The sequence below is a fragment of the Aphelocoma coerulescens genome, assembly GCF_041296385.1.
Source record: "Aphelocoma coerulescens isolate FSJ_1873_10779 chromosome Z unlocalized genomic scaffold, UR_Acoe_1.0 ChrZ, whole genome shotgun sequence".
NCBI classification, from domain to species: Eukaryota; Metazoa; Chordata; class Aves; order Passeriformes; family Corvidae; genus Aphelocoma; species Aphelocoma coerulescens.
In genome coordinates, this window is record NW_027184085.1 from 44410602 (window position 1) to 44698959 (window position 288358).

The following is a 288358-nucleotide window of genomic DNA, read 5'->3' on the forward strand; positions in this document are numbered from 1 at the left end:
CCAGCACCCTTCGTGAGGCTGTTTCTCGTAAGGATTAAGCTGGGCTTGAGTTTGGCTTTTTTTTCTTTTGGCTATGATAAACAGCCAGGCAGACTGTTTTGCATAGTCCAGGAGAAAAAGGAGATATAAAAAGTACAATTAACAGATCTGGAACAGAGCTGCAGCAGCAGCATTAGCAGTTTTTCCCAGAGTCTGCAGTTTGAAATCCTTGGTCATCCCTCCTACAATTAAAAAAAATAAATCAGAAAGAAGGGTGGTAAAGGGGAAGGAAGATGTGTGGCTTATGCTAGACTCAAGCCTGATCAGCTTAGTTTCTGCAAAGAGAGAAGATCAGGGCCCAGACACATGGCACTAGTTGAAGTCTATGCAGGAAGAATCTGGATCATAGAAAAGTAGCCAAAATGTGTATTTTTCTCTTCAAAATACACATCCATCCAGGAAAAAGTATTCTTCATCTTAGCCATACATCAGGCAAATGTTTTCCATGATTCACTTAGTCTGATGTTTTCTGTTCAGGTTTCTTCAAGTGTTGCTGCTAAGCACTCTAAAGGCTTCCTCAGCAGAGCTGGCAGACAGGAGCAGGATCCCACGCTGTTGAAAGGACATATTTCAAGGGCAACTGAAAAATTAATGAGGTCTTTGGCAAATCCCCTCAGCTGGCCCAGGGCCCTGTGTAAAATTCATCCTCCATGATATCAAGGGAAGACTTTGGTTCTAGACTCTAGACTCAGAAGCATTCCTCACCTGGCACTTGGGACCCAACATTTTTTGTGCCTGGTCCCTGCTTTTCAATTTTGTCATCCAGCTGGTCCAACCAGAAGAGTACTCATGGGGTGCACACACACTGCAAAGCAGCTTGGATGGAGGCGATAGGAAAAGCTGCTCACCGTGCAGGGGAGATGCTCTTGGCTCTTCGAAACGCAGTTTTAAAAACTGTCTGGCTCAGGAGTCTCTTGGAAAGGGGTATGATCCAGGTAGCTCCTGTTCCTGCTGAGACATTGCTGCGAGGCACAAACTGGCCCCAGCATGTGTCCTGCAGTGTGCTATACAGGAAGGGTGTGAGCTTGTTTGAGGTGAAAGGAGTTCCACAAGGAAATGCTGGCACTACCAAGAAATCAATTGGGACATGTGTTGCCTTTGGAGTGAATGCCAGGGCTGGAAGAACAGCAACCCATCTGACCAAGCCAAAGTGAAGAGACTCCTCTTTGTCAGCAGGGGCTAAGTCAACCCTGCTGAAACTTGAAATACTTTTGTATGATTTGCATGCATCTATGATGCTTGAACTGTGACCATATACTGCTGTCACTATCCATTAGGAAGATACCTAGCAGAACTGCAAAACAGAAATAATCTGGACATATAATACACCACAAAGATAGACAATAAAATTGAATATAGTATCTTAAAAGTTTTTTTCACAAATCATTTCATAAAAGCTATAATACAGATGATTCAAAATAACAGTATTGGTGACATGTAGCCTTGGTCTGAGAGCTTTGTTTTTCAAGTCAGGGAACTAAAAATACCTCTTCTCCCTGTTTTCCTGTTCTCCAATATAATAAAATAGTGGTACCTTTTCCAATCAGTAGCTATTTTACACATATGGCAGGTGAGGTGCACAGGGCATGTACCTCATGAACATAATTTTCTATGCTTTTTGAAGCAGTCCACTATATTAAAAAAGTGAAATGTTCTCACTGGTACTAATAGACTAGCTCAAAACACCACCCAAGTATTACACTTTTTTCTACTTTCCTGCTTTTTTCTTTTGGTTTTTGTCCTTCTTTGCAAAGTTTTCTTTGTTTTTCTGGCCTATGCTTTTTCCTTGCAACACCAAGTCAGTCCTGCATTCCTGTGACTTTTCAGAAGCTTGTGGCTGTTATAAGGCATCATGTGAAGGTGTTTAAATTACGCCTAAAGCAGACATACACAAATTTAAGCATGATCAGATATTTGTGGCCTGCCTGGAGTACCTCTTTTCCTGATGAGTAGCGCTATAGTGAGTAGTCCCACTAACATAAATGAGATGACTCAATCATTGTGCGTTGCAGTTGAGAGGTTGGACACAGGTGGAACACCAAAAAGTGTACGGAAATTCTTCTCTGCTGAGTGCATGCCATGAGCATGTGTCCACAGGTCCCTCTGTGGAAACACATCCTGCCTGGCTTCAGCCTCTGCTGGGAATGAGAAAAAAAAGTCTCCACTACCTTGCAGTGCCTACCAGCCAATATCTGCATTTTCAAATGGGATTTTGGAAAGGCAAGGGGGAGAAGCAGTAGCATAAAGCTGGATAGAAAAGCAGGGTCCCTAAGAAATCATGCTCCAGACACTGATTTGCTGGGTGGCAGCGATGTGTTACAGCTGGGAGCTTCCTTCTGGGAGGAATTTAGCTTGAAGGCTCAAAGCGTGTTCAACATTAAAACCATGCTGTTAGAGGGCAGGCTCCAGCTCCTCCTCTAAGCACAGCTGTTGCTGCCAGCCAGTACGTTGACTTTTTTCTGCTCTAACTAGAGAACACAGATTAAATGCTCCATCACTGTATTATCTGTGTCCTCACTTTGTTTTGGGAAAAGAGACAAACAAAACAGGTGCCTGGTGATGGTTTGTTTTGGATATGGATAGCAAGCAGAGGGACACTGATAAGGTCTAAAGAATGCAAAATCATTTTTTAGGCCCACTGAGGTCAGTTTAACACCGAGCTTGGTGGTAAGACTTTCTCTATTTCTATATAACAGATAAATTTGGTGTTACACTGCACCTGTGGCAATGGAGGCAATGATCTAGCCCACTAGTCTTGGTCGTTCCAATACAGTGCAGGACGGGTGTTGGAGTTAGCAAATCCCAGGCAAGGGCCATTCCTCTTTAAAGAGCGTGTTTCTGTGGGAAGAAGGTGCCCTGGGAAAGGGAAGCTGTGCAGCCACACCAGCGCCCCACTGTCAGTCTGAAGGCAGCTCTGTAGTGTGCTGCTCAGGATCCCGCAGCACAGCTGCCGATAGAGCCGTGCCAGCGTCCCACTGCCCATCCAGCAGCACACTCCAAAGGAAAAGGGGCCCTTGTCAGCTCAGCGAGAGGAAGAGGAAGCACCAGGCTCCTCTTCCACCTCCTCCTCCCCTGCCGAGTGCCGGTGTGAGATGCCTGGCTAGTTTCTCTGCTGGCGTGAGATTGTGCAAGCTGTGCATCTCTTCCTCACGGTGGGAGCTCAACACCGACTTGTGCGCCAGCGAAGCCGCTTCCCCACCCTGCATCTATCTGTCACTACACCCGCTGGTGTGCTGCACCCGTGTGGCCTCCATGACCATCCACCCACGCTCGGACAAGCAAGCGGGAGGGTGAGGGGGGACATTCAAAGTGTGTAAGGACACACTTTGAGATTGTGCAGCTGAGCACAGCCCCTCGGTTCCAGTGACGCTGCACTGACTTACACCAGCTGAAAACCTGCTCTCTGCTTTTGCCACAATTAACTCGGGACAGGGATGGAGTGGTCTAATGGTAATTATTGTTAAGGAGGAAGCTGAAATTAATACCTGTTTTCGCATGAGTATAAATGCCAAGGCCTGAATACATACATTTCAGAAGCTAAGAGAAATTACACACCGAACTGATGGCATTTCATTAGCATTTACATTATCTTTGGGCCCAAAGGGTTCAGTGGAAACAGAGTCTAAGGAACCTTACCCAGGCTTTATATGGGCTTTTTAAATCAGGGCTTGGAAAACTCCAAGGATTAGAGAAGGCTTAGCCTTCTTGGGAATCCTTTTGCCCTGCCTGGTTATCCCTGTGGGAAAGAAGCATGTCTTTATCTCCAGCCTGAACCTCTCTAGCTTCAGTTTATGCCCATTGTCACTCTGCTTTCCACCAGCCACTGCCAGGACACTGTCATGTTCCCCAAACCTCCTCTACGCCAGGGGAAACCAGCCTCTTCTCCAGTCTCACCCAGCCAGAGGGCTCCTGGAGCCCCTCTGCTTTGTCATTGTCTCACCTTTCTGGGGCCCAAAACAGAACTTAATGCTTGGATGAAGTCTGAGGGGCCCTGAGCTAAGGGGACCATCCCTGTCTCCTATACAATCCATCTGCCCTGTAGGACTTACACACTGAAAAAAAAAAAAAAGAGAGACAAGCTGAATCACAGCAAAAACAATGATATGGAGTACATGGCTTGCCTAAACTTAGCTTACTTAGCTGAGAGCAGAAGACCATGTAGCTCACTATCCTGCCCCTGAGATTAACCAAGAGAAGAGTGTGAGGACATGGGAGGTACACAGAGAGCTATTTTTGGGAATGATTTCCCAGATTCCAAGAATTTGACTCTCATGCATGATGAGTTTAGATTTAATAGCTCCTGAATCACTTTTTATCCATAAGTTTATCAGATTGGTTTTAAAATCCATGCAAATCTTTACCATCTACAACATGCTGTGATTAGGAGTTCCAGTTCAACATTTCATACAAAATGTTGTGCGAAAAAGTATTCCTTTTTGTATTTGAAAATAACAGGGTTTGTGTTTGAAACTACCACTTTCTGTTTTACTGCTGTTCCTTACTTCAGTAATTCCCTAATAATTCTCTCTCTGTTCCAATTATATGGTGTGCATGGGACTCCACCACATCCACCAGACTGCATGCCTTCAACCATCTGTCTTGTTCTCTGTACTTTACCCAGAGCAGATGCAGGAACAAGAACTGCACATGGTTTGGGGGTTTTTTATGTGGCTGTAAACCATGTTTGGTAGAGAGGTGTTTTCTATTTTCTTCTCCTTTTCTTTCCTGAAAGTTCTTATCATGGAGTTTGCTGTTTGGGTGGAGCACCAGCCCTGGTGTGTGTAGAGCTATCTATTTAAAACTCAGGATCTCATCCTGAGTGGGGAAAATGCACTGAAACTCATGTACCAGTAAAAACCTTGAAATCCATGCACTGGTAAAGGTCAGGAAGAGTTTTTTATCTGCAATCTTCCAATCCCTTTACCTCCACTCCAGTGTCCTGCCTCCTAAGCTCACACAGCTTCCAGGAATACTCCTTTGGGGTATTTCAGTTCTGCTCTCATGTCCTTTCAGTTGCGCCTAACACACTCCAAGTTTTGCCTGTCTTTGTCAACAACAGAGTGATAGTTCATCAAGGACTATGCCCCGTTTTTTTTTTTCTTTTGAACTGAGAGTTGTACAGCATCTTCATATTCCTTTCTTTCTGCAACCTTACTGATTGTTTTAGGCCTCACATTTACCCCAAATACCCAAACTTCATCTTTTGGAGTAACTTAACTCAGCATGTCCATTCCCAAGAAAGCTGAGAGGCACTGAAGAACTGTGGAGAGAGAGAGCACATGAAGAACAGAAAGAGGGAGACACCCCCTCTGTGCACACAGTCACCTATAGCCTTCATTATGGTGGTGACGTGCCTCCATGGACACTGCTTCACAGACAGTAAGATGGCTCCAGTATGAGCTGTGAGTCCACACATTGGCATTACTGTTATGCTGGGAGTCACCTGCTGCCACCCCAGGGCAGAATCTGGCCCTCTGGGCACTACTGGGAGTTTAGTGCTGGTGGGGTCAAATCAGTGCTGTCTCGAATCATTGTCCATGAAAAGGGAACAAAACCTGTTTTCACTGTTTCATCTGTCCCAGAGAGCAGCAACATTTCTGAAAGCTGACATATAGTTAGCTCAGCAAAGCATAAAGGCCCCACTCTGGCTTATATTTTTCTTCCTATCAATGACTTTTTCTATGGCTGGCGCAATGCTGTAATAATAGTCTCTCACTGTTCTCTCTGTGAACAATAGATATGACCTTTTACCATAAATTGATGTTGCCAGCCTTCCTCAAAAAGGTTGTGGCCTGTGGTGTGTTGTGGGTGAAGCCACTTGGTGGGGCAGCCTGTCTGTACAGGCTGGCAAAAAGGCCAGAGCAGGTCTCCTGTGCCCTGCACCCAATCTCAGGCTGAGACCACCTGATTTCACCAGCAACACAGCCTGAAAGAACAAAAAGAACAAAAACATCTTGTGTCCTGAGTAATGACATCAGATAAAACAGCTCTGTACATTGGTGGAACAACATGTTCAAGATCTGGCATCTTTATGATTCTGCCACAGACTTCATGTGCTTTCCTGAAAAAATTGATCCATTGTGTCATGCTTGAGTTTCCACCTCTGTTCAATAGGGAGTCATTATAAGGACCTCCTAAAAGCTGAGAATTATTTCAGTTAAATCAAGGGAATGGTGCTGCTGACAATCTTCAAGAACTGGTAACATTTCACAGAATCATAAAATCTTGGAATGTTAAGGGGCTGGAATGGACCTTAAATATCATTTAGTCCTTTTAGTGCCATGGGCAGGGACACCTCTCACTAGACCAGGTTGCTCAAGGCCTTATCCAACCTGGCTTTGAACAATGCCGAGTTGGGGCATCCATGACCTCTCTGGGCAACCTGTTCCAGTGCCTCACCACCTTCACAGTAAAGAATTTCTTCCCAGTATCTAACCTGCATTTCTCCTCTTTCGATTTGTACCCATTACTCCTTGCCCTGTCACTACAGTTCCTGATGAAGAGTCCCTGTCCAGGTTTCCTGTAGGACCCCTCTGATACTGGAAGGCTGCTATGAGGTCTTCACACAGCCTTCTCTTCTCCAGGATGAACAGACCTAACTTCCTCAGTCTGTTCTCATAGGGAAGGGGCTACAGTCCTCTTATCGACTTCCTGACCTGTCAGTGGACTTGCTCCAACAGTTCCATGTCCTTATGCTGAGGACCCCAGAGCTGGATGCAGTGTTCCAGGGGGGGTCTCACCAGAGCAGAGCAGAGGGGCAGAATCCTCTCCCCTGCCCTGCTGCCCACGCTGCTTTGGATGCAGCCCAGGACCCCATGGCCTTTCTGGGCTGTGAGTGCACCTGGCTGGGTCTTGCTGGGTTTTTCATCCACCACCACCCCCAAGTCCTTCTCCTCAGGGCTGCTGTCAATCAGTTCTCCACCCAGTCTGTAGATGTGTCTAGGACTGACCTGGCCTAGGTGCAGGACCTTGCACCTCACTTTCACAGAACCACAGAATCACAGAATGGGCAAGGTTGGAAACAACCACAGTCACCTGTTAAGCAGAGTCTCCCTGGAACACTTGGCACAGGATCTCACCCAGATGGTTCTTAAATATCTCCAGTAAGGGAAACTCCACCACCTCTCTGGCCAACCTGTTCCAATGCATGGTCATGCACACAGTAAAGAAGTTCTTCCTCATGTTCCAGTGGAACATCCTGTGCATCAGTTTCTGTCATTGTCTCTTGTCCTACTGCTGGGCACCACCGAGAAGAGCCTGGATTCATCCTCTGACACCCTTCCTTCAGATACTCACAGAAGCTGATGATGTCCCCTCTCAGTTGTCCCATCTCTAGACTGAACAGGCCCAGCTCCCTCAGCCTTGCCTCACAAATGAGGCACTCCTCTCACCCCATCATCTTCATTGCTTCTACTGACCCTGCTCCAGGAGCTCCATGTGTCTCTTGTACTGAGGAGCCCAGACCTGGACACAGCACTCCAGATGTGCCTCACCAGGGCTGAGTAGAGGGTCAGGATCACCTCCCTCAACCTGCTGGCAATGCTCTTCCTACTGCACCCCAGGATACCACTGACCTTCTTGGCCACAGGGCACGCTTCTGGCTTATGGACAGCTTGTTGTCCATCAGGATTTCCAGGTCCTTCTGTGCAGAGCTACTATTTCTTGGAGGTGAACACTGTCATTTCCTTGCTGATTACCAGAAGGCATCTATGAATGTTAGAGTAAATAGTAATTAATTGACCATATAAAACCACAGATGACTGAAGAAGCTGACTCATATCCCACCTTTTTGTTTAAACTTGCTGTAAATTCTTCACATTTTTGATTGGTAAGAACAAAGATAAACTGCTTTAAATGTAACCACAACCTGTAAACATTACATGCAATGTCTGAAGCATGGGTTGGATTTTCTTTTGGGTGAGTGGGTGCAGCTTCAGCTGAGAGGTTGGATCAGCAGTTTCCAGGCCATGAGCATTTCCTCCCTGAAAAAGAAAAAAACTCGAGGGTTTTTGCAGAATGAGGAAGAGTGAAACAGCTGTCTTACACACAAAGGTGTGTACTGACAAACTGAAAGAAATGGAAACGCAAGGGGGAATTTTGCTGGAAGAATATTTAGGCTCTCAGAGAACATAGGAGAAATGAGAGGTTTTTTATTGTCATCTCCAGCCCAAAATGCAGATAATTAAAGGTTTTGAAAATATCCTCCTAAACAGGGAGGATATTTATTGACAATAAACACATGGGAGTGAGAAAGCTCCTCCCTCTTGAGCAAATTTTGCATTTGTACAGAGCTACATTGGAACCACAGGAGACTGAACACTACTCCCCAGACATTTCAGACACCAAAAGCTGCTGAATGTTGATACTTCTATCTTTTGTCAGACTGCTCATTGCATCCACCCCATCCAGATCCTCCGGCAACTTAGGCTGCAGAGTGTGAGGTCAGCCTGGGTGCTAGGGCACTCTGTGCTCCAAGGGAAGTCACAGCACAGTTTCTTTCTCTTCATCACATTACAGCCTGCCAAAGCCATTAGCTTACCTGAGAAACTACAGTAAGTTCAGAAAAGTGACTTTCCAAAACTAGGCCTGCCTTCTCCAGTTGTTCACAGAGAACAGCACTTGCATTTGATTGCTTTGCTGATCCTTAACTATTTTGATTTTTATTACAACTCTTTCTAGTTAATTATTCCCTCCAAACTAGTCCAGCTTATCCTCTCGCTCTCAGCACTTTACTCAGCATAGCTCTCTCATTACTTACTCATTTTTGCCAGAACACTGGGATCTGTATCAATGTGACTTATTTTCTTGAGGTATCCCTGACCATCAGACACTTCATCAGATTCTTTAATATCTTTTGCATCCTGTTGCTGTACACAAGTCATGCACCTGCTGGACCATCTGCTGTTGCAGACTGCAATTCAACCCACGCACACAAGAGATTTCTTTATCCATTACTTTGCACTTTGTTAAATGGTAACTGTCTGTACAGTGAGGCTCTAGTAAGGTTTTTCAGAGGGTGCTTGAAAAACACAGGCTAAACCTGATTTTTTTCCTGCCATTAACTTGAGAGAACTCCAGTTGTGCCTCCAGAAGTTGAAAGGAGCACTTGGGGAAGCCTGCAAGGCAGTGTGGCATGCTGAGTGCTGCTCATCCTGCAGCCAGGGAAAGAGAGAACAGTGGCACTAGACAGCCTAGAGTTTCAGGACTCTTGCACAGAGTGCAGAACTGCTTTTATTCCTTTCCTGCCAATTTTCTTTTGTTCCCTGCCTTCATCTCGTGTTCTATTTTTTGTTCATATTTCTGGAATGGCACAAAAAAGCTGTGCTGTAACTACCTGATATTTGCATGAATTTTTGGGTTGCCATTATTTTTTTCTCTCCTTCTCTTTGTCCCTCACAAGTCAGCCTACTGAAAAGTTGTTTTGGAGGTTTCTCAGGCAATTCAGATAAATACCCAGCTTTCCATCAAGCTCCCAAACCCTTGAATTTGCAATACTCAAGATTTTCTTTTCCAATTCCCTCGCAGTACAGGCTGAGAGTAGAATGACTCCAATTTGTTTTGTTGCTTGCCATGATCCTGCAACACTGAGAACTAAACAGCTGAGTTTGGTGTTTGAAAGTCAATTGTCTTTAAGTTCTTTACCCTGTATTCAGTCTCTGTGATGTGACAATAATTTCATTTTTACATACATGTTACTTTGCTGCCTGATAACAGTATATTGACAATATTGATAGTGGGAGAATAGCAGTATATTGACAATATTGAAAGAGAAGTCTTCTGTTATTTTTTGTAGCTTGAGGGAAGAAAACTGCAGGTATTGTTTTGGTAAATCTTAATCTCCTGCATTGGAAGTGTGCATTCCCCAGGTATAATTTTCTTGTATGACTTACTTGCTCAGTCTCTCAAAGTCCTTTGGAGTTGGTTGTTTGGGTCAGTGTCCCTGGGCAACTGATCCCTTGTGAAGAAACCTGACCAAAATGTCTTCTCTTAGTTTTCTCTGTGCAATATATTGCTATCACTAGTGCTCAGTGGGAACACATCAGTTACTGGCACAACCCAGAATATTTCATGGCAATAGCTTCCACTGACAGATTTTTATCAAATCATCAGGATTTGGTCAATAGTATTCTCTTTGCTTTTGCTGTAGAATCTTTTTCTCTGGAGAGACCACACAGTTAAAGTGGCAAATTTAATGAATGCTAATAGAAGGCTGACCACCATTTACCTGCAGAATGAAATCTTACAGAAGACAGGAGAGTTAATACCCCTTTACAGAGAATAGAGGTCAGTATGGAGTGGAAACAGTAGCTGTTGTCTGTCCTACTACTAGGTTCAGACCTTGGTTTTGATTATAAATGTTACCTTCTCATCTCCAGATATACACTTGGAGAAATTGGTTACTAGTCCCACAGCTGAGGTGGTGACTCCAGATTACCAAATTCTCTGTGGCAGCTGTGGTGAATAGTTCAGGACCAAACTACAGAATTAAGTGTGTTTGCATAATAAGCCCACATAGAGCTACACATAGCAATCAAATTAACAAATACCACTTTCATATGCTCCCCTATTACAAACATATTTGCAGTCTTTCTGTGGGTTAATCATGAACAGGCAAAGGTCTGAGCTTGTGGAATAGCACATTCATTGTCAATTGTAACTCATGAGTAAACTTGCAGGAGGAATTGTCATTAAAATACTTCCTTTCTCTGCTTGGTGAGGTGCTCCCACAATCTTCAGTGCTTTACTAGCAAGCTGTATAGGATCAGTACATTTAGGGTAATAGGATTCCTGTCTTGGCTGGGTTTTGAATGTTTTATGAGTCAATTAAAACCACTTGAAAGAATTTAGTGACAGAGGCACCACACATTTTATTCCCTGACAACTATGTTCTGCATTGTTTTCATAGGGGTAGGATTAATGAAGGTTTTAAAAAACTTTGCCCCAAAAGGAAGTACCCAAATTCCAGTTATTTGTGTTTTTAAGCACTGAAACTTGGCAGTACAGTGTGTAGAAATTTTTCAATGATCCAAAATAACCCTAAATATATATGTAGTTAGGTCTTCAAGCATGCTAAAGTATTGTGTTTACTGGGATTTGTGTGGCCCCACAGCACCTTATGAGTTTTATTTTGTTTGTGTGTGTGTGTGTGTATGACCCAAGGATCTGGAAAGAGTTCTGTCTAAAGAATATTTTGGTAAAGTTTTATCCACAGAGGAAATCACACCAGTGTGATTACATCAGAACACTTAAAACTGCTGAGAATCTCCTGCCTGACTCCATATTCAGACTTCCTTTAGAAAGGGAAGAATTAGTCAGCAAACAGAAAACTATTTGTTATCTATATATTTTAAATTAGTGATCAACTGGAAGTAGCCATGATGTGTTAGGGACAAATTTTCAGGCATGAAAATCACTATTTCCATGGACTTCAAAGGAGCCATACAAATTTTGAAACCCCAGGAGTCTGACCTCTGGATTTTTCTTCAACTTTCACATTATATTCACTACCTTCCTTACCACATCTTTTGCCAAACAAAGTTATATTTAGCCTTTTGTCTGATATTTTATGGTGAATTCAATTTTCCTACCACCACTATTCAACCCAATTACTGTCATTCATGAGTTTGCAACGCCATTAAAAAAAGCCAAATCAAAACTTTTTAAAATATAGTTTTAATTCCCCCTTGGCCAACTTCTATTAGGTGTATAGCTTGGGAATTTCTGATGCCCCAAAATTAGGAACTAGGAGACAGTGACAATGAGAATCCAGTCACCTTAACTGTGACAGAAGGGTAAGGCAACAGGACTTCACACTATGTCTCTGCATTTGTGGAAGAACTGGAAACTAATTAGTCTGGGAAGAAATAACAAGTTCCTATATGAACTCTAAGCCAGCACTCACTAAAGTCACTACTTTCTTTTAAAAATATAATGAAGGCTCATAGTGACCTGAAATGTTAGGCACTTGTTTAATTGAATGGAAAGTTAAAGAATACTGAACTGGTCATATTGGCTCAAACTAAAGTCCCATCCAGCTTAATATCCATTTTCTAATACTGGCCAGGAGCAGGCTCCTAAAGGAGATTACAAGAACTAGGCATGTAGAGAGCAATTTTCTGGATTTGTACCTCCAGCTCCTGTATTTCAACCAGGTACTATGTTCTTAGGATAGCTACTGAACCCCCCAGATGTATTTGGGGTACATTCCTCCCTCTTCCCACTCCTCTCCACCTCATCTTCCCTGCCTGCTATGGTTGGCAGTGTTCAAAACAGACAAATACACATTTTTTAGTCTGGCCTGTCTGCAGGTAAACCCCACCCTCACCCTACCCACCAGTGCACTGTGTTAAACACAATTTCAAAACATTATTTTTTGAGGCTTGAAATAACTGGATTTCCCTGGGCTTTAATTTACCACTTGACTAGTTTCCTATTTAAACTTTCACTTCAATCCTTATTTCACAGCATGAAATGATACCCCTGCACACTATATTTCTCTTTTTGAGGCAAGCCTACCAAAATTATCTTTTGCTTGGATGTGATGGGAAATGCATGCAACTTTCTGAAACAATTCAGTGAAAACAACATATTGCTCATAGAAAATTCTCAGTAAAGGTTGCAGCTGAGAAACTTTGATAGGAAGAATGGCATATCAGACACACTTTACCCAAAGTTCTACTTATTTAGAAAGGAAAAGGCATGAAAACTTTCTGAAAGAACAATTTTTCCCAAACCCCATTTGCGAAAGGTACCTAAGTGTGTGTCTGGCTTTAAGCAAAGGAATTGTTATAGAAATACTCCTGTGCTTGATATAATGCCTGCTAAACCATGGATTTAACCAGGCACACTGCAATTCATCACACCAATTTTTGCAGCCTGAGCTAAACAGTCAAGACTTGCTAGCTATCGATATATATTTCTTACATAGATAAGACACAGCAGGGAATCTTACCACTGGTTCAGGCTTTGATTAGACACATCTTAATTTTCTCGCTGGATGAAAAACCTTAAAACAAAGCTGCAGTGACTGTACATCCTCCCTAACACTCTATTTTTGCTTGGGATTTAAATAAGAAGAGTTATGGGGAAAACAAAGCCCACACAGGGAGCTCTCTCCCCACAAGCAATATATTTTTGTTTACAGCTGCTCATCTAACTGACTTTCATGAGGAGCAAAAGCTCCAGTTGAATCAGGGAAGTTCTGTAGTAGCTCTGAACATGTGTGTGAGTAGGTATGTACATAGGGGAAGTCTCATCCTTCATTTTGTATATTAATGATGGAAAGGATCCAAACAATTTCTGCATTTGACTGCAAGACTTGTAGCTAAGCTCTCAGTGAAATCCATACAAAAATGTATATCTGCATGTGTGGTCTGTGGTGCTAGACTTGTTGGTATGTTTGAAAAAGAGAATATCCTCAGTCAGTCTAGTTAGAGTTGCCCCACCACGTACTGGAACAGAGGCAAAGACAGAAAGCATGGTAGTGGTCTGAGAGCTTATGTGAAAGATGTGAGCTTTATGTGAAAATGTGTTTCAATTTCAGTTCCTGCTCTCCGAAGTATTTCACCGGTCCAGAATTTCTGGCAAAGCTGCCTAAGAGCCTGACTGTCTCCTGAGAGATGAGAGGTGTGCACTTGCATATCTTCAGGCACATGAAGAAACTGAGCTCAGGTTTCTTATTTTTGGGGAGAGGACATTTTCCACCACTGGTCTGTAAGCACAGGCAGGAGGGATGCAGTCCTGTTGCAATCCTTTTCAAATAGTATCTTCTCTTTCTCTGGTGTTTTTGTTTCACTTTGGGGCTGTGAAGGCACCTCCGTGCAGCATGGAGTTGAAAGCCTCCAAAGCTTCAGTGAGAAATCCTGTTTTATTGTTAACACTTTGTTCGTTTCTTCCTTAGCAGACAGGGCAGCTGTGATTCCCACCATCAGACACTGAACACTCCTTAGGTGATGAACGTGAAGCCTGTGTGTCTGACTCAGGATATTGTGTTGATGATCAGATTATGATGAGTTTGGAGCTCCAAGGCTGAGAGCTGCTTGGTCTAAATACCCTCTAAGTCCTGTTCTCCATCGGTAAAGAAAGAAGCTAGCAGCTTTGCCACACAGCCACAGGGGTGTTTTGAAGATGAGGTATCTTGGAGATTGCATACCACTGAGATAATCTTATGGAGAAGGCTGTAAACACCTTGGATGGCAGTGTGGGTAGAACATGCTCCAAAGTGCTTGTGCTGGACTGATTGATTCCAAAAGGAAGTTGTTTTCTTCACAGAGCCTGTGGAGCGCAGGCAGCACAAAGTGGAGCCCTTGGAGACCCCTCAGACTAGCCAGCTGATTTCATCAAGGACACTGGGATAATAACACACCTTGGTAAATTGCACCCTGCCAGGAGCATAAATTTTGCTCCCGCAATATGGCAGGGATGCAGGCTGGTGCCAGTGCTCACTCAGTACAGGCCAGTGGTTGCAGCAGACAGGGCTTTCAGGGAATGACAGAAGCCAGAACTCTACTGTCCTCATGGTGCTAAGACCACACAAGGCATGACTGTGTGACATGATGGCCCAGAGATAGAAACAGCATTACCAAACCCACTTGGCAGAGCACAGTTTGAGATTGCTGATCATGAGAGTGAAGGCTTGGAAGGGGCTGGGATCAACATCCATTCTGAGATGTGTCTCCACAGAGATAAGGGTGCTGATTGTGATGGGGCACAAATTAACCGTGGATTTATGCACAGAGTGTGCCAGTCTAATTTGGAAGACCTGTTGGTTCCTCATGAGTGCACCAGGACAATGGGGATTATCATGCTTGGCCACTAAACTCTTGCCCACAGAGACAAAAATCAGTCTGGGTTCAAAACAGCTATGCATTTAATGTTAAATTGTTAAACCACATTAAATCTCTGTTTCAGCATTTTTAATCAAAGGTGCTTTTAATGTGATTAGACTTCTTTACCTTATCAAGTGAATTGATCTGAACCTAATTTCATATTTTTTTAGTCTTGAATTAGAATAGCCACACAGAAATGGAATGAAATTTTAGTACACATTTTAAAAATTAATTTGGATTCACTTCCATGAGAGCAAAATGTCTGGACTGAACATGAGTCAGTGGAGTCACATCAATGAAGTGAGAGAGCTGTCAATCTTCAGAGCAGTCCTCACTGCCAGTGCTGGAGTAGTTTGGATTCAAACAGGGGCAGCCAAATTATTCCTGTTGATAGATTTTAACATTCCATGCCTTTTTGCTTAGTTATTTTCAGAGGCTGTAACCTGGGTTATAACTAATGATGTTTTTCACGTGTGTAGTAGTCTGTAGAGACATTCAGCCCACACCAAACAGCATCAATGTCTTGCACATTAATGGTCTTGCATTGTGTGTGTGTGTGTATATGTGTATATATTTATATATATTTTTATATATTTATAGTTGTGACTGGGTGATGTAAAAAGTTCTGAAAAATTAAATGTTAAAGTACCCATCTATCTTGTTGTGAAAGTTTCCTGAAGTTTCACAAACTGATTCTTTTAAAATTGTTGGCAAATCGGAGGCCATCAGGTCTTGTTTTATAGCAACATATATACAGATACATGTACAAACAACTCCGAAATGTGCTGTTTCCTGAAAAGAGACGTTAATGGGACGTCATCACCTGTCACAATTGCGGCTGTTGCCAAAGATGTTGCCTTGACCTTTAAACCACTGTTAGGATACTTCTGTGTAATCAAGATTTGCATCTTCAAAATGTCAGTAGAACAAAAGGTACTGTTGTCCTCACTCAGCTGAGTTGATGTCAAAGATCTGGTGCTTAGCTGCTGACAAAATTTCAAGTCAAATTTAAGGTAAGACTGTGTCTTATTCACAATTATATTTCTAATACATAGTTCCCATTCATTCTGCTTAGGATGATGTTTCTTACTCTTTTCTTGCTACCGGTGGAGGGCAACAGGCAGTTTTGAAGTTTATGTAGATTTTCTTCCACTTGTCTGCATGGGTTTTAAGGAGCATAAAATGAAGAAAAAGAAAATGGCAGTCCCCAGTTTAAGGGGAGAAAGAGAACAGGGTGAAACCATGAACTTAATTATTAATTCAAAAACTGATTTTGTTAAATGAGTACATTTTCAGTACAGAAAAAAAATAGTCTTGGGCCATTTTTTGCTCTCTTGGTAAGGCAGTGCAATTTCAAAGTATCTGTAATTAGGCCCCTTTTGTATGGCCAGTGTATTTGTAAAAATGAACTTAGAAGCAAAAGAAAACCAGATTGTTGAAATTATATTCAGCTGTTTGTTACTCTGGAGCACTATCTTTGTTTATTTATTTTATTTATTTTTTATTATTTACTTATTAATTTTTGTTGACTCATCTGTCTCTTCTAGCTTGCATTACATGTTGCAGAGATGGCAAAGTGAAAAGGTAGAGTTAGCAGCACTCTGTGTTCACTTCACATGATGTAAGTAAGTTCATAAAGTACAGAGGTCCAGAAGAGCCAGACTACCAACTATGAGCCTGGGCATAGGCAGAGCTTAGTTTTTGAACTGAAGAAGCTGACATGGAAATAGCAAAGAGATGAATGAGTAAAAGCTATATACATAGTCTCTACCTGTGTATTAGTGACAAGTAGGCAGCACTCCTTTTTACCTGTCCTATGATGAACTGATGTACATGAAAGTTTGACTGCTGTTCTGCAAGTAACTGTGCAATTTTTATAAGATTGTGCAACATGTCTGAGCTACTTCACTCAGTGTTCCCACTCCACTGAAATTATGTAAATGGTCCCATCTCTCTAGTTCAAGAAGTCCAAAGTGGCCCTTTGCTGCAGGAACATAAAAAGTATGTCAAGATCAGTAGATTGGACTGTGCTGTATCAGCTCAGAAGATTGTTGTACACCGGGCATTTTCTGACCAAACTCTGACAAGCCAGCTCTTTACCACAGTTCTGCAAATGTGGGGGTAAAATGGCTGGGTTAACATGGCATTAAATCAGCTGCTACCTACTCTGCTGAAGTATCTCACAGATGGCAACAGCAGAGGAGAGGCAGACTTACGTGCCATAAGCAATACCACCTTCTTTGGCATTGGTGTATATGGAAGTAAATCACACCCTTCAGCTGTGGATCTATGACACATTGTATAAAATGAATTATCATCTTTCTTCTCGGAATAATAGGCTTATTTCCGGAACAGATTTCTGGATGTTTTTCTGAGAAATTTCCCACTTCTAACAGACAAGGTGCAGGAATTCATCTGGAGTTTCATTTTTAGGCTGTCATTTTGAATGTATTCTTGGGCTGCTGGGGTCTTTCCACAGTATCTCACCCTCAAAAACAGGGTCTTTAATGGGGGTGCACCCTGTGTCTTGCTCATGATGCCCCAGTGCTGATAACTCCCTGGAATGATGGTTTAATACTGAACATAGCCTGAAGATAAAGCTTAAGTAGTTAGATTGTGCAGAGTACAGAAGACCAGGTTATATAGAGATTATTTTAAAGTACAATTTGTTAGCCAACAGAATCCCTTACGCTTTGCTGAAGTAGGCTCCCTCCTTGCTAAGTAGTGACCCCTTAAGGAAAAACCGAGCTACTGCCGCCAGCACTATCTCCCCATCTCCAGCTGTTCTTCCGTGAGGCTTGCTTTTTCTCCCCGCCCTGCCTGGGGCTTATCCCCTTAACTTCGGTTCAGCGCATTTGAGAAAGGATGCCGTAACGCTGTCTGTCAAGAAACGCAAAATGTGGCTCAAAGGAATCTGTAACTTTTTGTGTCAAGAATTGTATCAGTGTCTTCTCCCTTCCTCCCCTTCCCATCTTGATTTGATTTTTCACTAAAGTTGTATCACCAGGCCACTTAGGAAGTATATTTTTTTGCCTTGATGTTTTGCAGTTGATGTTGTTCGCTGTTCTTCTTTTACCATACAGAGAAGACTTAGACCAACAATGGGCTTTTTTTTCTGTTTATTTCAAAGTCCAAGTGCTGAAGAACCAAAATGCTGGCTTGCCACTGCTTCTTCAAAAGCTTCTTGCTCCAGGAGAGCATGTTGAAAAAACTGAGCCCAAAAATTTCAGCCAAGAAGATGAGGAACTCAATATATGTTGAGTTTTCACTGTTTTGTCTTTTTTAGGCCTGATTTGGGAAATTTTTTTTAATGTCTTCAGTCCAAGAATGCTGAAAAACAATTCTAAAGCTTCTTTTGTGCATGATGGTCATTTTTTGATGTATAAAGGACATGCAAAAGTCCCCCCAAGAGAAGGAGAAATCACTAAGAACTGTGAAGTAGCAAACCTAGTTTTAGATTCTGATTCCATCTGCTTTTCCACATTTCATGACTTTTCCAGGAAAAACCTTGCATTGTGAGACTTCAAGTAGTTTGTATAGATCTTTTCTATAACTTCTGAGTATTGTGTTTTCCACCCAATGGTGTAAGTGAGAGTCCTACAGGTAACAGTTATTTCTACCATCAGGGACTATGGCTCAGGTTAGCTGAGCAATTATATACAGATTCCTGAAGTTTTCCAGCTGATGGTGGAGTTCAGTTTGGTGCATTTGCACTGCTACCGGTTACTTCACAGCTGTCTTGGGTATCGCTGTATTGGGGGCAGTTTCGTCTGTGGACTGCAGCTGGTTGTGAGAACTGGTGGTTCTGGGACCAGCCCCTTGACGAGATACCAAAGTAGAAACGGACCCACAGTGAGAACAGTGTGGGACAGGACCTCCTTGCAAGACACCAGGTGCGGGAGGGCACGCTAATCTTGCAAACCCTCCGTCCCCTGAACATCCCCCGCCGCCGCGGGGGAGGCGGCACTGCCGGTAACCTCGCAGGTTAGGCGGAAGCCTCAGCTTAAGCAGGTGCCTAAGTGGCAGCATGTCAGCACCCTGATGAATACCGCCCCCGCCTCTGGCTTTCTCCGACCCTGCGCCGGGCGGCCCGGAGCCTGCCCGCCCGCAGAGCCACCCGCGCCCGCAGCGCGCCCCGGGCAGCGCCGGCCGGCGGGGCGGCTCCAGGCTGCAACACCGCCCCGTCCTGCCCTGCCCGGCCCCTGCCCGCCCCGCCCCGCCGGGGCCGCGGTGCCTGCGCCCTCCCCGGGGCTGGGGCCGGGGCAAGGGGCCGGGGCCGCCCGGCACCCTGGGGCCGTGCAGGCTCCTCCCGAGAGCAAGAGAGGGGTGCCCGGGGCGGGCGCTGGTGAGGCGTGTGCCGAGGGGGTGTGGTTTTGGGCTGGAGTTTATTAGTAGTAGTAAAGAAAGGAAAGCGGGGGAAAGAAAAAAAAAAAAAAAAGGGGGTGGAGAAGGAGGGAGGGGGGTGAAGGGAAAAAAAAAAAAAGGCCCGAAGAGGAGTTTCCAAAAACTTCCAAGGAACTCGCGGCTGCAAGTCCCAGGCGGCAGGCAAGAGCGATGCTGGAGCCTCGAGCGCTCCGGGAGCCGACAGCGGCGGCGGTGGCGGCAGAGGGGGTGACCGCGGGGATGGCGGCGGCAGCGGGGAGCGCGGTGCCGGCCGGAGCCGGGATGGCCGAGAAGAAAAAAGCTGGCAACGGCAGGAAGGGCAGGAAAGGCAAGGGGCCCGGCAAGAAGCCAGCTCCGCCGGAGGAGGGCGAGGCGCCCGGCTCCACCACAGGTAAGCCCATCGGCAGGTGCGGGGGCCACCCCGCGCGGACCCTCCGCGGCCGCGGGTCCGCACGCAGCGGGCACATCCCCGACGCCCGCCGCCGCCTGCCCGGCCCGGCGGAACCTCCGCGCCCCGCGGCGGCTGCTCGCCGAGCTCCCGGAGCGGCGGAGGCGGCGGCGCTGCCGGGAGCTCCTCGGCTGTCCGACCATGGTTCGGTCTGCTGCCCTATTTCCCTCCCGCTGGCCCCGAAATCCTGAGAGGCTCTCGGTCAGCTGTTGCTTTCTTCATATTTCCCCCCCCCCCTCCATTTTTTGGAGGGCGTGAGACTATCTCTCCTATTACAAAACACATTTTCTGTCCCTTCCTTTCCCCAGAAATCACTTAGCGTAGTTGAACAGATGACCAACTTTCATATGGGGTATTTTGTCTAAACTTGCAGCTATTTACTCAGGGATGATCAGAGAGGACATTTCGCTCACTAAGCAGCACGTGTTGTTGCTCTTATGCCTCCTCAGTATTAAGTACAAGAATTCATGGCGGTGATACCCTTGTCCTCCGTAGGTGTCCAGAAGCAGGACCCAAAGGGAGGGCCAGAGCTGAGCGTGCTGCCCCACTCGCCATAGTTACTTATCCCTGTCACCCAAATGCCCCAGCCAGGATCAAGGTTCCTAGTGCAGTGCAAACACGTATGAGTGCATGATGCTTTTCCTAGAGCCCTTGCTGTGTTATGCCACCTAGTTTATCAGAAAACCTAGCAGTGTCTATGGATACCCTTAGCTTTTTGCAGCAGCAATGTGTAGCTGCAGTTACTGTTCACCAATTTCTTTGAATTCTTTAGGGTCTTGTGAGAAATTGTTTTAAAAGAAGCATGAGAAAAGCAGTCAATTGCTTGTGGTTAGGTTTTGGGTTTTTTGGTTGGTTGGGGTTTTTTTCCCCCCTTTGTGTTGTGTTCCTCTCCAAACAGCCACATTAACATAAAGCCCAGTAGGGTAAAACTTTCTAAATATACCTACATTAACTTTGCTTAGTGCATCATGGCCAACACAGTGCTGCTCTAGACTTCAGTCATCAGCCCTCAGGGATGATGTTTGTGATTCAGCAGCAGCAGATATCCCTTTGGGCTACTAATCTTTACAAACTAGCACTGCCCAATGCACCCTCTCTGTGTTAGGAGACACAGCTCACTCAGCTTCTGCTCAGCAGTGGCTGTAAACAAGTTTCAGGTACAGCAGGGGAGGTTTCCCTTGTTATGCCAAGATAGAGACTAGCACTTCTTTTGATCTTCTTTTTCTCTTTCACTGGATTTTTATAATGATGTTACACTATGCAAGCCTTGTAAGCATCTCCTCCTAAAACTAACCATCTTTGGCATTAAAACATTAAAACCTCTGGCAAACTTATCGGCCACAGCTGCGCTGTCTGAAGTGTTTGGGGAGTTATTTGTTTGTTTTTGTGGCTGACAGAAAACAGGAAGACAGTGACAAGTGGGACAATTTGTGATAGGAAATATCTGCCAAGGAGGCACATTTTCTCACTGTGCACCTCAGAGTTCTATAGCATCCCATCCCATTCATGTAGGAGAGCTTTCTGTGTCCTGTTGTGCAGTTTTCCTTTTCCAGTGGAGCAGGTTGCTGAGGGAGTAGTGAAAGGAGCTCGGAACCAGAGGGCATTTTTTTGAGTAATCCAACCAAGTCAATGTCTAAACTAGGCAGAGAGTGTTGGGAAGATGGTCTTCTTTCTCTGTAGAAGTGAGCTAGAATAACCGAAAAATCCATGCAGGTAAATAGCACCTAAAGTTTGGGTATCTAAGTGTGGTTGATTCTCACTTCTGGTGGTTGGATTATGTCTGCCATGGTGTGTGTTTCACCTGAAAATCTGAAGGGTAGCAAATGTAGGTTGAGGTTCATCAAGGCAGAATTCAGATCATGCCAGCTCCTAAGGCTTTGCTAAAACTCCAGAAGGCTAAATCTCTACTAAGCCAAAATATGCCAGTGTTTAAACCAGAAATAATCCAGTTTTCTGGCAAGTGCTTACCTCAGGTCTGCAGAGCACCAGTATGTTTTTATAGGTATGAAAGAGTACCGCCTTCATCCATACCTGACATTACTAGTCAAAAGTTTCCTGTGTGGGCAAGAACTGAACATTCTTCTATCTTATGTAATAAAAATCCCATTCCTTCCAAGATGAGTGTATGTGGCAGGATAGTTCACATGTGTAGCTAATCCATGTAGGCTGTCTAATGGGAAAATGAAATACAGCATAACGCATCACTATAAATTTGACTCAGAATCAGATAATGTCACACTGGAAATGTAACATAGATTTTATCTAATCTGTTACTTAAGGGTATTATCTGGTTTGAGGAGCATTTAGAACTAGAACTGATACTTAGAAGAGAAAGAGCAGAAAGACTGGTTGATGTAAAATGTAGCAAGAGAGCAATTTTGCATTTCATGCCATGGGCTTTTATTCTTTCTGTTCAAGCATATTAGAGCTTGAATTAATTACTAGTCTACTCATGTTGATTAACAGTACTTACTGAGGACAGTATGAAGACCTTCTTCTGACTTTGACAGGAAAGGAAGACTTTCGACAGTTTTCCTTTTCACTAATACAGTTTTGCATCCATATCTGTTGTCATTTGCTGTGTTTAGGGTGTGCAGCCTGAGAGGTTATGAAGCAGTTTTGCTTTTAGTTACCTGCTTTCTTTAGTTGAATTATGTCAAGAATTGTAATTTCTCTGTTGCGTTCTTTTCTATGGGGAGTTTTCATCCACTTACGGTCTTTCTTGTGAAGAAGAGTGGCTTGCAGACTGTCCTCAGTTTTAAGCTCTGACACTAGCACAGAAGTCCTTAGGAGTGTTCAGGTTTTTGCTTAGTGCAGTTTTTTCTGACCATAGCTTCTTGCAACTTACTTTGCTTTTGGCTGGCAAAGTATATCATACACACGTCAGTCTTGGGTCTGGAAGCATGGGTAACTTTTCAGTTTTGTCGGTTGGGAAGAAAGGGCATGAGAAAATGTTTCATATTCTGTCACAACTTATCCAGAATCTCCAGAATTGCTACTGGAGAACAAAGTTAGTTATTGGGAAAAAAAAGAAGAAGGAGGTTTGGCCTTCTCTGCTCACCTGCACTGTGGTAACACAAAAAAATCTTCATGTTTTCCATTGCCCAGGTGAAGTCTGGGCTCTTTTAAGAAAGTTTGGGGAGGTCTATGTTGCTATGGTTTCTTTTTTGTTAAAATTATTTAGAACATTTACTCTCCATCGCTACAAGTGGTCTTGAATAAACTGATGCTGTCTGGCTTGTGTCAAGCCTAGAGGGATTATATCTTCCTTTAGCAGGGCACTCTGGACCATGATAAATACAAGGGATGGAAAACTGAAGAGAGAGTATTATAAGTGGACAGAAGCTTACAGCTTTTCTCCAAGTTATATCACTGAACTGCTATGCCAACTGAGTGTGCAGACAGGCTCAACAAATCTGCCAGCAGGGCTTCCTAGGGCATTGCCAGCACACAGAAAATACATCCAGCCTGGGCAGAGAAAGCCTATGCAGGAAAGCTGAGGCTGGGAATCAAGGTCTCCAGACTTGCCCCTCACAGAGGCACTGCTCCTGACTTAGGGTGCTGTTAGAGCAGGAGCACAACTACTTAGGCCCTTCAACCTGTGTCAGCCCAACCTTCTGCCTGCCCAGCCTTAGTGCTGGACTGCATAACATGGGGCTAGTGCAGTGAGAGTCAGCCCTGGAAAAATCCCTCTGTGGAAGCTGTGGGTTTGTCAGTAATGTGGGGTACCAGCATATCAGCTGCCCAGCCTCTTTGTCAAGTGTTTCCGGACATCTCAGGGAATGTGAGTTTTCAGGTGGTTCTGCTTAGCAGAGAAGACTAGGGCAAGGTTGCTGGGCTTGAAAGGACAAAGTGTGAGAAGATGTGGAGTACTTCTAAAGAAAACACCTTGATGTGTGCAAAGACTTGACAGTGCTGTGAACTCTGGCCTTGGGTTTTGTCAGCCACTCTCTAGTGGTAGGAAGAGCAAGGCTTCACAAGCATCTGGTGCCAAAACACCGAGAAGGAAGAGGGAAGGGCATCAAATGGGACTCAATCATCATTTCAGTGAAGTGACCTCGCTGCAGACAGCAGTGTTGCTCTGAACACATCTGCACTTAACAGAGCCCAGAGTAGAGAGGCTGCGGTCATTGACATAGAAAATAAGTATCTCCTGGTGGGTTTAATTTAAAATTAGATAAAATGCCAGAGTTTGGAGACTGCTTGATAGAATAAACAGCACAAAGTTCAGATGAGATTAGTGTGGCTGAGCAGAACCTTTCACTGTATCCTGGTAGCAGGCTTGGTTGCCAGAGGAAGAAATGGTTTTGATCATATTAAAGACCCAAGTTGCAGGTGAGGGCTGGTTGTGAGGATTAGAGCTCAGTCTGAGGCTTGCTAAGTTTAAGTTGATATTCAATATTCATAAAGAGATATCAGAAGACAGATCATTGTTTTAACACAAAGACAAGTTTGGGAGATGAAATGAAAGCTGTGATTTCTGGCAAAACCTGTCCACTTCTAGAGGTAAACTGTTGCTTAGAAGGAGTGACAACTTCTTTTGGTATTTCCAGTCCAAAATATTTATGTGCTGCTGGTATGCTTGTACATTTTTCTGTGAGGAAAGCCTCTCTACCTGTGTGCAATGCCTGGATTCTCCAAACATTCCACACAATCTTCAGAGCAATTTTGAGAGTGAATCCTTTAAAAAGCATGTGAGTGCATTCATGGTTTTTTTGAATAAATGAGATTAGTCACCATTCAAACTTTTTTGAATTAACACGCCAAGTACTACTTGACTGCAGCCATGGGAATGCAAACAGGATGGTGAGAACATACCAGTACAGTTGTACAGTAAATACTGCATGTGTATAGAAAGACATTCCCCGTGTGAAATAAATCCAGAAACTTTTTGAACTTTGTGCAGATATTGATGGCTGGGGATGGCTGAGCAAAATTTTTATCTTTTGTGTAGATATGCCAAAGCCTGCTAAGCTATGCATGGATTTTAAAACTTCAGTCTTCTGGCAAAGCTTGTGAGCTAACTCTTAAATCTGAGTTTGTCTATTTGTAATTGTGGGCTTCTCAGATTTCTGGAAAGGCAGTAACTGAAAAAGAAGGGGGGAAAAAAGGTTGAATGAAACAGTTTGAAACAGCACTCATAAGTAAAAAAAGAAAAAAAGATCCTATGCAGCTGATATTTCAGAATAATTCAGCACTCACTATTTGGGGCAGCTCATTTTTCATCTCCTCTACTGAATCAAAGCCACTGAGTTTTCACAAAAACTTTTTGGGTGCTTGATTTGTAAATGTCTGGCCACAAAAATCACAAGAGAAGCTACTGAGCATCTTTGACAACACATTCTACTTTAAGCTCTTAAGTATCAATTGGTTATCCTTAAAGTAAGGCGAGTTAAATGCAGAGCTGTGGAAAACTTTCTTCCAAGCATCTCTCCTCCCCTGCCTCCCCCCTTTCCGTCTATGTGTAAGCATCTGATAGCCCTTTGAGGCAGGTGCTTATAACCAAAAGCAAAACAGTGAAGAACAATTGTCTCAGAGTGTCAGGATCTGGAAATGCTATGAATTCTTACCAAATCAGTGTTTTGCTAACATTCCAAAAGTAACAAGAGTGAATGTGCCTTTAACAGTACTGATAGTTTATCGTGTTCCGTTATGATACAAGAAAACAAACCAAGTGTCAGTATTTTGTATGAGTCATTCTGGTTGTGCAAAGAGCTGCTCGAATGTGCTTGAGGTGTTTGAGTTAACCCTCAGTTGCTCCCTCAAGTACACGGAGCCCTGGGTTCGGCGGAGGAGGGGGTCTTGTTGCCGGTCTAGGAAATCTACAGCGGCAGGCTTTTATCGGGAGAGTTACGGTACCGGTGCCGGCGCTGCGGCGGCGCAGCAGGGGCAGCGCAGCCGTGAGAAGAGACGGATTGCTGTGCTTGCGTGCGGAGGCGGCTGTGAAAGCGCTGCTTTAAAAATAAAGAAAACAATCGAACTAACAGTGAAAGGGGGAAAGAGCCGTTGGTGACCTGCGGGGAAGGGAAGCGGGGCTGGAGGAGGGGTGCGGGTTTTGCTGCCGGTGCCCGCGGCGGCCGCGAGGGGGTGCGGCGGGAGCGCTGCTGCCCGCGGAGCTCCGCGGCGGGACGGACCCGCAGCCCCCGCACCTTCCCTCCGCGGCCCTCGTGCTGAGCCGTGGGGGAGGGATCCGCTCTGAGGATGTTCTTCGGTCCTTTGGCGTTGTGGGTGCTTCACCAGTGTCAGAGGGTGGCTCAAGCAGGGGTTGTTAAGGCTGTTGTGTTGTGCTGAGGGTCAGTGCATGTGCGGTAAACAGGTAGAGAAGCTGTGAGGGAGGCTTTGGCCCTGAGAAACACTCTGCTCTGATCTCATGCAATATGAGCATTAAATCGCCTAGTGTGAGGTCACAGGGATGCTTTTCTTGTCTTTTCATTCATTCTCTCGCTTCTTTCTTTCTTACCACACTTCCTCTATCCCTCTCTTCTTCCCTTCCTTTGTCCTTTTTCTCCTTCCCTTCTTTCTTCCCACCCTCCTTTCCATCCATCTGTCCTGCTGTCCTTTTATGCATTCCTTTGCATCCTTCTTCCATCCTTTTCTTTCTCCCTCCTTTCTTTTCTCCATCTTTCTTTCTTCTCTGTTATCCCTCCATCCTTCTCCTTCCTTTTTTCCACTTCTTCCTGTCCCTCCCATCTGCTCTATATCTGTTAATGAAGAATAAAAAACAATAAAGGGAAGGTAAAACAAGATATTTCATAAGGGACCGATAGAGATCTTTAACATAACCTCCTGTCTTGAGTAACTGCTAGTTTTTCATTTATGCACAGAATACTGCTTGTGTCTGGTTTTGTGTTTCTGGTTGTATAATTTCTGTGGGAGCATTAGATTTGGGGAGAAATTGACCGTGTTACGTAGTTTGTTCACTATGGGCCATTTGAATCCTAGCTCTGACAACCAAATCCACAGGCTTCATAGGTCAGGGGGGAAGAGGGAGATGTTAATCTGCTTTGTGACAGTTCACTTGGGAGCCTTTACTCAGTCTCTCTGTGCATCTCTTCCTCAGGTTTTCTGAGGTGATGGTCCTTCCACCTCTGTAAGCAGGGGGAATCCAGGTCAGGGAGTTTGGGCTTGGCATTCAGGCATGGACTCAGGCTGAGCCTTGCTTAATGCCTTTCTCCTGCGTTAACAGCTTTCATTTCACCCTTGAGTCAACCACATGCCATGTCCTATGGTTAATCCCTTTGAAGACAGCTACCGAAGCATGAATGCATACTTAAGGTGACTAAACAGAGTCCCTAGTAACATCCAGTTGCAGAGGTGATAGATAGGGGTTGTTATCACTGCCATTACTGCCAGAAGAGTTGAATTCTAAATCCAGTTCTGGAGATTTGGTGTGTATGTGTGTGTGTAGGTGTGTGAGCACATGCAGGTGTGATATTTTAGTAGGATTTAGTGATGACTTAGTTGGCTTCCACAGTTATAGACTATTCAGTTCTCCTTTGGGGCAGTCCACTGGACTCAGAAAAGAGAAAAAGGGGGCTGTTCTATCAGTGCCATATTGCACCTGTAAACGAAGCAGCAATGAAAATTGCTGAGTTACTGTATTACATTTGGAATGGGTGCCCTGTTATTCTGTGAATATATTTTTGCATGTCCTCTTGAACTGCACCAAATAAACTGGTGATGTCTGTGTCATCACAGTCGTTGAGTTCTATTCAAGCCATCCTTCAAACCGCCTTCTGTGGAACAAGCTCCCATTGCCTAGGATCATACAGTCTTTGCATGTCCAAGGTCACGACAGATCACAGTCTGATCACAGAAACCAGAGTCTCCTGACTCTCAGTCTAACCTCTCTCTTCAAACCACCCTGGCTTCTAACACATGGCCATAACATATAGGTATCACAAACATGTCACTTACCCTTTTTTTTTTTTTTTTTGATGTCAAAAAGATCCCTTTCCCTTTGTGAAAACAAGTTTCCTGGAGGGCACTGTGCATTGCTGGTATGTCTGCTGCAGGGGAAATAGAAAGAGGAAGGGTCTTTTTAGGTAGCAGGCACATTGCTGTCCCACTGGAACTATGCAGCCAACCCTATGGCACGACCTGCTTCCACAGGGTGAATACGGGATGAAGGGCATTGGAGAAGATGTCAGTTGCACCATTGTGCCAGACCTGCAGGTCCAGGGAGAGTCACTGGCGGGATTTGAGAGACCCTCAGAGAAAAGGTCTTATTAGTAAGGTTTTCCACCAGGCTCCTTCCAAGGGCAGCATGTACCTTTGCAAGAATGAGAGAAACCTCTCATGCAGAGCTTCCCCATTCCAATGGGAACAATATGACCTGTAAAAACTGGTGTCCCAGGGCAGCCAGTGCCTCCTTCTTGTTTCTGGCCTCTGCTGTACGTCTGCAATGATCCATGCCAGCTTTAGAGCAGTGTCCTGATCATCTCAAGAGAAGTTACGTTAGGACAAGTTAGCTAAGCCTTTGAAAAACAAACCTTAAAACATAGTAACTGCTAGTTGACCCTGTTCTTGGAAAGAGTGGACTGGAAATGCAAAAGTACAAACTGCTCTGTAATGAGTGTGTTCTCTGTCAGGCTCTAGAGGATGAATGCAGCTGCCAGTGCACTTGTGGGGTTAGTTAAAAGGCAGTGCTTTTAAAAGTCAAGGCAGTTGTGCAGAGGGAGAACTTGCCTGGGCATGTGGAGGATTTCTGTCCCTCATAGCATCTGAGATGAGGACTGGCATAATTTTTGAAAGATGGGCTATCATTCAACCAAAAGCTATGAGATGAATGCAGAAATTACTGGGTGAGGGTTTTTTTTTCTGTTACAAGCTTCTAGTCTGGCAGACATTCTGAGCAAGTTATTGCCAGACTTAGTGTTGTCGATTCCAGCAGTCCTAGCCTAATCTTTTTTATCTTGGTACATATTGATTTAAATGCAACTTTTACTTAAGCATGTTGCCCGTGGCATGTAAGAAGGTACTGCAAGCATACAAAAGGCTAAGTGTAAATGCTGGATGGTAAGATTAACTGTGGAAAAAAATAAACTGATTATCAACCAGACTGAAACTGATGATAAGCACAGGTTTTCCTGGCTTTGTGAAGTGCAATTTCTGCAAGGTGAGAAATTGGAAAACTATTTCAGAGCAATAACAGCAACCTGATGCCAGAGCAGGGAGGATTTTGAAACAAGGTCAGAGAGAGGGCTTTAAAATAGATAACTGTCTCGTTAACTCAGGTCCATTCCTAGATTCTTTGGCATTAATATGCCTTGGTTATTTTTCCCATGTGTGAGTGAGGATGTCTCTCATCCCAGTCTGTCCTCACACTTACAGTGAAGACCACCTCACCTTGGTGAGGAGCCTCTTTGCAGGGACCATGCTACCATCATCCCTCATCCTGGCTGCAAGGTCCCCCTGGAGGCTCATGTTAGTTCCATAAATGCCAGAACGCGTTGGTCTCAGCAGACATTGTTCTTGCTTCCATCCCCAAATTTGCTGTCTTCTCTCATCCCTCCTCCAGCTCCCACCTGACCCTTAGAAGCTGATAACAATAATTAGGCCAGTTTCCAGGCCGGGAACAATTGACTTTCCAGGCAGATTGCATGAGGGAAACTGATTGTTTGGCTGCAGTATGAGTTGTACCTAACAGCAGGATGAAGGCAGAGCTTGTTGTTAAGGGGATGTCATTTTCACTGCTGTCCACAAAAAAAAGAGCAAGGGAGGGGATGTAATTTCTAAGAGCTGTTGAGACAGAAGTAGCTTCATTTAGGCATTTTGTTTTAAAGGTATGGAATTAATTGCTGCCAGTGGCATTGCTTCCCCTTGGGAGGAGGTGCAAAGACAGATTCCCAGGACACCAGAGATGGCTGAGGACTGCTTAGTCCTGGTGTGGATTTTTAAATGCTTCTCATGGTTCACTATAGGCTTCCAGGATTTTTCTTCAAGTTGACTTTGAATGCAAGTGCCACTAAAGCTGAAGTAAGCTGCTAGGTCTGTATAGCTCCTGTTCTGTCCAGGGTCTCTAGTTTGAGTTCTTAGTGTCTGTTTCCCTTTTGATTCCCAAAAGGTCAGACTTGTCTCCAGTGACAAGTTGTGCCAAGTGATTGCCACCATGGTGAGCTTGCCTGAAGGTACCTCCATGGTACTGACAGGAGGGAAATAGCATGGAAATGAGATGAAATGGCAGGAGGACATGTAGTGGGTAGGTGAGATGGTGTCCACTGCTCTGCCTGATGTTTCCTCTCAATTGCACAGGTGATTTTGCTACAGATGGTATCCTGTTGTTGACTTGCTCATCATGGCTTTTTTCCCCCCTTAAATCAGTGGTGAAAGGTTTTCTTCCTCTGGGCATTTGGGTCAAAATCACCAGCAGCAAGTTTTATCCAATCCCTCTTACCCCTTACAGGCAGTTCTGGGAGCACCGTGTCTGTGTTTCACTCTGTTGTGTCCACAGCTAAACCCTGAAAGGAAAATGATCTTCCAGCTTACTTACATGCACGTTTACCTTTAAGGAATGCATTGAAACTCCTTGAACATCACTGGGAGTATTTGCAGACTTAAGCTTAAGCACTTTCCTAAGCACTCTGGTAGGTGGAACTAGCTAGTGTGCCTAGGTCTAGGTTTCTCCTTCTCTCACCCTACACAGATGGTTAACCATGTACTTGAAACTCTAAGCAGGCCGTCCTAGGTGTCCTTTGGCAAGTCCAAAAGGGGCCAGGTAAAAATGCAGTTAAACACACTGCAAATTATTTAAACTGAGAATAACAAAAGGACTTCTGTCCTGCAAAAACTGTTTTTGGAAGAAATTGATATAATGCATTGTATCATGTCTGCTGGCCTAGAATTAAAAGGCAGAGAAAGATAATTGAATTGAATGTCTAATATTTGCTGTCGAGGTTAGTAGTTGACTCATCTGATGTGTGAAATCGGGTACCTGTATGTTTGGAATTGTTTTGGCATCTTTTTCCTCTTACCCTCGTTATAACAGCAAAGTGATGGCTTTTACTCATCCTATTCTAAACTACTTCGTTTTCACAAAGAGAAGGCAAACTCTTCATTTTTTTTTTCCCCAGAGTTGTGCTACAGCAATATCAGTGTAAACACTATGCGGACTTGTGCACGCACATGCACTCCAGCCCATCACAACTGCAACAAGAGGGGAGTAAATTTTGAGTGTTCAAGACCTCCTGTAGTTATATTACATCACAGAATTTATCCCCTGGGGAAGTGTCAAGTAAAGAAAAGGCTTCCCTTCCAAGCCATTTTTAACTCACAGTTCTGTAAAAATTGCAGAGCTCCTCGAGAAACCTCCTTGGGGAGTGGTCCTGTGAAATATGCCAACAGCTGGATGGCACAAATTTGGAAAACTCTGCTGTCTTTAAAGAATAGAACTGAAAGCCACTGTGAGAAAGCAGTGTATTTTCCCAATAACCCTTTTAATTCTGTATTAATGTTATAGAGGGGAACAAATGCATCTTCTTTTGACAATGTGGGGAAACAGGCTCTTCATGGAAAAGCAGAAATCTTACCATGGCTCTGCAGGGAAGTGTAGAAATGTCCGAAAGAGTGAGTTCACTTTGGTTTTTTGTTTTTTTTTTTAAAGCTGCAGTTGGTTAACAACTCTCTTTTTAAAGCTGCAGTTGGTTAACAACTCCCTTAACAGATTAAAGAAATATCAAGCAGCCTCAGAATTGCCTTGTTTCATGGCACATTTCATGATGTTTCTCACTATCGGTTTCATGGCAAAACACAGTTCATTTCAGATCAGTGCCAAAGACTCCAGGCACAAATAAGAGCTGTAAATCACTTTGAAGTTGAGGGATAAGGAACAACTTGAGCTACTTAGAACTGAACTTAGTTTGTAAGGCTATTTCCATGTGGAAAACCATGGTGACTGCTGGCTATAAACCAGGGAGTAGATAAGATAAAAAGCATAAGACAGGATTACCCTCACGGTGTTTGCACATCTCCTGACCATCACCAGGGTACATGTCTGCCCGGGAAGACTGCTCAAGGGTTGTCCTCGCTGTTCCAGTGGAAAGCCCCACCTCACCAGACCCAGGTCGTGCCCAGAAGCCTGGCAAGGTTTCTGTCCACCTCCAAGCCCCACCAGAGGAGGGAGAGGCAGCCTTTGAATCTGCATCACACCACAAGGGCTCCCAAGCATCTCACCTAGCCCAGTGGTACCTGCTTCCACTGCAGCTTGCTGAACTGTAGGGCTTTGCTATGTCCAAGGGCATCACAGCCAATGATTTCTGGTTATTTTTTTTTCCTCCTGTCACCCATAATCAGCTGTAGCTGAGTATGGGATACTAGGCTAGTCTAGCTTTTTGTCTGATCAGAATGGTCATTTTTATGTATGCCAAAATATGCTTGAGGATGAAGTGAAGAGTGGGCATGTGGGCCTGCTTGACATGGGAAATTATTGGGTCTGGAGGGTTTTTCAAACAAGAGGGGAGGATATGCACTTGACCAGGAATTCCTCTATTAGCTTTTCAGGGTACCTTCCTTAAGCAGTTGTCTATTTCTCATGTTCTTAGTGCTCTGCTTCTGTCCTGTGTCTGCTATATCTCTTTCCCCAGAACCACCATCCACATTTCTAACTCAGTTCTTGCCTGGAGCATGCTGTATATAATGTTTCTAGGTAGGAATGTGGGGGTGGAAAGACCACATGAGGTCATAAAGTTTTTGTGGAGTTGCAATTTGATCCAAAAAGTGAATTACCAGGTGCTCCTTCAGAGAGGGATTGGGGGGGTTATATCTAAATACGTCATTTAGTAAGGCCTTTTATTCCAGAAGATAATCAATTCCATTTATTCTCTAAATGTACATTTGTTTTACCATAGCATAATTCCAGGATGATGTTTAAATTGATCAGTAGATTGAACTTAACAAATTCAGAAATAAAAAAATAATAAGACAATGCTACATATCACTTTTCCTAAGAAATAGGATTCTACCAGACTACTGAGTAATAAAACTTTTAAAAGGCAATACATTTCAGATATTTGTTTTCATAAATTTACCTCTACTTTGCAGAGAAGGGGGAGAGAAGGGGTTCTACTCCAGTAATCAGCATGTGAGCTCTCAGGGCCAGGGTGGATATAGCATCAGTCAGTAGGCTTTAATCAAGGAGGGGTGCCAGAGAAGCTTTGTAGCGCTCTGCAAATGCATGTTCTGTGGCTGAAATGGTTGTTACCTCTCAGGGAGGCTTCTTGTAACAGCAGGTTCCTATGAGAGGGTGTTACACCCCTGTAAGGTGTAAGCAGGAGGTGTGACTGGTCGTGACTTGGCTGAGAGGCTGCTGGGTCTGCTTCTCAGCAGACAGAGCTGCTGGAACACAGGTTATATTTTATTTCTGCTGTGTTTCTGAACAGAACTATTGAGCGCTGCCCCCTTACCCACTTGTTCAGGCATTCAGCAGGGAGAATCAAATGGAGGCAAAACCAGCACTGCTTACGCATGCTTGGAAGGCAAACGTCTGTGGTCAGTGATCTGCTTGTGCAGACACCTGGAAAGCTCATCCAAATGAGCTTCTAAAGTGCAGGCATTAAGTCATATTGGATCACCACTTGGGGTTTTTTGTTATTTTTAGCTCTAAACCAGAGAGAATTAGGATCACCTGATTTCCGAAGGTGTATTGCCACGAGGGTGTAACTGAAGTACTTTAGATTCACACTTTGCATTAGTTCAGCAAAAGTTTTGCGGTCTGCCCTTGCACCAACAGGCTTAAAATGCCTTTCCCTTGCTGATGAGCCCTGCATAAGTTTCTAGCCCCAGCCAGGGGATACCCGAGGCCCAGCCTGGAGTGCTTCTTTGGTATTACACATGAGATGTTACCCAAACACAGGGAGAAGTCAGCTTGGGACCATGTTCAAGGGGGCAGGAGAAGTGTTGGAGAAGCAGGGACAGGACTGGGATTTGTGGGGCTGGACATCAATCCGTGGGAAATGGGTGAATAGAGAGGTCCTCGGTGGAAAGCTAAGAAAGGAAGGAGAGCGAGAGCAGAGAACTTGGGGAGTGAGACACGTCTGGGAGATTAGGCTGCAGGAAGAGTAGGGGAGGAACAGGGTCATTTCTGTCTCAGTGGGAGACTGAAAGTTGGGAAAGGGGGGACACTGAGATGTGACCGACCCACAACAGGGGTGGGATGAGTGGAACAGAGAAGGAAGGTGGCTTTGCGGGGGGAGGAAGAAGGCTGTCGATACAGATGGTGTTGGGCAGCCCTACTTCCCCTGGGGTTAGCAAGCAAAGTGACTTCACTGACCGCCCTCATCATCTTTTCCTCGCCTGCTTAGCCACGCTGTTGCCATGCAGTGACCATGGCAACCCCAGTTTTTGACGGGCTGTTCTAGGATGGTAGCTGTAATGATAGCAGTAGTGAGTATTGACAGAGAGGAGGGGAAGGCAAGCAGCTGTGGAGCAGGGGAAGTTGCCTGAGTACAGTAATCGTCTTTGGCAGGTCAAGGGTGAACCATGGCCTGCGGGAGTTGTACAATGCCCAAGGCTAACAAAGTGGTGTTATAATAAACCCCAGATGTTTCCGCTATTTACAATGTATATGTTATGTTTAAACCTGAAAATGCATCCTAGGATCTGGTGGGTAGGGAAACAGTTATTAGCTGCTTGGAAATAACTTGCTGGTAATGTATCTGTTCCCCCCTGATATTAGCTGTTGCCTGTTTAAAATATAAATCTTCTGAGCAGAGACCCTCGTGAGCAGCTTCTTTGCCAAACCAGTGGTTCCATTCAGCTTCATGAGAAATAGCTCTGTTCCCCGTGATGGGTTTCTGGGAGGCTGCAGCCTGGGCACGGCAGCCCTGGGAGCTGTGCTCACAGCCAGCATGTGTTGGTGTGGGAGAGGCACTGCTGTCAGGCAGGGGAGCACAGCCAGCCACAGGTGCACAGAGAGCACTGTTTAATTTCCCCAGACTAATTATTTTAGAGCTGGGAGCCAGAACTCTTGCGGTATGTCATGGGCCACAGCAGAACTTTGAATAAGCATTTAAGAGAGGGATAGGATTTAGTTGATCAGGCTTTTATGCCAAAACAATGGCTTGTCTATAAGAGTAAATTAGTCAGCTAAACTGTGAATTTGTGGCCAAGTGGTTGCTTTGCACAGACCCTCCAGGTGATCAGTCCGACACATGGTCTAGGCAAGGCATTTAAAATATTAACATTTAAAGTGAATGAGTTAAACTGTACGAAGGCCTGGAGTGGAGGTTCCTGTTCAGAAATGAGCCACTCTGAGTGAATTTCACCACAGCCACACAAATTTGGAAAGCATTTTCACTTCAGTGTTTTACTGAATTTAACGAACACGAGAAAAATTCACAACTTCAGTAAATTCTTATTAATTCCTCACTAATGTCCCCTGCGTGCCCTTGCTTCTCTGTCCACCAGTCTGCACTGTGCCGCAGTCCTGCATCGTGTGAACACTTGGGGTACAAAAGGACTTGTCTGGTCCCCCCTCACCACAGGGTATACTGAGACTAGCCCTTTGTGTCAGGAGTGGAAGAGGAGTGCTTTAAGATAGGTTGTGCAAAAATACTGCTGAAGATCAGGTAACAGTTTGCAAGGAGAATAGCCAGAAATTGGGTCCTCACCCAGATGCACCAGTGCTGAGAACCCTTTTGTGGGAGAGTTGAGTAGTCACATTACACAGCATTTGTCATGTCTTGATACGAGTTTTGGATCTGCACAGAAATGAATCTTGGGGCTTGGGGAGAAAACTGTGCTGACTTTGAGGGTTTTTTCCTTATTTTCTGTTCCTACTCCAAACAGTCCCTGTGCAGCTATTCCATCACAAGTCTACTGTGACTTCTATTAAGGGTGATATCTTTTCTTCCTGAGCTTTACTGTCCTCCCACATCCCACATGCCTGCCTTAGACTGATTTTCTTGAATTTTAGCCCTGATGGACAACTCCCTGCCTAGCCATCCAGTTTTACAGTATTTCACATCACACCTCATAAGAAGGGGTCCAGTACAAGTGTTCTGCTAGGCAGGGTGCCTGCACGATGTGAAGAACTCTGTATACCCTTCTCAGATTCACTTGGACTCAGTGTTGTGAATGACAGACCATTCATGTCAGTGGTTTCTAGCATGATACTCCAGTTTAAAATGCAGTTAAGCCACGCCAGTCAATATGAATTCAATGCCTGAGGTGGCTGAGTGTAAAATGACCAGAGTTCTGTAAATTCACATCACATCCTCCTAACTAGCTTCCCCACATGGAAAGTTAAATGTCTATAAATGTCATCTGCCTGAGATCTTTTTTGAATGCTAGACTCATCTGTTTTGCTGATTGCAAAAAGGTTTTTTTGGTGTTTTTCATCTAATTCAATGTGATGACCAAGTGATAGTGAAGTTACTGAACAAGAGTTAAAACAGGGGAAAAAAAAGTATTTTTCTCTCTCAATCTGTGCCTAAAACTGAAGTGATTTCCTTTTTTCAGGATGTGGTGACCCTTTTTGCAAATGTGACTCATCAAGTCAGTCCTAGTACTTACTTGTTTAGTGATTGTGTTGAATGTGAATTCAAAACATATTTTAATAAAACTTCTGCTTTTCTCCTCTCTTAGGGGTCCGGTAGATTCAGCTAATGCCAAGTCCTTTTCTTTTTCTGTATTTTGATCTTTATCTATCCCTCTGCAGAATAATCATTAAGATAACCAATACATCAGATAGCACACTATTTTCCAGCCTAACATTGAAAATGTAAGAATTTATAGTGTTCTTACAGAATATCCTCAGAGCTTGGAAAACTGAGTTATCAAATTGAAAATAAGGGCTGTGCTTTATTATGAATAAGGATGTCATAAGAATTAGAAGCCAGTGACAATCATTCTCCTTTTTTTTTTTTTTTTTGTTTTTGTTTTTGGAGAAAGACTTGGGTATAAGAAAAGAAAAAGATGGTTAAAAGCTGTTGTTTAAGTTCAGTGCCTTCTCCTGTTTATTTAAATTATGTATAGATTGGGGAAACAAGCCATGGGGATAAACAGCTGTCAAACATCTCAGTATTATCAAAAACAATGCCGTCTCATGAGTACTGATAAATACTTAGGAATTAAATAAAAAACTTCTCTTTTCTAACTTCTCTTTTTTTTTTTTTTTTTTTTTTTTTTTTTTTTTTTTTTTTTTTTTAATCTACTGAGAGAAGTTAGGATGAAAATATTGTGAGAAAGAAGGTACCTGGCCCTGGAGCTATTTGCCTTTCTTGGTATGGATACCTTGGCTTCCACGACTATTTCTCTGTGTTAGGTGTGGATTCAGTCAACCCTGGAGAGGTCTGCAGAGGTTACAGTTGGAGGTGCCGTGCACTTTGTTGGTGATTTGCTGGATTTAGACCCCCCTCTCTTCACTCTCAACTCATGTCAGAGTTGATGAGAATCCCTAAACACACAGTGTGTGGTCACTTCCTCCATCGCAAAGAGCTTGATTGTTCCGTAGGCTTCAGGAAAACACTAATTTGATACTGCTTTTCCTTCATCCTTGATCTGTTTGTTTACTACTGTGTAAATTCATGAAGCCCATGGACTAGGCAGTGGGAAAAAAGATCAGACCTGGAAATAATGTCTTGCGAAGTTCAAAGCATGCCTTAAATTCTTTCTAGAAGCAGTGATTAAAATGGAAAAATACAGTAGACTTTCAGTGTAATTATACTGTTGGGGTTTTTTATTATATGTTTTTCAGTCATGTTGGGCTTTATGACATCTCTCAGTAGCCAGAGACAGATTCAGAATGAGTTAATACTCTGAAAGAAGAATGCTTATCATCTACAGAACATTTTCCATTGTTTCCATTTCTCTTAGCAATGATGGTGTCCAGCTTGGTTACTTCCTACATAGAATTCCCTTCGCAGCCAGAAGGGGGACTCAGGATATTAAATTTCAGCAGATGTGGTGAACTCATCCTTTATGTTCTTTTTTTAATGAACATTGTTTTCTGATATTACTGTGATTCTTCTTCCATCAGTCTTTTATGGCTTCCATTGTCATAGCTTTCATTATTATGTACTTAACAGTGTGGGACAAATTTTGCAGAAGGAAATACTGAAATGGACACTTGGACATGTCTGGAACCAGGTTCCAGTCCATCAGGAAGTGGTTTGGTGTATCTCTTCTTTGTCTGTTTATCACAGGGGTTTTCAGCCCCTGTGTTGCTGCCTTTCCCCAGAGGTATATCCTCCCTCCAGTGTGTAGGCCGGATCTCAGACTGTAATTAATAAGGGAATATTCTGGCTGTTGTGATACCCAAACATAAGAGTGAGTGAGACCCAAGAGAGAGTCCCAGTCTGGACTTCAGACCATCATGCAGCTCATGACAAAAGAGAATAAATGAGCATTTCTAAGCAGAGGTATGCTTATTGCTTTATGTGCTGTGGAACAATCTGTGAGAAAATAGCCAAAGTACCAAGGAGTGAGTCCTCCCTGCCACTGGGTTTCGTGTGCGACAGCCCTGCTGTCTGTAGTCATGTCACCTTGCAGGACTGAGTCTTACAGGAAACTTAATACACCTGCCAGTTCTGCTGCTGGGATTGCATAAATTTCCCATGTAAACCCCTGTTTTTCAAAACCCTTTTAGGATTAAGCTTTTATCTCTGATTTATTTGTGTAATATGAGTTTCATTCTCATGTCTTCTAGAAAATCTGCACAAAAGAAATGATTGGCAACCCCCTAGAGTTCAGCACAGTTGGGGAGAAAGTTATGCATTCTGCCTGTTACATGTTATTTTCAATGAAAATCTTGATTGGAACTTGACATGATACCATCTTTTTAGGATAATGTGGTTTTGTTTGGTTTATGAAAGACTGGTCTTTGGGGGATTTTTTTGTTGTTGGGTTTTTTTGGTTGCTTGGGGGGGGTTGTGTTTTTCTTTTCCTTCTTTTTTCCTTCTGTTTTCCTTTCTTTTTTCCTTCTGTCTTTTTCCTCTTTTGTCTTTCTTTTTCCTCTTTTTCCTCTTTTCCTTTTTTCCTCTTTTTTTAAGACCAATTAAGTAAGGAAAAGACTGCACTGTGTAAGGATTAGTTTGAACACTATGCAGATTGTCCCTAAAGGAGATTTGACTCTGTTTTCATTCTTGATCTCATCTGGGGAAGCATCCCTTCTGTGCCGGATAAGGAGCAGCCCCTCCTCTAACAGATTTTGAAGTTACTTCAGATAGCTTCAGAGAGGCATAGTACCCACATGTGATGAGGCTGGAGAATTTATTTTTTTTCTGGTTCTCCAAGAAATAGGTAAGCAATCTGCTGGGTAGCTGCAGCGTGACACCAGCACCATAGGGTGGGAACCTTCTTGTTTTTCCTAACCTGGACTTTTTCCTGGGGAGTTGTCTCTGGCTATTCTAGTGTGAGACTTTCTATTCTGTTGTTTTAGTAAGGATTATGTATATTGCTGCCTTCCTTGCAGCTCAGCTGTCCAAACCTGTACAGAGCTGGTCTGTGGTCTGGTGCGACTCTGTGAAAACAGCTTTGCTGCAGATTGGCTTGCAGTTGTTCTGTTAGTGCTCTTCAGTAATTTTTCAGCAGCAAAAAAGCGCATTTTATGCTGCGTGCTGTGTGTATGCAGTCCATGTGACCCATGGCTGAAGTTGGTGGCTTGGCTAGGAAGTAAAAGCAAAGAAAAAGTTTCCTGTTGTTGCACTAATGGCCACAAACTGAAACTTCTAATAGAAATTATATGGAACAAATAAATCACTGAAGATGATATACAAAAATCTCCAGCTCAGTAGTAGAAAAATGACTGTATTGTGCTCAAGTCTCTTTTCGCTGAGAATGAAATAACACGGAGGCTAAGAAAGGGGTGGGACATTGGTCTGATTAGTCCTTTTGTGCAGAAGTTTATAATCACATTGATGTCTTTCTGCCCTGAATGATGAATGCATGTATCAGTGTTAACACACAAAGTCATTGTCATTAAAGTCAGGTTTCTTAATTCTGTTGAAGCAGAGAGAGCGTTGCCTCTACAAAGACCTGTTAGGACTAATTTAATCCAGAAGTTTATTGATTCAACATAATTTATAAAGGAATTGATTTTAATGTGAGTTTAATCATAAATTGGCTTTAAATCAGTTTAAATCGGTGTTCACAGTGAGACTTTGCATTGGTTTAAATATAATTTACTTATGTTTTAATTAGATCTCTGCAAATTTGGATATAGATAAATTCTCTGTTTTTTCCCTTCAGTAAAACTGTAGCACATTTCTCCATCTTCTGGGCTGAAAGTCTAGCTGTAACAAATCAATGACAAAGCATTTTATTTTCACAGGGCCTGAATTTTACCTTAGTTCTGTGCTGGGCCTTCAGTTCTTATCATATAGAAAATAAAGTCCTGGATACTGGAAAATTGAAATAATCAATTTTCAGGCTGTGATATTATCCAAAACTGTGACACACAAAAACCAGTTGTAAGTTTAAAAAAAGTAGTGGGGGAAGGGAGTTTTACTTGATTTACCATGTCTGTATTCTTTTTGCCAGCAGTGGGAATGTATTCTCCAACTTCTTTTTAACTAAAATTTACCATATAAATGCTGTTCTGCTAGTGGAGACTCTAGATTGGGGAATAAGGCTTGGTACACATTGCTTACTACCCTTCATATATTTGAGCTGCTCCACAAGGTTCACCTGTGGCTTCTACCTAAGGAATGTTTCTCTTCTACAATAAAAGCTGTAATTCCTCCTTGACAGTAGCTACCGGTGGCCACAATCACAAGGGTTAGAGTGTTAAATAATTACTGTTTGATGCATGTTTTAGTCTTTTTCACGTACTCAGGGATTTTAAGGCCATTGAGAGATCTTGACAGAAGATTGACCTGGCAGTGTGGGCTACCTTGTTATAGACCAGAAGCCCCAGGCTGGACTTGATGGCCTGGAGATCTGTGTCACAGTTTTTCTGTATTTGTGTGACAATTCCACTCCCGTATGGATCATTCTTACTATTCACACACATTTCCTGGTATGCAATTACAGCACCTACTGTTGATCTGGAATATACTTTTAAGAGCCATGTAATTTTCCCTGCATAACTTTTAAACTTTTGTCTTAAGTCCCAAAACCATTTCAGAGGTGCTTAATTTGCCTTATCCCTCCTCCAGTGATTGCTGCACCATGGCATGTTTCTGCACGCTTTACTTACCATGTGGTCATGGATTTTTTGGAGGTTGACCTTTAAAAGGATGTCTAATCTTGCATAATAATTTAGCCAATGGAGATACTTCCAATTATATATTTTTGCAAGCTGTTCCCAATTGCAAGTATTTAGTAGTATTTGTAAGAATTTTGTTCAAGTTTTCATTTGAAGATAGGACGTATATTTTCAACAGTTGTGATATAAATGCTTCCTTTTCACTGCAGTTTCCATTTCTGTTTTGCCATAGCTGCAGACTATAAATATGGAGTTCAAGTATGTTGGAAGTAAATTATATTGAAGGGTACATTATGAGATCTCTCCGCATACTCTGCAACTCCATAATGTTAAATGCAATGTTTAAATTTTTGCTGAGCTGGGTTTGAGCTCATGATTTTTGTGCAATGCCTGGGTGTATCCAGTTCCCTAGTTCCTGAAATGAGGCAAATGGTTTTCTGTCTCATTGGCTAAAGTGTTTTCACTCTCCTTCTGGTAAAAAAAAAAAAAAAAAAAGAAAAAGAAAAAGGAAGGTTTTTTGTTTTTCCAGCAGACTCTTCTGAGTTATGACCACTTCTTTTGTCACCTGAAGAGACCTGGACTAGTTGTGCTGTGCCCCTGGGGAAGAGCACATCCTTTTGCTGTGGGTGTGTCACTTCTGGAATTATCAGACCTTGTGATTTTTCCTTTAGCATGCAGGTACAAAAGCAGCCATATTTCAAAACGACGTAGGAATGGAGGCACGAGCAATACCTCCATTCCTTTTCTATCTGGCGGAGTTTAAGGCAGGCAGAGGCAGGGGACATTGAATTTTCAGGTGTTATATAGCTGGGATGGGTCTGGCACATGCTCTGCTCTGTGATCAACACCAGAAGAAAATTATTAAGAAAACCTTTGAGGCTGCAGTGGAAGAACTACCCTTGCTTTCCAGAGGTTTTTTCTGTGCAGTCTTTTAGTACACAGATGTTTTTGTAGGCCTACATCTTTCCACAGCCTGTGCTGAACACCCACACAAATCCTAGAAAGGGAGTATTGCTAGGAGAGCTGACCACAAGGAATTTAAATGAGAGGAGGGGAAGGAAAGTGGCGAATGAGGAACCATACCCACAGTGTTAAGTTTGACTTGTGCATTAGCAAATCAGTGTCTTGAAAGTTTCAAAATTCTTCACACTGCTGTAAATATTTTATGCACCCAATAATGCAACAGCAACTTCTTCATTTTAAGGCTCCAATTAATCTTGTTTTTCCCAAATTCATTTCTGTGATTTGATTTTCTTTCTGTTCATGTCAAGCAAGCCAGCAGACAGGTTTCAGCTTAGGTTTTCCACGTTCCCACCCCAAAATTTCAACATGGGTAAGTGGTTCTTTGCAGGGAGGAACAGTAGAAGACAAATGAACCTCCTAAACTTCCAGTTGTTCCTTGGGATATCCAGACATTTTCTCATCTAATTTGTGAAGAGTGCTGGCCTCTGTGTGAACTTTGTGAGAGGGAGATTGTTTGAGTTTTTGAGGAGGCAATCGTTTTGGGGAATTCCATTTTGGTTCTTCCTGTATGCTAATTATTCTTTCCAGTGGTTATATCCCCAAGATCAGATTACTCATGTATCCTTATTGGTGGTGGCAGTGACTCTAGCTCTGTGAACCCATGCAGGGGGAGGTGATTAGTGGTGACCTATTAAGGTAACCTTCATTCCACATTTGGGGAATTGCCTTCTGACCACCATTTCCACTGTATTTCACCTGTCATGACACTCCCTACTCCCTGTGTTTTATCATTTTTTAATAAGACATCCTTGTGGACAGGAGGTCCTTCTGGTTTTCTTGTTCAAAATGGAAAATAACTTTAATACTGGGAAAGTTTATGTTAATCCTGTGCCTGTAACATTGTCTGATGTTTTTTAAATTCTGCTTGATGCAGGTTTTTTCTCCTATACATATATGACTGAGATCTCACTGGAGGAGTAGGGACAATATGCCATACTTAATTAGGAATACCTCTAACCAGGGACGTAAAAGTGTGCTGGCAGTGTTGCTGGATGTGTATTGTTATTCTTTCCCTTAAAACTTCCACAGCCTCAGGAGGAGGAGGAAAATTTTTAGACATGTGAAAGCCTGCCATGGGCTGAGCACTGAGCAATTTATTGGCTGCAGCATGGTACACTTTGTCTGTGAAGTGGAACTACTGCACAATCAGAAAATGCTACAAAGCCAAGAAAACAGTGTAAACCAGAAGCAAAAATGGGCCTCTATGATGGGGATCAGAGCAAAGCAATGACTCATGTCCTTTGCATGTGAGAATCCCAGCTTTGCTGGAACAGTGTGAAGAGAAAGAGCATGGTGGAGAAACACTGAAAGGGTGGAGAAGCAACTGGAGGCCAGAGGAGATGAAAACAAGAGTTTCAAAATATAATATAGTTCACAGGGTCTGAAAAGCTTACAGGATCTGACACACAGGAATCTCTGTGTTTTCAGATGATGGCAGAAGAAGAGGGGGACAGAGAATACGAAATTTGAGAGGGAGAGGAGGAGATGGCTGCAGCACTTTCAGGCCCCTGGATTGAAAGTCTTAAGCTCTAAGGAAGCTGTTTAAAAAAGCAAATTTTACCAAAAAGAGGGAGGAAAAAAGGGAGTTTCCAAAGAACTGGATTTTTGTCACTAATGCAGAGAAATAACCTCTGGATTTTTACCTTTCGTTTGGGTTTTTTCTTCACAACATGATCTTAGGGCACACCAATGTGGCTACACAAGTATCACAGCTGAAACCTAAAGTTTTAAGTTTTCCATGCTTCTCAGTCCAGTGATCTGCTGAACCTTACAACTCTGGCCATAAAGTGAAGACTGAGACCCAGACAAGTTTGCAGTGTAGTTGCAGCCTTTGCTTTTACGTGGTTCTATCAGCTGCACTGCCCTCTGTTTGGTAACTTACTGAATGGCTTTTTTTCAAGCAAAAGTAGAAATTAGTGCTTAACATTCTTACACTAGAGAGCAAAGAAAGAGATGTATGTATGATGCAGCAAATTGCACTTCCTTCTATCATCTGACTTCAAGTCACACAACTTGAGTCAAACTTCCTTTAAGCTGCAATTCTGAAATTCAGCTCCTAAATCAAAATTTTTTGTGAAAAAAAAATTTTAATTACTGAGTACTTGCAAGTCGCCTTGAAGTCCATGGGATTTATCCTGCACAGCATTTCTGCACTTTGGGTTACTGTAATTTTAGTGTAGTGTTCAAGTAAAGATTCTGGAGTCCACTTTTATACACTCGCATATGTAAAATATGGACCTGCAGATTCTTCCATCAACTTTACGAGCTGTTTTCCCTGAATCACTTGTTGGATATCATATTGTGGATATTACACTGTCCCACATTTTCAGTCTGTGTGATCAGGTTTTTATATTGACAGTGTCTAACAGGATGATCAAAGCTTAACAGGGATGCAGCCAGTTGGAGTCAGCTGAAGCACTGAGAATCAGAGGAGCGAGTATTTAATGTAATCAGGCAGTGTGTTCCCGCAGACATGATCATCAGTAAATAAATTAAGTGTTGACCTTTAAATCATAATCTTTAGGTTAGACACTCACTCACACCCAGCTTCTCTTGCAAAACCTACATTTTGCTTTGAACACAGTTCCCTGTCTCTGAGGAGGCCTAAGTTCAGAAACTGATATCTTGAGTGTCTGCAGGAGAATGAACAGCCTGTCACTATCATGTTACATTGAATAAATGGGTGCTCTCAGGCTTTTGCTCCTGGACACGATACTTCTAGACATGCTGTTTTGTCACTACCATCCTTTTTCACTCCACTGGAGATGCTTTTTGCTTGTCGAGTGAAGGTGGGGCGGGGAGGAACAGGAATGAGACCTTCTCTGCGTGCATAGTTCTTCTTCCATATGCCCATTTTCAGTGTCCTGTTGAAAATCCTGCCTTCCCAAGATCAAATTATGAATTGGCCCATGGTACTCTCATTGGAGGGGTTTACTAGGCTTCTGACAGACAGAACAAAGAGAAGCTTAATGCAAGCTCACAGAGCAGGGGTAAATATCCAGGAACACTGGCATAAAATAGCATGCACTTGAAAGCATCTCACGCCAAATGAACAAATATTTTAGGTACAGATCTATGGGTTTGTTGGCGTTGCATTATTTTGAAAGGACCAAGTGAGACTTCAGTACCATCATACCTAAACCCGTCAGGTTTCAGAGTAGCAGTTGGATTTGTACTGGCTTTTGGGAGTAGTTACTCTGATTTACAGAGGCATTTGCTGGTTCCATGCTGTTCCAGTGTTTAAAGAGCATGGCTGTAGTGCTATATCTGTCTATTGCTCTATTTCTTGGCTCCTGACCACGTTGCTAGCCATTCCTTTGTCACTCCCCTTTCTTTTGGCCTTTGCAATACCTAAAAGTTTTGTAAAATTTTCATTTTAACATCACTAGAATGAGTGATATTCTGTGGATCTTGGTTTTATGTGTACTTCAAGACAAATGTCAGGTTTTCATTTTCCTTTTGCTCTTCAGCAACAGACACAAGTATTCAAGTATCAAGACCCAGAGCTGAAATGTATCTGGCACTATTTTCAAAAGAATTCATAAATTCCCATTAAGTAACTAAATGATTTGTTTGGTTTTTCAGTCCTTCAGTTTGTGTTCAGTTACTGTGGGATTTTGGAGAGCTGGTTGTTTGGGATTATCTCCTATCATTGCCCACAGTGTTTTATCATGTAGGTAATCTGCACAGAGACTCAGCATGCTTGCAGGCAGTAGGCAGATTTTGAAAAGTGTTCAAAATTTAAATGTTGCCTGAGAGAATAATAGGAAGATTAAAACCAAGAGATACAATGCAAATTTTTGTGGGTTTTATTTGTTTGTTTGTGGATTTTTGTTGTTGTTTGACTTGGGGTTTTATTTGTTTGGTTAGGGTTTTGGGGGCTTTGAGGGGAGGCTTTTTGTCTGAGTCGGAGCAGTATACATTTTAAAGTGTAGCTTATATATTCAGAAGACCTGGTCTGCTGATGATAAGCCTGACCTTGATTATAATCTCATATGCAAGGGGAGAAGGCTTTTGGAAATAATATAATTTGTCCTGCATTACTTCCCTGCCTTGAGCATTATGCAAAAAAAAAAAAAAAAGGCAGTAAGTCTGAGGCCAAGGCAATGGGTGTTATTCTGGTGGCTTCTATTACCCCTCACCGAGCTGTTGGTCACAATTTTGTGCAGCAAACTCTGCACATGTGCCTACTGGTAAGCATGCCTAATACATTCCTGTGCTCAGGCTCTCAAAAGGCTTTGCGCCTTCCTAGGGAAAGAAGAGACAGGGAAATAAAAACAACCACTCATGGAATTTCAGCTGAGTGCCGTTGTGTGATAATATTTTGCAGGTTTCCTGTTTAATTTATTCAATGAGTTGAGCTTCCATGCAGATTAACTATACAATCAAATACTGAAAGTGAGGAGATTGATGTTCTTTGCCAAACTCACAAGTCCAGGGAGAAGTTATCTGCAGTCAGACATTATCAGTGAGTCTTTTGCAGAGAGAATATGGAAATGCGTGTTCCTTATCTGCAGTGATATTATGCAGGCCAGCAGACATAAGTTTCTGAAAAAAATTGCTAACAAAATGACAGCTATTCAAGCCATCTTAATAAGGAAAGATCTAACACCTTGCTTGCTTTTGCCTGTTAAACCCTTCCAACCGTGTGGGACTTTTGCTGACACAACTGCTCCACTGCTTTGTGTTCTCTCACTGTTACCACCCTTGTTGCTTCCTTAGAAAGTCTGTCAAAGCAGGGGAGGACCATGGGTCACAGAGATACATCCTGACTGGGTAGTGTGAAAAGCCTGGGTGCCTTTCTGTGTGTCTAATTGACTCTTAAATATGAGGCCCTACCGCATTTTGGCACAAGGAATACAGATAAAGTAGATGCCCCACCACATCTTTCATTCAAGCAGCTCCTCTTTCAGGGTAGTTCCACACTCAGTTTATGCTTTTTCTCTTCAGGATTTGTCTGTTTTCTTTGCTCCCTAGCCCTTGTCATTCTGTGATGGATGGCATGTGTAAGGGCTCTGCTGCTGCCATACCAGAGCTGCTCATAACAGCACTGCCCAAAAAGTGACTGTAGGAAATGCTGTGAGGCTCCCTTCCATTTTCATTTTGACCAAATCCTTGTGTCCCCAATGGCATTTCAACTTCCATCTACATGTAGGAAATGCAGAAAATGTTTTTGTTGCCCTTCCTGCCTTGTTCCTGCCTGCCATGGGCAGCCTCAGACAGTGGACAGAAGCCTTGCCGGCGGCAGGAGTGGTCCTGCGTGACAGGCACAGCAAGGAGAAGTGGAAAGGAGCCAAGCTGGCAGGAGATGCTGTGGGGACAAAGGGGGAAGGGGTAAAGAGGCAAGGGGAGGGCAGCGTCAGGGGAAGCCGTGTCTAGTTATGATTATAACCATTTTTGTCTCTTCTAAAAGCATTTCTACCCTGCAGACAAGGTCCTGTCTTACCAGCACCGTAGAATTGGCACAGACTGTGATGAAAGTCAGTTACCTCTTGCAACAGTGGAAGCTGTAGCTGATCTTGATCCAAGTGCACAATGCTGTAGTTTTATCAGCACAAGCTTTCTCATATGCCTGGCAGGTCTGATTAACTTTTGCAAAACTGCGACTGAAAGGAAACAAACATAGTGTAAATGAAAAGAATAAAAAAACCCCAAAGAAACAATCTCCTTTCTGTCATGTCTGTGAACAGCTTTTTCTGTGTTCCCTGGAGAGCCTGCATGCTTGGACAGCGAGTTACTGTGAATTAGTGAGGGTCACTGCCATTGATTAAATCCTCTTTTATGTTTCCCGGTAACTCCTGAATTATGGCAAGAGTTGAGCATATTAATTTAACACTTTTCTTTTTTTCACTGACAGCTCTGATGGAGGAAAAAATCTGCAAGTCATTTTGAGGAGATAATACTGAATTAAAATAAAAATCAGGAACAAAATGGCATCTCTCTTTTATTCCCAGTTTCCCATTGCTATGTTGAAAGAACAGTCAATAACTAGTTCAAGTCTTTAGCACAAAAATTTTCATCCTTGCAATTGTGGTTATGCTTTTAATTTATGCAAGATATGGACTAGGACTATAACAAATGAAATATGGTAAAATAAGAAATACTGCCTTTATATTTCAAACCTCTGCAGCTCATTTTCTTACATAGTGACAAAAGACTATAACTTTAACTCTTTAATGACAGAATGAAATGGTCAGCACAAGCCTCAGTAGTAAGGCTCTTACTTAATGCTAATTATTTTTGTTGGAAATTTTAAATATTATTTTTAAAAAAATAAAATTTATATTCAGACAATATTTATATCTGTTCTTATATAAATGAATATATATATATATATATACAAACACACACTTATAAAAGTGTATGTATTTAAACATATTGGTTTCAGGATGGTGTGTGGGCACTTGTTTTTCCAAAATCAAAAATTGTTTTCATAGCATTTTGAGAACACACTGAAATTTCCAAAATTATCCAGGGGAGTGGGAGAAAATGGAAACCAACATATGAAAAGACTTTCTGGTCATGAAATGCTGGGCCTTTACCTGATCCATCACAATGCCACCCTGACAGATGTGCCTACCCCGCATGTACAACATCCATGGATGCCATTCCCAGAGAAGTCTCCCTCTCAGACATTTTGCTGATGTCTAGAACACTTCCTGCCACAAACTTCTTGTCCACACCAGCCGAGGTGCATAGAAAAGGTTGTCACTTTCTTCTTAATCAGACACTTTTTAATTATGGAAGACTACTCTGTCCCTCTTCTGTCTTCTGCTGGTGTCGCAGCATCACTTCGTTTGGTCACTCACTGCAGACCACATTTTCCCAACTACCACTGTTTATGCCACTCAGGGCTCAGTTTCCAGGGAATTAAGTGTTTCCCCGGGCTTTACTGGGGTGAGGAAGGCTGCCTTACATGTGGGACAGGCCATGCTGCTGCCTTCAACAGTCACACACTTACTGGGCATGTGCATATTTGTTCTTTATTCAGGCTTCTTATAATTATGGCTGTGATGGTGGTGCTTGTTTTTTGTCTTATTGGAATCATAATTAAGGCCACCTGATCAGCAAGTCCCCACAAACACACGAGGAACATATACCAAAACATAATCAAGAGTGTCCAGTTTGTTAGGACATTTTCTTGCACAGGACTGTGTTGGAGACCTTTTGGTGTCTCTTTGGGTGCTCCTGGTATGCATGTTATGGAGAATCATTTGACCAGGATGGCCATTTGTGTCCTTGGACAATATTACAACTGTTCAAGAAACAAAATGCCCTGCAGCTGGAGGTACTGCACAGCAATAGTGACTCCCTGGAGATTCAGGCAGGGCGCAGCTGAGCGAGGATGAACTTACAGGCCATCAGCAGACCAGCTGCAGTACCCCATATTAGCCCTCCCTGTTTGTGTGGTAAAGGTGTTATCTTAAGCCTCAGGGGAAGCAAGGTCAAGTATAGGTGTTTTGCCTATACACTGGAGCACAGGAGTGGCTGGTTTACAGCTAGCACACGGGGTCAAATGAAGGGTAGCATCTCACAAAGGGACTGCATCTTCCTGTGAAGCCTGTGCTCAAAGACCAGGACTCATGTGTAATATTAGAGGTCTATAACTTAGAAAGCCTGAAATGGTTTGAGGTTTACACATACAAGAAACGTTATTGCTACAACACAGTAGAAATTGAGATGCATCAGCTGGAACCCTAAGTGTGTTGGCTGAGCCTTTTCAATGCAGTGTCCCCTTCTGGGTCCAAAATACCCTTAATTGATATTGATTCTGTTGATGGGCTTCCAAGCCTGTTGTCTTTTGCCTCAGGGAAAGGATATGGCCAAGCTGAGGTTTGAGGTAGGTGTATAATGTGGGTTATAATGTTTGGCTGGAGCAAAAGCCTTTCCCTGAGACGAGGGAGGCTGTAGAGCTTATATTTATGCTTTTAACTCTGTGTCAGATCAGTTGCACCTGGAGCCTTTGGGTAGTCCGTGACTCGTAGCAATTGAAATTAGTAAAGCAGCAAGATACCCTCCCTTTGCCTTTCTGTGTTACCAACCAGAGGTGCCTGCCACGGTGTGCTGTCTTGTCCCTAGGTGCACGCAATCAAATAATGTTGTTAGTGCTCCATGCTGTATTCAGAAGCAGCACTTTGGTTCTCGCTGCGGCTTGCAAGTTGTAAGACTGTCATAGGAGAGCTCCAAAGGGTCAAAGTAGGCTGTCATTAAATGTGCCCTTATGCTTTAAGGACAATACACATCCTTGTTTTTCAGGGGTTTTTGCAGAAGCATTGTTAGTCTGGTTGGGGTTTCGCTCTCCATGACTTGCCTAGCTCAACTTGAGTAAGCGATGTTTTCCCTTTTGAGGATGGCCTAATCACCAGCACATTCTTTTATTTCTTTAGCGGTGCCCCTCAAATTGAAGGAAATGAAAAACCAAGAGGCTGCTGTGGGTCAGAAGCTAGTGCTAAGGTGTGAAACCACTTCAGAGTATCCTGCGCTCAGATTCAAATGGTTAAAGAATGGGAAGGAAATAACCAAAAAAAACAGACCGGAAAATATCAAGATCCCAAAAAAACAAAAGTAAGTACGAAGTAATATCTCTCAAGTGGGGCTTTGAGGGCTGGGAAGTGATGTTCACCAGAACACAAGCACTGAAGTTGTTAACTGGAGTAACACAAAGCTGAAAGCTGTGAGTCACAGAGGAAGAAAATTTAAGGAAACAGACACCAGTGTTTTTTTTCCTTAAAGTATGAATGAAGTGTGAGTGTGGTATAAAGATTTCATAATTAATTTTCCCCTTTCAATTTATATCTGTTTTCTGATAGCCAAAGGCTATGATTTTAACCAGTAAACCTTGGAGACAGGCCATTTTTAAACTGCTAACAAGAACAGAGGTACCTTATGTTTATTGTCTAAAATCAAAGAACACTTAAATTCGTCAAAGGAGTGCAGATTTTGAAATATTTTAGAGATTTGCTTTTCAAGCAGTTTAGTCCTTAAGAAGGGCTGGGTGCTGTCCTCATTAGCTCTGAATGTCTTATGCAAGCATGCAGTAGTCCTTTACCAGAGGCATTTCTGCACTTGCAGAACAAGGCACTGGTGTAGCAGATGTCAGATGAATAGCAAAGCATGCAAATCCTATCCTCCTGTCTGGTGGAAAGTGCCCCCTACATGTGGCTGATGACCAGTGCCAAAAGATGGACTGGTGCCTTGTTTCTGCAGGGGAGAGTGCTTTTGCTGCATTGAGACAGAAGAAGGCTTTTGCTGTTTGATCTCTAGTTTGTTGTATAGGTTAAAAAGTTTTAATTGTCACCAGCTACGAAAATCTATTTGAACAGTCCTTCAACTCTCACTTCTGCTCTCTGTAGGCAGGGCTGCTCTCTGCTGCACTATGGCATGCCTTCCCTTCATTCAAGACACAGAAGGTTTGGAATGGACACTGCAAGAGATTTTTCCTTCCAAGGTGTTCAGTGACCCCATACTTTGTGTCAGGGCTCACCTTGCTAGACAAAACAAGCCATAGTCAAATAGACATTTGACCTTTTAGAGTTATTCAGGTTAAAATTCAGAAATCCTGCCCTCCTTTGAAGTTTCATTTACCCCAGCCTGGGGCACAAGGTGAAACACAGAGAGGGGCAGAGCAGCATCACCACAGCCCCCATGCCACAGTCGCACAGATGTCAAGAAGGAACCTGTGATGTCTCCTTCCAGCATTTGCAAAATGGAGCTGTTCCAGGTGGCAGATAGCCTGGCAAATTGTCTGGACTCATTTGCAGAGCCATATGTCTCCGTCAGAGTTGTATTTTCAGTCTATTCTGTAAAGAAAATGTTCAGATCAGAGCCTAGCCCTCAGCTTTCCCAGCAACCCAGTGCTGCCTGTGAGCAGCAATCAGTATTTTCTCCACTTACATTTTGGCTGATGCTGATTGACCAAACTCACTGGGGCTAGGATTTCACCTTCTGGGGCTGGACTTTATCAGTTTGGACTTTATCAGCATTGAATCAGGAACTGCCTTTTGCCAGTTCACTTCTCTGTGGTTTTTTTGCCCCCAAAAAGGTTTGAGGAGCTGTCAGAAGGGAAACTGATAGCTATTGATTTGATATTGATGCATGTGGAACGTGTGAGACTATTTTTGAGCTTGATGTGCCAAAAAGTGTTTAAAATTCTCCAAAGGATACATAATGAAAAAGACTAAAATTGTGCCTTTTTGTGGAAGATAGAAATAACCAAGTCATCTTCACTCACCATAAGTGGACAGGGCGCAGGCTTTGACCTGTATTTCACACATTTGTGCTTCCCCAGTCATAATGATACCACTCATTGTTGGAATTTCTCTCTTGTGTTTTGGAAATGTCAGTGTGGAATGGAGAAGCACTTCCAGTTAGAGACATGAAAGTCACTAGATGTAGAGTACAAAAGGCGGAAAGACAAGGGATGTCTGCTGACATCGGAAGGATTTTCTCTGCCTTCCTACTTTGACATTTTAATTTGAGGATGCGTCAGTGCTTTGCCATTTCTTTTGCTATTCATGTGTACATCCAGGACTGAGTAGAAATGAACAGCTTAAGAGAAAATAGATTTTATTTTGATGAAAAGTGGGACAGACACGAGTTGTAAAGCTAAAGAAGAGTGGGGAAAAATGCAGTGTAAATGAATGCATAAAAAGACATGCTCATTTCAGTAAGCAAAGCCACGTTAAAAAGATCCCATTGCAAATTAGAGGAGTGTCAGATCAAGGAGTTTTTTTCCCCACTTATATTCTGTGTGTTTTTTCGTGATAGCCCACTGATAAATGTTTGTCATGTTCACATGCTGCTGTATTGTTACAACAAGCATTTTAGTGTGAATTTTTTACTGTTACCAAGTGTGAGAAAAATCAAGTATGAAGGTTAGAGTAGCTGATAAGCTGTCTGGGATTAATGTTTGTTTTAAAGTTCAAATGGCTACGTAAAAAGTAGGCTGTGTTTCTGAAGAACCATTAGCCTGCAGAGTATCACAGCCTTATTGACATCTTCAATCCAAACACTTGAAAATAACACTTTCTAACATTTACCAAAACCTCACAAAGTTTATATCTACTGCCCAATGGCCACTGACTTCTATCACCTAGTATTTTGCAAGAAATCGCCCTTCATTGTGGGATGGCAGAATAAAACCTGTTTATTGTTGGAATAAAAATAAATGTTTCTTTGGCTCGGCTACCTAGCCAGAGCTAAAGCTAAATAGCCTTAGGTTTTTAACAAACTGCAAAATATCTGGCAGTATGATGAAGTGTCTATCTCAGAAATTAAAAATGAAGACCTTAGCTTTACACCTGAAGTAGGCAAGGAAAAGATAATACATCAACTTGGTGGTTCTGGGCACATTGGCCAGTGTGAACAGTACTGGATCAAAAGATTTGCCAAAGTGGAGCAGATGCTGTTTTCTTAGTGTTTTAGGAGTTCAGAAGCCCCTGTGGCAATGCAGGCTTCCTCAAAGCTTAGCCTTCCAAGGACTGCTTTGCCTGTCAAACAGTTTCACTCCTCTAAGCTCCCTAGGATGGTTTCAGGGTGGTTGATTCAGAGGGTGCTGAGCCCCAGCATGTGATGGCCCCACCTGGACTACTGTGTCCATCTCTGGGGCCTCCAACCCAAGAAAGACATGGACCTGTTGGAGTGAGTCCAGAGAAGAGCCATTAGGTTGATCGTTGGGCTGGAGCACCACTCCTATGAAGACAGGCTGACTGTTCACCCTGGAGAAGAGAAGGCTTTGGGAAGACCTTACAGCACCTTTCAGTGCCTGAAGGGAGGGCTACAAGAAGGTTACAGAAGGACTTCTTACAGGGGTGTGGAGTGACATGGCAAGGAGAATCTCCTTGAACTGAAGAAGGGTACTTTTAGGTTAGGTGTTAGGAAGACATTTTTTACCGTGAGTGTGGGGAGGCACTGGCACATGTAGCCCAGAAAGCTTGTGGATTCCCTATCCTTGGAAGTGTTCCAAGGCCAGGAAGGGTGGGGCTTTCTGAGTAACTGGGTCCAGTGAAAGATGCCCCTGTCCACGGAAAGTGGGTTGGAACTATTGATCTTTAAGGACCCTGCCAATGCAAACTACTCTGATTTTATACTTCTTTGACAGTACAGCAGGTGAATCCACTAAATGGCTATATTCCTTCTCATTACACTGGAGAGTCAAGATAAACTGAATGACTTTACATTTTAATAAAAGACATTTAGAGCAGTCACTTTTTACCTGAAATTTGTCTGAGTAAGAGCGTGCAGTTGGTGAGTTTCTGCTGCTGATTGCTGATGATTGGTGAGGCCATGATTGGTTGATTTGTATGTCCAGGGTCTAAGCTATTTCTTTGTGACAGTAGGGATATAGAGAAAATCAGACCCCAGACAAGGTTTTTTCACCTACCAGCTAACTTTCCCATGGCTGTCCCCTACCGTGATAGCATTTCATTTTCCTTCTCTGATTTCAAGTGCAGGTGAGACCTGTACATTATTGGTTTGGACAGTGTGCTGTACAGGTCAGGTGCTCTTCATTACATGAAGAGAGACTCCCTTATCAGAGTTGGGGTTTTTTTTGTGGCAGAGACAAGGTGTTTACCACTTCCAGCTGATGGCTTTGGGTGCAGTAGTGCATGAGGAAACTGTGTGTGTGTAAGTGCCCTGTACCTTGAGCTTCACCCAGGCTTAGCCTGCAGACAGGCAATTCTGGATGACAGATGGAGACTGGAAGCAAAATGAATTCAAGCAATCAGATAAGGTGGGCTGGGACTGCATTCTGCAGATGTGTTTCTTTACCCTTCATGTATGAATACAAGCTCAGCAGTGTCATTGTGTCAATGAGCTAAAGATTCAGCAGAAGCAAATCTTACAGGGAGTGGCATTTTTTTTGGAGTAGCATGGTATAGTTTGAGAAAAGGACAAGCCTTTAAAAACAAAATCCTTTATCGGGGCTCTAACTGAGTACTGTTGGAGTACTGTATTGCTAGGAAACTGCTTCATTTACAGCCATTAATGAGTCATCTTCTGCTCTCACTCTTTTGAATTCTGTCCCAATACCTCTCAATGATATTTTTAAGGCTATAAATATTCATACTATTTCTCCTGCTCTCAGAGACAAAACTCCTTACAGGGTTTTTTCCTAAAACCAAGAGTAAATTTGGCTTGTTAGAAATGGATTTGTAAGAAATATTGTTGCTTCACCTATTGTAATATAATAATAAAATCATAAAAGGAAGACACAACTCCTTGCCTTTTCCCATATGTATCAAGTAAAACAAAAACAATAAAAATAAATGTGCAGGGCAGAGAGTTTCTTCACAAAGCCAAGCATGCCACAAAAGTAGTTTGCATCAATATTACTTAATATATGGAGAAGATTGCAGCAAATATCCATTGGGTGTCCACATTAAAATGATGTAGCTGCAGCTGTGCTTTCTTCCTTTTCACTGGGTTACAGTGAATTCTTAAATACAGTAAGCCTCTTAAAAACTTTGTCTTTTGAAGCTTCCTAAGACTACAGCTCCCTCTCCATCTAGACAAGTGTCTGCAAGTATGGCTGAGAGATAACCTGTTGCAATATAGGAAATATCACATGTCCACACAAGCTGTTAGGTGGTGTAGAACAATGCACGATGTTCCTGGCCAGGCCCTCAACAGGCTGTTGCGAAGGCGGGCAGGAAAATTAAAAAGCAGACCACTTTTACTGTTGTATAAGCATAGCTGTTAGTCAGGTGTAAAATTTTCACACAAAGGTCCAGTAGCATTCAACTTTTGGACACCTCTGTCAGTGCCTCTACCACTTTTTTCTCATATATATTAATGGTTGCCACCAGCTAGAGTCTGTTCTTGTATGCTGTCTGAAGTGCAGCCCAGTAAATTAATTCAGCACTGGGAACTGGGCTCCTAACATTTCCTGAGAAGGGAGCGCAAATACTCAGCTATTCATCTCTTTACCATTTGAGTAAACCTGAGTAAATTGCTAATCCTGGCTTGGCTGCTCCTCCCTCTTGCAAGCCCAGTGGCCTCAGGAAAGCAGTCCTCTTTCAGGACATGAGGGGAAACTCTTGTCATGCATGTTTCTGTGAGAGAGGGGTCCACCTAGCACGCTGCTTTCATTCCATGAGGGCCACAGGGCTGACTCCTCAGCAGTAGGACCTTCACATGGAGGCAGGGAAGGCTGAGCTGCCAATAAGCACATGTTTGGTACCAGATGGGATAGTGTCCTGTGATGGAGGTAGGGCTGGCTCACAAGGATGTGTTGAAAAATGACACTGAACATTTCGGTTGCTTCAGAAGCCCACACTGTTACAACAGACCAGTTTGTGGTCTGAACCAAGCCATGCTCACTGATTTGCAGAAGGGGTAAGCAGTTGTGATTTCTGCACAGAGGGTTAGGAGACATGACAGTGACAGAGCAAAGCAACTCCCCAAGCATTGTTTAGCTCAGCAGTCATGACAGTGACTATGAGCTTTTAGAGTGAGGAGCCACTGCCTCCTGGGGATGAGCCCTTCAAGTCGGGGTAGGCCAACTTAAGGAAGCCAGTGTTCATGCACTCTGAGCAACTATTGTGTAGATCAGGTTTTATGACAGGCAGAAACTTCCCCAGAGCACTTCTTTTAAGCAGTAACTGGGAAGAGCAGTAATGTGTGCGTTTTCCCCAAGCTAGTCATTCTCTGCAGTCTAGATAATGGGATTATTGTCATCCTGTGTGTTGGGGACCCCGTGAATGACACCAGAACATGTTCCTACAAAATTAATGGGTAGGCAGGAGTTCTGCATTTGAAAATCTAATCTTAAAACCTTGGAGACTGATTAAATTACATCTCTGAGCCAAGAACAAAATGTAGCTTCATGCAAATTGTGCTCCTGCCCATGAATTTTTGTTAGCACTGGAGAATGATTTACTATTGGGGTTTCAGAGGCTGTTAAAGAGTGTGGTGTGTTCTAATCTCATGATTATTTAGTCAGATGTTAGGAACTACAGTACTTATCCAGAACTCTACTGCTAGTAATGTGAACCTGTAGGGAAGGGTAATCTATTTTAATATTACACCCATCTCTGTGGCATCTGGACAGCCAACAATTTGGCTGAGAGAGGATGGTTGTTGGACTGTTGTTTTTCAGATTTCCTTCAGGAGCAAAGACTTCTCTCATACAGAAAAGCATAAGCAAGTACCTTCATTTGCGTTTGTGAATATGCCTGTTTTCCAGCAGCCTGTAAGAGATATTTTTTAATCTCCTCTCTTCTTTCAAACTGGATAGTGTTGATCTGTCAGTAAGAATGGAAGACAACATCTCTGTTGAAAGGGGTGGGGAAAAAAGTGCTTTAGTTGATGCAGTGACTGTTATTCCAGTACAGAATGTTTATATGTTTTTTCTGATTTCACAGGAAATACTCTGAGCTTCACATTTACAGAGCCACGTTGGCCGACGCTGGGGAATATGTATGCAGAGTGAGCAGCAAGCTAGGAAATGACAGTACTAAAGCCAGTGTTATCATCACAGACACCAATGGTAAGGCTTGACTCATTATTTTACTGTCACATTCAGAAAGACCATGTGTTAAAGCTGCCAGCAGGACAAATTGCTTAGGAGCAGGACAGAGCTTGGCAAGTGAAGTGGAAGCACTGAAATCTATTAGGTGTACTAAGAAAAGTAGTCGGGCCTGACTTGCCTGTTATGTAGTTGAGATGCTCAATTTTCCTTACAGACAAATGGGATGTCTCCTACAGATCTCAGGACAGATCAGCATTTTCTGTGTAACACCAAGTTTAGGACACAGTCTAAAGAGTCAAGATCAGAAGAAGATGAAGGGAAGGGAGTATTATTCTAATTCCTGTTATACACAGTGGGGGAAGTTGCATTTAACCTAAAACATGTCATAGTCTGAACTGCTAAACGAGCACTTCTCACTTCAAGTAATATTTGTGCTGCTCTGATTGCCACTGTTTTTACTCTCAAATATATTGATAGGTTTTTATTTTGATTTCTAAAACAATAAGCACAAAGGCATGAATGTATCTGAAAGCAAATTATTCAGAGGCTTAGGTGTGATTCAGACGCTTTGATTCAGGTATTGTGATTTAAGGTTATTTCCTGAGGAGTAGAGCTTCTCATGAAACAGATAGTATTCAGACTTACTCAAAAGATTTACAGTTGTCATAGATTGCTGTTTTTGCAGGGCTCGTTTAATTTACAGGTATGTAATGATGAAATTTTGTGTTTCCACTACACGCAGATGTATTGCAGTACTATTCTCCTTTGGAAAGGCAGTGGAGGCAGCAGTTCAGCTGAAATCTTGTTTTTCAAGTGTGGCTTTGACTAATTCAGTTCCCATAATTCAAACTCCAGTGTCCAGCCAGTTGTGAAGTACGAAACAAACATGCCCTCATTAGCAAACAAAACTGAAGTTCTTTGCATATCTTAGATGGGTTAAAGATGTTAGAGCAGTGTGAATTTACCAGGCATGCTTTTCTGTTCCACATTGTGCTCTTAGATGGGAGTTAGGCATTTACATAAACAGAAAACCAAATGTAGACCTTTTCCAGGGGGATTTGTCTTTGTCTATCTGCTGTTTTGTAATCACACAGCAATTGCTTGACTGTATTCACTTTGTGTATTTGCTATTCTATTTCATCAACTAAAGAATCTCAAGTGCTAGGATTTCATTCTAGCTGTATGGTATTATAATCATGAGCAGATGTCAGGAGACTGATATAAAAGATCAAGTGTTATTTACTGGAATGTTACTAAGAGGAAAAATGGGTAGGTGTTTCTGTGTAGTTTTGTAGACTCTCTTGGTTTCCATGAATACAAATTTTGGTTGCTCATTAGCCGCTTACATGGAAAGGTCCTATAATGTTTCCATAACTCAACTGTAGGCACTGTGCCTAGGCAGTGATAGAGATAAATGCAAAAAAAATGCTTGACCATTTATTATTACTTTCTCAGACAAGGAATGGTGTCATGGGAGTGCATGTGGGACCTCATTCCTGTGCTTCGTGACATGGATTTTTCAACTTCCTTTTGGGCTATGCTGAATGACTACAAAACACTCCTGCTGCAGGGGGACAGGAGCTTGGTCTCAGTTGAAACTATTTGTGGGCAAGCCCTGTTACATGCATCTGTAACATAAATGTTAAAATCTGTCTAATTGTGTTATGAAATGTAATCTGTTTAAAATACAGCCATGCATGGAAACTCCCTTGAATGCGGGGCAAACGTGAATCCAGTCTAAACTTGGCAGCTGGCTCTTGTCTGTAAAGATCTGAACTGGAAACTAAGTGATGTCTGCACTGGAACATGTCAGTGATATTTGATCATCTAGACTGAGGCATGGCAGTGTTCATTGGTCGAATAAATCAATCATGCATATTTGGTTGCTACACATACATCTGAGCCCCCTCTCTTACTGTTGCTTATAAATTACCAATAAAATTGTTCGTAATTTTCCTGCTAATGGTGGAATTTTCCACCTGGATTTGAGAAATAGCAGGGGCAACATCTGGTGACTTAAGAGCAATAGATTCATACAGCCTCAAAGGGCAACATCTGCCTTGCAAACAGGGATAGACCCCCTGCAGGAGTGACCTCCTCACCCCTCCTTCCCCCACATTCCCTGACCTCTTCCCCTTGCTAGCTTAATGACAGATTTGGGATCCAAACTCAGTAATGAGCCCTGAAGGGCAGTCATTACTCGGGTCCTGTGTATCTGGGAGGTCCTGCAATATTCGTAAGAAAGAAGTTTAAAATTAAAAGAAAAAACCAAAACAACAAACAAAAATCCAGCATATTTAACTCTTACTTGTTATTGCCTGTTAATGGGCTTTTGGGGAAGCCCTTGGGGTCCAGAGTAGCCCAGGAGTCCCTGTAGAAAACTAAAGCATGGGTATCTGAGAAGGCTGAATCTCTCAAAGTGGGAAGAGAAGTTGCTTTCTTCCACCTCCAGCAGATAGGGTAACAGTGAGGTAAAGAAAAATGCACCAGAGGGCCTGACTTTCTTATGGTCATACTGGTCTGCTCTGCTACATGAACCATAACTTAAATTATGACCTTCAGTTAAGTGACCTCACCTTGTCATATTTATTATGTGTGCCCTGCTATCTGCACACTAGATCTTCCTTTCCCTTTGTGCTGGGTACTTTAAGAGTGAGGGTAGATGAAGTAATGGCTTTTCTGGGAATGGGGTTATTTATTTCCACTGTAAGATTAGTGCTTTTCAGTATCTAAAAAAAATCCTGGTTTAAATTCCCTAGAATTTTGTCAAACTAGAACTGTTTTAGTTGAAATTTTCTTTACTGGTGTATGGCACAAAACAGAACTCCAGGGCCAGACCAGAAGTCTGTTTATCATAGTGCCTTGTCTCTAACGTAAACTAGCAATGGACATTAGGAAAATACATACAAAGAACAAGACAAATATGTTGGGGTTTTTCCCCAAGAATACAAAAAGCCACATATTTACCATCAAGGTCCCATGTTGGAAAGTTGCTGATTTCAATTCTCTGCTCCAAGCATAGAAAAATTAGTATTTCTCAATAAAATGGTTATAAAACATTTTCTGTTGTTTTCAGTGAGCAGAAGCCTTAATCTTCCCTGATCTCGTTCCCTGAAGTGGTAAACTTTTCTGTCTAAAACAATAATATTCAATGCAATAGTAACTCCTGTCCTTCTTACTGTTACTGTTATTATAAACACTGTTGTTACTTAAAACTGCCAAGTTTGCTCTTGTGCAAGTTTTTGCTAAACGTAAACATGAACACATACCACACACAAACTGTATTGACCTACACAGACTTTTAAATTTTCCCAGTTTTACTGAAAGAAATATAAAGCCTTGCCTATTGAGTCACACGTGTGGATTAAAAATATAACACATATAAAAATAGCTAGACAAACACAATTTTTACCAATGTTAATAGCAAGTGATAGGAGCTATTCTGTTCTCTTTTAAATTTATAATGAGTAAAACTTGCCCACAGGATATGAGCTGCCTTCTTATTGTCATTCACTCATACTCACGTATGCTCCCCTAAGAAAGATTGTAATTGAGGTCAGAATAGAGGCATGAGGTTCTCCTGGTGTTGTATAAATAGTGCACAGGGTTGCTAATGCAATAGTAACTGCTTTTTTTGTGCATCCTGATTTGTTACTTTACCCAGGAAAAATTCTTGCGGTGAATTTTTCATGGATTTTCTCATCAGCATAGAACCTTACTATGGTTAATAAATAGCACTGGCAGAATACTTCACACCACAGCCAAAGCTTTCAACTTGCTCACAAAACTCCTTATGTAGACAGCTAGCTAAGTGATACTTTTTTAATAAAGAGTCAACCATGCTCTATCTGCATGTGGTGTCAGTCTTTTCCATAAAAACCTGTTGGCCTGATTCTTTTGCCTCTCTGAGGATGTTTGCTGTGCCCAGCATGTTTCAGGGTGCAAATGGGTGGATTTATGCTGCGGAATTTCAAAAGCCAGAAGTCTACGATGCTGGGTTCTGCTGGGTTGCGTGCAGGGTGTTGTGTGAGCTCTATTCCTCGATGTCTGCGGAAAGTGAGTTGATGTAATTTGACTCATCCGTGTGGGTGGCTGGGACAAATTTGCCTGAATTGATGGATACAAGTACTCAGGTGATCTGTAAATGTATCTCAATTGTAGGCAGTGGTGGGCCTTGGCAAATTCATTAGCTACCCAATGGCCTGTGCAGGCTTCTGGTTTTGCATACATAGGACTCTTCAGTAGTAGTAGCAGCTCCAAGTTGTACAGTAATCAGTAAAGATCTGATATTCATCATTTATTAAATTTTAATTTAGACATTAATTCTGAAGACAGACAGTAGCTTAGCTTCAAGAAGATGACTGAGAAATAACTAAATAAAAACATCTTATATCTAGTACCCATAGAGCATATGACCAACTATGAAATACTTCAAGCGCAAAATAAGTCCCTTCTTCTGTCCAAGACTTGGTTAAAGTAGGAGATCAGGGTATTTCTTCTCTCTAGCATAATTACAGGTGACCTGGGACATAGTTTGTTTTGAACTGGCTGGCATAATGAGTCAGCTGGAGCAAATCAGTATGCCTGGACCAATGTCACTGATTTTGTCTCAGAAAAAAATGTGGCCATCACTCAGTCTGGTATTGCAACTCCCCTAAAAGTACTCTTTGAACCTTTCCTTGCAATTTGACATACTTGGATTGAGAGCAATGCTCTTTAATCTAAATCAAGTCAGTAGTTCCTTGGAGGAAAAAGGGGAAAAGTATGGTAGCTTTAAGAAACTAAAAGTTAGTTTAGCCACTGGATCACCCTGTATCTTTCACCACATGTGCTTGCATGTCTCTAAGGCCTCAAGACTGTGGTCGTACCAACCTTCTACACAACTACTCCCTGCTCTGCCATCTATAGACCGAGTGACAGAGGTGAAGAAAGTGCTCTTCTTTCCTGAACGTGTATGTTAGCTTGTGTCATTGTTTGTATAATTCAGATGATAGCACCCTAATAGCACAAACAATGCAAAAGGCTTAAAACTTGTATCACTGCCAGAAAGTACACCTCAGGGTGACAAAAAGCTTGTTTGCATCTCTATCTATGGTGTCATGGTATGTGAATCCTCCTCAGAGCCCAGGTTGTTGTCCCTGTCAGGGTTCTCAGAGCCACCACCTGCAAGGCCTGAACTAAAACCTATGAGATCAACCAAATCCCTTCAGCTTGCTCAAGCAGGATTTTTTGCGTTAGGCTTTTGACAAACTTAACTGGAGGAAAAAAGGCTATGAGGGCACACACAGGGCTGTTCACAACAGCAGCTGTCAGGCTCTTAAATATGTGGTTATCGTGGAGAAAAGGTCTTGGCTGAGTAGGAGAGGGACCTCCTGCTTCTCTCAGAGCTGTACAGCAGAGCTTGTAGTTGTCTCCTCTCAGCAGCCCAGAAAAAGCTCCCTATCTGGAAGGATGGATCAACATATCAGCAAGGTGGTGGGGTTGCTGGGAGTCCTGTGTGAGTTAAAGGAGCTCTTCCCTGGTAGGTCAGATGAAACAGCAGAAGATACTGCTGGCCAGAGTACTAAGGAAAAAGGACTGAGAAGCTGCAGGGGCCTGCTCTTTAAAACTTTTACATGAGTAAGCCCCAGCAGAAATATACCCAGTTTCAGGGAACAGCACTTCACCAAGGCAGTATTCCTAGAAGTGCCAGGGGACAGAACTGGTTGTAGCCTCTGAGGTAGCTGCTCCTCATGGGGACTTAAACATGGTGATGATGAAGACAGGGCTGCAGGCTGCCATCACCACACCCTAGCAGACTGCAGCAGCAAAAGTATCATGATTGAAAAATTGGTTCCAGCTCTTTCACCTCAGGCAAGTACTGACGGCCTGCTATGAGAAACTTCTTTTTTGCTTGCTTCTTGTGTTCAGATAGCTTGTCATGTGGATCTGTGCTAGCCTTCTCAGGTAGTGTAAAATGCCTTTGTTATCATTGTGGTGTACTGTGTGCAGTAAGCAACACACACAAATGTTGTGTCTTCCAAATGTTAGCATCCACTTTTAGTGTTGCTAACACAAATGTTACTAGTGGAGCTTGATAAAGTGTGACTTTGCCACATGTTTTCCAAATGTATTTCTCAGCACGTTTCAGGTGTAGGAGGCTCTGGCTGTATTTTCCACTGGCAGGGAAGCTTCCTGTCGGCGTTTGTACTAACACAGCTGGGCTGGGGAGGTGCCAGTAAGAAATGCTCCATCAAGCTCAGCACAGGCACTAAATGGAACATGGTTTCTTTAATGGTGAAAGAAAAATTTGCTCCAGTTGTGCCAGATGCTGAGCTATGCAGCTGTCAGACCTGTTCCATCTCCTGATGTGATTAAGAAAGGTTAATTGTCAGACAGCCCAGCTGCACAACAGCAAACTGCCGTTATGCCCAAAAAATGGTCCTGAAAACTGCCTGGCTACAGGCCACTGTGTTCCAAGACCTAATGCAAAGGTTTTGACCTTAAGAATTTTACATATGGATACTCCCTTTCATGCCACGCATCTCTGGCTGCCAAGGAAATGCTGCATAACACGTTCTCTCCCATTAGTGAGATGAAACTGGGATGTACTAACTAGGCAAATAGTATATTTGCCAAAGAAAGATGGACCAAAATGGAAAAAAAAAGATACAAAAGAAAAGCAAGCAAGTAAGAAGTTAAAATACAGAGTTGATATTAAAGTTTAACAAGAGGGATGTTGAAGGGAAGATGGCTGGACTAGTTTTGTCTCTGGTCAAGTTTCTATAAACTCTGGAGACAATGAGCAGAGAGCCACTGGAATCCAGATTCACAAAACAGATCAAAAAAACATTCCTGAGTTTCCTTTTCCTAAATCTCTTATGAGGATTTTTCTAAATTCTGTTTGTTTGACCTACTAGGGGATTCTTGGTGTGCCTTGAGGTTTCAGGGCAAGACTTTTTTTTTGGCATTCAGGGCCTTTCTCCAGCTGTAGAGTTGAAACTTGTGCAGCTGCATTGAACTGCGCCACTTAAAGCCTGAAATGTATTTTGAGAACTTGGGGAAGTCCAAGATTGTTGATGAATACAACTGAAGAGCGATTTGTTCACACCTAAGAAATTGCACACAGTTGTGGCTTGCAAGGACAGCAGAGCACTCACAAATCATTGCTGTCTTTGGAACAAGGTCTCTGTGCAAGTCTGTGAAGCCTAAACAAAGGCTTTCTGCATCCTGCTTTCTCCCATCTGTGCATTTTGCATTAGCAAGGATCTAAGCAGGGCAGCATCATCACCCTTAGCCATCAGCTGGTTCAACAAGTGAGTGCAAGCAGTCCTTGCCAGAATGTAACTAGCAATAGTGTGTGGAGATATACATAGAACCAGTATGGAAGCGCAACTTTTCTCATCTCTTCAGCAAAGCAACTGTCTGATTTCTGTCACAGAGCCCCCAGCAGTCCATGAGGGATGGGGTTTGCATGTGTGACTCAGAAGATTTCCCTGAAGTGGCAAGTGACACTATTGGATGTACTTAACAGCAATTCAAGTGATATGAACAGGGACACATCTTTGCAAAATTTAACTGCCTAGAAGCATAAGGAGTGAATACTCACACTGACATCTTCCAGAAACAGAGCCATCTGCATGATTTCTCCTGTTGCCACTGATCAGTTATTCCCAGAGGAAAACGAGAGATTGAACAACTGGGTTCTTTCAGAAGAAACAGGCCTTTTTCTTCAATTTTGCTAGTAGGCACCATCCTTTTTTGTTTTTTCCCAAAAGGAAACTTCTGCAAGTTGATGTCTGATTGAAGCTTCTGCCCACTGAAGCAAAATTTAAGCTTGCTTCTTTGAACACCTTTTTCTCCTTTACCTTGTCCATTCTGGAGCTGAATACTGTTAGAGGATCACCTGACACCATATTATAACTTCTTGTTGCCTCTTGTGTTTTCCAGAGAGGACCAGCAAGATACCAGCATCAACAGAAGTGACAAAAACTTCTTCACGTAAGTTGAATTAACAGAGTCTTTCTGTCTCTTTCTCTTCATTTCTTCTTGAAACTGCTTCTACAGCTCTGAAACAGTTCCTTCTTAGGAGAGAACAATTCATCTACATTCAGCAGCTCCATTTCTGTGTATCACCTTGCCTACTTGAGCTACTTCAGGGACCAAGAAAAGAATGAAGAAGGGTTGAGCATACTTTTTACTGTCCTGTGGCTGTATCAAGGAAGCTAATTTGGCCCACAGTTGTCAGGCTGCAGCAGCCCAAGCGAAGGAATATTTGTGTTGTTAGGAACTATGTTTTAAAATAGCTCTTACCTCCTTCTCCTATAAATCCTAGCAGCTCCTTATGAGTTTGCTGAGTGTATAGGCGTATTGATGTGTCCTCAGGAAAGTCTGTTGCCTCTGTTCTTCAGGGCTCTACATACAATTCCTGACAGCTCTGCAGGGTCTGTGAGTGTAGAAAGGTAACTCACTGTCAGTAACTTAACCTCTTTTGAAGCTGCCTTGGCATACTAGGAGCCTTCTCCAGGTAGTTTTCTTTCAGGCTGATGGAATTTGCTTTCAGCATCCTGCCTGCATTTACAGATTGCATACTTCCAGAGTTACTCCTGGGACTGACCCCAGTGAGGAGCCACTTTCATTATTTAACTGTTAAGAGTTACTTTATATATGGCTAAAATACAAGCAGTTGTCTCTACTGCTGACTTCGGCTGAGGCGATTGTAGATAAACGTGTATAAGCCGAGCAACCCAAGGATTTACAAGATGCACATACCCTGCTTGGCAAAGAGGCTGGGGTCCTGCTAGCTTTTTTGGGAAAGCTATGTCTGGCAGAGACAGGTTTTAGTGTGAAATGACAGTGTTTGTAGGCTAGATCAAGGAAAACAGTGTGATTGCCAGATTTTGCATTTAGCATGCCTGCAGTCTTTCCTTTGATGCATCTGTGTGTGTGGCGACCTACTTCTGAAATCTTGGCATTGCTGCCTGACAGAAGAGACGTTGGATGTGCCCATATTCTTTCATGTTCTCAGTGGGGCCTGTCACTGGTGCTTCACTGGGTGTATATGAGACTACATAGCTAATAGCAAGTGTCCTGTAACCATTGGAACCATTTTTGTTCAAAGAAGGTGACACGCTGGTCACTGACTCCACTGGGCTTGCCTTGCCTTCTCCCTTGTGCAGCAAGAATGTAGTCCCTGCACTTTGCTGCCTTCTTTCCCATGAATTAAAGTTCTTGTTCTTGAGTGGTCTCTTTCCCTGCTTATGTCCCTTCAAGTGCCTGCTGTTACAGTACTGTCCTCCTCTTTACTGCTATTGTGCTGCTGGAGAGGAGGAAGCTGGGATGTTCAAAAAGTTGGCTGCATTCCTGATGAATCTCTGCACTGGTAGATTTCATGCCAAGCAACACATCACAAAAAGCAGTACGTTCAGTGGCTGCTTGTTGAGGTCTTCTCATGGAACTCTGAGGAGGTCTTTGATATGTGGCTGGAGCAGAGACCAGCTTAGTCCCAAACCCAGTCACGTGCTGTTTATCCTACTGTTCTATCCCAGCTCTGGGTCCAGACCATGTCTTTTCTCTAACACTTCATGAGTTTCCTGGTGACCAGTAGTGCCTGGGGTTTTGGGCACTGCTGATTTTTTTCCAGGATTTTCAGATGAAAATAATAAGTAATTAGTGTGTTTTCTTTAATTGAAGATAGACTATTGTGAAATGCTGGTGTTCAAATCACCGGGTTCTAGGTCTCTTGAAGTATTGCTACACACTTACTTTTTGATGATAGGAGAACTTACAGAGAGGTCTTAGTTTCTGAGAGTGGCTTTTTTCTGCCTAAAACCAGGCTTTGTTAGGCAACAGATTCATCTTTTCTGTGTGACATGACATGTTAAATGTTTCACTACAGAGCATGCAGTATGCCTGACCTGCTTCCTAGAATTCCCAGACCAGCTGTCAGCCACCTGTACTTCACACAGGCACATCACATTGCCACCTTATGCAAAGTATTCTCTCTTCAAACTCTTCCTTCCAGCTGATAGTACTTCTCAAGCCTTCTCTTGAATTCTTTATCCATGCATGATACCATATATGATTTGCTAGATGGTGAAAGCCCGTGAAGCCCCCCAAACACATGGCTCTTAATTGCTGTGTGGTTCAGGTTCCTACAGCTCAGGAAGTTCAGACCCAGCTTCAGGCTACCTGCTTCTTCTATAAAATTTTCTGAGTGCTTCCTTTGAGTAATTTGTGTTGAGGTTCATTTCCTTCCACTGTCCTACAAGATTATCCACCATTCTTTTTCCTTTCTTTGTAACCACTTTGGGGCTGGTGCTATGGCCCATTCTGGTCTGGAATGTGTTCTGCTTTCCCTTCCATCTACAGCTCTCTGCAGAGGTGGTGACACTCATGGACCCTCCTCTCTTCCAAGCCACAGAAGTCCTTAACTATAGTTATGATAGACCTGAACGCCTTACTGTTCATTTGGAGTTATGTGAGAAGAAGATAAGAACCTAGTACTTCCTGGGTCAGCACGTGGAGCTTCAAGACCTGCTCCTTTCCACTTTCCTCTGATGCTGTCAGAAACAGCTGAAAATTTTACTCTGTCTTTGCCAGTTTTTCTCCTGGCCTTTACTCCCAGGACTATGGAGCATTTTTGCTGTAATTGATTATTCACAGTGCGCCTAGGACATGCTGAACCAACTTTGAAGTTCTTTGCTTTCTCAAGCTATCTCATTTTTTTCTCTGCTCCGCTGGGTTTCTGACTACTGAGAAAAAAAAATAAAAATAAAAGAAATCTCTACTGCGGGAAGATGTTCAGGCTCTTCCAGTATAGTGCTGGAGCTGTGGCTGTATTCTTACAACTTTATTGTTACTTCTGTGTGTTGCAGAACCCATGCTTAGGATACAAGCTTCAACAGAAGGAACAAACACTTCCTCCTGTAAGTATATACAAGTTGTTTAAATTATTGCTGACAAGACCCTCAAGTATATTTCTCCCTTCCTAACTCAGAAAAAAATGTGCATTAAGAGATCCGGAGTGACTGGGTGGGATTCCTGAACTAAAGGTGCAATTGTTATTTGTTATATATTATTAGAACTTTCAGAGACATGCTCTTTGTGTATTGAGGTCTAAACACCTTCCTTCAGAATGGTCAAATGTAGGTTTGGGCAGGGCAAAGGAGGAGGAAACTACACCAGTGTTTCCTACTTGGAATTCCCTTCCATGCCCTTGGCTTCAAACACTGTCTCCTCTGCCTCCACAGCCCCTGGCCCTGGGGTAGCTGGAGCACCTTCAGGTCCAGCATCCCCACCTGGGTGTGTTTCCCTTCATCCACGTGCCACCTGGTGCTTGTTAGAATTCCTTGGACTCTTTCTTCTGTGCCCCAGTACCTTTGGGAAGAAGACAAGGAAGGTGAGGACATCTTTTTGGGTGTCTTCCCTCAGCTGGAGAGAGAAGAGAGCAAGGAATGGTTCTTTCCTAGGACAGAGAGATTGTTTCTCTGCTTATCTCAAGAGCACACTGGGAGCTGCAGGGGTACCAGTGGGGAAGGTGACTCTTTTCTTCCTCAGTAGTGATGCTTCCCAGGAAAGCATGCATTACAGCCATAATGCTATACAATTTTACCCTTGAGACTCACTAGGAAGAGCCTTCCAGCTCTTTACTAGAACCAAATCCACCATCTATCAGCCGGTTTCGGAGCAGTCTGGAAGCCCACTTCACACAGTCAAAGTCATTGGGGTTGTGGGAGGTAGGGTATTAATCTTGCCCTAAAGCAGTAAGTGGTTGCCAGCTGCTAGGAATAGGATGTCAGGTGAGGTAGGTACAATCCACCCTGACAGTTCCAGTGTTGCTATAAAATGAGGTATGTGCTTCATAAAAAACTATACATGAATGCCCTTAACTCACATCTAATAGCTACTGTAGCAGCACCAGGAGGAAAGGTCAAAGCCATATCTCTGGATTTTTCTAGATTTTCTTCTTAGCTGCTAGTCTGATAATTTTTAAGTGTGTGTTGAAAGAATTAGAGAAATTTGATAGGTTATTCAAGAAGCTTTCTGCCAGCAAGGTGAGAAGAGTTGGGTTTTGGCCTCCTTTTCCCCTTGATGCCTAGCAGCAGAGTAGGCAGGAATAATTTCTGGAGCAATTTAAAACAGTAAATCCTCTCTGTTCTGTTCTCAGAAGCAATAATGTATACTGGAATTAGTAGTGTTCAAGTCACTAAAATAAGTAGTGGAGGCGAGAGGAGTATTGGATATTGCTGCCTGTGCTGGGTAGGAAAAGCAGGAGAGAGCCAATGTTAATTGCTAACAGATGTGGATGTCTACTCACACTACAGAGTGATTAGGGAATTGAGTCCACGTACTTATTCTAAAGTTCCTTAGGGCTTTTCTTTTCTGAATTTCAGTGGGACATGTCCATTTCACACTTGTCACTGTCAATCTTGTAACAGCCACAGGAGATAAAATAAACTGTTTCCTTCCACTTCTCAGACAATAGCAGATGTTTAGAGAACATGCCAGCACTGTCACTGTTGGCCAGACACCGGGAAAGACCTGAAAACAGCAGAGTGATTCAGTAGGTTCTCTCCCCTAGGGCTTCCATAAGAGAATAGACATGTGTCATGCTTTGCTTCTTTTGGAGTTTCAGTGACAGATATTCAGAGAGGGAGAATCTTAAAAAAAAAAAAAAAATCCCATCTCTATAAGACACTCCACAACTGACATCCCAAACCCTGCCCTTTTATGTGCACATATCCCCACACTCCCCAAAATCAAGTCCACTTTGAGAGTGTGGACCTCCGTGCTTAAAGAAAGGAGAAAGAACAGCCATTAGGCATTCCGAGTTTCACATAAAGGACTGGTGATCTGATTAAGGGGTCAGTAATCCAAGGGAGAAGTAAGGAAATTCATGCTTTTTTGTCCTGTTTCATAGTGTGAGGCTTTTTGACAGTGATTGCTAATGCTGCTCCTAACAGGTAGAAATACTTCCCACCTTGTCTTCCACCCAGGCCAAAGGATTGATTCATATATATTTATTTTGTACTGTGCAATCACAGAATCATAGAATTTGGGGTTGGAAAGGATCTTAAAGATCATCTGGTTCCAACCCCTTTGCTGTGGAGAGGGACATGTTCCACCAGACCAGGTTGCTCCAAGCCGCATGTAGCCTGGCCTTGAACCCTGCCAGGGATGGAGCATCCACAACCGCTTTGGGCAACCTGTGCCAGTGCCTCACCACTCTCACAGTAAAGAATTCCTCCCCAATATCTAATCTAAATCTACTCTCTTCCAATTTAAAGCCACTTCCCTTGTCTTATCACTATATGCCCTAGGTTACAACTTTCATTTTCCTTCACAATGAAGCTCTCTGTGCTGGGTTTTTTCCTGCTGAAAGAAGTGAACAAACCAACAGTACTTAGAGCACTGTGTGCTCTCACTACCAAGGACTATAGAGGCCATTCTTAATCACACTGGAAAATTTGGGAATGGAAGACATTTTTCTACCCCTTGTTTCCCAGGACTGCCATACTCTGAGACAAGTGTCTTATGACCCTATGACTTTCTTTTTCTCAGAAGCTGGAGTGGAAAAACTAAATCTGAGACTTCACCATAATGCCTTGTTATTAAGGCTTCAGTCAACTCTGTATTCAAGACTAGAGAATGAAAATGTGGTGGTCTTTTTGCTCTCCTGGGACTTGTTAAAGGAATCTTGGCTTCTCACCCCAATAGCATACATATGGCAGTTCTCCTTTTCCTTAGAAAATTGGTCCCAAAACGTACATTCCTGTTTGTAAGTTACAACATCCACGGAAGTAAATTCAAAGCAGTCAGGTTTCCTAGGCTAAAATCATCAGCACTGCGCACAGGCTTCTGGTGGAGGAATTGTGTAGGAGCATTTGTATGGTGTAAAAAGGGAGAAGAGAATTGGTGGGATGCAGGCTGTTTATAATTACCCTGGTTCCTGTTGTGTGGAACCACAAACAACACAGTATGGGTGTACAGACCAGGAATGGTTCTACACCTAAGCTTACAGTTTCTATGGACAACATCAGTCTGGAAACCCATGCTCTGAGAGCTAAACTGGATCAAAAACTGAGAATTTATAGCAGTAGGAAATGAGGAAGTTTCACAGCAACAAAGCCTGTGGGAGTATGTGTCAAATGGAAGCATTTTGCTTAGCTGCACCTTGCAGCATTACCCTCATACTTGTTTGTGCTGCCTACTAAGGGCTTCTCCCTAAAATGTGTGTGGAGGCGCTTCCCCCAGCAAAGAGCCAGGGCATGTAGTCTGCATGTTTCAGATGTGGTTGTCTTACACGGGGATTCTCAGTTCAGATTTGTCTGCTTGTGCAAGATGGTGAGCTGGCAACCATGGCACTGGATGTGCCCAGAGCATATTCTCTGCAGCATGCTTCCTCCTGCCCACTACCTAGCAGGTTGATGTGATGGCCAGCTGGAGGCAAGAATATGAATAAAGAACAGGTGGGAGGCTGATCCCGCCTTGCCTGTGGCTTTTTTTTCAGATGAATACAGAATGAGTTTGTTTAGCTTTTTCCTGGAGAGAAAAACCCAGTGCTGGTCGTCTGCCCCACAGCTGACTTTAAACATATTTTCCTACCGACTTTCATGTTGGCCTCTAAAACCTGCACAGAAATTTTAAAAAGAAAGATTAATTGGGTAAGAAATGTGCCAGTTTGGATTGCTCATCTTTCCTCTCTGGAGTTATTAACTTATAAGCTCCAAGCCTGGCACAGCAAAAGACTTTCCTAACACTTCATCTTCTCATCATGCAATAAGAGATTCCAACATGTATATTAAATTATGACCAGATCCAGCACACAGAAAGGAAGCATGCAAAGACTTCTTGCCTGTCACATTTTCTTAAGTACAATACTGAACAGCTTTGATAATAATGGTCCATGCTGAGCAATAAAACCTTCTATGGCATGACATTAGGATCACTGGTTTACAGAGTATTTTTAACAGGAACATTTTTGCATATACAAAGCAAACAGCCTGGCCAATAGATCATCTGTGTTCTAAAATCTTAAAAAGCAAGTTAAGTTTCTGCTGAATTCTGCTTTCCTTTTTCTCCTAAAGTGAACCCAATCCTTCTCCCTGTATTTATTTATATTATGCCTGACAGAAGTCCACTTTCAAAAAACAAGAATTTTCTAAAACTCATACAAACATGAATCAGCACTTCTGGTAGACAGAGAGCTTGGGCCCCAAATGATATCTTTTTTATGTGGCTTTTTCTTCTGCCATCAGAATACTTACCCAAACCTTCTGATTTTGTTAGTATTTCAAGCAATTTTTTAAAGGGTAATCTTGGTTTGTATCAAGTCCTTAGACCATTTAAGTTGTCCTGCTATCTGATTTTTGGAGGTTTGTTTAGATTTCTTTATTTTATTTTTTTGATGGTGCTCATGCACAGGCACCTACCTACCAATAGGAGTGCACTTGTCTTTGATGTGTGGCAAAAACTTGTGGAATCAAGGAAAGACAGATGGAGAGTCTTTCCTGCTTACTGAGGTCTGTGTGAATTGCAATTTGTTTAAGATACAGCGTGACTTGATGAGTAGGTATCTTGCAGTATAGTGAAATACAGCATATATTTTTTTCTGCATTCATTCAATTTACTCTGTTTTGTTTGGTTTCATTTTATTCTGAGTTTGACAGATGTTAATTTCTTATATTCCCTCTGCAACCGAGAGACAAAGATGATAATATGATTGACAGTGCTGCCACACAGTGTAAGGATCAGAAAAAAATAGAGAATAATGCCTAACCATTGAACACATGTTCAACTTCTTTTATCTCAAAAAACTTCTGTGGTTTTGTCATAAAATTTAAATACACTGGTTGCACCTCAGAAACTTCTGAAATGCAGCTATTTTGGGGTGAAAAATCAGAATTTTTTAATGAGATAGTAAATAACTGTGTAAAGTCACTTGGAGAAGGATGGGAACAGGAGAATATTGTGACCAATTCATAAAGCTGAAGGAATTCAGACGTTGAAGGCAATTACTCAGGTTGCAGTTATGCTAGCACAGCAGCACTCCCAACTCTTGCTCTTACAAAACATTAGTCCAATATCTTCAGCTATCAGCATTTAATTCATCTCTGCCATGGATTGAAAGGCTACTTCTCCAGGAAAGCCATACACTTGATGCCCTGGTGGGACTGTGGGTCAAAGGAAAACACTATACCACCTCATGTATTTTGTTTTACCATTTCAGTGGGTTTATTTCTCTGAATAATGGCCTCTGGAGAGAATACTTTGCTTTGTTCTAAGGGCACAGTGAGAGAGTAAAGGCAGGGTCATGTAACTAGTTCTTGTTTAATGTAAAATGAGTTTAAACATCCTAGTTCGTGAAAGCCAAATGAAAGAGCAGTGGTGAACACGTGTCAATCCGTTGTTAAAACCTACCACAGTGTGCAGTATGTTCCAGTTTCATTCTCCATGGTGGGCACCAATGACAGTGGAAAATGCAGTGGTAATTTCAGTACCTTTATGATTTCATCTGGCATGACAAACAGTGTTTCCTGTGGTGATATTTCACAGATAAGGCAAACTCATGCAAACAGGTAACATGTCCCAGAGACATGGCTTTCAATCTCTTGTATGACTCCCAGTCTAAAGATGGTGTGACATTAAATGCCTTCTTCCAAACCACTTAATCTTGCAGGTTTTTCTGTAGTTGCATTCTTGGTTCCCCAGTCTCTCTCTGAAGGAGAGCTTGGGTTGTCACTGGGAACCTCAGCTGGGCTAGGCCGCTCCACTGGGAAATTCATACCTGTCAAACTTCAGAGACAACACCACTAGTGTCAAGTCAATTCTCTTCCATGCTGGGGTTTGTCCTCTTTTTTTTTTTCCTTCAAGGAGGTCAGAGAGGTAAAAGGCAATGATGGGTGTAAGCAGTGCTAAAAGTGGAAGCAGCTGACATAACAGTCACAAAGGAGTAAGTGCAACAATTTGTATGGCTTAAATACAGCTGCCAGAGTGGAAGGGTTTTAGGGACATTGGTTTTATCTAGCTGTATATTTGTGCGTGTAAGAATAAATCTGTAAGACTGGCACTTGCCTCAGTGTTTGTATATAATGAGGCAATTGTGGTTAATGTGTAAATATACATACATACCTTGGTTTATAAAGTATATACATGCAAGTGTGAAGGCAATGGTTTGTGTTTGTTTATTTCAAGATGTGCTTTCCTGAGGTCATGAATTACACCACAGAAAGGGTTATCAAATGTGTAGCAGTCTACTCTGGTGGAATGCAAGTCACAAAATCTACTTCACAGGTTTCTGTTAGTCATAGTATTTCTGAAGGAATTTCCGAAGATTACTTTCCATTGCCTTCAACATGTTCAGGATCATGTCTTCTCCAAGGTTCTAACTTCAGAAACTCCTGCCATCTTTCAGCAAAACGATTTTTAATGACTTTGTGTGTCCTTAGGGATGGAGTGGGGGAGCCTCTCACACCAAGGTAGCTGTCCAAAAGTCACATTGTCAATTGATGCCTCAGCTGGAAAGTGTGGGCTCCCCTAGCTTTCCTCAGGAACCCTGGGTATGTCTGGACTTCTGCTTCTGAGACCCTGCAAGTCATGTGGGAATTTGTCTTCAAAAGTCTGCTCATAAGGCCTGGTTTCTCTGAAGTTCTTCCCACAAGGTCAAATGGCAAATTCTTTCCTAAGAGAGCATTATTTTGTGTCTTTCTGACTTCTTCTTCATACTTTGTTGAAATGACACATCATACTATCTGCCCACCTGAGACCAAAATAAGCATCTTTCTCATGTACCAGCATAGCCTCTGCTATACTGGAGGACATGAGCTTGTAGCACAGGGATGTGTTGGTGCTTTGACTGTGGTTGTTTGGTCACTGTGTCTTCAAGGAAGTCCCTGGAATTGTCACTGTGACAAAAACAGGTTCTCAAGGACTCCTGTTCCTCCTGGCTTTACTCTTTCTGGGTACCAACTGTGAGCATACTTTGTGGTACTGGATCAGCCTTCTCAAAATCTTCCCTCTTATGAGGCATCAGGGTAGTTGTTAGTGAGTAAAGGTACATGACAGGCGGTCATGCCAGTAGGGCAGAGATCTCTGAACAAAATGGGGTATGAAACCTTGACAGAAACGTGCATCTCTTTTGTGTCATTATCCATGTTAAAATCAAGACTTTCAGTGCTTTGTAGAAAGGCATGAAGGAGACAAAAAGCTCAGAACAAGTATGAAAAAAGGTTACTCTCAACCAACGAAAATTATGAACATGTGCATGGGTACACAATAATTTTTGTATTTTAATACAATAGGCAGTTCCCAGCTTACCCCTATAGCCCAGATATTCTGTCCGTGTCCTTATCTTCCATGTGTTGCCCCCAAAGAGAGTTTACCCTGAGTTTACTCAGGAAAGCACATCTTGAAATAAACAAACACAAACCATTGCCTTCACACTTGCATGTATATACTTTATAAACTCTCTTGTGTTAACCCCAGGAGAGACTAGCAATGCACGTTCCTTTGCACTCCTCAGGAGACCCTTCTGTCCTTAGAAAGACAGGATGACAGCTCACTTTCTTGTTTTTAGAGGTAGAGTTTCTCTTGCTTCAGCTTTGGAAGGAAAGGTCCCACAGAGAGAAAAATCCCAAAGGGAATTTAAGTTGCCAAATTTGGGTTACTCTCTCATGCCCAAAGGTTTGCTGGGCTCCTTGACAGGGAGGCACACAGAGCAGGCTTTCTTAGATGGTGTGTTCTGGGCTTTCTAGTCCACGTTCTTCCAGGGGGGATCTTAGGCTGCATCAGCTGTGAACAGACACCCTGTGGCACAGCAGGGCCCTAGTCCATGAAGGGTTGTTTCAAGTTCATGGTCTGTCAGTGGAGGTCCGTGATGAAGCAGAAACACAAATTTAATGAAATACAAAGGAGTCAAGAGCCTGGATCCATTGCTTTGTCTTCATGATGAGCTTAAAATTTGGACAGTTCTGGTCAACCACAGAGACAGATGATGTTGTCTAGGGAGTGGGAACAAAGAATAACACAGCAGTAGATAAAAGATGAACAGAAAAGTAAACTGTTACTTTTCAGAATAACTTGCAAAGTGTATGGCTTTGAATGTTTCCATTTACTTGAGAATAACCCCTTGATAAATCACTACTTACTTTGAAAAAATGTAAGTTGCATCACAGAAATGGTATTTCTAAAGCTATAGGCAGAGTACTGACCACATAAATGTGAACTTTTCCATAGATGCACGGCTTTGAAAACCATCACTGTGTCCCCTCATTAGCTTCTCCACAAACACAGTGGCACTCTATGGCTGAGACTCAAGGTAGACTATAGCAGTTTCTATCAGGTAAATTAAAAAAATAGTCTTCTTTCACATTCCTATCCTAGCAGTATTTTAATAGTGCAGTGGGAGCCAAGCTAAACCCTTGGGAAGAAATTATTATCCTATCCTTCATGTCCACATCTCTTCTAAATTGCCTTTTGGTAACCTCTTCTAATTGGATGCAAAATGGGAAAGTTGTATCTCCTGTGACTTTCATTATCAAAATGTTCCCGGAGGTTCTTAATGGTTTCTGCTGTTCTTGACATTCTCCCCCTGTACAGCAAGGAGAAGGAATCACTGTAGTCATTGCAGCAATTAAAGAGCAACCTTTTACAGTGTGATCTTCCTTCTAGGTTTGCATCTTCCTAAATATTTACCACTAGCCAGCTAGTCAGTAACATTGAGTTGCATCTGCTGCAGCTGGCAAATATCACAAAACACCCACTCTGTTTTTTGAAAAGAAAGCTATGCCCTGGAGCAACTGTTTCTTTCAGTGACTATGTATATATGTATATAAAGGCTCTTGCATTTCCTCATAAGATTTTCTTTTCCTGACTGCCCACTCTTCATTCTAGTCATTTCAACTTCATTATGGATATACAGAGCTCATAGGCCTTACTGGTAGTTTATATTAATCACAGTATCCAGCTGTCTGAGATCCTTTGGTAAAGTAATTCCAAATTTTCCCTTCTACAGGAATCTGCTTTTTACAAGAGAGGAAACTTTTTCTTAGCCTTCCAGTTTCCAAATTTTATCAATTCTGTTGCAAGCTAAAATAGCATGGGGCATTTCTTAGTTATGATGATCAAAAAGGCTAAACCTAGAGTGCTGTGTGCAGTGAAGCTGAGAAGTGAGATGGCGTGCTAGAGCAGCGTTTGCCCATTTCATCATTAACATGCTTTCTTGTGTCATTTCGGGCCATGCCAGGTACTGATTTTCAAGACATCTAAGTACAATATAAGGATTTAGTACAGTACAAGGATTAAGTGCACTGAGATCTTACCAGGAGGCAGTATGGTTACCATCCTCCCAGCCCAGCTCCCTTCACTCTGAGCAGTTCTCCCATATCATGCTAACAGACACTGCAACCCCCAAAGACTCCCAGGTACCTTCAACTGTGCCAGAGGAAATTAATCATAAAGCTACAGTAATGCCATGAAAACACGACTTGGATGGGCTGAGATTCACCCTTTCCACAATTTAGGCACTGAGAACTGGAAGAAGACACATGTAAATTATTTTTAATGAAGGACAGAGCCACAGTGAGGTGGTATGTGATGTAGATGTAGCCTAGCCATGCTCACCCTTGGCCTGGGAGCATGGTCTGTCCCCTTTACAACTGAACAGTGTTGGAACATTTGAGCAATCAGGCTGCCTATCCCACCCCACCCTTCCTGAAAACTGTGTACTTGTGGGGCGAAAAGCAACTGGCATTACATCCCAGCCTTCCCAACTTCAGTAACCATGGTTGCTGCACCTGAACAGAGATGTGAGATGACACCTGCTGGACTACAGACCAAGCCAACAGAGGAGACAACTATTTTCCCAACCCTGAGCATTTGGCTCTTTTGTTTGTCCATTTGTTTCTGTTTGGTTCATTCAACACAGAAAAGCTCATTGCTCCAGAGCTGTAAATGTTCAGAATTTATGTTGAATAAGGAAGGATTTGACTGGACACAGCTTTGCAGCCTAAAGCTTATACAAATACTATCTGCCACTGAGGTTGTCTAAAAGTTTACCATTTATTCATGGGGTGGTAATAGCTGTTCAGAATTTAATATAGTCATTATTTTTCTGAGGTTTATAAAGTGGAATCTGAGCTATGTTACTGATATCTTTCTGGTAATATTCACAATGATCCAAAACATGATTCTTAATAACACAGTCAAGTGTCTTGACAGGTATTTAGATGAGCTTTCCAAAATGTCAGCAGGTTTGATAAGGAATATTACTGCGATGATTGGTTTCTAAAAGAAAAGGATAAGCCATACTCGAGGGAAGAAATATTAGGGTGTTTTTCAGTAGGCAGATAGCCAGGTGTGAAAGCCACAGCTACCTGCATTGAGAAAGCTACTCATTTGATCTACTGGTGCCAGTTGTGGCACAAACTTTGTGGCAGAAAGCTTTTTCTAGTCTTCTCAAATTAGAAGTGAGCTAACCACATGTGATGCTTTTGTTTGAAATGTCTGTGTTTTTATATATAGTAACTGAGTAACTGAGAATGTTCTTTCAGTTGTGGCTAAAATTCCGTTGTAAGCTTTCAAACACTAACATCCAGTGCCACGGGGCATTGGTTCAACAGTTTAGTTATTGTTCTGAGCAAACAGTAGGTTTAAATGTCTGGTGCTTTCGCCTGATTAAATGCCACCCCCCCCAGCCTTTTTCCATTCTAAGAAAGTCCAAAACTTGCATTGATTGTTTTGCATTCCTTAATATTTTATGTTATTTAAAACAATACAAACATGGAGTGATTCCACAGGGCACACAGTGAAATAGGATTGGAGTCTAATCTTACACTGTACTTTTCATACTGTTAGTATGACTTTTATTATTTCCCTGGAATGGCTTTTTCTTTCCATTTCCCACTGGGGAAATATTTGGCTTAAAACAAGCTGCAGGCTATGCATACTTCTTGAATATTTTAATGATCTGCACAAAACCCATTAGCTGACACAGTGGCAACTAATACTTGACAGACAGTAGGATAACAGTTGTCTCAGAGACTGTGAGAGGCCAGAAGAATCTTGAACACTAATCTTGCAGTAAAGATGAAGAGTTGCCTTGAGCAGTGATGCAGCTCATTCAAATGCATGTCGATCTGTCTTGATGAAGAACTGGTGCTTCAGATCCCTGGTGTAATGAGCTCTGAATCAGATGCTGTTCTTGGCTACCAGGCAAGCTGCATCTGCAGAGTACATCCTTGTAACTCGTTTAAATATTTCTCACTTTGGAGGGAGCAGGTTAAGACAGATCCAGGGAAGGAATGCTGCGAACACAGATTCTGTATCTTTTTTGGTGGACTGGTAGTCGTGCCAGTGTAGCTGTGATCACTAAGAGTGGCAGATCAATCCCAAGCATCATGGGAGGTAACATAAGTCTGAAATCCTCTCCATGTGTGATCAGCCAGTGCATTTGATCCTTGCACTGGTGAAATTCCTTCCTGGAGGCAGGCAGGAGGAAATTAGAGATGGGTTAGGGACTGTTTACCTTAACCTGTCCAATTGCATGTTTCTGTCAGATGGAGAGGATTCTCAGTGTCTTACTCCCAATGTCTGTATCCTGCATCGAGTGTGTAAGTGACCTCTCATGTTGGCAGCAACACCATGACTGAATTACACTTTCAAGGTCAAGAGTTAAATGCCAGCACCCTACTAATTCTTCCAGCCAAATGGACACCTGGAGAGCTGATGTACTGTTGTACTTAATGTTTGAGTTATATGTAGAAAATATGTAGTAAAACTCTAGATAATTGGATGTGGATGGCATTTGCAATTTATGTTCACTGGATAATATGCATACCTAATATGCAGAGACCTAATATTCAACCCAGCAAGAGAGCACAGTTATAGGCAGGCTGAGCAAATGGAGCTTTTCAATTTAAATGTGCAAATGAATTTCATACACACATGGGCACTATTAGCAGATGGTCAGTAAGGAAGGCTGTGTACAGGGGAGGGGTTCTTTCCTTTTAATTTGATAAGAATCTGTTCATATGGATGTTGTTTCATCCTGAAGAATAGCTTTTATTATCTGTAAATATCTTGTAAAATATGAGATTGACATTCACAATTACCCAAGAGCGTAAGGTATGAAGTAGTGGATGAAGAATTTTCTCCGGATGGAGAAAAAAAAAAAGAGAGTCAAATATTTTTACTGTTATCTAATTTTCAGAACACAATGTGGCACGAGTAACTCTAGTAGAAACACATTAACGAATGCTGATGATTCACACATTATTGCTGAAAATTGTGAGAATTCCTTAAGGAAGAAAAGAATTCTTTAAAAAGCCCTTTAAGACGAAATGGGTATCAGCTAACTCTGAAATGGGAGGCAAGCAGAGAACTGGTTATCACTTGTTTAGACCTGCTGCTCTAGAGTTCATCTGCTGTATCCTAGTACTGAAGGGGGGGTGGATCACAAGAAAAGATAATCCAAGCAGAAAGGAGAGGAAAACATGGTAGTGTGAGCTGGCATTTCTGCTTAGCCTCTGTCTCAACTAGACCTCATCACTCACTTCTTAGACTCTGCCATATTCTTGGCATCTCCCCTTTTATTATCTCAAGAAATTGTCAGTGTGACAAAGTACATTTCAGCATTTGTGAGAAACACTGACTAGTAACAGTCCTTTGAGTTTTTAAAGAGCTCTGCATGCTTTTCTGATCTTTGAGGACTGTTTCTTACTCAGTCCTAGTCATGATCATGTCTCGACCCCCCAGTAGCTCTGCAGAAAATAGTTCTTACAAATAATTTTGAGCACAATCTTTGCATACAATGCCACCCGCCAAGACTGAAATATCTTCAACAAAAGTCCCAGCTGTCAGCCAGTCGGACTGACCGCATGTGAAGCAGTCATGGCGCTCTACCTCCTCTACCTGGCCACAGAAAGAAAGGGTGGCTGACCTGTTCTGGAAAGCAGCATTTGACACTGGGTAGAATTTCTGCTGCCAACCCATGCTCACAGACAGTGGGGAAGCAGAACAGCCAGAGACATGCATCAGCACTCAGGCTGGCCAGCCCCTGTGCCCACCAAGCCCTGTTTTCTTGTCTCAGGCACTGGCAGCAGTTGCTGCCTCAGGGACTTGTGGGGGAAAGACACAACAAAAAGATGATGCCTCTGCCAGATGAGTTTTCTCCTACACTGTGACCATGAGACAGAACTCAACCTTTCTATTTTTCTCTGGTTAGATTTATGGAGAGTCTTGTCTCTTCTGTAATCTTGTTTGTATTATTTTCTGTAACCTTGTTTGGTCTCTCCAATTTATATGTCTCTACTTTACTGGTTATAGTCCACTATGTGTGGGAAAGGCCAAAAAGGGAGAGAAAGGTACAAAAACAATCCTCATGGAAAACTATGGACTTGTTTCCTTACCTAGAAAATGTCATCCTTGCCCGCCTGTGCTTAACTATTGACATACATGCTACAGCATTAGGTTTACTAATGCATAAGAAGCATCTGGTTTTGTTAGTGCAGGAATGTTCCTATTTTCCATGCAACTATCAAATCTTTTCTCAAAATTTCCCTAAGAACTCACTTGAATGGGGCCTAAGCAAACAGGTGCTTCTCCATGACAGATACTTTTTTCTTTTCTATTCCCACATGGAAACAAGAAATGTGTCTGTTCCCCATACAGGAAAATCTAATCGCAGAGGTCTGCAAAAACACCTGACTGGTAGAGGATAATTTGGCCTGCTCCTCACAGTTCTCAAAGGTTCTCCTCTTAGCTCAAGAGATGGAGGGGAACATCCTGACCGTCTGAAAGCACTCCCTTCACCCCCCTGTTGATGTAAGATCATAAACTGGGAGACCTTGGGGGTCTCATTTTGCAGTCCATGTAAAATGCTGAGAAATATTAATGTGTCAGTCTTTTCAAGACTTCTAACTGATCTTAAGACTAGCCACAGCTTGACCTGATCATGGTTTATTTGTCCCAGAGCAGATACAATTAATATGTATCACCCACAATTAATATGTGCGTGAATATACAGGGAAAACAATGTCTTCAGCAGGGAAGTAGCACGAGGCTTCTGTCACTGACACTCGCCTTTGCCCTGTCGTTTCACCCACTGTGATTAGAAATTCATCAAATATGTCTGGAGAATTTGCATGCTTAGCCTGCTTTGGAAAGAGGGGATTGTCTAGCTGTGAAAGGAGATTATGCAGCAATTTCCTCCTCAGCACAGCAAGACAATGAATCTGACTCTTCATTATAGAGGAAGGATGAGTAAGAATGGTTGCATTTCCTGTGCAGCAAGAGCAACATGAGCCGTGCTCCAGATTCCTTTGGGAATTTCCATGATCATGTCAATTTCAGACACAATATATAATGTTACTATGAGAAAATGTAGATGTTTAAATAGGAATGTTTGTGGGGAAGGGGAAAGGGATCAATTCACTAAATAATGTTTGATCTCAGCTAGAAACACAGCTCTACAAAAGAGGACAGGCTCAAAATTAGTCACTTGAGTTTTATAACTCATGCATTAATTACTGACAGCAGCAATGTACTTTTGAGATGACCGTAGCTTTTAACAGATATTCTCACATTCTCTCACCACTTTTGAAAATATTTCCCTTCACTTACAAAAATATTTTGCTCTGTTTTCATAATGTGAAAGGCTGTAAAGAAGTCTTGCAGTTACTTGTATATTTGCTAAATAAATGGAGAGAGGTCCCACAAAGCATCTGCCTCTTTCTCCTGCATTTTCACATTCATGCTCAGGGTAAACACAACTGGTGTTGCTGGTCAGGCATCAGTCTTTCTTTCCCAGAGTCTTTAACAGATACACAATCCTGCTTAGATTTTTTCATACTTGAGGGAGGTTGTACATCTGCAAATGCAAAAATGTATCACAGGGACAACAGTCACAAGGACACATTCTTCTGCTCAAAAAAGACTGTCTAGCAACTGGATGTTAAAAGACAATGGTTAGAGGAAAAATTTCCTGAGCAGCCTTAAGCACATGCCTTAGGACTAGTATGAATGTGGTTACAGGCTGAGAACCCCAGACTGTGTTGGCTCCTGAGGGACCAACCCATGAATTCTGAAATGTATGTGCAGTAACCCCAGTGAATGCCCAGAAAGACTTTAGATGCCTCAAAACTGAAATTATTTCTTACGAGGATTAGTCCAAACAATTACCAAAGGTTGTTCCCTGATCATGTGCTGAGTAAGAAGTCAGGCTGGCAGACAGCCAGCATGCTGTAGATGTCTAAGATGAAGCATGGGAAGTTGTCTCCGTGTCTGTCCATCTCCTAGATCCTACCTTTGAGGCACTTCCTCAAAGTTATAAGGAGAAGGAAAAAAAAAAAAAAAAAGGAAGCATTAAACTATGATCATCTAAATGTACCTACTGTTTTTCTGTGCCAGTGTTCACCACGTCTCTTCTGTGTTCATGAAGTCTTCAGAAAGTCCTTCAGTGACATTCACCTCTCTGATGTAAAGAATGTATCATTATTTCCTGCAAAGTTGGAGACTTCCTTCAGCAAGAGGAACTTGGAAGTTCTTCCTAAAACAGCCAGTGTTGAAAGTGTGCTCTCAGGAGAGAAAGAAAGCTGCCAAGGGAGAGAAAAGGCCATGTCAGGCTATTTTAAAATAAAACCAAAAGCTTCTATTAACACCTTGGGTGAAGTCTGTCATGGTAAAAGGATCTGAGTGGCATCCTGGTTCATCCAGAACCTTCTAGGGTAAGGAATGGAGGAGAGACACGTACAGATGCAGGTGTGAGAAGGCATATGAAAATGCCCAAGGCCACATGGTTGGATGTGCCTGTATACCAAGTTAAGTCCATTTTAAGTGCCTGAGTACAATTTTTTTTTTTAACTGGCTTCTTTTTTCTGTTCCTCCCTCATAAAGGAAATGCAGTGACTGCACAGGTCTTATTAAAAGATTGCTTGTTTGGCTGGTGGCCATAGAAGAATAATTCCTCTTACTGCTCAATAAATCAAGTTACTGTAATTTTAAACACTCTAGCTGAATTTCTGATGAGCACATGAAAGAGTTAACTCTACCACTGTCATGCTACCACAGCATTAAAATAACAGAAAATTTTGGGAACATAAAATGTATCCTCTCTTGTAGCATAAATCTGGAGCCTAAGCAAAATCCTTATAAAATTATGCCATTCTGTAAAAGTCTTACTCTTACTTGTAAAATATACAAGCAGAGGTGTGGACTAGTAAAGTGCAAATAAAATACATGCAGGCAAGAGAGTGGTGCCTTTTGAATTTGTAGGTATTTCAAATGCATTCTTAAAATTTTAAATAAAATTCTTAAAATGCTAAATATTTTTTCATTTCAGTTAACACCACTTTTCTTACATACAATAATCATCAGGCTATCCTGGACTGGACGGGCATGTTGATTTAATTTGAAGTGGTGGGCTCCTTCTCTGAAAGGTTTTTTTGTTGCTTTAGCAATTGAAAGCCTTTCTTTCCTAATAGGATTAACCCAAATAATTACCAAAGGATTTCTCTGTCATCTGAGCACAGTTCCCCACAGTGGTATTAAAAAGTCTGTCTTCAGTACAGAAATAGTCAATGGCCATGAGTAGCTGAAAAGGTTATAGTTAACTGTTGCCACTCAAAGCAGAGAAAGTCATCTACAAAGGCAGGACTGCAGTATTTTGTACCCTAATCTCCATTATGCCCAACTTTTCCCATTGTGGGAAGAGTATGTATTTGCCACAAAGTCACTAGGGAGGCTCTGGCAGACAGCAGGGTGAAGTGAGGGACCACAACGCAAATGGTAGGTGTTGCGACAATCCTTTGCAACACTTGTTCAGTAACATGCGAGTGATCTGGGATAACAAAGCTTTAACATTGTGTGTGTGTCAAATTTCATGCTAGCTAGCCCTTTGTTTCTGGATGCAAACTGGGGTCCTCCCCTCTGACCTATTGGGAAGGGAGTCTAGTTGTGTTTTTTTGGCAGATCCCTGAAATCTGTGAGATACGTCAGCATTCTGTGGGAGAAGCTTCAGCTTTAGGACAGCTCCTTGCTGCTTTTTACAGTCTTTACATTTTTAGGTACTTTACCTAGAGCAGTAACAAATTTTGTATGAAAAAAGGAACCCCTTGAGGAGGGGAAAAAAGAAATTGTTACTCAGGTTGAAACTGCACAAAGGCATCCTGCTGGGGAAGCAGGTCTGAATTAGTGTCTGTGACTTTAATCCATGTATCTAATCCGTAACTTTATTACTTGTTCAAGTCATGCAGTATGTTTCTGCTGTTCTAAGCCTTCATTTCAGGAGTTCTGGCTCTGTATCCATATTCTGTGCAGCATAATATGTGGTACAGAATAAAAGAAAATGAAGTCTGAAAGGCACTTCTTCAGCATTAATGTACAGGTATCAGTTTGACAGATACATGTCTGTAATCATAGGTCATTGTTTGGTGTACCAGGAAATGAGCAATTCTGGCCTGACCTGTCTTAATATTCCTTGAAATCACAGGATATATATGCATACTTTTGTGACACTGTGTGAACACTGTTGTTTTGGTAGGAAAAAGGCTTGGTAAAGCTCTTTATTTGGGGTGCTTCGTCTCATGGTACTATCTGTACCGGTTTCCTTTCTGCCTGGCCTCTGGAGACTTCCAGCTTGTGTAATTGCTTTTGAACATAATCACATTCATGGATCAAAGAAAATGCACAACCTTATTGTTGCAAGTTAATTGTTCCTGGAATAATTCTTACAGGTTGTCCATTGTTGTCCATCTCAATGGTAGATTCAGATGCATCATTCCTTCCAGCTTCTGTGCTTTTCCAAATAGCTGGTATTATTTAGCCACTTAAGTTGGTACTCTTGGAAACTCTCTCATTATCTAATGCACGGGCAAGCTGACTATTGCCAGTAGCTACAACTTACCTCTACACTGGTAAGCAGTAAACCTGAACTTTCTGTCTGCTGCAGCCACATTAATAATGCATAATGCTTCCTGTAATTACATACATGCACAGAGATTACTTTTTTGTTTTGTTTTGTTAGAGGAGGAAAGAAGATGGAGTTGGGGGGTGGAAGGCGGTGGAAACAGATACAAGTAATTATTAATGCTGACGAGACCCCAGCTGCATAGGTTTTTAATTAGCCCATGTCCAACCCTAATAGTCACTGTTGGGATAATATTAGCACTTCTTAAGCAGGCTAGTTTAGAAAGGGAAGTGTATTGTCTACTCACACCTGCACTGTGTAGTGTTACTAGCACATACTCAGCAATGCAGGCCAAAATGTTACAATTTTTTTCAGTTAACTTGGTTAAATTTTAGTCATATTGTATTCTTCAAGGCAGTCTCAAGGAGCGAACTCTATGCAGCTGCACAGGGCTGCTTTCCTGATGACACCGTGAACTGATGCCTGACGAAGGAAAGGAATGCAATATACCAAATTTCACATAATTTTCAACTGTTATTAACAAGGCCTCCAGAGAATCATTTCAAATTGATCAGTGAAGCAGGAGCATGATCTCTGCTCTTCACAGCAGAAGAAGTTCAAAATTCAAGACATCCTGCCTTTTCCTTTCTTAGCTGAGCTAAAGGTTTCTGGAATAAGTAGAAATGCTATGCCCATGACTGGGTGTCAGCCTGGTCCATCCTTGGGAGCTTGGTCTTTGCCCTGTGGAGCTGGTGTCTTTAGAATGGAATCTATTTTAGTCACATCCTTGTTTTCTCCTCTAGCATGTGCAAAGTTGTTAAAATGTCATTCCTTTGTTGGAAACCCTGAAGGAAGGACAAAGGATTTAGTGTGAAATTAGAAACACTGGGAGGTTTTTTTGCCCTTTGGCAGCTTTTAATTTAATTGGAGTTAAGCAACAGTTAAGCAGTATGCAGAGTTTTAGCAAGAGCAAAGCATCTCTCAAGTGAAAGCATGTATTAGATCCTCATTGCTATGGCTAAGTAGGCTCCAATCTTGCTCAAATTGGCAAGATATTTTACCCTGTCTTTGCAGAAGCAAATTTCTGAAGGAATGATAGAGTTTTATAAGTTCTGGCTTTAAACTGTGGCCCTGATCAGAAAGGGATTCATCTCATCTATGTGCAAACAGACCAAAGACACAAAGTGCCTTTTTCTTGCAGCCCTGTAGGTTTTCCTTCTCCACTTTGCAGCCACCATTTCCACCACAGGCATAGCATACCTACAGTGGTGTATGTGATGACAGCTCTGTTTTATTTGACTTTCTCTCTGGATGCTAATTTGAAAGAGCTTGGCTGAGAACACAGAATACAGGGTGACCTTAACCCTGCCTCTCTGGACCACCTTTTCAAATAATCTTTCGGAGTAAATGCATTTATTCCTTAGACACCCTCAAGAAGAAGGGAAAAGACAGGCTGGGCTCTCCATTCTTTTTTTGTAGTCTTGCTGCCATTCTGCAGCCTCTGTGGTGAAACACAGGCACACATAATGCACCCCAGTGGACATGACCCACAGTGTGAATGCAGGAAATGCTGCAGGAATAATGAATCCTTAAAATGAAATTATAATTATAAACTCATTCTGATGCATATGTATCAGCTCTGTCACTGCCTCTGATGCTTCATTCTAGGTTATTCAATGTCTTGCAGAATGGGATGTTTTCAAAGCTGCATTACAGGACTTGTATTATCCAGTAGCCTGTATTGCCCATATGTTGTATTATCCAGTAGCCTGTTGTATGCCCATATGTTAAATACAAACAAGTTATAATAAATCTGTTTTACCCTGGTGTAAGGGTCTGCTCAGTGTCTGGAGCAGCACAGAGTTGGCTCTGTAGCTTTAAACTGCATCAGGGAAATGAAAGTACACCAGATACATTTCTTTAAGGTTTCAGAGTTTCCTCTTTGCCGTTTTCCTCTCTTGCTCTTGACAAGACTCAGCCTGATGCACAAACATTGATGTCCTGTGTGTGAGAAAAGTTAACTATCTTCATCAATTGATTTCTGGTAAAGGAGAGTTTTGCTTGTCTGCTAGACTATACAGAGCACAAAAAAGAGCCTGGGTGCAGGAGTGACAAAGATGTGACAGGCTAGGCTTTGCATTTAAAACATAGCTATGTAATACAAGCATGTTTGATTAGACTACTCAAAACTCATTACTAGACATAAAATCTCCTTTGTCATACTTACTTGAATTATTCTTAATTTGCTGGAAACTGACAGTTTTCCAGCCAATGCCAAAGGAGTGATTCATGCCTTCTATGGCCTTCTGAATGCACTAAGAAAGAATATTAAACATTAAATATTAAATGGTACTAGGATTCTGAGGCATGATGAGAGCTGTTGCTTTTGTTATTGTTCAATTTTTGTACTTAAAAATATCGTGTTGCTTATCTGTTTCAAACAGTGAACATCTCACTTCTGCTAACTTGAGCATAATCAGGCAACATATGGACATGACCAGAGCTGAACTAAGAAATGTAATTGAATTAATATCTCAGTTTAGGATAAGGTGGATTAACTTCATTATTTAGAGGTATTTGTAGAAAGCTGCTAAGCAAACCAGCTCTTGAGGTGAAATCATAGTATTTTCTGCAAGCAAAGTTCTGAAATTTGCAGATTCTGAAAGTATAACTGTACTGTAGTATGTACTTTAGAAGTCCAAGCCACAAATATGCCAATGTCCTGTCATTAATAAATGTTTATTTAATGATACAGAAATTCCTCCATGCAGTAGGCTGCTCCATGCCTTTGACTTCTTTCTTTTTGCTTGTCTAACAGCAAAACTATTGAATACACACAGCAGAGTTACTCTACGAAAAACTCCACATGTGGTTAGAATATTAAAAAGTGAAGTAAAGTATTATGCCTTAAGGTTTAAACAGCAGCTGTTGAGAATACATGCAGGTACAAAAATAATTCTATTTAAACCCAAAAAACCCCAAAAAGTACCGTAAGTAGAGTCAAGATTTTTCAGAGTAATGGGGATCCTTTTGGGATCTTCTACAAGCCTCTGCCTAAATTAAGCCCAGATTCAGGAAGGGCTTTGGGTCATGGTTTCACTATGCAAAGTCTTTTGTGAGAAGACAAGGTCAAGGGACTTCAGGCCTATTCTCTTTCTTCCAGCCTAGATATATGGTTTTTTACAGGACCAGTATGGGAATTAGGGCTGAACAATGTTACTGCACTAGTTCAAGTGACAGAAGGAACAGAAAGAAAGGAGAGACAGGGAAAGGGATGATATTGCTGCCCAAACTGTTTATCGCGAAACCACTGCGCTATGCTCCAAAATGCCTTCTCAGTTCCTGAATTAGGCTCTGATTCAAAAAAGCACTTAGATATATGATGTGGCCCATCTCTAATCAGGAAGGCATTTCACCACTTGTTTAAGTATTTTATTAAGCGGGTGTCAGTGAGGGAGGGATAATCCCTTGATTCAGGGTTTTCAAGACCTTGACTCAAATTATCGTTGTCCAGTGACACTGCCAGCAGTCAGAGCACTGTGAATACAAAGGCTGACAGCACAAAATCCTGCATAGCTGAGCTTGTGCAAAGTAGCAGTATTGTCACTGTCCTATGAATACCCATGAGGAATTTCTTCTGTCTGAATAAAGTGGTTCAAATGCAGGAGTGCAGATGCATTTGAGCACTAAGGTAGGTGGGAGTGAATAACCAAGCCTGAGCCCTGTGACTGCACTGCTGCTGCAGCTTATTGCCACACTGTGAAAATAAACCTGTCCCAGCAGGTTTGCTGGAGACTCCAGTGACAGAGTGAAGGGGGTATCAGACCTGGGAAAAAAAACAACCCCCAAACAAACAAATAAAAAAAAATCTGAATTTCACATGGACTTTGTCCCTCTGCTTCAGCCATCAGGCAGAAGAGCCTAGCTGAGTGCATTACATGTCTTTGCATCTCTTAAATGTTCCTTTACCACATGGTAGAGCTTAATTATTATTAGCATGAACAGTGGTGGGTCCCATCCCAGTTTTGTGACTTAGCAGAGGCTGGGGAAATGAGTCAGTTCCATTGATGAAAAACTCTGACATTCATGGTTTGATGTCCTATTTCTATGTCTCGTGTAGTGCCACTAGCTCTGCTTTAGAATAGGATGAAAGAAACTCAGTGTCTTTCATTTCACTTGAAGATGAAAAGATTCAGAACACCTTTTTGGTTCCCCTGAAATAACAGCCCATTTTATGGCAGTTTTCAGTTTCAATTACTGGCTGTAGCTATTTAAAGTATATACATTTCTTAAAACAGCCATTGTAGTTGTGTCGGATTTTTTCAAATCACTGTCTCTGCAAGATGCAGCTATTGGACTTACAGAAAACATATTCCTAGTGTAAATGCTTGCTGTAAATGTGTATATGTGATGCCAATACAGAAAACGCTGCCACAGAGGCAACATGAGCTCTCCCAAATGTTTTCAGAAACATTGTTGTTTGTATACTGTGCTTCAGACATTTCCAAGAAATGTACTGGTGTGAGGACCTGCTTCTGACACACCAGCATCCAGTGTCGGTGGTTTGGCTTGAGGGTACAGAGAGAAACAGAATAGTTTCTTCATGTCCCCATCTTCTGTGTTGTCTGAGGGCACGGGGTCTTCCCACAGCAACCCTTTATACCAACCAAATTAAGCACACTAATGATTCTGGTGACACTGACATATTTACCCTCATGTCTATAGCTTTAAAAATAAATACATATTTTTATTGCTCATCTTTTCTTGCCTTTTCTTAGACGCTTGATGTTTCATCTCCTCACTCACACAGGGCTGCAAATGGGCAGAGGGTATAAAACAAAAAAAGGGAAGAAGGTGGTGGAAATGGGCAGAAGCATAAAAACAGTGCTATCATCTATATTGTGTTTGCTTTACATCCAGTGAAAAATAAGATGTCTGTTTGCAAGTGACAGCCTTCCCATTTTAACATTTGGAGTTCCAGTGACAGGACCAGTATAGAAGCAAAATAAAGTTTTCTCCTTGTGCCATTTGAGATGAGAGATGAGGTTCCTAGTAAGGCCTTTTGGAAGGACTCAAAGAGTGCTGGCATCAGTCCAAGGGAGATGGATTTTGGAAGGGAGATTGGTGAAACACTGAAAGGATGAATAAATGAATCATTTTGTACCACGTGTGATGGCCCTCTCTTCCCACACCATGACTGCTGGCAATGATGTCGCTCATTGGGCCTGATCACTTGCTTTAGGTCACTTCTCCATCTTTATATAGTGCACTTATTTAATTTGAAGAAAGTGCAATCAATAAAAAGCGATCCTTTTATCTTCCTCATCAATCTCTTCTTAATGAACATGCACTTTTTTTTTCTTCTTCTTAAATCCTTGGTTACAATGCTTTTAATTTCTCAGTGTATGGTAGAAAAAGGGGTGCAAACACATGATGGAGCAGTTGGTGCTGCATGTTGCTGGTTGCTTCTTACTGAAGAATGAACATGTTCTTAAAGGAAAGCAGTGGTCTGGGGGAGGGGGTGCAGATCACTTGTCCTGCAGTGATGTATGGTCCTCTGAGTACTCTTTTTTAAGCTGTCATCCAGCAGAGCCATGAATAACCACTTGTGAAGAGATATTTTAATTTCCTAATATCCCAGCAGTTGCAAGAAAGTAGATAATTCTTACAGAATATTTTTGTGGACTATTAAGACTTTATTTAAAGGAGATAGATATTGGAAAGCCAATGGCTTCCATGAGAATGACTCACCACGCCTACTTTCCAAAACTTTCAGCAGGTTTGGGTCTCACTATGGTATGACTGAAGGGTCAGCTGAGTTAAATGGTACTTGTGGTCTAGTTTGCAGGATGATGTCAGTCATAACAATATATCTATTCACATCTTTGTGGCTGGCCAGAGAGAATAGTCCTCTGCAGTTTGGTAATATGAAGTCTACCTCCTTTTAGCACCCATAAAACTGGTGGACAGATAGAACATGTTCCTCCTCATCACAGGCTGGAGGTTAATGCTGGTTTGGGTTTTGCATTATTTCCTTGAGCCTTCTGGGACTGAAACTTTTCAAAAAAAACCCACTTGATTCTTTGCAAAAACACTCCATGAAATAAAATTACAGTTTTCTAAGGCTCTTAGTTTCAACCTGTCATTTGGCAGGAGTCCAAATCTCAGTCATAGATTAGCTTCATTAGTGTAGACTCAAACTGCATTTTCCTCTAAGCCAAAGAGACCCAAGCTATGTGGGAATCAGAAATAAATCTTTGCACAAGAAGCTAACCTTATTGCAAAAAGGCAAGTAATTTCCTTTTTTGTCCTTTCGTGTTTACCACCACTGGGCTACCCCAGTAAAACTTTGTTACCTCAAGGTCGTGCTCCCACTTGATTTCTTCCACGGTCTCCCTTCCAATGAGCCAGTTGCTGACTCCTCGCGGCCACTGCTTTCCTTCAGCCGGGGCAGAATCCATGTTTGAGCAGAGCATGCCACTGCTAGCATGTCACAGCAGAAATGTAAAAAGCTCAAGCCTGCAGCTGCAGGATAAAGGATTTCTGCATTGCTTTGGGGGCAAGGGGAACAGAAAGGACCCACAAAGTCAGCGAGCTGTACCTTCAGTTTATGCTTGTATCTTCAGACCAAAGTGAGAGACCATCATCAGTCAGCTTTTACGGCAGCCTCGAGAGCTGACTCATGTGCTCCCGTACCCACCCCAACGCGGTAAAGAGCACAGGGTTTCATTTTGGTCCAAAAGGTTCCGGGAGGAACCGGCCCGTGAGGTATAGGATTGCAGCATGTCAGGCAGGCTGCGTTCTGGCCCTGGCCACCTGTGGAGCAGGGCCAGGGAAGCTGCCTGGCCGATGATTCAGCACCTCCTTTCTCCCTTCTTGGCGGGGAATAGCGGGAGCCGCCGGCACCCCGGAGGCGGGGGCAGCGTGCCGGCTGCCGCCCCACTCTCCTCGCCGCAAGCCCCCGTGGCCCCTGCGGAGCTGGGGGGCTGAAGCAGCGCTGCAGGCTTCCCTGCGGAGGGGGAGGAGGAGGGGGAGGAGGTCTGGGCAGAGCCGGCTGCGTGGTGCTGAGGCAGGCAGCCTGCGCGCCAGGGCTGGAGGTGCGGCGGGGGAAGGGACCCGCAGCGGAGGAGGGCACTGCAGCCTGGCCGGGAGCCAGGGACCACGGGCGCGCTGCGGCCGCGGAGCCGGGGGGGTGTGCGGGTGTGCCCGCCCGCCTGCCTGCCTGCCTGCCGGGAGGAGCTGCTGCGGGCAGGCTGGGCCTGCCGGTGCAGGAGAAAAAGGCAGGGAGAGATGCTGTCCAGACTCAGTTTAGCCAGCCGGGCTTGGGCAGGAGCTCTTTGGAAGAGCCCTTTCCTGGTCCATGCGAGGTGGCGGCCCCTGCGGCAGCAGGGTGAGAAAGGGGGCGATGCCGCACATGCAGAGGAGCCCCTCAATGTGTCCCCGTGCGGTAGCACGCCATCCCTCTGCCTAGCTGTGCAGCCTTTTGCGTGTTTGGTTTAACTTCGTGGCAGCCCTTGTAAGGAAGGTGCAAGATCTCCACGTGCGTTTCTGTTCAGCACAGCACCAGGGAGATGTGAGCATAGCAGGAACGTGGCTAAAAGGGAAGCAAGTAAGTGTACATAGGATGGAGGGTCGCAAAGATTACTGGAGGTTGAACACAGGCAGTTTGCCAGGAAGACCAGTGCAGGAAAGATGTGGACAGGACAGTGGATTAAACACGAGCTCAGAGAAGTGTCAGCAGGAAAAAGTCTCTTACTGGAAATGGGAAGGTTGAAAAATTAGGCATGGATAAAGAAGGAAAGAGATTTTTTAAAAATTCTGCCAAGCGCTCAGGTGCTGTAGTATCTCATCTGTCTGAGTCTCAGCTTGCACTCCACTTTGAAAAGTGATGCTGTAGCTTCACACCTGAGGAACAACTTGTGTGTGCAAAAGTATGTCTGCTTTTCCCAGATTTATCAATTAGTCAGATAAAAGGTACATCCTTTTTCTAGAAACCATGCTTGTAGCCACAGATCACCACACCTGTCACGGCAATGCTACTGTGCTGTTACAATTTCTACAGACATTGTGTTGTTACTGCCGTTTGAAATAGGTTTTGAGATATTCAAGAGAGGCTGCACTGATGCAGGATATTACCAGCTAAAGAGAACATGTGCTTTGTAATAAGAGAAGCCATGTATGTAAATACGCAGTGCAAGCTGTTCGTTCTGTCTGAGGTTACTGATCACATCATTAACCTAAGGACCAGACACTTCAATGGTAATGTAGGCTAGATTGTAAGATGATTTATCTTTTTACATTCTTTCAGAGAGTGTTATCACTGGCTGTGCTTTAAGGTAAATGCTCCAAGCACTTGATTGTAGTAGCATTGTGATTACTTCAATTGGCTACCACAGCCTCACAGGAAGCTTTGTGATCAGACATCCATCAATTAGTCCTTGACATGACTGACTGTAAAAACACTATGGGATTCATTGAGATTTTGATGAATCTTTTTCATGCGAATGTTACTAATGTTCCCATGGAAGGCGGGGGGGGGGGGGGGGGGGGGTGAAGTGGGAGTGGAGTTGGAGGCAGAGAGAGAATATGTATGAGCCAGATGCCTCTTTTGACACTACCAAAAATATGTTGTTACAAAGGAATTTACCTTCCATGTGCCTGACTAAGATACCAACAAAAATTAGTTCAGAGCAATTTGTAGCACTTGATTCTTTGTTTCCTTATGAATCCTGCAGCCATTTATACTATGGAGAAACAGGGATTCTCACCAGCAAATCTTCAATGTAAATGTTTTCATTAAGTTCAAGGAACTGGAAATTGTGTTATAAGCTCCTTGCCTTTCATACACATCATTATTGTTACACAGTTGCATTTTTCTGTGAGAGACAAAAGAGACTGGCAATAGATCTGATTCTGATCTTACTTTCATTATGTTAACCAGACTCTTGATTTACCCCTGTATTATACTACACTGGTGGAAATGGTAGTGCTGGGTATCAGTAAAGGTATGACAGCCAAATTTAAAAACAAAGTGTAAGCCTTTAATAAATAATAATACTTTAATTTTTTTCTTTTTATTTTTTTTAGTCTAAGGTGAGTGAGGATATATTCTAGCAACCTGTGAGCTCTTGAAAACTACATTCAGGAATTGACTTTAGTGTGAAGTCTGAGTTTTTTGGGTTTGGAAAAGGGTTTGGAAAATGGAACTAAAAAAAAAAAAAAAAAAGCAAACCTCTTTGCAATAACTTGAATGAAAAATTGCCAGAGGTGGGAATGGCTTAGGGTGTTTTATTCCCTCTGCTTCATCTAAGATGCATTCCAGCCCTATTCCTAGGAAATAAAACTTACTCAGGAGCTTGGAAAGAAAATCTGTCTCTAGGTGTCAGGCAGAGAGAAACTGCTTCTGGAAAGAGGTCTTCCCCTTGGGAGAGATCGAATATCAGACTGAGCGAGCCCAGTCCAACCCAAAGAGCTCCCACCAACACCCGGTCCTTGCCGGAGGACTTTGCCATCGATGGCCGCCGCCGCCTCTGGCCACGCTTTGCCTGGAGAGAGGGAGCGGGTGGGTGCGCAACTCCTGTCCGCTCCCTCCCTTTGATTTGATGGCCTTTATTCCTCCTAATTGGATAAAATAGGAAGTCACTGACAGTCCTGCGTTGCTGGGTGTACTGATTTCACTCAGAGCAGCCCTGCAGAGTGCGGGGGGTGGGGTAGGGGAGGAAGGAGCGAGTCTGTACATCAGGGAAACAGGCTGCGAGGGGGCTGGGGGAGCGGGGCGGGGGGGAACGGAGGAAAGTGAATGAGCGCTCAAGGAGGACAAAGAGGGAGGGGAGATAAAGGGAGTTACCATCGTCTTGGCATCGCTCTTCCTTTCAAACCTCTCTGTAATGATATTGTTTGCAGTGATGCTCAGACAGCGAGCACCTGCTGCTCTGTAATGATTCAGCCTCTTTCAGCCGCTGCTGTAACACGACAGGATGCTGCTGCTACTGTCACTTCTGCCGCTGCCGCTGTTGTTAGAGATTTTGCTTTTGCTCCTTCTGCCGCATGACAATTGTTTTCCTCGTCTAAGCAGGTACCAGCCTCAGATGCTCAAGGTGAGAGTGTTGCCTTTTGCTCTGGGCTACTGGTTTACTTAATCCGGTCAGTTTGTTCAGTGTTCGTGGTTTTCTTTATCTCATCACCCTCTTTCCCCCTGTTTTGTTTTGTTGTGCTTGCTTTTGGGGGAATGTTTCTTCCCTCCTGCAGAAGAGCTGGAATTGCTTGAGAGGCATTTAAGGAATTCTAAAAGTGGCTAGCAAACAGGAGCTCAATAATTGCAAAGCTATTCTCACTTCAGAGAAGCAGAGACAGTGACGGAGGGCTTGGAGGCAGAGGGACCAGGGGATCTAATTTTTCCTGTGCATTACTCCTCTCGCAGTTTGGATGATGTTGCTGAGCTTCAACCTTTTATTGACTCCCACTCTGTGATTTTTGCAGAGCACTGTGACTATTACTACCGTCTCTTTTTGTCTGTGTCTCACAGTAATGGACTGTGATAGAGTTAAGGCCTTTTGGAGGTGAGCTGTTTGAGAGCTGATGCTTAAACATGTCTGAAGTAGCTGCCGACACTTTCCCTAGCCCTTCAGCTCAGCTGAGCCCTGATGCGTCCCTCAACGGGCTCCCGGATGAGGAGAACATGCCGGGGACCCAAAGAGAGGACAGAAGTGTCCAGGGGATAGCAGGCCTTGCCGCAACCTGCTGTGCGTGCCTGGAGGCAGAGCGACTGAAGGGCTGCCTCAACTCTGAAAAGATCTGCATCGCCCCTATCTTGGCTTGCCTGCTTAGCCTTTGCCTCTGCATTGCTGGCCTCAAGTGGGTCTTTGTGGACAAGATTTTTGAGTATGACTCTCCTACCCACCTTGACCCTGGGAGGATAGGACAAGACCCAAAGAGCGCTGTGGATCCTACAGCTCTGTCTGCCTGGGTGCCTTCAGAGGTGTATGCCTCACCCTTCCTCATACCTAGCCCCAAGAGCAAGGCTGAAGTGACAGTGCAAAGTGACAGCTCACTCGTACCCTCCAAACCGTTCCTCCAGCCTTCTCTGTATAACCGCATCCTAGATGTTGGCTTGTTGTCCTCTGCTGCACCTTCGCTGTCACCACCCGCCCTGGAGCCTACCACAGCATCTCAGGCACAAGCAACAGAAACCAATCTCCAAACTGCTCCAAAACTTTGTAAGTAAAAGCTGTATGTTCCTTTGTTTTTTTTCCCTTTCACAGAAAAAAAAAAAAAAAAAAACCAAAAAAAAAAAAAAAACAAACAAACAAAAAAAAACCCAAACCACTTAACTGTTCTGGGACTGTCTACAAGGAGGGCATGTGATTGGTTTGCAAAGATCAAGTGTGCTAGGACAGGTATAGCATGGGTTACCTTCTGAGAAAAGCATCTAGAGTCCTCTGAACTTAGTTCTGAGATATGCAGGACTTCCTGTGGGATGTCTGTAAAGGGCTAGTACTGCCTTTTTCTCTGCATCCTCTTGTAGGGAAGTATGTGATTTACTTCTAGGGTTTATCTGATAGCTATTCCACATGGTATATTTTCCTTATAAATTGGCTTTGTGTCCTTTGCTGGATCTTCTGTGTGCGTTCTTTGCCTTGCCTGCAGAGCACTTCTGGTACATCCTTCCTGAAGTCTGTGTCTGGGAAATATCCCTATCATTCTCATGAAACTCTCAGAACAGTGAGAAAAAGCGACAGCAGATTTGAAGCAGTTAGAAACTAGGAACTATTAATTTAGCATCTAGTTTATGATCTTTCTCTTAGGAGCAAAGCATACATTTCTCTTTGTCTTTCCCCATCTCTAGGAGCTGATTCTTGTTTAAACTGTTTCTCGTATATTGCCTTACTGCCTTTTGTGGAGCATTTCAGGAAAGAATTTTTGCCGATGTAGGAAGAGTCAATTTCCAAATTAGTCTTTGCTCATCATAAAAACAAAAACAGGTATCTGTATTATTTTCTCAGTTGTGATCATAAAGCATCAAAATACTTTATTGCTGAAGTGTCATTTCTTTGTCATTCATAATTTTAACCCATCAAATTCAAAGCAAACCAAGCCAGAAGTTCCTGAGTTGTGTAAAGCTGTGCAGCTCTAGTAAAAGAGAAGGCAGCGCACTGTTCTGCTGAGAGCACAGGGCTGAGGTTTCCTGTGGAAAGCTGCAGTGATCAGAGTGAAAAATTGCATTCCTCACAAATTTCCTTGCAGGACCCCATCTCATTTATTCTCCCTCATGCCTTCCCTGTAATGCTGCAGGTTGGCCACATTGAAGATGGCACATACTAGATCTCACCGTGGAGCTCTGAAGTCACCAGAAGTTCACTTCTAAGTTTAGCCCCACTGGGACTGGAATTAGTATAGATATGTAGCATTTGGATTAGATCTAACATTTTGGGCCAGCCACCTTGCCAGTGAAAATTAGCATAACTACAGTGATTTCAGAGGAGGTCCTTTCAGCTTGCAGTCAATCTTGAACAGCAGTTCCAGAATCAGTGAAAGAAAGTTCTAAGTATTCCTGCAGAAACCCTGCTGCCTTTTGCTTAGATAATAGGTGACAACCATCCTTCAGATTAAAAGTAATTTGTCAGATGGAAACAGTCTAATAGAGAAATACTGCTGTACCGTTAAATGACAGGGACTTTGTCTGTGGTATTACTTGAATTAACCACCTTTGCAATTAAATAGAACTATACTAAGTGAGCTTCTTTTAAAATATTGCCGATGCATAATATCTTTTTTGTACTGCAAATATTCTGACATTAAATATGACCTTTTAACACATTTTGCTTTATAAAGTAACCAGAGACCACTGTTCAGTCATAATTGCCTCAAGAACCCCTCTTGACTTTCCACATATGAGGCAAACCTTTATCAGTAACATGCTAACTCCATCTCTGAAGTAAAGAAGGGAGGGGTGGGGGGGCAGGCAGGGGGGCACAGAAGAGATTCTTTGGAGCTGTCACCGACAAAAAGCCATTATCTGCATTCAGATCTGCTCACATCTGGGAAATAAATGAATAAATGGTGGTCCAGAAGTTAGGTGATTGGGTTGAGAGGGTTTTTTTTGCTTTTGATTTGGGGGTTTTGTGTGTGTGAGAGTTTTGAGGTTTGGGATTTTTGTTTAATTTTGCCTTTTTAAAACATAAATGTGTTTTAAGGCATTGTAGACTTCCGTAGCTACAGACTGAAAGAAGAGGGAGATCTGGTAGCAGATTACGTTTGGGTTGCTGAGGGGGAATGTTGTGTAGACAGAATATATTCTAACTGTGGCACATAATTCAGACTATGGCAAGAGTTTGTGATTCTCTGCAAAGAAAAATATGAAGACCTAGCTGGAAAAATACACTGCAGAAGGTCTGCCTAAGAATTCCAAGAGGCATGAAAAGAACTTTTTGGACAGCTCTTAAAGCACTGTCTTGGGGTTTTTGAAACAGCTGCATTTCAAACACATTATTGTGTTTTATGTAGAGCAAGATTTGTTGGAGAGGTTGACAGATTGCATCAGTGCTAACTTTTTTTTAATGCCTTTGACAGCTATAAAATTCTCAGTGACATGGCTTGAAAAGTAGCATCTGCAAATTGGATTGTCCCTTCTTTTGCCTTTCAGTGTCCTTTTTTCTTTTCAGGCAGAGTGAGGTAACATGTTCCCAAAAAGTCCTTTATGTGCTGAAATTTTTTTTTCCAGTGCAGAAATAAAATGAAATGCACATTTCATATTCTGTGCTTGATGTACTGTTTCTGAACCTATCCCTTCCATGAGTTTCCAAATCCTTTTCTCTTCTCCTCTCTTTTCTGTCTTACTCAGCATATTCCCCTTAAAGCTGTATCCTTCAAGGTCATAGTCTGCAGAGAGCTAATTGATTCTTCTTTCTCCTGGAGCCTGGAAGAGAAAGCAGAAGAGAGACAATCCTGGTAATTGTGTCTGGTGTATTAGATTCAAGACTGGTCTTGCTCTTTTTGTTATACTTTGCCCTTTTATCAATACAGAAATATTTCTTAATGTTTAGCTTACCTTTTGTATTTTAATATCATTTTTCCTTTGCTGAAAGAGAAAGGAAAGGTGGATGTTTTAAAGCATTCCCATATTTAGGGAGCTTGTCATCTTAGCATAATTACACCAGAGAAGATATTATTACAAGCAGGATATAATAGTACACCCCAACCTACAATCTCCCTCCCTCTGAGAAGACATGCAGATTATAATAATGCTAACTCAGTTCAGAAGCTAAATTTCACTTCTTCTAACACTATCATCTTTAAATGCAATTCCACCCTTTATCAAGGCTGGTTAGAGATTCAGCTCTGTAGTACTGCAAAAACTGTGTTTCTCTAATAATAGCTTTTATACATCTGCAAACCAACTGTTCCCCTCGTTAAAGGTCTTCCTACAACCTCTTCTTTCAATTTAAGCAGATTTCCCCACAAAACACCCAGAAAGGCCCACGTGGAGCTTGCCTTTCTGGGGTGACAGCTCTGCCAAAATAGTGCAGGGCTCCTGTGTTTTGGTTCTGCCCCAGAGCGGAGGTACCCAAGCAGGCCTTGGCTTTGGGACCACAACACTCGTGGCTTGGTGAAGTGCCACAGGGCACACTAGAAGCAGGGCAGGAGGCAGACCACAGCATGATTTTTCTGGAGTGGCTTTCCTTGAGAGCAGAGCAAAGGCCCATTGGAGAGCAGGATCCAGAGGGTGCACGTGCCCGGTGGCACATCCACACAGCCCCTGCATTCATTCACTTTTGGCCTCCCTGGCCAGCTCAGGTACCATGCGCTGATGGGCCAGCTACACACATTATGCCATGCTGGTGGCCAGCAGATGATCAACAGGCATGTCTTCATCTCCCTACAGCCCCAGACCTGTGCATGTCCCTTGGGAGGCAAGCAGGACTCCTTCCTATCTCACTTATGCTGGCCCTCGCCTAGAGAATGAGGAAGTGGAGGAAGGGCCCTGCATTACTGTCAACCACCTCTGACTGGGACAACTCCCCTCTAGTGTTTGATTTCTGCTTCCACTTCAGGTGTGCTGGGTCACTATTAGCAAAGGATGCTGCTTTCTCATCCTCAGTGGAAAAAGGTTAAAAGATTGCTCCTGAGGCCTGGTAGTAGTTGTTTACCTGGGAAATAGTCTCAGCTCCCATCTAAATTTGACAAGCTCCCCTCCAAGATTGACAAGCTCCCTAAATATGGGAATGCTTTAAAACATTCACCTTTCCCTTCTCTTTCAGCAAAGGAAACATAGTATTAAAACACAAAAGGTAAGCCAAAGGGAAAGGAATATTTCTTTATTGATAAAGGCATAGTATAATAAAAGGAGCAAGACTAGTCTTGAACTGAGGCACAATGGCTAAATTATGTGGATGGTATCTTTTCAGCTTTATACCGGCTAGCGCTTGTATTTCAATGCCTTAGAAAGCCTCGAGCAGCCCAGAGAGGCAGCACAGGCGATCTAGCACCTTAATAGCTCTAAAATCGGTACCTGTATCAGCTGCAGAGCAAATACCATCAGCAGAAGCAAAGAGGGAGAAATATAGCTCCCTGCCCGCTCAATTTCCTGCAGTTAGAAGCCTTAAGAAAGAGAGAGACAACCACAGATGTTCACAGGAAGATAGCTGAGCTGAGAGAGGGCGGAGCCTCCCCTCGACTATCCTTTATTCGGAGAAGAGGGAAGGGGAGGACCTGGGGTGAGTGGCCAATCAGACACTGCTGAAGAGTTTGAGTTACATTTGGTTTTGCCCGCGCTTCGAACAAAGGAGCTCGGAGCACGTGGCCGGAGCACGTGTCTTTGGGAGGGGGAGGGGAAGTTCAGAACAGGCAGCAACAATTCCCTATTTTTTTTTCTTTAAAGCTGGGTTGTAACTCTTAGTAACTTAAAGTGCATAGAACAGTAACAGAACAACAGTGCAAAACATAACTGGAATCTATCGTCCCTACAACTTCGATAGTACCTAGGATGCCTTTAAACTAGTTCCCCAGCAAAACTCAGGGGGTTAGTTAGGACATCTATGGTATGGAGTATCAGGACGAAGATTTACAGAGTACAGTGCAAAACCTGAGTGCAAAACAGTGCAACTTAACTCAAGGGATTAACATCAAAATCTGCAGCAAAGGGTTTACATGAGGGTGCAAAATTAGGATCCTTTTTACGGCGTCTCTTCCAGGAGGCAGTTTTAACCTCCTTAATTTTTGAGGAAGTGACATAAGGCTTTACCCATTTCCCTGGGATCCATCTCAGTCCTTGAGGGGTAGATACACTGGCATACCCACGTCCCCAAGTTACAAGTTTGTATGGTCCTTGGATTTTCTGAGTCTCTGGGTCCCGGATCAGGACTTCTGGATTCTCCTTCAGTTTCTGTCTCCCGGTGTTCTGGAAATGACGATAGATGGGAGGGTTTGGATCCTCAAAGGTGCCATTCAGGAAGTTTATGGTAAACAGTGCTTTGCTGAGTCTGAGGACAGGTGAATTGAGTTTGGTGGTCCCTGATTGTTGTAGCAGCATTCGCTTGAGGGTTTGATGGGCACGTTCAACAATGCCTTGTCCGGTTGGGGAGTGAGGAATACCTGTAACATGTCGAAATCCCCACTGCTGACGGAAGTTTTTAAACTCCTGAGAGGTGTAGGCAGGTCCATTATCAGTTTTTATCTCCTCAGGTATACCGAGCACAGCAAAAGCTTGGACAAGATGTTTTTCAACGTCCCTAGCTTTTTCGCCTGCATGTGCAGAGGCATACATAGCACCAGAGAAGGTATCAATAGAAACATGAACGTATTTTAATCTCCCAAATTCAGGGAAATGTGTGACGTCCATCTGCCACACTTCACCGCTATTAATGCCTCTGGGATTGACTCCCATGCCCAGTGATGGAAGCTGTAGCTTCTGGCAGTTGGGACATGTTGCCACTATTGCTTTTGCCTGCGTCCGTGACAGATGGAACATGCGGATGAGAGCAGGAATATTTTGATGGTACATAGCATGGCTCAGTTTTGCCTGTTCGAAAACTTGGGGGAGCTTTGGTAAGTCGGCTGATAGAACTATGTCTGCTGGCATAGCCAGAGCATCAGCTCTACGATTACCTTCCGCAATAAATCCTGGCAGGTTTGTATGTGACCTCACATGCATGACAAAATAGGGATGCTCTCTGTGGGAAACCAGATAAATTAATTTTGAGAGTAAATCATAAATTTTTTTGTTTGAGATTTCTTTTAGGAGAGCATGCTCAGCTCTAACAGTTACTCCAGCTACATATGCTGAGTCTGTGACCAAATTAAAGGGTTCTTTGAACCTCTCAAATGCTCTAATGACAGCTGCTAATTCAGCTACTTGTGGTGATCCTTGGATTACCTTTATGTCAGATTCCCACTTTTGTGTCTTTGAATTTCTCCACGTGACCACGGACTTCTTACTTTTCCCTGATGCATCAGTAAAAACAGTAATCGCATCGAGGGGTTTTCTGCTTTGAATCTCTCGAGGGATGAAAGAGAATGCCAGATTAAACAGGTCATGCTTTGGATAATGATTGGAGATTTGGCCTGAGTAACTATCTAATGCAAATTGTAAATTTATGTTATTTTGGAGTAGGTGATCTAATGTGTCTGTTGTTACTGGTAAGTAGATGCATGCAAAGTCACATCCTGCCAGGGTGCGGAGCCTTGCTCTACCCTTCATGATAATTTTTGCTATTAATTCTTGTGGCTGTGTGATGGTTTTAGGAGGCTGGAGTGGAAGGAAAACCCATTCAATTATGATGAGGTGGTCCTTCTGCTCTTTGTCCCACTGAAATATGAGGCCGTGAAAGCGTGGTGCCTTCCCTAGAATGACAAGCTTAAAGGGTAGGGAGGGCTGATACCTGTGTGCTTGCCTGGTGGAAATGAGCTCTTGTATCTTTCTGAGAGACTGCCTTGCCTCTTCTGTCAGGGATCTGGGGGATGCTGGACCGCCTTCCCCTTTTACTAGGTTTGCAATAGGAGCTACATCCTCTGTGGTGAGTCCTAACCAGCGCCTTAAATACTTCAGTGTCCCACAGATCTGTTGCACTTCCTCTAATGTTTTTGGGTTATTATTAATGGTGACGGGTGTTGGGGTGATAGAGGTTTCTGTGATTTTGAGTCCGAGGTATTTCCAAGGGCTTGTTCTCTGCATTTTTTCAGGTTGTAATTCAAAGCCCTTGGCCTCTAGGGCCTCAATCACCATGTTAAGTGTCTGCTCAAGATACTGATTATTGGGAGCACACACCAGCACATCATCCATGTAATGTAGGATGATGGCTTTCTCTGCTTTGGCACGGATGGGAGATAGAATTTTAGCAATGTACTCTTGGCAGAGAGTTGGGGAATTTTTCATACCTTGGGGAAGCACAAGCCAATGGTAACGTTCCATGGGGGTTTCATGATTAAGAGAGGGTACAGAAAATGCAAATCGAGGGGCATCTGCAGGATGGAGTGGAATATGAAAAAAGCAATCTTTAATGTCAAGAACAGCTAAATGCCAATGTTGTGGGAGCATTGAAGGTGATGGCATACCTGGTTGAAGGGGTCCCATGTCTTCAATAACTTTATTAACTTCTCTAAGATCTTGGAGTAGCCTATATTTGTTCTTTCCCGGTTTTTTTATTACAAACACAGGTGTGTTCCATGGGCTGTTAGTTGGAACTATATTTCCTTTAGCCAATTGTTCAGCTACTAATGTTTTGAGTGCCTCTAAGTTTTCTTTTTTTAAAGACCACTGTCTAACTTGCACGGGTTCATCTGTTTTCCAAGTTAATTTTTGTGGAAGGCACTCTGCTTCAGTGGCCTGCAGGAGAAAATTTTGATATCTAGGGGTGATATCAATTTTTGTTCCCCACTGAGACATGGCATCCCTTCCCCACAGGGTGAATTTGGTGTCCAGGACATACGGACGAAGAGTTGCTATTTGTCCTTCAGGACCTTCAATTTGGATGGTGTATTTGGATTGCTTTGCAATTTGGGTACCTCCAATCCCTTGTATGATGCCCTGAGATTGCAATTCCCATTGCTCAGGCCACTTATCAAATGGAATGACAGTCACATCAGCACCTGTGTCTATCATTCCCATTATACTGATTTTTTGTGATTTGTGACGGAGCTTACATTCTATTATAGGTTTGTCATTTCCCAAAACCTCAGTCCAACAGATGGCTGGGATATGACCATCTGTGGGCAGGTATTTGGGCAGTGGAATGGCCTGTGCAATGACTTGACCCTTTTGCATAAAGTACGGCGGATATATACATTGTACCATTACGTTAGAACACCCATTCTGATCCACTTTCATGAGTGTGGGTGTAACCTCTATCCCAGCAGGTGTTACCCGAGTGTCCCCAATAACAAAAAGGTATGTAAAGTCTTGCATGTGGTCCACATTCTGGAATGAGATGGGTATTGCAGTCTGTTTGTTGTTGTTGAAATGGTGTGTTTCGGCACAGGTTACCTTAAACCTTAGTCCAGAAGTCCAAGTTGCTTTGTCTGCAGCTCTATTTTTGTCTGAACGCGGAGCTGTTAGGACGCGCTGAGTTGCTGGTTTCCCTGCTGTTGACCTGGGGAAACAGTCTTTGGAGAGTTTTTATCAGCAGTTATAATGGCTCTGCAATTGCGAGCTACATGTCCCTTTTTCTGACAACGATAGCATATAAGGTTACCACGCGATTGAGTTTCTCCTGTACCCATAGCATTCTCCACAACTTCCCCAACCATCCCCACTTTTTCCAAAAGGGGAGCAGCTGTGTTCGGCTGCACCTTCTTTGTACAGACTTCGAGGATGGATTCAACAGTAGGAGGAGGATGAAGAGGGAGAGTGAGGATGACTTGTTTGCAAGCATCATTGGTATTCACTTGGAGAAGTTCGAGTAGGAGCGCTTGTCGGAGGTCAGGATTAGGGACCTGAGAAGAGACAGCTTCGCACAAACGGTTATAAAAGTGAATAATATTTTCATTTGGCAATTGCTTGATGGCGGTATAATGAGAGTTAGGAGTTTGAGATGGTAATAATGTTAAGGCCTTTTCAGCAGCACGTGTGATTTCAGTAAGAACTGGACGAGGGATAAGCATTGCTTGTTTTTGAGGATTTGCCATATTATTGTCACCAGATAAAAGGTCTAATGTGATATAATTATTCTCAAGGTCCAGGTAATTATCTGGAGTTTGCCACAAAATTTTTAGTAAATCAGATAAAATTATTTTCCATTGCTTTTTCCACATCATAAAATCACCAGCTGTTAGAAGAGTTTGCATCAATGTAAGTAGATCATGAGGTACTAGTAAGTGAGTTGCAAAAGTAGCACTTAAAAGGCTCTTAAAATAATTACTATGCATTCCAAACTCCTTAATGGCCTTGCACAAATCCTTAATATTAGAATAAGGTAAGGGTTTCCAGTCAGGGTTTGCTACATTGCTAGTAGGAGAGAGTGTAGTAGAAGCAGTTGGAGTTACTTCCTGGTAGCCATGGGTTCCCGGATTTAAAGAGGTATTTACAGGATTGTGGAAACCAGGGACGGGACAAGAGGAAGCAGGGGCGGGGAGTGGAGGCGCAGGGGCGGGGAGTGGAGGCGCGGACACGGCCGGAGGAGGGGAGGGGTTGGGGGCGGGGTTGTGGGAGGCAGGGGCGGTACTTGAGTCATGGACGGGCACAGAGGGAGGGGTGAAACACGACGCTGTGGGGGCGCGGTTAGGGGCGGGGTCAGGTTGTGACGCGGGAGTGGGAGGGGATGGGGACAAGAAGGGGTTTGTGGGGTGGGGGAGAAAGGGATTGTGGGAGGTGTAGTTTGGAGAGGAAGGAACATCGCGGCCGCCATTATTGGAGACGAACAAACTCGAAGAAAATGGGTTGGGGGGAGGGGTTTTTCCCCGGGCTGCGAGCACATGGCAATGGCTCTCCCTGGGAACAAAGAGATCAGGGGAGAAGGGGTTTTTTCGCGCGCTTGAAACATGAGGGCTAGAAACTGGGGACAAGGGAGTGGAGAAAAGGGGTTGGGAAGGTCCTGGGACGGGCTCCGGATTCCCGTCCGAGGCAGGGTGCTGAGGAAACACGGGTGAGCCAGGAGGACGGTAGCTCTCCTGTGCTAAAAAGCAGTCTGCTCTAGCTGTGTTTACCAGCGTAGGGGAAGAGGGGTCCGGGACAAAGGGGTTGGAAGAGGGTATAAGGGAATTAACAGGGGTTTTTTGCAGAGGCTTTTCATGTACTGCCTTTTTCTCAGGCAAAGTATAACTTAGTAACAGGAGAGGAAAGAATTTTGAAACTGTTTCATCTCCTGCACGCCTAAGAGAGGAAAGTTTTCTGCCCACCTTATCCCAAAATTCAGGAGATCTTATGTCTTTGGAGGTAAGATGAGGAAAGTACTGAAAAAGCCATACTACAAAAGAGTGAACTAGATTTTTAGGGTATTTATGCCCAGTTAAGGAAAGGTAGCTTTGAACTTGGTGGTATATTTCTCTATGGTGTGCAGAAACTTCAGATCCCATTATGAAAGCAACACCACAAACCTCAACCCAACTCGCCCAAAGGAGAAAAAAAAAGAGAAAGTTTGAACCGGCACCAGCTTAAGACAGGAGCCCCTTAACCAGCAGGGAAATACTCACCAGAAATCTGGATTTTACCACAGGAAAGCAGGTCCGGAGAAAAAAAACATGCGAGAAGGGTCTTCTGCTTTCAAGCCGTTCCCTCGCCACGTGGTGTGGGGGAGGTACAGGCTGAGCCTCTGGGCTCACTGTTACGCAAAAAGTAACAGCTCGCTACACAGAGCTGGCACAGCACGACGTGCAGAGCTAACTCCAGCAGACACACAGCTGCCGGGACACCCTAAAAGTCTCTCAGAACCGGAGTTCAGAGATAGCACGTTGGGCGCCAAATGTGGATGGTATCTTTTCAGCTTTATACCGGCTAGCGCTTGTATTTCAATGCCTTAGAAAGCCTCGAGCAGCCCAGAGAGGCAGCACAGGCGATCTAGCACCTTAATAGCTCTAAAATCGGTACCTGTATCAGCTGCAGAGCAAATACCATCAGCAGAAGCAAAGAGGGAGAAATATAGCTCCCTGCCCGCTCAATTTCCTGCAGTTAGAAGCCTTAAGAAAGAGAGAGACAACCACAGATGTTCACAGGAAGATAGCTGAGCTGAGAGAGGGCGGAGCCTCCCCTCGACTATCCTTTATTCGGAGAAGAGGGAAGGGGAGGACCTGGGGTGAGTGGCCAATCAGACACTGCTGAAGAGTTTGAGTTACATTTGGTTTTGCCCGCGCTTCGAACAAAGGAGCTCGGAGCACGTGGCCGGAGCACGTGTCTTTGGGAGGGGGAGGGGAAGTTCAGAACAGGCAGCAACAAAATTTCTTGTGTCTTTTTAGAGCTAGAGATGGGAAATACTGAACGAAAATTGTACTGTACCTTGTTTTAGTATCGTACCATAAATATTCCTTACAATTTTTTCCCTGCCTCTTTCACTTCCACTCTTCTTTCTCAGTTCGGCATTTGATGTTGTTTCTCCTATTCACAGTGATTTGGGAAAGTCTCCACTTTAGCTTGATGGCAGGCTAGAGGGAGCCTCTCCTTCCACTTATAGGCACTGCAGCCCTCTAACTTAATTTTAAGGACAGAGGGTTTGTTCATAGCAGCTTCGTGCAGTGTTTGTTCTTACTCTTGAAAGAGTCTAATTCTGACACATGCTCTGTATTTCAAATCCCCATCACAACACCATAGGGTTGAGTCCATGCCTGGCAGCCTCTGAACCTGTCAAGGTCTCAGAGAGCCACAGGGGACTGCACTCACGGGAGGGGAGAGCAGATGATCCAGTACAGGCTCTACCTCAGCCTTTTCTTGCTCACTGTTGCTCTGCAGGCAGTGCCACAAGAGAGACTGTTTTCTCCCCAAAGCTTGAAGATGCAGGAAGAGAGCACCTTAAAGCAGATGCTGGTCCATTTCTGACACAGTACTAGACTTGATTAGCTTCAGATACCTGACTTAAGTGCCTGCATTAGGAAGCTAGTTAGCCTTCAGCTGCATATCCAGCATAAAGGGAGAGACTTCCCTGAGGCAATTCCCAGAGTGACTCCCAGAGTCACTCTCTTTCCCCATGAGTCTACAGGGCGACTACCGTTGTAATTCAGTTTCTGAGTTAAATATCTACTACACAATATGAGGACTCATTCTGAAAGCCATGACTTTCCTTTTATGTGTCCTGTGAATTAATAACATCTTGTCAGAGGGAAGTTACAATTAATCACGGTGAAGGTACCAGACAAGTTTTGAGCCTAACTCAGGAGCGTAGTAAAGAGATGCTGATCTCAGTAGGCCCAGGAGACACAACTGGGCCTCCATTAACAAGCAGCAATAAAGCAAGTGCCACTGTACTGAGCCAGCCAGTCTGTATTTCTTTGCTGTCCCAAAGGTCATGGCAGCTCCTAGATGTATATACTTGTGACAGGAACACTCCTGGGGACTGATGGGGTGAGATGCACAAGATGCAGCAATTTTTGCGGAGTTTAGGTCCATTAAGCCTTCTAAAGTGATAACTGAGTCTTCCCCTCCCCAGTCTGGTTAATTCACACTGTCTTTAAAGTGTCCTCAGCAAGCACAATTTGTTCGGACAAATTTATTGTTTTGTTTCTTTCTGTATCTCTACCACTCCCCTTTTTAGCACTCCTTGGTTGCATGGAAACAGTTCTTCTATTTAACATGAAGCAAACAGTACAGACTGGTCCTGTGTTTCTTTCTCTTGGGCAAGCACCCCAAATTCATGGCTTTCAAATTTTCCTCATGGGTGTGGTTTTTCTTTCATGCACCATTTATCGTGCACAAAACATGGTAGAGAAAAAGCAGTATTTCCTGGAGTGTTTTTTTCTTCATAACAATCTGAATTTCTCAGTACAAAACAGTAGTCAGTAGTCTGCGCTTGTATTTATTTTTTAAAGCTTCGTTTTGCTTTGTAAACTTCCCTGAGAATAAGTCATGTATTTGTGCTACATGGAGCCTTTTGCATGTTCTCCCTCCTCATTTATATACAGATGCATATGTGAGTATAGAGAATACAATAGATATACAAAGTATATGGCTATTATTTCTTTATAAAAAATGACATCTGCGACTGTTCTGCATCAAAACTTTCTAAGCAAAACTGATTAATAATTGATGTAATTACAAAACTCAGGGTTTGGATTTCCACTGCACAGGACTGACATTATCCTCATTCCATATCTGTTGTATTTTTTACACCAATTACACTGTTTTATTTCCTGTTAATGCACTGCAAATAAAACACACAGCAGCCTACCTCAGATTTGCTGTGCCTAACTTCTGGTTACAGAGAAACCTTGGGGAACTTTCTCTGCATCAGATGAGAAAGCACAATTTGGCTTGCTGGAGGGTAAGTAGCAGGTTAATTGTGGTGCAGAGCTGGAATGATATAAATGAGCGTTTTCATCATTTGCAGTCTTGCTAATGGAAATGCAATAGATTTGCTGCAGAAATCCAACTCAGAATCAATAGCAATGCAATGAGGCAGCTGGTTCAGGGAGAGCACATGTGATGACAATCTGCTGCAGACAGTACCTGGGCAGAGATTGCACTGTCTCTCTTTCAGGAAAGGGGAGACAGACCCAAAAAATGCCATGGCAGGTGATAAAAGAATTTTGAAAGGAAAATGCCTATTTCACCTAGGATGGGCTGGAATTAGGAGAAAAGGCTTTCTCTGGCTAAGGGAAGAGAATTGTTTTCTTTGAGAGATTCAGATCTGTTTGGACTCAAAGCTGGGTTTTTGTTACACAGTACTAAGTTAAGCAACGGCAGGAGTCTTTGTGTTCCAGGTCATGTTCAAGCCGCATGAAATCAAAGACTGAATCATGGTGTGTAACTTTGGAGATGGATAGGTGGGTTTAGAGTATCTTCTGCCAAAGGCTTCTGGCCTCTTGTTCCCCAGGCAGACCATAGTGAGTAGCAGGCCCTGTCTTTTGTGGACTGTTTTGTATTAGGCACACTGCCTACCTTTACAGTTTATACTGAAAGGAGACCAGTTTCCTGGAGAGTGAGCACTATGAATTACGTCTTGATCTTTGACTTTAAAACATTATGTGAAGTACCAGACACAGTAGGAGGTACACATTAAACTCAAGAGCTGGAGCATGACCATTGTTTGGCAGCTAGAGAGCAGCAAGGGAGAAATGCATTATTTTGAGGTAATGTGAAGTCTGCTTGTTTACACCCTGACCTGTCTCATCCTTCTCCCCCATCTGCAGTAGTGTTAGTCACTGAGAAAAAAGAAAAGGTTTTAGCTGCGGAAGAATTTGCAGGAACAAATCCAGTGGGACATGGCTGGCCACCACTCAAGGCTTCCCTAAGATAAACGAGAGGCAAGGTCCATTCAGCTCTGGACAAGATCACTGGTATTGTGGCATCCATCTATTATGTTTGGTCCTGTATTGTTTTGCTACAAAAGCCTTATTTCAATGTACATCTTCTTGCAAGAGTAAATTCAGCTTTTTCACATATGCTTTCCCTGCCCCCCTCCCCCACTTTTTTATATCTCTGCTTCATCCTGGAACTTGCTGGCAGTGCATTCTCATAACTCAGACAGCTTTTTATTTTGGCAGTGAATATTGTCTCAGTTTTTGAGATGAAAGGAAATCAATACTGGGTTGGTAGTCACATGGCACTGGGAGGAGTATATGAAGCTATGATCTTAAGCATGATTTGTGACATAGTTCAGTATTTCTGTGGAATTCCTGAAAGATATTTGAATTTTACAATTTTCAACAGTCAGTTAATTCATGTGATTAGACAGATCAAAGTAGAAAAAAGAGTATCAAGCTCATTCAAAAGCCGTTCTCTTATGCGAAAAAAAAATTCTCTGAGCTCATAAAAGATGACTTGAATCTTCTAAGGTGGTGAGTGGAAGCTAGTGTAAGGCTGCTGGAACAGCATCTTGAGAAGGGAAACTTGGGCTTTTCCCTATATTAAATTAATCTGGATAATTAATTTAGTATTTCAGCTGGAATTAAATGGCCTGAATTTTCACTGGTATAAAGGTTCTGAGGTCTGTAGCCCTGTAAGACCCAGCAGAGCACTGGAATGCACTGGTCCATGACCTGCATGACACAGTGTCATCTCAACTAAGGCTTCTTCTAGTCTTCTCAGGTGTGAAGCCTGAAAGCAAGACATTGTCTGCCTTTTCCCTTTGTCTAGAATCTCTTTTAAATAAAACCACATACTTTGACTTTGAAAATATGTGTTTGTATTCTGGCCACTTGTTCATTTACACCTTTCTCTCCTAGATTAAAAAGTTCTTCTGTGCCATGTATTTCTCACTCACAAAGGTCTATATACACTGTAATCAGCTCGACTTTGGACAAACCTTTTCAGCAGGTAGGCTGAACTCCAGGATTCTCCCTATGGAGGAATTTGTTTTCAGTCCTTGAATTATTTCATCCCTCTTCATGCTTTCTTATTTTTCGGATAAATAGAGCCATAATTTTGATGGTACTTAGACAGGGACTAGTCCAAAATCCCAACAAAGGACAATAAAACCTTCTCGTTACCTTGATCACTGTCCAGAAGTACTCAAGATGCATAAAGTAGCATCAGTTTAATTTTTAAGCAGTAAATCAATAATAATGTCCATTCAGAGCAGAAGACCAATGACTCACGCATGCAAGGGTCCTCACCAACCTACTTCTTTAATCCCCAGGGCTGCATACTGCTTGTCACTGGGGTGGAACAATAATCCTAAGGGCCATTCAAGGGAAGAAAAGACAAATATGGCTCAGCCTTGGCAATGCTGTGTGAATTTTAGGAGGAGTTTCAGCTCCCTCATTCCCCATCTGGTTCTGTCCTACTCTGAAGAATGCCTTCAGCAAGGCCTCTTGGGTGAACAGGAGGCCAGCTCAATGATTTTAACTGTGTGGAGTTCCCCTATACACTTGACTTCTGCTTGTGCTTTCAAAGATTTCTCCCTCCATGCCCCTCCACTGACATTTCTTCCACTGTTGGCCCAAGGATCATTGCATCACTTTGCCCTTTGTTCAGTTTATTATCTCAACTCCTCCAACATTTGGTTCTTCCTTCCAAGAGTGGAAACAGTCATAGTGCATGGATTACTGGAATGGGAGGATTTTGGTGGTAGCATTGCTCCTGTCTACCCAGTTTAAAGACACTTTGCCTGTGGATTCTTTTGCATTTCTGTCCTGCAGTGGGTATGCTGAATGGACTTAGCCTGATAGGGTTTCATTACATCTGAGCATCGTTTATAGTAACAGGACATAAGAATAATGGGGCATGATCATACCAAGAAAGTCACAATGGCTATTAATGTCAGGCTGTCTGGGATTTTTAAGACATTGTTATATTTTCAAGATAGCTTTTCTTGAGCTGTGGAGCTCAGCAGGACAGTTAGCAGTGTGACAGCATTAATGCCGTAGCAAGGGAAATCAAGTGTATCGGGGTGAGAGAGACAAGTATAGGGGAATGAAAACTGATTATTTATGTATCTGGTCTGAGTTAATCAGGGAACAAACCAGTGAGTATGTTGTTATGATTTTAGGAATTAAGGAGTACAGGATCAGAAGAAAGACAAAAAGCTTCCTGCTGTGTTGGTACAGGGCCTTGGAGAGGCTGGAGCTCTTACCTGAAAAAGCAGAACATCATTAAGTAGCCAGGAAAGGGCCAGGAAACTGCACAGAATTGATTATACCAAGCACAGGAGAGCAGGGAAGATCTGATATTTTCTTGACTGGATAAAAACAGGAAGAATCTGTTCCCCAGTGCCACAGGTATTTACAGTCTGCATGGGACTTGCAGCAGATCCCGAAGCAGCTTTTCCCCTGCTGAGGATCTGAACTAGGAATGCAGTCATTCACTCTGTCTATCATACATTTCTAAGGGATCATCCGTCGGGCAGATCATCTTGCCATCTGGCCGTGCTGAGTAAGCACTTTTCACTCCTCATTCTCATTCTTGGAGAAGTCCAAGGAAGTGCCCTTCACGCCCTGCTTTCTGTAGCCACCCCAAGGGCTGGAGTCACTCTGCCTGTGCTGCAGACATTGCAGAATGTCTCTCTGTTATTGAATTCCCTCCCATCACTTTGTTCAAAACCCCTCACTCCACTCCAGCCTTTGCCTCATGGAGGTTAGTCAGCCCACCCTTCTTTTTGGAGGTGTTGATTTAATATAGTATTAATAGATTTTGAATATCATCATTAAAAATTTTTGCAAATTCCTTCAGCTACATAATTTTTGGGACATACAACTGTATATGCATTCTCTTTGTGAACGAAGATAGGCCATGTTTCTGGATAAAAAGGCCAATGAATGCATTAGGACACAGACTTTTCCTTCAAAATTAATTAATGGAAAGGTACCTTAAAATTCTCCTTTTGGTTTATAAAATGGTATCCGGCCAGTAAAGCCATCAGAATGGAATTTGAACATGTGAACGTTTAAGAACATGGCTAGCAACCTTTTTGTTGTTTGCTATCTCCAAGCATTTGAATTTGCCATGCTGTAGAGATTAATGGAAGCCTCTCATATAAGTAGCTTCTCAAGCAACCCTGTAATTTTCCTAATTCTTGCTAATAGATTGTTTAATGTGCGCAGTTTTTACTTCTCCACATTTGGAAGAAGAATTAAAAAGACATGTTCTGTAAGCGTATTCAGATAACTGCTATGAGCCCAGGAAGCAGATTTACTAGCTGTGAATCAGAGGAAGTACTAGTTCACAAAAGACACTTAGCTGGGCAGAAGCTGGCAGGGGAGGGGACTGAAGACAAATAAAACAGAAAAATATTCTGATGCTTCCTGAACAGAACTGAGATCCAGGGAGTACTGCATGTCAATGTGCCAGGATTCAAAGTAGAATTTGGTCTCTAAATTCACTCGCCCTTAACATATCTAGCAGCTTCCCCTAGTTGCAGAATAATATGTGGTTATGCTTTGCTTTTGCTTTTGCAGATTATCTGTAATGTCTTCTCAGGGGTGTTACTGATACTTTCAGGATGCTAGTACACACTGATTTTTAACAAATGGGTGTACCAACACTACTGTCTGATGTTAACTTACATTTAATTCATACCTTAATTTTCATACATTACTCTGTTTTACAAATGATGATGACATAATGACAATTTTTTTCTGATGATTGATCAAAATTATGACTTAGCAGAAACTCAGACACAGTGTTCAAAAAGCACTATTGGCAAATGTTGGTCAGGTGATGTAAATACTGCCCCTTCAAAGGAAATCTTAAAAATGTCACTCACTCAAGAAAAATCAGACAAATAACTTGATCAGGACTTCTGTGTAATGACAGGTCACATAAGAGAAAATTTGGAGTGTTCAAGTCTGGCAGGGAAATTTGCATTATGCAAGACTGAGGTGAAAATAGATTTTCCAAGCGGGAAATAAACCACAGTTCTTTTAAGGATGAATACGTTAAACTGCAGAAACTTTTTGTTTGGTGGTGGTTAACTAACCTCCATCAACCATGTCACCAATTGTACCACAGTAACTTGCTACCCTAAGGTGACTCATATCCCAATCTCATCAAGAGAAAAGCTTTAGCAAATTCAAATCTCTCCCTCTAGTGACTTTGGGTCAATGCAGATTTCTTCAAGTTTACAACAATTGCTTGAAACAACTTTTTATCTACACACTAGTGTTTTCACTGAAAACTAGTGGGCAATTCAGCTACACCAGCCTTTGTTTTACTTTGTGCTGAATTCAGGGCTGGAAATGCTCTTTACCTTTCCAGTTGCAGCTCGACCTCTCCAGGTTTGAATGTAAAAGTAGAAGAAATGTTGGGATGATCATTTGAAATCTTGGAATGATGCTTTTAAATCTAACACTTACTCTGCTTTAAATTCTGCTTATTTAAAAAGCATTGTATTAAATTCTCATGGAGATCCCATATGGTGAATATTCATAAAGTGTACAAAGACTGTGTAGCAGAAGGACTACAAATCTAACAATATTTGTTAAAGTATGAGAGTTTCTGGGGATGTTCACTTGTTAACAGAGCTTTTAAAATTGCCAGATTGTGACTTCCCATGTGGGATCTCAACCTCAGTCTTTCCTGTGCTTCATTTTCTCACACTGCTAGTGATCTGCCCTTTTCATTGCTTAAGAAGCATTGTGCTGCTTGTAATTCTCAGCAGACCTGGACCCAGAGTTCTGCTCCTTAAGGCAGCTCATGTTTTGAATTATGCATACGTCCATTTCAGAGGGGCTGCATTTCATGGCTCCTTTTTGGGGGTGATGATGTAAGGGAGTTTAAGTACTGTAGTGGCACTTTTCATTTTTCATGTCTTAGCCCGGTTAAGAGCAAGCCTTGAATTGTGTCATTTTTCTCTCATGTGACTGTTTAATCACCTGAGAGCGCACCAGCCAGAGTTTTGTGGTAAGATTGATTATATTCGCAACAAAGTGCTTCCTTCAGCTGAGCGCCAGGAAGTAGCCAGTTTAGCAGCTAATGGGCTTCAGTCTGATGTGAAAATGGCGACTGTGATGGAAATGTCACTGCAGTGCACCCCAGCCCTTTCAGCTAGCTGCATGCTGAATAGTACTGAAATGATTGGAGGCTGCTCAGGTTTAAAAATATGGGGAGATACTCCTAATTTTGACTACACAAAGCTCTGCTATGTAGCACACCTTTGAAAGTGTCAGGGCAGCATGTGTAGGAATATCCAGACATGCAAGTGCAGAAGTGTTGCTGCAGGTGTAATGATGACTTTTTTTGCCCTGTTAGCCTTTATAGGGCTGGTGCTATGAGCTTTCCAATATCAATGCTGGCATGGGCAAAGGGTGCTGTGGAATCAGCTGGGACCCCAGTTTGCATGGCATGAAATGGAGAGAACCGCAATGGAGTGATCTTCCATTTAACACCACCCAACACCGGTTCTGACTGCAGCCTACATTCATATCCACTACAAGCCTGGGAGAGAGCTAAGGAAATACATTCACCAATCCCATTTTACACAGCGTGAGCGCTGTAGGTGACAGTTTACAAATGTTTTGCCTTGCTTGGATGAATTCATAGTCTCTGAGTGTCAACAGCCCCTCTTACGGATGCCTCTGTGATTTACCATGTATTAACAGAGGAAACCTCTGGCAGCACCAAGAATGAAGTCTCACAGCCTGAGAGGCAGCTGTGCTCCCTTTAAGCAGTAGCATGGGCTAAGGAAAATCCAGGAGGAAAGAGTAGAAAAATCACAAATAAAAGGTAGTAAGTATAGACTTATACTTACAGACATATGTATAAAGACACAGCAAAGTAAAAATCATTCCAGAATCCTTCTCTTTGCAAGATTTTTTTCTTTTTCTTTTCTTTTTCTTTTTTTTTTTTTTTTTCCCCCCAATTTCTGGAAAGAAATATTGCTTAAAATACATAGGAAGACAACATGCCTTCACTGTTAAAATGCCTTTCTGGCATTTATTGCTAAAAAGGAATGAAATAAATGCAAACAAAATAAGATCCTGACATTTCAAGTCAGACTGTTTTTCTGTCATTGTCATTGAATGTAATAGACTGTTAGCTAATGGCTCCCTTCAGGGGAAAAAAAAAAAGCTATGTTGCACTTCTTTGACAACTGACAAAGTACTAGTTAACCAAGGTCTGGTGATTATGTTTCCCAAAGCTGAGAGCTCTGAGTGTTGTAGACTAGTTGTTCATCCTTTGGCTGAACCTCAACTAGCTGCAGGGCCTGTTTATGTTCGTATCTGGTTTCTGGCTTTGTTCTGTTTATTTGTTTGTTTTAAATAGAGATTGATTGCTTCTTTCCAATCTCTTGGCTAGTTTAAATTTTTGTACGTAAATACACAAAATCAGATCATCATTTGCTTGAGCACTGTCTGGTCCAATGGCTGTTTTTCAGCCTGTCCATTGTACAGCATGGGCTCAGGCCTCAGTTCCTCAGCCACTCATGGAGCCCAGTTAAACCTAGCAGCCGTGGTGCTCACAAAGCGAGGCTGCAGGGATGACCTTCACACCATCACCTCCTGTGTTGCTGGCCAGGGGATCTCTCCGGGCGACAGTCACCATGAGAGTGATTATGTCCCTTCTCCTGCTTGGATTGGAGGAGGAAGGAGCCCGCACTCTGACAGATAGAGATGCACAGCTGTGGAGAGGAAGAGGAGCTGTGAAGGGCCTGCTGCCCCATCACCATGGTGGTGGCAGGTTGCCAGCCATGTGGCCAGAAGGGAGGGCAGTCCCACAGCACTGACTGGGGAGGTTGCAGGCGTCCGATGAATACACAGCATAAGAATAGCTCCAGCCCAACAGGCAAAAATGCAGACTCTTTGGGCAGGAGGAGAAGGGACAGAAGCACTTTCTGAATACCCATGGGACACTCATAGGCCTAAGTGCAATTTCTTTGGCAGAAACCACCTCCTTGCTTGTCAGCCCTGTCCAGAAAGATTTTTTAGCTTTGCCCTTCACTATTGTCATTAATATAATAAATTGCGGATAATTGCTTGGTTTGAAACAGCTCTGTCTTCTACTCTGTAGGTGGGGAAATGATGCCAGGAACAATCCTTTCTTCTCCTGCCAGTTTGCTTTTCTCTGCAGCAGGGATATATACCAGTTCTGTATAGATGCTGCTGTTAGCAAAAAGCAACCTAAGCACTGTCTCAGCTAGAAATGCAAGATTGATTACATTAGATGTGCTTTATTCCTGGTGTCCTGCATGAAATTAGCTCCAAAATAGGTTAATACTGTTGCTTCAGAGTGGAAAATGCCAATGTTAATATAGGGTTTGTTATGGATAGACAGCTTGGTACAGAGCACAAATGCACTGCCAGACTTGTATTTGAGGAGAGAGGTCAAATGAAGGTTTGCATGGGATGGTATCTCCTATACCAAACTCAGTGTGTGACCAGTTGCTGGGATAACCCAGGGAGCCGTATCCTCTTTATATCTAAGTTCAGCTGTGCTATGGTGCTATTGACAGAAAACTGAAACGTTTTCAGCCATGGTCCAAATTATTCTGCTGCTTCACGATTAGGACAGGACACCATGACAACACTTTAAATCCCACTTGAAAATGAAACATGTCTTCTGGAAAGCATCTAGCTTGAAACTGCAGGGAAATTACTGGAAACAAAGCAGAGCACATGATGCCTACTGCAGGGACAAAAAACTCTACAGGGTCCTCGTGCACTGCAACGGATGGATCATAATTTTTTTGGTACAACGCATGATAACTAAAAGGCATCAGGCCTCTTCTCCAACATCAGTGATGGTGGAGAGGTTAAGGGATTTTTCATGGCTCTAAAGTTAGGAGATCAAGTTTTACTTTTTCTTTGCTTTGTGAAGCTTTTCTGCAATGGTGCATTGCGCAGAGAGGAAACTGACATGACCAATCATATGAAGCCAGTGTACTGCCTAGGTGAGGGCTGTGGTTCTTGACTTTCTGGGGATTGATGTGCAAATGAACAAACAAGCCTTTTCCATCTGTCTTATCTCAAAGTGCCCTTGGAGTTCAGTTTATGAGTGTTACTATATGAACAGTGTGGGCTCCCACTTGGAAATTCTGTGGCTGTTACAGGTCTACTCACAGTCAGAATGCAGATTTGTGCAGAGCTGGAGTGAATTTGGTTTGAAGGGATTTGGTTTGAAGGAGTACCCCAAGAGGGAGAGAATTATGCTATTTCATGGCCAAGGAGTGCTGCACAGACGGTCACATCATGCTCCCATATCCCCAGCCCCCATGTGGTACAGAGCATCTCATTTGTGGCAGCCCTTTGCTGTTAATTCATCTTCCAGAGCAGGCATTTCTAGGGCAAGATGGTGGTTTCACACAGTAACCTGGAGATGCCTGAACAACAAATGACCTGCTGCCCTTTAGGTGAAGACTGGTGCTAAGCTACCAGTACAGGGCTCTGTACTTGGTTGATTGTTCTTCAGGACTGCAGGCTGTGAGGAGGTCCCAGTCCTTCTTCAGAGACTGATTATGCCAACATAGTTAAATTTTGGGGGTCAGGACCTGCTAGTTCTTTTACATGTTTTCCTGGTCTTTGCACCTTCTCAGGTCACAGCTTATATCCATCCTGCACCCCAAGTACTTTTTGGTAAATGCAAGAGGAGTAGTCAACTGTATGGCAGGGAAACAGCATCTCTGAGACTTCACAGTATCTTCTGTTACTGAGCAAGGTTGCATAGTTCATGCAGTGCTGCAGTCCACAAGGCATGAGGCAAAATGCTGCACACCTCTTAGACACCAAATAACAAAGAACTCTTTGGCTCACAAACTACCAGCAGCCAAAGTGATGCTCTGCCACATGATCTGTCTGTTTCATGTTCAGAGCGGGACAGAAAGCAAACACACTGTAGGCTATTTTTTCCTTTTCCAGTGAGTTGGTGAATATGGCAGGGGGCAGATCTGTCTTAAGAGTTAAGATCATTAAGGAGGAAACATACCTAATTTTCTCATAGCTACTCTTACAACAGAGAGCATGTGTGAGTTAATGTCTAATTAATAAAGCTGTAATTTTAGGGCTGACTGCTAACCTCCTACCAAACACACTGGAACAATCAAGCACCTGTTTTCATTTACTTTGTTGGGATGACCTCTGAGGTGGATTTCTACAGGTATTAAATCTAAGTATCTGGAAGATAACTGAGAAACATGGATTCAGCATGCAGTGGGCAGTGCCCTTGTATGCTATGGCCCTGTCTTCTCACCCTTTCTTAGAGATTTGAAAACCCCAAACCAAAAACATCTGTAGTAAACAAGGTTTATTGTCCTATTGCATTCTCTGATACTTGTGATTAACTATCTGTCTCTCAACTACCCTTGTCTACTTTCTATTTCCAAGGTACTTCTTTGTTTTTAAGACGTGTCTTGCATTCTGAAGCATTTCAGTGGTATATTGTTTCCTGATTGCAATGCCTTATATCATGTCCTGGTTATCCGACACTTTTAGAGAATGACAGGGAAGCTAAAGGCTCTTTGTCTATTGCCTTGGGACATGGGTAAGACTCCTTTCACTTAGAAATTCAAGGTCTTTACAGAAATGGGAGAGTTGCAATGCCTTCTCACTAGGCAAAAATTACTATATTGTTACAGAGATCAAGTATAATCTTGAAAGCCCCTAGCATATTAGCATTGCCTGATTCCAACTAAGAACTGGTGGAACAATATTTCCAGGGGACCATCTATTATTCATCTCTTTTTTTCTCTAAAAGAAAGACCACAGACCCAGAACATAACTAGTTTTACTTTCGCTTCAAAAGAAATGCCATGCTGTTTCATCTTTCATGGTGCAGTTAGGTCCTTTTGGAGAACTCTGTAAAAATCTGTTTTTGCCTTGATGGGAGAGGCCATAATTTATTCTGCCTAAAAAGGGCTTCTCAGGAGTATAAGGCATTAACAGTGAGCAAGCTACCAGGTTCGTAAATCTCCAGAGACAGATAGAGAGCTCTCTAGTAAATGAGGATTCTCGTACAGCCTCCCACTCCCCTTTCCAGTGTGTTGCCAATCTTAGGGATGACAGTTATACCAGACCTTTCCTAGTAATGTTTTACTCAGTTCCTCACACACAAATACACTCAGCTCTGTAATTGCTTCTCATAAAATACATTTGTCTGCCTAACTCCTGCTATGTCATTCCTGCAGTGCAGGGTCTTCCTGGTGCTAACAGAGCTCTTGCAAGCTCAGGAGCATGCAGCCACAGGGGAGGGTTCTGAAATCCAGTCAGGGCCTGGATTATCACAAAAGTGTATTGTATTGTGCAGTAGCTGCCTGGGGCAGGACTCATCCATACTCCATACCAACCAAGCTACTTAGGTACCACAAATGATGTATGTGCTGCCACAGGGGCTGAACGTGACCTGAACGGGGGGCAGAACTAATCAGCTCCCTCCACAAGCACAAGAGTGTTGTTTTGAGAGGCACACTGTTCTGGGCAACATGGGCAACAAGGGTCTGTTTTCTCAGGGCTGCATCTCTTCACGTTCACCCTTTTGGCATCATGGATGTGACCCAGCTTTGCTTTGGACCAAAGGTCAGAGAAATTCGCAGCAGCAGTGCAGAAAGCTGCAGGTTTGAGCCTCAGGAGAAGCAGTGTGTGCCAGCCACAATGCCTGGCCAATAACAAACCACTTTCCAAGCAGGCTGGATGTCCCTTGTGCTGCCCAGCTAAAGGCACAGCTAAAGGGGACTACTCCCTATGGGCATATGAGAATGGAGAGCAGAATAGATGCAACAGCATGGTCTGTAGTGGTTGCCGGTTTGGGCTGTAATTGTACACAGAAGCTCCACAAAAACAAAGTCGCAGCTGCTGGCTCATTTTGTGTGGCAGCCCTTAGTTAATGCTGTGTAATGTGAGAACTGCTCTCTGCCAAGATCATTGTGTCCCTCCTTCCTCTGGCCTCCCTTCCCACTACCAGACGCATCTCCAAGCTCAAAACCTGTCCCTCCTGACCTGGATGAGGAGTGCATCAGGGCAGACTTTACATGAGTGGACAGGAACAAAACCCCTCACAGCACAGGCTTTGTTCTGTTATATAAAAGCCACATAGACATGGTCAGGATTATTGCTGTTTCCTTCTTTGATTATGCAAGTTCACATATTGCTCACACTCCAGACTCATAGCAACTCATGCATAGGAGTAGATCAAATTAACCCCTTTACACTCAAGTGCGAAATCCCCGGAACAAATTCATATGCAATACCCACCCCAATCCCCTCACCTTCCTCCCAAGGAGCAGTGCAAGGCACCGGGGGAATGCAGTGAGACTGACATTCAAAGCTGTGGAAGATACATGCTTAGCTACTGGTTGATGGATAGTCTGTCTTCTCTTTTTCTTCCTAAAAACTGTATGAGATGGAGGCAGGCAAGGAAGAATTGGGTGTGTTTTACTTCAGAGGTAGAGTTCGACCCTTTTAGCAAATCTCCTGAGATGTCAACCACCTTATTTAGGTATTTAAATCCCTCTGAAGATCTGCCCATGCATTAGAGGAAGGTTGCACTGCCAGTGGAAAAACAACTTCTGCAGCTCTAGCCTTGGTCTATTTCATCCCAATAAATATTTCGCTGTTGTCAAAAATGAAATCCAGCATTGCTTTCCACTGGCTTTCTGCCCACAGAAGGGAGGTGATACAGGCTCTTGCTGCAGTAGCACATTTTCCCCATAGCATCTGTTCTGCCATTATTTACCTAGATTGTCAATAAAAGCTCCTGCTTTTGTGAATTCAACCAGTGTAGATGGTGTCAGCTGTTACTTGGATCGTGGCCCTGATTTGGTCAGCTGTTGTCAAAAATTACTAATGACTATTGACTAAAGATCTGCAAACGTTAATTAAGATAACAGTCCTTTAGAGATACCTGTTTTGTAATAAAAGGCACTTCAGAAACATGGACAGTCAGAACGATTGACTTAGAAGTTGGTTATAACCAAGTGATGTATTCCACCAGTGTAGCACTTAAAACACAAGCAGTGGAGCATGGCTTGTAATATCCATTCAGATATAGACAAAAAGCAATTAGTACTCAAAGCTTTCTTAACAAAGTATCAGCCTAGTTGTGTTCATTGCAAAAATAAGTTTGAAAATCTGGGCAGCTAAAGATCAAAAATCCAGAGGCCAAAACCTAGTGTGTCATTTTAAATGAGATTTTAATTTTCATGCCAATTTCATGACTTTTCAGCACTTAGGATTGGCAAGATGAACTATGTAACATTTTAATGAGAAAACAGGCTTCAAATCTAGGCATCTTCAGGGATCTGGATTTTAACAGAATTTTTTTTCTGAGTTAGAGTAAGATATATTTTAATTCGTTTTGTTTTGTGGCAAGCCCTTCAGGCCAGGCTTCTGGTTTACTTTTCCTTGTTCTAAAAAGTCTCCCCTTTGGCTGAATAAAAAATAAACAGGCCCATATATGTTATTACTGGAAGATCTGCATGATGTTACAAATGTTTAAAATCCTCTAGAATGTTTCAGAAACACATTGGGTAATCTTGTAAACTTTTTGGAATTACTCCACTAATAGTTTTTTCCCCCAGGAAATTACTATTATATTCCAGTAATAAACATCCGGCATCCTCCAAATGACACTAAGCTGATGAATTGTGAATATTGCTTTCCACACAGCCCTCCACAAAATTTCATGTGTTCATATGCACATGTACATGCACACAAACACACCATGATCCAAACACAGAATGTTTGCCAAACACAGCATCAGGATCTTTTTAACTTCTCACTAATTCCTCCTCACTATCTCAAGAGTTGCATGTCCTGTGTTGCTCAGAAAGTTGTGTCCACAGAATATAGCAGTCCTTCTTGTTCTGAGTATGAAAGGTAGATCTGAGCCAACCAAATGCTTTTATCAGCTGCCCCAAGCAGACTGGTAATTTTTGCTAAAAACTTTCATTGTAAGCCTACTCTAAAAACTAAACTCCTTTTGATCTGTTGTCTAGTGCTCTTAATGTAAGGGTTTAAAGGTTGCAGACAGCAATTCACTCAAGGCTCATTTAATTAATATCCTTCTACCAGAAGAAGCATGGAGCAGGTTGCCTGAAAAACCATCCTTGAAAATTTGAAAATTGAAAATTACAAAGGATTACAAGGCCTACTGTGGGGCTAGCCTCTCCTATACACTGAACTGCATTAGAATTTTGAACTCTGAAAGGGTAAATACAAACAGCATGTATCTGGTATCAGTAGGAAACCTAGATATCCTGGCAAAGTCAGATTTTGGTCTGCAATGATCTGTGGCAGCAGTAGCAGTAAGTTGTTGTACTGATAAAGGTCGGGTCTACAGCTTAAATGTGTACAGTATCTGTTGCCCCATTTCAGCATTTCTGATCTTGAAGTTATTCACTCCTTTTTGTTCATGTGTTCATATGCTCATGCTCCAGTTTGGGGTGATTATTGCTGGACTCCTCTGGGTTTGTCCGCATCCTTGTTCTTCAAAGAGTAGTCTGTGGTCTTGCAGTGGGGGCGTGCTGATGCAGCGTGCCGTGGGATGTGCCTTTTCTGTGGCTTTGTTGTTTCCCACCATTTGTCATCCATAATGACTCAGATATCCTTCTGTAGAATCGTTCATACCTACCTGTGTGTTTGTGGCTGGTTCATTCTGTTCCCACTAACCAGCATCCTTCTCCTGTTTTTCAAAATCTTTTCTCATGAAGAGACTGCCTGTATACACTCATACTCTCAAGACCATAACCAAACTTCTCAACCTTTAGAGTTTTGCCAGTGTGTGACACAAGCCATAACAATGTGTGACAAATGACAAAAATGTGGAACACTTGTGCCCCATTGCGTAGCATGCTGTAATTGACAGATTATAATCGTTTTTAGTCACAAAAACTGTTTACAGAGTGCCTTTCCGGAGAGTATGAGTCACATAAAGCAGTTTGTGTCATTCACTTGTTTACATGTGATTTGCAAAATCAGTTCTTTGGCCAAGTTATCAGATGGCTATGGCCAGATTATCAGATGGCTGAGTCAGAGATCCTCAGCTGGGAGTCTCTGTTGGTACCTTCAAGGGTGAGATAGTGGCCAAAAGAGAATTATCCCACTAACTTAGCTCCTATGTGTGACCTCTTCTGTAACTCTGCAGGTGTTCATGCTCACATGAATTTCCCCACAGAAACTGGACCAGGTGTAACCACTTGCAAATGTGCTACCATCTTATAAAGCCTCTCCCTTATACACTCAGGGCTTGAGCATTGAGACTTATCTCTTACCCATTCAGCCCCTGCCAGCAGAACTCAGAAGGCACAATGTTTTGGAAAGATCAGGCCCCAGCTGTCAGAAAAAATGAGTGAAATGAGATTAGTGGCCATGTCTGAGAACATCCTCACTTGCTAACAGTGCAATGCAAGCATATAGCAGAGCCAGGGATAAAGCTCTAGTCCCCTTCCAGCAAAGCACAAAACCTTAATGGGATGTAACCACCTCCTCTATCCATACAGCTTCTTCAGTCTTGGTTGTGGAGTTAACTGGTAGAAAGCAGCACAGTGCTAGAAAACAATGCATATATCCCGTGGCAAGGCATCTCTCATGTAGAGGGACAAGAGACCACTGGTATTGCTGGCCTGGGAGTTGCACAATTATAAATGTGACGGTGGAGTCTGGGAGCCCCACAAAAAGGAGTCTTTCACCCTCCTCTGCCATGCCAGCACAAATCCAGTGAATGTGTCAGCAGGATAATAGAACCAGTCTTATAGCAGCTTTAACCCAGATCACATTTAAATGTGCAATCTCACACCCATTCTAAAAACTTGCCACATTCCAGATTTGCAATTGAAATGAAGGAGCCTTGGTGAACATTGCTTTTCATGGGATGCCACAAAAAAGCAATGGCTTTTTTTCTGTAGTTTTTAGAAAGCTGCTACCACAGTGCCCTCATTCCATAAATGTATTGATTATGAGAATAAACTAACAGTGAGAATGGAAGAGAAAAAAAAGCTTTTGAAGAAACTCAAAGATGTCTGTTTGGTTACCTGGAAAAACTCCCTAGCTATATTGGCTCTTGTAATCCTCACCTACACCAACATCAATAATCAAATATTATAATGGCAATAAGCCCTGGATGGGGGAGAACACATAACTTAGACTGATTCAGCAAAATTTGACATCTGCCTTCTCACCCAAATGTATGATGAGAGCTGTTATTTTTCATAGTTAGACTTGCAGGGGTTTTCCAGGAGTGGGTTCTGATCTAGGCTTCACCAGGAGCAGTCTGGACACAAACACATAGCTAGCTGAAAGTCCATCCCCACTCCACCTCCCCACACTAAAAGATAAAGGAGGAAAAGCATGTTTTAGTCCTTCAGAAACCAAATAAACTTGCACAAAGGAGCTGCAGCTGCTCCTACATAATCTGTGCAGCAAAAAGAAGAAAATTAATAAAAATCAGGTTCTGAAAAAGCTGCTCCCTTCTGCAGTTACCACTAGATCTGCACAGCAAAAGCCACTAAAGACTGCTATGCATTCATTAGTTATTACAGTTGTTTTAATGAACTGCTTAAAGGTGTAGGAAAGCATAAAGTTCCATGACCATGCTGCTCAAGATTTCTCTATAAACATTGGAAGTTAATGATAAGCATTAAATTAAAAAGCTTTTGCAGTTTGTTGGCAAACTCTTTTACAAACATACTACATAATAACTCTTCTCAGGACAATATTCTGTCATGAAGATTGTGTCATTCAAGCAAATATTTGATTACTTTAGCCTGATAATTTTCAGGATATAGCTACTTAATTCACAGTGAGGGGACAAGAAATAAAAGAGGACATTCTCATTAGTGTTCATTGTTGCAATATTACTAAGCCAATTTATTATGTCAGGAGTAAGTCCATCCTAATTCAGCTGCATTCAGTGACTTTTTTTGCTCTTGCCTTCACAGTATTTGTTTGCTATATAAAAAAGTAAGTAACAGAGCCCTAAAAAATTATCTGATGAGTTTGAATGCTTTCTAGTACAAATGTGCCTAGAAGTAATTCAGCCTCACCTGAGAGCTAGATATTACATTAAAAGACAAAAAAAAGAAGGTGGGGGGGTAGGGGAAGAGCACAAAACCTTGCAGTGCATCTAATTAGCAGCCCCTTTTTGGAAGGCAGCATGTCTTCCCTTCTTTGTTCACTGAGGGGACTGCCTGTTGCAGTCAGAGTGCTGGACCCACACTGACCACAGTGGGTGAAGCTGAAGGGACCCTTTCCATCAGCTCACATTGCCCATGTGCATATGGTTGGTGAAGCAGGTCTCCTGGTGTGATCTCAAGGCTTTGTCTTTTTATAGGTAACAGTAATAATTTCAGATACCCAGAGGCTGGAAATTCCCAAATTCATAAGCAAGCCTTCACACAGTATTGCTTCCAAGTTCTCTTGCCAGCATGGTTTTAGCAAGGCCCAAGCTCTTGTGACATGAGCTCATGGTGACTACTGCTTAGAGTCTGTCTGAGGTGCATTTCTGGATATGCAAGTGGGGGTCACACCAGCATCTCAGGAACAGGGCCGACACCTGCCTTAGTTACTGTGCGTAACAGCATCCACAGCAAGGGAGCTTGCACCTCAGCTTAGCAAAATCATGGTAAAAAGTGTGCTGTGTCCTTTTTGCTGCAAGATGAGTTGTGAATGTGTCAGGTTTTGCCTTGCAGGTTTGGTCTTGCAGCAGGGACATTCCCTTCCCCTGCATATACTGACGAGGGTCTGCCAGGTTGACAAGATCTGATTGGGTGAAGGCAGTGGATGTAGATTGTGGAGTATTAGTTTTCTCTTTTCTTAAAAGAAATAAGAAAAGTGTGAGTTTTGGAGGCTCTTAGGCCCTTTGAGGAAAACCATTACTTTATTCAGTTCAACAGAAACCAGATATGCTGGACACTGTTCAGCATATTTTGGTCCTTGAGGACATCTCCGATCACCTACTGTTAAAGTTCAGCTGAAGGCAAGACATCAGGCAGTTCCACTTCGAACAGAAATCGTCTAATTACTGTGGAAAGGCTGCCTACTTCCCCATGTCCTACTGTGTTTCCTTCACCAGTACAGCCTGCTACTGTGACTCATCTGCCTAGGGCTTAATGAAGTTAGTCTGCAGCATCAAAAGCAATTAAAGTGCTTTTCTACAGCAGCCCCATACAGTTACCTTTAGCTTGTCCTCTGAGAAGTCCTGTGCTGCATCTGCAAAGACTCCCCTGCAGTGTTGCGGGAGCAATTGTGCTGGATCTGTGTGCAGGAAAAATAAACCAGGATCGCTCTCGACCTCAGTTCAGCATTGCTCGGCAGGCTGGCCAGTCCTGGGATGGAGAGTGTGGGTCTTGGAGTCAGGCGGTGGGGAATGAAACTTGGAGAAGGACTGAGAAAGGAGCTTGTTGATGGCTAGGTCACAGAATCACAGAATCGCGGAATATGCTGAATTGGAAGGGATCCACAAGGAACATTGAGTCCAGCTCCTGGCCCTGCACAGGACCATACCAAAGAGTTACACCATCTGCCCAAGGGTATTGTCCCCCCAGTCTTGAGCTTGAAGTGGGCTTGCTGTGTTCCTGCAGGTCTCACAGACACCCTCTCAGGATGGCAGTGTTCACACCTCCACTCTCTAAAGGCACAGGCAGCACCTGTGAATATAAGCCATAAAATGCTGATGTGCTGTTGGCTTGCTGAGGACTCTGGCTGAGGTGTTCCAGTTGGGCACCACAACAAAGCTCAGTCTTTTCCAGTCCTTCCCTGCACTGAGCGCCAGCAGCTCAACCGTGAACATAATCCCTTTCAGTATATGGAATGCAGATTCGTTCCCACTTCAGGGAACAAGGGGCTTGATATCAGGTCCTTTATGCTCTGGCTAAGCGCACCAGCCATCCCTTGTTCCAAAGGCTGCTGTCCCAAGTCCAGATGAAAACTTTGTAGGAATTTAGGTATTTGGTTTGCTACAGTACTTGAAGTCAGTGCTTCCTGAAAGATTTTTCACTTCAGAGTGAAAAAAAGAAGCTCTCACGCATGCTAATGCATACCCTCTGGGATTTTTCAGCTGAGCAGATGACACTGACAGCCAGCTGGATGTGCACAGTTAAGTGTCACTACCCCTAAGGCCTGTGCCTTGTTGGTGTCTTGCTTTTACTGACGCTGGAGCTGATCCTCCTTCAGGCCAAAACTGAAACTTAGGTGGAGAAAGTTGTACACACAGTCAGAGGAAGAGAACGAGGGGTGAACAAAGTTGAGCAGCAAACACTTTTCTGGAAATGCAGGGACTAACTTCCTAAGCCAGGATGGGAGGCACCAGAGGCGAATGCAAGAAGCAAAGATGCTCCAGAGATTTACAGGGAGAAAAATAAGGATAGCTGCAGATACAGAAAAAGCAGTATGCAAAGCAGAAGCAGGATTTGAGAGGAAGACATAACAAGTTCTGTAATGCTTAACAGCTCTTACTCTGAAAAAGGCAAGTGTGGCAGAAAGGAGAGAACAGCTTGCTTTGTAGCTGTGGCAGCAGCAGAGATCTGGCACCCTCTCCTCCTGCTCATACCTCCCCAGAGCATCTGCCTGACCCCCACACTGGAACGGATGCAATCCCAGTTCTCTTGTTCTCCATGTCTTGAGTCTTGTTTCTTTAGTTTTTAAGATTCATTTATGGCCATTTCATTCTAGCAAAGCAATATAGATATGTATTTTTCATCTTTTTTTGTGCTTTATCTCAAGGCTTGTGGTTTTATGCACATTATACATTATGTGTAATGTTCCCTGGCAGTGGATGGAAACAGGAACCACAAGCAAGGATGTGTGTGTGTGGTCTCAGGAGGTGATGTGAATGCATGGGCAGTACCCTGGACCAAAACCATGCAGTGAAGGAGATAATTTTAGACATAAGTGGCGTGCTCTGCCTCTAGGATGCAGGAACTGATCTTGGACTGTTCTGCAGTGTGTTTCTTTCCATTACAAGGACAGGACAACAGCATAAGTGCACTAACTGAGCTGCAGTCATACAGAAGGAGTCGGGTGGGTTTGATTGCTTCAGCCCAGTGCTGAGCAAGTAGTTTCCACCTCTAGTGAGTTTTCAAGCTGCTACTCCTGGGTGTCAAGCTGGTAGCATCACCACTAGACAGAGCATCACCCAGGTCTGCAATGGGTACATCTGCCTTGAAACCAGTCTGTGTACCAGCATATAAAACATTATACAGTGATTTGTTCCTCACTATACATTGCAAGACCTCAGGCTGTTCTGCCAGGGGCTGCTCCTCATCCCAGCTGCCCAGCAGGACTGTCATGAAGACCCTCAGACCCTTTGCTGAAAAGCACTTGTTTCAGACCATGTTAGTATTCTTCATCACAACTGGCACAGACTTTTTTTCCAAAAATCAAGGAGATGCAAACAGTAAAACTTTCATTAAATAAGGAAACAGACAAACAAACCATAATGCTACACAGACAAACCCAGATTTTCTTGTACTTCCACAGAGCCTGTGGCTCTGTGGTTTGAAAAATAGTGAGTCTTTACATTGTGATTCCTGCACTATGTGAAGAAATGTTGCATGAATATTAAAAGACTCAGCAAGTCAAAAATAGCCTAGTCATGAGTGAATAGCCTTTGTAACACCCCGTGAGCTGTCTCCATGTCCTCTTATAGGAGTACAAACCTGGTACTTCTACAGCTCTGTTTTTGGGGTTAGCTTTAGTTTTAAAGTGTTGAAGTTTTGGATGCAAACTGATCCATTGCAGAAATACCTACCCCAGACGTGAGGAATGCCACGTGGACATGGCCAAAGACAGCTGTGTGAAGTGGGAGGGGGTGGGTGGTGGGGGCAGCAGGTGGTGCCCTCTGGGTGCACACAACTCCTATTGTAAGATCTGCAAAGTAAGATGAGAGAAAATCTCTGGTTTTGCACAGCCTACAGCAGCAAGCAAATAGGCAGGCAGTACACCAGCACCACAGCCAGCAAGCTTTTAGTCAGTAGCATCTCCAGGCTGTAATTTTTAAGACATCTCTCAGTTAGCACATCCATTTCTGCTAGCTCATCATGCAGCAGAATGAGAAAGGCTGGGTTCTCACAAAGGGGTGGAGCGCAGTAATCTCATTTGAATGCTGTGACCCTTGTGGGGTAACCTTCCTCTGCCCATGGGCTGCTGAGACTTTTGTAACACCCTCATTCTGCATTCCCCTTGAGCCAGTAGGTACCTCTGATCACTTACTGAGTTCAGGGGATTGCTGCATGTGCTCCCTGAAAGACTGCTCTGTCACTGTTTCTTGCAAGCCAAGAACAGGATTATTATTTGCAGTATTTTAGGTGACAAAACATGTGAATTAGTCTTGTAAAACTACTACCCTGCCCACAAGTTTCCAGAGTACTACTACAGAGACAAAAAGAAGTTGTAAATTAGCTTTGGAAGAGGGTGATTTCGTGTTGAGATACTCATTGAAATTCAGAGATAAATGACTGGGGAGACTCACAGCTGTTGAGTATTTTCAGTTCTCCATCAGTATAACAACTTTTGTCTGCTGGGGTCTGCCTATTTATAATTCACAGGGACAGTGCAGCCTTGTATATTTTGGGGACAGAGCTGGAGCAGATGGGGCAATTACTGTCCATGGATGTTCTTTCCTGCCAGTCTTCTGGAGTCACAGTTGAGTTATGCTTTTGAAAGTATGGCACTGACTTGGGTTAACTATACAGATCAGCGAGAAGATGCCTTGGTTATAATGGAGTTATGTTGGAAGTAGTCCAGACTCCATCCTAATGTGAGGGGAAATAAGGAAATTCTTAAGTGAGGGAAATTATTTTAGATACTAGTTTAAGGGAATTTGATATGAAAAAATCAATTCTTATATAGAGGCTATGTATAAGACTGTTAAAATAACAGTTTTGTGTAGCTGAGCATTTCTGGGCAGTAGCCATTTTAGAGTCTATTTTCTGCAGTTGTTTGAAATGCTTGAGTTTTCCTCATTTTGTTTGTAACTGCAACACTATCCATTTTTTTCATTACTTTGCCAATCTTATAATTGCTTTCTGGTGCCTCAGACCATTTGAGGTATGTCTTTTGGATATGACATGCCATAACAGAGCAGAATAAAAATTTATTGTGGCTCTATGTCAACACTTTGGGCTCTGTGTGCTGATGAGGGCCTCAGCAGAGACCTTCACTTAGCAGATTGTGTGCTGCTTCTGTCATCCCCGGCTCCTGCAATGTGTGTGAGGGCTGTATCACTCTTGTTAACCCCCTGGTTCCATGATCTCATTTTGACTGGCAATACCAGGAGGCACATGCACTTGCAAAGTCATTATGATAATAAAATAGTGTCTGTGTTTCAGATTCTAATTGCTAAGTATCACATGGCACAATGCAGAGAAGGTCATGCTTCAGACCCTGCGGAAGGGAAGGGAAGGGAAGGGAAGGGAAGGGAAGGGAAGGGAAGGGAAGGGAAGGGAAGGGAAGGGAAGGGAAGGGAAGGGAAGGGAAGGGAAGGGAAGGGAAGGGAAGGGAAGGGAAGGGAAGGGAAGTGCTATAAGGCTTCGATGTTCCTGTCGTGATCATAGAACTGTCTTTGATCTGTTTGTTGTGAAAAGTCATGGAGAAAGGAGCTACAGCTTTCTTGAATGATTTGTTGTCTGTGTGGAGATGGAATCTCATTACCAATATCATCAAATGTTTCCCAGTTTCCATAAGTAGGGGAAAGTTTGGGGGAGGGGTGCTGAAGACATGAAGAGAGGGGGAAAGAAAATGGCAAGCACGGGATAAGGTTTGAACACGACACTGACAGATACCCTATCATTGCCCAGTGGCTAAAAATAGGCTCCTGCTAGTGTGCACATAATGGATATTCAGTCTGTCTCCAAACTAGGTGTGTGCAGGCTTTACAAATGCCCATTTTCTTCCAATGAAGACAGAAGCAGGCTGCAGCCCTACTGCTTCCCTACACACAGGCACACAAGCTCCTGACTTTCATTTGTACTCATTTTGACTTTTATTCAGACTGCAGATGAAGCAAACTCTGCATGCTCAGTCTAAATAAAGGGCCCTGGCTCCCAGTTCCACCTAGCCCTTTCATGCTTCAGGACGAGTGGAAATGGACTTGGGAACTAGGAAGAATGAGACCCTTGTGCAGGACCAGCTTGAGGCGGAGCTGCTTGGGCAGCTCATCCCCAGAGATTTACAGGGGCAGGTTTCCAGCTGGTGTTGCTCTGAGGAGCTCTTGTAGCCAATGGTGCTGCAGGGATTTACACTTGATGAAGCTGAGACTCCCAAGCCTGCAAGCATCTGGTGCTGACTCACTGCTGGTTGCAGCAGGGTGTGGATATGGTGTGAGAAGGCACTGACATCTCATGCTATCTACAGCAAATGCAGCATTAAAAATGGGAGCGTGGCAGGACCAGCTCTTCATGCTAAAGGAAAGGCTCACCCTGCCAGCAGCTTGTCGCTGAAGCTGGGAGGGGGATTGGGGGGGTGGGGGGAGGGGAAAGACACATGATGTGTTATACAGAAGCTGTGAGGCTGTGGATTTGTTTTAAATTTTGTTTTCAGTTCTTTGCTTAAAAGAGATTTCTTCATCTAAACCCCCTTCTTCTTCTCACTGCCCACACCAGTCACCAAGAAAATACTTGTAAACAGCAGCTTTAGTCAGAGTATTGCTTCTGTCACATCACTGGCAATAGTGTATAGCTCTGTACAAACTGCTGCCTGCCTGTGCTGCCAAACCCCTGCCTACAGGAGCCCTCCTCACTGTCAGATGTCTCAGCTTCCACATGTGCTCTGTGAGAAGCAAGATTTATTGCAGTGATAAGTGGTCTCTGAAGTGCAGTTCTGCTGCTCCGTAACTGAAGCCAAGAGCCCGGCTGTTCCCAGGCCTCATAGGACTCTCAGCACAGCCAGCACTGCCTATTCCCTGTAGTGTTCCTGGCTGTACTTCTTCCCCATGCCCAGAAGCAGTGCCCCCCAGAGAGTTCTGCCCTCTTCTGCCTCCAGTCCTGTGGCTTAGCTCCACACAGGCAAGGGTAAGCCATTCACTTCTGAGGCGTGTGCAAGCTTTCCTCTCCCCACCAAAGTGCTAGTTAAGGAAAAGGAAAACCCTTCTTTTATTGTGAGCCAACATCAGTCATGGGCATCTTCCTAAGAGTAATGTTACAAATGGAGTGTGCTTGTTGTGGGCAGCTGCTTTTGTCAGCGTGGCCAGGCAAAGCTAACTCTTCTAGGCACACCTTTCACCTGGGGCTTTCTGAACAGCTTCAGAGAAAAAATCACATTAATAGGGGAGTACAGGCACTGCAGGATGGGTAAGAGGCAGCCCAGGCTGGAGTGAAGGTCCTTATGCTGCGTTTGTTTTTGCTCTTATTTGCTCACGTTTGTCATTCAAGGAACCTCTCTGACACCTCCTTTATGAGCGCTGCCTTTCTGCTCAGGTCCCAGCAGGCAAATACACAAATCCTTCTGCAGGGATCCCAGAGGGTTTGAGAGCTGTTTCTGCATGGAAGTGTTTAGGGAAAGCATCAGGAAATGAGGAGAGGTGAGGCTACAAGAACTGGAGAATATGGCTTCAGTTACTTCACAACTGAAACATGCTGACTAAGGGCATTTAGGTATTTTCCTGAGCACTGTACCTGTCTGTATTTCCAACACAACACAAGCATTGTAGAACATGGAGGGACTGTATCAGAAAAGCCAGGGTCACCCAGCAGATCCCCATTGTCCGGGTCAGCCAGAAAGAAAACTGATGTTCTATCACATTGCTGAGCCTGGATGGGATCCAGCTCCAGACACTTAGCTAGATATTAAAACTTGTTGTGCTGGCTCACTGGGAAAGCCATTTGCGTGCATGAGGCTCCTTACCCTGACTGCCCCAGGGTGGATTTCTAGGCTGTGAGACGTGCACAGAAGCCACCCAGGGCAGTGTCTGAAGTCATCACGGTTGTAGTTCCTCCCATTCCAGCACAGAGAAACAGGCCAGAAAGTGAAAACAGGACATGGTTTCCCAGGGTGTCTTCTTTCTACCAACTGCTGTGATCCTTGGCAGTAGTGGAGCAAAAGAAGAGAAACTGTGTGCAAAGAGCTCAAAGAATGAAGCAGAGCTGTTGGCATTATTGAACTGAGGTCTTTCATACCTACAGGCATCTTAGAAGCTATTCGTTAGCATCCATGTTGCAGGCAGTAGGCTGATGCTGACTCTGAATAAATCCCCCTAAATAAATAGTGTGATCATGTTGTCTGTGGGCTGTGGGAAATAAGGTGCATATGAGACAGGCTGGCAATTCAAACTCAGACTGAGTGTACCCAGTTTCCTGAGCACTGGCAGCAGAGTTGCTGGGCTCATGAGCAATGATATATGGAATGCAACAGTGAGGCCTTCAAAAATATTCTTTGTTTGGTTGCAGCACAAAGAAATTGGGACAGATGGCAAGTGGTCCAGGCAGTGTTTGGAGATATCACAAGTTTAGCAAGCTTAGACACTTACATGTCACTGTGTTCGAGGACAATACCTGTAGCTAATAACCCAGCATCCATAACATTGAGACCACAGCTAAGTCCATGACATGTTCGCTCAGTCAATCTCGTTAAGAGATGCTCACTAATATGTACAGTACATGCATACATACATCAAGCCATATCCACCACAGATGTAGGGAGCCACATTGACCTTTGTGAAGTTAAGCCTCAGAGCACCAGCAGAAGGTGATGCTTGTGGAGTATAAGAACACTGGGATCAGATTAATATGTTGAAACTGTAGGGGCTTCAAGATACATTGGTGAGCTCAGAAGCTCACCTGGATTTTTGCAACTTAATCCATCTGTCTACCAAAAGACACTGCTTCCCAATAGAGGCCATAACTCATTTAAAAGTTAAGTTGGACAAGAGTTACAAGGAGGGTTCTGCCGTTTGTTTACCTATGTTACTGCAAAAAATACAATTAAATCTTCCATTGTCTGACTTGGATGTCTCCTGCCATCATCAAAAGCATTGCAAACAGCCATTATATTTAGCAGGGCATGCTTAAAATGGAAGGGTGTGAAAAGCAAAGAAGGTTTCACATCGATCAATAGGTTACAAAAATAAAATCCTCCTCTGTTTTAAGATGCGAATGAAAGAATCAAAAGCTTTGCTCTGAATGGAAGACATGGTTGTTGTCAACTGAGTACTATTCCAGAGATGTCCAAAGTAGCAATTAGTCCCAAAAGACAAGCACGTATCTTCAGACAAGGAAGAAACTGTGCCCAAGATCTTCATGCAGATTTCAGCAGTGGCCACAACACAATGTAAAAAATCAGACCAGAGAGTATGTCTGCTGTTTTGTGACCCAGTCTGAAAGCCCCTGAGGAGCAATGTGTATAGTACTTTGTTTTCATGAGACAGGTAATCTCAACAATAGGGCAAACCGTGAAGAACAGAGAAGGAACATAGAGAGCCAGTAACAGTGAGGAACCAGACACACTTTAGTTACTAATGCTCTTTGCAAGAAGCTGGATACTTCATGTTTAGGCAAAGGCAAATTAGAAGTAGACTGATGCAGAGAAAAGGGGGTTCAATATTTTATCCTTTGCAGAACACCCGCATGAAACAGCATAGGCATCCATCTCCATGGGAAGGGGCATTACCCTGGATTTTCGGTAACAAGATGGTATGCTGAGTGACCTGTTTGATGCAATTTTCCTTGAATTTTGGTCCCCTAAAAATGACTGTCATCCCACTGTGTTGCGAAGATTCTTCTTCACTAACCTGACGTGTGCATCATGTTTGCAGGCTGTCTGTCAGTTGAACATCTCCAAAGGAAACCTCTGTTACTTTTTATTTCACTTAAAGTTTATTGCCTTCAAGTTGCAGTCAGCATCCCTAAGTTATAACACCCCAGTCTGAAACACGTGTGCTTTTTGTCCCTGATGTGTTCCAAAAAAAACATTTTGCAGCCAAAAAATAGTTTAAAAAAAGGATAGCATCTTGTATTCACTGAGAGACCTGCTGTTACTAAAAACATCTGCACAGTCAGCCTTACAACAGAGCAGAAAAACTGAACATTCTATTTCTAAAATGATGGTGGGTGCATTTTCCACTAACCCAGCTAGTTTTGAAAATGTTTCTCTATATGACAAAATCTTTTAATTACCCAAACTGTTTAGAAGTCCCTCTTTCTCAAACAGGTCCTATGTCATTTTTTTCGTGGAAAACTTTTTATAGGAAGAAAAAAGAACAAGCATGTTCATCTTTTAGCTTCGATGACCTCATCCCAAGGAGATATACACTGTATCTATCTGTATCTAAAGTGAGAAACGGTGAGGCTGCAGCCGATCCATGCCCTAGGTCCGTGCAGGACTGAAACTGGGCACACATTCACAGCAGGCCTGCACACAGACACATGTACATTCACACATGACACGGGCACACCACTCACCCATTAAAAGAGCTAGAAATGGAGTTTAATGAGAAGACTGGACAGATTGCACTCATTGTGTGCAAGGCACAGCCACAGAAGCACAATGACCAGCAGCTTGTTTACACGTATAGTCCTTATATCTCCCTGTTTCCTCATGCCTATTCCCTGTCAAACTTCTTGGATCCTACTCTTTCCCTGCCTTTGCTTCCTCCACTAAACATCTCATCACGAGACTTGTACTATGCCAAAATGTTCTTCCCTTGCATCCCATGAGGGGTCCCAGACACCCACAGTAATGCCACTCTGTTTGAAAGCTGCACCAGGAAGCCTTCCCAGTTGGATCAGAGTGGTAGGTTTCATCCCTCAGTGTGTGGCTGAAGGCTCCTGTGATGGGCCTGGGAGGGGCCAGACAGGGCACGATTTGAGGACCCCTTATCTGCCCTTGTCTCTTTGCTCTCCCTTACCAGTGGGCAAATGAGCTTTCATCACACATAACCTAATTAGAATAAAAAATAAAGCTGAATTGTGGTCAAAGTTAGTTGTGCCCTTTTTTCACTTCTGTCATTCTCCAAATTTTAGATTAATTTCATTATGGGTCTTTGTTAACTATGTCTCTTACCAGGAAAATAACCCAACCCTGAACAAAAAAGTCAGAGTTTCCTGCTGATTTTATTTGCCTTTAGCTGTGCTACAGGCACACAAATTATTTCTGCATATTGTGATTCCTAGATTTCCTCCAGAGACATCTTTTACATAAGCATTTTTTTATGTAAGCTTAGTGCTGTCGCTGTCTTGGGTGTGAAGAAACACAGCCACAGCCACACACACCCTTGAGGTGATGTTTTAGTTTCAGATCTCAGATAGATCATAGTCACACAGACTATCCTGGTTTGTTCTTTTACCTGTATGAGGTAAGCCTCATACTACAGCTGTGACCTTCAGCTCTGTCACGGAACTTGCCTGCTACAAGGCAAGGGTTTCCAGCCCAAATTTTCCAAAGAAGGAAGTATTTTGGAGCACCACCAGTGGGACTGAAGGTCAGAGGAGGAGGCTGACCAGTAAAACTCAAGTGTACAGCAGTTTGGGGTCCTGTAAGAACCTGTTAAATGGACATTGTGCAAAACTCAAGAAGCCACTGCTGCAGAGATGTTCACCTCTTTAAAAGTGCTCTGGAAAAGGCACAGGTGCTGGGGAGGAGGTAAGGGTGTCAGGAGAGGTTTGGTTGTAAACTGATTATGGGGCTGAGAGCATCTGGCTGCCTTCAGTCCCTCTGCTCTGCCTTGACTTTTCATCTGTCCAGAGACTGGGTGCCTAGGGAAAGTTTACCAATCTCCTGTCAGACCTGACTAGCATTCAAGTAAAACAAACTTTATTTAAATAAACACTTGTTTAAAGATTAAGTGCAAAACTGTTTTTTCCTGCCAAGGTCTAAGCTCAGAGCTTTTTACTTCCTCTGCAGCAATGAATGACATCATTACCACTCTTACACTGTGTTAAGCATAAAAGAGGCCATCCAGTGCTGAGCAGAAACAGAAAACAACTGCCTAGAAATCTTGCATAACAAAAATAAATTACTTTCTTTTAAATATGGAAAGTTCTGTATGCCTTGTAGCTATGTTTCTATGGAATTTGCCATGATATGTCCATGTTGCCAGTTGTCTGCAACTTTTGCAGACCATTCAAATGGAAATTTTCCCTTCCTCATGGTGTAGGTAGAGCATTGTTTGAAAAATTTCACTGAAAAGAAATTTTCTGTTCTTCTGAGAGACAGAGTAGGGAAGTTTTTGCAGAGCAGGTTTGGTGGTGCAAAAGAATAGCTTGTGAGTACCTAATGGATGAGCTCACACAGTCACACATGCAGGTGGCTCTTTAGATACAGAGTCATGTGGCAGCAGGGACACTACTGTAAAGCACCTATATGCTCATCAGTTATGTTTCATTTACATTATTGGTGCACTTGTCAGAAAGGTACATCAACCTTGCTAACCTTTGGAAGGGAGAGAGTATGTTGGCAGCTGGTCATAGTAAGCATCTTGCATGTGCAGGTTGCTCCTTTTCAGGCCTCAGCGTGAGCATTAACTCACATCTGCCTGCCTCCATTTTCTGCTTTTCTGCCTCTTGTTCTGCAAGTTGTCTGAATCATGTGGGATCTAGACAAGGTACGAAACTGCCAGCCCAGTCTGTGTTACAGACTTGGTCACTGGTGGTGGGGCTGAAGGTCTGCCCTGGGCAGAGGTTTATCAGTCCTCTGGATTCCTGCCAGCTCCCTTGTGGTTCATCAGCTTCATTCAGCCTCTTCACACGGCCATTTCTTATTAGTGACGCCCAGTTTGCAACCATGCCGGATGCTAACTTGTTGCTGTTATGATCTAGGTGTGTCTAAAATATCTCTGCCTGTGTGGATCACAAATACTATAAAGGGGAGACAACAGGGAATTAGTGGGAGGACAGAGATGTCAACAGCAGATTGATTTGATTTAGTGTGTTCCTGATAGGAAATGATGGATATTATGCTCACTATGGTAACCTTGCTCTTCCAAAAGAGAGGGGTGGAGAGAGGAGAAGGGGACAATTCAGAGGGAAAGTGTATACCTGCTAGTAGTAGGATCCGTGAGAAAAGAGTAGAATCTTTTACTTCACGTTTGGCATGGCTGACAGATTCACCATTAAGGGAAAATAAAGGTGATCTGCCTCCCAGGGTGAATCAGCATTGTACGCAATGTTGAGAGGAGTTTGCTGGGTGTTACTCATCATCTGGAAGAATAACTATCTGGAATTGTGAATGAAGACCACATTGCCCTGAGGTGTGATTGTTTTTTTTTTTTTTTACTGTTATTCATCTCCTTACTGTTTTTTTTTTTCATGTTATGAATGATCTGTTTTACATTTAGCTGAAAGATACAGCCTAGCTCATTCACTTGGTACAGTCTTAAACTGCAAATGGAGAGCAAATTAAAAATTAACAACTGCAAAAACACCCCAAAGAGTCTAGGATAAGAGCTGGCATGATCAGTGATCCTTCCAATTGCATTGAGAGGATGCAGCACAGGCCACATTTCTATTTTCCCCTCTGATTTGCTATGAGCTGCTGTGAGCAGTGTTAAATAACTTATGCTGCTATGCTTCTCTCATTCATTTCCATAATTTCTTGGTCATCTAAGATAATGCCCCAACAGACAGAAGGAACGAACATTGGCTTAGAAAGAGTGGCTACTTGTCAAACTAATTCTGGCTGCTCTAGGAGAAAAGTCTTTCCTAGATGTCTAACTCCCTTTCTTCATCTCCACTTCCCTCCTCTATTCATCGTCAGTTTTTGTTCTGCAAGGCTCATCTCAAACTCAGCCATCATTTAAAATCCTGGGATAGTAATCATAAAGCAGTCTGGCCAGTATTTTAATGAGCATACAATATTTCCGGCATTGGCTATGATTCTGTTGTTTAGCCTTCTGCGTCCAAGAGTGAGTGTGACTGCATGCACCTTTGTGTGTGTGTGCATGTGTGTGCGTGGGGGATTTTAGTCTCTAGTTGGCTAATTTTCTTTGTTACTCTGTCTACCTGCCATACAAGGAAGACTCCTGTTGGGCTGTGCATAACAGCTTGAATTTACATTCCATCTGATCTGGCTTGTGTTTGATTCATTAGTTGCATTGTGGCTGTTGCGTTAAGTTGCATTCAAAATTACAAAAACAGTGTGGCCTGCAAGAGTGCATATAAAAGCAAAATGCACCATTTGCTAGTGTATCTCTAACTGCTCTTAGGCAGCTCCTAGGGCTTTGTGCAGGGCTTTCCTGTCTCGTGGTGTCCATCACTATCTGTGCACCTGGCATCTTTCTCCCATGTCAATCCCCAGCAGTCTGGAGCCTCAGCATTGGATCTGGGAGCTTGCTGTGTAGTGCTGTCAGTGGAAAAGGGCTTTTACTGTTCCTCACAACTTCTATGGAGCTGTGAGATGGTAAGCCTTGCACTGCTTCCCTGGAAAACTCAACTCCATTGGTCAAACAGAACCTCTAAACCTGCAAATGTACAGGTACCTTGGCAGAGCAGCTCTGCAAACCCTGCACTGGTCAGGGAGCAGCAGTCCCGTGTGGTCAGGAACTGGCTGCAGTGCTTGCGGGGCGTCACCATAAGCCTGAAAATGATGGAGAAGGGAGTATCAGGGCTTTGCATTGTGGGAAGTTGCAAAGGCTGCCCAAGCTGCCAACCGCTGGAATCTCAATGCAAACAGGAGTTAGCAGCAGGGGTGACAGGCCCTGGCAGAAGAAATGTCTTTTTGAACAAACAGCTGGTCTGGGAGGACAGAGCTGTTGAAATCTTGGAATCATGGATTTCAAAAGATCTTTTATAGACTCACACACATTATGAATGCTCCTCAGCTGAGAACAGATTTTCTACAGATAGGAATGGGGAATGGAGTGTCATGTTGGCAGTCAGTGGGTGAGGGCAGCATCCCTGTCCAACAAGCTGAAATGTCCCAACATCTCCTGATGTGAAACAGTCTTCCATGACCCTGGACTTTGGCCCTGGATTACCCTTTGGAAATCCTGTGCAGAATAGCTAGATTTGTGGTTGTTCCTGATATATCTGGAGTTTTTGCACTTCCTGTACATAAGAAAGAGAGAACTTTAGAAAGATGGTCTAAGGTGGTGGTTAGGTTTTGGTAACACTGCAGCCTTCTTTTAGGAAGAAGATTATAGATGATGGTCTCAGATTCCCACATTTATTTTTTACTTTAATTGCATTTTCTTCTGAAGTGAAGAACTGTTATCTTTAAGTACAGTTTAGAACTCATAGTATAGAGATGGTGAATTTCTTTGTATCCTCTCTTAGCAGAGAAACCTCATCAGGTCACAGTACCGTCATTTATTGTAATACTTTAACATTTTACCTTCTGATTAAAAAGCTATAGTGCTCTTCTCCCAAAAGCCCTAATTTTCTGTGTTTTCCTCTCCTCACTTCCTTTTCAGTGTTACAGATCATGACAGCAAGGGTGTTCAGTGTACCCTACCATGGTACAAAGCAAGTGTACAAGCAGAGTCTCAGAAATTCCAGCTCTGTCAAAACCACATTTTAACATCCCGCTCATGCAACTGATTCTTTTCCCCACCACCATGGTTTCAAAATCTGTAAGCTGTAGACACCGTCACTGTAAAAAGTAGGCTTTGCTATGTCAAAACAAAGAAGAGCTGGTGGTCTCTCTGTAGCTAAGGCTGTGATTAGCTTTCCTTGTTAAGCTTGGAATTAATCCCTCCTATTGCAGTTCAATGAAATTGGTCCATCTGTGATGTACTTGTAGCTCTTGCTAGGTACTAGCAGCTTTAGAAAGTCAAGGGTAATTGAATGGGAAAGAGGAAGAAGGTTGTCATGCATAAAAACTCAATATTACGATTTTTGCATGTCTCTAGTGGCTGCTGGATGGGATAGACGGGGAGTATGATTTACAGAAACAACTCCAGCAAGAAACCTAGATTTATGTTTTTCTGTTGTCCTAATTGAAACCCAATGCACTGGTCTGTGTAAAGAGTGAAGCGTAGTAGCCCTAGAGGAATGGATAAACCAAGTAAACTCTTCCAAATTTCTGGCTTGAGTTTTGTAGTAACATGAAAATAGATTTTCTCTAAGTCAGGAGAATGAAAAATTGCAACAATCTTGCTTCATATTGATAGAGGTTGATTTGCAATCTTTTAATTGTCTTAGAATTATTCTTTTTTTTTTTTGTCCTGTATTGTGTCACTAGCAAAATGTGACTGCTTCCAGCTTCAGACTTCTTAGTTTGTTAGTAGTCCAGGCAGTGTTGGAATTAGGGTGATTCATCCTTTTTTACTTTTGTAAGCATTTAAATACAACCAGGCATCAACCCATACCAAAGCACCACCTCTTTTAATAACATGGCAGCATTTCATTTTTTAATTCAAAAGGCCAATCACCCTCTTTCTTTCTCTGCTCCATATGCAAAAAATGTTGGGCAGCGTGAAGGTCTGAGAGGGTAGCTGGGGCACTTTGCAAGGGCTTGCCTTCACACCCACTAGGGACATTTGCTGAGGCAATTGCTAAGTCTTCCTGGTTTGGAGAGAGGCCTCAGTTTATTTTTAGTCCAAGTGGTTTGGCTATACCTACAGCACTGCTACATCTTGTTACTTCTTCCTGCCCAAATCAACTGGCAGTAGCTTTTCTCTCCAGATGGTTCCTGTGGTTCATCATCACACACTAAGTACAATACAGGCAAGATTACTCTGTACCCAGTTGTGTCACCAGGGTGCCCATGACACTCTTCATGCGCTCAGGAAATTACAAGTACTTCCAAGATTTTCAGGTCTTTCTGATGACAATAAAATTAATCCCAAGAGCAGTCTTCTTTGGTGCATTTTTCCTGTGTAAGTTTTGGGATGTCTTTCGATGCAGCAGTAAATGGAAACCCATCCTGTTACTATGTATTTGTGACAGCTAAAACTTTCAGTGTTCAGAGCTGAAATGAGCAAAGTCTAGCTGTGAATGGGAGGGTTCAGGAACTGTTTGTCCTGTACCTTGCCGAACAGCTCCAGTCCTTCATTCTCCCTTGGGAGACGGTAGCTGAGGGTTATCAGACAAGGCTAAAGTGATGTTAGGAAGAGGCATTCCAGAGGCACAGGCAATGGTAGAAGCTCCCCCTCTCCTGCTAAGCTGTCACACCTGTTCATCATGACTCATCAGGGAGCTGCAGCAGGCAGATAGCAGTTCGTTCCTCTGTATCTCCTTGCAAACATATAATGTCCTCTGCAGATTTTTCTGCCATCATTCATGTTGTTGACACTTGGAGACTGAATGTTGCACAGTGCCCTCTCTCACTGCCACCTCCCATCCACTCTGTGCCTATACCCCATTTAGGAGTGTGAATGGAAAAGCAGGAGAGGCAGAATGTGTTCAGAAAGTTTGATGCTGTCCTTTTGGTAACACAAAGAGGGAGGCAGCATCACACAAGTAGGCAGGTCCCTAGCTATGGCTGGGTGCTATATTTTGGGGTATGCATAACTTCCTCCCAGATATTGCAATGTCTAGATTGTCTGGGTTCTTCAGACTGTTCTTTGCAGTCCTTGACCAGCTCATGAGAGCCACGACAATTTCTCTTCCAAATAAAAAATAAGGTTGCAAGAAAGCATTATGGCTGTACAGGATCCCAGATGCAGACAGTTCTACAGGCTTTATAGGGAGACCCCTGTTTCTCACACACACCATTTGAGAAAGCAGAGTTGTTCAAAAGACATTCTTCCTTTTCTACAGTTCACAACTGCCCTTAACTCTCAGTAAGCATCTGTGCAAGACTCATCTTCTTCATTGCCTTTTGTTTTACTTGTGCTTGTGTTGTTTATCTTTCCAACACCCGGTACTGGATAAATATCTGACACTATTTTACCCAGTTTCATGGTGACATCATATACCTGTTCATGACTCCAGACATCTCGAGCCATGACTTCATTGTGAGACCTGTTAGGAAAAGAGCTGTGAAGCAATGGTTCTTTGACATAAGGCAATGCCCAAGTATGGAGAGCAGCTGCAACAGAAAAGTTTGGTGTGATTCCTGCATTCCTTTCCATGCCATCCTTCCTAGCTGCCTTCTAGCTGTTCATGTTGTCATTTGATGAGCATCTTGTTCTTTGAAGTACTGTAGTGGTCTCTAGTACCTTGCCTGTATCTTGGCTTGGGTGATCTCCCAGAGCTCCCAAGAACACATTCATGAGGTAGAATGCCTAGCCTAGCAATCATCCCCACTTTCTGTACAGCTGGCTTTCTCAAATTCCCTGACCAGGGCCTATCCATGAATAAAACAGCCATGCCACTTCTGCTCTGCCTTTAAATAAGTAGTTACTGAAAATGAAGCAGTCTCACTTCCTCCAGTCCTCCAGTCCTCCAGGTGACAATGATGAAGTGGCCTGGTATGCCCACAGTGACACTGAAATTGATTTATTAAATTGCATCAGTTGTAAGGCCCAGATTTTGATTAGTTAAATTGCTTGGTTGGCTAGTGATTAATGTGCCTGGAGGACTGAAATATGTTTTTTCTAAAAGACAGAGAAGATAATCTGTATGAAGTACAGGCTGTAGCACACATCTGATTATCAGAATGGTGACCAGAGCAGATTTTAAGTGTAATGCAGTACGGGGGATTTTTAAGGCAAAAGATGGAGTTAATGCTACAGTGCTATTTGTATTGCATACTCTTCTGTATTGCATGAGGAGCAATCTGGTATTGCTGCAGAGCCGTCCATGCAATCTTGGGGTAAATGCAAACTTACATCTCTGGGTCATAGATCTTTACAGCTTGATGGAGGCCAGCAAGCAGAGCCCGTTCAGCCTGAGATCATTTGAGTAATTGCCACCGGTAAACTTGCTGTTTTGCACCTCCAGCAGAGAACCTTCACAGTGACAGGCAGTGTTGGAAAGTAATTTTTACTTGTCATAGACTAGGAGTTATGAAGAACACTGCAAGAGTAAGTCCTAAGTTACTTATGCAGACTTTTCTACTTGGTTTCTCAGAAAACTCAGCTTTTAATTTCAGGAAGTTTTCCTTGATGGAAAATCTCCAAGGAAGCATGTCGCTGGCACTGCCATCTGTCTCTTTTCCGGGGAAGTATATCTAGTGAGTGAGGAGGAATGCTGGCTGGCAACTAATAGCAAATTTTATCCTTGCATTTGCCAATTCTGGTCCTAAAGACCACTGGTCTGTAATAAAGCAGTGAATATATGACATAAATAAATGAATAAAAGTCTGAACTAAAACATTAAAAATTGTAACTGTGACAATAAAGTTTAAAAAAATTTTTGTTCTAGAGACATCTGTGACTCTAAAAGCTATTTACAGAAGCTCTACTTTTGGGGTGCTGGCACATCATAGTGCAGACTGCTTGGGGCTGGCTAGGTGTGGGGTTGGCTAGGAGATGTGTTCCATCTAACCCATCGCCTGTCTTTGGATCACAGGCACAATTTAGATCAGTAGTACATGTCTCTCCCTTCTGCTCCAGCTCTGGGCTGCGTATCTATTTGTGAGGAAAACAGGAAAAGGGGAAGGAGGGATAAAATAGTAAAATAATTTTTATTCAGGCAAAAAATTGAAAGCTAATAGAAGGAAGTACTTTTTCACATAATACACAATTAGCTTATGGAACTCACTGCCAAAGGATACAACTGAAGCCAAAGATTGCAGACCTGTTCAAAACAGTATTAGGCATAACATAAAAAGCAACATTAGCCAGATTCATAACAGTTAATACTTTAAAATAAACAAGAGGTTTCAGAAGGAATATAAATCCTTGGGCATCTGGACAGAAGCCAAGCTCTAGCCAGCAGGATTTAGGAAGACGTTTTCCCTGCGGCCTGCTTGTTCTGTAACTGAGTCTTAACAGAGTATCTTGCACCTTCCTCTGAAGCAACTGGTGCTGGCCACTGTCAGAGAGGGGACACTGAGTGAACTGGGCCCTCATCCAGACATAGTCTGGCAAAAACAATTTTCGTTATTTAAATAAGTTCAGAATTAAAATACAAATGAAGCAAGAGTTTTGGGAAAGCAGAACAAGTTTTCTCCCTTCAGATTCTGGGAGCAAGTAACAGAACTTAGCCTATCCCCACTCAAAAGCAGGAAACCTGATACCTAGCCTCATAAGTTGATGCAATCTATTGAGTTCAGCGAGACCTAGCCACACACATCTTTATGTATGAACATCAGTATGAGTCCGAGAGGCTACATCATCCTCTTCCACTCTAACACTGGAGCCAGTCAGAACCCTTTTTTATTTTTAATGCAGCTTTTTAATTTTTAAAGCAATCTCAATGGGACCTTCTGTGTGGGAGAGAAGGTGTGCCAGTTCTGCTAATGCAGCAAGAGTTCTGCCAAGACTAGGTTTCTCCTAGGACCTTCCAGAAAAATCTCCCTGAGCTGCAGTCCCTGTGAAAGAACAGCATGTCAACGCACTTGTCATTAATTGTTCCTAGTGATCAGTTAGGGAGGGGTTCCCATGTGGAGTAAGAAGGCTCTGCAGAGGGATCTGGACATGCTGGATTGATGGGCCAAGGCCAGTGCTAAGAGCTTCAGTAAGGCCAAGTGCCTGGTCCTGTCTTCAGGTCACAACAACCCCAGACAGCACTGGGGGCAGAGTGGCTGGAAAAGTGCATGGTGGAAAAGGACCTGGGGGTCCTGCTTGTCTACAGCAAATGAACATGACCCCGAAGTGTGCTCAGGTGGCCAGAACGACCAATGGCATCCTGGCCTGTATCAGCAGTAGAGTGGCCAGCAGGACCAGAGCAGTGATTGTCCCGCTGTACTCAGCACTGGTGAGGCCACACCTCAAGTTCTGCATCCAGTTTTGGGCCCTTCATGACAAGAAAGACATTGAGGTGCTGGAGTGTGTCCCAAGAAGGGCAACGGAACTGTGAAGGGTCTCGAGCACAAGTCCTATGAAGAGCAACTGAGGGAGCTGGGGGTGTTTAGCCTGGAGAAAAGGAGGCTCAGGTGTGACTTTATTTCCCTCTACAACTGCCTGAAAGGAGGCTGTAGCCATGTGGGGGTCTGTCTCTTCCTCCAGGCAATTAGTCACAGGATGAGAAGACATAGCCTCAACCTGCAGCAGGGGAAGTTCAGGCTGGACATCAGGAGGAGTTTCTTCATGGAAAGGGTTGTTTAGTATTGGAATGGACTGTCCAGGGAGGTGATGGAGTACGTCCTTGGAGATGTTCAAGAAATGACTGGATGTAGCACTCAGTGCTCTGGTCCAGTTGACAAGGTGGTGGTTGGTCAAAGGTTGGACTCCATGACCTCAGAGGTCTTTTCCAACATTATGGTTCTGTGATTCTGTTTCACATGGGAGGGTAAGCCTGCAGCAGTGCAATTGGGAGGACCAGGAGAGGAGACAAGAGGAATTCAGAGAAGGTACTGATGTAGGAAGAGAGGAGACTGGCCCAAGAAAAAGGTGGAGTTCAACCAACATTTAATTTTCTATTGAATAGGCATGTACAAAAAATGTATGTCTGTTTTAAAGAACAGGTCCCACTCATCCATATAAACCTGTTGGCAGAAAGTTTTCTAGAAGGAGCCAGCAAAAGCATCACTAATCAATTTTGAAAACTTCCCTAGGCAGCATTCAGTGTCACTTCTGACAGAAAACAGTCCGCACAGAAAGCTACAGTTGGAGAAAATCAGGCCCTAGTTAGTAGAAGACAGTTTTTCAGTCTTTGGAAAAGTCTGTCCTCAATTTATCAGGTTATTCTTTGTTGCTGCAAGATTTGGCATTCTCTGATGTCAAAATTGAGCTAATTTTCTTCTTCCAAACTGCAAAACAATCTCTTGTTAAATCTAGGGAGAGGATGATATCAATACTGGAAATTTTTCTGTTCTGAAATCAGCTTTGGAAATGGGTAAAGGAGGAAATAGAGGGTCTCTTCTTCATTTAGCATCATACAGGCTTAACAACATGAGACTGGTTACTGGAAAACTGTCACTTCAATAAGAAAGTTCATTGAAGTGTCTGCAATAATCTCCTGTCTAGTGGCCATTCTTGGACCAGATGTGCCAGCAGGAAAACGACAGAGAAGCAAGAAATAAAAAGTGAGAGATATACCTATTTATAAATCAGACCAGCTGTAAGACTCAAATAACCCCTGAGACCTGTGGAATGAGGAACATGAATTAAGAGCTCCCCATTTCCTCCTTCCCCTCTACCATGAAAAATACACTGTGGAGTGTGTTATGTCTTTCAGGAATAACTGGCTGACTTTTATCTTTGGTTTTCCCCTTTTTTCTTCCTTGAAAACTATGGATCAAAGTAATTGCTTATTTCCTTGCTGAAAGTTAAACTTTGGCTACAAGTAGGTCAGTTAAAGTTTTGTTGTCTCTTGGGTGACCATATCTGTGCAGATCTGTTAGAGCAGAGATCGTGAAACAGTTATTTCTCCTGATTCATATTAAACAGATCTGGCAAATAATACATGATACAGGGGGAAAAGAGGAAGAAGAGAGCCTCTGAGGGGACAGTGAGAGAGGTAGGCCTCTGGATGCAAGAAAACAGACTTTAGGAAACAGGCCTGCTCCTAACAGTCCTTTGTGCTGGTTTCCTTCCCACTTTGTTAGATTGCTTGAAGTGATAAAGGACACAGGTGTAATTAGCCCAACCATCCATTTCCCAAAGAGAAAGTCAGAACCAAGCCACTCAGCCACAGTCTTGATCTTTGCCCAGGATAACCAAGTGTTTTCCCTGTCTCTGCTACTGACCCTCTGTCTATCCCATCACCTCTTATCTTTTGTCTCCTTGCTGACTTTGTGTTGGAAGGACCATAGGGATGGGTCTTCATTTGTGTTACAGATGTTTCTGAAATGCAAAGTTTATTCCGCTATTTTAGTACAGCTGTAGTTCAGTAATTTTTTGTTGTTGTTTTTAAAGCCTTAAAAAGAGCTCTTCTGGACATATCACTGAGCTCAAAGACCCAAGTAGTTGTTAGGAAACATAAAAATTAGGATAGGAAAACTATAGGGAAAATGTTGTCATGCCTTAATACAAAATGGTGATGTATTCCAGTACTCTGGAGAGCTGCCTCCTGCTTCATTTCTTATTTAAAATAACAGAGTAGAAAGGGAATCAGCAAGAAGTTAGAGGAATAGCAGCAGGTTTGGAATAACTCTCAGGGGTTTTCCTGTGTTAGGAGTTTGGTGCTGAAGTATTTGGGGGACAACATGGGAAGACTGGTGATTTAAAAACTGGTCTTGAGAGGATCGAAAGGAGGTTCTGTTCTCTTTGTCCACTAGTACACAAGCAAGGATGTTCTCAGTCACATTGCTTGATGGACTAAAAAGCTGATCAAAGTCAATCTTACATTGTTTGTCGTTAAAGTGTGGAGCTTGTTGCCACAGGAAATCACAGTCTGAAACCAGAACAATGATTTGTCGGATTAGATTTCTGAGCATGGAATTGTCAGAAAAGCACTGGAACTGCTCAGCAGAAACTGTCAGAGACCCTGATTTTTCTTCTTGGAACCATTTGTGTGGTAAAGGTACAAGTGGCAGTATCTGGCCAACTTCAAATCCTACAGCAAAACAGGAATACAGGACAAGGTGATGCATAGGTGAAGAGGAAGATTGCACTGGCTCGGTCTGGAAAACAGTGCAGTTGAGATTGGTCAGCAGACGGAAACGCTTTAGCTAAGGGATGGATGGAGTCTTTGCCTAATCTATCTGGTTATCAGAAACCAAGCTTACTGGGGTCCTTCAGGCCACTCAGCAGCATCACAAGACAGAAATGGCAGCTTTCCAATGGCAGCCAGCCAGCTGCTTCTAGGCAGACAGGAATGCACCACGCTAGTGCAGAGCTCTTTCACCTTGTGCTTCAGTCCCAAAGCACAAGGGCAGAGGGACCTTCTGCCTCCAGCTGGTACCATGTTTGTCATATCCCTACAGAGGAGAAGGTCTTCTGAAACTTTTAGGACAACCCACTGAACAAGAGAGGGATGCTGCAGAGGTAACAACAGCAGATGTAGCACCAGTCCTCCCTACAAGCCTTTCTCCTGGGTCTATCTTTTGCTGCCAAGTGATGGTCAAGCCTTACAGACTTGTCTTCCTCTATTTTCAACCACCACTTTGCAACTGCATAACCAAAGTGAAGGGGCAGGGACAACACAGCTAGGGGTGAGCAGTACACAGACTGAGCTGATAACACGCTGCAGGCTGTGGGACCTGTGTCACAGCTGATGGACATCCCATGACTCCCAGAGAGCAGCCCCGGCGTTTGCTTTCCGTTACTCCACTCTCCTCTTGTAGATCTCCCCTGCAGGAAACACAATTCTCTTTAGAAGATTATGTCCTGGCCCTGACTGATAAAAAATTAATGGATTTGCTCGCATCAACGGGTTCTGTGTGTATCCAGGCTAGGAACAGATGTAGCTAGACTTTTGCTCTCCAAAAACAGAGAGGGAAAAAAATAAAAAGAGAAGTATACAGCATGTTAAAACTGGAAACCTGATTCTGTACAGGTGGATTTGGATTAAAAATGCTCACTGTTCTCTGCACTACCAGATTGAGACCATCTGTAGCCCATATCAACAGTTTAATTTGGATGTTGTAATAAGATATTTGTTTTCTTTCAATATCATGCTTGTGTTTTTTAAATAATTTGTCAGATGAGCAGAGAAAACTTCCTGTATGCTTTGTTAACTCAGAGAATGTATGATCCCAAAAAGTAAAGCAGAGAGACTATGAAGGAAGAACAAATTAAGCATGATATAAAAAGTCTTCTAACTAATCAGGTCAAACTTTCTGAAGTAAACAAGCTAAATACAGTGAAAAACAGTAAGACAGAAGCATAACCAATGTGTGATACAGGAGCTGACACATGTTTTCACTTACAAACCATAGCTGCAAAGCAAAATCAATTACTTTTCCTACTTTCTCAGTACTGATAGAGTAAATCTCACAAGAAATCAGCAACATTTTACTTCTTGTTGGGATAAGACGAACCCTTCCAAGAACAATCCCAATTCACATTTCTGATTTATGGTCTGCCTTCTTTATGGCCTTGAAATTCATTTCAGGGATTTTTTTCCTTTAATAATACATTTGTACTCTTGAGGGGGGGAGGGGTGGTGTGGTAAACAAAGCAAAACAAAACAGTGGTTGCACAGACACTTACATATGCCAAAGGAGACAGTTTCTGCCTCCAGCAGCCAGAGGAACTAGGACATGCAAACCACCCTAGTACCAGTGCGTGACACAGTGTATCAGCAGTAGAGCTCCCATGAGAGGGCAAGCAAAGCCTTTTCTTTCTTCATCCACCCTGACCTTCACCCCAGGTTTTTAACTTTCCTGCATTTTTGCTGTTTGGAGGCTTGAAAAAAAAAAAAAAAACAATCAGGAAATAAGACCCTGCACAGACTACTTTGCTTCAGTGTTTTGGGATCAATACCAGAGACCAGTTGTTTGCCCCATGTATGTTCTGGCAGTGACTAGATTCCCTGATAGTTGATGTGGTGCTGCCCATGTTGACATCTTCCTCTAGCTTGGCAACGTGAGAGTGGTGTCCAGCTATCCATGAGCTGATGTTTACCTGCAGCTGAACTGTGCTTATTGTGATTTCAGGAACAAAAGACATTTGAGCCAACAAGGTTTGGGAATGTGACAGTTTTTGCCTGTATTTCTGCATGGTAGGGCTGGAGTGACTAGAGAAGCCTGAATCTCTGGGCACTGGGCTCCCTCCCAGCTGGTGTTAACCAGTTTGCTCTCTTTCAGATGTTCTGCACATCCCCTTTTGGGCAGACTGAAGCCCCTGAAATAAGATGATTTATTCTCTTAATAGCCCTTTATAAGCAGCCTGAAAAGTTACTTTCCTGGTTTAGAGGTGAAAGGGCAGAAAAGCATGTTTTCATTCAACCTTAACTCCCAGCACGCTAATGAAGAAGCCAGTTGGTTTCAGTACTCCTTGTAGCTGGTGGAGGCATTCCCAGAATGTGATTTAGGGGGAGCACAGCAGAGTCCTTCCCTGTGTGTGGGTCTGTCTGCCTGAACCATCTGTTGCTGCTCTGCCTGTTGACCCATCTCTGAGGAACAGGTATCAGGCACAGACACAGAGGTGTTTCTGTGGCAGCACCCTTGCACAAAGGTCTACCATGGTGCGTAAAGAACCTGGCTGTCCTTTTCCTCTTTCTCCTGATGAGGGGCCTTAGCAAATCATGCAAAGGTGCCCATGGCCAGGGAGGGTACCTGTCACGTGTCTGCTTCTGAGGTCTTGGTCAGTCAGTCTGAGAGATACAGCAAGGCTGGAATAGGTCCGCAAGAGGAAGAGAAGAAGGAGGAGGAGGAAGACTCCAGACCTAATTTTTAAGTCCAGTGCCCTCCCAACAGGACCTGGGACCATCAATGGATGGAATAGGATTTTGATCTATTTGGACTTCCCTTCCAGCACATCCTTGTCCACATTTGTTCAGCACTTTGAGGGTTCCTCCACAGAAGCTTATGAGAATAAGAAGGCAGGTGGAAGAAAGATACAGTTTCATCTGCTTCTGCTGCTTCCCAAGAGAAATGAGGTTGTATCTTCCCAGCCCCTTTTTCATCTGGTTTTAGCAGTACTTCATCTGTCATGTATGGCAGAAAAATTTCCTCCTTCCCTTAAGACTCCAGTACTTTCAAAGGGAGGACACAGCCCAGAGTTTCGTGCAGTAGAAGAAATCAAGCCCAGATTTCATCTAATCTGAAATAGATGCATGCAGTTACAAGGAGGGCTTTTTGTGGGCTTGTTAATGTGTTGGAAGAAGAAATCCTGATAGCAATCCCAGCATAAGCCTCTCTATCCTCACTGGAACCTCAGAAAAGGCTAGAGATTCTGGATGCACTGTAGCTGTAAAATGAGCCTAGATCCTTTATCTCCATGCACTTTTAGTATCACCACAGTGGGCTTGAAACTTCATGGAAACCAGAAGAAAGAGAAAGAAAATGGAAGAGCTGCTAAGATGCTTCTCACTGCACTTTTTAATGCAGTCTCATTTTCAGAAGGGGCTGATGAGGGCAGGCTCAGTTGGTCCAGCTGGATACTCACGTGCTCAGTTGCCCAAATCCATTGATCAGATCAGATATCCAAAAGCAGTGCTTGACGTCAAGGGCCTGCAAGCCCTTGGCAACATGCCATCCATCTCATAAGTCACTGGTCTTTCACTGAAAGCTGCCAACTATTCCTACTGCCATGAGAGATTTCTGTTGTGCATGAATGTCTGAAAAAACTTAGAAGATTAATTAAACAGAAGTAATAAACACCTGCCAGTGCCTTTGATTTCAGTGAAAGCTGTTCATACTCAACACTTGTGAAAAAATGTACTGTATGAGATCATTATTTAATTGAAGAAATATTTAAATACAGACAGAGTCAAGGGCAAAGCTGAATCCTGGAATATACTCAACAAAATCTTGCCAAACTTTTTTTTTTTCTTTTCTTTTCTTTTTTTTTTTTTTGTGGTAATGTGCTGATTCTAAGGAATGAGGGAATAGATCCAGACTCATGAGCAGGGAATTGGGAATTTCATGTGATATGTGATTCCACATGCTTAGATGTCCACCTGGAAGTGCGATCTTTCATTTAAGAAAAGTTTTGCAGACATTATATTTAGTAGGCAGGAAACCAAACATTTGAGTTTAAGCACTCCAAGGGACAAAAATAGCAGTCATACATAAAGGATCTGAAGATCTGTAAGTCTTGGGATCCATAAGCACTCTTCTCTTTCCCATATATGTCTTTTCCTTTTCAGGGTTTGCTGACCCATCAAAACAGAAACAGTTAGAGCACTGAAGTCTGTTTTAGAAATTGGCTGTAAGATTAGTGGCTGAACATGCTCTTTAGAAAGTAAAAAACCATAATTGTGGACACACTGTAATGGTCAGACATATATTTTCTACTTTTTTCCTTATGTTTTTACTTAAGCATCTTTCCTATAATTCTATGAGCTAATAATCTCTTGAAGTATTTAATATACCTTGGACTCTCACTCCTACAACAGACCATTGCCAGAATGCTTGCCACCAACTTCAAAATTCCACTTGATTTTCTTGATCTGAGTCTTTGAAATCCCACTTTTTGTGAGGTCACTGTAAAATGATTGTAGCTGACAAACATGGTCTGCATTCATGCTTGCTTGCTCTAAGTGTGACTTCTATTGTAAGTTAGAAAGAATTCTGGAGAAGATGATCTCCTCACAAAATGGCGTTGTATCATAACTGGGGAGGGACTGAAGGAGTATTACTAGGCTGCAGCATGTGAGCTGCAGTGTGTGGAAGCACAGGCTGAACCAGCACATGATTTGCTCAGACAGTAAAATCAGCTCCTCGGGTAGCTGGTGCTGTGCTGGAGTGGAGCACAAAACCTGGCACTGAGCTGGATGTGTTTTAGCAGCAGGGGCAGGAAGGATTGGCACGTCTGGGAAATGTCTGTCCTCGATGAGCAGGGCTGGCATTACTGCAAAGTCAGAGGATGCTCCCACGGCTCTGCTGACTGTGGCTTGGCACTGAACATAGCAGGACCAGGTGACCTGAGCTTCCCCAGATCTGCTCAACAAAGTTTGACTCTGGACAGGGCTTTTCAAGGCGTTTGAAAGCCTGTAAGACTGAAACCCAGTCCCATTGCTATCCACTGGGTATTCCTTGTACACCTTTTGGGAAGGTATGTGTGCATGTTGCATCAAGGTAGTGTTTAAAGCAGGCTGTCTGTGCTAGGTTTTGCATAGAGTTGAAATCCGAAGTTTAATTAATTTTATCATTTAACAGACTAAGAAAGGGGGGTTCTTTCTTCAGCTTCCTTACCTCATTGCTGGAATTAGCTCAGATAATTGCCACACTTTTTTTGAGCTCTATTGCTTGGTAATTTCGTGATGTATCTGTCACTCTACTGAAAATCCAGAAAGGCCTAGGTAAGTGCTAGGGGAAAAAAAAAAAAACAAACACACAGAAAAGCTGGCTCTCCAATTTTGAATCCAAAGCAATAACCTCTAAAATGCCTTTTTTTAGAGTAAGTAGCTGAACTGAGGCTTTTCTTCATGACCGTTTATTTAATACCAGGGGCATGTTCTGTATCAAGATATAAGCAGACCTGTCTCAAGAGAGCAGTCAGTCTAGGAGAGGAGCCAGGCACACCAGAACATGCAGGGGATGCAATTACTGATGGGTCTGGTTACTGTGTCAAGCCTGCTCCCACACATAAACCATCTCCCAGCCTCTCTTCCTAGACCTGATTACTCACTTCTCCTTCCTTCCAGACAGAGCACATACCTGCAGGTAAGGAAAGAGAACAGCCCTGTTCATGTTGGTTGCAGAGAAGTTGTCCCTTTGCCATCCCAGCACATCTCTGGCTCCTACACACCTCACTGATGTGGGTGAGAGCAGTCCAGCATTTGTCAAGGTGTGCTGCTGCTGGAGCCCACAGACACCCCTCCTGTCCTTACCTCCTGTAGGGCCAGTGCTGTGAGGGCATGCTGTGGGGTAGGGAGAAGAAATGGGAGTGGCTTCAACTGGTGAAGAGGAGGGCTGCGGGGATGACTAGAGGGAAAAATGTGACAAGAAGCAAAGAGACAGACAGGATGGACTGCTGGTCTGACACAGCCTAAAATAAACTATCGGGTAGAGGGCAAAATGATCTGAAAACAGAAAGGGTAAGTGTTGTGCTCTATACGTCCACTGTTGCAACAGTGGGAGCCAAACTTGGGCTTCATCTCTGTATGGAGTCAGAAACATCATTTTAGGCAACTGTAATTGTTTTTGAGGCTGTAAACAGTCTAGTTAGCAAATTTCAGGCAATAATAAGGTCAAATATGAAATCCCTGAAATTTGCTTTTTCCTATTTTATCTCAAAGTGATAACCTCTTCCATTTCTTTTTCAATGGGATGCACTCCACCAGATCAGACAGAGTATGTGTGAAAGATGGGAGTTAATGAATGGCATCCTGTTCTCCCTCATTAGTAAAATGTGTCTGCTGTTGACTTTGGGCCAAACACTGATCTCAGTTACAAGACAACAGACTCCTAATTCTAGTGAGAGTACATACTGTTGCCATTTAAACTCAGAACTTAGAAAGAGACTGCTGATTTTTTAGGTACTTCCAGTTTTGGACTTCCTAATGCAAGGCACCTTCATGGAAGTATGAGCTCAGTTTCTCATGTTGGTCTAACCAAAACCAGCAGTATGCCATAGCAAATTGCTTGTATCTTTTATTTTAGGAGAACCACTTTCTGACTATCTCAACTACTGAACACTAAAACAAAGTCGGGGGGGGGGGAAGCATTTTTTATAGAATTTCTTAGAAAATTGATATTACTTTTCAGACATAGGTAAATGATGTCCATGACACAAAGAACATATACTGCACCTATCTGATGATATGCACAAGATATGCACGAGACAAAAGCTGCATGTGTTGACAATATACCTAAAATATTTTTATAATTATTCAGTTCAAAGCTTTATTTTTTCCCTTTTTTCCGATTTCCATGTAGTGTATTTCATCATAGAGAAAATTCATAAATGAAATTGTCTCCTTGCAGCAAAATCTATGACTGTCAGTCTTCCCATTCTTTTTCAAGACAGTAGAGAAATAAATATTGATCCAACTCCTCTTCCAAATTGTTTACTTTTAAATCCTTTCTAAAATATTAAACATTCTCCTTGCTATCTTCTTCTTTGTAACTGCTGTCCATTGATTTCTTGAAGCTATTCTTTTTCCTTGATTAGTTAGGAAATAAAACTTAGGAACCGAAAAATTGTTCCTCATGCTTTTGGAAGCACATTGTTTAATATGTTCATCCGGCTTCTTGAGCTTGTTTCTAGCTTTGCAAAATATATGAAGAGGTTTTTTTCATTTAATTTTTCCAGCATCATCTCTTAATGGATATCTCTTTGATATTCACATTTCTTTTGATCAGCATGAGTAATGAAGGGAAGATCCTATGCCACAATAAATTTCTGCAAGACCACACAGACTAACAGACCAAAACAAGGAGAAAAAAAAGAAGTTAAGCAAATGTATTTCATATTATTCTTAGTTTATTCTCTGTGAATTCATTTTTCCATTAGTCAACTCTAATCAGAGCTGTTATCCATTGATTTAGACTTATCTTTGCCACATGTGAGTGTTTTAATCTAGTTTTATTTTCATCCCTAGCTAAAAAGGAAAATTTTCATCTAGATGCTCAAATTCACTCATTTTCATGCCGGCACTGTCTCAAAGTATTTAATTTGAATAGCTGCTCTTAGCATTAGAAGCATTAAAGAAAACTGCTCCGAGGACCATTTTTCAGTGGTGCACATAAATAAAAGCAGAGAAATCACGAAAAAACATCAGAGAGAAGGTCTCTCTCTCTCCCTTCCCCCTCCCTCAGTGGCATCAGTTTCTTATTTCATTCAAGTCATAGGTGACTTTGGCAGATAAATTCTCCTGGACTGCTTGCCCTTTTGTCTCAAAGCAGGCTCCTTGCACAGTAAAATGCAATTTCATCCCATTCCGTGAGTTTCATAAAGGCCATGGAAATTAATGGCATCCAGAGGTCACATCTACAGCACTGTGAGAGTAAGAGATTGCACAAGCCATGTAACTTAGCTCACCACTGGCAAATTCCCAACACAGGACTTTCATTACCTCCATGATGTGGCTGCTGCCGGTAACAAAATGCATGGCTTTGGTAGAACGAAGCAATGTGGAGGAAATGGAGGAAGACAACAGTGTCTGCCACAGCACTATCTGTGTCCTGCTGACCAAGGTTAAATAAGATAGACAGCTGACATAGGCCCTCTGATACAACAGGAAAGTTGAAAAAGACATGAAGTCAGCTTTGCTTGGCTGTAAGAGAATCACCCTGAAGAAAGAAAAACCATTCTGTTTTGCCCTGAGATACTCAAACTTTGACTTGTCTTCACTGACCTTGAAGTATTTTCCAGCAAGGAAATGCATCCTGCAAAATACAGGTTTAGGCTAGAAGTGATGTTCTTAATTTATGTTTACTGAGATCTTTGTGCCAGGAAGCTTGCTGAGTTTCTGGAGGTGCAGATTGGTAAGGAAGGCTGCAGGAGAGGGCTGACAGCAGAAGGAGAAGAGGCACCGCTCCCCAGAAGCAGCTCCCAACAGCTCTCAGGTGCAGCCTTGTGCCAACAGCAGCGGCTCTGGCAGCACTGAGATGCAATGTCTGGGCTGCCACACATGCCAGGCTGGCATCCCAGTCCTTTCCCCCACACACTTCTCAATGTTGGAGAAAATCAACTGGTTACTACTTCTGTCCTGTAAAAGGCTCAACCTTCTCTATTTGTAAGAATGAAAAAATTGGGCATTACTAATTCCCTTATCCCTTCGCAGGCTGGTAATGTTCTCCTTGCAGTTCAGTCTGCAGCATTATTGGGTACAGCAGCCAAGGAACCTTTGGAAGCAATACTTACAGGCAGAGTGCAATGGGTTGCACTGTTTTCCTGGATGTGGTAAAATGCCGGTTTAGTGCAACCAGCACACGAGAGAGATAGAATCCCTTCAACATTTGGTTTCTTTCATCAAGCTACGTTTTAGCTTTCACTCAAAAGGAAAGAGGGAAAGTCTAACTGTTTGGATTGCAATACAAGATAAACTCAAAGGCTTATCAACAAAACAATAAAAATACCCAGTGAGTGATTTTTTTTTTTTTTAATAGCCTGCTCTTCCAAACTGAACTTGGGGTTTTGTAAGATTTGGCTCAGGATTTTTAAACAGCTCAGACTGTCAACCTTCTTGTTGTAGCTCATAATAGAAGACAATGTTTAAAAAAAAAAGCCTACATCCTCCGTATCCTCAGGAGAGCTCCACTGCTGTCTCTGTCAAGCATTCACCTATGATGTTGGCCCTAAACACTTGGTAGCTTCCTTTTTCACTGATTTGTGCAAAATTTCTCTCCTATCCTCAAGACTTCCAGGAGTTTCTCTCTCTTCCTAACCTTAGAAGAGGCATGGTAAAGATTGATACATCTGCTCAATAATTGTAACATGTGAAACACATTCCGTTTTTTGGTGTAAAGAACACCTAGTTTTGCTGGGCTCTGGTGTTCTATTCTCTTCCAGCCTTTGGATTATTTTTTGGGCTTTGTTAAATTGCTGGCTGAAACCCGTGGAATAATGATCTCCGACAAGCAATATGTTGAGGGAAGTCCCTAGGGTCTCTCTTTAGGTTGGTGGATGGCAGTTTCCTGAGTCTCATGCAAGAGGCAGTGGCACATTCGATACTCAAGGTTCCCGTTAGCACAGATTTTTTTTTTTTTTAAATGTACACCCCTTGGCACTATAAAAGGGATGTGGCAGTGAGGAACCATAACAGTTCAGCTGTAGACTAAAAGAAGATTTAAAGACAAACCCACCTAAACATTAACTAGTGAAAATATACTTTCATTTTGATACAAAGGGACTCAAAAAACTGTGAGCAAATGGAGTGCTTGGAAGGTCATTGGTAGGGTACCACATGCACTAACAGTTTTCTGCAAGGAACCTGAAAGATTAGGCCCAGGCTGCAGAAGAAAGGTGAGCCTTTCACCCTGTGTAGTGTTTTGAAGTGATTAAAAAGGTGTAGGCTCAGTGAATGCCCAGCTTAGCTCGCTGTGTTTTGAGAGCTCCCTGTGCATGACACTACTAGGGAATGGCTTTCTGACCTTACCCACACAGCTAGGACCTCCACCCCATCAGGTTTTTCCAGTGTCATCAGTTCTTTCCTTCTGCATCCGTCTAGTGGTTTCTCATCTCACTGCTCATCAGTGCCCTTACAGTTTATCCCCTCTTCCCTCCTGCTCACCGTATAGGTGCAGGTTCCCACCTCCAGGCAGCAATTGTGTGCTGCTTTCTATAAACCAGTTGTTCAAACATCCACTTCAAATGTTGCCCCCTGCCTGGAGGGGCCCTCTGTACGCCATGCCTCTTCATTTCACTTGGAGTAGTCTCTCTCGTGGAAGAAACTACAAAAAATGCTGGTTGCCACTGTGAACAGCTTCTTGGTGTTTTCTTGTGTCCTCCATCTTTGCATACCTGTTTCTTGCCCTTTACGTGGCCTGTGAACTCTTCGCATTTCTAACTGGTACTGTCCTTGATCATGGTACACAACAGCATCCCAGCTCTGGTTACAGAAACAGAAATAGTAAATCATAGAATCATAGAAAGGCTTGGGTTGGAAAGGACCTTAAAGATCATCTAGTTCCAATATCCCTGACACTGACACCTTCCATTAGTCCAGGTTGCCCAGAGCTCCATCCAGCCTGACTGGAACATTTCAAGGCATGGGGCATCCACAGTTTCTCTGGGCAGCCCGTTCCAATGCCTCACCACCATTACAGCAAATAACTTCCTCCTAATGTATAATCTAAACCTAGACTCTAAACTCTCTTTTAGTTGAAAGCCATTCCCCCTTGTCCTGTCACTACATGCCCTTGTAAAAAGTCCCTCTCCATCTTTATTGTGGGCTCCCTTCAGGTACTGGAAGGCCTCTGTTGAGTCACCCTGAAGCCTTCTCTTCTCCAGGCTGAACAAACCCAGTTCTTTCAGCTTTTCCTTGTACACGAGAGGCTCCATACCAGCAAAGAGTCCCTTTTAAAGCTGAAGAGCAAGGACCAGCAATAGGACTGCCTTAGCAACTTGCTTTATGCTGGAAAGGCATCTGCTGTTGGTAAACAGGGCAGTTCTTTTGGCTACGTGGCTGCATGCACCATTGCCACCTTTTGTCCTCCCTTAGCTGGGCAAGAATCTTTGCTTTCTGTAGAAAGTATTATGTTCTCTGGACTACATGTTCTCCTTCACTCAGAGCCTGTCTTGTCCTGATCAGGCTGTTGAACCATTTTCTCATTCCTGTGAATCCATCCCTGATGCAGGTCTGTATCTGCATCAACATACGAGTATAAAAGTGGCTCTATTAGCACAGCAATTGCCTGGAATCTGTTAGCATTTCATTATAAATCTTATTTTTGACAGATTTATAGCCAGATTGTAGAAATTAACTGCTGGAGGAAATGTGCCATTTATTCTCAACAAGAACACATTTTATTTTTCTGCATGGTTGTTACTAGACTGTTTTTTAGAGGCTAGAAAATAACATTACGCTTGTTTACACGTATTTCTTTTTAAGTGAAAAAAAACTTCAACCTTTTCATAAACATTTAAAAACTTGGTACAGTAACATGTTTATTGCATAGTCCTCTCTGATGTTTCGTGAGAACAGGAACTGATTAAATGCCATTACTGTATCAGTGCATTAAAATATAGCTTAATTGAAGAAACAGCAGCCAAATAAAATGAGGTTAGCAGGTGAAAAAAATAGTGTCAGAACAAACAGTGTTGTTGGTAGAAGGAAGGTAGTCCTTTCTATTGCAACAAATATACTACTGCTCATTTTTTAAAAAGCCCAAATTGACAGCAGATATAAGGCACAGCATTCCACTCCCTCACAGTAACTTCTGAAGTTCTGCTACAAAGCTTTGACAGTGAGCCCAAGGTGAGCTACTGCACACCTCTTAATGCAGTCAGTGGAGGAAGTCACAGGAGTGAGGGCAGGGGGAAGAGAGCCTCAGGACTGGTCTGGGCATAAGAACTTGCTCCTCTGGACTCACAGCTGCCATCTGCAGCAGTTCACAGAGGTCCTGGGCAGGGTTCACTGAGGACACTGAGCTGCTGCCTGCTGGTGTGACTGCTCCTGACACATCACGCAACCCTTTGAAGACTGTCAGAGTCAGTCCCACTAGGACTACTCTACACAGTTAGGGAAAAAAATTGTTTCAGGCTAGGCAACCTGAAATATTTCTGCTTTACCTTACTAGTCATGTTTTCTAGGCCATTCTTGTTTGTCTTTTTACTGTCACAAGTATGATTTCCCTGAGTGCCACTTCACACACACTCATTTTCAAGCAGCAATATAAACAGTGACAATTTCATACCTCCAGGCAGGAAATTAGGGAGGGGAAGGAGAAAAGGCTCCCTTGCTACAGACGGCTCTTTCTTTGATAGGAATTCTAAGTGCTTTGACAGTTTGCAATTAAAGGACCCTGCTTACAGAGTCCAAAGGATCTTGTTACAAGCAGAGCATAACCCAGTAATGTCTCTCTCCACCACTCTTCTCTGGAAAGAGAAATTCCAAACAGGGAAGTGGTAACTCTGTATTTTTCAGAAATTATGGGTCCCGTGGCTATGCTGGTGGATAGCAGAGTCAAAATTTCCCTCTGCCCCCACCCAGAGAGGATTTTTCTCCTTAGTCTCAGTGAGCACTTCCCCCAGAGGACAGGAGACTGGATCCTCTAGCAGAACCTGCATAAAAGACCCAACAGCTCTGTCTTAAGATTTTATCATACCTTTTTCCAAGGGGGTTTGATACATTTCAAGTTAAGGAATAAGTTTTAGCAGCAAGAGGAGTCTGTCTTCTTTTCTACAGGTTAAATTTCAAAACTTTGTTTTCAATTGTATAGGAAATTTATAATTAAAAAAAAATCCAAGGCCTTGGAAATCTCTGGTGGAATACAAATATCCAGGTAAACTGACAAATAAATTCAGTGCATTACAAAGGAAGCTGTCCTTAATAAGCATTCTTGTTCTTCACTTATCTTCATACCTGCCTGTCTATTGGGGATCCTTTCTTGTAATGCTTTCTTATCAAAGATATCAAGGAGATGATTGGCAACCTGTGAGCAACCCTCTGTGTTTTCTGAAACAAGTTGCCTTTGCTGTATCTTTAACTCAGAACTGAAGGCATATTTCCACTCTAGTCTGTGTCAGAGCTTGTCACCATTATATCTTAAAAGCTAATTTCTGCTACTGTGCTCTTCCCCACCACCCAGGGATCTCAGGCTGGTGAAACAGATTGAGCTTCAATTGCCTCAGCTTTAGCACATCCCTTTCATGCCTCAAGTTTCCAGGGGCTTCCTCTCACAACCGCCTCCATGAAGCAGAGAGCCACCAGGAAAGCAAAAGATAGTCGTCTGTGCTTTGGGGATGGGAGCATGGGGAGGGAAGATGCCCTTAATGACTTTGAAGATGTGCTTCAAAGTCAATGAAAGCTTGTTTCATTGTGGAATTAGTAACCTCTATGTTTTTTGCTGTAGAGTATGCAGTAGGAGACAGATTAATGGGTGCCTAAGAATCCTGGGCTGCACATTCAAAATTATTCAAGGGAAGTTTGTAGACACAGCCTCCTCTTGCAAACTTATTTAACATGAGGTATTTCAGTGGGCAAGTCTTGCTTTCAACAAGGCTAAACACTGTGCTGAAATCCATTCTCCTTCATAAAAACTTTATAAAGACACAGGGAAAACATGGAAGTGAATGTGACAATAAATTAAGCAGGTGCTTGAGTGCAATCTCAGATTTGTGTGGGCTTATTGGTTCATTTTTAGGTATATTCTTGCTGCAGTGCTTTCCTGAAGGAGGATTCATGACGGGGATTATCATGTTGACTTTATATGAAACATAGTTTGTAATAGAAAGCTTTCACGCTTCCTTTCACAAGCTGCTAAATAGTCTTTATTATCCCTGCTTCTCTGTGAGTAGATAGAACTAAAGAGGTAAAGACATTTTGCACTGATTTGCGGAAGTATAATTGGTTACTTGGAATTAATAAGAAAAATCCTTCAGAGGAAAAGAGGAACAAGAATAGATTTTGACTGACTATGTTATAATGGAATGAAATTATTTCAGTACTCAATGTGATAAGGAAATAGTTATGTCAGTATCACTACATACCCATTAGGGCAAACTTGATGGTACCAGATGGAATCTGTAATACAATCCTCTATCAAAGTAACTTTCTATCACAGTAAGACAGCACTGCTACCAGAGCTGAATCTAACTGCAGCTAATCAGACCTAGATTTCCTATCACTGTTTATTTTAGTAATTGAATGTTGGTTACAGCACAAGTGAGCTAAATGATCAACCCTCAGAGAAAGGATCATATGTGGACTGAAATAGAGAAAAAAAAACAGATTTTGCATCCTGAGGCAGGGAAAGCAGTGTTAGTACAGCTGTACTTGCTGTCTGATTTCTCAGGGAGCTTGCTGCCATACAAAATCTGTGGTTGGATTTGGGTAGGTGGCAGGGCCTCAAGATAGTGTTCAGATTCCCTCTGGACATTTTCTTGAAGGACAGCAGTCTGTCTTCATAATCTTCGTAGTCTTTGTGTGTTTGTTCTTTCAATTCTGTCAAAGTTCTTTTTCCCCCCTTTTTAAGTGAAAAGTCATCTTGAGTTAAAACCACCTCGTATGGTGGTTTGCTCTATACAGAAATGATGCTGTTTGGATTAGGGTGCTCCCCACTCTGCCTTGCAGAATAGGGATGTTTGGAATTTGAGAAAAGAGCCCAAGTTCTCGTCTTCACTGTCTTGAGTCCAGTCCTCCTGCCAGCAGTTTGATTTCCATGTAGATCCCATCAGTCACCTCTCCAGGCTGCAGTGAAGCTGCAGATGATTGCAACAGCACCTTTCTCATTGATTAGACAGGGTCGTGACAATGGGAAAGCATGACCTGCTCAGTGATTTGGTGCAGTTGGTTTTCCTGAGATTGGAATCTGTGCCTTGGCACTCAGCAGAAGATGGCTTCTCACCTGTCCAACAGCTGTTTTCTCTTCTGAATGCAATGGCTCCCTTGGGATCAGGACTAACAGGGCAGGAACTGGACTATCCAGGCAGCTCTTGCTTTGTGAAGCTTCACCTCCACCCTAAGTGTCCTTTTCAGTTTTGACAGCCTCCTCTGCATCTGCCTTGGTGGACAGCAGCCTGAAGAGACCTTTCAGAGCTCTGTGGAAGATACAGGAGTAAGACACACATGATGAAGCACCCCCTAACAGATGTATCATGTGTTGTTTAGCATGGGCTCAGCCCATTACAAACTTCCAGCCCAGTGAGTTTTGTACCTTACCTTGCTGCACAGCAAGCATGGAGAAGAGGCCTTGTGGCCTCCAAAACAAGATGAGCCAGGAATCCTTTCCAACAGTTTATTTGGCCACTCAGGTTTTTCTGCATGATGGGATGTTCTCCAGTACAGCAAAGGACTCCACACTGGAGAACATTCATTGTATCATGACATTTGTGTTCAGCTCCTTGTCTGCTGTCTACTTTAATCTAAGGTCTCTACATTTTCAGACCCTCCCACCCATTCCTGGCATTTGCAAAGTTGTCTCTCAACAGTAAAAGCACTTCCTTGTCTGGCTGTCAGTTTAGCATTCCTGAGCTTAGACCTGTTTTTCCTGCACTGGTTCAATTTATGCATATTTCCTCTGCACCTCCTTTCTCTTCTTTTCCTTCTGTCCCTTCCTACCACACACACATTTTTCCTCTTGGGATGCTCTGGTCTGTCACTGCCTTGTGTTTTGCCATTCATGTCTCCCTTCACCAGGTGGGGAATGTTTTCTAAAGGGTCTTAGAGACCTTTTGCTTATCACACCGCCGTCAAGTGAAAGCTGACATTTTTCATGGCAGTGAAAAAGTATGCCTTGTCTCAAAGCCCAGTTTCAACCAGGTCTTTTCATTCACTAGCATTTTTCCACAGCCTGTGTTTTCCACCCTTGTTCGGAAAACTTTTGCAAGCAGTAACTGCATTTCCTCACTAACAACCTGTGAACTTTGTGTGTCTGTGCCCACCCTTTCTACCATCTCAAAGTTAAATGACACAAACAAAAATTCTTCTTGATCAGCAGTGTTTAGCATGTGTCACCTCTTGACCCTCTGTGGTGAGCCAGATGCTGTGCAGGTCTCGCAGTCGTGCGCCTGCCAACTGGGTCAGTCTGTTGGCCTATCGGGGAGGAAGTGATCGGGTGGTGCAGCAAGCTGAAGCGTCTGTGCTTTGTTTTTCTTCTTTTTTTTTTTTTCTTTTTTTTTTTACTTTGCTTTGCTAAGGCTGGATTTGTGGAAGGAAGCCACTGCTGAGTCCGTGTCATGGGGGAAGAGAGACATGCCACCTTGGTTCAGCAAAAGTTTATGTGCTCTCAATCTTTCCTGAAGTTTCTATCTTGCAGACCTGGCAATTTCCTGTTTCCTTCTTGCTGGCCCTGATCTTCCTAGAGATAGTGCCAAAGTGAGAAAGCACTGTCTTAGGGCCAGAGAACAATTCCACTAACTTGTAAGCACTCAATTCCAGCTGCTGGCTGAACAGATCCTCCTCTCCTGTGGAGGTCCCAGGAATCTGTTACACTGCATGTTATTTGCGGAGAGAGAGGCTGAAAAAAATTTTAACTGGACTGAGCAGCCAGTTTTGGGTATTAAATCACAAAAACCATGTGAAAAATTCTGAGCAGCCCTGTGAAATAGACTGTAAATGCCTCATATAGAGACTTGGTTGTTTTGGAGGTTTTTTTCTCTGGTGTTTATTCGTTGGTGTTGGTAGTTTTTTCAAAGCTTTGGCATGTTCATAGCTACATGAATCCAATTGCAGGTCTAGAACAATTAAGTATGAGGGACTGTATAAAATGCATCTTTTTACACACCTGGTAAAATGGAAATTTTTGTCTCTTCAGAAAGGGGTTAATTTTTGATTGCTCTCAGGTTTTGGCTTCTGTTGTTCTTGAAAGTACACATACAGTTTCTGCTGCCCACAGTTACACTGGAACCAGCAACTTTCCTCATTCAGTGCAGTACAGAAATGCCAAGGTTTTCTGTACTGTAAGACCTTTGCAAGTTGGATTCATCAGGGAAGTCAGAGTGAGTTGAAGAGGCTCAATACTCAGTGGGAAGAAAATGTAGGTGGTTTCATGGAGATACAGAGGAATTAAATGCTACAGCCAAGGTTACACAGGAAATCAACCTACCCTATAGATCAGGGCTGTGCACATCAGCAAGTCAAGAGGGAACTGGACTGTGCTTTCAAAGAAGTGGATGAACTACAAGTGTTGGAATGTGAGTTAGTAAAGCTGGCTTTCAACTGGGAGCAGAAATTATATCACCCCAAAGCTTGCTTGTGTGCACTCTCTCATCACCTCCTTCTCTCCCTCAGTCCATCCTTCACCCCATGCAGGTCCCTTTCTCTCCATTGGCATGAGCCACAGGTTCACAAAAGGAAAGGTGTCCATCTGCAGTCCCATAAGGTGGCATATTTACCTCCAGTAAGTGGCCTTGCCATGAGAATGGCAAACCTTCCATTGTGCTGCAGCTGCCACTGTGTCTCCATCGAGTCATAAGCATTTCACTAGCCACCTTGCACGACTTTGAGTGTGTCCTCTGATTTTACACCAGCTTTGCAGAAACTCAATTCAAAGAGGCATGGATACTATTCTGTTTAGGTTGCAAAGCTCTTCCCTCTTAGTCTGAATTAAGTCTGAGATCCTTAGGACTCCTCTCAGTGGACTGTCATCTGTGCAGGGTCTGAGAGTCCTGGTGCTGTAGCCACTAAACATCAGAGGGTTTTTTGGAAAGGAAGAGACAGAAAGAGAATGCATTTTTCGGTTTCAGACCAGGAAAAAAGGGTCAGAGATTCTCCAGGTAAGAACAGAATTACATGAAGTTTTGTCTGCTTGACGTGAAATGAACCTGAGGTAGTTTCACAGCAGTAATTCACCTTTTAGAGAACTGTTTTTGTATAATGGAATAGCTTCTGTTTTTCTTCTTGTTAATGTCTTTAGTCAATTCCCATAGATGGGAGCCGATCTCATTGTTTTTTAGTGCCATGTGAATATTTGCATTACTAGTAGTGACCTTGTTCACACTGCCTGCAGTTGCTTTTTAAAATATGGTGTTTCTGCCTTCAAGGAAGGGAGAGGGGAAGGTAGGCTACGCAGTGTTTTCAGATATTCTCTCATGTGTGATATCTTCAAATTGTGATTTACCTGTAATGTGTGTAACTAGTCCTTGTGGTAAGCTAAGTGTTTGGTATAGGACTCTAGAACAAAACAGCTTTTCTCTCTTGTGCGTGTCTAGCGAAGAAAACATTATGTAAAAAAAAGGCGATACAAATTTTGACTAGGTGGAGAAGTAACAATGTACAGATACATGTTCTACAGCTGTGTGCTTTACCTCATCACTGCTGGTCATTCCCATTAAACATCTTCCAAGACCACGTCTGCTAGAGATGTATGGAAAGGCCATATTTTGGGGCTAGTTATGGACTGTATGAAATGGACTCTGATGAACACCTGCTCCCAAACACCATATTTCTTCCATTATGTGGCTTTAAGTGAAACCCAAAACCATAGTTAGTGTTTCTTGTATTTAATTGGCAAAGTAGGCTTACAGTGCATACACTGAATGCTGGCCATAAGCCATAAAAACTATGCATACTTTGCAAAGAAAAATTAACATCAGAACTAACTCCCTGGAGACTTTTTTCCTCCCCTTAACCCATTACAAAGCTCAGGCAGACAGGGACTATGATGCCAGCAGATCAGTAATGCAGAGAAAATTCTTGTGCAAGATTTATACAACAGTTTTGAACATGTGATGCTCAAAACAAGGGTAAAGATACTCATCACAAATATGTGTGAAGCCTTTGCCTCATAAGATTTCTCTGAGAGCTGCAGATTATTCCCATCTCTAGTAGTCAGTTCAGAGCAATTGCTTCTGTCCAAATCTCACTTACACCAGCTGGGAAATGACTGTTAACTTTGAAACTCCACGGTGTTCTGGTTTTGATTGAGCTTCTGCTTAAAGAAAAATCAAGTAAGCGAGATTATGGAAACAATTACAGATAGCTACAAGTCCACTTGTTACTGTATCTACCTTCATTTTTCAATTTAAAACATTACATTAGCCAGCAGAGTAGCGAAGTGGTGGAGTTCTGTTTTCAAAAGCGTTGCAGACAATATTGGTTTTTTTCCCTCCCAAATTAATGCAGCAGCTTTCTGAGCTCGAAGACATCCTCAGAGTATTTGGCTCACAGCTTGAAGTGTGTCCTTTAACTTTATTAAAGAGTGCATAGGTTATCAGCAGTGAAAAGCTTAATATTGAGTTTGCCTGTTGAGACTCACAAAAGCTTGAACGCATGCATTACTACGCAGACGGAATTTGTTCACCCACATTTGTTACATCCTAGGACTTGGTATGACATAGCCTGTCATGTCAGACATCTCCTTTAGGATAATAATCCAGGCTCCTTTCAAACCAGCAGAGAAGGAAAGGCTCTTCTACAAGACAAATCTCCCCATCCTAAGGGAGGAGAGATCCTCAAGGATGGTGGTCAAGCCTCTGACATCAAACATAGAGGAGCCTTCACTGCTGAGCGGATGGCAGTCTGTAGGCCAGCCTTTTGTCAACATTGGGTGCAAAGTCCTGTTTGAACTGGTGCTAGCTGAAAGAGTGTCAGACTACTCTTAAAACATGACCCCTTTTCCTGCCCCTAGACAAGACTTAAATTTATCCTGGTCTGAGAGGTTATAAATCATGCTTTGAGGGGCCAGGAGAAAGGAATGTGTTAAGAGGAATCTGTAGTCCATGTTTGCATTTCATTAACACTTAGAGGCCCCAGTCAAGATCAGGATCTGTGGAGATGTAACACGATGGCTAGATGCAAGTGAGAAGCAGGAGGGAGTTTCAATTTTGGAAGAGGTCACAAGAGGGTTTTTCCTGGCCTGTTAGAGGAGACCATCCATACAAGCAAGGCAGCATGCAAGAAAGAGAAAGAAGCCAAGGTGGTGCACTTTCCCAAGTGCTGAGTGCTAAAAATGCATTTACCTGGAAGATAATGGGAAATGCATAAAAATTAAATGTGACAGGGACTATATCATACTACAGTTCAAAATGTGTAAGTGGTATTTGTTCATAGTCAATCTGCTAAAACCATGTTTTCTTCAGATTCGGTGTGTCCAGGAAATGGTAGAATGTCACACATTGCCTATTATAAGCATGTCCCTTGGGTGCCTTTGTGATAGAAAAGGCTTCAAATATCAGACAAATTTACTGTAGATGTTTGCAGCTTTCTAGTCAACTCCAGTGAAATCAATCAATAGGTAATAGCATTGTTTCACCTCAGGGTACAAACTGTCTTTCAGAAACAAAAATATTGGGATTTTTTGATCACAATAACAAAATTACTAACTTCTGTGCGTCTGGAGATAAACAAATATCATGCAAGAATTTCCACCACTCTTTACAGTTTGCAGATGATCACTTCAGTTACTTTTAGCCATTTAAAGTCTTTGGGCATATTGTCAAGACTTTAAGCTTCACCTGTAGTCAGTGTGGACAGTCACCACCAAAGGGGCTTATCCCACTCATTGGGGGCATAAGTTGAGTTGCTTTCTGTGAGCAGTGAAAAGCATATCCTTGACAGAAATTGCCTTGGCAAGTCCTAAGGCTGTGATTATTTATCCTTCCCAGGCAGCCTCCCTAAAGGTTGCTAACTAAACAGTGCTCCTCCCTTCTCTAGGTATTCCTTAAATGCAGCAAACACTGTTGTCAGGCTGATACTTCCATTTTATAGGAATTTAGACACCTAATGGTGTCTAGCAGCATTGGTGGCCCCAAACCTTATGCTCATCTCATGCAGATGAGCCCAGCTGCAGGAGGTGCTAGGCTGGCCTCTGGATCAAAGATTCCCGTGGATACAATGATGGCAATTGTACATGCACAGGAAGGAACAAAACCTCCAACCTCCCCATTCTCTTCCTCCTACATCGTCAAACCAGGGTAGCCACACCTCTCGTTTATGAGCAAGGAAAGAGACACTCAGCATTCGGCCATTCACCCTCTCCTCGGGGAGAAGGAAGTCGCTGTACTGAGGTCTTGAATAAGCACAGAGCCTCTGGTTATGCTTCACTGAAAAATACCTGTTTGAAGGCAATACCAGAAGGAAATATCATCCAGGACCTTATTTTATTGGACACTATGTCAGCAATCTGTAATGACTCTCACACCCCAAAATCACTTGAATGCAATCAATGCAATGTAAGTTACTGCACAAAAATTACACGTTTTTAATGAAACATATATGAATCTTGCAAAAAATTTAAGGTCACTTGACGGACAGGGCTAGGAAAACCCTCACTTCCTCCCAGGCCAAGTGTGGGGTTGTGTATCTCTGAGGTATGTATTTAAACTCCACTCTCTGTGGCAATCAACAAAATACAGGGTCAAGTAATTAGTGCTTGTGGTAGCAGCAGATAGAGAGCTCAAAGGACTTGCCAGATCCTCCCTAGCCTTACTTCTTCCCTCACATACAAGTATACTTACCAGTCAGAAAGAAAAACAGCCTCTGATCTGTATTTTCATTCTTATCTTTTCCAGCCACTTCCACATCTACAACTGGGACAAGTCATCTCACAAAATGTGACATAAAGCAGAAAGCCTTCTGTGTAAATGGAGGAGAGTGTTACATGGTTAAAGACCTCCCAAACCCCCCAAGATACCTCTGCAGGTAAGAAATCCTATTTGCTTCTTTCGTTGGAGACATCAGGTTTCACAAATGTTTTTTTTTTTAAAGGAGCACCTGAAAATACCTTCTTCTGAACTTGCATTTCTTCATTTTTTAACCCTGTGGACATGGAAAGAATGCTGACAATGACCTCTGTGTTCTACAGAGGCATATGAGGCATAGCAGAGGCTAACTGGGAAATATTTCTGTGTGATAGTGGCACAGTATCTTCCACTGGTGTTTATATGGCACAAAGTAACACAACTTCAGCCTTACATTAGAAATAATGAAACTGTAAACTACATATTCTGCATTTAGAAAAGAAAAGGAAAGGCAAAAAAAAAAAGGGTGTGGAAAATTGCATTGAGTATTACATTTTGTACAGGAGAAACTGTTATTTTAATTGTCTTGTGTGGTAACCAAGCAGTTTCTGGTGAGACAAGATTCACAGCTGTTGTTGCATTTAATTGCATAAAAAAAACAATGAATGTCATGGTCATGGTGGAGGGTACTTTTTTGTGTGCGGATCTTGATTCATGAAGTCATATGAGTTTAGTTTAGGGAGGTGCTTGTGCACCTTTTTCAGGTCCTGGCTGTGCTGTATTGGACTGCTGCAATAGTCCCTTGCATCAGAGAACATCCATGAAGAGCCACAGCACTGAAATTTACCTCCTGTGTGGGAGCATGTCATGTAGCATTTACCCCTGAAGATTAACTAGTCATAGGGACTGCTTCTCACTAGCTTGAGAGGAAACTCAGCATTTAAACCTTGGGAAACATCCTTGGTACTTAAGAGGGCTGAGTGAAAAGGGTGCATTTTTGTGTGGATATTGCTGTTTTTCAGACAAAGAGATGGTGGTCAGTGAAGACCATCGTCTGCTGTTAACTGCATAATTTTTAAAGTCTACTAGGACTAAAAATGGAAAAACACTAATTGTAGAGATAACTTTGGTAATGTGTGTTAGGTGAAGGTCTGTGATGCTTTTATTGAGGCCAGGAAGAAATTGACTGCTTGTCTTTGGTTTTTTGGGTTTTGTTGTTTTTTGGGGTTTTTTTTAAGGAAAATGAACAAACAAAAGCCATCAAAAAGCCCCACCAAACCTCACAGTGTTCTGTTTACCTGTAAGTTTTCTCTTTTTTTGTAGAAAGATGTTACCTGCACATCATGGGATTTGTTTTGCTTTGGATTTTCATGGATTGCTGTGCTGCTGAAAGCAATGAATATTCCATTGACTTCTAGGATCATTTTTAGCTAAAGTGAATATGGAAAAGTTATATATGCTGTGGGTTGGATTCTTTTTTGAGAAAGAGAAAGAAAGATTTGTGTTAAATTTACATGGTTGTTGTAAGCCAGCATTCAAGATGAGCAGTTTGCTATGACTCTCCAGAGCACGTACAAGAGCTTATGTGTTTCAACTTCCTATCCAATCCCATTCAGAAAACTCCAGTGAATGGTAGAGCTGAGCATAGAGCTGACTTGCTAATCATTAATATTGTCTTGGTAGTAAGAGGTATCCCATCTTCATTGGTAGGGGGACTTCTTTATTTTAGTTCAGACATCTGTGTATGTTCTTTGATGATGTTACAGACTGGATATTTTTTTAATAAAAAATCTTGGAGACATTTGAATAAAGTGGGGGCTGTTTTTCCCTATTGTAGACAAGAAATAATCTTTAATTCTGGGGCTGGATTTCAAGGAGAAGGCAATTCCCAGATTTGGCAGATGTGCCTCTGCCTGGGTGGTCCACGACCTATTTGGAAAAAGAATCAGAGCTGTAAAGTTAGACAGGGTGAATCTCATTTACAATGAGGCAGTGGAGAAGGATTCTTACCCTGGGAACAGTCAGGGCCATCACTATTTTGCAGGGGCATTTGCTATGCCCTCTAACGCTTGCCAGAACCAAAATTTTATGTTGTGTAGTAAAACTGGATGCAATACAGCTACATAAGAAATAGAAGTGAGTACTTGAAAGTGGGTGTATTGGGAAATTGAAGTGACAAAATACAGTTTTACTTCTTTAAAAATAAAGATGTCCACTTTTTATTCTGCCATTCCAGTTAATTAAAATAGGTATTTAAGCACTACACATTGTCTTCATTGTTCTAAGAAAATAAATCTACTCCCAGAACATGCTTCTGGAAACAGAATGCCTGAAATATGGTACTTGCTCTTCATATTTCTGCCTCAGTAGCAAGTTCACATTTTTCCATATGGTCCATCTGTTGAGAGCAAAAACAAAATTTCTAAATCATAAGCCATCTCATTCTAAATTGGTTTTATCCCTAACCAAAAAAACATGACTCAGATTCAAAACAACCATGGAAATTTCCAAGTAATATCTCGGGTTTTGTAAATCCCCTATTCTGTTTAAAAAGAAAAAAAATCCTAAATTCATCTTCGGTTAAAATCTGGCTATGTATTTTTAAAAAATGTATATTATAAAATATATAGTAATCATCTGGACAGGATCAGATCTTGCTCTTATGGCTACTGATGTGAACTTCAAGAAAATACTCTGCTTTCAAGAGGTAACCATGTGAAATGCTCGAGAAGTGTATGAAGACTTAGTAAAGCATTGTACAGCTACATCTATGGTAGCATATATGTTCCCCACATGTATTTTAATTAAGGCCCAAGACCAAGCAAAACAAAGTCTCAAAATAGAACAGATGAAATACAAAGCTTTGAGACTACTTAAATAAACTAGTGTATAAAATTTTCAGAAGCTTCATAGGAACATGAGTCACATTTTGAAAACTTCATAGACTTAGGAAGCCTGGATGTTACTGGCTTCCTATGAGACTGAGATTCCTAAGTCATTCTGTTCAGTTGGAAATGTGTCCCCAAGTTCATTGAAGACAAAAAGTTTTCAATAAATGCAAAATTAATACCAAAAATCCTAGCATTTCCTTCTTACTTGAAAAAATCTATATGAATATGATATCTGTTACACTTTTAGAGTGTTCTTTTGAAGTATCATACCATGAAGGACTTGATAGTCTGACTAATTGATTTCTGACTTGCAGACACATCTCTTCTAGTGGTTTTGTTGTTACTGAAGAATGAAATTTATGTCTGGATTTCATTGGATGAAAATAATGCTATTGTCTTAACAGAAATGTGCTGCTGCTTTTCTTAACAGCAAAAGAGTGAATTATGTACTTTTTAATGATATAGCCATTTTCTATGTCTGTCTTCATGTAAAGGCCTTTGTAGAGTAGAAATGGGCAGAAGTTTCTTCCAACCAGCAATTATGAAAGCAGCAGTTCCAGAGGTATTCATTCAAGAGACAGGATAGAAATACTAGTTCTGACTTAGGCAATGAACTGCACTACTGAGTACTGTACTTCCCATGGAAATAAAAACATTCTGTCCCACAATGCATTTGTTTGTAAGCAGTGAATGAAATGGAAATATGAGTTCCTGAACCATCCAGCCATTCCTCTCCTGTTGAAAAACAGTTTAATGTGTTCAGTGTCCACTGCTTGTTTGCAACTGCTGTGTGTAGAGGGAAAAAAAGAAATTCTTCTATTACATATGGTTCAGTATTTTGGTTTTACCCAGTTAATACAATAAATAAATGGTCCAGGTAGCCTTTTTTAAGGCAGAAAGGAAATTTTAAGGCTCTCACAGCACAAACATACACATTTTGCTCTAGGTTGTTTGACCTCAGCTTTTGCTACTGTCAAAAAGGAAAATGGCACATGGATAATGATCTAGAAAAGAAAGTTACAACAAAAAATAATGTCTGAAAACTTTGAGTAGGACGAGGTGTTTGGGAAAGGACACCATCTCAAGCTGATTGTAAAAGTACAGTCTACAGGAAACAACCTTCCAAATTGCACTGGAAACGGTGCTGCAGTGCACATCTGAGCAATAAAATGCCTTTAGCATTCACACATCATCATAAGCAGAGAGGCTCATCTCAGCTTTCCTCTCAGCTGGCCTGCCCTGGGCCCATTCTCAAGGGCAGGTGCTGCAGCCCATTTGCTGGCAATGGCTTCAGAACAAGTATAAACACACCTGAACTGTTTTCGGCGCCATCTCGGCAGGGCTGATCCTGCTTGGTCTGGAAGTGATTTCAGCATTATCTATACCAGTGCTCAAGTTGTTTTCATCACCTCCACAGCTGCACCAACATCTGAAAACAAGCACAGACAAAGCAAGCAACCACCAGCAGTCAGTGGCAGGAGGAAAACATGAGGCTTCAATCGTGTTCCTTGGGAATTTGTAGAGTTGAGCCTGATGAGCAAGATGTAAAGATCCCTGTGAACTGAAAGCAAGCATGCACAGATGCCAACTTTCCAGGGACAGCTATGTAACAAGATCACAATAGCGCAAAATATTTTCACTCTTGATTCAGTAACACACATCAAAATTTGCCTTCTATAAGATATTCAAAAAGTCTCCTGTCATGCCCAGCAATAGCATCTTCTAATGACAGAGTTACCCCTTGTTGAATTTTTCTCAGCTGAATTTATCTGTGGAAACTGGGATCTCTCCACACTGGGTGCTTGTCAAAAGATGTGACCTTGGCTCTGAAGAAATGGAACTCCCTTCCTTAATAAACAAATATATCATTATAGCAAATCAGCTCCAAAGAATCATCTGCAGATCTTCAAAATATACCTTTATTACACAAATATCATTCCTGCATGGTTCATTTAAACAAGATGATAGTGTTTATCCCTGATACTGATCCTCAGCCAAAGGGATCTTCTGAAAGTCTCACTTGTGCAAGGGCAGCATCCCTGTTTTTTAGGGCTAGAGGCAATTGTGAGAAAGCAGAATTTAAAATATTGGGACAGCTTTCAGCACACATGAAACTCAGATGGATAGAAGAGGAGGTGGAGGATTCTTCTGACCAACATGCATTTGCAAATAAGAAAGCTTTTTAGCACCTGACAAGTAAATTATGAAGAAATTTGAAAAAGAGGCTAGCACCATATCATCAGCAGGAGAAAAAGAGTGGGAGATTCTTGCACCATGGCAAACTCCTCACAAAGACAGGCAATAGAAGTGAGATGTGTTGAAGGAAGCAGGTATCAGGTAATTTCAGGTTACATGCTGAGCAAGAGTGGAGAGAAGAAGGAGGAAGAGCAAAGATTGAAATCTACAGATACTTGGTGTGGTGGACAGTCATTCACACTTAATTCTGAAGCACAAGAAGCCTGCATTGCTATAGTGATATTTTGGGAGCCTGAGCCCTGCCCCAGAATGGAGAATGAAGGTGAAGGAAGAATTGATAGGCAGCAGCAGCAAAGATGGGCAAATCATAGTAGAGAAATCCCTTCTCTATGATCAAGGGGAAAGCTGCACTGAAGTTTTCTGCAGAAGAGCTGATGAACTAACAGACAGACAACTCTGGGGCTGCAAATCTTGAGAGCACTTCTGCCTTCTCATTTTACTTATTGCCTGGACTGACTTTTTATCTTTTTGTGAGCCATGTTGAATATACTTCCCCTTGGGTTTGACTTTGTCTTTCACTTTTTGGATTTTTTGTGGCTTTTCTGGGATTGCTGTATTAACTATTCCTCCTCAAAGCAAACTACCAGAAGGCACAACATGCCATCACAGAAACAGGGAAATCATGGTATTTTCATAGATTTTATGTGACTAATGAAAGCAACAATGTAAATTGTTGTTATGCATTGCACTGCAAATTTTAAAAAAGAACTCAATCTGGTCCTTTCATGAGGTGGAGTAAGCAATGAGCTGGTACACATTTTGCTAGCCATGATTCTCCTTTCTTTTTCAAAACAGACAAGCAAAAAGACTTTTTTTTTCTCTGATGGATTTTTGCTGTAAATTTTTGCAAAGTTTTAACTTCTGGAAAGGTTATACTTTCTTTCCTCTCTTCTGATCATTTTTCACTAACGCCTAACCAGGAGGTCACTTAATGCACTCGCACTCCATAGACCAGCAGATGTAAGTCTGTTAGTGCAGTGGTTTTGGTGTACTATTGCTTATCACGTTTTTGCCCTTTAGGTGCCAACCTGGATTCACTGGAGCAAGATGTACTGAAACTCTGCCCATGAAAATCCAAATCCAAGAAAGTATGTTAAAATAATCTGAACTTTGCTTTCTTCCCCAACTACAGCAACAAAATCAATAGTACTTGGTGTTTTCACAGTTCAGCTGGAACCGGCCTCTTTACTCACTAATTTATGACCTGATTTTCTGAAGTACAATCTGTACACCATGGCATTATTGACCTCCAAAATATTTCTTGTTTGTGTGATTTTTGATCTTTCCATTCATTCACAGATGCATTTGTTTTGCACACACTGGCAGTTTTTCTGTTTGGGAGACTGCTGCAAAGTGCAACCCTAAAAGATCAAACTCATGGAGATGAGTATGTACAGATCTTGTGTCCTTGCTGCCTTGTGGAAAGAGCATCCTAAAACCAATTTGGGTCTCTGGAATGGTGAATTTCTGTCTGAGATCTTGAAACACACTTTGATCTGGATTGGTTTGGTTTTGGCTGGTTTTGCAGGGGGGATTTCTTTACATTTGCACAGAGCAAATGACTTGCTCTCAACATCCTGAGCTATTTTGACACGCTAAACCGAGATTCAGTTTCTGAAAGTGAACTCACCAAGTCATATCAGTTCACACTGAAGGAGCTTCTTTCTTAGCATATATTCACCTCTTCTCTTTTCTCTGTTTTTTTCTCTACCATTTTTTTTTTGTTTGTTTTTCCTCTCAGGTGCCCAAATGAATTTACTGGTGATCGCTGCCAAAACTACGTAATGGCCAGCTTCTACAGTACGTCCACTACTTTTCTGTCTGTGCCGCAGTAGAAGCATGCTCAGTCGGTGCTGCTTTCTTGTCGCTGCATCTTTCCTCCAGTTTTATTTTTTTTTTAACCTGTAACTAGAGTTGTTGCCTAAGGCCTAATATTGATTTTCTCTGCCTGTTGCATGAAAATTATAACAAAAAGCAATTGCAAATTATAATAAAAAGCAATCCTGGGGTTGTTTGGCATTGAGGGTATGGGGAAATGCAAGACTTAGGAATGCTGTGAAATTAACGTTGAATGTGTGATATGGACTCCCTGCTGACATCAAGCAGAAAAAGTACAAAAATGGCATTTTGAAAGTCTCTCATTTTATTTGCCACAAAACACTTATGAGTCATGTTACAGGCCAGCACTCCCTCAACCAAAGGATGGGTAGCTAGTCCTCTACTTACATACGAGATTTGCATTTGGAGCTAGAGGTTAAGGGCAATTGAAGTGCTTACATTGTTTCTAATGAGCACCTGCCGAACAGGATCAATATGTTCTTCCTCCTCATTGTTCAGGCTTCAGTGGAAAGAGCACAGAAAGAAAAAGAAAGGGGGGAGAGATGACTTAAACAATGGGGTCAAACATATTTTGGGTATATCATGGGTAACAGATGCAAGAGATCAAGGATTACTTGGCCAAATGAAAGTATCAGACACGCACATACGCAGACTGCTAGAATCAGCACTGCAGTCTCATCCCACAAGGTTTCCTATGGAGGAGTGGGCTAATTATTATTACTTGACAGGGAGTAGCAGCAGGTACACTCTATTTTCTCTCATTGGCTATAGGAAAGTCAAGGGTAACATATAAGAAAACTGCTTAGATTTTACATTTAAATGCATGTGTACTACTCACAGTCAATTGTTGCTGGCATCAGAATGTACTGTGATCTAAAAGCAGTATTATAAAAACAATTTTTTGATGGATTACTTGTCAGCACAGAAAGACTATAGGCTAGCTTGATTTAATTTCCATTGGTATATAGGACAAAAAGCTGTAAGCACGTGCTGGACATTTTGGAGCCTGAAGAAATGCACAGGTTTTCTCTTATACTGGTGGATGAAAAACATCCATACATAATTCATACTTTCCGTCATGGAAGCTACCCTCGTAAATCCCAAGAGTGCTGACTGGGGACCAGACCTTCCAGCACTCAAGTGGGCATTTTATGCCCTGTTTTAAAAGCTTTATTAGTGTGAGTTATATTTAAAAGCCTCTGGTAACTATGGATTTAAAAATTTTTATGCTATTACAGTATTTGTTTAGCAAATGTTAGATTTAAGTGTCCTTTTCTGTGGATTGTGGTGAAAAGTGCTGTTAAGATTTTCTGATCTTAGAAGAATAATTTAAAAGGAGGCAGTGTAAAAAATGAGATCCATTGTTTGCTGCTGAATTTTATCTGAAAACTATAGAAGAATTGTATGTTGGTTATAAATCCATTTTCCAACCTAGGAGAAAAAAAAATTTAGGTGGGTTTTCATTCATTTTTCAGTTCCCTAACTCTGGCTGGGATTTTTAAAGACACCAGATTGAGATTTTCTGAAGTTGCCTGCATAGAAAAGGCACAGATGCCCTTGCCTTGCTGCAAGAGTTACACTCAGTTGTTAGTACTTAAGTTGGTCAAGCCCTTCCTCTCCTTGAAAAGCAAAGGCAGGAGAGCACACCACTACCTCCCTTGGGCCACTCTGAGAGCCCCAATCAATGGCTATGAGACTCTGGCGCTCCTGCCTGCCCTGCATCTGCACTACAACATCTGGTTTCTTATACTGCTAAACATCTTGAAATGACACTTTTGGAAAGGGTCCACTGAGGGCACATTTATACTTAACTAAAAAAAATAAATGAAGAAGCATTTATATGACTTTTTATTATTACACCCAAAGCTGACCAGAGCATGCTGTTCAAAAGAGAACTTCCGTGAGAGTTCTCTAAAGGTAAATGGTGCATCTGAGGCTTAAAGCCAAGCTCATATTTTGCACCAAGTGTTGTGGTTGATTAACTTAGCTCTGTAGATGCAGCTTTTGTGAAGTACAGAGCAAACTGGGATGCTAAGCAACATAAGTGCTAGTAGGAAACAAAAGTGTATGTGTGAACTATGCAGCTATCTAATTTCACTTGCGTTCAGAAGGGTCTTTCCTCATTTGGAGAGAAAGGTAGTGGGGTGCCATGCCAAGTTTGCCTACTGATGAGCTGTTATTGTCTCAATTTGGCTGTTAAAGAAAATTGTCTTCAGAAATCTGCCCTGGAGCTGGTATTTGAGAGTCCTGAAGTTACTGGGCTGAGGACGTTTTGCCAGATCAGAACAAGGCACCACTGGGCATTCTAGAAATGCCCTGTCTCACCGGAGTGCATGGCTAACTGGCTTATCTTGACTCATCTCAGGAGCCTGGCTGGCAGATCCTGTAGTGTCCTTTTCTTGAGTACAGCACTCACAACTGCTACCAGGCATGCTACCCTGTATTTTTGCTGTGACTGCTTTGACTTTGAGGCTCATGGTCCACCACTGGTCCATAAGAGAGCAGAAGGCAATCCACAAATGGTTGCAAAAATAGATCTGCTCCATGCAGATGTATTTGCTGTGTCTGAATGTTCACACGTTCTCTCCCTTGAAGTCAATGAATCAAGGCAAATGGAGGAGAGCAAAAGTAATGAGTTAACATTAAAAGTTTTGGGTAATTTTCATGTAGTTAGGCATGAGAACTCTCATAGCATCACTGTGCAGAATGATCCCTGGGATAAGAAAGCCATGAATTAATAGAAGGTTGAGGAAACCTCTCTGGAGTTTAATCACAGATAAACCCTTTGTCCTCTTAAATGCCCCTGATGGACCAAGGACCCCACCCAAAGGGCCAGTGGACCTGCTTACTTCACTAGTTAACTATTACATATGAATTGTGAATTTAGAACTGCCCAGGGGCATGCTGTGGGCCTTCTTGGGCATCAGCTGAACATGGTCCATGTCTTCCTTCAGCATGGGCCACCACTTTAAACCATATCCATTTCAGCTCTGCCATCCCTGATGAGCAAGAGTGACGGTACCAAGAGGAAGGAATTTTCTTTTTAGATGATAGCCCTGCCTCATATTGTCACAGTGAACCTCACTGAGTCATTAAAGGGAGCAAGAGTTAAGAAAAGCTCCAGTATTCTAGAAGGATGCAGTTACTGTGTGATGGCCTTGATTTTTCAGCCTTTTCATATAAACTACAGGTCTTCAAAAGTCTGCCTTTAGCTATTCTACTACCTCAGTATTTCCCATTTTCTATATATTTCTCAAGTAGTCACATCTGTATGAGGGTAGTAGACAATGTTACCTGAAATTTTCGTTTTCTAAAGCCTTTCAGCACCCTAAATTGTACACTTTATGTGCTGAGACCAAGACTCCTAAATGAACAAACAGATTTGAAAAATGCCATTGTCCATCTTTTGCTCAACATTAAAAAAGACAGGTTTTCACGATAAACTGCTCAGTTAATGTTCACTAAGTACTAAAATTGCTATGACAGGATACTTAAATTATGAAAGGACAAATTTTCCATGCTTCTGAGATTTGAACCAATTGTCACTTTTACAGGAGCTGTAGGACTTAACACATCAACTTCAAAACCAACTTTGCAACCTGTGTACTATTGAACCAGATTTTGGATCCAAAGTGGAGTCTAAATGTCACAAAGAGACCGTATCCCTGTCCCTCAAATAGAAATGGCTGACATACAGGGGCTCTGCTCTGTGATAATTTAGGAGATTTGAGTTTGTTTTCAATTGAAATTGCATGAAGAAGAATTTATATTTTTTTTAGAATTTTTCATTACCCACAGACAGAAGCATGACACATTGATGCTTCTGAGTTGAAACCGGTCTCCCTGGACCTCTCTGCTGTTGCAGTTGATCCAATGGGTCCTTCCTTTGCCAGGCGCAAGGTCTCTGCAAAAACCTGAGGTAGTGGTCACCTCACACTGGGCACCATGTCTCCGGGCTACCCACCCACCTGTATCCATACAGTAGCCATCCCAGAATATTGAGTGCCCAGCAGCTGTGGCACACCACTCATAGACAGAGCATGCAGGTCTGGAGGATTCTATTCCACATTTCCAGGCACCATCCTCTTGTTCTGTAGACATTGCATCTCAGCGGGCTACAGTATATCCAACAAGTTGTAATTGTAAGTAACTTTGGGGGAAAAAAATTGGTTCCTAAGTATTTTTTCTTGTGATACTGGCATGTCCCCCCAGCCACAACCAGAATGAAAACTGAGTTGTTAAAAATAATTCATTGTATTTGTTCTTAGAGCACTTCTAGGTTCTATTCAATAGAAGCCACACTGCATGTAAAAAATATGCAGAAATATCAGGCTAAGTAGGAAAGTATCAGAAATAATCACCTGTTTATAAAATGAGAAGTATTGGGACATTCTGCTTATCAGATCTAGGGAATGTAACTAGGAATACCATAGATAAGAGCTACGTAACATGTAGGTTTGAATAAGCAATGCATGTTTCTTCAGCATGTTTTCTTGTTAGGCCTTTCAGCCAGAATACATTCCCATTTTAAATACCAACTTCCTATTGAATTATATTAAATAGAAACTGCATGATATGAATGACTTCCCTAAAATTAAATTACCTTCAAACTAGGTGTCTTACCTATAAGCAAGCATAATTACAGCAATGTATATGCATGGGCATGTCATTCATTTTACTGAAGACTTAATCAAGCTTTCTATGTAACTAATGTATATCATTAGCAGAGTTCAGGTAGGCATGTGATACTGGCTCTTTAGGAAGAGACCTGGATGGATTCCAACTTAACCCTTAAAATGTTACTGATTGGCAATGAAGAGTTGACATTCCCCATGTGTGCAAACTACATTAAAAAATCAATTTGCCGCGAAAATTACCATTGGATTTAAATTTCACAGCACACAGGAACAAAAAAAGGCAAGAGCTACCATGGCTGTGGTGTTGGCCCCATGGGAAGGGTGTCCTAGGGTACCTGCTGGGAGGAAGCTTGTGCTCCTCCTTACCCCCAGCTGCTGGGGCCTGGGAGTGCTGATTTAGGTGTGTGATTTGTATAAAGGGATCAGGCCCTGCACCCCAGGGTCCATCCAGCTGGTCAACAAGTTGTTCTGCCAACGCAGCACAGTCCAAAGACGGAAAAGGGGTTGGCTCCTCATTTTCCAGAAGCTGGAGGCCTGCTGCAGTCAATTTGCAAAGCAGAGGACTCCCACTGCTGAGTAACCACTGCCAGCTACCTCCAGGTCACAGCCTACAGGAGCAAGGATATGTATTCTGGGGACAGAAGCAGGGCCAGAAGGGAGAGCAATGCAGAACCCATTTGCAGGGGTGTGCTGCCCTTTGTAGAGCATCCCTTTGCTGTCATAGTCCCATGTGAAACCAATCAGCCATTGCACGTGGCATCCTCAGGCCATAGCCCTGTTCATCTCAGTAAGATCTTAAGGGTTAATGGTTCCTGCTGCATTCTCTGGACTGTGGCTGCTCAGATGCCCCGCCATGTATACATATTTTTGTGTATAAGCCTTGCAGAATGTCTGGTCACATAGCTAAGAAAGGTGCACTTGAGCACCACCCATGTAACCATGCGTCCCCTTGTCCTGTTTCATGTGCGGACACAGAATAGCTGTAATTCTCATATGTAATTTATTTTTAAGTACAGTGTATTGCTCTTTTCTGAAACTTTTTCCTTTTTCTTTCTTTTTTTTTGACAACTTTCTGCATTGGCAGAGCATCTTGGGATTGAATTTATGGGTATGGACCAATCATTCCTTTTAGCCTGCAGATTCTAGACCCTGAGAGATAAACCCCTTTTTATTTTTTTTTTCTACACCTCCCCTTTTCAATTCCTAACCAATTTCTTTATGCTTTAGAAGGGATCATACAGCTATAACAACAACCCTTGTCAAAGTGTTAGTGGAGATCAGTTCACTAAAATGGTAATAGTGAGAGGATATTCCAGACTTAAGGAGTTCTAGGAATTACTGAAGTGATCATAACATAGTGTACATTCCTTTTTCTGCTGTATAGTTTTGATTAGTTTTGACATCTGTTTTTGGTGAGTTCTTCTAGGGTTGCCAGGTTTTGGAAACACTGTACGTTTTAGGCAAAATTACTAACTAGTGTATTAAAAAAGAGAAACTTATGACCACTTAAAATTATGCAAATTTGCAGTGTTGAGCACTGATTTTCAAGTGAAGTTTTATGTCTAAACCCACATCTAGGTGGTTACACATTATGTGTATATCAGTTGCCTATAAATATATGTAAATGATATGCATATATACATTCCTTTCCAGGTCTGTAAATTCAAAGTGGACTGAAAGTTATTTAGGAATTTAAATAGAAGTTTACAGCTAGACTCCAGATCCTCAAGTCAGCATATATATATTCAATATTTCTAAAACTAAACAAGAACATTGGCAGTGGGTACTATTTTCATATTTCAGCTTTAAATATAGTGGAAATAGATCTTTTAAGTCTTAGTCGTGAATAGACTGTACTCATCTAACTAGCTGTTTGTATTTGGGGGTACAAATAATGCATTTCTTGAATAGGCTAACTTGAAATTCAGGTCAGTTTTAGTTTGGAATTTCCTATAATTGTTGGTAAATGACAAAAAACAGATGATGAGGAAGTTCTAGTTCACATTCTTATTAAAAATGCCCCCACAACATGTCATTAGCTTAAGCTGTGAACTATGGAAAATCTATTACGAGCCCAAATTTAAAAAATCACTCACAACCCAGCTTATTTTTGTTTTTATTATTATCCTAAGGTAGCATTAGTTCCCACACATAAATATTAGATTGTAGTGGAAGATATATGGCTACATTAACACATGAGGAGTTAAATTAAAATCCTGTCAAAAACTGACCTGCAAATTTTGCTTTATATATGAAATTACATCAGCAGAACAATCTCTTGGAATTAAATTCTTTTAAAAATCCCTAGCAATCTGTAAGAAGAAAAACTTTAAAACAGAGCAAATTTAAGACCTTATGTATCATCAGTTGTGTATAAACAAGAGTGATGTGAAATTAATTGCATAATATGCATATTTGAAAGGCTGCACATTTAATATCTTAAGTCTTACATTGATTTGATTTTCATATCGTCCTCTAGGGGGAAAAATTATTGAAATTATTTTTAATACTTAACAGGCTAAAATCTTTCTAAATTCTCGCTGCACATACAATTCTTTACAGACTTTCCTGCAAGGCTGCTATAAATTTTTTTCAAGATAGTTTGATCAGCATGTATTATTTATCTGGATGTCACTAACAGACTCTGTAAATGTTAACATGGTCAGGGAGAGAAGGTAGTTTTGGGGCAAGATGTAGTATAACCACAAGTGCCCCACAGGAGTTCTTTGCAAAACTCTTCTTGGCCTTAAACAGAGAGTCCAAGGCTTCTCTTTGAGGTACCATGCCATCTGCAGAGTCTTGATCAGGATCCCAGTCCTGTCCGAGCTGCCAGTATCCCCTGTCACCCACACTGGCCCCTGCAGAACAGCAGGGCATCCCCCATTTGGCCCCTGCTGTCCCCCGTCAGCCAGGAGCATGGCCAGGTTTACATGAGAGCGTGCTGGTTTGCTGGGCATGACATGCCCAGGTGCATGTGCCTTCCTAGGCAGACCTTGCCCCCAGAATTTGAGGGAAGGCATGGCAGCACCACCGTTCATGCACACTGTGCCAAGCTGTATTGTCCTTAGGGCCTTGTTTCAAAGGGCACAAAGGGAACTGAGGTTATACTAGCAGATCCAGGGGTTTAATATCCCATGCCTGTCAAGACCTGTAGTCCCAGAAGACGTGCTGGTGCTAGGGAGCATTGCTCAGGGCTGCATGCCCCATCCCCTGCAGTGAGTGAGCACCCAGAAACACCCCAAGCAACAAGCCTCAGCCCACTGGCAAACTCAATCAGGCCATCACCAGCCAGCTGCTCAGCTCATCTTGCAACAGCCTCAGCCTGTAGCAAACCTCCTGGAGTCAGTGCAATTTTTCCTTCAGGGAAAAACTGAGCAGGGTGTCCACTGTTAATTAATCTTCTATTTCCTCTCCCTTGCCCTCCAAAAAAAACGGGTTGATATGTCATCATTCATTTTGCTTTCATAAGCTAACAGCTGACAGCATGACAATTAAAAAAAAAATAATAATAATTCAAAGCATTTCAAATTAGCCCCTAAATTGCTTAGCACAATTCTCCTGTTTCCTGTGACATCCTCGTAATACACCATTTCCATGGCTAACTAATAAGCGCTTTCAGAAGGGGCAAAAATGGGAAGGGGATCAAGTGCCACTAACTAGCCTAGGTGAGGAGTTATGCTGTATGAGAAATCCCTTCACACTCTGCTTCAACCTTTTTTTTTTTCCCAAGCATTTCTTTCTGTTTTTTTCCAGTTCCAAGCATGCTGTGCCAGGCCTGCAGTTGACTTCTCTACCCTTTTTTCCAGTCTTTCCCTATATTTCACCTTCCTCTTTTTCTTTGTCCTGGTTTGGTTTGGTTGGAGTTTCAGCCCTTTCTTTCTTCTCTTTTTTGACCTTCTGTTTTTGGAGTTGTATTTATTTTTCTTTAATACATTTTTGCAGCATCCTAGTTTTACCAAACTCACTTCTTCTCTCCCCTTCCCCCACTTTGTTAATAATTACTGCTATTAATTTTGTCTGACAGTGCTCATGACCTGTTTGCTGGTGTTTGGTTTACAGTGGGTTTGGCTTGTAAGATAAATTTGTTCCATGGTGTAGTGCATTGTATCAGAGAAATTAAGATTTATTTTTGATTTTTAGTTTGTTGCATGGAGTATTTGCCACTTGCCCACAGCAACTTTAAAACAAAACAGACAAGCTCAGGAAGCACATTAGAGGGAAGGCTCCCTGTTCAGTAAGGAGTATTTTCCCTTGAACTGGTGTGTCATTTATGACAACACATCATTTGGACAGGGACATATGGCACATGTGAGAGACCATTGTGCAGCTCTGTACCAGCCCCAGATGTAAATCCCTTCCAGCAGGAATAATGCTGGCATTTATCCCAAAGGTAGTGCAAAGCTGTGCAGCTCTAATTCATTCATTTATTTTTAATCACCTGCTGGTATTCTGACTGTGGTCGATATTGTAGATCACTATTGGTCTGTCTGCTTACTCAAAAATAAGACTTGACTAAAGTTAGACATCCATTTTTTCCTAACAGCAGGAACACAAATCCACATCTGTAAAGCGTCAACACAGAATGCGCCTCTGTTTCAGAGCTCCTTACGTAACATTTCCCCAGCAGAGCACTCAGCAATGCTCTCTGCCAAGCATGAGCGAGGCTGGAAAGCATCAGTAGCTCCAGCCCAAACATTAGCAGTGCTACTAACACCTTTATAAAAATGAAATATCTCCGATGAATGAGATCGGTAACAAGCTGTCATCACTGAGCAGGCTGCCACCCTAGATAGAGAATTCCTTTGTTGGTCACAAAGGGATACAAGTTGAAACTCTGCATTTCTCTCACACAAGGCACTGCTGGTCACTGATTCTGCTGTGTTTTAGGAGGAGCACTGGAGAAAGAGTCTGAATTTTATGACCAGAGCTCAAAACCTGTCTTCATTTCCATTGGTGATATAATTACAAGCCAAGCTCATGTCTCAAATGTAGAAGAGTATTTTGAAATCTCTCCTGTAAAGACAGCTGAGATATAAGTTGACATGGGACCAGAGGGATGTTGGATATGAAAACAATCCAAAAAAGATAATAAGAAAATAAATTTCTCATAAGACCTATAAAAATGGCTTTCATTCCAGCTGTCTTTGCAAAACTTCCAAAGCATTTGCAAATTCACGTTATTGCCTTAACATAGTGCATTTTTATTTCCAGCAAATGCTGTGTTTGTCAACTGTGAAGTTGTTTCTTAGATATTATTCTCGTTGGCTTTAAAAAAAAAAAAGTGACTTTTGACTGTAATTGTTGTTATCCCTAGTATTGTGTTAATAGTTTGTGGTGTAGTCGTGTTCTCCTTGCAGTCAATAATGAGTCTGCCTGAAGTGTGGTGGCTGTGTCTCGGTGTGGCTGTGTGACTCTGTGCAGTGGTTTGTAGCATGACAGCTGTTGTGTGCTCCTTGTCTAGCCATCCTCCATGTTGTGACTTTCTCTGTTTTTGTCCCTTTCTAGAAGCTGAGGAACTGTACCAGAAACGGGTGCTGACCATAACTGGCATTTGCATTGCTCTTCTAGTAGTTGGCATCATGTGTGTGGTGGCCTACTGCAAAACCAAGTAAACTTTTCTCTTCTATTTTATATCTGTGGTTGTTGGTCAGGGCCTTCCCAGTTGACTGTAGCTTCTCTGGGCATAAGGTTGCATCTGGGTTTCTCTAGAGGTGAGCTTAAGAGACAAACCTGTGACCAGGGTGCTCTGGTCCAAGCCAGATGAATGCAGGTCTCCACGTCCATCAGCAGTGCAAAAATAAGACAGGTATCTGAAAGGTTTCTCAGTCTTTTTGGCAATTTTTTGCCTTTGTTTGTTTGTTTGTTTGTTTTTCTATTGCCCATTTCAGCTGGTTTCCCCAGCTGAAAAGGAACAAACTCTAACATTGGAATCCTGTTGCTCTCCAGCAGTAAATTTTATGTATAAGCCTAATTTGTTTGTACTTGAGACACGATTAATGATGCTAAAAGCTACTATACATAAAAGGCCAAAAAATTGAACACAAAAGTGCTCTCAATGCAAAAGTAGGCATTTAAATGCATTCTGTGAGTCTCTAAATTACTGGGCATGACTCTCAAACATGCATGAGGCACTCTGGACCATAAATTACACAGAACATCAGCAGAATTGCTGCTGCCAAAACTTCTGTCTGCTCTTATAAATCTCCCCACCAAAACACAGAAAACCCTTATCATAAATACTCCACATTTGTATAAACGTGATTTACTGTTTCAAGGCTTGATTGGCAGTTGGACTGTTGTTTTTTGTTGTAGCCCCTCCAGTAATGGATGTGTTAACAGCGGGGGAGGAGAGAGATCATTTGTCCCTCTCAGTGAGTCCAAACACATACACACAACTGCTCCCACCCATAACCTTGTGCCAGTGGTCAGTGGGGAACAACTGAAACAGTAATAAAAAATCAGATCAATTACTGCTTTTAGAAATCACATCCCCATGTATTTCAACAAACATTTAGTCAGGATCCTGAAGTATGGTTTTCTGCATAAAGACCCCCCAGAATCCATCAGAGGTCTGGATGGTTTTTTTGCCCCAGACATCAGCAACCACTGTGAACCAAAAGCTAAGTGTTTTCAAACACAGCTGGTGAGAGGGCCATGCCAGGATATGGCCCTCCAAATGCAGCAGTGATGCCAGACTGTTATCTGTGAGGTGATTTGCATATGCTGCTTTCCCTAAATAGGGGAAAACTCAGAACCAAGAGAAATCCTGGAGTGGTGTTAGGAGAACAACCGATGTAGTAGCTTAGATTTTGTTGGTCTCCTTGCAAAAAATACTGCTGATCAATTGCCAAGGCAGTATCTTCAGACACTGAGTCTTATTTCAAAGGTACTTTATTTGTAAATCATTTACATGAAGAAGAAAGCTTCTTAAGTGAAGTACACACTAACTTTCCCATTATTCTTTCTTCTCAGTTTTGTGGAGTAATTTCTTTTTTTTTAGTGTCCTTTTACTAGAGCATGAATAGCACAGATAGAAGCATGCAAATTCAAATGCATTGGTCACTGAAGGTGGGAAGTAATGCAGTTTTCTGGGGATGGATTCCCAGGTTACATGTGCCAGGATTTCAGTCCTGTAGTAGACAAACTCCTTCTAGAACTCCCTTTCTCTACCATGTAAAGGAATTCAGGTTGCTCTCAGCTCCCAAGGTCTCCAGAGTCTCATGAAGGGGAGCTGTGAAATCGAGTTGAAACCTTGCTTGCATGTTGCTTCTCAGCCCAGCAGGTCTTTTGGTAGTTCAAATGTCTCCTGGCACTGCATTCTCTATATACCTCAACTACTTACTTGTCCTAAGATGATGCCTGGTTGTCCTCAAAGCACAAAATCCACATGGATCACAGACTGTATCCTTCTGAGACAGGAGCATTTCCAAGACAGATGTATCTGCGTATGCCGTTCATGTGATGTGACATAAAGTAAGCATTTTCCACTATCCAGGCACATACACACAGAGAAAATACATAAAACACTTTGTGTAAAGTCATGTTTTCATTGCTTTTAAGCATTCATGGCTGTCAAGCTTCAGCATATTTATTGCCCTCCCTCACTCCTCCTTTTTGTAATGCTTGAAAGAGTCCCCTTGAGTTCAAAACAGGATTGAAAATAGTTATATCTTATGCTGTCCTACCCTGCCAACACTATCTGCACTTCTGCATACGGCATAGGGAGTTTTAAGTATTTTAGATTTTGCCACAGCCAAAGTCATATGCATTCCACAGTGTGTTGGAGCCTGCATCCTCCCTTCACTGCCCTGGATTCTGTGACAGTATGGTGGAAGTTCTCCAATGTAATGAGAGAAAACTGGGTAATATTGATAAATTAAGCCTGAAATTGAATAGCCCTTTCTCTGGTTATTTATTTTGGTGTTCTATTTAGTGTGTTCTGCATAGCCTTCACAGTGCCAGGTTTTACTATGCTGTAAGTTTTGTTGCTGATAGCTTGTAACGATCTTCCGAAAATTTCTTCTGAGGAGGGCTGGAAGGATTACAGAATCTTGGAATCATTTAGGCTGGAAAAGACCTTTGAGATTGTGTCCAACCTTTGACTGGCCACCACCTTATCAACTCGACCATGTCACTAAGTGCCATGACCATTTCTTGAATACCCCCAAGGATAGTGACTCCACCACACCCCTGGGCAGTCCAAACCTTAATAACTCTTTACATGAAGAAATGCCTCCTGATGTCCAACCTGAACCTCTCCTGGCATAGCTTGAGACCATTTCTTCTTGTCCTGTTGCTACTTGCCTGGGAGAAGAGGCCAATACTCACCTGGCTACAGCCTCCTTTCAGGTGGTTGTAGAGAGTGATAAGGTCACCCCTGAGCCTCCTTTTCTCCAGGCTACACAGCCCCAGCTCCTGCAGCCACTCCTCAAAAGACTTACATGTTATTAGCAAGTGGGGAAACAGCAGCTAAGGACAGGAAACAGTAGAAGCATCAAAGTCAGCCGGAGATCATATCATTAGTACATGGGTAGTTCTACTAAATGCATTAGCAGCCGTGGCATCCACCTGGTAATCACTAGGTTCCAGAGCAAATCTGATGTTGCTGAAACAAAACCTTCCAGAGCTGCCAGGAAGTCTGCAGGCTCAGGCCTGTCTCATATATTCTCACTTTGGATTTCTGAGGCTTCCTCTGCGGTCTTCACTTCTTTAACACATTTATGTATTTGAAGTACACTGTTGAGGTAAGGGATGAATCCCACCAAAAAAATGTGTAACTGCCACATCACAAAGACCGTGTTCCAGTGTCTGCAAGCGCAAGCCCTGAGGCACAGACACCTCAGCTTCATGCGATGAACAGAGAGGCAAAACTCGATGGGCTGTCAGAAACCTTGCCTTGGCCCTTGTGAGGGTGTCAAGGTGATTGGGTTAAAATCTCTCCCCCCTCCTTTCTGATCCTCCTGAGACAGGGCATTGCTTAGAAATAGCTTCCCTTTTCCTCTCACTTATTCCCATCCCTCTGTGTCCTGCTGACTCCTGGAAGGGATCCCAAATATCCTTCCCTCTGTGCAGGTCCCCACAGCTCCAGCTGCAATTAGACCTGTGGTTTTCAGAGTTACTCTGAGCTCTAGCAGCAGTGGAGAAAATTCTGGCAAAAAAAATGATGTTATATTATTATCACCAATATCAATATGCTGAAAGGTGCAGCTGCTTTCCTTTTGTCTATTAAAATCATTTCCGTGTTTCGTGCACAGGAAGCAGAGGAAAAAGTTGCATGACCGCCTTCGGCAGAGCCTGCGCTCGGAAAGGAACAACGTGATGAACATGGCCAACGGGCCGCACCACCCCAACCCACCGCCAGATAACGTCCAGCTGGTGAATGTAGGTTTCACTGCCCATGTTTCAGCCTAGGCTGCCAGTGCCACAGGAAAGCTCACTCCACAGCTTTTAAACATCTACCTGCTGGAGGCTGGTGACTGATTTCTCTTGGCTTTCTCCACATAGAAAAAATTGCTACCGCAAACTACTGCCGTCTCCTCCATCAGAGAGTAGTATTTTTGGTGTATTTGATGGTAAAGGGCCATTGCCTTCCCACATCTCTGTCTACTGGGACTTCTCATTCCCTTTTTAGATATGTTTTTATAGCTTGATTGGGATGCAGACCTTTGCTACTTTCCTCATTTGTCTCCTCCTATTTTGAGACTATGTACACAGAGGTGTATATGGATGTGCCAGTATGTGTGTTGGTATGGTTTCTGCATGTATTTAAGTGAAAAAATTTGTGCTTTGCCACATGTAAAAGACTGAAATCTGGGAAGGAGGAATTGGCAATTATGTATACAAATGTGCTGTGAGTTACAGTTTGTAAACCTGAGGTTTGTCTGGGTTTTTTCAGCAGTACGTTTCGAAAAATGTAATCTCCAGTGAGCATGTCATCGAGCGAGAAACAGAGACCTCGTTTTCTACAAGCCACTACACCTCAACAACACATCACTCTGTGACAGTCACCCAGACACCTAGCCACAGGTACTGGAGGTAGAAGGCGCAAATGGCAGCTGTAATATCTGATCCGTTGCTGTTGCAAAACCAAAAAGATGTGTAAAACCACAAACCAGGGAAGATTTATGCTCCTTTCATAGTGTTTTCATTTTAAGACTAATGGTATTTGATGTCATATCACCTAACTAATTATCTTCACAGGCATTTACAAAGACCTTTATTGTCTGAATGGCATTCCAATACTGTCACAGTGAATTTTAGTATATGCAAATTGCTAAATCAGTGACAGTTCTGATGACTGGAAAGCCCTCCTTCCCTCTCCTTTTATCAATACATGCAAAATGACCTTGATGCCTGTGGGTTCATACAATTCACTAAACTCTGCAACCCCAGTTACCAACCCAAAGGTTATGCTGCAGATCCTGAGTGACAACAGAACCCTCCTTTTACTGGGTAAGCTTTTGCTCGTATGCATTTGCCACCAAAGCCCACTCTCACACTCCTCCTTTCTCTTTTCTTGGTTGCTGCTCTCCAGCTGGAGTAACGGCCACACTGAAAGCATCCTCTCTGAAAGCCACTCGGTGCTCATCAGCTCTTCCATGGAGAACAGCAGGCACACCAGCCCAGCAGGGCCCCGGGGCCGCCTCAATGGCATCGGCGGGCCCCGGGAAGGCAGCAGCTTCCTCCGGCATGCGAGAGAGACCCCCGATTCCTACCGAGACTCCCCTCACAGTGAAAGGTAGGACACACCACCTCACTGCTTTCAGTTGGCAAGGCCTGGTGTTTTCCCAGATGGTTTCAAAGCTTGGGGGCAAAGGAGAAAATGCAACAGTGCAGCTCTTCATGTAGGGCATATATCTCCTTATTCATAAAGGTGGAGAGCTAGTAGTAGTTTAAAGCCTACCAAAAGCATTTCTGCCCTTCTTGCCTCTACTGGATTTAGTCCCATTAGCCAGCAGTTCACACTTGGAAAAGCTCCATTGGAGTAATTAGTCAGAAATTTCCATTGTAATGTATAAGCAGAATTTTGCCCAATTACCAATTTCTTAGAAGATGCAAGTGAGAAAACTGAGAGATTTTGTGGTGAGAAAGTAATGTATTGATCCACAGACGGAGGGCACTAAGGACTCCTAAGCAGTATAGAAATTATGCCACCACCTACTTTCTGGAGTATTCCAGCTCCTAAACCCTTTAAAAATTCCCCTTAACCTTTTATTAAATGAAAGCAAGGAACACAAAGTGCAAGCCAGAAGGACTCAGGTCATTATTAAATCAGGAATAGTTATAAATGAAGCTGGCCAGGAGTTTTCCAACCAAGTAACTTTTTTTCTGAAAAGGCTGGTTCATCAGTTCCTAAGGTCTGCCTAGAAGTGCATCAGTTGCAAAAACACTTACTGAAAAAATCCTTCTCAGGCTTAGACTAGCGTTTTACTTCAAGATGGCCCCAGAACAGCAAAAGGAAGACTGAGAAGCAAGACATTTAAAGAGAGCATTGCTCCCAGGAATCGTAGGCAGAAGAAAAGGAAAGCAAAAGGTTATGGACCAATTCTCTGAGCACTTCAAAATCACAAGGGATTTGGCATTGTAGGGTGTCCATGATGTCAGAAATGCAGCCAGACAGTCCCTAAGGATACTGAGTTGTGTAAATTGTGGTTTTCAGAAAAATAAATGTGCAAGTACAGCAAATGCCATTTCTGTGGTACTCACTCTGCCACACAAACTGCTTAGCAGCAGGAAGAGGGCTCACTGAGGAAGGATCCTGAGTGTGGTACCACCAAGGATAATAAAGTAGCTTTCTTGTTAAAAGTTACGTGTTATTAACCATGGAGTTTAATTTGAAGATACAGGGCTCACATGACATAAACAGCCATGGCTCCAATTCAGCAGAGCACTTTGACAAGATTATCTTTTAATCGTGCAAGTAGGCCCACTGAAATCAGCAAGATTACTCACATGGGTAGAGCTCAGCATGTGCTTAAGTGCTTTGCTGGATCAGGACCTGTAACAGTAAATACCATGTTGTCTCCTGCCTGGGAACCGAGCAGGATGCATGGCCACACGCCTGCCAATGGTGAGTATTAGAGCTTGGTGTATTTGGGCATCTGCATGCGGGAAGTGAAGACCATTCTTGCTGTCTGCCTGCATTGCATGGGACACCCAAAACATCATTCTAATATGAACTGTTTAGATTTCATTGGGGGGGGGGGAGGGGAGCAGGGAGGAGCATATTCTTTTTTGTTTCTCTGAGAAGAAAGAAGGCATTTCATCAATTATTGTGTCTCTTGAAGGTTGTACAATAGGTCAAAAGCAGCAACATTTCTGTAATAATTCATCAGGCATTGACAGCCTAGCCTGTGCCTGAAGCGATCAGAAATTTGGAACATGGGAGATGATAGTTCCCTGGGCATTAATTGCAGGCCTCATCTATTTTTAGCAAGCAGGAAATACACAGCCAATTGTTTCTGAGATGGATTGTGTGTGTGTGTATGTAAGGGAGAAAATGAGAGTTATTTGGAACTAAAAATTACTCAGAAACATAAAGGAATGTAGGAGCTGACAGATTACTTCCTGAAGCCATCAGATGTTGCTGTACTGTGAACTGGTAGATCAAGGCTGTACTCCCTCAAATTTCAAATGAAATTGAACAGACATTACGAGGGGTTCTTTTGCATTACCCTATTCATCTGCTGGATCCCATGCCCTGCCACCTATGTACACAAGCAGAGGGCACAAGCAGTTTTATCTTGGCTGTCCTTAGCTGTCTTACAGGAAAGAAGATCAAAAAACACCATCTCTGCACAAAAGGCTGGACTGTATGATGAAGCTGGCAGCATATAACTAGTTAATGCTTGCTGGATGGCCATGTATACACTCTGATCCCCTTTCACTGAGCCAGCATAGTTGGCCATGAAGCTGGATAAATCAATCACCTTTTAACCTTCCTTTCAGGATGGGCTAGAGCTGCATGAGATCAGCTCCCGAGCCTCAGATCGCAGACAGCAGCTAGTTAGCACTGCCCTGTTATGGTGTGGGGGAATACAGCAGAAATGTGTGAATGCACAACACTCAAGTATGAGTAACTTGATACTGTTGGAAGCATGCACAGTACACTGAACACATCTAACCAACTCAATGCATTAACAGAACCAGTTTAGCTAAAATCCAGTATGTCATGAAGGTGTATACCCAACACTGTACCAGCTGGGAAAGTAGAAAGGCTTCAGTTTTTCAGACAATACCTATTTAAAAATGTGAAAGGGATTAAAAGCTCACTCATGGAAGGAGAAAAACTTATTTAGTTCATCCAATGGACAGACCTATTTATTGCCCTTTGCTCAACCAGCTTGATGAATTCCCATGCATAACTCCAGGTTTGTTTTTTTTCCTTTCTCTTGCTCCTCAGTTCATGTAAATCAATGTGCAATCAATGTGCCTCTAGTGAAATCAATTTACGCTACTGCACACCTGTCCAGAGTCTCCCATTTTCTCTTTTTTCCCATAACTCCATTTTTGTCAAGTGTAATATGTGCAACTGAGTCAGGATTGGATAAGAAAGCTGGGTTCAGATTTATTTTGGTAAATTCAGGCTCAGAAAAATAAACCACTAATGAAAAACTAAGTAACTGCTTCAATCATAGACATGTAGCTTTTCTCAATGGGCCTGTGTAGGAGATGGAGCTTAGAAAGATTTTAACTTTGAACACAGATGAAATTCGGGCAGGTGAATTTAGGATAAGAATAAAAGCAAAGCCAGACCACGTTGGGCACTGTGCTTTTGATCAAGTGATTTTAGGCAGATGCTCACCTGGCGTGAATCCACATGACCTCATAGCATGTCTACTGATTCAAACCAGTTGAGAGTCTTACATTTTTTGTTCTGTTTCTTTGGGACAAACTCTGTAATGACAATTGAGCTTCATTCTCAGAAATCACTTCTGACCACTACCCCTCCCGCAGGAACAGGGACAGATTTTGCAGCGAAATCATGGACACTGGGCCAGACAATGCTGTCTTTCAGCATTTGTTCCCATATGAGGACAAATGATACTCTGTGTTTCTTTGCAGATAGACCTACCAGCCAGGGTAATTAACACCCAAGGAGTGCAACAGCACAAAATTCCTGGGATGGTGCTACAAATGCTTCTCTGACTAACCTTGGTGATTAAAATTAGCAGAATCTGGCTCTAGATTTTTTCCAAACATTACTTTCCTCCTTAGCCTGAGACAGTCTGGTTGCCAGAAGAGGGTGAAGCCCCAAGAGGACTGTCCTTCAGTTCCCTTCCTTTCTTTCCCCTGTCTGTTTGCATATACCCCAGATTCTGGTCAAATCCTTCCAGAAGTGCAGCAGCTGTTTGTATTTTGAGAAAATACTTGCAAATGCATTTTGTTTCTGGCAGCCTGTCTGTCTCTGAATCCCATTCCTGGATTCATTCCAGAAAGTTATTCTGGCAAAAAATTTACAGCATCTCCATGGCTGGGATCTCAGAGTTTTGCTGCGCTCCTCCTGCTTTCAAATGTTTTTGCCCAAAGTCCCAGAAGTCAGCAGTTTATAGGATTAATAGCAACAGGAAAGTTTCCTAAGTAGCCCTGTGTGAGGATGCTGGGGATCTTAAGGGATCCCTGCCATTTCTCTCCCAGTCCACATGAGCTGCTGTGTTCACAGGTCACCACTGCTCCTGTGCTCGCAACCTTTCCCCATCTCTTTCCTTCAGGTATGTCTCAGCTATGACCACGCCAGCTCGCATGTCACCTGTTGATTTTCACACTCCAACTTCTCCCAAGTCCCGCCCCTCCACAATGTCACCACCGGCTTCCAGCTTGACCGTCTCGATCCCTTCAGTGGCGGTGAGTCCCTTCATAGAAGAGGAGCGACCACTGCTCCTGGTGACTCCACTGCAGCTACATGAGAAGTATGACCACCATCTTCAGCAATTCAACTCCTTTCAACACAATGCCACCCATGAGAGCAACAGCCTGCCACCAAGCCCTCTGCGGATCGTGGAGGATGAGGAGTACGAGACCACGCAGGAGTACGAACCAGCACAGGAGCCTCCAAAGAAACTCAGCAACAGCCGGAGGGTCAAAAGAACAAAGCCCAATGGCCACATTTCCAGCAGGGTGGAAGTGGACTCTGACACAAGCTCTGAGAGCAGCAGCTCTGAGACCGAAACCGAAGATGAACGAATAGGCGAGGATACACCATTCCTGAGCATACCGAACCCCGGGGCGACCAGTCTGGAGCCGGCCGCTGCCTTCCGGCTGGCTGAAACCAGGACTAACCCGGCAAATCGCTTCTCCACACCAGAAGAGTTGCAAGCAAGGTTGTCCAGTGTGATAGCTAACCAAGACCCTATTGCTGTATAAAACATAAAACACATAGATTCACATGTAAAACTTTATTTTATATAATGAAGTATTCCACCTTTAAATTAAACAATTTATTTTATTTTAGCAATTCCGCTGATAGAAAACAGGAGAGGAAAAAAAACTTTTATAAATTAAATATACGTATGTACAAATGTGTTATGTGCCATATGTAGCAATTTTTTACAGTATTTCAAAAATGGGGAAAGATATCAATGGTGCCTTTATGTTATGTTAAGTTGAGAGCAAGTTTTGTACAGTTACAATGATGGCTGTCCCATAGTATTTTGCAAAACCTTTTAGCCCTCAGTTGTCCTAGCTTTTTTGTGCACTGCATTATAATGACTGGATGTATGATTTGCAAGAATTGCAGAAGTCCCTCTGGTTGCTTGCTGTAGAATCCCCAAATCAGAAAGCCCTGTAATGGCACTCCCACCCTACTCCACCAGAAAAACACACATATACACACACACAGAGTCAGAAAGAAAAAAAAAAAACTTAAAAAAAAAAAAAAAAAGATAAAAAAGTAAAAAAAAAAACCCAACAAAAAAATTTTCTTCTATGAGAACTTTTATTTGCTTTCCGTCTATGAGATGAGTTTTGTCTGCTCTCTGCCAGCCAAAAGGTTTGCTTCTTTGAGCACTGGGATAATAGTAGATCCAACAGCATGCTACTATTAATTACAGCAGGATAACAAAAAACATACAAACAAAAAAAAAGCGCCAACCTGCATTAAATAATGTTACTTATAGAAAGAAAGTAATACTGTGATTTTAAACCAAATATATTATTAATCAGAGGTCAGCTTGTAATCACTAGGAGCTGCCATTTCATTATTTTCCAGATATGAATTGTTCTAGTTATCCCTTAGGAAATGGGTTTAAGTTAGCTGAGGCTTTGAACCCAATACTCTATTTAAACAAAAAAGAAAAAAAAAAGAAAAAAAAAAAGAAGAAAAAAAAAAGAAAGCATTTATATTAGTTTATGTTAATGGGGCAAATATAATAGATATCTGTAACCAAGCAAGGAAGACATCTAGCTGGAAAACAAATGCCACTAATAAAAGTGCAATCAGTTTTCACCTCTATTTTTTAATGTTGATTTCTAATACATGATTTATTCTTGTGTTTCCCCTCAATTTTCTTCCCCTTTTTCTCTTCCTCAGAAAGAACCCTGACAAGCTTCTAGCAATATCTTGTTAGAGTTGCTGTTGGAGTAAGGCTTACTCTTGGACACTGAAAGGCCTTTCAGGGAAGAACTTGATCTGCTGAATGGTTAAAAAGTATAGGCACATAGGAAGGACAAAGCAAATGTATGGAGTTTATTTCCACTCACCTTTATTGACTCCATTACTTGGGTTGAGAGAGGCAAGGCTGATGCAGAGCCCATTTATGAAGGCAAGCACACCCTGTGGGTTACAGCCATAGTAACCCATGTGTGACTATTTGATATCAGTGTTTGTATAGCCAGTGACAGTCTTGGAGTCACTGACTAGTAATGAACAAGGATGCTGTCAGTGCTGGAGCAGATGCATCCATACAGACAGAAGCAAATGGCCTCTTTTGCACTGAATTCCTATCAGTTTAGTCAGGGTCACTCTGCCTCTTCTATACTTTTGATTTTTTGTTGTGTGTTCAGTTGGCACAGCATTGACTCAGGATTGATGTGGAAAACAAATGTTTTTCCTAGACTCTGGGGATTCTGAAAATGAGAACATATGTTTTACAGGTATTACTGAGCTCTAAACAAGAGCCCTGTCAAGAGAAAAAGAATTTCAGCCAAACTACACTCATCCTTTGGGCCACATTCTGGTCCTAGTTAAATGAAAAGAAATACATCAAGGAAATTTTGTGAGATGCAAACCTGAGGAACTAAAGTCCCAACTCAGTAAATTGTTCAAGCATATGCTTATGCTAATCCCAGCAAAAGTTACCTTCAGCATGTGCTAGACTGTCATTGACACATCCAGCACATGCAAAAAGTTAAGCATGTGCCTAAGAATTTTGCTGAACAAGGTGTCCTTTTGATTTGAGACCTGAAAGCAAAGTATAGCAAAAGAAGCTCTTTGCCAGGATGACAAAAATCAGTGAGTTCCTCACTGTATAAATAATAACCATATCACATTAGTAAGAACACACATGAGTCTACCTGAACACCAGATTCAGCAGAGAAAGAACAAAAAAAACCTTAGTATAGGAAACAAAGTTGTCCACTAGGATGTTAGTGGTAGAACCGAAAGGCTAGGAAACTAGCACAGCTTTGGGCTATGTGGTGGCTGAAATGGCACTGCTTATTTGAGAAATCTATGGGAGATGGCAAATACATGCTGTCTGGACTTAAGTCCCCTTTGCCATTTTTCCCTAGCTGTCATGTACTTGAACACACTTTGCCTTTGCAGACTGAAACAAAAGCTCTCTACAAATTCTACCATATTCTCATTTTCATCCCTTTTGTCATGCCTATTTATCTGCAATCCCATGCAGCAGAATAGTCACCTCTCTGGTAACTCTGCAGCTCAGTAGTACAGAGGGCCAGGTGGGCTTTCCTAATGAAGGCCATGAGTGTCCAAAAGATTTGCACTGTTGAGTTTCTGGGGGCAGAAATTTCTTGAATATCTGTCCTTTCAGGAAGGCCTCTGATACTGCAAAGACCTTGTAGAACAGATGAGACAGAAAAAGAATGGCAGAGAAACAAGTGATTTGCCCCAAAATCACCCATCTTAGTGGCAGAATAGAGATTATAACACAGGTCTTTTGTAAACTCCTCCAGTATATATCACCCACAAGGCGAGCTCTCATTGAAATATCTGTAACAGCCCAGACAGATTAATCAGAATGGAAAGGGAACATACCTTGAAGTTGAGTAGATTATTTGACTACTGACAATGTTGTTATTGAGGGACAGTACAAAATGAAGGAGCAATTCCATATTTGGGAGCTGTGCATGTGAGATTTATTTGGTATAGGTCTAGAGAAAAAAGCCACACCTCTTCTGTTGCAGTGCCTCGAAGTCAAAATGCTGTGCAGTTCCTGCTCTTCCTCCCCCTCGGAACATACACAGTGTGTTATAGGGCAACCATGAAACTAGGCTGGAGACTTCACATAGACCTAAGAACAAGAAAATACAATTGGGGATATGGCTGCCTAAGCCCTTAGATCTTTGTGAAGAACCCAGCCTTACAGCACAATTCATGCAGCAGTGAGTTGGGGAATTGCCCTGGCTTGGCACGCACAGAAGCAGGAGGAGGACACAGACCCTCAACCTCTCAGCTTGTGTTTATCACATTGTGCAGGTGTTTCACATCAGTCAGGTCCACACCCAGAAGTTAGTGAGTCTACCTGGCCACAGGTGCTGCTGGCAGGCTGCAGCCAGCTCCTGCTGGCCAAGGAGCTGGAGGCTGCAGCAGCATGAAGCAGAGCCAGCAAGTGCCTATGGAAAAGGCCAGCTCCCCTGTTGGGGATATTTGCTTCATTATCCAGACCTCTGAGCTAGGCTGTCCCAACATCCTTCAGCCATCACTGTGTAATCCTTGCCAGCTTTTTGGCTGAAAGTCATGGCAAGAAGAAACATACTTTGAAGAGGGGGAGAAATATTCCAGTGGTGGCAGAGTTGTTGAGATTGTCCTGATTTATTTCCATGTCATTTAATTTGAGCCATGAGTTTTCCCTGTGTATGTGTTTATATGCAGGAATTATTCCAGGATAAAAGGCTTCTTTCAAGGGTGTATAGCTGGATTATGTTGTGCACAATCTGGTACAGCCTGCTTGTTTAAGGGGTGTAACTCATTACAGCTCCATAGAGGTTCTCATGTAACAGAGAAAAGCCTACTCCCTCGTTTTGGCCAGTTATTCCCTTCCTCACTTGAGCCACCCCAACACACCCAGGTTTAAGAGATCAATCACTGCCTTTATCAGGGAAACAGGAAAGCTCCTTCTTTCCAGTACTCCAAAACAACAGTGCTGCATCTCCCTGCTTCTCTCACACACATTGCAAGCAGTTTCCTGAGCATCCAGGGTAGCAAACTGGTGTCTCCTCAAAGGACACACCTCTCAGCCTTTTGAGCACTTCTTGGCCCTGCAGTGTGGCTCCTTACCATCACCTGGGACTTACTTCTAGTAAGAAACAAACAAGCACCTATGAAATGCTGCAGAGAAGGGCAGACAAAGAACATGGCCAATTATCATCACTTGTAATTCTCTATTCTATTGTAAATACATCTTGTACATACGTGGATGTTTTCATTATTTACTGTCTTTATGGATATTGTGTTAAATGAGACGCTCTTAGTTTATTGTGTAACACTGTAAATAACATAACGTTCTTTATTATTTATGCATAGGCATCTAACACGCAGAGAAAGTTATCCTCATATTATTTTAAGATATATGTCAAAAAGATGTTGCATTTTTCCTTTTGCTTTGAAAAAATTGTAATATATCCTCTTTTTCCCCTCTTTTCCTTTAAAAAAAAAAAAAGAATGCTAATTTATTGTTCAGGAGAGAAAGGGGATGTAACTGAAAGGCAAACTGTTCAAAGAACATGCTATGGAAGCCACAAGCTACTGATAAACTAAAGAATTTATTACCCCAAATACAGCAATAAGTAATTGTTGATTTATTAAGGTTTTGTTATTCATTTTCAGTAAAAGAGGTGCTGGATTAAATTGCTTATGTGTGGTCCTGGCCCAGCTGCTCAGCAGACTGTGTCAGGTCACTAGCTACCATCTTTCTGTATCCAAACATTGTTGTAAAGGTCTTGTTCTGTTGTTGTGGACCACTGTTCCTTGAGATTTCTGACTGTTCCCTACAGAGGTGTCTGGCAGGCACTCTTGTTCCTACATACATTTTTAGTTTCTTAAGTTAGAATTATTAGCTCTACCCTGACCATTACTATTTAAGATGGATGGGGTTTGGGGAGGGGGAGGAGTTGGGGGGGGCAGAAATGACACAGTCTTGTGACTCTGGGAGCTCTACAAAACTGTCACCTCGCTGTTCAGCAAGTCAATAAAGCAAAGCAGATACTAGGAACTATTAGATGCCATCACCATGCCACTATATAAATTCATGATTTGTGCAGGTCATAAATACCATGAGTGGTCCTGGTCTTCTTGTCTCAGGATAATGAGTACTATAATGGGGAAGGGTTTGAAGGGCAGCCCAGGTGAATAAACATCTGGAGCTGGTGAGGTCTGGGGAGCACTGGGTAGGCTGGATATCATTATTCTGAAAGGACAGCTGAGAGAAGATACCAAAGATCTGTGGGAACATAATTATCTTGTAGAAGGTAGGAAGGGACTGGATGTTTAGTACCTCTTCCAATCAAAGAAATGGAATCAATCAAAAATATTGGGCACCATATTCCCAGAAGGATGGAGCTCTTCGTGTAAGGTGTAGGGAACTTGGCGAATTACTTGCTGCAAGAGATTGTGGATTGTTAAAGTTTCCATTGGTTCATAGTGGGGGCCAGATCTTAGGCATTAATCCAGTGAGCATTACTAAATCCATGAAAACCACATCAGATGTGGGAAATAACTGAACTGAAAACATGTGGAGATTGTATAAATTGGAAATATTGTGTATACTGGTGCTGCTCTTACCCTTCTCCAACTACCTGCCTCTCTTGGAGAGAAGGAAGGCAGATATCCAGTCTGGCTGTGCTTACATGATACAAGTATGTAAAGTCATTTGCTGTTAACAAGCATTAAATAAGAGGAGGAAAGCTAGGCATGAGCAGCGGAGAGAGGAATGCAGCAGACATCTTGGATGTGTTTCACGTCCCTTTGTTCCCAGGGCTAGTACTCCTAGGCCTACCTATTAGTACTGAATGAAATGTCAAACTGAGGATGGATGGAGAAACTGAAGGATAGAAGAACAAAGGGATGGAGAAATGGAGGGACAGAGGGAGGGAGGGACAGAGGAACGGAGGGAGGGATGAAGGGATGGAGGGAGGGAATGACTGGCAAGGGTTTTCTGTCACCCTCCCTCTTCCCCAGTTCTCAACACAGAGAATAAATACCTGGTGGGCTGGTCAGATCTCAGTTTCCCTCAGACAATTTCCCATCTTTCTATTTCGTGTGGAGGGATCCTGCGGCTGCAGGCTGGATGCTTAGGCTATTTGCCTCACCTGAATGTCTCAGCTGTGTAGGGCCTTGTCACCTCAGAGCCAGCCCAAGCTAGCACATTATGGCACAGTGCTACTGTAGAGACTAAAGGATGGTACTTCCATTGCAGGCTGTTGAAATTGACTGCTTTGAGAAGACAGACCCTCCTCAGGCATCCCCACTGGCCTTTCATGCATGGGAGTGGAGGTAGAGGATTTCTGAAGTAACTAAGTACCATAAGAATCACTCAGAGTCAACAGGACTGAAGACGCCATGCCACATTTGATACAGACAAGAGGGCTTTAGGGAACACATCCTTGTGTGTCCCAAATGTCTGTCCTTGCAAAAGTTGTTTGTCAGTCCATGCTGTCTTTATCCTATGGGCTTTCTCTGCCAAGCTTCTGCCTCTGCTCTTCTCCACAAGGTCTGGAAGCAGATGGCGTCAGGGAACACTACGGGAAAATCAAGCAAACCCTTCTCATTTCTGCAGCCCACAGCTGGGTATGCTCTTGGCATGCCAGCTCCACCCAGTTATGAGCACATGATTTGGAGAATGCATTCCCCAAGTTAATTCTTTCTGTCTCAGTTACAGCTGATGGGAAGAAAACTATCTCAAATGCCTTGAGATGTTGCAGTTAGTCACTCATGATTAACCTGTGCAGCAGAAGCAAAGCAACATGGACTGTGCATAGGTTATGAGCCTGATAACTCTTCTTTAGTGATGACAGACCCTTGACAATGGCACTTTCAGGGCTATATCTCATTTTACCTTTCAAAAAAAAAAAAACATGGAGCCTTGGGAATTTCTGATCCCAGAGTGCCTCTTCTGCCTGATGCTATGAGTTGGAGTCATTTCAGAGTAGCTCTCATTAGAAAAGCTCTGCTGATTGCAAAATTATTTCACATGTCTCCAGACTAAGGCTGGAAGGACAAATGTGATATCCCCATTTCCACCCATGAAAACAAGGACTAAAGGAGAGTTCCGTATCTCCCAGCAAGGAAGAGGTAAAACAAAATCAGGCCCATGCACATCTAGAAAGGTTGTCATGTCACTGGGGTTGGGGACAATACTGTGACTCCAGAGGGTATTTAGAGTGCTGCACTTTCTATTCATTGGGACTGTCAAAACCTGAGACAAAGCCTTCAGCATGAATGGAATTCATTCCCTTGAAAGCTAGACCTTACTATCTAAGGTTTTAACTCCAGAAGGTAACCAAGCACCAACCTTAGCTGGAAACTGGACTTCTAATGTAAATGGCAGCTGCTAAATTTCCACTTAGTTTTTTCCCCTTGGAGACAGTGGGAGTTCCCTGCACTGGTTGTAATGCCTTGGAGAGGAACCCTGGCAGCAGTGCATAGAAAACCCCTGAAATAAGGCCAGCTCATTTGATGACAGCAGCAGAGGAGGTATCAAGGGAGTCTTTGCAAGGTTATATGCACATCGGTTGGTAGGGAGTACAGCGATTGTTAACAACTGATTAAGTCATTACTCTGGTAATGGCCAATTTGGAGCCATGCTTCAGAAGCCAGATATTGTGTGGGAGGTATTTTAACTTACACTACACGTTACTGCATCAGTTGGGTTATGCATTCTCTATGTGTACACACACACATACAGTCTCTCAATTTTGTGTAATGATTTCCTGATGTTCAGTGCATGCTCAGTGACAGGAAAGGAAAAAATGTCACAACAAGGCCGTTCAGCAGCTGCAAAACTGCCTGCACCCAAGAGGAAACAATTTTTCACCTCAGAGAGGAAAAATTGAGGGTGGTATTTGTCCTGTATAGCTGTGAAGATATGGAAAGGGAATGCCTTTCTTCCCCAGTTGGACAAACTGGATCACAGGTTGCAGAGGAGCCTTCACAGGGCCACAGCTGAGAAGGGACTGGCATGGTGGAAGATTAAGGGGACTCCAGCTAGGGTAAAGGGTGGCCATGTGCCTCTTATTTCATTGAAATAACCCTAGAACAATGGATTCAATCCCAAACAGCAAAAAGAGTCACTAAAGATGCCCAAATGGGCCTTCTATATGTGGCAAAGAGAGACAATTTCCAAAGAACAATTATTGTCCCATGTTCTGGTCCTCAGGATATTCCCATCTTGTGCTCCCCTTTCTCACCCTAAAGGCCCCAAAGCTGAGGGTGAGTTGAGTTCAGATCCTCCATGGAAATGGACAGTAATCTGCTCAATGTATATGAGAAGACGTGTGCCTACAGCAGCATTCCTAGAAAAAGCAAAGGGAACTACTGGTGCTGTGAAAGCAGTAATCCAAAATTCAGGAAATAAAAGGCCACTTACATGAATGCCACAGTATAAATCCAAGAACCTGAAATTCAGCACACAGTTTTAAAATCATCCCCTAAACAAAGCTCCAGAAAACAAAATAATGCCATCCTAGTGATACATTAACCATTTTAATAATTTAAAATGCCCTGTAATTCTGTCAGCTTAGTATCTGCACACACCATCCTTTCATATCCAACTAAAACATGCAGTATTTATCTGATGGCTAATGATTATGAAATAAAGCTGAAAGTAATAAAACTCCAAATAAGAACTGGCAGACTACAGCTATCTTGTGTCTGTTTTATAATCAATCTCTCAGTTGTCATGGTACTAAATCACACATTCTGGGTCATATCAATGGAATAGCAGAAAGGAGCTCTAATGCAGTAACCCTGTTACTTTCATTTCCAAGTGCCAGCTTCCTTCAAATAGAACTTACATGACCTGTTCCAAACTCTGATTACTGAGGTAACAATTTTGAAGTTCAGGTAACATAAAGTCCAGGTAACGGGATTATTATCACAGTGATTCTACACACAGCTCTTCATTTTACTGTCCAGTACAGTCCAGACCTTATCTCATTATTTCTGTGCCTCTCATAATTAGTTGAAATTGCCATTCTAGGGCTTCAGATGCGGAAACCATGGTACTTTTAGTAAACATCACTTTCTGTCTTACAACTTCATTTGACTGACAAGAGCTGTACTGGCTCAACAGCAGAACAGCTCTCAGCTTGGTCCCAAGGTGATTGCAGTAGGTCTTCAGCTGCAGGAGAACAGCATGCTTTCTGCTCCTTCTTTGGTATTTCACCAGGATCACATCATCAATGTCAGCACTTACTTCCAGGCTGCTCTTTGAAAAGATTTTTGGTTGAGGATCTAAAAGAGCTGAGTTTGTCTGTTTCTCCTTCCCACATGCATGCACCACATCATTTAGATTTTGAAAAATTAAAAGAGCTTATGCGGGGGAGCAGAACAAAGCTGATGCTATGACGTTCTGTCTCAGAAGTAAAAGATAAACAACCTTGCCAAAGAGTCCATATTTAGCTTTGTCACATACACTGCGCAAGATACTCTTCATCTCAAACTGACATGCTGGGAAATGGATCATACTGCCTGTGGAAACTGGTGATGCTGAATTTCAGGGCAGAGGCTCAAGCCCCCTTGCAGTCTGTCACCCAGAGACCTGCTGTCCTGGGGGTTCCAGAAGTGTTTCAGAGTATTTCTCTAAACAGGCGGCTGAGTGCGTCAAGCTGTTGGCATGTGTGGAGGTTCCAAAGGTCAGCCGTTCTTGGCTGCAACTTGCTTTCAGGGGTGTTAAGTGCTCCCACACTGGCAGGGAAGCCCCTTGGCTTGAAGACACCTAGCCAGAGCTTTCTCCCTGGAGCAAGCTGGGACAGTCATGGTATCGGTAGTGCTCTTTCCAGGCCAGGGGAGGAAACAAATGCACAGCTTGACTTTCTGTGTGTTGGCCTGAAACCAGACACTGTGTCAGTACTCTGCTATGACAGCTATGGTAGTGAGAATTACTTCAGAACAGAGGCATCCGGTGACTTAGAAGCTGAACAATCTCTTGCACCAAAGAGCAAATGTTTTCCCTGATTTCTTGGAGGGGTAGTGGGTGGGAGCTGAGATGGTGAAGTGCAACGGAAACCCGCAGCCTGCAGGCTGGGTTAGCATCCTTTAAAGCCTGGGGGTACAAAAAGCACGCAACAGCAGATGGACTCACCCTCTACCAACATGGAAACTCACCCTTGTACATCTGAGCACTGACATGAGTGTCCAGTGACTACAGTTCTGTAACCAGCTGTCCCATCCACCTATAGAGAATCATAGTACCTATGTGGCAAGAACTTGCTGGATATTATCCACTGCCCATGCAAGATTTTTGTTTTGCCTAAAGCACATAACTGCACTCATCCAAATGTACACTCTCACAGAAGGCTCCTTAGTAACTCCAAAGGTCTGATCTCTCTGTGAGAGTCCCCTAGATTTTGTAGGCTGGCATCCCTCTAAGGGGACAGGCTATCCCCTTTGTTGCTGATAGCAAAATAGCAGAGAGCCAAGCATGTACTGGCTACAAGGCTACTTAGCCAGACTTGTGCTCAACACATGACATTTCTAGGAATTGCTGAAATATCTCTATGGCTAAACATAGTGGTCCTACCTCTCAATCTTGTACTCAGGCTAGTAAATTACACACCATCTCTCTCACCAAGATACCTGACTCAATCCAAGTACAAAATTACCTATGTTGCATGTGCTGAATTCTGCATCTCTGGAACAACCTTTTCCACTATTGCATTAAATAGGTAAAATGCCTGAGATCAGATTCAGGAGGAGGGCCTTGGGAAAATGCAAAATCTCTCAAGTAGTTGGGGAAAAAGAATCCTACCTACAAATTATTAATGCTTTTGTTCGTCCCTAAAGAAGAAAAAGTTGTTCGCTTTTAACGTAGAAATGAAAAGAACTGGGTTAAGTGCATGAAGTCTTCACCCCTGCCCTTCCCAGGAGAAATTTTGGTGCTTTTCTTGGTCTTTGAAGAGCAATGATTTGCCCTGGAGCAGAAAACCTTCTACAAGGATTGTAGCCCTGATTTGCATGTGCTGATTAACCTCAGTATCACCACAGTTTTGTTGTGCAGATGAGCACTCTGAAGCCTCTCAGAAGATAATGTATATTCCCTGCCTTCATTCACAAAGCTGCAGAGGTTTGGCAGCTTGTGAGTAACTGTTTTTCTAATAGTAATCACTAATTCAATGCCTGGGATTAAAAATAGGATTGCTAATTCTATTAATGTAAGTGTCAGTGATCATGTCGCAGTGCTATGTAGTACATAACCTTGTTATAGCTGAAGTTTGTTACCTTACTTTTGGATTCTCTCTCAGCTAATTTGCAGGAAGTTTCAGCTGCAGATGGCCTGTTTGAAGTATGAAATACGAATCCCATGCAATGTCCCAGTACTTGAAATTACCCTGAGCAGAAATCTGTCTGAGCCTGGTACCACTAGTAGAAAGGGAGAGGAAAATATCTCTGCTGGTGGCTGAGAGACAACAAAGCTGCTTGGAGTGCTCAGTAATAGAGTTTGGTCTTGTTCCATGATGTCTGGTCCTCAGAAGATGACTTTCTAGAGTGCATGTGAAATAGGCCATTACCAGCTTCAAAGGGAAGCAAAGATCATCTCTCTGCTGCTCCCATTTTCTATTGACTGCCTAGTAATTCTGCTGGTATATCTCCATGTGGAGTAGGACAAGGAGCCGACAAGCCGTGAAAGGCAGGGGAAGTTCAGAACTTGGGGAAGAAAGGCAGGAACAGTTCAGAAGGCATAACTGGAAAGGAGTGACATAAATTTCTTGCTAATGAGAGAGATTAAAAATTCAGTATAGCTCTAACACTAAGGAATGCCCCACCCGTTAGGAATGGCACCACGGGCCTCTGGGCTTAATAACTGGGACTTGCAGCTCTGTTTTGAGCCCACACATGGCCCTCATTCCCCTAACACCTACATGCTGCAGCCAGAGTGCAGTGGCCTGGGAAAGGACAAGCACTTCGATTATTTCTTAGAAAGCTGATTTTAGAGAGGCCGTGTGTGAGGAATGAGACAACTCTTAGTAAAAATAAAAATAATTTATTAAAATGGAAAAATTGAAAAATTACAGAAATTAGAAAAATATAAAAATTTGGGATCCTAGTGGCTCAGGAGGTATGCCCCAGGAGCGCAGGGATTAGAGATCTTCAGGCTTAGACAGCACTGGACCTCTGGTGGAAGAACTTGCAGTGCTGGGCTGACTTTTAGCTAATCCAAAAGTCAAAGGTAGAAATTATTAAAGGCTCCTTAAAAGAAGTAAGGCTTAAGTACCCAGCACTGATGTCCACTACAGCTGATCTGCAGGGGTCTCTGCGTGGCTCTGGCGCCTGCCTGTTGTTTTAGAGTGCCTTTGCTCCACCCTGGTCCGCCCACAGCCCACCCACAGCCCGCCCCTTTGGTCTAAAGTGATTGGTGCTTTCCTTTTGACAGATCACCTCTGTCTACCAATAGCTCATCGTTGTCAGGGGGGTGGTAATAGCTGAAGTAAGGGTGGTAACATGCCCTCATTAAGATTCAGGTTGCTATGGAGCTTACTTGCAGAATAAGGCTATGGGGCTAAAAATAGCAATTGGCTGTTAGGACTGGGGTTTTGGAGTTAGTCCCAAGACTAAAGTGCAAAGCAAAACCCTAAAAAAAAATATTAAAATACATCTAATACCTCCCAAAACATCCACAAAAGCAGACAATGAACATAGGAGAAACAACTCTTACAGTGTACAAGTGGTTTAAAGTTTGAAAAAGGGATTTTTAACTAGGAAACTTTTAACTGGGAGTTTTAACTGGGACTAGTGCAAATACACTGTTTTGAACAAGTGAAAACACTAATAATGAAGCTTGATAGTGAAAACCCTAATAATACGGCTTGATTTTTGTACCTGGGTTGATGGGTTAACTTTATCATTCGATTAAAAGAGCTGTTTAACTCAAAATTAACTAATTAAGGCACTTAACATGCAAAGACCAAGCTAATTAGGGATTTCATGTATGACACCGTGCACAGACTCTCCTGTCTCCTATGTTAACAGGAACACATTTGCTGGACATCAAGAGCAAATAGTACGAGGAGGAATGAAACATGGGACTATTGTATTATCCAGCTTCATTAGATAGAATGTTGCTGTTGAAGAAGCAGCAGTTTTCTTGTCCATTGCAAACAATTATGTACAGTGGCCAGAAACAGCATGACAGAAGTTACCCCTGTGCAATCAGGACATTATAAATGTGAATATAAATAAATGTGAAACAAAACAGTCACTAAGGCAGTCTGCCATGCTGCAGAAAGAGTTCTGCTTCCCTCCAGAGCAGAAACAAAATGACAATGGATTTCAGCAATTAATAGCAGTAGGTTTCCAGAAACTGAAGCCTTTCCTCATTTACTCTAAGAATGGAGGAAGAGTAACTTAACTCCTTGGCTGGGGCTGTCCACTTACGGCTCCAAGGCATTGTGCCAGGCAGCAGGCCTGTGCCATGTCTAGAGCACTCCTGTGTCCTTGCTGCTTCTCAGTAGAAACACATTCATCTTCTAAAACACCACCTAAGTGCTGAGCCTAATCCTCAATTTGATGTTTGTCCTGGTTAGTCTGGGTCTAATTCTACCCAGCCCTCAGACAACAAAAGCACACTAGAAAACAACACACTGTTCCTTACCCTCAGAGGGGGACAAAGTTTTGCCTTTTGATCTTTTGCCCATCTAATTCTTCTCTGAGATCTCAGCTTAACTCCAGGGCTGGTGCAGCCAAGGCAGCTTTGGAAAAAAGCGTTGTTGCTGTCTTGCCACACTTTGTCCCAGGTGATTCAGCTTTTCACTTGCAGAGCACTGCGATTTTTTTCCTACTGAGAGATTAGCAGCCAATCAGGGGACATTTTCTTGCTGCCCCACAGGACCCTGGGAGTCGATAAACTGGGTTTTTCGAGGTGTGCTGTGGCCTTCTTGCAAGGATTGACAGTAATCACCAGTTTGCACTTCTGCACTGCCAGTTTTGTCGTTTCTGTGACATGGCCTATAGGATGGGCCATGCCTCAGCCCAGAGGCTCGGCTAGGCTCTCACAGACAATCAGCTCTCTGTAGTTATCCATGGATGGAAAAGGTTCTCACAGATCATCAGCTCTCTGCAGTCATTCACAAATGGAAAACAAATTGGTATATACAGCCAGAGAAATCCTCTTAGTCCTCTTAGTCCACAAGGACAGGAGTTGTCCACCTGAACAGGACCTTCAGGAACAGGCACTGTGAAAAGTGAAGATAGACCTAAGTAGAGAGTTCTTCAGTGGCACACCTTGACCCTTGGCCATCTCTGTTATTTTCTCCATTAATAACCTGTGTCCCCCACAGTTACTGAACCAGCACCCCTTCTCACGAGATGGAGTCCAGCAGCATTTATATCTGATACTAGTTGTTGTAGCTATAATTACTAAAAACTCTATCTCTGCTAACAGTTTGACCCACACAAGTTCACCTGCTGAGGGAGGCTGCTCTAAAGCATTGACACTCTATTGCTTCCCTACCTTGATTTGCACAAAATGGAGCAGGAAGTCCCTTGTTCCCTAGCTGTTGCAATTTTTTATTAAAAACATCTCTTAAAGACATACCTGCAATTCTAAGAGTTTGTCACTTGAAACTGTGCTTAGAGAACATAAAGGCCTTAATCATGTTGAAATGTATTGTCTGGTTTCTTTTTTTGTTGAGGGAGCTAAGTTACATTCTGGTTTCCATGCAATTGGAAGAGAAATAAAAGACACTTCTGGAAGTGGGAAATAGCCTAAGCAAGGTAAAAGTCAAGAAGGTTAATTAATTTTTTTTTTTTAGTCAAACTGTGCATTGAAGTGCAGCCCCTTAGAAAGTAATTTTCTGGATGTGTAGACAGTGTTGCTGTAGGCAACAAGAGTAAGCCAGAAATTTGATCAGATTGCTGGTCTTGCTTTAATGCTGATCTATCCTATCCAGTGCTATTCATGCATTTAAAAACTCTGCGAGGGATCAGGAAAAGTCAATTTCAGATTAAGTGTGCTGAAGGCTAAATTAATGCAGTAGGTAAGAGTTTCCAGAAGTTATGGATGAAACAAAAGGAAAACCAGGGTATAGTCTCAGTTGCAACGAAGTCCCTGTAGCCTCTTGATTCTGTCTTATGCAGGGAGGTATCCAGTCTTTGAACAGTGTCAGACAACTAATTTTGAAATTAATGAGATCTTTACAAAGAAATCTGTTACATCTCCAGTGTTTAACCTAGTTACCAGCTATAGTAAATATAGTAAATGTTTTCTTGTGTGTATTCTTCAAGCAGCACTGTCCCAACTGCATAAATGCAGACATATGGATTATGCAAATGATGCAGTACTCAACCCAGTAATGCTGAGGCTAGCAGACAATGGTCTGTTTGCTGCAAAGACTCCTGTAAAAAGGACATACTAAAAGGAGGCAGAGAGTCTGGGAAAGTAGGTGTTAGTCTGTTTAGTCATGTCAGCTTTTTCAGGCAGGCAATAAAAAATTGCTTCAAGGACACCAACTCAGCTTTGTCCAAGGCATCTCCTCTAGGAGCCTTGTGGAAGGGTTGGATTCATTTATCTTCTTCAAATACGCAATTTCTTGTTAGACATCCATCCAGTGCCTGGTATGGGGAAGGATGGATCTGCTTTATCCAGCATGTACTGTGCTGCCTTGCATCTGCCCATACCTTGTCTCTTGCTGAGGGACTTCAGGATGAGGCACTTTAAGTAGATGGGAATATTCCCTTCCAGCCTTGAACAGACCCAGTCTATTCAAGGCAGACTATCTATAGCCAGCTACACAGCTTGTTTCTTCCTGGATGGGGCCACCAGTTTTTAGGTGAAAATGCTGTCATTTAGCTCACAGGCTGACATATTTTATGCAGGATTCCCAGTAGAGGGGTTCCTTTTCACCTCAGAGAGCTAAATTCAATCTCACCGTTTGGATTAATCACACTAATGTCCTGAGCTGGTGCCTGGAAGACAAATACAGCAGATAAGCTTGGTGGCACCTCCCAGCTGGGACTTTGGGATGGAAAGTGTACAGGATAGGAGTTAAAAAATAAGTGTACTGACCAGAGATATAAAACCATATACAAAGACCAAAAACTCTCCTGTGATCATGACAAAACAGAAGGGCAAAGAAACAAGAAAAATGCAGATCTCTCATACCCCATGATGTCAGGCTCAGTGGGAGTGGAGTCTGACAGGGCCAGAAACTCCAGACAGTTTTACCCAGCCTTTGGGATTAGCTGTGAATACCTTGAAGGGCTGGACTTGCACTTGCATGCAAGGCATCAATCAAACATTGGCCATTTTCTACAGCCCAGAGTATCAGATGGAGTACATGATCAGGTAGGTGAGGGAGTCAAATTTGAACTACTTTTCAAAGGTAATTTTTGTCTATTCCTATTCTTAAAAAAACCTATATTTAATTCCTTGTTTCAGGATGACATCTCTCCCAAAACTGGCCCTAATCTTTGGTTCCAGGGGCAGAAAAATATCTATCTACTTGTGCAACTAGCATTTTTGTGGGTGTCTAAGTGTGTTAACAGAAGCATGGTGTATCTGTTTAAACTGTTTCAGCAGCTCGGAGAGTCACGGTGTCAGATATTTTTAAGATTAGTCCTTTTAGCAGCTGATAACATATGGGTCTGAACTGAAAGGCTATGATGTAAGCCTTACAGAAAGCCTGAAAGCCAAATTAAGCAATAACATGGTTGGTGCTCTGGCATCATAACAAACTGGTTTTCTTTCTAAGATGTGCACAGTGGGGAGAGGTATTCCCTCCCCTTCTCTCTTCTTGTGTTCACCCTCAGGCACAAGATGACAGACTCTGTGCTAAGTATCTCAGGCTGCTTTGTACAGCTGAGGGCACCAGCTGTCCTGCTGGCAGACCCCAACAGCATGACAGAAGGGCAGCACCTGGAGGAGCTGGCAGGCTCTTTGCCTCTCCCCCCGTGCTCCTCCAGCCTACCCCACATGTAGGAAGGGCATCCCAAAGAGATGAGCCTGGGGAAAGCAGAAGACACGGGGGGCGGGGCGGGGGGGGAATACTATGGAGTTGTGTTAAAGAGGAATGAAAGACTGCTTTAGCCTTAGACAAGTCACACTTTTCCTGATCACCATCACCTGTGGATTGATAGAAGCAGAGATAGCACATGTTACAGGACAGCATGGAAGTCAACCAGGAGCATGGGACAGCCGTTCTGCCCATGCACCCTCTGTTAACAGCCAGAAACCTGGGATGGGCTTTGCCTGCTGCCCCAACCTAAGTCCAAACCCATGCATGTTTCTTGCTGTAGTCCAGGAGATTTGGGAAGGGGACAGAAAAATGACAGGGAGAATGAAACAGAGAAGGACACTGCTGGCCATTATAGTCTGGGACAAAGAACCACCAATTAAAGGTTAAAGAGAGTAGGAGGGGGAGGGGACCACTCCTGGGGAGGGCTAGAGAATTCCCTCAGGCAGTAAGGAGAGGCCTTCCCAGGAGCATTAGCAATGCTATCTCTCCTGGCCAGAGCAGGGACAATTTCTCTTAAGACCCAAAACTAGGTGGTGTCTGACCTATGATTACATGGTTTTCTTCCTGAGATGAGGTCTGCTCAACGGGTGTCTGAGAGGGGGAGCACAGGGCAATAACAACCCATTTGCTGCCTGCCTGCCCTGGGGAGCTGGCAAGGGATGCTCAGTGGCAAGTTTCGGGATTCCCTGGTCCTGAGCCATGCTTCAGCTGGCATCCACCGCCTGACCAAAGAGAGCTGTGGTCACCCAGTGGTAACCATGAGGTGGCCTCACTGCCACGCTTGAGCAATTTGCTGGGAGAGGAATAAAAGGCACCCCCAGAACAGGTCACAGACCTGCCACGATGCCAGGGAGAAGTGCGGTATGGAAGAAAGAGACAAGATTTGCACAATCAAGAAAAGCCCCAATTGAATGTTGCATTGAACCCTGAGACTTCCTGAGGCCTATCTGCATGTTCCAGTGGCAGTGCCTGCATAACAACTCCCAAAGCTAGCCTAATGCTTTTCTGGATCCTTGGAAATCCAGGCTGGCCTCAGTAACAAAGTGCAGATACACACTGGAACACACAGGCATATCCTGTGCTGTAATGCTGTGATGAGGGAAACTCCTGTTTTTGAAATCATTATACTACCTAGCTGAACTGCATAAAGTTCAAATAACCTCTACTGGCTGTAGTCTAGCCAGGAAACCTCGACCTCTGGAGTGAGGTCATTAAAGCTGAACTTCTGGAAACTCAGAGGTGTTTAGAGAGCCTGTTAATTACTGTACTAATCCTTTAGACAATGCTGGCTCCCAGGACTTCCGGAGCATTAGCACTTCGGTAGCACTTGGGCCCAGACCACTCCACTCCCCCCTCTCAGGAGTACCTCCTGATGAAAATATTGCCAGTGTCTTTTCCAAGTCCACACGTGCACAAGTAAGGCAGTCAGAAGAGTCATAGGGTGTCAGAAGCTGGCCCTGAGCATTTCTAAACAGATGTGAGTCCTTTTTGTCTCATTATCTGGAGCTGACATCATCTGTTTTCTGTGTTTGTCTGACACCTATGAAGCCTCAGATGGTTCCTACCCACTGTGGAATGAGCTGTCTAACTTTTCCAAAATCGTGTCTCTTCCAAAACCTTGACCCTGTAGGCTCGACAAGCCAGCAGGTCAGCAGAAGGACAGAGTGCTCTGGATCCAGAGCATGGGTTTAATGACAGTGTGGAAATCAAATGCCTAATCCATTAAAAATGCCTATGACAAAATATGAACAATTAAATCATACTCACAATAACAGTGGGTACAGAGCTCATCAAAACAGTTGTATTCATTCAACCAGACAAAGTAGCTGCTGCCCAGCAGTTCTCACTCTTTCCAGCTGGACACTCACATTCCCAAACATGAGCCTTCCTTATAGGAGAGCAAGTGACGCCCCTACACAGCAGAAAGAGCAGCAGTGTTTTGTGGACCCCTCGTAGTTAATGAACTTTGGCTGGTTAATGAACTTTGGCTGGTTGATCAATTATTTTCCAGCAGGTTTACTGGGCCATGGTTAAAAAGGAATCACAACTGGTTTGTGTTACTGCATCTACTGTAGCAACCCACATCAGCTACCACTCTATCATGGGCATGAGAATGCTGCTTAGGACTTCTGGCCATCAGCCTGCTTGTCTGGTTGCCTTCTGCCGGGCTAGGGACCTAGCGCACTCAGCTGGAGCTGCTACACACATACAATATCCTAAGGCATTCAGGCGTCCCAGTCTCAATGATCTAGGCACTGAGATTTCCAGCATGACTCTTCACATAGTGGGAGCCCCAGGAACCCTCAGGGATCCCCTACTGTCCCACAGACTGCGCCTGCTATTCTGCAGGCAGCACAGAGGAATCCAAGAACTGAAATATGAATTCATGAGTGCAGTGGCTCCTGGACAAGGCTTTACCCAAGGACTGTCATTTCCCTGGCTTTGTCATTTACACAGCATAGAACATCCTGCACAAAGCATGTTGAGACAGAGGCACAGCTATTAGCATGGTCTGTAGCTGTTGACAGGCATTGACTATTACGGCGGATGTTACTTTTGGGGGAAAATAATATTTGAATGAGACAAAAAGAAAGGAAAAGCAAGAAAAATTTCTCTGGCAGCAAGTCGGGAGAGAGGCAATGGAAAGTGAAGTGTCCTCTTCCTGTTTTTATCTCCAGGGCAGTAGATGATCCCCTGTAATACTTCACCACAACAATAGAGCTTTTCATAAGTCACATAGACTCCCTCCTGGTTCTCCCCACTTATGGGATGCTGTGCACACTAAAGCACTCCTTGCTAAGGTGTGACTCTTGCACACTATGTGGTTGTTGATCTCTGTGCGTACATAAAATGGGCTCCCAAGTATAAACCAAAGCAACCACAGGCAGGGAAAATTGGGGAAAGCAGGGAGAACTCAGATTTGTGGCAGTCACTTTCTGCAGGAGCCCATCACGGCACAGAGCCAAGGTTGCAAGACCATGACAACAGCAGCAAAGCAACAAAAAGAGAACACTCCAGCAGAGGATCTCCAAAATACAGCCACAGCATCTTGGGTGAAAAAGTACTGAGTTGCAAATAGAAGGCAGGCTGCAGAGTTGCAAATTTCAACTTGCAGGAAGTCTATTTGCAAAAGCCCTTGACCTTACAATAGCCAAGGCACTTTGCAATGAGCAGCTCCAGCAGGGAACATTGCAGAAGCTTTGCATTGGAGTAATCAGTAAGCTAGTGCATGAAGTGCTATATTTCACTTTGAGAAAGGAAGGCCAAAGTTGCTGCCCCATACCTGATACAGACCCATAAAGGCAAGGATCTGAGCTGCTCTCTCCCTCATCCCATATTGCTGCCATGTGTCTGTGGCTGCTCAGTACAGGACTGTGCTCTCTTGTGCAAAGACAGGAGCACCCTGTTTAGGAGCTGGACAAGTGTTTATGCTGGGGATCCAAAGAGAGGTTACCTTTTCCGGCTCTGCTCTAGTCCTCTGCAGCTTGCTTGTGCCAGGCTTAGACAGGTCTAAGCTTGTCCTCTTTCTTCTGGCACTAAAATCTCTCTATTCATTGCCTTAAAAAGTCGCTGCATCTGATCTGAAAGCAGAAGAGAGTCAGAGGTGTATTCCTTAGCTGTTTCTGCAGACCTGAGCAGTCACTCCGCCATGCAGAGGTGTTCTCAGCCGGTTGATAGCACTTGAGCCATTGTTCAGAGAAAATTGGGGCCTTCAGGAAAGGGTAGTCAATTAATGGATATTGCAGACTAAAATTTTGCTAATCCATGGTTTTCCATCCCCCGTTATATAACAGAGTTTCAGCACTGGCAGCTCAGAGAAGGTAGTCTGTGAAAACACCGTTCCTTTGTAAAAAAAACCAAAGGGCAGTTTTCTGTTGCTGACTGTGACCTCATGTACCTCGGTAAGGCAGACTGATGAATAAGACTGCGCCTGGCCCAGTCTTGGATTGAGAAGCATAACATTTCCCCATTCTGGAAGAAGTATTTCTGTTGTCTCTGTGCATGAGCTTTAGTTGACTATTTAGTGGCTAGCAAAATTTGACAGCCTGCTTGTGGTCTCAGAACTGGATCTAGACCATGCAGGTATCAGTCGTGAACACCATTAGGCCTGGGATTGTTGTGGTAGTTGTGCTGCAGTAGCATTTCAACAATTATTAGGCAGCTCTGGACCTTGTGTCCATTTGTGAGGTCTGAACAAATACAACAGTTCTTGCTCTTTGTGCAAACAAGTCATATGAACAAGCCATATTTTGCAACCTTGCAGGTAAGTGTTAGAGACTGAAATATTATAGTTTATGACTTAAACATTTTCATGAAGGACTTTCAAAACTGTATTATAAAAGAGAGGACTACACTGAATGGGGCTCTGAGAGGCCCTGGACCACTGGCTGATGAAGATAAGATAAAGTAACAACTCTGGGCTGGGGACATTCACTGAGCACAGGCTTAACAACTTCAGGGTGGAGGCCATAGCCCCAGGGCTATCAGCTGCCAGGCTCGAACAGACCCTCACACCAAAGGATGGGGGGAGAGAGGCTTTGGGTGTGTGTTGGAAAACCTCTGGTCAGAGGCACAGTGACTGCCCATCCTCCACTGTGCAGAGGAGTCCAGCTGAGGGGCCCTCACCCGGGGAGAAGCTGCATCCACATGAAGGACAGAGGGACTGTCATGGCCCATCAGAGGGGTCCCCCTCAAAGGGGTCCCCAGACCCTGCTCCAGAGCACCAGAAATGATGCAACAGACCCTCAGTGCTGCAAGGAACAGGGTCAAACTGGCTCCTGCAAGGGAGGCACATGGGCATTCCCACCTGGCCCAAAGTGTATATTAATCCATGGGATTCTGTACTCTTCAGTGTGACGTGGTGTGGGGCTGCATGGCATGGCAGCAGCAACAGGGAACCCTCACCACCAGCAGACCAGATGGAGGGGAGCAACGAGACGTCGTTGGGACCTTTGGATTGGTGACACACTTCTGCCTAACCCCTGTCACGTCTCCCTGTTCCCTACCCCCCACCCACATTTCTTTCTTTTTCTTTCTTTCTTTCTTTCTTTCTTTCTTTCTTTCTTTCTTCCTTCCTTCCTTCCTTTCTTTCTTTCTTTCTTTCTTTTTCTTTCTTTCTTTCTTTCTTTCTTTCTTTCTTTCTTTCTTTCTTTCTTTCTTTCTTTCTTTCTTTCTTTCTTTCTTTCTTTCTTTCTTTCTTTCTTTCTTTCTTTCTTTCTTTCTTTCTTTCTTTCTTTCTTTCTTTCTTTCTTTCTTTTCTTCCTTCCTTCCTTCCTTCCTTCCTTCCTTCCTTCCTTCCTTCCTTCCTTCCTTCCTTCCTTCCTTCCTTCCTTCCTTCCTTCCTTCCTTCCTTCCTTCCTTCCTTCCTTCCTTCCTTCCTTCCTTCCTTCCTTCCTTCCTTCCTTCCTTCCTTCCTTCCTTCCTTCCTTTCTTTCTCTTTGCCTCTTTCACTATTAAACAAAACATATCAGTTTTTTGGCACTACATCCAACTTCGATTTGTTTTAATCTCGTTTTTGAGAGTATTTTGAACCTTCTAAGTTCCTTCCAGTTTATACACAGAGACTTAGCTTTCTTTGCCCTTCTGGGTGTAAACCGGATCACGACAGTAAGATGCTGATCTTTATAAGCTCATCAACCTTAAGTTAAATACAACAAAAGCTTTGTTTCTGTTACAAACAGCAATGCTGTAAGAGCGTCTTTACAGAGTCATGCTACCAGGCTAATAGTAGGTTTGATACTTAAGTCTATGTATTCTCTTGTATCCTGAAAATAACAGGATACAGGAGGGAGAAGCAGGAAGAAAGAGACAAGCCCTTCATCTCTGGTCACTAATGTGCCAATGGTGAGTTTCCAATCGGAGAAGTATAGCAAGCTGTGGTGTCTGGGGGAGGCAAGCAGTGCAGTGCCTTCCTAACAAAAAGTCTCTTACAAGGCTTGATAATGATGTTGGACTCTTGGTCCCTGAGCAGAGCAAGATGTTCTGCCCCAACTTGCTCGGCAATCTCTTTCTACAGATGGGAAGAAGACTCTTAGGCTTCATTCTAGCTGCTACAAAATTACATGGTGCATAGCAATGAAGAATTCAGCCACAGTTACATTTTTGAGAAGATGTAATAGGGTGATGTTTTTGTTCCCCGTGTGTGTTGCTGCACAACACTGCCACGTACAAACAAGATTTTTCACTCTGAGGGGGCAGAAGATCTTGTTCAGGCTGTTATGTATGTCAGGAACAGCTTAATCACCAGTAGGGTGCTTTCTTGCCTGAGACCATTGCTTTATCTTTCAGGAATCATCAATGTTCCACTTAGGAAATATTTTTGCCTCTAGTGATTTGTATGTGTGTGTTAGCTATCCAGCAAAAGATGGCATGACTAAATAATCCAACAAGTGTTTTATCAGCTTGTGTTTGCTCCTGATTCAAAGACAATGCCCCCCAAACAGTCATTACCCAGGAATGCAGATCTTAGAGCTTTGGCATTAAATTTCACTTAATGGAATTTGCTGCACAGATAAAACACAAAAAACAGCAAGTCCTGACTCTGAGGACATTTCCTCTGATAACAAACAGTTGACATAGGAAAAATATAATTTATCCACTGGTTTTTCTGAGGTCAATGATTTAAAAAAACAAAGGGGGGGTTTTGAGGGATTTTTTTTTTACATCCAGACAAGTACCCCAGAAGAATGGATTTCAGATTGATGAGGTATTTCATCCTGATTTTCAAGTCATATGAGCTCACTTGTTGCCGGACATGCTCTAGAGGACTGGCACTAGAAACTGCAGAGGAATTGTGTTGCCATTTCAGCAGCCAGAGGAAACCATGCTTCATAGCTGGTGCCCTGAGAGCCCTCTGGACAACCAAGTGTGACAGAGATCCAGCCCTGGCCAGGACAGTGGAAATGAATGTTACACGTACTTCAGATGTCTTTGGAACAAAACCAGCATCCACAGACGTGTTGGTCCTGATGGCCTTCTGTGTCTGATGTCTGCCAGGGCAATCATGGGGAACCTTTCTCTGGTATGCCACAGTGCTCTTCCAATCTGGAGTTTGAACATGCTGGTAAAAACTCAGGGAAAATCAGAAAAGACTTTCACCTTTCCAGAGTACTGCTCTTTTACACAGGCAGCTGTCTCTGTAAGTTTTGCTATCATGTGTTCTTTGCATCCTATGTCAGGAGCCACTGTCCCCTCCTTTGTTGTTTCGGCTGGTTGCAATGGGCATGGAAGGAAACTGAGAAGGGTTGTAATGTGTTTTAAAACCCTGGCACACTAAGAATTTGTGTGATGTGCAATTGCCCTTATTAGTCACTGCCTAGGCAGTCAAGATTCCAGAGGAACTTACTAAAGCATCAGGTGGAGATCACGTAAGTGGAGAGGTATACTATTCAGCTGCCTCTCTCTTAAATGATCAGTCCCTGCTTTTGCCTTCTTCATGCTCCATCCTCCTCTCATGGCCTTCCTGTCTGAACTTGTAAAGGTTCACCTCTGTTACACCACAGGATGATTTATTTTTTTATGCCAAAGCAAAGGCCTGAGCTGTTCCACAGTATCAGGTAAAGCCTGCAGCATAAACTATCTGGCACTGTTCCCTTTGTAGGCAGAGGAGCACACTGCACATAACAATGTGTGCACTGGGAGTATGAAAACGGAGCATTCTTCTCAGTTCCTGTGTTTTGCTTGTCTCCCTCAATGACAGTCCTGAAATGAGGGAGTGTGATGCATTTTACATCTCTGGTAAAAAAGAAAACAACACTTCAGCCCTAGAGGGTATTACAAAGAAACACTGAGTGGTTTAACATTTGCTATAAGAAATGGCAGAGTACATAGTCTTTTCAGGAGTAGATTTCAGTCCCCAGGTGAGACATTTTTAATAACAGTATACCTGGATAGGCACAGCCTTTCTCAGGGAGAAAAGAATAGAGCAATAACTCAGTGTCTTGAGCAGGCAGACTTCCCTGCCCTACTCTAAGAGCATGGATATTGCAAGTGTGTGCAGTGTAGATACATTTTTAAAGCAAAAGATAGTGTGCTATAGGGTTCCCTGGTTGTTAAAGCCTTGGAGTCATCTAAGAAAGCCAGTGGTGGTGGAGAAAACCATTTCCTCTGGAAAGGAGCTCCATTTTCTGTAATTTTCCATGAGCTGTTTCACAAATCTGCCCATCCAGTATCAGCTTTCCTGAAGTACAAGGGAAGGTGTGGCAAGGGAGTTATCAGCCATGAAGGATGATCGTGACTACCATCCTACAGCATCCAGGAGCCTGTTCCCATCAGGAGCTAGGCAACTGTCCTCTCCAATGCTTTGCTCCCATAATGGGCTGACAGTGACAAATGTCACCAGGAGCAGAGCTCTTTCTCTTCAGCTCACCTTCACAATAATAAAGTATTGAGAAGTAATGCATTCTTGCTGCTGGGAACTCCGCAGATTTCCAGGTAGTTCTGTAGTTTGGAGGGCAAATGAAGATGACAGCAGGCAGGAAAGGTTATTTGTAGAGTGAGTTGGAAAATTGATTTGTTCCAACCATAAAGTAGTACGGCTGAGAACAAAAATAGAAGCCCTTAGTCAGAAATTTCTGCATTCACTATCCATACTTAAAGCATTTGTTGTAATGTGGACGTGAGCCCTTTGAGGACACTGAAATTTACTTTTGCTTATTTCGTCCCTTTTCTCAAATATTTTCACTTGTCAAAATCCCTAAGTATCAGAAAATGGATCTTTCAAGAGAGAACTGCCTTCTCTAAAAAGCAAAACACCCTAGTCTGATGTCCATCAGGAATTGGGATATGCAGTTTGATTGCCATCAGTCACTCTGTTCTATGATAGTCATTGAAGGTATTCACCAGCATCTCAGAGAATTACATTTCCACATGTTTTGTGGAGGCTAAACCTTGGTGTAAAAGGGACTGTGATTTAAGTTCACCAGGTGTCCTGTGGGCTGCCTCGTTAACTTGTGTTACCTGCCCAGCTGGCGTTTAAGGGCCAGCTGGAGGGGCAAAACAGTTTAGGGGGACAAAATGGGGAAGAGTAGCAGTGCTAGGTAGAGTAAAATCTTCTAGAATCTTCTTTGGAGAGTGGAGTTGTGAAAAAATTGTCCTCATTAGTGTTTCTGCTAGTTTGATAGACTTTCTGAGAGGAATTAAATACCCCAATTCTCTTTATTCACTTCTCCAGAATAAGAAAAGCTAGCAGACAAATCGCCTTTTCCTCTAATTCATTACTGCTCTGAGCAAACAAATGCAGAAACACAGCTGTTTTCATTGCCTCTGTGGCCCCAAGATGAAGGACACATCTGCAACTCTCTAGGTGGGCAGTGGAGGTATCACCTTGAATTAGGCATTTAGGACAAAAGACAAAAATTTGTGTTTCAGCCCAGAAAGGAATTATGAGATCCCAGCAATATCACAGACTGTGCTTCATTATCCTTTGAGAACTTGAGCAATAATGTGCTAAGGAGACAAATCTTGCAGGCACACAACTTTTTTTTCCCCTGACCCCTAGCAGAGTGTGATGGAAGAGCAGTTAAGTCATCTAGATCTCTATGAGGATCGAATTATGTGAGATTTGAGCCTTGCTGTGTTAAAGCTGAAACTGTATTCCCATTGATTCAGTTGTGCGTGACAATTTGCTGCCTTGACTATCAGCTCATTACTCTCTCATGGACTCTGTCCATAGCCAGTGGTGCTCTAAAGCTCCACCACTTCTCAGAGTTTCCTCAAGCCAGCCTATGATTGGCAATAACAGAACTGTGGGTTGTCAGGAAAACAAAGATGTATCATGCCATGGTGCAACTTCCATCAAAATGCTTGCAGGCTCATTTCAAAAGAACTTTCATTGCTACTGGGAGCTCAAATTAAAAATACAGTATTTTAATTGTTGATTCCAGCTTTCATTAAATCCATCTGTCCTTATGGGGATGCAATTAAATTCCTTTTTGACTCCACAAACACAGTACCTGGCAAGTGCAATTACATGTGTGTCTAACAGAATGAAAGAAGTACTTAGGTTTGTGAGTAAGTTCTGGCATTTTTCTTGTTTGGGTCTTTGACCTTTTCTATATGTAGCCATTGTGCTCATTCAACTAAAATGGACCCCTTGTACAAACTTGGCTGTAAAAACTCTTTCAGAGCTTTAACTAAAAGCTATGGTTTGCACCTCTAAACAAATCAATGAAAGATAACCCAGCATAAGCCATTTTCCCTGGGGGAGCTTTTAAAAATATTTGTAGGGCTCTGACAGGTAAATTACAGTGAGTCAGCTACAGCAATTTAAGGATTTTTAAGAAGTTCCTTGATCCTGGTCTTTGCTAATGCTACAACAGAAGTAACCACCCTGCTTCCCTTAGAAGTGCAGGAGAGATGGGCTGTAAGCAGCAGAAGCCGAGCTGCAGAAAACCCCTTCCCTCAGCAGCTCCTGCTGCTCATAGGCTGGGAGTTACCACGCTGTGCAGGACCCTGCTCAAGCTCTCTCCAAAATATTGCTTTCAGGTTTGCTGTCTGAATTGCCTTTATGGCTTGGCATAACTGGGCCTTCAAAGATTCTCATCAAATAGATTCAGCACTCAAACTGATGCCACAGAGCTTGAAGTACATCCACTGGCCCACAGTTTTGGCCTTACATGAATTCATATTGGCTTGATATGGTTTACTTAGCAATGTAGCGACATGAATCAGCCTGAAACTGTCAGCAGGCTCTGTGCCATTTGGACAGGTAGCCCAAATTTGTTTTCAGGTTTGCTTCTAAGCATGTCAGAGGGCTTGCTGAAGATGTTAAAAGTCCTGAAATGCTAATTCACTATCTCTGTTTGATTCAAAAGTGCTTGCTGCCCATTTGTTTTATCAGACAGCCTGTCTCAGGTTCATAAAGGTTTGCATGACCTTAGCCTGTACATAACACCAGCAAATATCACAGAATCACAGAATATGCTGAGTTGGAAGGGAACTCATCAAGTCCATCTCCTGACCCAGCATCTGAGCATCCTATCAGTTACTGCAGGCAGTGTTACATGGGCCAAAAGCGGACAAGGCATATCTGGGCTAGTTCTCTGCTGTAAGTCTGGTTGTGCCAACATCTTAAGGACCTATTGGAAGCAAGAGTCTGGGAAAATTTAGGTAACCTTAAAGTCTCTTCTGTCTGTTATGAAGAGTCAAAGGCTGCCCTACTCCTTTCCTAGTGTGTGTTCAGTGACACAGACCACTTGAGATCAGACTCAAGAAAGGGCCACTGCAGCACTATTTGTCTCCTACAGTTAGGACAGAGAACTCTGGCTTGCACATTCGATGCCCTCCAAATCAAACACTGTAATGACTGGGTATTGGATATTCTTCTGTCTCCTGGTTGGACCTCTCAACTACGTTTTTTTTATACACAAAAAATTAACTGGTAGACAATGGCCAGCAGGTGGCATTTTTTGTTATTGTTGCATTTTTTAATGAGATGAGTGTCTACCATGCATAGCCCTCCTGAACTAGAGGTGTATGTAAAATCCAGGCTATCAGAGGAGGTGATAACTTTCATATCTATCTAGTGTACTTGTTCCTAGATGATAGTTACTCCATTTGATTCAAACACTGTGGGTTTCTCATTCTTGTTTTTCCTTTTCAGACTCCATTCTGAGACTGGTGTGTGAACTGTCTTTCATTCAACTAGTATACAGTGTGTGGTCATACCCTAAATGAAGAGTTTTCCATAAAGAAACTACAGTTTTTTGAACCCATGGAATTTTATGCTATATTTGTACTTCCTTGTGGAAGAATTGTACCTGTGGAGGAATTAAACCTCTTCACTCTGGTGATACACACAAACTGTTATGTATGTCAGACTTCCTTTTCTTGCTTCTTGAATTTGTTTTGCTGTGTTTTTCTCAGTAATTTAGTACCTTTTTCCTACAACTTTCCCATCCCATGAGTCTCTCTGGGAAGACAGAGATTCAGACTTCCTGAATTTAGTGGCACCTACTAAACAAAATATCTGAAAGTCATTTATGAGAACAGAGGTTTCACAGCAGATTGAACTCTGACTTTGTGTGCCTTTTCTACAAGAGACCTGGCTTATCCCACACATCTACCAGCTGAGAAAGGCACAGCAAGAAAACTGCCTCAGCCCCATGCCTTCCCTTTCTATTCTCCTCTCCAAAACTTAACTTCTGCTTTACCTCTTCTTCTTTGGAGACCTTTGTCTGCTGGACTCTTCCCCACTCTATGGCAAGGGAAGTCACACACTGGATGGAGTGCTATCCATAAAAATAGGTCTGTGGGGACACTGAAGATGCTGGGAGTTGTGGTCCCAAAAGAAGAGCTACAATTTTGGCTTCCAAGGGAGGGAAGGTGATGTCCTACATTTGCAAGGGTCACAGCCCAGAAGAGCACCAAAACGAAAAGAAAAACACCCATGCTGCATGACTAGTTTTACATAGTCTGATGAAAACAACTAGGGTAAAGGGAAAATAGCTCTTATCTCTCCGGGTTTCCTCTGATACCTTCTTTATTTCAGTATGTTTGTGGATAGAGAGAAGGCATAGGGAAAACACTATTGATTCCAACTTAGTCACTTCTCCACTTTCTTTGTGTAAATACTCAGAAAACACAAGGCCAAGACTCCAAATGAGGATTTTTCCGGCCATTTTCATCCTGAGGCTTAGCAGTTATGATCATGGTCTAAGAATTTGTGCTATCAGTAAGTCTGGCCCCTCAGAGACGATGGTTATGCAGCAGGTCCACACAGCTAGGTCACCGGATACCCCAGAGCAAGTGTGGCTGTAGCCCTGTGTACCCTGTGTCAGCTGGCAATCTAAGCAGCTTTTTAAGGCCTCCCATCTTGGAGACTCCTTTTTAAACTGAATTAGTGTCTTTTAGGGTATCAGTCTTTGAAACACAACCTGCATTTAGGTACAGATCCCTTCTGGAGAGCTTGCCTTGAGGCAGGACTTGCCCATTCCCTCTGTGCAACTCAAGTATTGCCTCCTAGTATTTGATGAACAGCATCTCCAGTTTGCTCAGACTGTTTTGATTGTTAAACCTCCTCTGTTACAGTTTATGCACTGCCTCTTTCCATTTTGCAGATTGAATGAAATATAAGACGTGGCTATTTAAAGGCAGAACAAGATGCTGTTGAAGAGATGGTGGTGGTGTCCAGAGAAGGGCAAAAAACGGTGAAGGGTCTGGAGCACAAGTCTTATAAGACTGAGGAGCTGAAGGAGCTGGGGTTGTTTAGCCTGGAGAAAAGGAGGCTCATGGGAAACCTTATCACTCTCTACAACTACCAGAAGGGAGGTTACATCAAGTCAGGGTCACTCTCTTCTAATTCAAAAGCAATAGGACAAGAGGAAATGGCCTCAAGCTGCACTAGGGGAAGTTTAGATTGGGTAGTAGGAGAAATTTCTTCAGCAAAAAGGTTCTCAAGCATTGGAACAGGCTGTGGAGAAGTCACCATCCCTGAAGGTCTTTAAAAGACATGCAGATGTGTCATTTAGGGATATGGTTTGGTGGTAGACTTGGAGGTGTTGAGTTAATAGTTGCACTTGATGATCTTAAATGTCTTTTCCAACTTTAAGATGCTATAATCACAGAGGCATTTAGATTGGAAAAGACCTCTAAGATCATTGAGTCCAACCTTTGACTGATCACCACCTTGTCAACCAGACCATGGCGCTGCCTGCCACATGCAGTTGCTTCTTGAACAGCTCCAGGGATGATGACTCCACCACCTCCTTGGGCAGCCATTCCAATTCTTAATAACCCTTTCCATAAAGAAACTCCCCTGATGTCCAACCTGACCAGCAGATCACTAACAACTTCCTCCTGGATTGCAGGGAGTCTATCCTGCTCCCTGTCCCTGTCTACTCTCAGCTACTACTCTACAGCTCAGGGGGCAGTTGCCCTGGGGATAACCGGTCTTACTGTTAAAGACCAAGGCAAAGAAGGCATTAAGTACCTCAATCTTCTCCTTATCCTTGGCTACAATAGTCCCCTCTTTACATCCAAGAAAGGATGGAGATTTCCTTGGCCTTCCTTTTGTTGGTGGTGTATTAGAAAAACATTTTTATCTTCCACAGCAGTGGTCAGATTGAGTTGAGCTTTTGCCTTTCTAATTTTCTCTTTACATGACCTAACAACATCGTTGTACTCTTCCTGAGTTGCCTACCACTTGTTCCAAAGGTCATAAACCCTCTCCTTTTCCGTGAGTTCCTGTAAAAGTTCTCTGTTCAGCCAGGCCAGTCTTCCTCCCTGATGGCTCATCTTTTGGCACATAGGGTCAGCCTGCTTCTGTCCCTTTAAGATTTCCTTCTTGAGGTGTGTCCAGGACCCTCCATTTATTAAGGACGATAGCAGGGCTATGATTCTAAAATTATACTGAATATATGTAAGTGTGTGTGTATGCATACAAATGATAGTACACTGAAATGATACTGTAATTCCATGGTCCATCTGATGAAAATTAACATCAGTTATAAATATAGGCCAGCTCCAGCCTTATATTGGCAAACTTGCAGGTCTATATGAGGATCAGGAATACCCTCCCAAACAGCCTTTTTCATGTCCAGCAGTGAAACCAGACCCACAAACATCACTAGCTCTAACTTGTGTTAGCGCAGAGCTATTTTGAACAAGTTGGTGGGTTTCATATTAAGGGGGTTTATCCTAGAATTTCAGGTTTTTAAGAATTCCTTACTCTTCTACAACTTCTTTCTGTTCTGACAGAAGTTCTTTTTGCTCACACCATGAGAAAAAAGGGCCTTCCTATTTCACATTATGGATTTTTCACACATATTGATCGAAATGCTGATTCTACTTTGAAAAGCTGAATTGATTCATATAATGGGCACACTGCTTTAATGATGGGAAAAGAGTGCAGAGGTAAAGAAATCTGGTTAAAGAAACATGAAACTGAGGAGTGCTAAAGCAGAAGGTCCAGAAGTAATAAGATGAAGTCATGAATTTCAGGCACCCCTGAATAAAATGCCCTTCAGCTAGGATACCTGGCAATCCAAAGGACTTGGTAGCATAGTCAAAACTGAGATGGATGATGTGAAAGATAGGTTGCAGGGAGAAGTTAGGTTGATGTGGATGAGGACCACCCTCCTGCTAAGAGAAAAGATCAATCAGTTGTACTGGACCATTCAAAAAGGAGAGAACTGCGGAGTTAGGGGGATGGAAGAGGCCGGGGAGGATGCATGGAGAGAGAGATAGACAAAAAATTATTTGTGGGCTGCATGGGCTTCTGTATTATTAAACATTTCCTAAACTTCAGAAAATGAGGGCCTGTGATTTTATTAGTGCAAATGGCTTCACTGTCCATTGTACCCATCCTTAATGTCACTCATGCTTATCATCTTGGCCTCCTTAATACCCACAACGAGGAGAAATTACTGTGGAGCAATGCAAGACTGCCCTTCTTTTCTATGTCTGTGCAGCATCTGGCACAGTGAGAGGCCACTTCCAAATACTGCCACTCAGATGATAATGAGTGTGAGATCTGCCAGTTCAGCACAATTTGTTCAAGGTCTTTATATATCAGTCTTGTTGCTTGCTTAGAAGCAAGGAAAAATTTATAGGAAAACTGCTGAAGAATGTGTCAGTCTCAGGAGTGTGTTTCCTGAGAAATGAGTGTGTCCCTACAACAGTGCATGTTGGCTTTCAGGGAATACTGTGTCCTCAGCAACTGGAGACAGATTCCTTAGAAACTTTCACTCACCTTTCATTGCCCTCATCTCTGTTCTCCATATAGGGCCAAATAACTTAAACTTCTGCAACAACAAAGTTCAGATTCAAAGTGAGTTCTGGCAGCTCAGAAATCCCAAACACATTTCCCTCTCATGGGATCCATTCCCACTGCTGCAGCACTAAAAACCCTGCTACCCTGGCGTTTGGACATCACACATCATGGTGAGCATAATCTCTAGCATAAGCACCCTCAGCCAGCTCTTCCCAGGAAGAAGCACCCCGCTAATATTTAGTCACTCTACATGCTGCAGCCTCTCCACACCCCAGTCATTCCCATGGTGCTCATTTGGCTGCACAAAATTCTTCTGTGACGAATGAATTGGAGCTGGTATTCAAGACATGGATATCTTAGGTATGTATGGATTAACATACTAATATAGCCCTTTCTGTTGTCTTCCCGTCTACTAACTTTTAACATTAGTTCCTTTCCGTATTTTTACTGTTTACTGAACAAATGCTTCTGCAGACCAACCCAGAGTAATACAACAATCTGTTTCTTAGTGAAACTGTAGAATTCACAATTCACCACTTTGTATGCAGTGTTGACACTGCTGTTGCCACATGGTGACTACTTTGTATGAAATAGCAGAGTTTAATCGACAACTTTTTCCTATGTTATTTTGTTTCTTGGGGCTTTTTGACAACCCTTCTCAGCACCACTTGTTTTACTACCCCAGCTTTGTGTGTTTGCCAAAGTTGATTGCCTCATTAGATCACTACCCCTTTTACTAATCATTTGTAAACAAGCTGTGAAACATGCAGTTCTGTATAGATCTGCTTCATTTGCAGCCTGTATATTGTAAATTCTGACTTTTTAGTGACTTATTACTTCCTTTATTTTATTCTGTTCCTTACCTACGCTTTTTTGCTTGTAGCCTGCCAGAGCTTAGCTTCCCCAAAATACTGTAGGGAATCATAAAATTTAGGGATGCAAAAAATACAGTCAAGAAGAGTCCTTAGGTCATAAGAAAACCTGGATCTTCCTCACAAACAAATTCAGTGGCTCCCCAAAATGACCCTCAGAGATCAGTGAAACATGACTTCCTTCCACAAAACCTGAGCATTCTTCTCTTTTTTGTTGTATCTGTAAATTCTATCTTTTATTGCTCAGCACGGACATCAGAATTTCTAACCTGCACTGCCCACAACATCCCTCTCTACAGGTCTTTTAAAACATACCTTATTTGCCACCCACCATTCCTGCTTTGGGGTTATTCTAAATGATAGCTCTCACACCACAGTAACTGATGTTGGAATTTCATACTTGGGCTCCTTTTGAAATTTTGGATGAATGGCATCATTCACGGAAACTTTTTCATTCTTTGTTTTAAGAAGTTGTTCTATAGGTTTATTCAGACACAGATCCTCCAGCATATCCCAAGAGAAAATGAACTGTGAACCTCAGAGAGCTCATTTTGAGTGAATACAGGCATGAAGAATGCATTTAGTTTTCTGTGTCTTATCTTCTCACCTTGACCTCTCCAACCATCTACAACTTTTACAAAGCCTGTGAAGAGCATCCTTCTCCTGATGAGTGGAGTAAAACAATACGCCCTTGGCATGCTGCTTCTCCAAAGTTTTTGTCCTGCCTGCTCATAACTGACCAACCAGAAGGATTCCTGTTGTCCTCATTTGGTCTCACTTGCAACTTTTTTACTCCTCCTGATAGCATCTTTTACCCTGCTGTTTAATCCTATCAGCATTTCTCTTTCCAACTGATTCTTGCATATTGCTCGGGGCCAAGTAGTCACCTGCTATGACATTTCAGCACTCTATTAATTATCACTCTTCTACCAAGTTTCTACTACAGCCTGTTTATTAGTAGTTTCATCTAAAACTATGTTTTCAGTTTCCGCATATTTCTAATATGACCCATGTTTGACAACAACATGTATGTATATTTATATATGTGTGTGTGTGGATGTATGTACCTATATATTATGATTAAATTTCCTATTGCTCATGTTCTGCTTAAACGAGAATTGATACCTTTTCAAACTTCTCCTTTCCTTTTCTTTTCCATGGGCTTCTGCTCTATCCTTTTTCTGAGGCTGCAATTTCTCTCACCTCACCCTTACAGATGCAACGTTCCAAGAGTATCTTTGCTGTGCTTCATTGCTTTTTCTACTTTTTTATTTTCTGATTTGCTGTTTGATAGCTCAATCCATGCTGAATTAGATGAAGACATCCCACTCCAAAAGTCAGTCCTTTGAGTGCTTGTGATGAAACCGGACATTTCCCCCTCACGCCTTCCCTGTCATCTACTCAGCTATACATTAAGGCTTTGCTTTTCCACATCTTTGACTGGCACTGAACATGCCCCTGGAAGGACTTCCAAAGATGACGCTGTCTAAAGCCATAAACGTTGCATAAAGGATCTTCTTTCTTACTCACCCCTTTTTCAACCACAACTGGTGGTCTATCACCATCACCTCCTTTCCAGCAGTCCCTGAAAAACCTGTCTAGACACATGAAGCAATTTACTACCTTTGCATCATCTTTCAAGCAGGTTTCCATGTAGTTTTCTCCAATATCCTGAGAAGATACTTACACACATGCTATTTATATGCAGGCACTGTAATAGCCTGCAACTTAGTCTCTGTTGGGATACCAATTATCCTTTGTGCAATACAATATATGTGCCCACTGTGAGGCTCATTTCTCTCCTTTTCTAGACAGCTGGTGGTTGGATTTATTCTTTTCTCAGTTTCAGTGCACTTCTAAAGCTGCACTGGACTGCCCTGGCATGTCCAAGAAATGTCATGATAAACCCCTCTTTCTCACTGAGTTTTTCCAGACCAGTCTCTGGGATAAGTGCATGGGAGCTGGGGAGTGATCCACCTGCCTGGCAGGCAATGACACGAGCTATGAACAGGTACATCTCTTGTGCTCCTGTGCCTTATAGTCTTTCCTGGAGAGGAGAATGAAATTTCCTTGCTACCACTGCATTCATTTATTCCTTGGTTTAGACAGTTACTTGGTTTGCTTGTGTGGTTGATTTCTCTGTGAGGCTCTCTGTTACACAGCTGGCTGGGTGTTGGGGCTTGTTTTGCTTACAAATACTACAAAAACCCACATACAAAATCTGTGTGCCTCAAATCTTGAAAGTAGATATTTTTCTAATCATACTTTTTCAGACTGAAAGCCTTTCCTGGATCCTCAGAACACTTGAAAGGTTCTGTTTCAATTGTCTTCACTCCAAAAAGGACTTATCCACCGCACAACAAAACAAATTTTGCCTGCATGGACATCATACCCAGAGTTAAGTGCAGCTAAAGACAAATAACTTGTTGGTAAGAGGTCCACTGGCCTGCTATCTCATACATAGTGTTCATTAAGATTCTGTCAGTGAAGGAAGACTGCATGATCTCAAAAGCACTAGACTGGAGAATAACACATTTTTCTCCTAGCACCTCTTTAAAAACAAAGAGACTTGGGTATAGACCTGGAACTCTCTGGCAGTAACTCTAGACACCAGGGATAAAACGCTGCTCCCTAGTGGTAATCAACAACCACTACCAGTAAGAAGGCAAGTCCCTCTGTAGAACAGGGTTTTGAAGAAGTAAAGCACAACATCTCTGAAATAATAGTAGTATTTTTCACACTTCTCCTTTCTTGGACAGCAAACAACGGCGGTAGGAAGTAGTAGGAAAAAAAACCCCACAAATAAATGCTATGTTGTCAGCACCATGGTCAACATCAATTCCCCAGGCTGCCAGGACCAGCATGAATGCACTTTCCCAAATGAATAAGGTTTCCATTGTGTTCTAAAGTACCTCTTCCTTAAAATAAGCATGGTCTAGGAATCAATAAGTCCTGTTAAATGGATTAAAAATGGACCAAAAAATAGATTTCAAAAGGTAATTGTTCAAGTGGATCAGTGTGTGAATGCAGATGATATTAGTTGTATCCCTGAAGGACGGATTTCAATCCAAGGGCTGTTCAATACTTTAATCAATAATCTGGAAGGAAACAGGAAAATCATTGCTGATAAAATTTGCAGAAGAAACAGGAATACATAGAATAATGAATGGCTAAGGAAGGGTCCTCAGGGAAATCCAGATTACTAAACTGTGTACTGCCGGTTATGTAGGCCTTTGTGTCTGGCTGATAGTAAAAATCAGTACGAAGCAGCCTGTGGTGAGGGAAAGGACAGTTTTGGAAAGCAGTGCCTCTGGCAGGCTTACTTGATGTGCATTTTAAATGAGAGGCTGCAGCTACATGGGTTAACATGGTCCTTCTGTGGTGACACCATCCCTACCCCACTGCGTTCAGCTTGGTGTCACTGGTGTGGAGAGGAGGCTGGAGGAGGCAAGGAGATAAAATGCGATAGCAGAGGGCTCAGAACACAGATATAAGTGGTGCAAGGTCTGAAAATTCTGCCTTGAAGTAACAGCTTCAAGCACCGTGGTGTATTTAGAGAGAGAAGGATGGGATATTGATCACTTTAAAAGCAGTTGTTTTCATCCTGTGGTTGCTGATGCACTGACAAGGACCATCCAAGAAAACTAAGTACAATTGGAAGTTCAAAATTTGCTGGCCTGGAATCAGCTTTTGTATGGGGAAATGCTCAGGAATATGTAAATTTAAAAGACTTGAAAAGAGAAATTCACAAATAACAAAACAATAGGAAGGTAAGGTACTAGAGGGAAAAAACCTTCTAAATCCAGGAGCTGCATAGACAAAAGAGGATGGAAATGACTGGCACGTAGAGTGATTGCCAGTGGTGGCTCATTGTTTCATTGAAAGCTACATATCTTCCTGCAGAGTGAAGTATGCTAACTTACCAGCTACACATGGCTCACAGAAGATCAAATGAAGATGGAGGCATAACAGGGTAAATAATAGGTGCAGCTTCTCCCTGACTGAGAATTAAAATGCATCTGGGGCCTGTGCTCTTTGGACTTGCAGAAACATCACATTGAGGAAATTTGTTTCAGGTACTACTTTCACTTGAGGCTAGCAGCTGCCACAGATGAGGTACTTTCCGCAGGAAAATTTCATTTTTGGGAGCCAACTTCAGAAACAGGGTCCAAAGGCATTTCTGATTCCCTGAGAAGTCCTGATGTGTAAAGGCATGCATGAAAGGTTTTACAGTAATTATTGAAGTGTAAGGTCTATATCTAATATCAGTAGAAGTCTGAACTGAAGAATTCTTAGCACCCAAATCTTCTCAACTCAATTTGGTTGCCTGACAAGTATCCTGATCTCAATGTACCAGATGGCACAATCTCCTAGAGGGATGGAGCTTTGTGGATGTGAGGAAGATAGCTGCAGGTTTCAATTTCAGTCCCAGACTAATTCTCTCTAGTCACTGATGCAAAATATTGATTTCAAGGCAGATTTAAAAGTGCTACTAATCCACAGGGGAATGACAGTATATATTTAAATCTCATATGTTGATTAGAGCAGTCAAAGGTCTTATATGTAATTAACAGTGTATTTTTGGATACATTTAGTTTTCAGTTCTGTACAGCACAATCTTTAAGATGAAGGATAGAAAAAGAAATAAGATAGCAGGAGTATAGGAATAGAGCATTATGAGAAATCCAATAAACTGCCCCAGACCCATAGTCTCAGGTACAAATGGTGGGTTCCTTCCTTGCTCATTCAGGTCCATTGCATGAGGATGTCAGTTTAGAAGGGGAGAGCTCAATGTTACAGGCCTTCGGCAGTCTTGATAGCTGTGCAATTTTCTCATTCCAACACTCTTTATGAAAGGTTCCTGGCCAGTAGAAGAGCTCAGTGTAGGACTCACTGAGCTCTCACTGAGTCCCTCAGTGATACTTTCCCAAGCAGTGTAACTCCCAATTCCTAAGATCTCTTTTTGGTGCTGTTCTCTCCTGAGTCCTGTTTTCTTCCTTCATGCCCTTGCAGGCATGTGGCTGAATCTGTTAGAGCAGCCAGCTTTGCTTTGGATGGAGGAGCTCTGGTCCTTGATAATATTTCAGACTCTTTCCCTCTATATCTTGATTACTTTTTGTTTATCTGTTGTAATATTTTGGTGTTAAGTGGAAGAAGTGCATCAACACAAACCAATACCAAGTGTTTTCAGGGCAAGAAACTCCTCTACCTCACATTGGGTCTTGAGTGTCTAAGTCTCTTGGGTGTACTGGAAAGTACTTGCTAAGTATCTTACTAGAGCTGATTGAAATATTCTGACTGGATACCTGTCTTACACCAAATACCCTTTTGATTAGACTGAAACATTCCACAGGAATGTTTTGATTAGACTGAAACATTCCATAGGAACATGCCTATTTTTATGAAAATTATTGAAGTATTTTATTTCTGCCAAGCTGGATCTTCTGGTATGATGAATTTGGTACACTGGAATGGCATTATGATATGCAAAATGGCAACACTGAGGTGAAGAATTGGAGCTTTTACTGAGATGTTGCATTTTGATAAAATTATTTTTATTACATTTTAAAAATTATTTATAAAGGGAGGTGTATGGAGGACAGCTTTGCAGGGAAAAGATAAAAGCAAGGCTTATCAAAAAATGTGTTATGCTTTCAAGCTGCCTGTCTTTAAAAAGCTCTGAATTCTGGGCAGCCTGCTTTTCAAACACAGCCTGTTATCCACCCTTCCCGCATCAGCACCCCGCTTCAGCCATGCTCCTGACCCGCCCCACTGGGTGACATTCCTTCCTTCCAGCAAGAAACTCTCCTTGAAACAGGTGTCTTCTCCAGTCCTGCTAAGGATCTGCTCCAGATCTGCTTTTCTCTGAGGTAATTCAGAGAAGGACTCTCATGACAAACAGATGCCCAGGAAAATTTGGCCCTGGGGGTAGGAGAAGGTGTGAAACCCCTGAACAGTCACTTTTCTTCTGAAAATATTGAAGGGAACATTGAAGAGTTTGGTTGGGGTGCTGCAGAGGATGCTAGGATGCAAATCCCACAGGGAACAGGCACTGAATGTGCATGTCTAGGAGGAAACCCTTGAGATTCATCCTGCAAGGCAAAAGGCAAGTTGTGCACCAATGGGTATTTACCTGTGCACCCTGAGAGAAGAGGGCAGGTGGTGGAATCAAAAGGCAGACAATCATAGGCTGATGGGGAATTCCCCTTGCACAAAGACTAATTAAATTTGGGCTGCCATGCAGAGAAGCAGATTTGTCAGTAAGACTTCCAAAAAGGGATTAAGTGCCTTAAATGGGTACAATCTGCATTTGTAATTATGCTGCTTAGGATAACATTTCTGTGGGGTACTTAGCCTTTTCGTTTGGGGAATATACTGATCTGCAGCAGGGCTTGGGACGGGAGTTCCCTGTGCTGAAGAGTCTTGCAACAAAAGAAACATTATACATGTTTTATTGCTTACTCCAAAACATTTGGTTGCCAGCCACTGCTCTAGGCAGTCCCTGGACTAGACTGACCATCAGTGTGTATCTCTGGAGCATTTCTAATGTCCCTGCATTATATTACATTAGTGTGATAACACAGGCAATTCTGCTCTGCAAAGCCAGAGCATTAGGAAGCACTGCAGTATTAATGCAGCTTTCTGTTACCCAATCTGTTGTTGGGAAGAAATACAAGAAAATATAACTAATCTCTGCTATTACACCTGACCCGCTTTCAAGAGAGATGTGTTGTCTTCTGGGAGCCCAGATCAGGGATGTTACTGAGACAATCCCAAGCCTAGTTAAACCCACTGATTGTTACCCACTGTTAGTTTGCCTTGTGGGCGCCAGTGATACATATAGTCAGCAGCAGTCTGGGAAGTATTGAGAGGGACTACAGAGGTCTAGGTACCGTGGAGACCATTCCATGGGTAAAGAAAACTGCCTGTATGGCCACGCACAGAGTTGTTGTTAACAGCTCAAAGTGCACCTGGGGACCAAAGACCAGTGGTACCCCTCAGGGGTCCGTACTGGGGCTGATACTGTTCAACACTTTGGTCAGCGTCAGGGACAGTGGGATTGAGGGCACCCTCAGCAAGTTTGCCACCAACACCAAGCTGTGTGGGGCAGTCAACACGCTGGAGGGAAGGGATGTCATCCACAGGGACCTGGACAGGCTGGAGAGGTGGGGCTGTGCAAACCCCATGAAGTTCAGCAAGGCCAAGTGCAAGGTCCTGCACCTGGGTTGTGGCAACAACCTGACACAGCTACAGGCTGGGTGGACAAGTGATTGACAGCAGCCCTGAGGAGAAGGACTTGGGGATGGTGGTGGATGAAAAACCCAGCAAGACCCAGCCAGGTGCACTCACAGCCCAGAAAGGCCATGGGGTCCTGGGCTGCATCCAAAGCAGCGTGGGCAGCAGAGCAGGGGAGAGGATTCTGCCCCTCTGCTCTGCTCTGGTGAGACCCCCCCTGGAACACTGCATCCAGCTCTGGGGTCCTCAGCATAAGGACACGGAACTGTTGGAGCAAGTCCAGAGGAGGCCACAGTAGTAAGAGGACTGGAGCACCTCCCCTGTGAAGACAGGCTGAGGAAGCTGGGTCTGTTCAGCCTGGAGAAGACTGTGTGGAGACCCCCTAGCAACCTTGCAGTATCTGAAGGGTCCTACAGGGAAGCTGGAGAGGGACTCTTTGTGAGGAACTGTCGTGATAGAACAAGGAGTAATGGGTACAAACTGAAAGAGGGGAAATTCAGATTAAATATTGGGAAGAAATTCTTTACTGTGAAGGTGGTGAGACACTGGACCAGGTTGCCCAGGGAGGTTGTGGATGCCCCCACACAGCAGTGTTCAAGGTCAGTGGACAAGGCCTTGAGCAATCTGGTATAGTGGGAGGTGTTCCTATCCATGGCAGAGGGGTTGGCATTAGGTGATATTTAAGGTCCATTCCAATCCAGGCAATGAAAAAAACAACAAACATGAGACACGTAGAAGAACCTTCGAGTAATGTGAGGCTGTTGGGTATCAATTCATCACTGCTTGTCCTGAGCAGTTTATCTGTGCTGAGTGTATCTTTCTGATGTGACACTGGAGGCTTAAATAACTGCAAAGCAACAATGGTTTCTCTCAACTCTGGAAGAAAATAGCAACTCCAAATAGAAACTAAAGCCTTTAAACACTGTGAAGACATAAACAGCCTTTATGGGCCACCCACTCTATAACTCATGACTGAAGGGAAAGGTAAATGGAAATGTTTAATCCCAGAAGAGTGACAGAAATAACATTTGGGACTTAAAATACAAACTTTTCAGAAACAGGGAGTGAGTCACAGGGGAGATCCTAGAGAAGATCAAGGGGATAAAGGCAGTCTTTTATATTGTCTGAACTTCTGCACAGGGAAATACAAGATTTCCTTGCCTGAACGAACAATGACACTTAGGTTTGTCTATCTGGGATAAGGAAGACAAACATACAAATTTACAGCATATGTGTATTGCACCTCTGGTGATTATGCAGCTCATGGTACTCATCCTTCGAAGTTATATATACATTTGTAAGCAGGATCCTGTCAACAATCCCATTAATCCCAGTGCAATTACTTCTGATTAAAATATTAAACACAGATGTAAGTCTTTTGGAATTCTTCAGCATTAATTCCTGAAGAAGTAAATGGTCAGTATTAATGAAGTGGTTTTTTCTTTTCTGTGTTCCTAATATTTTTTCTGTGGTTGAGTTCCAAACACCCCGAAAAAACAGGTGTGAACTGCCTGATAGCTACCAAATCATGACACTGCTCTGAGAAATGGACAGGTCTTGTGCCATGTGGGAGGTTGGAACACCTTGGAAAGGAGCACACCTGCACCATGGTTAAGGACTCTTGTTTTTTTACTCAGAGATATTAAAAAAACCTCCAACCATCTTCAAACAGACCATGAGACATTTTCCAGGGCTATTGAAATCCAAATATTCAGAGAGAGGTTTTGTTATGCTTGTTATTTTGTAGGATCCTGCTATCAGTAGGCCTACTTAAGTGAGCTATGTTTCAGGATAGGAGAATTTTCTCCCACCTGAGGAGTTTAAGAGCATATACGTAAACAATAGATATTCACAGATGTTTAAACCACCATGACTTATTTTTAGAAAATACTACTACTACTACTGTCATTGACATGTTACTTACCCTTTTAAAGAGTTTGGTACTTTTGGTTTCTTTCTTGGAGGGTCTGGACCTAGTGACACCTTTGGCTAGGATTTTTGTTTGTGGTATGAGAACTTCAGTGAATCAAGATGTGCCCTAAGGGCACCAGAGATGGCCCACAGGACTGAAATATTTGGAAACAGGTATGCACATGTAATGAAAAGCTCATGTGTTCACTGAGTGTGTCTCACTGCTCACAACTGGGATAACCACTGTTCTGTTCTCAGCTCAGGTCTCAGGGTGGATTCGCAAGCCAAATGATCATGAAAATGAAAAGGCCACAGAGTCAGCTGATGATAGAGGATACCTGTGTAAGAAACAGCAACGTTTTGGGGATAATATGTCAAATGACTGGTGCAGAAGACTTCAGCAGGAGGGTTATGGTTTAGCCACGGGAACATGGCTCCATAGCTACAGAGACTGGTTCATGGTCTAATTACTGCCAGCCTGTAACAGCAGTAATTCCTCAAGTGCTGCCTGTTTATCTCTGATAGAGCATGTGTCCCACCCAAGAGAAGACATTAAGGGGTTGGAGTCCCTGGCATGTTTCATCCCCTTTACTGCTGCTCTGGATGTGTAAAGCAGCACATACACTCTCTCATCAGACAAGGCACTTGATGTCTTCTTTCAGCCCCTGGAGCAGCAACAAAGCAGATGGATCTTACTGGTAAACCTGGCCAATGATTTCTGAAATCACAGTATGAAATCTTTGTAAGCAAACATGTATGTAACTATACAACACTTCATATTTACAGAGTAGCATATCCAGAGCTTGATCCCTCTGGCTCTTGTGATGGTTTTGACTTACAAGAACCTGAGTCCACCATCAAGAGGGGCATCCATCGTCTCCTGACCTTTCCATGCTGGTTTCCAAGTAGGCTGTTTTACTTTCATACTGTCTTACTTTTCTGCCACAATGACAAGGCTTCTCCCAGCTGTTAAAACCTTTCTTCCAGCATGATCTTCTTGCCAGGCATTTCCCTTATGAGATGTAGCTGAGTCATCCAGGGGTCAACTGCTCTGACATATTACTGGAAATGTGACAAGGTAGGGGAGCTCACAGCAGCTCCTCCCATTGCTTTTCAGGCCGGCTGAACTCACCAGAGGCCGATCGCTAGCTGCCTGCAGGACAAAACAGGAGGATTTTGCTGGCAATTTGGCACCCAGCACTGAACATATTGGTTTCCCAGTTGCAGGCTGTTTCCTGGAAACCAAATAATCTCTGTGGCCAGCACCATCTCCTATTATTCTTTATTAAGAATTTAGCTCAATGCTTCAAATTGGCCACAGACGCATCTCAATTAATTGGCCTCCTTGGTAGATTTGCTGCTCTGATGTAAACAATGAGGCTGGCTTGGGACAGCAGAGCTTAATGAGGCCAGACTTGCTTTCCAAGAGGAAAGTGCAGAGAGGATGTATGTGTTGAATGACAGAGGGAGCTACACATAGTGCTGAAGTCTAGCAGGCATGAATGGTGTGTGCTCATCCAACTCACCGCTCACACAAGCACAAAACCACAGAAGACCTCCAGACTCTGGAGAATGATTGAGGGAAAATATGAATGCCTTGGAAAGGGCTGCTCCAGCACTTGTTGCTGGACAAAGGTACTGAGCTGTGATTGCTGGGCAATGCAGATGTTTCAGCAAGTAGAAGCCCGTTTCATTGCTCACAGGATAGCATTTACAAGGTTTTCATTACATCCTCATGGCCCTTCTGGAGGCACAGCCCTCCTGAATGCTGAGACTGCTGTCTCAGGACTGTTGCTCCTTAGGTGCATGGGGCAGAGCCAGGGGTGGGATTTCCAGGTTCAGAAGAGATGTGTCCCCAGTTGTTTAATGCTGTTTGGCACCCTTTTCCTTCACCACTCACTTCTCCACTCCTGGTCGAGTCCACTGAAACATCTCTGGGTGACAAACTTTCTTGAAACTCTCTGCTGATGTGTACTCATCCATTTCACTTCCTTTTCTGCATTTTTTTCCAAATCCTTCCCCTAGAACTGGTACAGAATCTGGCACATTTCCTGAGAAGCACTAGTATGCAGCAGCCAGTGATGTCTAAGCCACGGAACATTTTAGAAAACTCCAGCCAGACCAGGAGGGGCCAAATTCTCATGTCAGAGAGTCCTTGGCAGCAGAGCAGTATGTTGAAGGCTTGGTAGGGCTTAAGCAGGTCTTACCAGGGATGACTAGCTGTGCTCAGATATGTGACAGGGAGTTGGTAGGCAGGGATGGAGACGTGCATTCAAACCTGTAATCTCTGTATGCACTTTGAGTGATTCTTCCTTAGGGTGATCCCTGGACCAGCTGCAGTTTTTCTAGCACTGGGTATGAAAGCCTCTATGATACACTCAGTCCTACTTCTGCAGCCCAGACATGACTTTTCTGCAAATTGATAGGTTTATTTGTAGGGCTTTTTTACTGTTAACATTGTGAGGAATGAGACAACTCTTTGTAGAAATTAAAACAATTTATTAAAACAGAAAAATTGAAAAATTACAAAAATTAACAAAATATAAAAATTTGGCATTCTAGTGGCTCAGGAGGTATGCCCCAGGAGCGCAGGGATTCAGGAGCTTCAGGCTTAGGCAGCTCTGAACCTCAGGTAGAGAAAAAAACTTGCAGTGCTAGGCTGGTCAAAAAGAAATATATATTTCTAAAGGCCCCTGAAAAGGAGTAGGTTTCTCCAGCACTGAACTTAGCAAGCTGGAGAGGAAGGGGAAATGAGAGAGGGCGTGTCTTTCTCTTGCACCTTTATAGCTTTTGCACCGCCCCAGTCTGCCCACAGCCCGCCCCTTTGGTTTAAGGTGATTGGTGTTTTCCCTTTGGGAGATTATCTCTGTCAACCAATGGCTCCTCCTTGTCAGAGGGGTGGTATTAGTTGAGATAAGAGTCATGGAGCTTACGGGGGTATGGCTATGGGGGCTGGGCTGTTTGTTGCAACTGGGGTTTTTAAAATCTGCCTTGAAACCAAGGTACAAGTAAAACATAAAAAAATACATCCAACGCATCTTAAAACACTTGTAAAAGTATACAGTAAACATAGGAAAGATAGCTCTTATGGTGTACAAGTGATAAATGTTTGAAAAGGGATTTTAACTGGGGAACTTTTAACTGGGGATTTTTACTGGGAAGGGCACAAATGAACAGCTTGGAACGAGTGAAAACCAAAATAATAAAACTTGATTTGTGTACCTGGGCTGATGGGTTAATTTTAACATTCAATTTAAAAACATTTAACTCAAAATTAATTAAAGCACTTAATATGCAAAGACCAAGCACTAATAGGGATTTTATGTATGACAACATTACCTTAGGAATCACAACCTCTTCGTACAGAGACTTGTATTTCAATAGAAGCTAAAGAGACTTTTTTTTTTACAAAGATGGAAGTATTCTTAAACTCTTCTAGTCATTTGTCTTTTTCTAAATGAACAATATATACAGGAAATAAAAGCACCACCTTGCTTAGAAAGAATTAATCATGATTGACAATTTATCATTAGTTTTCTTGAGAAATAAAATTTTATTCTTAACTACATTGAAAACAGAAAAAGGACAAAAAGACAACAAATTCTAACCATCTTTGTTTCAAAAGATTTAAAACATATCTGTTTCTTAGCTGAGTTTGAGATCAGCAGCAGCAGCTTAAATCAGAAAACACAACCAAACCTTTTGTTAAATATGAAAATATGAAAAATTGTTAGATAAAAAAAAAATTGAAATACTACTGCATCGTTTGTTTAGAAACCTGTTTGCTGTCTCAGGCATTTTTTGTCTGACACAGAGAAAGAAACAGAGCTTGTCAAAGATCTGAAAATACCATTATAAAGACCAAACTACCACTTATAATTCATTACTCAGATGTTGTTTTCCTCCTAGAGACACAGCTATGTGCCCAAGTGAGCCCCATCCCAGTGTCACCATGGAAAACACAGTCACCCCCCTCCTGTCACTGTTCCCTGCTCATTCAGCACTCACTACTCTGCAGACTCCAGAGTTGTCATTTGCAAATTGTTCTGCACTCTCAGAGGTGGGGTGACCAGCTGCAAACTGCTGCATTTTCCAGAATTTTTGCATACAGATGGCTAGGAAACCACATGCTTTCAGTGGCTGACCAGGGAAAACCATTTCTTCAGAGTGAGATGTGCTCTTCAGTGCCAGAGATGTTCTTCAGTGTGAGCTAGGCTGATGCAGAGGTAATCAGATGAAGCCCTACAGCCTGTGTGCTTTACCGGATGTCGTCCTAAATGAGATAATGGTCCCTACTGACCTTTAAATCTATGAAATGCTGACTCTTGGACAGCTTGATTATGGACTTTTGTGATAGAAATTTCTCCTGATTGGTTTTTAGACTGGACCACAACATAGGATCAAGACATTTTCACCCAGGAGTAACTGTAATAGGGGCATCCTTCAATAAGTTCACAGAATGCCTCACAGGTCTTCTCCAACACACCTGCTTCTTTTTTATGGTTGAAAACTACTTGGAGGGGGGGGGGACAGGGTAGGGGTGGTTCTTCAGAAGTAACTTGCAGGTCCTTTTCCAGTTTCTGAATGTTGGATGTCTGCTGTGATTTTTTTGTGATGGGTTGGCAGGAATTATTTTTTTTCCCAGAGAAGGAGGGTGTCACTGCTATGAGACCAAAGAGGCCTCTCTATAAGATGCAGGGGCTCAGGCATGTGGCTGGCACACATCAGCTGATCCACAGCAGGTGTGCTGCTATCTCATGCACTTATCCCCATCTACTTTTGTTGGCACCGAAAGCCACTCCCTGCCAGAGAGTTGTGCAGGTAGAGCAGTGTTCAGACCTGCTCACCCCCTTGCCAAAGTGAGAAAGAGGCAACTACTGGCTAGGAAAATGCTGGAGAAGCTACAACCAGTGGTGTCCTGTATAACCCAGCATTGCCCTCACAGAGGAAGCATCAAAGGAGACAGAAAAAAATTACAGTCAAATAAGAAAGCTGGAGTCCACTAAAACATCCAAAAGCTGTTTTACCAGGGAGGTTGATTTTGGAAGAACAAAGCAGAAAATTAAATCAAACCTTTAGCCTCAGTCTCCTGCTCATTTAATCAAAAACAATAGTCATCACAAAAGGTGTTCAACACACCAGCTTTTTGGCTCCAGAGGGATCCTGGAAGGACTAGCTATAAAGGGCAGAATCAGGAAATTAAGAAAGGTAAACTGTTGAACTAACACCATAAATTTTTACTGTAGGAAATAGTGTCCTCTCACTCCCTTGTGGAAGAAAAAACTAGTCATCTATTAATAATGTTACTTTCATCTCTAAATTTCATAGGATTCTGTCAAGTAAGTTAGTTAATGTGAGGGTATGATTTATGAAGAGGGAAGATGCCATATGTGCCCTTTGTAAGTAACCTGAATCCTCAAAAATATCCTCCTCATAACAGAAGCATAGAATCATAGAAGGCTTGCAAAGTACCTTCAAGATCATATAGCTCCAACCCCTTGTCATGGGCAGGGGCACCTTCCATTAGACCTAGTTTCTCAGGGCCCCATCCAACCCAGTCTTGAACATTTCCAGGGATGGAGCATCCACAGCCACTATGAACAACCTGTTCCAGTGCCTGAGCACCCTCTGAATAAAGAATTTCTTCCTAACATCTGATCTAAACTACCCTCTTTCAGTTAAAAACCATTGTCCCTTGTCCTGTCTCTACATGCTCTTACAGTCTTTATTCCTCCCTTTTATAAGCCCCCTTAAGGTGCTGGAAGGCTGCAATGAGGTCTCCTTGAAGTCTTCTCCAGGCTAAACAATCCCAGTTCTCTCAGCCTGTCTCCGTAGGAGAAGTACTCCAGCACTACAGTCATCTTTGTGGCCTCCTCTGGACTCGTTCCAGCAGGTCCATGCCTTTCCTGTGCTAAGGACCCCAGACCTGGACAGAGCAATCCAGGTGGGGTCTCATGAGAGCAAAGTAGAGGCAGAAAATCACATCCCTCTACCTGCTGGCCACTTTTCTTTTGATGAAGCGAGGATGCAACTGGCTTTCTATTCATGGCTCAAGTCCAGCCTTTCATGCACACCATAAGTGCATGGTTCATGTCCAAACTTTCATCCACAAGAACCCAATGCACTTCTCAGCAGGGTTGCTCTCAATGACTTCTTCTCCCCGTTTTCACTCCTGTCAGGAATTGGTGACCCAGGTGCAGCACCTGGCACTTGGAAATGTTAACTTTCATGAAGTCCTCTTGGGCCCATTTCTCATGTTTATCCAGGCCCCTCCGGATGGCATCCCATCCTTCTGTTGTGTCAGCTGCACACTCAGCTTGGTGTCATCTCCAAACCTGCTGAGGGTGCACTCAATCCCACTGTCTGTGCCATTGATGAGGATGTTGAAGAGCACTGGTCCCAGGAGAGCCCTGTCCCTGAGAGCACTTGTCATCAGCTTCCTCCTGAAGACAGATCCACAACTCTCTGGCTGCATCCATCCAGCCACTTCCTTATCCACTGAATATTCCATCTATCAAATCCATGTCTCTCCAACCTGGAGATAAGGATATGATGTGGGACCATATCAAAGTCCTTACAGAAGTCTAGGTAGATGATGTCTGTCAGTCTTTCCCTGTTTACTGTTTCCATCACTCCAGAGGTCACCAGATTGATGAGGCATAATTTGCCCTTAATAAAGATGTGCTGGCTGCCTTGAACCACCCCATTGTCTCCTATGTGCCATAGCACATGTTCTAGGAGGATCTGCTCCATGATCTTCCCAGACTCAGAGGTGAGGCTTGCCAGTCTGTAGTTCCTCTTTTACATTTTCATTCCTTTTTCCCCTTTTTAAAACTGGGAGCAACAATTAGCTTTTCCCAGTCTTCAGGGCCTTCTCCTTGACTGCCATGAGTTTTCAAATATGACAGAAAGTGGCTTGGCAACAACATGAGCCAGTTCCCCCAGGACCCTGGGACATATCTCATCAGGTCCCGTAGCCTGGTGGCTCTTTATCTTCATCAAGTGATCCCAAAACTGCATTTTGCTTACCATGAAATGGACTTCACTCTCCCCCACCTACCCATAGGTCAGGGACTTGAGAGAAAGTGGGAAACCTGACTGCCAGTGAAGACTGAGGAAAAGAACACAATGAGTACCTCTGCCTGCTCTGTATCAGTTGTTACCAGTACACCCTTCTTGCATATCAGAGGAGTACATTCCCCTTGGCACCCATTGGTTTCTCTTGGTCCCTCTCAGTGAGGGACTGAGAATGGTGCCAGCACAAATGGTGAATAGAGATAGAATGTCTCCTCTTGGACCTTTTCTGTTCACTCTGATTATTGCAAATTCCTCACAAGTCTGGACCAACATACTGGTCCTAGAAAAATGAGATAGATTTCCTGAAATGCTGGCATACCTACCAGCCTTAAACATTTTTCTCTGGGTGAACTCAGGGTTTGAAGTCTCTCTTGTGAGAGTGTGCAATGCTTGTGTGTCACTGAGTTTTTCTCCACCTTCATCTGCTAACTTGGATCCCACAGTTATACTGGAAGAAAGGACAGAGACAAAACCACACCAAGGTATCCTTTGTCCTAGCTTGCATTGCCCAGATCAGTGCTGGGCCTCCTCAGATGTGAGGAAAATGATAGATAGCTTTTCTGTACAATGACAATTAGAAGCAGAGACAATTGCTTAGGAAGTGCCTTACATACTATGACTATTGTGCATCTTCTTTAATATTCTCTACCTCTACTACAGCACTTAAGCACATACCTCACAGGCCTTTCTATTTACTGTAGCTTTGTAACAGGCTGAGGGATTCAATCATTTTGCCCTGATCTCCTTTCTAGTTATGATGTTTGCTGAATGTAGCAGTTATTCCCTAGATTGTCTCCTTGAATTCAGCCTCATTGTTTTATCATTTTGACAATGGACTGCATTTGCCATCTGCCAGTTCCAATTCTCAATATAACCCAAATCCCTTGGAATCTGGTTACACTGTTCCTTGCTATTTGTTCATCCTCTGCATCATCTGTAAACTGTGAGCTCTCAGAGTTCTGAGCTCTCTGAGTCAGACTGTGCTCTCCATCTTTTAACTAGGGTAAATCTGGATCTTCTCCACTAAGGTCTGTGGAATTACTCCAGAGTGAGCAAACGGAAACTAGAGCTGGATATTGCTTAGGTTTTCAACACCCTCATCCAAGTAATTTTATATTTATATATAGACACATGTTATGAACAACAGATGTCCTAAAACTGACCTTGAGGACATTTTTCATCTATTCTGTTCCTATGTCATTTTTCTAGTCGACACCCATTTTTCCTCAGTCCTGGCTGTTTGTTTGAAGTTAATTCAGTATCAATAAACATGTTCTTACTGTTATGAATGAAGGTTTGGCAAAGTGAAGATACTTTCAGGTTGTGTTTACACTCTTTTTTTCCCTTTCACTTCCTTCATTTTTTAATTCCTTTCTCTGGATAATTTTTTTTCTTTACTACAGTGAAAAATGGCAACTATGTAGCAGACCACTAGACATGCCCAGGGATAGTAGGTTTACTGTGCTCCCTGGAATAAACAATAAAAAACTTGCAAAGTGCCTGAATGCATGGAGTTTGATACTCCACACCAATGTGAAGGACAAACCTAGTAGAACTGCTGACCTGTCACATAACTCTGCAATTTAGTCTTATGAAATCCCTTCCCTTTCCCACACCTCTGGAACACCAGGGTACAGCAGAAGGAAAACTACATTTTGTCTCTATGACTCTTTCCCTTCTGTTTTATTTTTCCCATGCTGGTGAATCTTACTACTGGTCATAATTACAATTTTCAGCATAAAGTCCCAACGGCAGACAAGACCACACGGGAATAGTATGAAGGCAGATGAAATCTTTTATCAGGACATTTGTGCCAAACATTGCCACACACCTTGAAGGAGTTATATCTCAACCAGATGAATTTCTTGCTTACACCTGTTGCCAAACTATCCTGTTCCTCACAGTTTGCTGTTTTGCATTTTACCCCCTAATGTCTGTCACAGGAGCAGGAGAGACAGAATCAAGCTTTCCTCCTGCTTACAGCACCTAGTATTGTCTGACCTATGGAAACAGGAGTAATGCGATCCTGTAAGCAGAGACTGTTTCATAATGTGCACACACGAGGGAGTTTAAGTGTTTTTGGCATTACCTAACTCCTAAGTACTCAACTTTTACCTCTTATGTTCTCCTGGCAACATGTGGTGCAATATATATATATATATATATATATATGCAGTTTCCTAGGTTTTTAACACAAGAAGATACAAATAGTACCACATGCAAATAAAACAGCCCACCCACGTGATCCATCAGGATTTGAAATATAATAATCAGCAGACATTGCTGGTGATTGGGTTAAAGGTCTAAGGTCACCAGCTAGCTGCTCTGTTGGATGGTTTGGCTTTGCAGACAAGGCTTGGAGAAGAGAGGCACCACACTGAATCATAAATCAAATAATGTGGGAGAAGAAGTGTGTGTTCTATTCATGCTTAAATATACAGGTTTAGGAGATCTGGCTTGAAAGCGAGCCTGAGAAATCACAAGTGACATCTCTTCTCCCTGTATCATACTGTATTAGTTTGAAAACAAACCAGTGGGAGGCACCAAGTCAGAATAACAATTTAATGGAGAAATTAAAGAAAAAGAAAAACTAGAAGAAAACACTGGTTCAAACTGACAGAGTCAAGATACACCCTGACACCCTGTTAGTCAGGGTGGTGCTAGCAGTCTGGTAGAATGATGGCTACTGTGCTCTGAAGTGGTGATCCCGTAGAAAAGGGTCTGCTCTTCCTCAGAAGGTCCAGTGGTGGCTGTGGAGCTCCTGTCCTCTGGAAATCCAGTGGAGAAGGGATGTCTCTGGTGTTCAGTCTCAGATTATATCCACGATGGGATGCTTGGTTCCTCCCTCTGGGTGGAGCATCTCACAATAGGGTAATGAGTAATGAGGCCAAGTGTTGATTAGGCTCATTAACAGAAGATAGTCTGGAGGGAGTTATCTCTGAGTCATGCAGCAGGACAATGATGGGCCATTAACAGAAAGATAGTCTGGGGGGAGGAGGCAAGGAAACACTGCCCCACCTGATTTCAACAGCTCATGAGGATGGTAATAGAATACACTGCAACCCAGGACACATGCTCTGCCTGGATCACCAGTGATCATATTCCTCCTCTGTGGTAAAAGATGTGACTGGGCTCTTGTCTTCTAGTTTAGATGCTGATACTTCACTCCCTACAAATAATGTGGTAAGAAATGCAGGAAGGGGACATCTCACAGGGAGATTAAATGTGGGATAACCTGAGGACCAGTTAAAGCACTTTGTCTAAAGACAGAATTTACTTAAGAGTCAAAAAAGGGAAAAAAGTCTTCTATTTCTGTGTCCTGCAGAACAACACAGAGGAAGATCAGAGTAGCATGAAAAGTTGGTGAGTAAAGAGTCACAGAGGAACATGAATGAAGTTTTCTCAACTTCAGGATGAATTTCCTACTGATCTGCAGACAAAAGTTACTGGAGACCTTCAAAGTAATTGTGGCTCGTTTAATGATGATTAAAGGTTCTTCAGAGCGAAACAGAAAGTGTTTTCTTGAGGCTTTGCACTCTCTGCCTGGCCTTCCCATATCCAAAAATACTTTTTCAATAAGGGTTTATACCCTTGTTAAAAGCAGCCAAGACTGTGGCTCTTACTTTTGCACCGCACCTCAGAAGAGTGGAAATACACAGATACCTTCTCACTGCTTCAAGTGACAGATACCAGTTGATTGCATTGCTAGTAGGCAGGATCTCAGGCTAGCCTAGCCCTCAGGCTTCACGGTGCAAATCACCTCACCTCATGTGGTGGTGAGGAAAACAGCAACAAAAGCTTTGTCCCTCTCACTCTCCTATTGTGAAACAACTCTTCCAGCACCTGGGCATCTCACCTCTCACAAGGTCAAGCTCTCATGATGTAAAGAGCTGCTCTGCTGTCAGCAAATGCAATGAAATTCCAGTATTATCTTCTTTGGCTGATGGCAATCCACTGAATGTAAATAAGAACTGACAGTTTGTGCACCTGGATTTCAAACTATGGTTCTGCAATATCATCTGACATCTGTGAAATCTACATACCATGAGCTGGAGAAGAAGGTGCAGAGGGTGCAGCGATAAATGAGACTCCAATGCATTTTATGCCACTGGAAGGGAAGGATACACCATGTTTTGTCCCTGTCTGGCTTTATCTGTAGTCCTTTTCCTCCTGTTTCCTTTCCATTTGTTTTCATAGGATGAAGTATCTCCAGTGTGCAAACATGCTGAAATGGTAGGTGCAACTCAGACCTCACATGCTCTGTCTCCAAAAACCAGGGCTCAGAAACAGATTGCTGTGATCTACCTTGTGCAGCTCCTCATTACAGGGAGAGCATCCTCTCCACCTTCCCCAGGCTGGGCAACTCAGCCCTGCTGGGGCCCTTATTAGCCTTGCACTCAGAGCCACAGCATGTGCAGAGTACCAGTGGGAAAAATATTCAGAATATGTTTTCTGAAGTGACTGCTGCTGAAGGGAAATTTAGCAAGGAGTTGTCATGGTCCATTGAGCAGCCACATGGAGCCACATCAGACACAAGGCAAAGCTGAACAACAAAACCAGGTTGTTTTGTGAACACCTTGTTCATGCACCTGGAATTATCTCCCCTGTCAAAAAAAGTCTCCTCTGAATTTCAGAAGAACTGACCAGGGTTTCTGATAAAACTGTCACCTCTGACTTCAGTAAATTTGCTTACTGCTTTTAATCCAAATATGAAAACATTTTTTTTAATGGCAGCTATAAATCACCATAAGCAGCAGATATGTGATGGCAGAGCTTTTTTTGTACCAAAGTGTGCCATGGAGCACATGTGTCAGGGAAAGTGGGACTCCTCACAAAGTCAGGGAGTAAGGAAACCAGAGGTGCCATGTGAGTTTGAAGAGAAATGATAATTCAACACGGAAACTGGGGACAGTCAGTGGAAAGTTGCAAAATGTGCATTTAAGTGCAGCATTGGCTAGCTGCTGTGGAGAGTGCTTTTTAATTTGGAAGTTTCTTCCCTTCAAATCCAGCAGCTACCTTTCTGATGGAAGATAGGAGATAGTCTTTTCAGCATTAGTCAATACACACCGTAATTTCCCAGCCATGTTGCCTTTTGAGATTCACACGCAACAAGTTCCACTGCAATGCAGTCATTTAAAAAAGACTTACAACAGTGGCTACAGAGGAATATATTGAAAAATTACTGGTAGCAGCTTAATTGAATTATTGACAGCCTTCCTCTTCATCTCATAAATTTGTCACTGGAGTAATCCAGCATTCCCACAATCTTCATGAAGGATGCTATGCAAACTGTAATCCTGAACATAAATTTGTAGAGAGCATGCTTGTGTACCTTATGGACCTAAGATCAGGAAGAAGTCATGGTTTGATGAAAGAAGCTTAAAATCATACCTTTCTCAGATCAGCATGCAGATAGTGTATTAATTCTCACAAGTATCTGCAGTCTGATATCTAAAAGTATGAGAGATGCACTAATTTGGCTAAAGCCAGCATAAGGTAATTGTAGTACAGAAGAGAACTTAGGAAAAAAAGCAGAATAATGTTCATTTCAATTCCGCATGGTATAGCTTCTCTCACTGGTGTTTGATTTAGAGTCTGTTGAGTTGCCCGTAGAGAAAAGTAACCTTTAACTCCTTCTATAATAGCTGTTCTGGGCTCTTTTGTTCCCAGCAGCAAAATTTATTTCCCACTCTCGGGCCAAAGAAAATTGTTCCAAAGAAAGTCACTGAGACATGCTGGTGTCTGCGTTCTCTGTATGTGCACACAGCATATCTGTGCATGCATGTGTGTGCATGTTCCTTCTTAAGGACATAGCTTTGGTAGCATGGCACTGATGATACAATCTTAAATTAATGCCACCATAAACCTCAACATTTCTCTGAATTTATTCCTTTCTAAAAGGAGCAGAATCTCACTCATTCCCTTGACTGATTAGAAATGTTGTTGATCCTGATGTCACACCTAATCTGTGTTCACAATCCCTGAGCAACACAAATTCATCCCGTATCATTTTCAGATCAAGAGGTTTTTGTTAATTTAATCAAAGTTTGTTTCCTTAAATTTACTGGAGAATGAGTTTTTGGGTTGGATTTTTTTAATCTGTATGGGTACTTTTAAAAGATATTTAAAGTCAGACTGTTACTGGTAAAACTGATTTTCAAAAAACAATCTATTGTATCTACATATTCTACCATAAAATTTGACTGTCAGCATTTCGATTTAAACTGTTTTTAAGAAACACTTAAAAAATCTGTTCCACTACATGGGTTAAAATTCTGTCTTATTCTATTATCTTTTTTTTTAAATCGCTTTTATGAATAAAGGAGCTTATTTATATATATAGTTATGTATGTGTACAGTATTTCCTGGGAAAATCCCTTTGAAAATGCATTGATCTAAAAAGGAGTTTCTTTTCCTCCTTAGGAACTTAATTCTCCAAAGCAGAACTGCATGCCTACATTGAGTTACCCAAGAATAGTTCCTATTCTTTAGATCTTCACTGTCAAGCAAAAAGAAGTTTTACTTGAGTTCAGCATGAGCTTAAATAAATGAAATACAGGAAATTACTTTAGAAAAGCAGTGCAGCACCCTCTAGTGTGGACACGTTTAGATCAGTAAATAACACAGCTTTATGATTACCTGATTAACTTGATGCTGACCCACTAGTCAGCCCAATGTCTGATTCAGACATTCTTACAAGACTTCTGATTGGCCTTGGGTAATTTGGTTCACTTTGTCTCTTTTCCTTCACCTGTAAAAAAAACAGAGAAAAATTACCCTTTTTAAAACACCTTACACTGTCCTAATGCCAAGTTCCTCCTGTACAAAAGGTGAACTGGTATCATAATCATAACCAAATGATGATGACCAGATTGTCCTCTCTACCTCCAGAAAATGTACTGTGTAATGCCAGGGCTAGGCGAGCTCTCCCATGTGGTGCTGCACATCATCTGTCAGGCAACACCTTGGGTTTTTTCGGTGTGATTTGCACCACCAAAGCCTGGGATCATAATCTCTACTGTCGGGTTTTCAAAACTCATCAATAATGGACTTGTGCTTGTAGCTCTTGTCTGCCAATGTCTGCTGCACATTGGCTCATGTAAACTGGGATACCACTCTTTCACATTAATAAATTCCATTATCTTGCACCTTATTTTGGGACTTAGTTAAAGGACAGAACAGGCTTCAGGAAACTGAGTGAGAAAGAAGGACAGACATTTGGTCCCTGTATGATCCTCTAATGAGGTAAATAGATCTTCCAAATGTCTGAGCTCTTTACAGAGGCAACACTTAGCTATAAAAGAGACAATCTGAGGACCTGGTCTTTCATGTCTACTTCGTACTGCACTTTGTCACTCTGTACCATTCCTGTTGGTGATGACTGAGCATAGTTATTGCTAAAAGCTGGAGATTGTCACATGTGCCAGAGGGAGAACATTCCAATGGCTTTAGTGCACTGGAAATTATGGGGACAGGTGGTAAAGAAGATTAGTGTGCAGAACTCTTTATTAAGAGTGATCTTCTGCCTGGAGTTTGTCTGGGATGTTTGTCTGGGATGCATGTATATGTGATATGCTCATACATGGGTATATATTCTTTTAAAGCCATATTGCCATTCCAGTGCATAACCTAACCACTACAGCCAGATACATAAATCCCAGGTGGATTTAGATAGGATATCTCCTTGTTGACACAGTATTGAGGGGACTGTGCTGCAGGACTGCATCTGAAATGTAGTAACCAAGAACTTCTTTGACGGAACTTGCTGGGTACAAACCACCAAATCTTGAATGCCTCTGACTCATACATGAAGTGACAAAACAATAAAGTAATTAAGGACCTGTCTAGGCTGGACAAATATGGAGCAGACAAGGAAATAAGTGCCAACACGCTCAGACAATTCAGATGCACTGCTGCCATCTCAACAGCTGGTTTTTCCACTGCTTAAGCACATGCAAGAAGACCAGGTCCAAGCCAGACTCCTTCTAGTTAAGAAAGTATTTTATTATTTTGGGGGGTGGTATAAACCTTTTTTCCTGACTCCCAGCCAGGTTCTCTTCTCCTTGCAGACATCAGTTATGTCGGTCAAAAGGCCCTTCCCTTCTTCAGTTCCTTTTAGGACCTGTGAGGGAAAAAAAAATTACCTACCAAAACTAGAGCAGGGGAGACTGCAGCCTCTTTTTGTTTTCCCTCCACAATAAGATCCAAGGCATAAAGTCAGGAGAGAGAAGCCTCTTCACCTGTGAAAGACAGGAACAGGGGCATACAAAATCTCCAGGTTTTTCTTAGCACTTCCTCCTGCTCTTGGGTCTGCAGTGATCATACTTCAAATCAGAAATCTGTGATTTTAAAAAAAGATGGGAAAAGACATTTTCTCTGTCTTGTAATCAGCAGTCTTCAAAGCCAAAATTCAGATTTTCAGCAGGATTAAGTTAACACATGCTGATCTCCAACAGGCAGAGATGAGAAAAAAAATTGTGAAAAGTAGTAAGATTAGAGATGTGCTGTAAGGAGACAGAACATTCTAGAGGATCACAAACAGTACATTACTGGATTTGATACCATTTACATCTTCCTTCTTTTATTTTAAATCATGTTCTTGGACCATCAGTTTATACTGTGATCAAGTCTGTCACTGATGGGATCAGTGTTTTGAACATCTCTGCAGTACTGTCAGGAGAACTTGCACAACTTCCTTATGCACAGTCACTAAAACCAGTAACATGAATGTGACAACCAGAGATTAGGAACAATCAAACAAAGTTATCCCAGCTCTCCACTGTCTTTAAACTTCTTTTCTTCTGTTTCAAGCAGAATTGATGGATTCTGATCCTGCAAGTATGTAACATTCCAACTATCCCTGGCCCATCTTTGGACCAGTTGCACAGTCAGGGTAGGACTGTGTGTGCAGAAAAGTGGTCAAAATGTCTTATGCATGTGGCATAAGAGGATACTTTTCTGAACATACTGCAAGACTTCCCTTAATAAATTTTTAGTTGTTATTAGCTCTGTCTTCCAGTATCACGCTGTCAGTATAGCTGCCCTTAATCTGTGGATCAGGCCTCCTGATTGGCAGCGTGTCCAGAACAAAGAGAATGTATACATTCCCCAGCTATCATAAAGCTGGACACTATTATTGTTCTGTCTACGTCCACCAGCTGGAATCAAGCCCTTTTTGAGCAACATAAGGCTAAGGCCACATATAGCCTAGGATTTAGCCAAAGGATTTTATCTTGTTCAAGATAATTGACGTGTTTCATAAGGCTAGGTGAAGCAAACTTCTTGGACCTCAGCTTGTGCTTATTTCAGCTTCAACAGAACACTGTGGCAAGTCCATGTAATTCTTAGTTAGAATTTTAGGAGGCTCTTACTGATATGAACTATGGCTTTTTAAAGCCAAGGCCATGCATCTAATGGGATGGAAAACAGTTTTTGTTTCTAGTGTAATTGTGGGGACAATCCAGCAGCAGTTAAATGCTGCCCTGTATTAAAAGCAAAATGTATGCACTCAACAGAAGCACTGGGGGAAAAAAGAAAAGCTGCAGAGAATCTGAAATTAAACCAACAAAATGCATATTGAATAATTAGTAATTCACATGTGTATTTTTCCTATATGAAGCAAGGTGAATTATTTCTGTGTTTGCTTTGTGCTGTGCCTAACACAGGCAGGGATGTGTCTGGGCTTCTGTTGCCTTGTTGCACTGAAGTAAACCACAGACAAGTCTAGGTGAATCAAGTCCAGCACGTGCTGGTTCTTTTGCTGATGCAAGGATAATAACCTGTTGGCTTGGTGTGCTGTGATTGGATGCTGCTTGGGAAAGTTTTCTTCCAGTCTGTGCCCATCTACTTCTCATACAGCCATGCCCACATCAGCCCACAGCTGGGTCCCTCTGTGGAGTCCGAGAACCTCAACCAAAACTGAGAACTGTGCAGGAGCATCCCAAAGGAGGATGGAGCACAGAAATCCTGACACAGCGCTGGACATCTCTCCCCTGAAGAGAAAGCATACTCTGATGGATGGCAAGACAAGGAAATGTCAGAAATTCCATCATCTGTGCTAGCAGGATTTTTGTATGTCTTTCTCACACTGAGCCACATTTTGGAGAGGACACTGGAGGGTGACCAGATGGCACGAAGGATATGAAACACACACAAGGCAGATGCTTTCAACAGCCCTGATCTTTGTTATGCTCTCTGAGCAGATCTCAGAATGATTCTATGTATTGCTGTTACTCAGAGCAAGGGCTGGGAGAGTAATGCACCAGCTGCACCTCTTTTCTGGGTATTCTCTGCATTTGGACTTTTCCACCATCATTGACATCTTGTATGAGCCAGACCCAGAGGGAGATTTCACAATCTTCTGATGGCTATGTGCTTACTGAACAGCACTGTGTTTGCAGTCTTTAAAAAAAAAAAAAAAGAAAGAAAGAAAGAAAAAAGAAAAAAAGTGTTGTTTCTGATTGTGAGAAACTGGGAAAGTTTCTCAGAAACATCTTTTTGGAATGTTGTCAAATCATTTCTGCACCAAAGTTTATCAAATCACCTATACTGGCAGAACAACGTGCCTCATAGTGCTCCCTCAGTGAAATAAGATATGACATTTGCAGAAAGATATTTTTCACTGCCCTCCACAGTCAGATGCATAAAAATGCAGAATGATCAGTTATAATTTGCATTATTGCTTTTAAAACACTTTCAGTGGCAAATCAGGATGAGACTTGGTAAACACAACATACCCACACTGGAAACTAAATGAAATTTCAGGAGAAAAATTCATTCAATGCAGTACCTCTGCAATGCCAACTCACAGGAGTGATGTGGGAGACAAAGAACATACCACTATTAAATCACATGTGCAAGCACTAACTCATGGTGAAACCATATAGCTCGTGGGCTGTTTCCAGTGATACAGGTATATCAAGGTATTACTGCAAAGCTTTTTCATTGCAATTAACTTGTGTAGGCAAATCGTGTGTTACGGATAGGTAAACTGGTGCAGTATTCTCTTGATTCTTTCACATGCCTAAAATTTCTTATTTTTAACCTGGAAGCAAAAAAGAAAGCCAGAACAGATGTCCTGGGTTGCAGTGTATTCTATTACCATCCTCATGAGCTGTTGAAATCGGGTGGGGCAGTGTTCCCTTGCCTCCTCCCTCCGGACCATCTTCTGTTAATGGGCCCACCAACACCTGGCCTCATGACTCATCATCACATTGTGAGATGCTCCACCCAGGAGGAACCAAGCATTCCATCCTGGATATAATCTGAGATTCCAACCACCACAGCCACCCTTTCCACTGGGTTCCCAGAGGACAGGAGCTACACAGCCACCACTGGACCTTCTGAAGAAGAGCAGGCCCTTCTACACGACCACCGCTTTGACAGAACCACATCCACCACTTCAGGAGGACTGCAGCCACCATCTTATTGGACTGCTAGCACCACCCTGACTAACAGGGTGTCAGGTTGTATCCTGACTCTGTCAGTTTGAACCAGTGTTTTCTGCCTCTTTTTTAAATTTCCCTATTAAATTGTTATTCTGACTTGGTGCCTCCCACTAGTTTGTTTTCAAACTAGTACAACAGAATAGTATCATAAAATGATAAAATGTTCTGCTCTGTGCTCACTCTAAATTTTCTCACCTACAGTTTCATCAATATAATACCTTAGTACTCTGCACATAGCAATTAACCTTTATTCAACAGGCATATTTATCACATTACATTTCCCAGGAAAGCAGTCCAGACGCAGAAGAGTCCATTCCACTGTTCATTATTTCCTCACTCAGGCAGGGCTGAGATTTTTTAAAGGGTTTAGGCATTTGCTTATACTTCAATAAGGGCAAGGAGAAAGCTCTGTTACACCATAAATATGTACCAACAGCAGAAAAAACACAACACTGACAACAAGAATTTCATTACTGAGTTAATGTTTCTTTCTAGTTACAGGTGCCTTTTGCCAGTTTCATCACTACATGTCCACTTGTTCCCTCTCCTTCTCTGACCCCAGAACCAGGTGGTTTTGTGGGGCTGGAGTCCCTGCGTCTCGCTTGAAACATCTGTAGCCTTATGTCTAATCCAGCCAAAGACATCTGATGCCTGTCTACCTGGTAGGACACCTCCAGCCTGCAATTCATTCAAAAGAAAGCTGACTAAGATGAGTGGACTCCATTGGAGGTGCATTTCTTTCTTCAACTGTTCAGGCTGTTTGGAGACAGCACTCAGACTGTTTGATTTATATTTTGATTGTTACTGTGAAGAGAGAGAAGCTTCATGCCTCAGAGAGGTTCATCCTGCAGCACCTGTCTATGTTGTGCACTGTAGCAATGGTATGAGATCTCTGCTGGAATCGGGGTCCCAGTGTGGCACACACCTTGCAAACAGACAGATCTGAACCTTTCCTAGAGAGACAAATGAAGTTATTGGACAAAAGAAAAGCAGATAGAGGCAAAGTGATTCCCTGAGATCTTACAGCAGGTAAGTGGCAAAGTGTGCAGAAAATCAAGGCACCTTTACTCCTAGGTGAATACCACCTCCATCAAATCACACACTACTTCACATTAAACTTTTATGTTTATCTGTCCTTTGCATCAGAAGTCTCTCTGTCTTTCTCCAGGTGGAATGTCAACCTTACAAAGAAAAGTCAGGTGTGACAAAATTACATAGGGGGGAAAAACATAATACTGTCTTCTTGGGTGAAAAATAGTGTAAGGAGCACATTTTTGCCAAAGGTGTGCCTTATTCAGGTAGGTTTCTGAAGACTGGTCAGTTAGCATGGAATATGTTTTTCTGAACATCACAATCTTTGATTGAGTTATAATAAAAGGAGAGAGAAAAAAATCATCAAGACATCATGCAAGAGAAGGGAGAGGATGTATTTTCCATTAAATTATTTCAGTGGAGTCCTGGCTGAGAGAATGGTTTCTTCTTCAGTTACGAACTGGAGAGAGAATTTCTTTGGCCAGGTCATCCTTTTTGTTTGTTCTTGTGCTGAGTGTTTTCTGACGCACTTACTTTAGATTAATTCCTTGATTCCTCCTTGTTTCTCACCTTTGAAGACATGAGGATTTTTAATTTTTTTTAAATGTCCCAGCGACACACTAAACTTGCTGCATGGTGTTTCCCAGTCTGGTAAGCATTGAAGACAAGCCAAAGAAAAATGTCTGTGCATTAAAATGCCAGCCTTTGTTCCCCTGGAAAGAGACTGGCTAATGCACTGTCAGACAGAGTCTTTATACTAATGATGTCAGCTGTGAAAATTCAGTGCCCACATGCAAAAGCACTTCCCTTCTATGGGGCTATATGAGTTCAAATTTCAGCATTTATGCCCCGGTGTGTGACCATCTCCCTGAAAGAAGAGATGATTGCTAGGCAAAGAGCCAGACCTCCCTACACAGCAAGATATCCATGCATGTCTACCTACGCATTCTGGAGATGAGAACTGGGATCCCGCACCCACACAACCCATGCCTCTTGCATACTGAGGCATCTTTGTACTCTGTCCTCGCCTTGGTGCAGCCCAGTCTACAGAAAACTCCCTGCAGCTGGCAAAACAGTAGACACAATGGCTGTTGTGCCACTTCTCTGCTGCTCAGATTGGGAGAGGGGAGAAAGAACAAGGCTGTGTCTCATATTCTGATTATTACTCTAACATCCCTAGCTGCTATGGTGTCCCAGCAACACCTGTACATGCAGTGACAACTAGATGGGACCATTAGCTCCTGGCTTAACTCAGTTTCGGAGCAGAAACTGATTAAGAACAAAACAGTCTAGATGAAGCACTATACTAAAGAGAAAGGTATAAAGTAGGCAGTGTTTGAGGTAAGAAGACTACAATTTTGCCAGCCCCCCAAGCAGAGCTGTTGCCAAGCACTCAAACCTCCCCCTCACCTTACTGTTCTCTTCTTCACAGCCACAAGCCACCCATCTGTATTTGGAGGGCAAGGTGCAGTCATTCACTGTAGCAGTGAAAAGCTGCCTGTGTGTGCAGAGCTATCTGACTGCTGGGCACTGCTGGGGACTGGTGAGCTTGGCTGTTCTTAGCCTGGCCCTGGCAGCCTGACATGCTACATTGCATGCTGAAGGAAATGCAAGCTAATATCCTGAACAGGAGCAAAATGCTGCCTCATCACAGACCTTTGTCCTCGACCTGTATTTTATTCACCTCAAATCTATTTCTGGATTAGATGCGGGCACTGAAGCCTCACTTTTTAAATTAAACATTCTTCTTTCTCCTTTTTTTTTTTTTTTTTTTTTAAGGAGAGAGACATTTAATTTCTTATATTAATTTCTCCAATAAAGCACACAGTACTTGCTGGACGATTAAAGGCTGTACTGCTCTTTGGCAGACAGTACTGTTCTGTAATTCCAACCTATTCACATCCCTCAGCTCTCCTTTGAAAATGCCAAGATTTCCCTTCCTTGCCAAATGTTGAAAGAGATCTGCCAGCTGAGAGGGGCTTTCAAAATAATTGCAAGTAAAAAAATGGCAAGTAGAAAAATACTTGTTGGGCAGAAAAACCACCTGTGACCAGTGCAGCACCATATATACCCCAGAAGAGCCCTTGCTGGTTTTGGGCCTGTTTTGACTGATTGACCTGGTGATTTCTAATGTTCGCCTGCGAAACAATGAAATCACCAGACTGTTTGAGCTCTCAGAGCAGCACAAAACAGAGCTTTTTGCAACAGTATTTGGTTAAGAGAGGGGTGATGGCCTTCTGGATGGTGCATGCTGAATATCCATCCTGTAAGGCTCCACACGAGTGCTGCTCCCCTCAAGGGAGCTAAGAGGTGGCATAGTACAGACAGCAGTCATGTCAAAGTCAAGGAGTGACAGAGGTTTCCTGTGGTACACAAAGGTTTGCAGTCCCTGTCTGAAGGAAGAAAAAGCATGTCATTTGTCTTAACCTTCATGAGCTCTGGATTAACTTTGTCTACATATTATTAAACTTTTTTGCTACTTTGCCTCCAAACCTAGCAAGGTTTTCTGATGACCTTCCTGGCTTCGAGCTTTCCTCCAGAAACACAGAAATACAGCAGGATAGCATCAGAAGCCAGGTATGAAGGGCTGTCTCTTCTACAGACCTCTCTGTGGCATGAATTGAGCACAAAAGGATAGATCTGTTGTAGACCAAATAGAAAGAGTTGCTGGGACATCTCACTCACCCTGACACAGAACACAAGGACTTTCTAATGAAAAGTGAAGGTGAGAGTGGAAGAAGCCCACAGACCACAACTATGTGCCAGTGGAGACTAACTACCTGATCGGCCAGACCCTTCTCCAAGGATCACGCTGTGTGTACCTGAACATCCACACCAGCAACATCCAGCCCAAATCCCTTCTCCTGCTCCAGCTTTCAAAAGGGAGGCAGAAAATCGGGGAATCTCATCAGAGTTCCCTTTTAGTGCAGATGGTGAGGAGATGGACTTCCCCCTCCACTACACCGGTAATTGGGTGCCCAGAGGGGAAAAAAGAAGTCTCCCAAAAAATCTAAAGTAGGGATCACTACGTTGCACATCTCCCTCAGAGACCTGATTGCTTTTGACTCTCATGGCAGGTGGCAGCAGAGACCTGACCTTACCCATGAGTAGAAGCATGATTTATCACTCACAATATCAATCCTATGCTTGGTTTATCAGCATTACAGTGCATCTGGATCATCAACGAGCTGGCTGAGGGCAGCCTAAATAAGGGCATCAACAGGCTCCAAACTGTCTTTTAATTTCAATAATGTAATATCTATTCTGTAATATTATGTTTTATTATAATCTCCCTGGTTTCCCACCCTGTTATTACTCTTGTGTACTTAAATGATATTTAACTTCAAGGACAATCTCAGTCATCTGCTCCAAATTTATTTACATACAAGTAAATATCAAGCAATAATGCCACTGTCAACCAAAATAAAGAATGAGAGAATGAGAGGAATATATTTGCAAACTTGGGATGATAGTCCAGAATGAATGTCAAGAATATACCAGCAGCCATAACAAAAAAGATACCAAGTGGTTTTTTCTTTATTTCCTCCCCCATTCCACCCTCCAAAAGGCTACATTAAAAAAGGCATCTTCTATCAAAGTGTTTGGGTTTTTCCAGCACACTGGGATCAATACTTCCTCTCCAAATACTTGAAAAATGAGTCATTGATCAAATGTCAGCCACAATTTATTCATTGTGCAATGTTCTGATCTCAATGCAAGGCCTGCACTGTGAATATTTCTAGACTTACTAAGAGCCTGTTCTGGTGTTCCTCCCTCTCTAAATTGCTTTTGTTCTTGAATGTCACCAGAGCATCTTAGTGGACACATGCAGTCAAAGCAGTTTTCTTAAGACAGCCAGTTGTTTACTAAATAATTCATCAGCTACACAAAAGCCAAAAAGGGGCAGAAGAGCTCCAGAATGAAACACCACTTTATGCAAATCAATGTTGCTCATATCCTTCAGTTTCTGGAGGCAAGTGGTGCTTTGCGCAGAGCTTGCAGAGCACAGTGGGCTCAGCAGCTTGCTCTGGGCACACAAGGCAGCCTGGAGGGACAGATTGGTGTTTGCAGCCAAGTGAGTGACCTGGCTGGTAGTGGGCGAGCTGCAGACCTCCTTGCCATGGGATATCAGTTGCTAAATGTTGATGTGCTTTCCACATCCCTGGTGGCTCTGCACAGCATCCCTTCCCCTCAACTCACTGCACAGAGCTCTTGCCCCACTGTCCCACCCCAGGCTGTTGCTACCACAGCGCAGTGTTTTGAAGTTCTGAGGGCAAAGAATAATTTTCTCCCCTGGGGATAGAAAAATGCAAATTTTCTGCAGATGACAAAGCCTTGGTTCTTCGCCCTTGGCCAATATCTTTTCTGCCAGGGGGGAAGAAATGGAATGAGCTCTGCCAGGAAAAGAGCTGATGTCCTCCCAGGTGGAGAAGTGGAGACTGAGTGGAAACCCTCATTGGCTGACAATACTTCCACGTTCTCTCACAATCTGGACACATCTGGGAACATCTGGTTGTCTGCTTCTGGAAAACCAAGCCATTCCCTGAGCAACGGAAAGAGCAAAGCACATACTCCAGTTTGTCTCCTGTGTGGGTTCAGTTATGCTTCACATCAGCCCTCTCCTCAGCAGGAGAGTGAGTCAAGACTTCTCCACCTCCCTCCTAGGACTGAGTAATGTCATTATCACTGAGATCTCTCCTCCTCTTCAAATTAGGTTGTAACTGGCCAGCATATTCAAAACGTGTTGGAACTGCTGGGACACACACACTGTTACTGCATAACATTCATTTTCTGAAGAAACTGGCCTGAAAATATCTCTCTGCTCCTAAGCAAGCAGAATGTGCCTGCCTCCCTTTCTTCACCTTCATGGTCATATCTGGCTGTGCAATTTTTCATTTGGTTTGTTTAATTTACTACTCTGGATTTAATTTAAAGAATTAGTATTGCTAAAATTACACACATGGTGGTATTTCAAGCTGTAATTTCATTAAAAGGAATGTGCAATTTTCTGTCACAAGGGATGAGGGTGTGGGAGAGGAGAGAGAGCAAGACCACTCCAAAGATTACCAGTAATAGAAGTAAACCTGGCTTTGATCTAGCCAGCGTCAGCCTGATGTATTTATAGATTTTCAATTACATATATCATAGCCTGCAATACATTCCGAATACTACTTTGGAACTTAAATCACTGCCCTTAGTTTTTTTTTCTTATCTGTTTCAAGTCTGAGCACTTTAAAAAAAAGAAAGAAAAAGAGAGAGAGACTAGGTAATGGTGTGGCCAGAAGAAGGAGATATCAGTTTTCTGTGCAATTGAATTGCAGAGGTAACAAAGGACTGCCATTCAACACATTAAGGAATTAAATTTGGACTGGCAGTTTGGAATGGATTTTTCTGCAGCACTCAGCATTTCCCTATACCAGGATTTCTTCTGGAACAGCTACCCCTGATGGCCCACTCTATGACACTGCTTGCTCCAGAGCAGATTAGATTAAATTAGTATACTTAGGCCAGCACGAGAATGGCTCATGCACAGGGAGTGCATCACAAATCACTCTTTTTCTTTATGTTAATCCCATAACATTAACCAAATTAATGTCCCTTTGCAGACAAACATTTGTTCTTTGTCAGCCAGCACAGGAACATTTGAGGAAATTAATTCAAAATAACTTCGAAAAAGGATTTGTTAAATTCCTCTAAAGCCCTATGACCTCAGTTTACTTTAATTGGGCATTAATTCGTTTAACTCAATTCTTGTCCTAAGTCAATTAAACTCAGTAGAATTGTGACCATTTCAGTTCTAAAGGAGAATGCCCACACTGGGCTCTCAGCAGTCCAATTACTGCAGTGGAAATGTACACCTTTTGTTTAATTTGGATCATTTTTCTTCAGTGTCCTGTGCTGATAGGTCTTCTGTGATGCCCTGACAAGACCAAAGTCCCCTTGACTTGCAAAGGTCAAAAGGATTTGAACTCAGATCTTTGGCTCCTACCCTTGCTACTTGCTATCCACTGCTCCAGCCTTCCTCTCAGTATAGTCCCTAATACCACAGTGCATTTGGAGATGGAGTCAATAGTCCTTTTTATTCGTATAGACATTAAACCACTCCAAGCTTACATAGGACTATACAGAAAAACTCAGTAGGGTTATTTTTGCCCTGGATACATGGTATAGCTTGTGTCATCAGCAGACACTTTTTGCTCAGGCGGCCCTTTTCCACTGTTGAACAGCTAATTGGGTGCTTGGCACAGGAAAGGTTTTGATGGCCTCTTCATGCATCCTTGTTTGCTATAGTGGCCGATTTTGCTAGCAAACCAGTCCTAAGAAACACTGCACTGAAAGCCACAGTGTTTCTGTCATCTGAAAACTGGAGACACTCTCCACATTAGACAGGTCACAGAAGCAGAACCTTGACTTGGGAGCCTCTATGAGATCAGGCCATAACAATACAGTAGATGGGACCCCAAGAGTCAGTAGCAGCTGAAAGAATGAAAAGAATGAAAAATGGGCCATACAGCATCACAAAAGGAAAAGGGAGGTTTTCCTGCCCTTGCTGTGAGATATTATGAGTGTCTGTCTCTTAGGAATGCTCAAGAGAAAATACCTTTTTTGCAAGGTACATTCCAACCCCTCAAAATGCCTAGGAAGCATGGACTCAAGATAGAGAAGTGTTACAGCTGTGTTATATTCTGCCTTTGAGACTTTTTTGGTGTCCATAAATGCACATTCTCACCAGATAAAGCTGTAGCATTGTACTGGTTGTGCATGGCAAGGTTTTGCTAGTGGAGGAGCTACAGAAGTGGCTTCTGTGGGAAGATGCTAAATGCTTCCTCTGTGTTCAACAGAGACAGTGCCAGCTGGCTCCAGGATGGAGCCACAACTGGCCAAGGCTGAGCCCATCAGCAACAGTGGTAGAGCCTATGGGATAATGTATCTAAGGAGGAAGGGAGGTGGGGGACTGAAACAACTGGGCAACAACAATTGCAGATGGAGGGAGGAGTGAGAGTACGTGAGAGAAACAGCCCTGCAGGGCCAGTGGAGAAGGAGGGGCAGAAGATGCTCCAGGCACCAGAGCAGACATTCCTCTGCAGCCCATAGTAAAGACTGTGGTGAGGCAGCTGTGCCTCTGCAACCCATGGGGGTCCACAGTGGAGCAGAGATCCACCTGCAGTCTGTGGAGGACCCCATGTTGGAGCAGATGGAGAAGGAGGCTGTGACCCCCCAGGAAGCCCACACTGGAGCAAGTTTGCTGGCACGATTTGTGACCACATGGGGGACCCATGCTGGAGCAATTAATGAAGAGCTGCAGCCTGAGGGAAGGACCCACATTGGAGAAGTTAATGGAGGACTGTCTCCCATGGGAGAGCCCCCATGCTGGAGCAGGCAAAGAGTGTGAGGAGTTCTTCCCCTGAGGAGGAAGGAGCAGCAGAAACACTGTGTGATGAACTGATCACAGCCACCATTCCCTGTCCCCCTGCACCACTGGGGAGGTGTGGAGGAGGTAGAGAATCTGTGAGTAAAGCTGAGCCTGGGAAAAAGGGAGGGGTGGGGGGAAGAAGTTTTAAAATTTGGTTTTATTTCTCATTATCCTACTCTGATATGATTGGTAATAAATTAACCTAATTTCCCCATGTCTGTTCCGCCCATGACAGTAATTGATGAATGATCTCTCCCTGTCCTTATCTTGACCCTTGAGCTTTTCATTATATTTTCTCTTCTCTATCCAGTTGAGGAGGGGGATAGAGCTTCTGACAGAACAGCTTTGGTGGGTACCTGGCATCCAGCCATGATCAACCCACCACAACCCTGCTGCAAAAAGCAGTTCCACAAACATGGAGACACACAATGCACACAAGCTACACAGAACAGCTGAGCCACACAAGGAGTCAGCAGTTAAAATAACTCCTTTTCTATCTGTTCCCAATACTGTTTTTCCTCCAGCACCTTGTGGAAGTTTGGCAGCTTTGCAGTAGAACTAGGAAAACTAGAAGATAAAAGGCAGCATAGGCATTTTGTTAAGGGCTTCTTATAAAATTCTCATTAATCATCGAGCAATTCTGCATTTAAAAGTCATCCAGCAAAATGTCTGCCCTTTTTTTGTCTCAAGATGAAAGGCAGAGAATAGTAATACTCTTTCTTCTTTCCAGAAAGGAAATGGGAGGAGGGTTGGCATAAATGCGTGCAAGAGAACAGTGGCTGGTGGAATATGTGACAGTGTCCTCCACAGGCATAAAAAAAGGTCATTTTCCTGCTGGGTGTCGTAGAGACTAACCAGGCCAGCAGCTGCATTGGTAAGGTCTAAAGAAGGCAAGGTCTTGCATTAACGGCATCTTCAAGGCTTTCTTAATTAAAGGGAAAAATATTCTAATGAATATACAGCAATTGTATATTCATATACAATATACAATTGTATATTGTACAATGCACTTTCTGCCCAGACAAGACAGAGTTTTGCACAACCAGTTCCCACTTTAGGCTCTCCTGTAGGCATGTCCCTTTCCCTCATTTTTGCAGCTATGCACAATTACCTTACTCCATCAGCTTGGCCTTACATGGCTTTTGAACCTGATCAGCATATACACAGCAACTGTGTCTGGCTTGCAGATTCACTGCAAGGTGGAGGGTGCAACAGAATTGGATCATGGAAATCAATAGAGGATGGCACCAGGAATCTGGGTATGAATCAGCCTGACAGGCATGGATTTTAAGGAGTATAAAGGATTAAAACTGGGGGCTGGTCTTGGGTACTTGAGAAGAGGTAACCTGGATATATACAGACCCTTGAAAGAGGTGAAATATCCTGACTCAGGTTAGCTGTGACCTGCTTAGGTCTTTGGAAAATTTACCTCTGCCTGCATGTGATACTGCATGGTGTGAATTGAGCTGGTAACACCTGAGGCAATCTGGTGGGAGAAGCCAGATATTCATTGTACCATTACCTATCACATGTAGTTGTCCTTCCATGCCAACCTCACCCATGTTTTCAAGACCACTTCTCCACTCCTTCCTTGCCTCTGCTGGTTCTGCAGGATCCTGGCTGTTGTTTACTTTTCTTCTTATAATTTGGTGTTCTCATGCAACGACATATGGTTTTCCTCCTACCATAAAAGACGTTGCCACTTCCAGCACCAAGAATGTCTGAGGAGCAGGAGGCAATAAATAGCAGAGTGCAAAGGTCCCCTTTGCTTGAACTGACAGATCAGAAATTTGAGCTGAAGTGAGTTTCTGCTAGGTTTACAAGCAGGGCAATCAGCCCAAGAACAGTAATTGTTTTAGATGCATATCTCCAAAGAACAACAATCCCAAATAAGGAATTACCCCTCTGATGGAGCATATAAGCACAGTACTCTATACCATCAAGTTCATTGAGATTCAAGTTGCATTAAGCCTAGTTTCCCCAGTTTGACTTTATTCCAATATTTTGCTACTGCAGATAAATTCTTCTTCTTGATCAGTGATGACTTTCCCAAGAGCAGACTTAAGACCTCATAGAAAGCCACAAGCACACTTTGAAAATCTAGCCCTTATGAAGCTTAACCTACCAACATATGCTCCATGCTTACCTTTAGTGAAAAGTCAACCTCATGCTGCTAACTCTGAAGATTTAGGGCGTATTTTCAGCAATACACCTCTATGACTTCTCCAGCTTCTGGCAACAGGTAGTCAAGGCCACAGGACAGTAGCAACTGAAATCCTGAATGTGATTTCTGAGTTTGGTCCTTGCAACATGCGGCCTTGAAAGAGTACACTCACACATGTCTATGTGTCTCAGGGCATATCCAAGGCTGTGTCATCTTGCAGCTGATCTTCTGAGGGCTCTACAGAGGGCCTGGACAGGCTGGATAGATGGGCCGAGTCCAACAATATGAGGTTTAACAAGTCCGGGTGCCGGGTCCTGCACTTTGGCCACAACAACCCTGGGCAGCACTACCGCCTGAAACAAAGTGGCTGGACAGCAGCCAGGCAGAAAGGGACCTGGGGGTACTGGTCGACAGCAGACTGAACATGAGCCAGCAGTGTGCCTAGGTGGCCAAGAAGACCAATGGCATCCTGACCTGTATCAGCAACAGAGTGGCCAACAGGACCAGGGAAGTCACTCTGCCCCTATACTCAGCACTCATGAGGCCTCAGCTTGAGTGCTGTGTCCAGTTCTGGGACCCCCCCAATTTAGGAGGGATGCTGAGATGCTTGAACATGTCTAGAGAAGGGCAACAAGGCTGGTGAAGGGTCTGGAACACAAGCCCTATGAAGAGCAGCTGAGGGATCTGGGGTTGTTTCGCCTGGAGAAAAGGAGGCTCAGCAGCGACCTTATCGCTCTCTACAACTCTGTGAAAGGTGGTTGTAGCCAGGTGGGGGTTGGCCTCTTCTCCCAGGCAACCAGTGACAGAACAAGAGGACACAGTCTTAAGCTGTGCCGGGGAAAGTTTAGGTTAGACATCAGGAAAAAATTCTTCACTGAAGAGTGACTGGGCACTGGAATTGTCTGCCCAGGGAGGGGGTAGAGTCACCATTCTGGGAGGTGTTTAAAAAGACTGGCACGGTTTAGTTGATGAGGTGGTGTTAGGTCATAGGTTGGACTTGATGATCTCAAAGGTCTTTTCCAACCTAGTTCATTCTGTCATTCTGTGGTTCTTGACTCTGGGTGTGTTCAAGCCCATACCAATAAAGGTACTCCTTAGTTAATAGCACATTACACAAGGAGTTGTGTTCAAATCCCCTGTTTGCCTGGAGACACCTGAATGTGCGACCTGTCCTCTCTAAGCAGCATATTTTCCCAACACAGAATCATGAAGGTTGGAAAGGACCTCCATGATCAAGTCCAACCTTTGACTGAACACCAGATGTCAACTAAACCGTAGTACTAAGTGCCACATCCAGTTGTTTCTCAAACACTTCCAGGGATGGTGATTCCTCTGCTTTGCTGGGCAGCACATTCCAATGCTTAACCTCCCTTTCAGTGAAGAAATTCAATGATGGTTATGATGTCCAACTTGAACCTCTCCTGGTGCATCTTGAGGCCATTTCCTCTTGTTCCGCACTGCGAGAAGAGACTGGCCCCTGCCTGGCTACAGTGTCATTTCAGGTAGTTGTAGAGAATCATAATTCTCCCTTTTCTCCAAGCTAAACAACCCCAGCTCCCTCAGCCATTCCTCAAATGACTTACATCATGACTTAGCATGTTTCGGGACCATCTCAAAACCTTACATCTTCTCTCTGCCTACCTTCATGCAGTAGATTTAAACAGTGAGTAATGTAGGAAGACAGTGTTCTAACCCGTGAGAAAGTGAACAGAAAATGGTATACCATGCCTAGTCTCCCTCTTTTTTGCTATGCAATGTCCTCATTTCCCAAATCATCCCTTTCCTTATGAAGGCAAGGGCTCACCTGATTGCAAGGTGAGCAAGAACAACATTCTTGTAAGGGTAGCATAAGAACAACATTTATTACTCCTCAGGAGCACTGCACCTTCCTTGAAGACTTCATGGCATCTCTTACTGATGCCATGCAAACTGATTTCAGCACTCTGTATTCAAGTGTGCTGGATTTTGTGACTAATAATCTTAATTACCTACCTACCTTTATGTGTCAGAAGAAGTTTGACTGTAAGACATCCACATGAGAGACAAGTTCCCCCCATTTTCCTCTCTCTCCTATCACTATGCAGCAGCTACTATAATGGCCATTCTTCTGCTCTGTACAAAAAAGCAAATTTTCAGACTTCTGAAGTTGTCAGCCCACGGAATTCTCCTGGCTTGCAGATTTTCCATTCTCACCACATGTGCTTCAAAAAGAGCTGCCTTGAACTTGTTTTGAACATTCACTCCACTTATTTGCAATGGAAAGATACACTGCAGATATGCATAACATATACATGATAGCTTGTAGATAGATGGATATGTATATAAGCATTATATAGAATTATACAGATAAATACACATTTTTCAGTATCCTCTTGCCCTTGCACTGAAAGCTGATGGTTATTTTCTGGCAAACCTCTGATTATATTTTTCTCATTTAAATTTTGTCTTCCTAGCTGAAATCTGCATCAATCTCTGAAGATTAATAAAACAAAGAGCCACTACTGGAGGCTGCTGGAGGACATTTTTCTTTTAAATTCTGATAAACTTAAGTGCTGGTCATTAATTTTTGTGTCCCAGAGGAGTGCCTGGAGCCTACAGAATAATTTCGTTCCAGCAACTTGCATAAAATTTTGCACTGCACTTTGGATCCAAGCCAGGTTGTCAGGATTGTTATTTATTGCAACTAGTAAAAATGATTCTCAGCTGCTGTAATTTGGAGACATTCGAATGACTTTGGTGGAGCAGTGCTCATTTGGCTTGGCAGCCCAGCAAATACCCTGTAATAAGAACTAACAACACTGACATATCAGCTACCGTCACAGCACTTGCCAGTGGATTTTTAATTACTCAGGGGAGGAAGGGCAAAAAGGAGAAGGCAGCCTTTTTACAAAGACACTGTGAGTTAACTACCTGGCTCAATTCTCCAACGTTGTAAGCCTCCACTTTCAAGCACTTTCATGCTCACACACTCCATTTTTTTTTCAGTTTTTCATATAATCCATTAAGCAACCCATGGCCACCTGATTAAACCCATCTTCTTTGACTATAGGGCGCTAAGGCCCTCCTTGGGTCCTGGCAAACAAGAATTAAAGCCAAGCCAAGAGACAGTTATCAAAGAGAGAAGGTGCAGTCAATGAAGAGGAAAAGGGCATTGCAAGGGGGTGATGCTAACAAGCCCCATCAGCCACCACAAAAATGGTCAGTGGTTTGAAGTTAAGAAGAAACCTGCAGGGGCAGGTTATCATGTCCTGCTGTGCAAATGCTTCAAGACACCTTAGGCTGTCATCTTACATACGAATTCATGAAAATTCAATCTCTTCAAGAAGAAGGTGCCTGCTCTACTATAAAACTGCCAAAGGGAAGCAGAAACCTCTGAAAAATGTTGAAAATGTGTCCAGGTTCTTCCCAAGCCAATTGATTCTTCATCTCAGCCACCGTCTGCTTGTAGAAGCAGAACTTAATATTCACGTTGTGCCAGGAGAAACATGAGCTAAGGGTTGACCTAAGCTATGACCTTTATCTCCATGCTTCATGGAGCATTTGCTTTTAGGATGTCAGCTGGCTTTCAGACCCTGAGCCCTACCAGTCAACCTACACCTGAGCTGCATGAGCATGGGAGATCAAACTTGTCTTCTTCCTGTGTGTGCTTAACTCCCAGTCTAAGTGAAGACAAGCTGACAGCTGTGTCTTTCTAACTGGTATGGACTAGGTGGCTGACTCCATGATTCTTCTGTAATGATCTCTCCTCACATAAAACCTTTCTAGCTGACATAGCTAGACAATGATGTCATTCTTCCCCTCAAATAAACAGAGTTCCAAGCTCTTAAAATCAAAGGCAATCTCTTCTCGTATTCCTCCTGAGCTAGATCCCAATGTCTTTGCAGACTGCACATTTGTGCCCCGTTATTTTTACTTGATTTTTAATATGTTGCATTTAATTTTATTTTTCCCCATTTATCCTGGCCACCTGATCAATGTGTTAAATAATCACGGAAACACAGAATGCTCTGAGTTGGAAGAGACCCACAAGGATCATCGAGTCCAGCTTCTGGCCCTGCACAGCACCATCCCCAAGAATCACACCATGTGCCTGAGAGCACTGTCCAAACACTCCTTGAACTCTGTCAGGCTGGTGCTGGGACCACTTCCCTGGGGAGCCTGTTCCAGTGCCCAACCACCTTCTGGATGAAGAACCATTTTCTAATCTCCAAGCTAAACCTCCCCTGAACAGCTTCAGGCCATCCCCTCAGGTCCTGTCACTGCTCACCACAGAGAAGGGATCAGTGCCTGCCCCTCCTCTTCCCCTCACAAGGAAGTTTTAACTGCAATGAGGTCTCCCCTCAGTCTCCTCTTCTCCAGGCTGAACAGACCAAGTGACTTCAGCTGCTCCTCATACGGCTTCCCCTCAAGGCCCTTCGCTATCTTGGTTGCCCTCCTTTGGACGATCTCTAAGAGCTTTATGTCTTTCTTATATTGAGGAGCCCAAAGCTGAGCACCTCATTCAAGGTGAGGCCACAACAGTGCAGAGCAGTAGAAAACTTCAGGTTAGGATCAAGGAGGATGAGATTTTCAAACCTTCGGGGGCTGATGAGCTCTCACCAACAATAATGGGAGCAAGACAGCAAAATGTCTTATTTTTTTTGCAGATTTAAACTTTAATGTTTAGTAAGTGAAATGGATTTGTTTTCACAGTGCAGTGTTAGGAAGTGATCCAAGACTATGTGAAGTCAAGATAGTTTTGCATTGATCAGGCAAGTTTCATGACTATCATGATGAGCTCATCCCAGCTTAATGACTTCTGCAGGTTTTTATGCAGCACCTACAGAACTGCCTGGCTTCTCACTTACTCCTTCTTTAGTATGAGTCTGACATGCTGGGTGCTATAGAACTGACTCAGCAGCTATCAAGTGTTTTATTCTCTTTCCTTTTTTTTAATGTTAAAAAAAATAAACGATTGTAGCTCATGTTTCCACCTTTTATTTCACTCCTTGAGGTCAATACCACTCTTACTGGAAGAGCACATTGCAGAGCCTGGCTTTTCTCTTCTGGTGTTATTTTTATATACCACTTTTGATCTCAGGGCATCTTTTCATCCTTGCTCCACTGATGTTTAGTAACATTTTAACTGAATGTACTTCAGTGAATATGTCGCCACTCCACTCTTAAGCACATGCTGTCCTTGTGGAAAGAGGGGAGGGTAGTGACGGTGGAGAGACCACAGGTCATGGCAGAAATCAGGATTTGAGGTGGATCTCACATGTGCATTGGCAGAATCATACACAGATGAGGAAAAAACATAAAAAACTAGAGCATAAAACCATCAGGCTTACAGAGCTTCAGATGGGTAGCAAGTAAATTAACTCCCAAAATCCTCCTAGATGAGGTTTACCTCTGCTGGCTGAACATGTACTGATGGAGTGGACCCAGAGATTCCTGCACCAGCTTGTGCTTGTGATCACACACAAGATTATGTCCAAGGTGCTTTCCATGTTACTACATAAGTTCAGAATTATGCAGCTTCTTTCTATATCCTTAGGATTTAAGCAGACAAATAGTAAGAAGGGAAATCAAGTGACAGACCCAGAAAAAATGTGGAAAAGTGGGCTCAAAAATACATTCTGTCACTCTAGTACATTTCTGGTAGAGAAAAATTATCCATCCTTCATCAGACTCAAGAGCACTCAGACCTCTGCCGATGTCTCCTCTCTAGTGGGCAATGGTGACATTAACCCTAAAGAGAGAAAAAAGTTCCTTTAAAGGGTCATATTCAGGTTTACTCACATGAAGCAAAATGGATGACACTGCTGTTGGGCTTCAAAAGCAATGAACTGCTTCCCAGGGCATCTCTGAGCAGCACAACTGCCAGCCAGGTAGGCCTGCCAAACACAGGCATGAAATGTGCCACCTGTGGCTGGAAGTATGGGTGCAGTGTGGTTGGATGTGCACTGGGAGAGGGACAAAGGACCTCTCTACTTCCACTCCAGCAGTCTCAAGGAGGGGCAGCAATTCCTCCCTCATACCCAGTGCTGGTGGGGGGATGCAAAAGGCTGTAGCAACATCAGGCAGCCAGCTAGTTTGCTGAGGGGATGTTCATCTTGTGAAGCTTGGCTCAGCTTCAAGCAGCAAGAAGAAACAGTGTCACCATTTCCCAGAAGTTTAGCTGACAATAACGGTGATTGCAAATGCTTAGCAAAGTGCTTTTTGTCACATTTTGCTAACAAAGCAGAGGTCAGGTCCTTTCTGCCTGTTGAGATATAAATATCTTAATTAGATCTTGGAAAAAGAAAAAGAAGAAAATCTAAAAGCCTGGAAGGTATTTTATTATTTCTTTTTTATTTTTAGTATTAAAAGTATAACTCAAGTAGTGCTGGCACCAGGATGCATAATCCACTTACCAGGGCAGAAGGGGCTCTGAAGCTGCACCACAAATGCATCATTTGATAACAGTAATGAAAAAGACACCAATCTATATCTGCAAATAGCATTAGAGCTGACTTGGTTTGAGGACCAAAGGAAGCTGATGCTGAATTTATGAGGCTGACATCTCAAACATTTGAGACCAGTGCTTTCTTTCCTCCTCTGTTTTGTTTCATCCTCCCTTACTTTTTTATTTTTAATAACTTGACCCTCTTTTTGGGTCAGCTCTTAGCCCCATAATGAAAGCAATTTAGTCAGGAAAGGTTGCAGAGTGAAGTGGGCCTGCCTTGTCCCATGGGCTGGGTGGGAGCAGCTGGTGCGTGCTCATGCACCTTGCCCCACAGGCCTTGTTCCAGTGCTGCATGGTGCATGTGCTTTGGGATGCCCACACCACACCTATCCATGTCTGCAGTTCCCACCGCTAAGCCGGGGCTGGAAAAGCTACAGAGCCGCATGGGAGACACCTCATCCAGCTAGGGACCAGACAGGATCTTTTCCAATACAGGTGTCTCTCTCCATCCCATCTGACACTGTCTGTCACACAGCTCCTAAAAGGAGCCTCCCAAAGGAGGAGTGAGCTGTTGGAGAAAACACGTGGGATCGGGAGTGAACAGACATGGTTAAGAGAGCCAAAAAAATACTCTACTGCTGCTGTGCAATAGTCCTTTTGGCTAATACCCTGTCTCCAGCTGTGGCAGTAGGAAATGCTGCATCAGCACAAGGCATAAGCCTATTCCCTTACTTGAGTTTCTCCAGTTTTTGGTGAGACAGTCTGCTGTCACAGCCTCCTATGCCAGCAAGTTCCAAAAATTCCCTTCCCCTCTGTATGGAAGCAGTTTCTTTCTTTCCTGTTTTAAACCATCCCCCTTGGATCCAGTGTTGCAGTAAGCTTGTGCTCCTCTTTACTTATTTTGCATGTGCCTGTCTCATATCCTTCAGTTCAGTCCCAGGCCAATAGCTCCTACCTTTTTAGTGTCCTTTGAAAGTAACTTTTTCATCTCCAAACATTTAATTGCTCTTTTCTTTCCATTCTCTGTATCCATCATGCTTTCTTGGAGACAAGAGACAAGACCTGCATTGTCTGCTCAAAATGCATTAAATTTTCCCATTCCCATAATTTTCCAGCTGAAATGGACATGCTGAATGAAGTGGTGCCAGCACTTGTTTCTGGAGGACCTTCCATGAAGACCCACCAAACAAATGGGGTAGCACACAGCTTTACAAAACCATGCTGTTTTTTTCTAAGTACACTGTGTTTAGCCATGTGCTATGTGATTTTATTCTTGACCATAGACTTTTATCATCTTCTCAGGAGTGTAAGTCATCCATTGTTTGGAAGTTCCAGCAGCCAGCTGACATGCTTGCTGTTTGCAATGACAGTTTATGCACCTCAGGCAGCAGATCAGTGGGTTGATACCAGAGCTCCCACTCAGTTCTCCCACTCAGTTCTCCAGTGAATGCCATCTGGTCATAGGAACTTGTTAGTATCTTATTAACCATGGAGCCCAACACTTCTCAAGTTTTCAGGCTCCTGGCATAGACGCAGACTGGCAGTTGTAAAATTTATTCTTGCTCTGTCTCCTGGCACACACCAAGCAGCTGGAATTGAAAGTGACCTATTTTTCAGTGTGACTGCTCTCTATTTCTCTACTGACACTCAGACACACCAAGTGTTAGTCAAATCCACCTTGTAGGCCATGCCAATCTGAACAAAGTGCTTTCTCCCAGCTCAGAGATGACATACTCCTCTAGAACTTTTCTCATTTCCTCTGCCAGCAGAAAAGTTCCATTATGATGAGGAACAGCCAATCCTTTCTGCATGGGTTCCTCTTCTCCAGAAAGGTGTCCTGGATTCTTACCACCTACTTCTTATACCATGACCTACCAAAATTTGAGGGTCTGAATTTCTCTCCTGGCTCCTCAGCCTCACACAAGGCAGGATTGCAGACAGTGCTACCAGAGAGGTCACAGCCTCCAGTCTCCAGTTTCAGCACTTAAGTAGTAAAGTTCACCTCCCAAGGCAGAAGTAGCTTAGAGAAACAATGCTTCACAGGTGAGGCCCACTGCAGTGCTTCAAAGGGGTCTGCCCTATGATCAGTGGGTGTTAGTGACGGCCCAGGTGCCCAGGAACCTCCTGATTGTTCTTGATCTGGCCCTGACAATGGAGGTCTGGCCTCAAAGATACTCTTTCCATTCAGTGCTTTGCGTGTCCAAGCAGATGGCCTGGATTTCTTCAAGCATGCTGTAAGCCGTGGTGTCTGACACCTTTGTGACAGCAGCTTGAAGGGCACTTTGAGCATTTCTACACTATGTGAAGGCTCCCAGATAAATGACTGCTGGCCTCTTTAGCGCCATAGCTCTTAACATCATGGATCATTTTAACAGGATTTCTAACAAACCTTAGGAGAACTCTGTGATCTGAATGGGGTCAGGCAGTGGAGCAAGGCCTAGCTCAATTTGTCTGTTTTAAAGAACACAGGGTGCTGGTGGGACCCTCAAGGGTCTTGAAAAACAGGGACTGAGTGGAGGTAGTTTTTGAAAAAACACACCTAAATACCAAGTCCGTCGCTTGCATTTATTTCTGTGAGTTCCTCCTTATACTCTCACAATAAGCTACAGGAGGAAATCGCATCTCCAGAAAGCTGGCTGAGCTGCACATGCTGCACAGTGTAGCTAAGGAACCCCAGGGGTTATGGAGAAAAAGTCCTTCAGCAGTTAATGCTGTAGGGACACAGGAGAGCTGGCAGAAGAAGGGGCAATCATGGATAAACAGCGAGGAAGACTACTCCCAGGAAAGCAAGGCAATTGCATCAATATTTCTGATCTGCTGATGAAACTGATCTGCTTTATCCTCACACTTCTTAAGGTACTAGCACAGGAAAGGAGTAGAGACCTTTCTCCTTAACATAATCTAAAGCTGGGTTGCTTTTTCTTTATTTCTGCTGTTTTGGTTTTTTTCTGGTTTGTTGATGGAAAGCTTACTTAGTCCTTTTCTTTCACTAAATTTAAACCAGATTTTCATGCTAAGCAGCTTCTGACTCTCTTACATGAAGGAAGGCTTCTGTGGTTCTACACAGCCTTGCAAGAGGCACAGACTGACCCAACAATGACTGCGGAGTTACGGAGCTACCAGTTAGAAGTCATCAGAGAGGCAGAGGGGAGCTGAACAGAAACAGCTAGACAAGTGCAAATCAGCTAGTCCAAGCAGCAGCATTTACTTGCAAGTCCTAAGGTATTACTGTTGAGAAATAAGTAATCTGGTATTTTATTGCTATAACATTTTTGCTAAAAACACGTGTCCATACACCCTGGAAAAGGAATGTTTGGTCTCTACAGTACCTGGTTTGCAGCAGTTATATTCAGTTACTCTAAGGTCTCAAGAGCCCCACCTGGTGTCCATCGCTCACTTGGGAGGAGCTCAATTTGGATAGTTGACGCAGGACAAGTGGGAGCTTCAGACAAGCCTCTTAGCCACAGATTTTTGGCAGCATGTTTCTTAAATGTAAGAATTTACTCTGGCCCACGAGTTTTAAGACTGGCAGATCAAGTCTATTTAAAAAATTAATTTTTTATTAAACAGACAAGAGATGACAGATGAAAGAACTTACAGAGTTACTTACTACAAAGTATAAAACTAAAAATAACTACTAGTAGATTACAGCATAACATAAAAGAGTGCACTATATCAAGGTACCTATATTAAAACCAGCAAAAGAAATAGTATTGATTAGGAGTCAAATGTACAAATGTAATGACAATAACGTACACAAATTCCTTTCACTTAACCCCTGGGGAGTAACTGTGAAGTAAGCACCCCTACTCATGGGAGAAACTCCACACACTTCCAGCGAAATGTATAGAAGATTTCTGCTTTGTGAAAGTTTGGTGTCGCTTTTATAATCATAAAGGGAAGTGTCTATCAGTCAGAAATCCAGATTATCTTCCAGATCTCACATTGACAGTAAGATGTTTATTGGCAGTTGGGAGATGCCAGACCACAGCACTAAAATAACTCGCTACAAGACAGTTTGTCCTGTTTGAGTTATCTGACCGGTAAACAAACAACAGATAAGCTCTTGTGGTGGGTGAGATGCCCTGCTCCAGTAGTATTCTGGGGGCCTCACCAGGCTAGGAAGTTTCCTGCTGATGTCCTTAACCCAGGCCCCAGCCAGTCATCAGACACCCCTAGGGGTTGGGCCCAGTCAGCATATTGTCCCCCTTGGAGGGGAACTGCCTACAACTATAACCCGTGTTTTCTTCCTCTTGGGAGTTGTTTTTAGTATGGGGAAGTACACATTTCTAGTTGTGGTGACACCTCTGGTGCTAACAGACTTTCATCCTCTTCATCCTTTGGCTGGTCTTTCATGCAAAAAGGCTCATAATTTTTGTGCAGAGGCACCTCAGTGGGGGAATGAGGTGGGTGAAGAACGATTTTGCTTGCACCCCAAGCATGGACTACCCTCCATTCGCTCCTTTATTTACAACTACTACTTTCTTGCTGGAGGATGGACATAGGATTCCCTTGATCTTGCATTATTTCTGGTGGCTGCTCCTGTCTCATGGAGGCCAGAGCTTGGTTCCACCAGTCTATTGCCCTTTCTGGTGCTCTAGTACTCCTTAACCTTTCTACCTCATCTTGCAGCTCTGCTACCAGGCTGAACAGGTCGTCCATCTGATCACATCTGACACAACTGCTGTCTCTGCTACAATCCAGTGAAAAGCTTAGGCATTCCCTACAGCCTGAAGCCTGGACAGCTGTGTGTTTTTAGGGAGCTCTGTCTGGGTTGCTACATCCTTTTTCATGACTGTAGATGAGTGGAGCCCATGGGAATCTCACCATTTTGAACAAGTGCAAGGTGTTATATCCGGCCTATGGCAACGTCCAGTACCAACACAGGCTGGAGGATGAAGGGATTGGGAGCAGCTCTGGGGAGAAGGCCTTAGGGGTGCTGGTGGGTGAGAGGCTGGACATGACCCAGCCATGGGCACTCACAGCCCAGAGAGCCAAACGTGCCCTGGGCTGCATCCAAAGCAGCGTGGGCATCAGGGGAGGGAGGGGATTCTGTCCCTCTGCTCTGCTCTGGTGAGACCCCACCTGGAACAGTGCATCCAGATCTGGGGTCCCAGCACGGGAAGGACAGGGACCTGTAGGAGTGAGTCCAGAGGAGGCCACCAAGATGATTAGGGGATGGAGAACCTCTGCCATGAGGAAAGGCTGAGAGAATTGGGATTCAGCCTGGAAAAGAGAAGACTTAGGGGTGAACAAATTATGGCCTTCCAGTACCTGAAGGGAGCCTACAAGAAAGATGGAGAGAGACTATTTACAAAGGCATGTAGTGACAAAACAAGAGGGAATGGCTTTAAACTGAAAGAGAGTACATTTAAATTACAGATTGGGAAGAAATTCTTTAAGGGTGCTGACACACTGAAACAGGTTTCCTACAGAAATTGTGGATGCCTCATTCCTGGAAGTGTCTCAAGGCCAGGCTAGATAGGGCTCTGAGCAACCTGGTCTAGTGAAAGGTGTCTGTGCCCATAGCAGGGGGGTTGGAACTAGATTAATTGAGCTTAATTCCAACCCAAGTCATTCTATGATTCTATGATTCTCTGTACTAGCTTTCTCTTTCTTCGTTTTGACAAACTCATATTTCCTAATCCACATTTTTAAAAGGGAATACTTAAGTCATTGGGCACCAGATAAACATTTTCTGCTTCAGTCTGACATTCTTTTAATATGAGCACTAAAATTTAAAAGCAGTTATTGCTGCTGCAGTGAAGTACTGGTGAAAAGCTTCCTATATGTTCTACTCATGACCCTCAGCTGAAGTTAAGCTACATGTTTCTGTTAAAGGAAGTGAAGAAATTGTTTTTCTCAGCCTGAACTGCTGAAAATAACTCATTGCTTTTCTCAGAATGCAGTGCGTGTGTTCTCTCTGCCTGGGAGAAGGAAAGGCCATACCACAGGGGAGGTTAGGTTTCCTCTCCAACTGGATGTTCTCGAAACCTTCACTTAAAAAGAAAAATGAACAGAAGAAAGCTTGGTGTTCTATTATTACCTTGTGACCCCAGGAGCTGGGACATTGGCTCACATCTTGTGGCAGTATGGAGCTGGATTATGAACTCCTCATCCATCAGCCCAGAAATAAGTCATGGTCGGCAGTCAGTAATGCTTCCCATTTCACACTAAGGTTTCAGATTTTCATTAAGGTTTGGGCCAGGAAGGTGTGATCTCTGCCAGAAAAGCACAGGAAGACATATTACTTGTGGGCACTACAATGAACGCCAGGGCTTCAGAGGGCCATCGCCACTGTCCTTGCCATGGTGCTGCGGCTGTGTCTGCTGTGGAAATCACCTGTGTGCTGTGGAAATCACTTGTCCTGCAGCAGTTCTCAAGTCCAGCACACATGCAGTCAGAGGATTTTGATGACTTGGAGCCTATCCTTTAGCTTTGCCTTTTATCGGGATCGCTTCACCCGAAGCGTGTCCAGCACTGTCAGGGGTGACAGCACAGAGGGCTCCTCATGGCCAGGCTGCCTCCCTGTTACATGCCACCATCACCACTGCAGGCTGCTTCCCTTCTGCCACGAGGGCAGCAGCTGGTTATCGCTGAGGTCTCACAAGGGCTCAAAGGAAAAACATATGTGCCTCTCTGGGAGAGCTCAGTTGCAGGGAACACCAGTCCTTCCTTCTCTTTACCAGAAGGTGGAAAATAAATGGACTTACCTTTTTTCATTTATGTACATGAAAATAAAAGTAATTTTTCTTTATGTCAAATTATGTAGTTTAGTTTAAAAAACTAGAGCTGATGTTTGAAGAGAAAAGGGAACACTGAGACAGTGGAAATCCTTAACTGTGCCCTGGGGAAAAGGGTGTTTTGGAAAGGTGATGTCAGTTTGGGAGAGCAGTCACTTCCAAAAGCACCGAGAGAATATTTTCCTAATTCAGGATCACTCATTTGTCTGTTCAGAGCTGAGAACTGGAAGGTAAAAGGAAGGGCAGAAAAGTTTAATTTTCCTCTTCTAATCTATGAATGTAAACAAGACGTAAAATGAGATTTATTACTGTTAAAATCTTGAAGGTCATTCTGACCAGGAGCTAAATTCAAATAACTGGCTAAGGATCATATTACTTTTGTTAATAAATCACTTAGATTTAAATGTTGGACATGTTTTGATAAACCTCCCCTTTTGCATTATTCACTCTATGAAAATATGAAAGTAAAAAAACTAAAATAGGTACCTTTCTTCACACACGCAAAACATAGCTAAAATGCTGTTTGGGGGCTAACTGAATCCCAGTTCTCTTCCAGAAGTTTAATCAAGCTCACAAGAACCACTAACTAGGAAGAGCAAACGTGTCTTCATCAGCCTCCAGAATCATAAAGAAAGTAAAACTTTTAATCTGAATAAACATGTTAAACCTTGCAAATGAGTGAAGAATAGCTGTGGGTCCTGAGTGTATCCCTAGCTCAGCCAAAGGCTATGTTGGATTTTATCTGCAAATGAGAATCAGACTTTCTTTGAGAAAAAAAAATCTGAAAGCCCACACACAGCAAAATGTAAGCAATAATTTAAATTGAAGCTCTCTGCTTTTTGATTTAAATCATGATTAAACAATAACATGCTTTAAATCTTCATGATAAATTAATTTCCCCTCTTATCAAGACTCTCCTTGTTAAACTGACACATCTAAATTCTCCATCAGAAATGCTCAGCTATTCGTCAACAGGGGTCCCCTTGAAGAAGAGGGGCAGGGTGGAAAGTTTAATCCTGCTTTCCCATCCCCCTTTTTACCATTTAATTCCATTTTCTTCTATTTGTTCTGTTATTATCACAGATTCATAGCTTTTTTGTCATAAGGAGTGCCACCTACAGTAAAAATCATGGCAAGCAGAATAGAGATTGCCCAGAGCAAAAAGATGTAAAGATGTTTATCAAGCAAATGCAGATGAAGTTCATATTTTGCCCAGTTTTCTTTTAGGATCTGTGTCCATGTGAAGTGTCCTCCCACTCAACCTTGCTTTTCAGGTTGCTGTTTCACGGTGCTCAGACCAAACAAGACCAAACATACCGGTCCAGATAGACTTGTGGCAGAAGATTCCCTGTGCAGCCTTGTTCCTTCCAGAGTTACCCAGCAGGTCCCTGGTGTAGCAGGAGCAGACAACTGCCTCTCAGATCATGTCATCACCACTTTGCACACCTTTTGTCTGAGCAAATGCTGACAGTTCCTTGTGAGCTGGGGAGAAAGCAGACTCACTTTCTCCAACAGCCACTTAAGCAGTCAAACTTATCTTGACCCTCTCTGCCTGAGTTTGAGTACCACAACACCTGGGCACAGAGAGTCAGCTTACAGCACAACACAGTCTGCCCATCTGGGGACCCAGGCCCAGCTACAATGCAGCAACAAAACCTGCCTCTCCATGGAAGTGGGAATGACTGTAGAGGCTCTCCCATGGCCACACACTGCCTATGTCTCTAGGCATGTTACCAAACCTATAGGAACTTTTATCTTAGTGCGATATTGCCCTGGGCCTTGAGGGGCCATTGCAAGAAGCCCTTCCCCTCCCCAACCCTGTTTATTTGAATACAGTGCTCTCCTGAGAAGATATTCATAAACACTGTAAAGAGTGCTTCATCTTAGGTAATTCTTTTGAATGATTTTATATATGCCTGTCAGAAACCAAATGAGGAGGGAAATGGCAAATTTTTTACTAAAACACTTTTTCCTTTCGTAATCTCTGATGGTCCATTCATTAGTTGTGCTTTATCATGCAGCTTCTGGCATTTTCTTTCATTTGCCAAGGGTCCATTATACTGGGGTTTTACTGCTTCTAGGTAACAAGTAAGTAAAACCATATGAGGAATCCCTGGTACACAGTAGGCTTCTTCATCACGTGCATGGAGGCAGACACACAGCAGTGGGGCAGAAGGGTGATTGCCAGTGAGAACTGCAGAGGTGACAATGGCAGACAAGCAACTCCCAGACTCAGTGACTGAATTGATTGTGGGAAGGCAAAACGAAGGGTTTTGTCACCAACCAGGACACACCATGCAGAAATAGAACCCCCTGCAGTTGTCAGGGAAGATGGGCCAGACCTGCCTGATTTAATGTCATAATACTGTCTGCTGCTGTAGGAAGTACTTTAACTGCAAATTAAACTTTGGAAATGCTGAATAAGGGTCAGTCACTTTTCAGTTTGATCCTGGGTGGAATACTAATCTCAATATGAGAACATTAATAATGACCTGTGGATTCTACTTGTGAAAAGAGAAGAAAAGTCACATAACTTTAAATGCTTCCAAAACAGCACTTGCCCATTTTCTTAATTTGTGTAAATAAACTGTAATATTATATACAGTTTGATATTCATTTAGTATTACTAATGTAAAACTACTGATGGGGTATTATTAAAATGGTCAGTAAACTGCAGATAACTACTGCTCAGGAGTAAGTCAGATGCTTATAAATATGTCCTCTCACAATGGGATGTGTTATAGTGTTGTGTGGATTTAGTGTTTTCATTTTCCTCCTTTTGTACTTTGTTGCTGTCACCGATGTTGCCATTTTGCAGCTACTCTGCTTGCTTCCCAAAGAACCTGCAGTGGATGGAAAGGGAATATTTCCATTAGTTGCTATCTCTTGGAGCATAATGCTTTTTAGGATGGTAAGGGGAGGGCCACACTCGTAAGATTTTGCGTGCCACAAGTGCTGTTAAACTCAGACCTCTGTTGTGGGCAATGCAAAGTAGGTGTACATCACAGAGAGGACAGTAGACTGCCGACACCACATACCCTCCATGTGCCTCAAAAAGCTTCCTGGCACAGCCTAAAGGCCATATGGGCTATTTATACAGTCACAGAGCACTGTCCTGGATCCAAGAAATACAGCAGCATCAGGTGATCACAAAAGCAGATCACAATTCATTGTACAGAGCAGAGCAGAAAGAGCATCAGCATCTCTCCACAGATCTGTCCTGAAGGGAGAACTGTCTTCTGAACCCAGTCTGAAGTTCAGTGTTAGGTGTGCCTCTGTGTTGTGCCAGAGGCATCCGCATCAATGGAAGGCTCATGCCATGGAAATCTTCTCATGACTACAGTCAGTTACAGGAGTGCTGTTATGAAATGGTAACATTCTTCACATCTGTCTTTTATAATAATACTTAAATAACACACCGTTTCATGTGAATTTATAAATAAACCATGAAATGGTTCATGAGCTAACAATTCATGCTTTCCTGAATCTAATACAATGGCAGGTTTTGCCTTCATTGTACAAAGAGGATTGTGAAGAAACAGCAGTCCATAAACACAGCATACTAAAAGCCACTCACTTGTGCTCACACTTGCCTGGGCTTGCTTCTTCCAGAAGTCTGAACACTCAACTCACTTCTTGTCCTCACAAGTATTTGGACACATCATTCCCATGACTACATGTCATGGGAAAATAAATAGTGCTTTGAGTACCTACTTCAAAGCTTACT

At 42.8% G+C, this 288358-nt stretch overlaps 2 protein-coding genes and 1 pseudogene across 8 annotated transcripts; all 3 read left to right on the plus strand.

Annotated features, from left to right (window-relative positions):
* Window positions 1-19359: 19359 nt before the first annotated feature.
* NRG1 (neuregulin 1) lies at window positions 19360-202471 on the plus strand. 7 transcript variants are annotated; one of them, XM_069001467.1, is made up of 12 exons: window positions 19360-19641; window positions 50251-50428; window positions 57229-57353; window positions 65265-65315; window positions 68192-68242; window positions 172679-172808; window positions 179516-179574; window positions 189756-189858; window positions 193505-193631; window positions 194146-194276; window positions 194785-194988; window positions 198962-202471. In XM_069001467.1, exons 1-12 carry the CDS (start codon window positions 19422-19424, stop codon window positions 199611-199613), a joined length of 2031 nt encoding a protein of 676 aa, XP_068857568.1. In that variant the 5' UTR covers window positions 19360-19421; the 3' UTR covers window positions 199614-202471. The 7 variants fall into 7 exon arrangements, with proteins under 7 accessions (XP_068857568.1, XP_068857572.1, XP_068857573.1 ...); XM_069001471.1 differs by lacking the exons at window positions 65265-65315; window positions 68192-68242; window positions 179516-179574 and adding an exon at window positions 178795-178862; XM_069001472.1 differs by lacking the exons at window positions 65265-65315; window positions 68192-68242.
* LOC138103275 (uncharacterized) lies at window positions 96195-96356 on the plus strand. The gene has a single exon (XM_069001474.1). It carries the CDS (start codon window positions 96195-96197, stop codon window positions 96354-96356), a length of 162 nt encoding a protein of 53 aa, XP_068857575.1.
* A 66544-nt stretch (window positions 202472-269015) lies between the features above and the next one.
* On the plus strand, window positions 269016-272426 carry LOC138103854 (uncharacterized; annotated as a pseudogene).
* Window positions 272427-288358: the final 15932 nt, after the last annotated feature.

Bases quoted from the DNA above. Each gene is read 5' to 3' on its own strand.
- LOC138103275 (XM_069001474.1), top strand. From the start codon at position 96,195: ATGCTGCTGCTACTGTCACTTCTGCCGCTGCCGCTGTTGTTAGAGATT.
- NRG1 (XM_069001469.1), top strand. From the start codon at position 96,806: ATGTCTGAAGTAGCTGCCGACACTTTCCCTAGCCCTTCAGCTCAGCTG. The intron at 97,434-172,678 runs GTAAGTAAAAGC...TATCTTTTCCAG, and splicing joins CCAAACTGCTCCAAAACTTT to CCACTTCCACATCTACAACT. The intron at 194,989-198,961 runs GTAGGACACACC...TCTTTCCTTCAG, and splicing joins GACTCCCCTCACAGTGAAAG to GTATGTCTCAGCTATGACCA.